The sequence below is a fragment of the Nuphar pumila genome, chromosome 15 (assembly GCF_984573655.1).
Source record: "Nuphar pumila chromosome 15, dmNupPumi1.hap1.1, whole genome shotgun sequence".
Classification (NCBI taxonomy): Eukaryota; Viridiplantae; Streptophyta; class Magnoliopsida; order Nymphaeales; family Nymphaeaceae; genus Nuphar; species Nuphar pumila.
The window spans coordinates 17815161-18103518 of record NC_143263.1 but is presented as its reverse complement, the minus strand read 5'-3'; the positions used below and the strand labels follow the sequence as shown (position 1 = coordinate 18103518).

Here is a 288358-nt window from a genome sequence, read left to right as displayed (position 1 = left end):
CACTTTCAGTTGCCATGAAGCATATGCTATGACCTTGTTGTGTTGCATCAGTACACATCCAAGTCATGTACCAGATACGTCGCTATATACCATAAATCCTTTATGGCCTGAAGGTAGAGTAATCACTGGAGCCAAAGTAAGCCTTTTTTTTAGCTTCTGAAGGCTTTATTCGCACTGTTGGGTCCATATGAACTTTATCCCCCTTGCAAAGTAGCTTGCTCATCGATGTCGCTATCTTAGAGAAGTCCTGAATAAATCTTCTATAATATCCTACAAGACCAAGAAAACTGCGTATATCCAACACGCTCTTTGGTTGCTTCCAGTTCAAGACTGCTTCCACATAATACAATTCCAAAACCACAAGATTCAAACATGTTAGGCTAGAAAACTATTGAAATTGTGAGAAGAAGAGTGATAAAACTATTTTTGGTGAAACACATTTTGCTCAGGTATCTCATAAATTTTCTAAGAACATTTGACACTATCGTTTGTGATATGTTAATTTAAAAACATTGAATTTGCTTAAAAAAATAAGTCATTATCATGTGATGGTGATGATTATGATTCATGTAGTGATCATTCATGTTCTAATTGCATTGTGAACATGATTCATAAGCTCCGTTTCGAGAGGTGAATTTTTTCTTAGTTTCCATTTAGAGGTCATTCATGTTGACCTATGGGGTCCTGCCTCTTCTCCTTAACAAGAAGGATATAATTACTATTTGCATTTCATTGATAATTATTCCAAGTTCTCTTGGATCTTTTCATTGCTTAGAAATCCAGATGCTCTATCATGTTTTGAAAACTTTAAAACAATAGTTGAGGATCAACTTGACAGAAAAATAAAAAATTTCCATAGTGATAGAGGAGGAGAAATTTTCAATGGTGCCTTTTTCTAATTTCTTGAACAAACATGGAATAAAGAGGTGTTTGTCTTGTCCTCATAAACCTCAAAAAAATAGAATTGTTGAGTGAAAACATAGACATAGACATGTTTATGAAAAGGGGATGAGTCATTTGGTGCATGCCTCTTTAAATATTGAATTCTGGGTTGATGTTTTTTATAATGATGTTTATTTGATAAATCATCTCCCAAGTTCAAATTTGGGTGACAAATCTCCATATGAATTGTTATTGAACGTGTGTTAGGTTATGATCATTTTAGATGCACTTGCTATCCATATTTGAGGCCTTATGTGAACTGAAAATTATTGTCTAGATCCAAAGCTAGTGTGTTCATTGGTATGGCACCAACTATAAGGGCTATGTTTGTTTTGATCCTGTTACAAGTAAAGTTTTTATTTCTAGTCATATAATCTTTGATGAGTCTAATTTTTTATATGTTGGAACAAAAGAACCTATTGTTGATAAAGAAGTTGCCTCTTAGATCCAAAATTAAAACCAGACCCAATCACTAGTGGAAAAACTTGATAGTATCATTTTAATTGGTCCCAATCATGTTCCTCTAGAAGAAACTGTGCACCAACACCAAATTCAAGAAAATATAGATGTTGGTCCAAGTTCTTCTACTTCTCTAAGAAAGTCTCATGTTATACCCATAGAGGAACCAAGCCCAAAATTGAGTTCTGAGTCATCCAAGATAAATCATGTTGTTGACCTCACCAATCAAGTCCCTATCAGGACACACCATATGATTACCAGGTCCCAGGATGAGATGTTGAAACCAAGGTTGTTTGTTGCTACAAAAAATCACATTTATATTGGTCTCTTGTCAGAAGTAGTGCAAGAAGAAAAAAAAATCACACAGTTTTGACTAGGCCATATAGGAACCAAAATGGCAACTTGCCAAGGAAGAGAAAATAGGTACCTTACATAAGAATCATACTTGGACACTTGTTCCCATATAGCTATCAGTAATCTAGTAGGTTATAAATGGATCTATAGGATAAAATGATGTGTTGATGGGTCCATAGCCAGGTATAAAGCCAGATTAGTTGCCAAGTGGTATAGTCAATAGGAGGGTATAGATTATTTTGAAACATTTAGTTTTGTGATCAAACCTATATCCATTAAAATGGTCTTCTCAATTGCCGTTAGCTCTGATTGATAGATCCATCAATTAGATGTTAACATGTCTTTTTGTATGGTTTTTTGAAGGAAGAAGTTTACATGTTGCAGCCTCCAGATTTTGAGGATAAACGTCATCCTGACTGTGTGTAAGCTCAACAAGGATTTATATGGGTTGAAACAAACTCCACATGCATGGTTTGAAAGACAAAAGGTATACCTGAAAAAATTAAAATTCGTTGAGTCCCAAGCCAACTCATCTCTATTTATTTACTATCAAGATGGGATAAAAATGTTTATTTTGTTATTTGTTGATGATATTATAATAACATGAAACTCTCACAAAGAAGTCAATAATATTATTCAATCATTTAGTCATGAGTTTTCTATCCAAGATTTGAGTTCTTTACACTATTTCTTGGGCATAGAAGTAATACAAAACTCATCAAAAGTTATTCTGACTAAAAAAAATACATTATAGATCTTCTATTGAAGTCTGGTAAGATTGATTATAAATTGGTTGTCATCATTGTTGTTGATAATGTTTCTCTTTCAAAATTTTATGGAGAGTTGTTAGATAATGCAACCCAGTATAGAAGCATTGTGGGGGCTTTACAATATGTCACCTTTACAAGACTTGACATAGCCTACTCTATTAACAAGACATGTTAGTTTATGCATAAGCCAATGCAGGATCATTGGACACATGTCAAACACATCCTTAGATATCTTAAAGGGTTTTTTAATTATGGTTTGCATATTAAATGGTCTAACTGTCTCAAGTTTGTAGGGTTTTCTATCGCCAATTAAGCAGGATGTCTAGATGGTCGAAAATCCACTAGTGAATATCTCACTTTTGTTGGACCTAACTTACTTTCTTAGAGTTCATCTAAGCAACATATGATTGCAAGGTCAAGTCAAAGGTCGAATACAAAACTATGGAAGGATCAGTCTCAGAGTTAATGTGGCTTAAGCAACTTTTGGAAGATTTGAGTTCTGATTCAGCACAAGTTCCAAATCTTTAGTGCAATAATTTGGAAACTACATATTTAACTAACAACCTAGTGTTTTATGCAAGAATGAAGCACATAGAGATTGATTATCGTTTTGTAAGAGAGAATATGGCTCTAGGAGACAACTGTTATGGTCCAGAATATGATAAAAGATCCAGATCTAGTACTCAGGATCTATACACCACCTATAGAGACTCAGAAGGATCGACCAACATTGTGTGGGACCCAAGAAGGTGGCGTGGCAGCTCAAGATGTCTCCTTAATCCAGAAGAGGCTAATTAGCCAGAGTCCCAATCAGATAGAAGAGAAGGCTGACATGTGTCATCACCTAGAAGCAAACAAGCAGCAGAAGGGGGCCCACAGGTGAGGGCATGAGATTGGAGAGTTCCAAAGGACGTCTCCCTTTCTAGAAGATGTATTGGATAGATTTAATTAAGAGACATTAATTAGTTCATTTAATTAGTGTAAAGTCTTGATAGAGTAAGAGTCCTAGTTTAGATGGGATATTGACTATTCTTAATTAGATAAAATGTGGTTTAATTATGACTCAACCCCAGCCCCCTCTATATAAGGAGGCTTGAGGGAGATCAATTAGCATTATTGAATTGATTGAAGTTTCTCATGTCTCCCTCTCTAGTTGTCCCTCTCTTTATTTCTCTATCTCTAATGTCTCTCTCTTCTCTTCTCTCTCCTCTCTCATGACTCCCTAGACCTCTCTGCATATCAAACCTCAAAAGTTGAACATCTAACCCTTCTCTGAAGCTCGAGTTCTCTCCAACACCCAGACCGCGCAAGCCAAACTTTTTTGACAACGACAAACAGACATAGAACAAGAAAACTGCTTGGAGTGTATAGAGCGGTCAATGGTAGACCTTGTGAGTCACATCATAGCTCTTATGCTCAAACATACCAGAGCATACAGGGCCCTAAGTGTAACACCCCAAAATTTATCTAATTTTTCAGGCAAATATTTTTTTTTTAAAAGACAACACACAACAAAAATAATCAGAGTGAAGTTGGAAAAACCTTTCGCAATTATAGATAATCATATTCGACAGAGGTACTGAAATAAATATCAATCAACCAAGTTTTTAAAGACTTATTGCACTGAGTTAACAAGAAGCTAAATAATAATGTTTGGGCAATTAAAAAGCAATTTGAGATTGGCAAGGAAAATTTGGTCTTTACAACAACAACCGAAGTATATCGCAACAACTCTCGCTTAATCATCCTTATCTGTAAAATATTAATATCGGAGGTCAGACTTCACAAGTCTTCATGAAGCACTAACACAGTGGTGCACCCTGCTGATTGCCTGAGTCCAAGCAAGGTGGGTTGGGGCTAGCAAACCCTACCTGTTGCACCCCCTGTGGGTGCAGCAAATGCTGCCAATTGCTCAACACAACAATTGGCTCTGTTGTGTTCAGTAGGGCAGCAACAACTAGCTGCAAACACAATGGCAGCCAGCTAGAGTCTAGACCCAGCCGGCCTGCTATTTCTAATTTTTTTTTTATGCAGTGGAATTAAGCAAACCCCTAACAGCCATACGGTTTTGCCCTATGGGTTGAAAACAACAACATCACCACTTAGGTGAAGTTGCATGCACTTCTCCTAACCGGCAGGTGGTGATAGGCCACGGTTGGGGTCAAATTGACCCCAACCAACTGCTCAGTTGGGCACCACATGCCCTGTTGCACACAGTGCTCATCTGTCATGTGTAGGACAAGACAGTTGGCTGGGGGTTTAGCAAACCCCAGTTTGTTGTGCTTTATATGGGCGACAAGTAGCAGCAGTGCCGATAGGGTTCGACATGCCCTACCATGCCCACTGCACCCAGTTCAAGGACAATCGATCCCCAATCACATCGGTTCTAGCCAAGTCCAACTAGCCATAATGGTCAGGTCTGGTCAACGATGCCAAACACCCTAGAAACGAAGGCTAGGGTTGAACCCACCCCTGTTTGTTCCTAGTTACAACCCCACCGATCATTCATTTATATATATATATATATATATATATATATATATATATATATATATATATATTAAAACCAATATTATTAAATTTATGCAAGCTATGTACAAAAAAAAATTGAGATCTACATCAATATAATCATGGGTGCATGCTTCATTTTTCATGAAGAAAAGAAAGACATTTAAACGGACAATCCCTATTACAAGGATTGTCATTGTCAAGCACACATATGATAACTTTTGTATGTAGATATATTTTGTTTTAGAATACTGATTAAAATCAAGCACAAAATGATTACACGTAGTATGCAAACACATATATGTAAAGATCTCTTTTTCTTTCATTTATAGGGTTTGAATCACACGTACACACCGCTGGATTCGATCATACTCAATATGCCATCAATCTTACCAAGAAAGGTGGATTGACAAGCAGGAGTCGACCCTATAGGTAACATGATAAAATATCATAGACATGAGTCAACTCTTGCGCTACAGGAGTTGACCCTTGATATAACAGAAGGAACATCACAATCAAGAGTCGACCCTTATAGTGCAGGAGTCGACCTTAGAGATAACGGCATGAAATAGCATAGTCAAGAGTCAACTCTCACAGTGCAGGAGTCAACTCTTGAGGTGACAGAATGCAACCATTATGCACAGAAGTTAACTCTTGGGGTAACAACATGCAAATATTACACACAAGAGTCGACTCTTGCAGTGCAGGAATTAACTCTTGAGGTAACAACATGAAAATATCACACATGAATCAACTCTTGCAGTGTAGGAGTCAACTCTTGAGGTAACAACATGCAAATATTACACACAATTGACTCATGCAGTGTAGGACTTAACTCTTGAGGTAACAACATAGAATCTCAACAGGCAAGAGTCAACTCTTGCATTGCAAGAGTCAACCCTTAAGGTGACAAAACAAGAGCACCATATATAGGAGTCGACTCTTGTAGAGTAGATGTCGACCCTCGAGACTTCCAAATAGAAACCAGCACACAAGAGTCGACTCTCATAGTTGCATAAGTCGACCCCTGAGGCATCCAAACATGGTTTTTAGCATTAGAACGCCGAACACAAAAATCAAAATTGAAAATACAAAGGAGAACCATTCTCCACAACATCAAACATGGATTTTTTACAAGACAAAACCTCATCTCTAAGTTCTTTGAAAACCACATCTTCTAAAATCAACCCATTTTTAACCATGTCTTTAAAGAATCACTTCTTGGAACATATTTCAATTGCCAAAAAGAAAACATAAAGAATTTTAAGCTAACTGTACATAATCTATGATTTACAACAATGCACACATGTTTCTCCATCTATATATGAAAAATATGAGCATGATCTATCTCTCAACAATGCAGACCACAAGCCACAATGCTCATGACCACCAACTAAGTCAATGAGCGGAAAAATGAGTTAACCCACCATCGTTATGGGAAAAGTGGGTTTCCCTATCAACCCTTAGACTAAAATTTATATCTTACTTTCGTTAGAAAGGGCATCGTTTGTAGAACATGTACACTTTAAGTATAAATTTTCCGTAAATCCATACCCAAAATGAACAAGCATGAGCTCTATTAGCATGCATTGTATCTCCTCATTCGCCACAACGAGGAACCTTCTACCTCTCCATCACCTTGTCAAATAGGGGCACATACCCTAGGATACCCAACTCATAGGTTCCAAGGTGAAAACACCATAAATTTGATCTATTATAGTCTGCTAGACTTTGATTAGAGTACCCATTCACCACATGCCATGAAATTCTGACTTGGCCTTCTACCAATCTCAACATCAGTCCGTCCAGCCTCAATTGTGAAATTTTTTAGGGTACTATGAATTGGTATCAGAGAGAACAACACGGCAACATGGAGGGACCTCATTTCTCTCATGTGGACAAAAATGAGATTCGCAAGCATGTGGAACAAGCTCAATAAATTGTCGAGCAAGATCACGTCGAGTAAGTTCGACTAAGGAAGAGTGCAACAACCTCCTCGAGCATATTGAGAGGGTTGTAGTAGCCCTAGGAGCACAGATGAATGCTCTTCACATGTAGAGGAACAAAATCAGCTAAGGTGCCAGCTTCAACAGTGGCCAAATGAGGAATATGAATGAGTCAAATGGGTTATGCGAATGCATGCGAAGCAAGTTCTATTTGTAAAGCAATTCATGGAGATTAAAAGTGATTTTATTTGTAAAATGGTGTATGTGATGTAAATATTGTTTTCCATGTAAAATGAAGCATGTAACAAAAACTCTTACGAGATTAATAAAACATAAACAAATCATACACTAGTGCAAACATAACAAGTATATGAATTTAACATTGAAACAATGAGCTTTTAGTATAGAAACCTACCTCGAAGAGCGTATCAAAACAAAGAAACAAAAAATTCTTAAAATATCCTAGGAGAATTTTTCTCCAAAATAATATGTGAAGCACATTATGGTGAGTGGGTGAGCGAGACCGTATTATGAGGTGGATGGTCCAAGTAGACTGAGTAAGGGACCAAATCAGAATCATGTCACAAGGAGGGAGAACCAAGTCACAATAGGGGAAACTAGGTCACAATAGGGGGCTGAACTGATGGTGAGCACCACAAAAAATAATGGTGCTAGGGGGGCTAATGGAAGAGAGAGGAAGAGAGAAGTCAGAAGTTCGAATGAGTGAAAAAGAAAGGGGAGTGAGGTTTTATATAGGGGAGAGGGAGGGTTTTGGTGTTTCCAAGTGGACACACTAAGCCCTCCACCTGAGAGCTAATTCCTATCAAGTGTTAATGTTTATATCCAGTCCATCAAGGGAGGGTTTAATAAACATTAATACTTGTTAGTATAGCCAAAACTATGGGTAAAACCCATGTATAGTTTTGGTGAAGGGTTAACTTTTACTAACTCGATCCCTAGGTTTTTCCTAAATTCTAATTACCATCAAATGAAAAGCTTTAATTATAAATAATGTTTTATAAAAGTAGGATTTTTAAAAAATGATTATATAATTGATTAAACTGGGTCAACAAGGGCATGAATGATCACGACCCTAGGTCGCTACGAACCCTTAAAACTTCTAAAATTATCAATTTTCCCTTGAACTTGTTGGGTGAGTTTTAAGAGTATCAAGCTCCATATTTTGATGAAATCACTTCCATTCTCTTTAAAACATTGATGTAGATACAATCGTGCATTCAAAAATCATAAAATAAGTCATCAAATATCTGCCACTTATATATTATAACAGATCAAAAATACAAAAAATTATCGGTTATTATATTCTACCCCTCTAAAGAAAAATTTCATCCTTAAAATTTCCTATACAAGGTCTAGGCCAACAATTCAGGGTATTTTTCTTGGATACTGGATTTAAGGTCCTATATGCATTCCTCTATTCCATGATGTTTTCATTTCTCTTTGATAAGAAGAATGGTTTTTGTCCTCAAAACCTAATCCTTTCGATCTATGATCTCTAGAGGTTTCTCTTCTATGGTCATATCTTCATGGATTTCTATGTCTTCATATTGGATGATGTAAGACAGATCGTGTACAAGAACTAGTTTATTAAAAGGGGGAACCGGGTCATAAAATGAGAAATCAGATCACAATAGGGGAGAATTGGGACACAAAGAGGTAGAATCATGTCACAATGATGGGAAAGCCGGTTACTAGGAGGAGGAACCAAGTCATAATAGGGGGCTGAACCTGGTCACAATAAGGGGGCTGAACTGATGTTGAGCATTTCAAAAATTATGAAAAAGTGAATCTAAGGCTATAAAGGTGTGGAAAGTCGGTAGTAGGTTGGGATGGTGTCTCCCAAATTCTGCAACTCTAGCACACGATCTATAATGCAACAACACTAATGGGTTTAGTGGGAAGCAAGATCCCACGGTCGATACACTGAGAAAGCTTGGGCCTTCTGACAAAAGTGAATGACTAATCCTTGGGGTCTGGTCCTCACATGGATCAAAAAGAGACCAGAGAGGGAGGTGAAGGATAGAGGAGAGAGAGGGGGGAGGGGCATTTAGAGAGAGAAAAGCCAATTCATTCAATAATCCTTAAAAGAAGACACAAGCTTATATTTATAGAGTTTGGCTTGGGTCTGGGTCCAACTCTAATCCAAAATAAAAAAAAATCTAACACAAATTCTCATACACCCTCTAACTGCCAAAATAGAATCCCAACTGACAGTCAAAACTAGACTAGAGAGGGGGATAGTTAACTTGACTAAAGTCCCTCCCTAACCAAATCCTAAAGATCTAACTAAGTTGCTTAAAATTTTATTTAAATAAAATAAAAAATACGTAAATGCTAGACCCAACATAAAATAGAAAGAAGGAAGGAGGGGGCATCCCAGCCCTTTGTTTGGAAAGTAGGGGGTGCCCCTCACTTTTCTTTCCTTTCCTTTCCTCTTGACTTCTTTCTTTAAAAAATGTTTCACCTTGTGGGCCCTCATTGTTTGACTTTGGATACTTCCCATGTACTCTTCTTCCTTCCTTTTTCCTTTTCTTCTCCTTAATGCCAAGTGTCTTCACTTATAAGAAAAGGTGTTCTCCTTATAGGGTGTTCTCCTGGTGTACCATGTATCCCAACTATGGGACTCATACCCTCCTCCCTAGCTTGAATGGGAAGATGACATGTGTTCATTAACTCTTCTCCTTGTAGATCTGTCATGTTAGCTACCACATCATCTCCTGGGGCCTTATTTTGACTTGGGAGACCCTCTTGACTGGACGTTGGATCCTTGGGTTTTGGATCTAGCGCCTCCTCTAGATTTTGATTTGTAACAGAATCATACCATTGTTTTTCAAAATAATTGATTAAATCATTAAAATGAGCAAAACTTATGCTTACCAAAAAATCTTGCCATTGATGATGTGTAAGATGCTAAAAATCTTGTTGATGATGTGCCGTTAATGACCCATGATGAAGCTTAGGCATCAATCTGTCATCATCTAAATGGTATGAAGACCACAAAACCTTCTCAAAGAAACCCTAATGTTATGTGAAATACAACTTCTATACTTATGCAAAGTCATATTTAATGCATGTATGAAGCTTCATAAACATAATATGCGAGAGTCAAGAGATTCACACAAAGATAATGAGAATATTTGTGAAGCTAACATGTTCTCATGTTGAATGTGAAAATGTTCAGTTGGTACGCAACTAAGGTCAAAAGGCTTGCATATATGAAGAAGGTTCGCAAGTCGTATGCGTAAATGTCAGGAGGACATCCATAAATTTATAGCGCGAACATTCCAAACTCGAACCAAAAAATATGTAAAGGTAAGGACATTCGTAAAATAAGCTTAAGATATTGGCATGTTAAATAGATTTGTGTTGCATTAAGAGAAGGTTTGCATATAATATTTGTGAATGTTAGACTTTTGTGAATGCCATGACATATATTTGCAGACATCCTGACTTTATGCAATTTTTTAGTTAAAGGAGGTTCACATGTCGTCTACGTGAAAGTGAAGACGTCCACAAATATATGATGCAAACATGTTCATCTCAAACTTTTAAATTCTCGAAGGTTTGTATCAGGATTGCAAATCTTAGCAGATCCATGTATTTCAGGTGCAAATCTCCTGCTTTGGGATTCCACGTTAGCCATGTTCACAAATTTTTTATGTGAATGCCATAGTGATCTGAACCCCTTAGTTGTTGAGATCTTGCTACCTTTGGATGACGTACATCAACAAGTTCACTTATGCGAAAGATAAAAATGTCCTAAATTTTTTAAGAATCATCAATCTTGGGCATGGGGAGGATTTTGGCAAATTAGTAGGAACTTCCGAAAAATATGATAGTACAGTTTTGTGGTAAGCCATTATAGACGGATATGTACTAGTCATTTTCAAGTTGTTTGTTTTCTGGGCATCCTTCTGTTGGAAAATGGCTGGGATGGTGTCGCTCTTCCTGGGAGGCACCAGTCCGACCATTTCCCGTTGGTGTTCAAAATATTACCAAGAAGCAAAAAAAAACAGAAAAAATGAAAAAGGTGGTTAAACATTTCCAACCAAGTTGGTGGGTGGCGAGAAAGTGGCCAGTTATAACCTGCCTCATGAAGGCAGCATAAGAGGAAAAGGGGGAGGTGAGGCTCGTGATCCCCTCCCCCTAGGGGTGGGCATCAAGCCAGGCCGGCCCGACCCATTTACTATTGGGTCAGGTTTCGGCCTGGTTCTTAATGGGCTCGGGTTTGAAGAGAGGCTCATGGTCTGGCCTATTGGCCCAACAGGCCAATGTGAAGCAGGTCGGGTCTAGGCAGGGCCAAATAAGATGATTCCTATACAAAACAATCCTAGCCAACTGTGTGTGCAATTAATGTGATTTTGTGCAATTATTTATCTTTCTCCTAAAATTAGTGCAATTAATTACGTAATTAAAAATAATTAACAAGTTCCCATGTACCTAAGTTACTATATGATTTCTAGTTTCCATAAAAAAAACAATTTTACTTTTTTTTTATAACTCAGGCTCATCGAGTCGGGCCGGTAGCCCACGGGCCGGGCCCGACCCGCTAATGGACCGGGCCGGGTTTCGGCCCTGGCTCGACCCGCTAATGGACCAGGCCGGATTTCGGCCAGGTTCCTAACGCGCTCCGGCCTAAAATCCTGGCCCAAACCCGGCCCATGGCGGGCTGGGTCGGCTTGGCCCATCAGGCGTTCGGGCCCGTTGCCCACCCCTACCTCCCCCTAATATTTCCATTTGAAAAAACTGGGCTGGGTTTTAAACCCAGTTTTACAAAACCAAGTTTCACTTTAAACCTGGTTTGATGGAACCCAAACAGCCACCAAACTGGATTTTTTTCAGTAAAACCTGGTCTGCAACCAAAACCAGGTTTTCAGCATCATCCAAACAGTAGCTAAACTGATTGAATTGACTAGTCTAGCCAATATGGGTTACCTAGCTAGGCTAGTTAGGTCCTAGCTAGCTAAACTATCCATGCCAACCTGGGTTGCGCCCGGGTCCTATTTACTTAATCATTCTAGCCATTCATGCACTTCAAAGTTGTCAAGACAAAGATTCACACGTCACCTACAGTTTCCAGCTTGTCTAAATGTTGTGTTATTTTGATATATTGAAGTTGATCAAATCGAGTCCGGGCTTGGAAGCTTTATCATCTAATAAAGTGTCACTGTCTGGTCTGGATGGTCCAGCATCAGGTGACCATGTGATCGCTTGCTATTCTGGGGAGGGAACCCACATGGTTAATCAATGCACTCCATGATCATGACAAACTCTAACCCAGACCAGAGGTTTGGACGACCGATTATGAGCCGAGAGGTGTGATGTCATGTTGACCATCAACCTGAGTGTAGGTGATTGAATTTTTGTTCACTTTTTAAGATCTGCCGACGACCATAGGTATGGCAGGCTGAGCCAGCGCGATCAGGTCTTCGTGCCGGGTGCGGTTTCTTCGGGTTATAAATTAAAAAAAAGCTTACTTGGTGACATTTTTTTTTCCACCTTCCTGTCATTTTTCTGCTGGTTGAATCCTTTTGATACGCAATGAACCTGATGCCCAAAAGCTGGCATAAGTGGCATTTAATATTGCATATACAATTGGGTAGGATTCAACAAACCTCACTGTGATGTATTATTATACAGCAGAGTAACATTGGACAAACTACACACTGCTCAATTCGTCTGTTTCATTTGTCTAGTGCATCTACGACGCCTTTTAAATTCTCACTGCCTCCTCCAATTCATGGATGTTAAAAGGACGCTTATGGTTGTCAAAACGTCAAAAGTGTTTCCTTTTTATGGACCTGCTGCAGCTGTGAGGGTCCTTCTTGCATCTTAAAAGTGACCCACAAGAAGGAAGAAGAATCCTAAGAAGAAACGAGAGGTAGCTAACCAACTTCTAGGGGAGACATAATTGTCTGCATTAATCTCTGCAACTACACCACCTAAATCTAGGTCAGATCTAGGCAGATTTGGAACTCTGCCCAGTTTTCTCTGCTAAATTTGGTCAAGATACAGATACAAAGTTTGAAGCCGGTCTGCCCAATACAAGAGACTGAACTAGGGTAGTCAAGCTAGGGGTTCATTTGACCTATGTCACACACAAACATGTAGGCAGACTCGGTACAGATACGAGAAACGATCAACACAAACTTTTTTGAAAACTAGTGCATGTGGGCGCTTTTTGTATTTTTAATTGATAAAGATTAAATTTTTATATTTTAATATATAAAAATATATTATTGTTGTTGAAAACCTTACCAAGCTCATTTGATAGTTCGGACTTCAACGGAACGGCCACTTGATACTTTGGGTTGCCAATAGGGATGGCAGTGGACCGGGGGAAAATGGGGCCCCGGCCTGCCTCGCCCAGTTTGGAAAGGGGATGAAGGCGAGGATGAACGTCAAAATCAAAACCCATGCAGGGATGGACTTATGCTTTCCCCCACCCTGTCCCGTGTCTGATCCCCGATAGTAAAATAACTAAAATACCTTTAGGATGATAATGGACCCGGGAGAAACGGGCCCCCACCCCACCTCACCTCGCCCCGTTTGGATCGGGGATGCAGGAAACAAAATGGGGATGGAGGTTAAAATCAAAACCCGTGCGGGGATAGAGGGCAGAATTTTGAGACCCGGTGAGGGTGGAGACCTTGTCCCACGCCTCCGCCCCTGTCCACTGCCATCCCTAGTTGCCAGAAATTAATCAGGAATAACTGCTTTCAGCAGGGTGGTGCAAATTTACTAATTTAAATTCATACAGAAAGAAACTGATATTTCAATTACATATTTCATTACTTGGAATTATTTCCAAGGGTGACAGTTCATATTTTTATTCTTGCATCTTCAATTTACCCTCATAATTTAAAACAAAAAAGCCATTGTTATCCTTAACAACTGTATCCCTATTCCTCTCATCTCCATTGTCCTTTCCTTTTCTTTAAATTTATTTTCAACTTTTAAAATCCCACGTAACATCATTGACCTGCATGACCCGCCATGGAAGGTCAAGAACGCACAATCCTTATTCGCCATTCCTCATTGCACAAGCATGTTGTCTTTATGTTGTTTTTAGTAGAATAGATGGTATTCTCTCTCTCTCTCTCTCTCAAAATAAAACCATATTAGTGCAAACGGATCGAGTTATTCTGGACAATGATAATTTAACCCATTTTTAAGCATATCCAAAGTTTTATGCAATATATATATATATATATATATATATATATATATATATATATATATATATATAGAGAGAGAGAGAGAGAGAGAGAGAGAGAGAGAGAGAGAGAGAGAGTCCGTGTGTGGGCATGGTAAACGAAGGGGATGGGAGGAAATAGTGGATGGGCTAATTAATACACAAGAGGAATAAATTTATAAGGGTATACTGAGTAAAAAAAGTTTATTAACTATAGGGGATAAAAATAAACATGTATTTGAAATATGGATTTTCTTAGTATAAATGTGAATTATAGAAAAACACTGTTTTTATAAATAACCCAAAAATAAACTGCTGAAACAAAAACAAATGATGGTGTTTTGGCTGCCGGGCATGGTACCATCTGTTATGGTGCTAGATCCATAAAACTCATTGAATCCGTTGCTCTAGGATCCAAATGTTACCTCAGCTATGGAAGAGGGTTTGGAGGAAGAGAGTGGGACGTCCCCACCTCAAGAGAGTGGGACGTCCCCACCTCAAAAGAGCAGGGATGGGCATCGGCCGGGCTGGCACGGCGCGGGCCCATTTAGAGCTCAACCTTCCGGGCTTTAAGTGTGGCCCGGACCGTTTACTAATTGGCTGGGTTTTGGCCCGGTTCTTAACGGGCTCAAGTTTGAAGAGCATCCCATGGCCCGGCCCAATGGGCCAATTTGAAGGGGGCTGGGTGACCTAACCCAAATCCATTTGTAAATAGTAATAATTAACAAATTCTCAATTTTCCATGCATCCAATTCATTATCTTTCTAAATTTTATAAAATTAATGTAACTAATTAGATAAATAGTAATAGTTACCAAGTTACTGTGTAATAGTTAAAATTTTAAATTTTATATTATTAAAAAATATTAAATAACTCAAACTCATCGAGCTGGCCCAGTAGCCCATGGAACGAGTTTTGGCTCGGTACCTAACAGGCCCAAGCCTAAAACATTGGCCCAAACCCGGCCCATGGTGGGCCAGGTCAGCTTGGCCCATCAGGTTGTCGGGCCTATTGCCCACCCCTACTATAGAGCCTTCTCTCTCCTTCTAGGAATGAGAGGGTTGTATCTTTCTAGGAACGAGAGGGTTGTGTAGAGTCCGCATATGTTTTTTTTATTTGATTTTAAATTTTTAGGACTTTAGGGTTGTAAAGAGTTTAATTCACTATCGGACTCTAGTTTTCTATTTTAGTTTAGTTTTGGTTACCTAGTATGATACATTTTTGGGCAACTAGAGGGTGTTTTGGGTTTATCAGCTAGTTTAATTTTACACATTAGATGTGGAATCTACTTCAGACCTCACATCCATATAAAGAGGTCTGGAAACCCCCTTGAATAAGATTATTGATATTTGATTTTCAAAAGGTTCTTTATCTCTAATTGTCTCTCTCTCTATCTAAACATCATCTCTTCTCTCTCTCTCTTTTCTCTTCATTCTTTCTCTCTCTCTCTCTCTTTCACTTCTCTCTCAGATCTCTTTCTGACTCACTTGAAGGCCAAGGCCTTCCTAGGCTGATCGACACTTCCCCCCAAAGAGTCTTTCACATTAGAAAATTTGGGGGGTGTAACATGTTGGTATCCGAGTGAACTTGGTCAAATGGAGTAGCTCCAAGGAGTTAAATTTATTTTCGACCTATACGTCATCTATATCTATGGTGTGGACATCGTTCTTGGCATGCATTGGCTACGAACTTTGTAGAAAGTAGCTTAGGGCCTTTTCAAAATAGAGATGTTTTTTCAAAAGGACGAATGAGAAATTAAACTTGCTGCTATCACACTTTCTAGAGTGGATAAAGTGCAACAGAAGGGGTTGAAGTTGCTATGTGGCACCCAACGTGCCTACTTGCTCATTGCCCAAGTGGTGGAGCCGAAAAATGCCCTTGTCTCCTCGAATATTTTCCTTGATATGGCAGAATTGTTGGCTGAATTTTTTAACGTATTTGTTGAGCCACATGGGTTTTTTCTTAAACAGTCCCAAGACCATCGAATATCCTTGAAGAAGGGTACAAAACTTATGAATGTGCGGCCCTATCGGTACATCCACTCTCAAAAAAATTAAATTTGAAAAACTTGTGGGAGAGATGTTGAGTCAAGGGATCATCTGACCTAGTGTTAGTCATTTATCCTCACCAGTGATTTTGGTGAAGAAGAATGATGGCACAAGGAGGTTTTGTGTCAATTATAGAGTCTTGAACGATATCACAGTGAAGGATAAGTTTTTTATCTTGATCATCGAGAAACTTCTTAATGAGTTGCACAATGTCGCCTACTAGATCTTCGTTCAGGGTATCATCAAGTGCATATGGCCCATGAGGACATTCATAAGATGGCTTTTAGAACTAATGAAGGACTCTATGAGTTCTTGTTCATGCCCTTTGGATTGACCAATACACCTGCAACCTTCCAAGCTATCATGAATGATGTCTTCAAATCTAAGCTAAAAGTTTGTGCTTATTTTCTTCGATGACATATTTATGTATAGTTCTTGATATGCACATATGCAGCATGTGTGTGCAGTTTTGAATACCTTATGAGAGCATCACTTGCATGCTAAAATATTCAAGTACCTATTTAGACAAGAACAAGTGAGCTATCTTGGTCATATTGTCATCGGTCAAAGTGCCTGAGCTAACCCGGACAAACTTGGTATGATGTAAGTGTGGCCCAAGACACAAATTATGAGGGCACTTAGGGGTTTCCTTGGGTTGACTGAGTACTATTGGAGATTCATGAGAGACTATGGTCTCATAGCCCAGCGTCATACCTCCCTCTTGAAGGAGGATGGCTTTGTATAAATCAACAAAGTCACTGATGCATTTAAAAAGTTAAAAGAAGCCATGTGTCAAGCTCTCATACTTGCCTTATTAGATTTTTCTAAGGTCTTTATGGTGGAGACAAATGCATGTAACAGTGGGTTCAACCTCTCACAAGAGGAACACCCCATTGTGTTCATGAGCAAGGCCTTTCTTAATTGGAGTTGTGTCTTATCTACCTACGACTAGGAAATGCTTACAATGGTTCTTGTGGTGTAGAAGTGGCACCCCTATCTCCTTGGACACAAGTTCATTGTGCAAACCGACCACCAAAACCTCAAATATTTGTTGGGAAAATATATCACCACTATCAACTAGTAAAGATAGGTCACACAGTTCATGGAATATGACTTCGAGAACCAATACAAAAAGGGTTTTGAGAACAAGTGGTCTATGCACTTTCTCAACGATTTAAAAATACACTAATTTTGCATACACTTATCACTATTGAATGTGATATATGTAGTAAGACATGTAATGCCCAAACGAGGCATAGTAGAATCCAAAGGGTTGTGTGTGAGTTGAGTAAGAACTCGGAAAGTCACCCTAACCACATGGTTAGATGTAAGGTCATGTTCTACAAAAGATAGATATACTTGTCACAGGAGAGCGATGTGATCTGGCCTCTTTTGTTCAAGGTGCATGAAACGCCTAGTGACAAACATAGGGGCATATTCAAGATGTACCAGATGTTGAAAGCCCTATTTTATTGGTTGGGCATAAAGGCTTGTATTTATAACTATGTGCACCAATGAGTAAGCTTGCCAAGCCAATAAGTATAAGGTGATGAAACTACTCGGGTTGCTATGGCCTTTGTCGATCCCTGAGCGGGCATGAGAAGATATCTCCATAGACTTTATGGAAGCCTTGCCTTTATGTGAGAAGAAAGAGGTCATCATGACCATGGTGGACATGTTTTTTAAGTATGCTCACTTCATTGAGTTTCCTTGAGAACACTCCACTGAATTGATTGCAGAGCAATTCGTGAGCCACGTGGTGAAACCTATGGGATGCTAAGGAGTATTGCGAGTGATCGGGGCTCATTTTTCTTGAGTCAATTTTAGACCACATACTTCAAATTAAGTAAGACAAAGTTGAACTATAGCACTGCTCACCACCCTCAAATGGATAAGCAAACAAAGATTATAAACAAGGCGGTAGAGACCTACCTTTGTTGCTTCATAGAAGACTATCCAAACAAGTGACACCACTTTTTTTCATGGGCGGAATATGCCTACAACACAAGTCATCACCGCTCCATATAGATGACTTCATTCGAGGTGTTATATGGGTTCCCTCCCCCATCAATGACAGCATACGAGCACAGGAGTGTTGCATCTTCTGAGGTAGATCATGCTCAAAAGGTGTGAGATAAGATTCTTGTTACGTTGAGGCATAACATTGTGAAGACCCAACAATGCATGAAACAGATCTATGACAAGGGTCAATCTGATCGGGCATTCGAGATAGGAGACTAGGTGTAGCTGAAATGCAAGCTTAGATGACAGAAAATTATCTTAGGTCGAGTACCACAAGCTTCTGCCAAAGTACTATGGATTGTACCACGTTAAAATTGACTTATCGTCTAGCACTCCCCAAGAAGGTGAAGATCCATCATGTCTTACATATGTCTCGCTTCAAATTGAGGTCACATGGCTACCGATATTACTCTTTTCTGTGAAAGAAAGCCAGATGACATATGTTCACACCAGTGCAAATGAGAGCTTCCTAGTTGGGCTTACAAAGGAGGCACCAAATTGGAGGAAGAGGGTGGAACATCCCCACTTCTCTAGAGTCTTCTCCCTCCTTTCAGGAAGGAAAGGGTTGTGTAATATGTTTTCTTTATTTGATTTTTAATTTTTAAAACTTTAGACTTGTGAAGAATCCAATTCATGATGAGACTCTAGTTTTCAATTTTAGTTTAGTTTTTATTGCTTAGTATTATACATTTTTTGGCAATTAGAAAGTATTTTGGGTACGAACTAGTTTAATTTAATGCACTAAATGTGGACTCTACTCTAGACCTCCAATCTATATAAAGAGATTTGGAAGCTCCCCTTGAATAAGATTATTAATATTTGATTTTCAAAAGGTCTCTCTCTAGTCGTCCCTTTCTTTAAATGTTCTCTCTTCTTTCTCTCTCTCTCTTACTTTTCTCTCTAACTCATGTGAAGACCAGGGCCTCCCTAGGCTGGTCAACACCTCCCCCAAAGAGCTTGAGCTATCCTTGTGCCTAGACAGTGCAGTTTGCATTTCTAGCACCCCACCTGGAGCTATCTCATTGTGGATCGTGTGTCTATTCTCTTGAACATGTGAGGCACTCCTCAGACCTGCTACAGATCTTAAAACATATCTTATTACTATTTTCTGCCTTAGATAAGTTTGTACCTATTCTATAGAGCCAAAAGACTAAAATTATACTCTATCGATTCGAAAAGATACGTGTAGTTTTTTGACCCCACCAGCCTCTTTCATGACCCAACTTCATATATCCCTGAGACTTAAAATATGTATCAAACCTTTACAGACGTCTCTAGGTCACCCTAGAACCCCTGAACCAGGTCTTATCAGTTATAGACCAAAAAACCTAGCTCACTTAATGATTCATTAATGTACTAACTTGATTAGTTGTTTGAACTTGTTTATCATTGTTTTACCTTAGCTGCAATTACAAGAAACCTCATACCTCTCTCATACCATGTCAATCAGAGTTCAGCACCCCAGACATGTGACCCACATGTCTCACGACTTAGAAACCGCACGTTTGATCTTCTTGAGTTTGTTGGAATCAAATTGCAGATTGCAAATCTCTCACTACCTTCTCGTCCTTTTTCTGAGTCTTCCACATCAAAAATTCTGGGGGTGTAACACCATCAGAGCTGCTTCTGACCTGATGCGCTCTCATTGACATTGCCACATGTGACAAGAAGAAACATTTGCTGTTTCCCATACACAAATGTCATATTCAGTTTGGACAATAACACATACACTGACTAGGCTTCTGTTTCGAGCCAATTCTTGCAGGGTCTGACAATGATCAATTGAATCCGACAGGAAATCTGAGTCACTGACAGCCACATTTAGGCTTACAGCTCACTTCTTATGGAGAAGTCTGACCATCAACAACTACGCAGGCACCCTTTTGATTGCAGGAACAGAAAAAAAAAACCACACACAAATGAAGCACAATTTGCAAGTGCATCCCAAGAGTCATGTGAATCCATTCTGGACACGCTTTCAAGTATTGAAATAAAGTGCAAGGCCATTTATTTGACAATAATCCAAACTTAGGTACTTGTCACTAGAAACTTTTGGTATATTGACTTCCGAACTAGGTGAAAGTGAACACTGCATTGGCTATTAGTACAAAGTCTATATCTATCCAATTCCAGCTACCCAGTGACTGCATGCAAGATCAAAAGATAATTGATAGACAAAACTTCTAAAAGGCCCCTCAAGCACTCAGCTCCAAATACCCAGCTCTAGAGGTTCAAAACAACCCACCTATCCTTTCAAAATTCCAAACAAACCCATACTTTTTTAGCAAATCTTAGTCATGCACCTAAATTTTAGCTAAGGCAATGAAAGAGAAACTTTGACATAGGAAAACACTTAGTCAGCCCCAAGGGGGGTTGGTGTAGTGGGGTGGGGCCTTAGCTGCTAGACGGGCAGTCAAGGTTCAATTCATATGAGTGCAGCCCCTCTGCGCAAGCCAATGCATAGCATAGGCCTCGGAAGCAAGGGTCCTAGCCTCAGAGTTTTATGCTGCCGGTACAATAACCTTTGGTATGGGCAACCAGGTCTTCGTGAAAGGTGCGGTTTCTTAAGGTTATAAAATTCAAAAAAAAAATGGCAATCACTTGGTCATGATAATTAGACGGCAAGAAATTAGCCGTATTGTGAAAGGTGTATGATACTGCCAATTGCAGAAAACTTTGGTGACATTTCAAAATTTATCCACCGAGTCAGATAGAACACCGGAAAGAAAGGCTTGACTAAAGGTAGAGTCATTGTCGTTTAATAATATTTTTTAATAACTTTTAAGAGGTTTTAAATAATTTTTTAATGACAACATTGACATATGTCATCTTATGATAAAAATTTTCAAATGGATCCCTTTGATTCTAAATCGTCCGATCCTCTTAATCATTTTCAGACCCGAAACTGATTCTAACAACAATGCATAGAGCTACTGACTTTAACTACATACAAGCATGGATACAATTACATCAAACATTGCAATACATTGTAATCATTTATATCAAACAAATGACAAACATGTACCTGCAACAAACACACTTCAATATTTCACTAACTACAACCATGCCTAGCATGGACTCCGTACTCCAAAAATAAGAACACTTCAATATTCATACATTAAAATCATGCTCAGCATGATCTCCGAACTCCAATAAAGCAACCCTAAATATTAACAACTAAGTGAGTGTGTGAACAATAAAGTGTTACATCTAATAAATTAAATAACATGTGATACACTTGCATCACTTGCTCACCACGGGTATTTACCCGATTTGCATTGTTTTTGTCCCTTACTTACCACAAGTGGCTGAGCACGAGCTGGTTCCGTTGAAAAATCTGCACAAAAAAAATATTGTTTTAAAATGAAGTCACCACGAAAAAAAACAGAAGCAAATAAAAACATCTTGCATAGGGCTTGAGAAGCCTAGTACCTAATGACCTACCGAAACCGCAGGGGGTCGACCCCCTATAGGAACAGCGGGGGTCGACCCTCTGCCAGAACATAGGGGGTCGACCCCCTGCCGGAAACCCCAGGGGGTCGACCCGCTGCCGGAAACCGTTTCCGGCAGCGGGTCGACCCCCAACAGGACACGACAGGGGGTCAACCCTCTGCCGGGGTCGACCCCCTGCCGTACACGGCAGGTGGTCGACCCACTGTCGGACATGGCAAAGGGTCGACCCGCTGCCGGAAACGACAGGGGGTCAACCCTCTGCCGGGGTCGACCCTCTACCGAGGTTGACCCCCTGCCGGACATGATAAGGGGTTGACCCCCTGCCGGGGTTGACCCCCGGCCGGACACGGCAAGGGGTTGACCCCGGGCCGGACACGGCAAGGGGTTGACCCCGGGCCGGACACGGCAAGGGGTCGACCCCCTGCCGAAACTGCAGAGGGTCGACCCCTTGCCGGGGTCGACCCTCTGCCGGGGTCGACCCCCTACCGGACACTGCAAAGGGTCGACCCCCTACCGGAACCGTAGGGGGTCGACCCCCTGCCGGGGTCGAGCGCCTGCCGGGGTCGACCCTCTACCGGGGTCGACCCTCTGCCGGACATGATAAGGGGTTGACCCCCGGCCGAACACGGCAGGGGGTCGACCCCCTGCCGAAGTTGACCCCCTGTCGGAAAACGCAGGTGGTCGACCCCAATCCATTTAACGGTGGGGCCCGGAAATACATGCGCTTCCTCTGGGCGGCGGCGACAGAAGGTTGACGGAGATCGACTTTCGACGAACGGTGGGGGCCGACAGAGAGGTCGACGGGAAGGAAGACGGCGGCAGGAGGGAGAGGGCGGCGGGCGGGAACGGGAGCAGCGAAAGAAGAAAGGAAAAAGAGGGTTGGGATTAGGGGTTATGCGACGGCTTAACAACGGATTACTTCCGTCGCTAAGCCATCGTAATTCAAAAAACGAAAAAGGCGACAGAAAATATTCCGTCGCCCAGGCCGTCGCTAAATAGCGACAGAATATAATCCGTCGCAATTCCGTCGCTAAATGCCGTATTTATTACGACAAAATATTCTCTCACAAAATCCATCGCTACTTAGCGACGGATTTTGCGAGGGAAAATAATCTCTCGCTATTTTCGTAAAATTCTCTAATTGACGGAATAATGTCGTTGCTAAATTCTGTCGCTAATCAACTGTTTTTTTGTAGTGGCGGTCGTGCAGATTACTAGCACTCGAAGACCCCTCGGCATGCTTAGAAGTAAAACATGTCCCATGTGAATTTATCACAAGAAACATTATGATCCCATTGGTTGACAGTTTTGAGAAAATATAAATTTATTTTTTTTAAAAGAGTGAATTATAAAATATCTTTTTAATACTAACCCCTCATTTAGATGTATTTATAAATGGCTACACGTTACTTATATTTATTTTAAATAGCAACATTTCATGTTCGACAGCTCTGTTTTTACTTTATTTAAACAAATCATAGTAAATACGAATAGAAAGCACCCCACATTTAAAAAGCAAGAAGAAACCTGTTCTTCTTTTCTATTTTTATTTATCTTCTCCCATTTCACTGCTCCCCCCTCCCCCCCTGGAATCTTCAAAATTTCTGATGGGCTTGCATATGAACTTAACATTTGCAAGGACCCGCACTACTTCTTGTCAAACAAGGACTTCAAATCGTTACAGTTTAAGTATCACTGTAATTTTCTCTGTAAAAAAACAAATAGAAAAGATACCATTGAACAATTTAGCCACTTCAATTTTTAAGCTTTCTATGGTAATAATCCTCCCATATTTCACCCAATATATTATACAGACAAGGACACCGATATGGAGAAGAGACAGATAGAGTAATTTTACGAGCACAAGAAACACATGACTACTCAAATTCCTCAAGCATAAGCATAAATGACAAAGTTTCAAACTCAAGATCATTATAGTAAATAAAGACACAAAGTATGAGTGTGTCTTGTTAGTCACTTGGATAATTAGTTGTTTGGCTCAAAACCATGTGTTCCTGTGCCAGTTCACCCATATAATAAAGCATTTCCCATCTGCATGAGGCTAGCTATATAAGTTTTATTGCTCCGCCAATTCCTATCTGAAATCAGACTGTCAAACCAATCTTCCATGTCTTCATTGACAGCACTAGGGGTGTCAACGGGTCAGACCTGGTTCAGACCCTCCTGAATCTGACTTTGATGTGCTGGTACCAGGTTTGAATCCAGATCTAGCCACTCAACAGAAGAAAAACCAGATCAGGTTTCTAAAGATTTCATGAACCAAACCCGATCCATACATAATAAAATAATAATTTTTTTGGCTTTTTTACATTGATAAAATACAGATCCTAATTGGAATTTGGGTAAAAAAGGGTGTGATATGAAATTTCACAAACCATACATGGCTCCATATACTAATTGGACTCTGGATCTGACCCAGGTTCTAATCAGACTTCATTCTTTATCACCAAACCCCGACCCTATAGGGTTCGGTATGGGTGAGGTCCTGGTCAAACACACCCATTAACAGCCCTATTTGACACCCTCTTTATACTTTAGAAAATTTTACACATACCCGCCTAACTTTTCACTTATTTATAAATGGCCGCCTAATATTTGAAATTTTACAAATACCTCCTTAGTTAACAAAATAATTCTCGAACCGCTCCCTCAATTCAAGTGAGTTTACTATGATCAAACCATGGTTAGATATAGTTAATTTACTTAATTAACCTTGCATTCTGTCTCACAATAAAAGTAATTTTTCAAAACTCCATGGTCAACATCAACGGTCTCTTTTCCCACCGGCCTGAATGTTCAACACCTAGTGGTCACCGGAATTTGTCTGGCCATCGTTCACCTGAGCTGTTCGCTGGAGCATCCATAGCTCATTCTTCTGAGGTGCATTTGCTCTCTCTCTCTCTCTCTCTCACACACACACACACACACACAGTTTAGAGGAAACACAAAAGTGAACCTTGTTACCTATGCCTGACCCCACAAAGCAACACAATCATTCAGGAGAAAGAACCATCGAAGAAGAATAGAATGAAATTTACGGTAACAGCAAAACCCCAAGCACCCTACCTCACCCAAAAACATTTCCTGTCTTCAAAATATTTAAATGGATCTGTAGGTTTGTGTTATTTCATCACCTTGCAAAGAGAAACCAAAAACCCCTAAATTATTTGAGGGTTTTCTATTGATTTGGAACTTGCAAAAAAGAAGGCTTTGGCTGAGAGAGAGAGAGAGAGAGAGAGAGAGAGAGAGAGAGAGAGAGAGATCCGCAGTGCTCTTCCAGCACAAGTGAAGAGGCCAAGTTCGGGTGGAGTGAGAATCAAACCCTCAGTTTTGAATCAAGCAAAAGATGGAAAGAAGGGCCATGTGGTAATTTTATCAATAACCATAGTATAACCACCCAGATAGATGAGATGCCTGTTGGAGAATTATTTTCTTAACTCAGCCGTTCATTTGTAAAATTCCAAAGGTTAGGGGTGATGTTTGTAATTAGGTCAAAAGTTATGAGTGTTTTAGTAAATTTTTCTATTCTTCATTAATCTGCTGCTTTTCTCAATTCCTTGAACATGCAGGATATCACCATTTTTTGTCTATGTTGGTTTATGTCCCTGCTATGTTCAAACCATCTCAAAACAATATTATTCACCTTTTTATCCTTTATTGCTGTTGCTCCCAAGCTATGCTCTCTCAAATCTTAGATTTGCTTATAAACCCCTCTGTGCCATTTGATCTTGAAACCATAACATGCAGCAAAATGCTGATGTGGATCTTATTACCTGATGAATGTCAGCATCCCTTGCATTGAGTCTATGCCACAAGGATGTATGGTTATGAGCCATTTCCCCAAGTGATCTGACATTCGACATGCCATGACACAGTCAATGCACCTTTTGGCCTTCTTTTTTATCTGTTATCTTTCATCATGTTTTTAAAGGGTGCATTTGCATTCCAAGATTCCATTTTCTCACCCTAAGTGACCTGATATTCTTCAGAATGTGTATATATATATGGTGCTCTGGTGACCTGATACTCTTCAGAATGTGCATTCCAAGATTCCATTTTCTCACCCTAAGTGACCAAGATTCCATTTTCTCACCCTTATTGGTAATGATAAGGTGCTCTGGGAGTACCTACTCCCACATAATAGAAGCTTTAGATTTTCAAATATCTTAAACTTTTTTTGTTCATCAGACCCTATAGATATGATCTATAAGCATTATTTACTAGAAAACAATTTTTGCATCATGTGATTATAGCATACATGTATGTTTTTTAAGACCTTTAAAAATAAAACGACTCACAATATATCAAAATTTCATGGCTTAAAAAATCATGATTACTATCAAATAAAGGTTTAATTGAGAATATACAACCTACAACCATGATGTATAGTACGTGGGAGTAGGTACTCCCGGAGCACCATAGCATTACTCTATATTATATATTCAAACTCTCTCCCAAGTTTGAATATTGATTGAGAACTAGTTGTTTCCTCTTTTTAGTGTCAAACTAGAAAAACCCTAGGTGTGATAACTTGAGAAACAGCTCAATGTGATCCCACAATGAAACATCAAATATTGCAAGAAGCATGCCTCTTAATGCTGAGGAATCCCGTCAGTCTTTTTCCCACTCCTTGCTTGCACGTGGGAACCCATGTGACACATTATGTAAAAGTTGCATATTAGAAAATGACAAAAACTGATATACAACAACACAAGCATCTTAAGGCAAAAGACTTGATATTCAAATAACTCAATTGAGCATGTTAGGTATCACCGGATCATGACAATTTCATCTAGACACAGATGCAAGATATTAGGAAATTTATTATAGCACAACTCATTTCCCAAAAATGAGTTGGTGTTGGTAAATCCACGAACCAATCTGTGTACACACTTGTACAAATCACCCCTAAGCAATGTGATATAGGTACAGGTAAGGATGCGGGTACAGGGTACAAGGGAATTTATAAAATGATGAGTGTGGAGTACGGAAATATATATAGACACATTGCCTACTAAAAAAATATACACAGAGAAAATGCACAACTATACTACATTTTACAAAATGCTTTATACATGAAGTTGTAGACTGAATACGAACTAAAGGTCTAAAACATGTTAAAGATATATAACTAACAATTAATAATAAAAATGTACAACTAATATTGGATTCTTTAGACTTCAGTGTTGACTAGACATTCATTGGACCATTAAATAGACAAATGGGTTGAGTCAAGTCCGAAACTCACTTGAACCATACCCGAAGTACCCAAGGTCTGGTAAAAGTACCCATATTGCATAGCCTTTAAGGGATGACCATTATCAAAATATGAAGATTACTATGTCACAGGGACTCGGCCTGGGTGCCGCACCCGCTTCGATGCGACGCGGGTGCGCGTGCGGCACTCGGTGTGGTCAACCTGACCCTGGGTGCATTGACCGCACTCAGGGTCATTTATGTCCAACTTTTGGACTATATATATATATATATATATATATATATATATATATATATATATATATATATATTTTTTTTTTTTGCTGCGCCCCCGCACCCCTCACCCAAGTTTTTTTAAAGTGCCACACCCCCTCACTCGCACCCATGTGACATAGGAAGATTATCATGTTCTTCACTTGGAACTAACATAGGATAATTTTTGTATTAACCTAGCTTTTATGGAAAATTATATTTTTATCTACTACTGAACATAAGAAAGTCTGTATTAGGTTTGCCTCAAAGTTTATCCACCATAATTTTCTTTTTCCCCCGTTTCTGATTACCTTAAAATTAGAAGATTTTGTAATGCCTCTCTCATATTCATTGCATTCCTAAAAAGCACCATAAGATATTATACCCAAAGGAAAAGAATGATGTTATGACCGAAAAGGTGTTGCATGTCATCTTTGAAATTATTACAAAGCAGATCAAATGTGCACCAAATTAACCCCACTTCAATTTTAAAAGATGTGGATATAATATATACATAGACATGCGTACCTTAAAGTCTTAAACATTATTGTGTATGTTAGGATTTGGGTAAATCCAATCACTAAACGCTAGATCTGGTCACTAGGACATGCTTTGCAAGATCAGCCATTTGGATTTTGGACGCTTCATATATGTAATGTTTTATATTAGTATATTAGTGCAATTTGGATCAATGATTTTATTGACATCAGAATTTTGATTTTAAGATTAATTAACTCTATTTTTTATAATATATAAAAGTAGAGGGGCAGGCTCAAACAGTAACCTCTATTAACCTAACTAAATTCATAAAAGTATAAAGCATGTCATGTTGAACGTCCTAAAGGATCTCCATTTTGACACCTTGATATCATAATAGGCCACACCCGCTCCTAGAAGTTAGATGTGAGAATGTATGCATGCTTGGCAATAGGTCAGTCGGACCCGTTTCTGGGTGGGGCCAAGGCATGCCCGTGGCAATACCATAACATAGCTTATCAATAACGTGCAGCTGAAAACACAAACTTAGAGCGTTTTTTTCCACAATCCATTAATAAAGCCAATTCCTAAATAGGTCTTCTTTCTTGTTACATGCTCCACAAATGGGTCAAAGCATTCGGTTTTCCACAGGTTAAGTACGCGGCAATCCTTCCTTTTTCAGTATTGGCATTTCATTGAAAGCCCTGTAAAAAGTTTCTCTAATTCTTTGAAGTTGGCCAAGTTCCCACCTGGTCTGAGATAACTGGAATTTCTCATATGTACAAAACAAATACCAACAAAAACTCTTATCCAACAATTCTGAGATGTTAGAGATAATCATTTATGATCCACATTAATCATCAACACAAAAACGTAATCAGCCTCCATACATGTGTTCTATCCCCTCCCCACCGTACATCTCTCCGGTTCAGCACATCTTTCTTTTTCTGATTTTTCAGTTTGTGGCCTTCGTGTTTTGTTTTTGTTAGGCATGGCACCCCATCCTAGGTGTAGAGTGGTGATCTCCTCTCCTAAATGCCCTAACCAAATTCCATCATGAACCCTAAGCTGCTTCCACCTTCCACCAATTATGACACTAAGGGTACGTTCGGGTGCCTCAACTCGCATGGGATTTGGAATCAGAATGATCTCAAATCATTCTGATTCCATTCCCCAGGGCAACCCGTGAGATTTGAGATTTGAAATCTCATGGATTGCAGTGATTTCGAATCAGAATGATTTGAAATCACAGGCTGCCTGAAATCTCATGTTCAGAAGAACATGAGATTTCAGACTCTTAAAATCGCTTTCTCAGGTTCCCCTGAGAAAGCGATTCTGTGGGAGCGTACCCTAAGTAATAACCTACCCCAGTCTCCTGTCCTAGTGAAGCTTTGTAGACTAGCATCACTAGTGGTTGGAAAGTGAGCTTCCCCTGCCTACTCCAGCAACCCAGTTATCTGATCAGAATCATTCTTTTCTTCCACTAGCAAGTGAAAGAGATTCCTTGGATAATTTTGTGTAATGACCAGCCTAGAACAAATGTCTCACATTTTACAGTCATTGGCTTTTCTATAGTTTGATATTTCCATGTGGAGTCCACATTATAAAGGCTCCATTGGCAGCCTTCCATAACCCTTGTGAAAAAAAAAGAAAAGAAAGAAGATGGCTCTTCAGTTCATGGGAAATGAATATTACTTTTATGATAGCTTCAACTAGGCTTCACCCTTGGGAGAGAATTTTTGATGGGCTATTGCAGCAAGGGACCACAAATGATGATTAAAATTATTCATCATTCAATAGCATAACATTAGAAGCATATACGCCATAACTGCACTTTGTTGTTCTAAAAGAAGGAAAGATGAATAGGAGGACAAGAAAGAATGGCAAGCAAAAAGACTATCCATTGATGAACAAAAAAGATTTACTGAATGCTTGAATCAAAGCAAGGATTGGTCAATATTTTTATCAAAGTGCTTTTTCCCATTCAAACTACTTATTTAGGGACAAGCACCAATGAGTTACTCGATCAACAACAAAAAGGAAAGGAGCAGGGAATGGGGGTTGAGTGTGTGAGACAGTGCTCAAATCAAATCATTTCTCGCTTGGACAAGAGACTAATAGCAAATCCAACATGCTTTGTCTGCCAGGGATCTCCAGATTTCTAAATTTCACTTATCAAGATTTGAGTATTCTCATGTAAACAAATGTAACGCAGTTAATCCAAATAAAATATAGAAAGCAAGACCAAGGTGAAGTACTCTTTCTTGAGAATTCTATTACCCTAAATCAATCACGCACGCCCTTAAAACTGAAATTTTCTGCAGTCCATGGACAAATTCCTTTGCACCCATCACCAATATTTTCTCCATGTCAATTAAATATCCCTCCCATCATCTCCTAAACCCCTGCCCATCTTTCTCAAGCTTCTAAGTCCCAACCCACAATATCATAGGGATTTGTCAATATAAACAAGTAATATATCTCTTCTTCAGCACCATTGCTTTCGTACACCAAGATGTCACAGGAGTTTCGCCATTCCTCATATTTTTCCCAGATTCCCACCTCCCATGTATCAGAAGCACAGCATTTTCCTTGAAACAAGTGAAAGTAATGGCTGTTGAATAGAGTTTGGTAAACCTAATAGCCTCTCAGATTGTCCTCTGCACTAATGATTGCTTGTTATGTTAGATCTGTCTAAATACCTTCTCAGAGTCTCTTTGCAGCACGAACAAGATTAGTGTCCCACAATAGGAAAAGAGTCTCTAGAATATGTCTCTTATGATTCAGCTTGAAATTGGTTTCTTCAGTGCCAGTTAAAAAATAGAAAACCACTTTCAGAAACCAGTGTTCCAGATCAAATAGATGCAAAACCATTTTACCTTTCACAAACAAGATGGTCTATTAGGAGAAGGCCCAAACAAACCTAAAAAGTAACAAATTATGGGATGATATTTATTCATAGTTTTGACAATAGTGGACACATAAATGTATAGAAATTAGAATAATTGGGAATACTAGAAATATTTAGCAGCTGCAGTTCTTTTTAAGTTCAACTCCATCCAAATTTGTTACCAGACCAGGTTAGGTTGTTAAGCCATAGCAGAACCAAACTCGATCTAAATCATTTATAAATTATAACACACAGAAGGAAGTTAAACATCACCCAAGTTTACAACCAAATATGAACCTTGATCCGAAAAGGAAAAGGAAATCTTAAAGCTTTGAGCTTCCTAAATGCGTGAGCGGATCACAATCTAAAGTGTAAACAGGACCCACACTGAAAATTTTCAGGAACCCATTAAATGAAAAGAGATTTTCACATAATAAGTAGCCCACCTGTATCTTGGGCTGGAGATGGAAAATTATCTTGCATCTCAAGGAAGTAGAGGATTTGCTTGCCTGAGTGATAAAGGAATGCCTTAACTACTAAAACCCCATTGGCTCATATACTTGATTGCAGAAAAGCAGAACGTGAAACAGAAAGCTTTTGCCATTCAGAAATATCAAAACGTCGCAGTTTCAATCTCCAAGTGACAATATCCAACATGTGGAACAATTTCATCAGCAAACAAAGACAACAGAACTCCGATTTTTAACAAAGATTCATAGTCCACACTGGTCTCCCACGAAGAACAAAGCCAACCGTCTCAATCAGATCCAATTCTCAAAATCAATTCAAACACAAAACTAGAACTCACAAAATATATAAAAGAAAGTATATTCCTGTATCAATTCGCCACAAGAACAACAAAATTGAGTTCATGTATACAATTCAGAATCGGCAAGAGCATCCCTAAATGGATTCGTTTCCACTTCAGGCCCAAAATCCAGACCACTCAGTAGGTTCCTCAGAACAGACCTGAACAGAACCACAGAGTCCTGTGATTCCGGCCAAGAGACTACCAATGTACCCTTAATCTTCCGAACCTGAGAGGCAGCCAAAATCGAAGCGGCAACCCCGTCAACCAAACTACCGGATGGAAAGTAATCCAAATCTCTCACCAAAGGACCCTCCGCATCGAGCCTTTGCTCCAAGGTTTCGAGCTTAAATGCGAAGCTTTCGTCGTTAGAGATCTTACCTCTGAAGTTCCTACTCTGGACCGACGACAGAATCAGCACCTTCCGCGGCAGGATCCTCTCGAAGACGAGCTTCGCGACTGCTGAAGACCGCTCCGGAGGGACGGGGTACTGAATCAGTGCGAGAAGCACGCCGGGGACGGCGTCGAGGGCGTAGATGTGCGCAGAGTTGTTACCGAGGGAGGAGGGATCGAGACAGTTGCCGGCGGTGGGGAATTCGGGGAGAATCAGGGTTCCGACCAGGGTTTTGCCGCGGAGGCGGTGGAGGAGGAAGATGGACGGCCGAGAGACGGCGACGATCAGCAGGGACGGATCCAACGGCGAGGAGGAATCGGGGTTAGGGTTTGAGGGGAGGAGGAGGAGGAAGGGGGAAGGGAGGGAGGGCGGAGGGGAGGAGAAGTTGTTGAGGTCTTCGAAGAAGAGACGCGAGGGAGGAGGGAAGTCCGTTATCACGTCCTCCATACTCTCTCTCTCTCTCTCGGATCGTCTTGCCCGATTGACAGGACCAGGTTTTGGTGGTAAAAAATGTAGCTAGTTATTTTCAATTTGGTCGAGAAAAAAAAAATCGGCGAGGAAAAATCTCTCCTTATGAAAACCTAGGTTTCTTTTCTTTAACGATAAGAAACCCTCACCACCAAACCCATAAGTGATGAGGGATCACTTATGATGCTGTAGTACTTTCATAAACTCCATAAACGCCCATCACAGTTACAGATTTCAAACAAGCCCTTAATGAGCTCGCCTCTTTATTGGGGTCCACTACCACCCTGCCTTTATTGGCTCACCTATGAAAGCCATGGACCTGCCTGTGTGCTAGCGGAGCTCGATCCAGTGTCTTCATCTCAATGTCCTCGTCCCACTCCACTGGCTACACAGGCAGTAACTCTATGTAGATAGCCAAAAATATATGAAAAATTAACAATCAAAACCTGTTTTCAAATAGCAAGAGAAACAACAACACAACCTCCTGTTCCAAGGCTGTTTTCATATATATACTCTCTTGCTATTTGAAAACAGTGAAATTGTTGAAACAATGAATTGAAAATGGTGTTGGCCCAACACTAAGTTTCAATACATTTCACGAGAGAATGTTTATGGGAACTCCATCTCTGAACATCACACTTTGGCAAAATAATATTTTTTGGCAACACATTTAGACCTTGTTTCCATCCCATTGCAAGGCTCATCCACATAGCCTAAATGTCGGTTAGATGCTTCAGGTTTGACTCCCACTGTCGGCATCCACGATGAATCAGGTCAGGAAATGTTTTACAGTCGGGGATTCTGGACTACAAATCAGGTGCAATCACATTGCACACTGAAAGTGTGCCTTTAACCCTGACATCCCTCCATCTCATTGTTGGGCCCTATACAGTTGGCAATTTGGCAGGCTGTACCCTGAAAAGATCATGTGCAAATATTTGTTCATTAATCACCTGATGACCCTCAGGTGCTTAATGCACAAATTCTGTGCCATGTGATCCGGACTCAGCTGTACCCTGAGAAGGAGTACAATCAGGTTCAGAAGCACACTTTCAGCATGCAATTTTATTGTACCTGATCCGCCTGGGAATTCCATTCTAAAGTGCGAAATGCTTATTCACGGTAAGGTAGTGTTTGGGTGCCAAACACTGGGATGGACACACCGTTTCATATGTTGTCTCAAAACCTTGATTTGGGATCCTTGGGATATGGTAATCTTATGAGTTGTTTGGAATTCTTTTTTGTTGAGAGGTGGCAGTTCTCCCAAATTTCCAACTAGGCCGGGAATTCAGAAAAATGGAGGGTTGCCAAATCCCAAGGATCTCGAGATGGGGATTGACAACTCCTTACCCAAGTATGGTATCTAGGGGTGTCAATGGGTCTGGTTTACCCGGACCAAGCCCTATAGGATATGGTGACAAATAAGAAGACTCGATTAAGACCCGGGTTCAGACCCGAAGGTCCTATTAATACATGGACCCGGGTATAGTTTGTGAAATTTTATACTAGACTCGGACCCAACCCGAGTTCCAATTATGACTGATAATTTTCAATGTAAAAATGATAAAAAAATATTATTTTATTGGGTATGGTCCCAGTCTGGTTCATGTAGTTATCATCGGATCCGGGTATGGTTTCTCTTATAGTAGACTCGATTAGACCCGAGTCTGGATCCGATACCAAAGCCAAAAATCAGATCCAAGTCTGATTCTGCCTGAGTCTGAACCAAACCCAACCCGTTCACACACCTAATGGTATCCATGTTAGCGCCTTGGGGAGTGCATAAAAGTAATTAACGCTTATATTTTGCTGATAAAAACACGGAAAAACATAAGAAATTTGAATTTCCAAAGAGTTATGTCATAGGGACACGCCTTTTTGTGGTGTGTCACCAATGACACGATCAGACACGTGGACACGTACAACTAATATTTTTATTGATTTTAAGTATTATCTCAGTTAAAACACTATTTGCTTATATATATATATATATATATATATATATATATATATATATATATCCTATACACGATCAAATACGTGGATGTATAAGAACCTGGTCTTGAATTATCCAATTTTGAGGAATAAAAGTGATTTGTATAAGGTTTTAAAATCAATGGCTTATAATCTTCATAAATATTCAAGCAGTCAAAAAACACATTTTTTCATCGAAAATACATGATCCAATGATTAATTCCTACCAAAAAAAGTGTTGGGAATGCCCATATTTCTAGTTACTATATATATATGTGTGCGTGATGACAAAACGATAAGGTGCAATAGCTGCTCATACCCTCTAATATAGATTCTTGAATCTTTTCTGATCCGCCAATTATATTAATACATAAGAATATACATTGCAACTATAGTGTTATCATACTTTTGCATCTATTATGGCCACTGGGGTTTTTTGAAAAGGAAGAAGCAGAGAAGGAAACGAAAAGCAAATACACATATAAACACAGAAAAATGAGTTATTTGCAAAACATAGTAGTTCAAAACTTTCTTGAACATTCAACAAAGCTCATATCAGCAGAGCCATCTGTACATTTCAGAAAAAGGAGTCCAAACACCTGAAGCAAGTGCATACTTTATTGGAAAAGGTCATCTGTACATGTATACGGCACAAACTTTATGTAAAGAGCTTCATATTCTGGACCAAATCATTCATTTGCTGGGCATGGCTCTTTTATTTCCTGTGGCTTTGTTCCGTTGTCATCAGAAATGGTCAGTAGGGAGTACTTCACCCGTAGTGATATCTTACCACCTTGCACACAGAACTTTGCTCCTGTCACTACCCAGTATCCTGGGGAGTCCTCTGGTCCTCTCACTACCTCTGTTGTGTCCACAAACTGCAACATATTTGGTGTCTTTGCAGGAAGTAGCCGACTGTCAGTAGAAGACTCTGAATTCAAGTCCACCCTCTCTACAGTTGCCACCGGCACCTGACTGATTCCAAGTCTCATGCTTAACAATGTGGAAAGTATACCTGATTTATGAATTGGACATAGTGCTCCATCCCATTCTGATCTCCAAATCCTAGCATTTTCCACTATTGAAAATCCAAGCCTAAGGAAGAGGACCTTCTTCTTGCTAACTTCTTCCACCTGCAAGCTTGCCTGTGTGACTATAGATGCTGAATGACTGGTTGAAGTCCCATTGCACTCTACAGGTGAAGTACACACACGAGAGTAGAATCTCGATCTTACAGGTTTGATGTACTTTCGGTCCTCACACATGTCAGTTTCATAGGCAAGGCCATTGGAAATTTTTAAGTTTGGAGGAAGTGAGGAAAGATGCTGGAGATGGATGGCAAGCTTATTTTGCTCCTTTCCTTCTAGGTGGAGGCAGAGTCCAGTCACAGGTTTCTTTCCGGAGTCAACCTACAAGTGATGGTTTCACTTTGATCAGGGAAATGTAAAACAAGAGTATAAATAACGGTTGATTGTTTTATTTTGATATTGTTAATGGGTTTAAATTTTGCCCTTATAATTTCATGCCAACCACATATCAGTGCTTCACTGAAGAACAGACCAAAAGTTCTGTTCTGTGAAGCTGACATCCATGGTGCAAGAATATCCTGACAAAATGGTTGTCCTGTGAAGCTGACATCCCATTCTCCCCGAGCCAATAATAATATTAATAACACTTGTAAGAAATGTGCATTTCTAGAAAAGATGGAAAGGACTCAAGTTAATTCAGTAAAAAGATAAATGCCATGAGAATACATCTGTTGGGCAAACGTTAATATAACAGGAACGAGTAGGGGCATGAGCAAACAGAAAAATCGTCCATCAACTTTGAACTACATCTATTCGTCCTCTATATCTAAGTTCCGCAACCCATCTAGCACTTGCTTCTCATCCTAACAATTCACTCATGGAATGTCAAAACAAAACAATATCCCAAACCCCATGACCAAAGCAGTCAGCCACCAACACATTTTTGTTTCTGAAGTGAAACTAAAAAGAGAAGTCTCAGTTCATGGTGCTGAATCTAGCGACAGACCAGACCAGAATACAGCATTAAATACCATTTCCCAATTTGATGTCAATCATTGATTTAAATTCATCTTGATGCCTCCACCCGACCCGACCTTTCCAAATACCCGATCCAGAACTCCATTAAGAATTAGCAGTCCAGCTAGAAGGAAGAGCAGACAACCTATATTTGGATTTGATTGACATTGGCCACCATGTATAATCTTGATTTATATGGATCTAATCTTCAAAAGTGAATCTATCTTTCAGATAAAGTTTGTTGTCTTTTAGTTAGTATTCTCATGTGTTGAAGTTGACTCCAATAAAAAGTTTTTGGCCATTTTTAACATGCTCATCTTCATAAACTATAAGCCATTAATTGTTCACCATCTTGAAAAATGAATCTTACATATTGATAATGATTATACCTACCAAGAGAGTAAAATAGCTATGTCAAACTCATCTGCAAAGCTGGAACATCTGGCAGCTAGATCTATGCAAACAAGTGTACCACCATCTGGTGTATGTTGTCATGATTCAGAACAATAGAATCACATACACACATACATATATAAATATATGTGTGTGTATCCATGTATGTATGTATGTATGTATGCATAGGGATCATCTAGTATTTCCAACATTCTGATAGTATGTGAGAGAATGGTTGCCTTTAGTTTTCTTCAAAACTAAAATTTGACAGCACATTGGCTATGAATGAATAGCTCCTAGAAGATCTGATTGCATGTTCAGACAGCAAAAGGGACTTACTGTTGTAGTATTAACAAAGAGCTTTGGAGCCATAAATGTGAATTGAAGCTTGGAAGAGCAAAGCTGTTTACTGTCACCGAATGCAGGAGCCCATTGACTGGAAAGTTGGTATTCCAAAAAGTTACGGAGTTCCCCTATTGCTGGCTTATCTGAAATTACATAAATCAAAATTGATGTCAGAAGTTCTCAGCTTCTCTTGGCTCATGCTGACGCTAAATTAAGTTTTAAGCTGGTTTCTCTATATTGGGAACATTTAAAACAATAAAATGAGTTACTGTTCCATCAAAAAGAGTTGCTGTCCATGAAAAATAAAACGATGTTATTACATGGAGTAAAGAAAGCAGAGGTCTTCAAGAAATTGGAAATTAGATATAATCATTTCATAATACAGCAACTCCATTCCAATCTACAAATGAAAAAGGCCTGGCTTTCAATGTATGATAGGAGAAAAGAATTTTGACTAACAAAAAATGATGCCTTTGAATAAGATGCAGATAGTTAGATAAATTCTTAGTCTACGCATATCTCAAGTTTCATATCACTGTTCTGAACTTAATAGTCATGCATGGATTTGCATCACAAGAGGATCATGAATGTAATTTCTCATTCAAAATTCAATAGATTGTGAGATAGGAGAGGTTATCCATTTGGCGAATCGCATTTCTTCTGGAAAAAGAACTGCAACTATAAGAAACAAGTAAAACATTAATTACTTACATTGTAAGTAAAGATTTACTGCATAGCTTAGAAATCCACTTCCAGGGACCCCATCTAAAAGAGAAGTGATAGGTACAAAGGACATCGAAATTGCATCAGGTGCCTGTGGAACTGTAGCTAACCATCTACTATGTCCTTGACCAACATCTATACCTCCTCTTCTGATGCAAATGCTCACAATATGCTGCATAACATTGTTAGAACCAAAAGTACCATCAGCATCAAAAAGTTTTTCCACCATAAATGAAGCGCTGGAAGAAAGTACCTCGTTTATTGCATGAGATACTGTGCTAAGAGAATTTGCAAATGTTACATGGCGTCCTCGCGTTGCCAACTGAGATCCCTGGTATTGAAAATAGAAACACAAACGTGATCAGTTTGCACAGTTTAAAAGAATGTCAAAGAAACTATATAGTTATTGAAACAAATAACTGTAGAAGTCCATGGCATAAAAGATATGAACCACAAGAATGTTTAGACTGCAAAAACTGATCATTTCTCAAGCCAGAACAAGGAAAATTTCTGCATTTTATGCACTATGAGAGATACAAAAGGGGGAGAGTGATCTTCTAAATCACTCTTTTAGCACATTGCATTATGCAAGAAATATTTTCAGACCAAAGGATGGCTGATTGACTGCCGAACCTATGTTACCTGGACAAGTATGCAATCAACATCAAGCATGGATATGGAATGTGGAATACACTGTCTGGTTTTGAGCTATGAAGAGACTATGGATGTCAAACTACAACTGTCCTGTATGAAAATCTAAATGTGCAGACCAATTTCATTCGATGATTTTTTAATTGATGGGTCGTACAAAAATATAACATATTATTTGAAGTAGTCATTGAGATGCTGGAGTATGAACAACTAATCTCATTCTTCTAATTTCTTCTTTTTTTTATATATCACCTTCCCAGTAATTTGTCTAAAGAAATCTTCATCATTTCAAACTTTCTTTTACTAGGATCTATATCCCAGTAAGCATTAGAAATGCATGAATAAACTATGAAATTTATCCATGTCATCTAAAGTGCCTTCACATGTCCTTTGGTTTTTCCCTTCAAAAACTTGGATATATGGCCACTTGTACAGTGTCTCAATGCATTTAAAGTATAAGACATACCTAAACTAACAAATACAGGATCCTAAGGTACTACTACTACTCGTCAGCATGAGGTTTAGAAATTATCTGCAAAGCTCTCCACATCTTACAATGGATTACAGACATGGTAGGTGTAATTGAATTTAAAATTCATGATGTGTTGGGAGAGGAAGCACATCTTCATGCTTCCCAAGCTGTCAGCCTTAGTTTCTCCTAATTCTATATCAAGGTTGAATTTTTCCAAGTTTTTATAAATGCATGTTTTGAAGGAAATAGTTTTTATTTCTTTGATGCTTTCTGTAGCCAATGTTTTAACATTTTGCCTTTCTTTTCCTTTTACATCTTAAACCTGAGTTCTTTCTTCTTGGTCTTTAGAGAAACTGCCAATTTATGTTAAACAAGAACAGGAACTAGAGTCGGCATCCCCAGAACAAAGATCCAAGGAAGCAAGAAAGCACCCTCATCAGAATCAGACTAATTAACACAAAACCTGACAATATGAGCCCGTTTGAAACTGTCAAGATGAGGCTCAATTACAAGACTAACTAGAGCATGCCACCTTAAAAGTAAAACAAAGATCCAACAGAATATGGACTATTGGAGATAGTAGCTCTCTTCATCATCAGAAATTAATCAACGGTCAAGATTCCTTGCCAAGCATGATAAATCAGGAAAGATGAGGTTTGCAATAAATCTAAAGCCAAATGTACCTTTATCTTTGCTGCTGATTCCTCAGCGTTGACAACAAGGGCTGTATAAGCATCTGGGAATCTCTCGTCAGCCAACTTCTTTAACAGTGTCTGCATATGAGCAGGCTGAAGGGGTGATCCATGCTGTTGCTTGACATGAATCACGTCCTTACCTCCCATCCTTACACCCACTACCACATGAGTTCCATATTTCTCTATAAATCTGGTGAAGCAAGCAAAGAAAATAAGTTACTATTTACTACCTCGAAGCACAACATTGAAGTGGAGAACACCGAAGTATCCCCTATGAGTTTAAGCAACCAAAAAGAAGTTTCGGTAATCAAAGAAGTCTATCAGGAAAACTACATAAAGCAGAGAATACAGAAGTATTGAGCCACATGATGATGGTGTTCTCCTAAGGTGAGCATGAGGACTCTATCGGGCCGTAGCTCATTATATGAATCGGATATTTTCTTGGAAAAATAGTCACTGGTTCTTTACTTCTCCTTAGAAGAAGTCTTACGACAATGGCATTCCTGAAATGGTCCAATTTTACAAACTCGTCCCTTTCCTAGTAGTTGCAGACTTTTGTGGATCTTTGAAGTTGAAGCGATCAAGCTTTGCTATAAATGTTTATGTATGCTAATTGAAATCAAATACAAAGCAAACTGATTTTATTTAGCACAAGCATTCTTCATGAAAATGACTAAGCAGCACTTATAAAATGAGACTTTAAACTGATGAACATCATCTTGGTAATGTTGGAATTTCATGTAACACATAACATGCATGATCAATTGAAATTGAGAAAAAGCACGTTATCGCCGGATATTGAGTCACGATGATACACTTTTTAACAGTGTACCACTGCCTAAAAAGATCTAGTGCATGCCAATATGCAATCACCATGGATTACCTGAAGCATAACTAGTGCAACGAGGAGTATAATAATTGACAGAAACCAGCATTTAAAATTTTAATTCAACATGGGCAAAGAATGAAAAAGAGATTACCTAGCTAACGCAGCAAGATCCCATGTAGGTGGAACTTCTTGCTTGACCTCATCTCGTAATACAAAGCTTGATCTTTCCAACTCAACACTATAAAGTGTGATGAACCGCCCATCAAAGGCAAGGCCTTTTGTGGCAGAAACTTCTTTTAGGGAACAGCCATGGAAACCAAACATGGTGTTAAACAGACCAGAGGGGATTTTGCCTGACAAAGAGAGCAACCGATTGACGTGTTCCACCATCTGCAATTAAACAAAACAAAAACAGAATGGAAGTTCTCAAGTGTACTAGAATGATGTAACTCAAAGTTTTCTGAAAGTATTCATTTAAACACAGTTACTGCAAGCTTCATAATAGCTGGAAAGGAAAGATTCAGATAAAAGTTTCTTATCTAGATAAATACGGTATCTGGATCCAGTTCCGGTCCAATAATAAACTTAGTTGATTGAATCATATCTAGATAAATACGGATCCAATGAATCCAGCACATAGACCACGTTTGTAAGGTCAGAATTTGGAAAAAGCACCAAAAATCAGATAAAGTGTTTCTTAGCGGGTACGTTGGGTAGGTTTTCATTCTCCATATAGGGAAATGGTTTTGTCGGGTTAATATCGCCACGAAAACGATAATTTTAAAGTTTCGTGTTTTTCTCGGTGCGGTATCATAAAACCTATGGGCGGCATGGTGGAGGAGAAAGGTGAAAGGGAACCTGGTGGAAGGAGAGGACGTCGGTTTTGAATCTCTGCTGGTCGCCTTCTTGGAGTCGGACGGGTATGGGAACGTCCGGAACGAGGATCCCGCCGGGGAGGCGCACCGTCTGAGGCTGCCGCTCGTCGACCACGATCAGCCGATCTCCTCCTTCGCAGCACGGGAGTCGGATGTCCTGGGACAAGTCGTAGCCCCTCCCCAAACAATATATCGCCCTCTCCCCTGCCACCTGTGCCACCGTCTTCCCTTCACACCCCATTTCCTCTTCCCTGTTTGGAATCTTCACAAAAACCACCAACTTGTTCAATCAACTCGACAACTACTTCTTCTTTTTTTTTGTACAGAGAGGGTAAAAGGGTGTTTGTATGTGAAAGGGATTCTGAAGACTTTTTACGGGTCTATGAAGCTATGAAATTGTCAGGGTTTTGCTTCTATCGGACAAAGGAGGGATGGGTTCTGGACGAAGAAGGGAAAGATGGGGTTTTGAAAGGAATTGGGTTTGTGCGGGTAACGAGAGTTTGATAGAAATGATGGCATTCTTTTTGAGCGGTTTTGGTTATTTGAGAGTAAGAAGAGTTGGGCTTTCCACATGTAGCAGAAAGATGGGAGTTTCAGAGATGAAACTCAATGGGGAAATCATCATCGGGTTTGCGCCGTTTAGCTGGATTGGAATGATTTATACAGAGAGTTTCATGAGAGAGAGAGAGAAAGAGATGATGATGCTGATGAAAGTTGTTCAGGAAAACTTCAGTACTCTTCTACCTCCGATGCTGATGGTGATGATGGGTGAAAGGATAGGGTGGGCCTCATGATTCTGAAGGTATGAATGGTGGAGTGGAAGGTTGGTGGGATTTGAAGATGGGCTTTTGGGGCTCTGTTCTGAGAGAAAAAAGGTAGGGCTGATCAGTTTCTTTGGGGGAAAGCGGTGGAGCCATGAAGACGTGTTGGCAGTGGGGTACGTCGGGGTTGTGTGGTTGCAGGGAGATGGTTGTGAAGGAGTTACAGTGCAATTTTGAAGGGAACCCAACCCAGCCAAAGGGACTTGACAAGAGCAGATGGCCACCCCCAAAGCGTTGAGAATTTAAAGAGGTAGATGGGCCACTTGGAGGGTGTACTTGGGCTGTAGTCGAGTGACATGCATGCATGCATGACTCTCCATTGAGGTGTACTCTGCGGATCGATGTTGCTAAGATCTAGATTCGATCCATCTTTTGTCGAAACGATACACATGTTGATCCGGTATCATCAATAATCGGCTTGAATCGAGCCCATTCTAGCCTGAATCAATTTGCTTTAGATTTTTTTTTAATGTATTTGTAGAATATAAAAGTGAAAATTTCAGTCAAAAAACAACTCAATTCCATTCAATTCGGACAAATACAAAACAAATATATATCCTATAAGTTGATATGCTGTCATCGGAAGCAGATCAGGTCATGCTGAGCATGAGCGTTTTTGCTCATGCGGACATCGTGGCCGTCTGTTTGCATTTTGGATGAATGCCACGTGGTTTTGTTGACTTTTGAGCTTTGTAAAATGCAAATCGGATGGCCACGATGTCAGCATGAGCAAAAACCCTCATTTTCAGCATGACCTGATCTTCTTCCGCTCTCATCTGTGTTTGCGCCATTGGGACGTGGAGATGTCAAAAGCAATGTTGTCAGTATCGGTTCTACAGGCAGAAAATCGACACTAACCTGAATCAGCTACTTTTTAATAAATATAAAAAATACTTAAAATTAAATTTTTTAATATTATTTTAATGGTTTTTACATGTGTCCTTTTCTGATTGATACAAAGTATTTTTTAGTCGATTCAGAATGATTCATTTGAATCTTTGGCCAACCGATTCATTGGCTGAGACCAATACTGATAATATCGCCAGAAATTGCCTGAAAGTTTAAAAACGACAAATTCTTGCAAGATTTTCAAAATATCGTGAGATTTATGAAAAAACATAAATACCTCGATTTAATTTATTACGAAAAAAACATGTACTTTTATTTTTAAATAATTTTTATAAATATTTTCTTATAAAAAATAAATTTATTATTTTTTAATTTATTTTTTTATTGCCAAGATTTTGCCACCTGCCTAACCCGTTTATTAAACAGGTCAGCCAGGTTGGCGGGTTGGCATACCCCCAACCCGAACCCGACCCGTTTAATAAACGGGTTAGGCGGGTGGCTTAAGCCCAACCCGAACCCGCCAAAGAGGCGGGTTGGCGGGTGGTGTCAGGTTTTGCCACCCCTAGTGTAGGATAGCTGAAAAGTGTCAACAACAGATGTATCATCCTTCCCATGTCCCTTTCTGTGGAAAGTTCGCCGAGGACAAAACCTGTCATTTTCTGAAAAAAAAATCTAGTTTTTTTAACTTGGAAAAAGATTGCTACCATATAATCATATAAATTATGAATAGCGTGAAAACTCTGAAGAAAGTTTTTTTATGGCGTTAACATCATGATAAAAAATGTGATTTTCAAAAATGAGTGATATTTTGAAAATAGAACTTTTTCGTAATAATATCAGCTTTTAAAATTTAATACAATTAGATTTTTCAAATATCGGCGATCTTTTTGTGACAACGACCGTAGGTCCTTAACCTCATAAGGTGGCGACCGCCGAAGAGTCAAGCCGGCATTTTGCGGAGATGATGTTGACGGGGCGATAACCAGAAGATACGCGGTCAAAATTGGAGAAAGGCCAGGATTAATTTTTCATACTATTCTGTTTGTTGTAACACTTTTTCTTGTTGGATATTTTGGATAGGGTTCAACATTAATTGACCAGGTTTGATACAAGTAAAGGCTTTAGTAGAGAGTTAGTGGAGAGAGTTAAGTGAATGTGAAGTTCACGTACATAACGTAACCTCCCACTATAAATTGATGTATGGTAGCTTGATGAGAGCAACTAAGGTGTCTTCTTTTTTTTCAATAGAGTTCAGGGTCCTTCTCACCATGGGCTTGACGGCCTGGGCTCATCGTTAGCGTCGATAGGCTGAGGAGAACGTTGTGCACCTGCGTTAATGCTCATTTCATCCATGGCGTCTACCGGTATGCATTCTTGCTTTTACATTATGGTTATATTTTAAGAATGCCAACATTGGGTTATGGGCCCACCGCACTTTCGCTGTGTGTGTGTGGGTGTATAGTCATTCATGTGAAACTCAATGGGATTTGTATTGGTGAACATTTCTCTCATCCGACTCCCCTTCAGTTTTTGGGAAAGTCGAAAGGCGACGAGGGAAGAGTTGATCAGTGCACCACCACCTGCGGGTTGGCAGCTATTTTTGCCCTCCCACGAAGGCGACGATGGACATCGATGCCGAATTTCGCCACATTTTTAGTGCCCCCCTTGCTTCAGCCACAACCAGCTTGCAACAACAGCTGCTAGTTGTAGGCAGCTATCGTCAACAGTAGAAAGTCGTCGATCGGCAGCAAACAGTTGTCGACCGACTGCAGACAATCATCATCAGCATTGGGATGTCGTCCCTGGCTGTATCCGAGAGCCGCAGTCAGAGGTAGCTACTGCGACATGGTGATCAACAACGATTGGTCGCCATGGGTTGCAGTGGCCAGCCACCGATGACAGAAGCAGTCGGCATATAAAAAAAAATTGTTGGTGTCTTTTTATGTTTTGGAAGATGGTGGAGCATGCCATAGGTCGACAGTGGCTGGCTGTAATAGGTCGGTCTCAGACGTGTCGGCCGCTAAAATGGTTGTTCGCCAGAGGCAACAACTTGAGGCGTATATGCAAAAAAAAATCCCCTTTCTCTTTTGTGTTCTAGGTTTTCCCCCCTGTTCCGTCGTTGGACAATGGTGGACGACGGAGGTCGCCGACGCCATTGCCCAACTGTCACCACTGACAGCTTTGGCTAGACGCTTGTGGCAAATGAATATATAAAAAAAAAAAGGCAAACCCCTACCTACGTTGGTATCTACCAGCTACCCGGTTGTTATCGTCAAGGGGTAGTCGATCGCAGTTGGCGGTATCGACCGCCAGTTGTTGCATGTGGAAAGCAAGAATCGAGGAAGGTGAGGGTGAGGTTATCTGGCACCGTCAGTGAGCCTTCGGTTTCTTAGAAACCGAAACCCTTTTTTTTTTAAACGGATAACCTGGTCTGGGCGGGTCGGGTCCAGACCGAGACCCAGTGTTTGGACCCAATCTCAGAGATCAGACCAGACCCGAACCTCAGGATCAGACCAGATGCAGATCCATTTGGGGTTTCGGATCTAGGTCAGACCTGGCCCAAGATCGAACTCGCACCCATATGGGTATTGGGTCTGGGTCTGGGTCTGGGTCTGATCTGGACAGATCGGACCCATGCTCCAGATTTGACCCGGATCCATCATGGATCGGGTCTGGGTTTGGACCAGGTTGATGACCTGCATCCTATTTGGATCAGATCTGGATCTGAATAGGGTCTAGATCATGGGATCCAACATGGGACCTGATCATACATGGGTTTGAATCTAGACTAGATCCCGATTGAGGAATCTTACCTGAGATCCATTAGAACTGGATATGGATCCATATTGAATTGGATATGGATCCAGGTTGAACCGGATCATGTTCGAAATAAGGTTCATGTACTATTTAAACTCATTTAAAATTGAACTAGTTTTGTGACTGATACGAGGTGTTACGGAGCCGGTTTGGAGCCATTTTTGACTGATTCCTATCGTTTTTTCACTGGTTCCTGAATGTAGAAACCCTATCTTCATGAATCTATAAAAGAGCAGGGATTTTATCATTCAGTTTTAAGGGTTTATAGTACATGTTTTGGACTGGTTTGATTGTTTCAGTAGCGGTTAAAAGCCTTAGTTGACCGTTTTGGGGCCATTTCAGATCGATTTTAAGCATTTTTAGGCTGGTTCCAACATGAGGACCTCGAGTTTTACCCATAAGAGCATGTTTTTATCATTTTTTCATGCTTTATAGGTGTTTATTATTATTGAAGTATGACTTTTTTATGCATTTGATGTTATTTAAGTTATTCATGATATTTATGCATAAATTAAAACTAAATTCATGACATTTGTGATGTGGTTTCATCAAAATTTATTTATGCATATAAATTAAAGCATGAATTTATATTTTTTATGATATAATACAGATTTTGTTATGAATATACATGCATTATCATCTATGCTTGGGCATGCTCTATAATACGAATATGTTTGCAATAAAAGATAACGAGTAACTGACTCATGCAATCACCAAAGTGATTTGAGTTGTGTTGATTGAGGATTCTTTGGACCATGTTAAGATTCAGTATTATGATTGTGTGTAACTTTAAGGTAGGTTATTGTGTTCCAAATTCAGACAAGGTGTAATATTATATATATATATATACTAGCCTATGAAGCATATTTGTACCCAAAGGTACAGTGTTGAATTGCCTCTAATTACGTGATTTACTAGTTTCATTAATTGAAGTCAATTCTTTGTGAATTGAGAAAATAAAGAAACTATTAGTATTATCATTTCCACCAAAGTAGAACAATAATAGCTCAATTATGCTTGTCTTAGAAAAGGTAAATAATAAAAGGCCTTTGTTTTTACCTTATCAACATGAGTCTCGTGTGAGCAATTATAAGGTTTTTTTCTTTCGTTTCTTATTGTATCAGGTTCTTTCATTATTGACGGTTCTATTAACATCCTCATGTTAAACGGATCCTATTTCTTAAATTGAAAAGAAATAATATTATTCACTCTGGGTTACATGGACCGAGATTTGGCTCTCAGAATTGACGAACCTCTCGCTCTTACAGAGTAGAGTACATCTGAACAAAAGGCTACCTCTAAGAAGTGTGAGCGCTCGAATAGGCTTAGCCTATTGCTTTTGCAATCTCGAGTGGCTAAAAATATTTGAGGCGTGATCCCTCACTGCAGGACAATGAAGGAATTTCAGAGACCCATTGAAGCTCAGTTCGTCAGTTCTAATAAGGCTAGGGCTAGTACACTGATGTCTAAGTTTGTGTCTATGAAATATGTATGTCGGTGATAGTCGTATCCGACAACATATCTTGGATATAAGAAACATTGCATCTCAGCTAAATGATTTGAAGTTTGTCATTTCAGACTCTTTTTTGGTCCATCTAATTTTGACCTTGTTGCCTAGTGAATATGGATCATTCAAGCTCTTCTACAATACACATAACCATGAGTGATCTTTTAAGAACCTCTTGACCAAGTGTGTTGAAGAGGAAGAAAGACTGAAGGATAAAAAGATGTTGAGTGCACATATGACCTCTCATCAGGAAAAACATAGGTCGGGGGCAAAGAAAAGTTCATTCAAGAAAAAAAACAAGAAGAAAACTTATGGAGAGAGTTTAAACTCTCAGGCGAAAGTCACATTTCAGGTAGGAGGTGTTTCTATAAAGTGCTTCTTCTACAAGAAGAAGGACCATAAGAAAGTGAACTGCTTGAAGCATAGGAAATGACTCGAGAACAAAGATAATAAGTCATTTGTTTCTCATGAGTGCAATTTGATTCATGTTTCATTGCCTAGTTGGTGGATTGATTACAGTGCCATGGTGCATATTGTCAACTCTTTGTAGGCATTTTTGAACAAAAGAGAACCAATAGAGCATAAAAGAAGCATCTTCTCAGGAAATAAGATATGTTTGCATGTCAAGAACGTTGGGATCTTCAGAGTTGTGTTGGAGTCAGGATTGATTTTGGATTTGGTTGATACATTTTATGTTTTATCTTATAGTCGAAACCTTATTTCAATTCCAAAACTTGATAAGTTTGGTTTTCTTTTTAAATTTGAAAATTTTAAGCTTATTATTGTTAAAAAAAATTATTCCTGTAAGTTCTGCATATGTATGAGATGCTTTGTATTATTTGAAAAATAAATTCCAAATTCGAGAACCTCACTTCGTTGAGAATACAGTGATTGGTAATAAATATGGCATAAAGGAGGATTAATTCTATTTACTTTGGCATCAAAGGTTAGAACACATCTCGAAAGAGAGAGTCCAAAGACTTCTGAAATAAGGAATTCTTTAATCCCTTGATTTCACAGATATAAAACCATGTGTTGACTGTATAAAGGCTAAGCAGTCTAACACATATAAAAAATATATCAAATGCAACAATAAAAATTTGGAGATCGTGCATACGGATGTTTGCAGTCCTTCCTTCTCATGTTATATGAGTGCAAAATATTTTGTCACCTTTATAGACGATTGATCACGGTATATGTATCTTTATTTATTGTTTAAAAAATCTGGTCTTTCAGGTTTTTAAAGACTTAAAAAAAAAGTAAAGAATCAAACTGGTGAAGTTATTAAAGTGGTTAGGTCTTATAGAGGTGGCGAATATTATGATCGTTTCACTGAAATGGGACAAAAAAAAGGGTCATTAGAATGGTTTCATTTCATTCTTATTGTATCTTGTACGTACAACACCCTGTATTTTTTGTAACACGTAATCAATAAAATTTTGCCTAATTTATGTATTAGTGTGTTTAATATGAGAGAAATATAATTTACAGGATGATTGGACTTCAAAAAACTGTTAAAATTGGATTTGGATTGAACCTGATTCAAATTAAGTGCAAAATCATAAATTTTGGGCATAGGGACATAAAAGGTAATTTGAGAATGATTAAGGGATAATTTGAACAAGAGATATGATAGAGATTTTATAAAAAAATTATTTTTTAAAGTAAATTGAAAATATTATAAATTAAAAAATATTTTAAGGTAAAATAGGAAGAAAAAAGTTGGTTAGGGAATTAATTAGGAGAGAAGGGTGTTTGGTCTTTTTAAGGGACCACATGGCACATAGGGCCATGTCATGTGGTGAGGTTGAACCACCACTTGGCACAACCCACCTACCCACCCATCCCCTATAAATAGGGGCACTCCCGTTCCCTTTTAATGCATTCCCCTTCTCCCCTCCCTCACTCTCTCAACTTTCTCTCTTTCCCCTCCCTTAACACCCTCTCACCTCCCTCTTTCAGCCACAACCACCACCACCACACAGACCTCCTCTTCTCCTTCCTTTTTTCAGCGGCACTACTATCCCCTTCCAATTTTTTCTTTGATTTTTTCAGCACCACCACCCCAGCTACAACCTCCACCTCTCTCTCTCTCTCATTTTTCAAAACTTCCTTAGCCCAATCGCCACCTTGGTTCGCACCTCCAAGCTGTTGTTGCAAGCACCCCACCCCACCTCCATTTTTTCACTCCTCGGTGCCGCTTCACAACAGGATTTCACCATCTTCATCTCACCAACATTTGCATCGTGTCACCCCAGATCATGAGCTCACCTAGAAAGAACTCATGCAAACTCATTTCCTTCATCACACACACTTTGAGGTAGGATTTTATGTTAAATGCTCAAAATTTGTAATATTAAAATATATTTTTTACATGTGTTATTTTATGAAAAGAAATATGTTTAAATTAATTTACATGCATGATTTTTTGTATAAACTATATTTTTTTGTTTTCATAGATTTACGAATAAATTATATTTTATTTTACATACATTGACTTACGAACAAATCTTATTTAAAATGACTCGCATGCATTGATTTACAAACAAACTATATTTAAAATATTTCACATATGTGGTTTTACCTGCAAACTTATATTTTATCATTGCATGCAATAGTTTACGTAAAATCAAGTTTCACATGTATTATTTCGTGCTTGTATGCAATAGTTTATGTAAAATTAGAGTTCACATGTGTAACGGCTCCAACTTATCCGCGTGAAAAGAGAATTTTTTTTTTAAACAATTGCGTAAACCAGAACCCAAGAATCTGGGGCCTCATAAACTTAACAACTACCAAACCACAAGTGATCTTACATTGAATCGACCAAAGAACAACCGGCTTTATTATCCAATAAAATGAATGTCACAGAACGGAAATAAAATAAAGAATGTAACTTAGAGCCACACTGACAAGAATATCATGAACAAGTCATGCGAACTCGCGGGCTACATGCGGCAGTCACCCCCATCACTGAGCTCCAAGTCCTGAGAAAAATATTTTGAAACACCGAGTAAAAACCATTGATTCTTTATAAGAATTCTTCTAAAAGTCAAAATAGAAAGACAAGAACATAACTCAAATTCATACATAAATTCAAAGGAATATAACATCAACAATTGCACAACCAATTTATCATTCAAGTAATTGAAACAAGTATCATGCAATAACATTTTTCGTACGAGATAAAATGTGTATGAATGCATAAACTAATACAAAACAATAAATATGCATGATTTTAATCCACATGCATAAATAATTTATTAAGTTATTATCAGAGTTCTCTTTTGCATGCATGTCATATTAAATGCACACAATTTTAGTTCTACTTTTTATTAAACATGCAGATACTCAAAACGGACACAACAATTCTCGAAGCCCAAAATAGGTTTTCAGTTGTAGCTTAACACACAGTTTATATTTTATTAGTGGGTTTCACACTTGATCCTCGATCGATATCAGAAATCAGCACCATCCATCAAAACATTAGAAATCAACATCTAATGTCGGGACATTAAGAAAATCAGCATTCACCGATGTCACTTTTTTGGTATACCAATAACAATAATTGTGTCTACAACACTATTCTAAGGCAAAGTCGTTGAAAACTTCCTAAAATCGTAGCCGGGAGGTGAACCACCATATCGGGTTCAGAGGCACAAACACACACAGAGTTTTAGTATCTTCATGGTTTCTCCAAAACTGTCATCCAGGTTTCCCACACTGTGGAACAAACATCCAGGAAGAAAATTAATTATATTGTTTATCTCTTTTATCTTTTTAACAAAAGCCAAGTTCTTTACAAAAGAATCATTTTGCAAATCAACATGCAAAATGCAACACGGGACCTGGCCCACTACAGTTTAATAGTGCAATTAAATTAGAAAGCCAATAATTTCAAAATGATTTTTGCAATACATAAAATAAGACTTGGAGCAACACATGCTCTTGGCCCATGTGACCTATAGTGGTTCACATCCGACTACAAATGCATTTTATGCAAAATCCTTAGTGAACATGCACACAACAGTTATTCAAAACATGTCCACAATGCACATTCAATCACACACAACAAGAATGTACATATAAAATAATTTTCATATGCATAAGAACAAATGCTTGCAACATACATTTTTCGTAATCCATTTTATGTATAAGCTCTCAAATATGCACATGATCATATTCATGCATATAATAATTTTCATAATTTTTCATGCATAAGATATAAGCATTGCAGCATGATAAATCAATGAATAACATATGCAACAAGTACTTTGCAATTCATACATATCATATCCGAACATAACTACATAGTTTAGGAAGCATATCGTATCAACCGGGTCATACCTATGTCGCAGCTCATGCATAAGACAACATGTTGTCCTTAGGCATTGGTATGTTGTTAGCAACAAATTTATCATGCAGAAACATGCAACCACATGTTGTAGACAGCTGACAGTTTTGCTCAAAAATATGCAGCATTGTTTTGCCCTACAATAACCCACATATATCACAAACAGAACATGTTTTACAATATTGTAACCACTCATTTGGTAGCATTGAGAACAAATAACAATTCAGCCTAATCATGACAACATAAAAAAAATCATTTTAATAAAGTGCTAACATATATCGACAAACATGATTTCCAAGCTGGTTTGATGCTAACCCATAAGGCAACATCAAATGACAACATGACAGTCATATCATAGTTGAAAACAAACAAATCAAATCTACACAGGGATCGGTTTACGTAAAGCAGGAAATAAACAACAATTTAGTGGAGATCAACACTATCGGGTATAACCATATTTCTTTTATTGCATAACAACTAACTTATTGCTAGAATAAATTTATAGACAAGCCTTACACAAGTCAGCGTAATGAACAAGTCAAAATATGATTTTGCGAACTCAATTGTTGGAGACCGACATACAAAGAGAGTAGGCATGCACCAATAAAAAAGCCTAGACAGATCTGTACCGGATCTGTCCAAGAGAAATAAAGTGACAAATCTGTCCATGAGAGATAAAGTGATAGATCTGTCTAGATTTGCCTGCGTAAACGCAACAACTCTGATCCAAATCTATCAACAAGTGAAGGTCTACAAGGCTGTCCAGATTTACCTATTTAAACACAGTAAATCTAGGCCAGATTTGCCTATATGCAGTTAGCAGTTTCTAAAATAAAACAAAAACAACACTACAATAGATTTTAAGTCAAATTCCAAACCAGTTTTAAATCCTAACTATATCCTAATACAGTTTTAATAAAAACAACAACTATGATAGCCTTCAATTAGCTTTAAAATAGCTTTAATAGCCACTGATTTTAACGCATGAACATATGCCTAAATGGCAATTTTAAAACATGGATATTTCAACAGTTATAAACAACATGTTGGGATCATACGACAGGTCGGGTTTGAATTAGATTTGATCCCAAACCAGACCTTGATGGGTCATCCAGATGCACGGTCAGTCTCTCTCTCTCTCTCTCTCTCTCTCTCTCTCTCTCTCACACACACACACACACACACACACACACACACACACACACACACCTCAAAGGATGCAGCTAGCAAAAACTGTATGTTCATCATGCTGAAACAGAAAATAAAAATAACCAAATTATTGAATATGTATCTAATATATATATATATATATATATATATATATATATATATATATATATATATATATATATTCATATGCATAAACAGGGAAAATCGTTAGCATGCATATTAAGCCTCAAATTCAAGGACATTGACTACTATGGAATCATACACGATTTCATAACTTAATACTTTAGGGAAATCGACTATATCAAGAAAATAAAACTCGTTACCCTACATATGAATATATATATATATAGATTTTCCTTTTTCTCATGAAATATTTATGCATAAATTAAATTTATAATTATTTCTTTCTCATTTGAACCTAGATAAGAACCTGTACCTTTGATCAGAAACAAAAAAAAAAGACCAAAAAATATTCGTTGGACGATCAAAATGGAAGATGATCCTCATTTCCTTCTTTCTTTTTTTTTTCTTTTCTCTTTTCACTTTTCTCTCTCTCTCTCTTCCAGGAGTTTTCTTCTCTTTTCTCTCTCTCTCTAGAATACCAATTCTAGAGGGAGAGAAAAACTAAGCCCTTATATAAGCTTCTCTAGACTTTTTTTCTACTTTGTCGCTTTCTTTTTTTTGTAGTATTTTATTTATGGGCTCCTCTAGAAAGTGACGCCCTTCTAGAGTCCCAACCAAATAGAGGATAGAGTTCTACAAGTGCAGAACTCTGTCTCTCTTTAACCACTTCTCTTTATCTATTTATTATTATTATTATTTTATTTATTTATCTCTAACAACATTTGGGTCTTTCTAGAGGGTGACGCTCCCTCTAGAAGCCACTCATAATAGGTAGAGTTTTACAAATGTAGAACTCCACCATATCTAAAATAAAATTTTTGTATTTTATTAATTCTTTATTATCTAATTATTAAATAATAAATTTTAAGAATGTTCCAAAGGGTGTCTCTCCCCTTTGAGAGCCTTCTTAACATGTAATTCTACTCAATTTATCCTTTTAATTAAATTTAAAGCTTTAAATTGGTTGGATTTGGATTTCGAATATGAATCTGGATCCAAGAAAAACACACTATATTACATGTATTATGTCTTGCTCATATGCAATAGTTTACGTAAAATCAAGTTTTACATGTATTATTTTGTACTCACTTACAATAGTTTACATAAAATCATGCTGCCCATGTATTATTTTATGTTCGTATTCAATAGTTTACGTGAAATCATAGTTCACATGTATTTTTTTGTGTTCGCATGTGATCACCTATGTGAATTTGAGATTTACATTTATTATTTATGTTCGCATGTAAGAGTTTACATGAAATTATTATTCACATGCGATAAATGTTTTGCTCAACAATATAGCTAGGGTTTGTGAAACCCTACGAGCTATGTTTATACATAATTACTTAAAGTTCATCAATTACAATATGCATACATAAGAAAAGCACAACTCAAGATGGAGCCAAGGTTTGAGGAATCTCTCGAGTGCAATTTGAGCACTGTGTTGTGTATAGCATGTGATCTGTGTTGAAAAGCATGAATTTAACTATGTTTGCTCGTATGTATGATGTATGTGATATTTGGGATCCGCCTTCATAAGCAAAATGCTTGTAAATGCTAAAACTGTCAGGACGATTCTAAATAATGAATGATATATGCATACCAACACACTTAAAGGGATTCACTTTTATAGGCGAAGTGCTCATGAAAGCAAAGGGATTCGCCTTCACAGGCAAAGTGCTTATCAATGCTAGAGCAATAATGAATGGGTGAGTACATATAATTGTATCATAAAATGTTTGGCTACTCGGAAGGGGTACCTGGGCTATTGAGCTCTGGAATGCCTACAAGAGGCACGTGCAATAATAAGTTCCTTTTAAATAAAGAAAAATCTTTGTTACTCATTCAAAACTATGTTTACCTAAGAGGGGGTAAGTGGTACAACTCTGATTGGCATTATTGTTAATGAAACATGTGCTCTGAGTGGTAATAACTCGAGGTTCTTGGTCATCTTAGGTAAGAGATTGGATCTACCACAAGTTTGTCCTAAGTTGGTAGTTTTCTATCACTTCTTCTGAAGGAGATAAAGCATCTTTACTAAAACACGCCCTGGGAATTCTCTCTCGAACATTATATCGTCTCCTTATGGTTTTTGCGGCAAGCTAGTCGTACTGGCACTATAAGAAAATCGTGGATTAGCGACGGACTATATTCATCGCTAAGTCGTCACTAAACTGTTTAGCGATGGATAGAGGCTATCGTGAATTTTTGCTCGCTAATTAGCGAAAAAACTTATATGTCGTTAATTCTGTCATTAATTTGTGACAGCTTAGCGACGAACATTATCCGTCACTAATCTGTCGCTAAATTTTAAAAATAAAAAAAAATGTATCCCTATTGGGCGGTATTCCGGCAGCAATAAGCCGGACTTATACCGCGCCTGACAGGCATTGCACAGAACGATCGCTCTGGCCAGTCATCGGACTTGTATCGTCCTCCATGAACTGGTGTTCTCCGGCGTCGCCATCCTCCGTGAACCGGCGTCATCGTCCTCCGTGAATCGTTGTCGTCGTCCTCCTTGAACCGGCGTCACTGTCCTCCGTGAATCGGTGCTCTCTGGCATCACCGTCCTCCGTGAACCGGCATCGTCATCCTTCATGAACCGGCATCGCCGTCCTCCATGAACCGGCGTCACCGTCTTCCGTGAATCGGCATGCTCTCTGGCATCGCCGTCTTCCGTGAACCGGCATGCTCTCCGGCGTCATCGTCCTTCGTGAGCAGGCATTGCCGTCGTTCGTGAACCAGCGTCGTTGTCCTCCGTGAACCGGCGTCGCCGTCCTCCAGCGATCACTCTGCATCATCGCCGTCCACCATGAACTGACTTGCACAACGATCACTCTGCATCATCGCGATTGATTTAAATTTCGAAAAGGGAGAGAGGAAAAATTTCGCACTCGGTTTAAATCGAAAATTAGCGAGGGAATTTTTTCGTCGCTAATTAGCGACGGAAAAATTCTCTCGCTAAATCCCTCGCTAAAATGTTTTATTGTATTGAGAATTAGCGACGAAAAAATTGTTGCCGTTAATCCGTTGCTACTTAGCGACGGATTCATGAAGAAAGTTTTCTCTAGCTAATCTGTCGCAAATTTACGATGGAAAAAATTCGTCGCAAATTTCTGTCGCTAATTAATAGTTTTCTTGTAGTGTGGGTACTAAAATATATAGAATAATAAATTTCTGTGGGGTCTCAACTATGACTTGGAGTTCTCCTGTGAGTACCCGCAGTGGGAGTAAATATCGAACTAAAGACCTTCTTACTCACATTGATTGTTACGAAAAGATACCCTGTTAATGCAATATAATCTTTTCTCAATACATCACTGTATGAATATTCTTGAAGCATGTGTTTTTCGCTGAATAAATTTATTTATGCTTGATGAATTGTGATATTTGAATTGCAAAACTATGCTTTAACTGTGATATCTGAACTGCAAAATCATGCTTTAACTGTGGTATTTGAGTGATAAAAACTATGTTTTGAACAGTGATACTTGAATTGATATGATATGTTTTAATACTATGCATTTACCAGAAATTGGTATAATTATGGGTTAGTCTTTCACAATTTTGATCCTTTAGATAGTGAGTGATTTGATGACAGTGGATGGCGCGGGGCAGGTGCAGCATCTAGAAGCAGACTTCGAATGATTAGGGGCCAGCGTAGCTCGTATTTTGTTTATACATCCAAATGTTTATTAAATAATATATTTTGTGATGAATTTTGTAAATAAATGTACGGTGTTTTGGTTTTCCTAAACGAATGCTATGATTTGTACAACGTTGATCAACACATGTAACCTGACCAGAGTTGTTTAACCCCAGAAGCAAAAGCAAAAATATTGTTTTCGGCTGCCTATAGTTGGAAAAAAAAAATTCAAAAATTTTGGGTTAAAAATTTGAAGGTATGGGTCTAGATCGGGCCAAACTCAACCTGTGGATACAGCCTATTGTAAGGCAGACAAAGTAGGTTTTTTTTTTTATCTTTTACTTGGAGAGGGTCAGGAAAATCAAAGTGGCTTTCAAGGCATTAGGCAGGGTTTCTATGTTTAAGTAAAATAGGATATTCTGGATTCCTGTTTTTTTATAAGTCTAGTGGAGCTTTTTTAAGTAATAAAATGTAATTTTGTATGTAATATTATCATAACATGCATCATCATTGCTATTGAGGGGCCAAAACACCGTTGACTTTAGGGAAGGGTGACTAGTTCGTGACGATAAGATTTACTATTATTGTGGTTCAAAATCGTCATTTGAAAAACGAAAAGCGGGTACAATTTCAATCTCGGATCGAATCCTTGTACTCTGGACTCAGACCTAGAGACTCTAGTGGAGATTAGATGGTTTTGGAATTGGATCCTGGTTTAAATCTGGACATGAACTTATAAGGAGTAGGAGCAAGTCCAATTCCATTTGTAATCTTCAGGTTCAGATTGGATCGAGGTCCATGTCTGATATGTCACACCTGTTGGACCTTAAAAGAACTATCATGGATCAGGGTCTGAACCACATTGCCAAGTGTACGTGGGTCGGGTCGGTGCAGGCCGGATTGATTGATACCCTTGAAACATAAGAGACTTGTAAATAGTAATATATGTTATTTTAATGAAGATACTTCGTGGAGAACATATTGTAGAAATTCTAAGGGGAATTAAATAATTAATTAATGAGTTCTTAGGTGTTAATTAGGCGTTGACAGAGAATATAGGTGTTAATTAGGCGATGACACCCCATAGGGTCAGGGTTTGGTGATAAACAAGAAAGCCCGATTAGAATAGGGGTTAGACTCAAAGTGTTCGATTAATATATGGATCCTGGTATGGTTTGTGATATTGCATACCAGACATGGGCTCAACCTGAGTTCCGACTAAGATACACAATTTTTTAATGTAGAGAAGATTTAAAAAATATTATTTTACTAGGTATGATCCAGATTTTGTTCACGTAATCTCTATAGGATCTGGGTATGGTTTCACTTATAGTAGGTTCGATTGGACTTAGGCCTGGACCCAATACCAACATCTCAAATCAGATCTGTGTTTGGTCCTACCTGGGTCCGGACCAAACCGACCCGTTGACACCCCTAGTCACGCTGGAAGGAGAATTAAACATAATATCACCATCTCACTGTACATCTCGCTTGATGGGGGTGTGCCTGGTGTGTATCGGCTTGTATAGACTGATATGCATTGTATCAGCAGAAAAGTGATCCGCTGTAAGCCTGAATCCGCTATTTCTAATAGATGTAAAAAAATTACCAAAAATTATTTTTTAATATCATTTGAATTTATTTTAATGGTTTTAACACATGTAACGTTATGATTGACACATAATAAATTTTTATTATTTTTGGGCTGATACTAAACAATTCACTAGAGTATTGATATTGGCTGATACAACTGAACGATTCAGGGCCAATACCGATAATGACAACGTTGGTCAAAAGTTTCTTCCGTGAGATTCTCGTGTGAGACAAGATTACTGATCTATATTGAGATTGATGGTTGGTCATTGGCAAGACTCTTTCACCTTCAACGGTTGATCATTAAGTTGAAAAATGAAGAATGTATGGAAATGTATTTTGTCAACATAATCATTTTTCATCAAAGATGATAATATCAACTTTAAGCAAGCTAATGCCAAGTGTTTCTTGAATTGTTTTCTCAAAAAATAGATCTTTCATGAGTAAAACAAATTTATCTTAAAAACTTGCCTGATGATCACCTTAATCAAAATAGATCATATTAGAGTATTTTATCATGCATCATCATGTCATGTCATATGCATTTTTCTGCATGTTACTAACAAGTTTTTCTTGCAGTTGACATAGCTTTTAGAAATTGAATCATCCTATTGTCTGCCTACCCATTTTCATCTTAGGATCATCTTGTAGAAAGATATACATTAATTATGTTAATAGGTTATCCCTCAGACTGATAGAGCAATATGAAACCCATTTGGCGATCGCATAAACCATCCAAAACTCAATCTTATTCCCAAACATACATTTTTGAAAAATGCATCATTTCATTTCATCATGTCAAAGGCAATAATGTCTTAGTCTTTTTGTTGCTTTTGCCCCAAAAAGTTTGTCTTTTTTTTTATTTTTTCAAAAAAAAGTCTTTGTCATTCTAAAAATTATCAGCGGTCTTTCATGCATTTTCAAGCCGTAAAATACTTGTTTCGTCTTTGTATGACCTCAACAAGACTTTTCGTTCATAACGCCGAGTTTAAGGGAAAGCCCTCGTGTGAAATAAGGTACTAGCTTAGTTTGCAGACCAACTTTGATTGGCCATACTTCTCTGTATGTAAGTATCTAGCACTAAAGTGATACCCTCATGTTGAGTTATATACACATCTTTAGCTAATGTAAATCGTCAAGCTGTCTATATCTTTTGTCTTTTGTCTTTTGTCTTTAGTCTTTTGTAAAAAATCTCTTTTCCAAAATGCTTCGTTAGAGTCAATCTTTCGCTCTTTTCAAAAGCATGTATACATTTCTTTGTTATTGATCGAGTTTTGTATGCTCAATAATAATAAAAAAAACATCTATAGAAATACAAATTTTGATCAAGTCATTTTGTGTCAGAGTCCCATACGAAAATCCAGTGTTTTTAGTCTATTTTAAAAATCTACTAGTTTCAACTTTATTTTTGGCCCTCAAAATGACATCTTAAAGGTTTTTAATCAAAAGATAAATTAAATTAGAGGATCTTAGCTTTTCAACGATCCAAAAATCATGTCAATACGACATCGGAATAAAAAGTTATGTATAAAACAATGTGACTTGTTTAGTAAAAAATTTATTTTCCAATGAAGCCCACTTTTAGTGCATTTTTTACCATCATAATAATCAAATCTTAGTTTTTTCACTCAAAAGGTGAATTAAAGTTAAGGATGTTAGTTTTTCAATGCAATAAAAATTACCTCAAACTGACATCCAGATAAGTTATGGTCAAAACAAATTAGTCTGTCGAGCCTATTTTATCCAATTTCGTTGACAAGTCAACTTGTCGTTAGCACTTTTGCCTAAGAACTCTGATAACAACTAAGTTGTCGTAAGAGTTTTTTTATCAAGAATTATGATCAAAGGTTCATAATGTGTTGTTAGAGCCACTTGTCATCAGAGGTCCATGACTTGTTAGAGCATTTATTGTCAAAGGTCCATGATTTGTCATTAGAGCCACTAGTTATTAGTTCACTTATCGTCAGAGGTTCATGAATTGTCATTAGAGCAACTTGTCTCTAGTGTTTTGCCGACACCTACTTGTCATCGATCATCATTTTGATGTCCCTTTGGGATGAAATTTGCCTTTTCATCCTTCCAAAATTGCATGTGAAAACCTTTCATGCCCCAAAATCCACTTTTCTTAAGAAAAATCTCTCTCCAAGGCAATAATCCTTTATGTCATCCATTCAAAACAACTTGTCTATTAGCCATCCATCAAGATGTATATCGGATATGCAGGAAATGTATCCAAATTCGCCTAAAAAACTATAAACATGGGTGCTCTCTCTCCCTTAATTCAGATCTAACCTAGCATTGTCACTCTGCCAGACTCCCGACATACCCCAACCTAGCCTAGGCGACTAACCTTGCACACTTGACTTAGTCTACTAACCTAATCCAAACCTCCATTAAGCCTAGTGTAGGACCTAGATCCCTAGTCTCACTCCCTTTTGAAACCCACACCTTGTCGAAATGTCGCCCATGATCCCATGCGCTCGTCAATAACATATAAAGGGCTACCTAAACCTAAGGTGATATTTGATTTTCATTTTCAGTTTATATTTCATTTATTTTATATGTTTTCCAAGTTTTGAAAGCCCTAATTTTCGTATATTGCTTGTTTTGTGTATTTTTTTAGTTTTTGTACTTCACACATCCAAACTCACCTTTTTTATAGGATTGCATATGAGGTACGAGCTTTCGCAATGTCGTCGCTACAAAAACGAAGATAAAAAATTCTTGGTTCAGTTGATCCCTGCTCATCGAAGGAGGAAATGAACTTTACCTTAAAGAATAGTCCTCACACTCTCTCAAAGTTTGGATCTTCTTCGAGTCCATATCAAAGAAAACAATATCTTTTTGGTGAAAAACTTGTGTTTTTAAACCTTTTAAAAATTTCGGGATCCTTAATACTTCATTGGACCCTTAATATATGCAGCCTTTATATATTGATGACATATGGTTAATTAAAAAGAATGTATGTGTGAATGAGCCTAGGATGTCCATAATTGAGACTAAATTCAAAGTTTGGCTACTTAGTAAAGGTTCAAAGCCAAAAGGTACCTTCATTTGTGCATATGACTCTCACGAACAACTTAATATTTTACCTATTATAATTTTGACCCATGTGAGGTATTGTTGTTCTTTTGACTCAAAATTAATGATTTTTTGAGCAAAGCTCTTTGGTTAAATAATCCTTGCTTTGTCTCAGTTCTTTGGAAAATCAGTTTTGAAGGAAAAGTTCATTTTCTGAAATTTATTTAGTTCAATATTAAACAATTTTTAGAAATACATTGGATTTAAAATGTGTTTAGTTGACTTAGAGGTCTAGGCTCTCAAAGCTTGTCAATTAAACTTTGGACTTTAATTTTGATTTGAATTTAGCTTTGTATTCAAATTTGGCTCGGCTTGGTTCGGTCTTGTCTTAGTCTTGGTTTGACTTTGATCAATTCTTTCATTACTCATTTGTTTACCTTATAAAACCGGTTTAAAGAGAGATTTAATGAATTCTTAAAATAGATTTAATACAAAAAATGGTTTGGAAAGTTGATCAACTAGTTAAGGTTCATTATGGACATAACTGAGTACGCCACTTGAGTAGCCCAATGTTCTAGATGTCAGTGGACGCATGTAAGGCTTTAAGAGCCATTACTGGCGCATGCTAAATCTGGTGGACAAAGAACCTCTAAGGTCATGTTGACCAGCCGTTCTCTCTCTCTCTCTCTCTCTATATATATATATATACCCTGAAAGGTCCCTTATTCCATAGATAGTGATTTGTCTTGCATAGACTTTTTTTTTTTTAACTCTCATATCAAAGTTTTTTTTTTTTTGCCTACTCAGCATGTTGTGGTAGTCAATTGCTTTAGTGCAAAAGGTGATCGAGAAAAGTAATAGAGGTGTAGGTTTGGTTGTATCCCAGAAGCAAAGTTGCACCCGATTTTTACCTGAAAAGACAATTGTCGCTTGTAAAAGAGTGTCATAGTGCACGGCTCCAAGCCAATTTGGTTCTTGACACCTCCATGATATCCATCTGGACCGTGCAAATGTTTCCAACACAACATTGAACCTGGTAAAAGAGAAACAAAAATAAAGCTCTTCACTTGAAAAATATGCAAGTGAGAACGAACTTGTAGCCACTTTTGTTTAAACATGGATCTTTTTTCAGTAAGGTCCATCAGGATTTTAGGTTTATAAGCCGACTGGTTTCACTTGCCAACCAACTTGCAGCCCACGAAGGGATATTTTTCCTCAAATTTTGAAGCTGCTCCTTCCCAACCATCTAAGACTGTAATGTCGTGGCATACCCAGAGGGTGATAGCCCAGTCTTGTTTCTAACTTTTACAAATTGCTAACTGATAAGAAGCATTCTCAATTGGTAATCGCAATCACAACTTGCACTCCTTTGTCTTCGTAAAAACGTGAGAAAGTATTGTGATTGTAATTTCTATTCATATGATCTTGAAAAAAATATATAATTTTCACAAAGCACTGGTGAAATATATTCATGAAGACAAAAGACAAAGAATCTCTCTCTCTCTCTCTCTCTCTTTTTTTTCAACAGGCCATTAAAGTCTAAGTGGTTTTCATGCATGCATGCACAGACATTAGGAGGGTTTGTAATTTTTGTGTAGATGTGTAAACCAGGGTTTTGTGGATTTCCCTACTTTTTTATAAATTTAGTGGAGCTTTTTCAGTCAGCGAATATACTATTTAATTTATATGTATATTATAATCATCATTATTATTAAGGGGCCATAACAACATTGACTTTAGAGAATATTTCGTGATGCTGACAACATTGTTTTTTCTTGGACAAAAATCATCATTTGAAAATACACAGGTCCAATGTCCAATTTCGGTGGTCGGATACTTGTTGGATGGACCCATGCCAAACTCTCAGTGGAGATTAATTAATTACATGGGTTTGGAATAGGTCATGTCATACTGGATCCAGGTTTAAATATGGATCTAAACTTATAAGCACTAGCAGCAACCCAGGATGATTGGTTTCTACTTAATAAGAAACCCTACACGGATGAGATTACAAAACGCATGACCGAGTATGGATCGGACCAGGTCCTGTCCGACTCATTCATGCCGCTTGTAACGTTAATTTCTTTTAAAAAGACTTGTAACATGATTTTAAAGAAGATACTTGGCTGACAATCAATCCTATATATACATTCTAATAAGAATTGTTAATTAGTAGTTGACAAAGAATATACGTTTTCTAATCGGTGGAATTCTTAAATTAGTGGTAGTTTGACAAAGAATATGAGTGCGTCACCAATCGTTATCAACCCTTTTTTGTCCTTTGAAATAACATACCTGAGTGGCCAGTGGGGTGGTTGTTAATGGGTTGAACTGAAGACGCCGGATCAAAACCCGTTGGCGCACGCGTGTGTCCATAGCTTTCAGACTAAAAATATCATACCTGAGCTGAAGGCAACGTAAAAGTTTACTTTAGGGAACACCAACAAGACAAAATGTATCAGACGTCATGCAAGAAGAGGAATAACGTAACGTCACAAATTTAGGGCATGTCTCCTTCCCGTAAGTGTTCCTTCTCTTCTGGGACAAACTCTCTCTCTCTCTCTCTCATGTTGTTTGTCAGTATCGGTGCTTATCAGCCTGTATCGGCCGATAATCAGCAGAAAATCGATACAGATCACCCCTAAATTGGCTATTTTTTAATAAATATAAAAAATACTAAAAAATAGCTTTTCAATATTTTTTAATATTATTTTAATAGTTATAACAAGTGTCACATTCTGATTGACACGTAATGTTTTATTATTATTTTTTGGGAGATACAGAACGATTCACTTATCGGTGGTATTCGGGCGATACAGCTGAATCGTTGGCCAAATGATTCAGGACCGATACCGATACTGAACATTCAAAAGTTTCTCCTTCTCATGTAAGGTAACTCCCTATATTATAATAAGGCGTTCCAATGATCTTCATAGGTGTTGATGGTAGACACGGAGTCAATGGATGTTGGGTAGTGACAAACTTTGGGTTACCATCTCTGGTCACCATTGCTGTAAGGATTGGTGAGGGTTGGCTTGAATGGGCCGATTCCTACCGAATTAGCTCAAAATCAATTTTACAAAGCGCCGATTCAATTTCTGTTGAAAAAAAAAGAGCCGATTCAATTTAATATTTTTTAAAATTTTAAGAGAATTTTAATCACACATATCAACTAATGCTAAACAAATTGACCTATTCCAATCGATTTGGTTCGATTCTGACTCAACCAATTCTCTAAATAGTTTTCAAAATCGATTCAAACCTAAAACCGATTCTCATGAATTTGGTTAGGGCTATCCAGGCTTTTCACACCTCATTAGGGCGGCGGCTCAATTGATCGATGTTGAAGGAACATTCAAAAGTTTCTCCTTCTCATGTAAGGTAACTCCCTATATTATAATAAGGCGGTCCTGTCACGGTCCTATTTCCTTCAATGGGCAAGCGCAGCGCGAAGGTCCTTCCTCACCGCCGCAAGCCTACTAGTCAGGGGCCTATTTCCTTCAATGGGTCAGCACGGCGCGATGGTCCTTTGAAGGAAATAGGCCCGTGACAGGTCCAATGATCTTCATAGGTTTTGATGGTAGACACGAGTCAATGGATGTTGGTAGTGACAAACTTTGGGTTACCATCTCTGGTCGTCATTGCTGTAAGGATTGGTGAGGGTCTGCTTGAATGGGCGTACCGAATTAGCTCAAAATCAATTTTACAAAGAGCCGATTCAATTTCTGTTGAAAAAAAAGAGCCGATTCAATTTAATATTTTTTTTAAAATTTTAAGAGAATTTTAATCACACGTATCAACTAATGCTAAACAAATTGACCTATTCCAATCGATTTGGCTCGATTCTGAATCAACCAATCTCTAAATATTTTTTCAAAATCGATTCAAACCTAAAACCGATTCTCATGAATTTGGTTAGGGCTATCCAGGCTTTTCACACCTCATTAGGGGGGGGGAGGCTCAATTGATCGATATGTTGAAGGAACAATCCCAATCAACATGACACATGATGCAAACCGGGAGGTATCTATTTATGAGGAATTCTATCCAAACTAAGTCTTATCTAAAAACAGAAAATGCGAAAAAATTCAGAAAAATGACTGAAAATTGCAGAAATTTAACACAAAACAGGAAATAAACCAAATAAACTGGAAATTAACAGATTTCAATGCCTTCACAAACTCCACCAATCCTATATTTTTCCTAAGAAAGAATTAGAATCCCAGTAGACTCAATTTACTATTTTTGATAAACATAAATTAACATAGCAAATCCTAATTATACTAAACTACAATTTATCCAATAAAAGATGTGGACTCGGATATGTATTGCTTCGCTCCTGCATCAACACCTCTCTGCCGTATAAAGATGCTCACTTCTCTTTACACATTAAAAATAAAAAATAAAATAAAACGCTGTTTAGTAGGAGCACCCTCAGCCCTGCCCATCGTTGAAACATTTGAAAAAGTGTAATGCAATTTCTATTGCAACACATTTTCTTTCAGCCAGGACTAATTTTGGGAAAGGATTTTGCGAAGAAATCCAAGGCCCTGTTTGGAAGCACGCCGGCTGAGGGCGTCGGAGCAGAATTGTGGAATGCTCAGCTCCCAAATGTGTTTGGGATGGAGGGGAAAGCAGAAAAAAGGGTAACTGGGAAGGCATTTACCGACGCCAATTCCACAAATCGACTATCACCATCAGGGGGCGGTAGTCGACGACTCCCACCCCAGTTCCTCTCCCGATGGTCGCGTTACTTTTTCCGATGCCCTCTCCACCTTCCACATTAACTCCCCATCTACCATCTTAACTCCACGTAAATACCCCAGCCAACCAGCCATTTTTCTATCTTTTTTTTTTTCACAAACCCCTTTTTCTCTAGTTCTCTACCGTCTTGCAGAAATCATAGCTTGTGAGGTTGGCTGCTGCAACAATGTTCTCCTTCTGCCTTTTCTGCAGAGCCATTTGAAGGCAATTCTTTGTCACACGGAAGGAGAGTTTGATTTTTTTTTCTGTTTCCAAAGCTCTGGTTCAATGTCCCTGCTATAAAGGTTTGAACCAGTTCATTGAACATGCATACCAAATGTTTGATACAATGCTAAAGATAAAGAGATCCTCAAGTAAATTTGGATATTTTGTTTGTTTATACACATCAACAGTTAGAATCTATTGTTAAATTCTTTTGTTAAATTGGCAATGAGTTATCCAAATTTGTTAAAAACCTGTTGAATGTAAGCAATTTCATCACAGATTCTGCAATAATTTTTGTATTTACAGAACTACAGGTAAGACTCTCAGCACATGTGGGATAGGCCCAGAATCTTGTAAAATCCCAAAATCTATCAATAGAACCAACAGTTCAACCTCTTCAATGTGAGGGTATCCATGATATCTTCGTCTATGTCTATGGTAGTAGGTAGCTGCACTTTTTTTTTCCACACCAAATACACACTATCATCACACGAATCATATTATATTTCTCTCTGTTTGGAAACAGGGTAGCTGGAGACGCAACTATGAAATCCATACATCATCCAAACAACTTCAAAAATGGATTTGCAAAGTACTGGCCGGATTTATGATGGTGCTCCCAAACAGGAAGTACCAAAACCACAAAATTTGTGGATTTCATACTTCCTTCCCCAGCTACCATGGACTGCTAGATTCCAAACAGGACCCAATTTTATATGGCTACTAGTAGATGTTGGAATGTATGACTGAAAAGGCTTTTGACAAGAAATTAACAATCGTCAGCAAACCATTTTCATTTGCCCCATTTCTCATGTGCTAGCAAATGTAAGAAAATAAGGCGCGAACCTTGAAACTATATATGGGGTCATTTTACTCACTTCTTATGTGATTCCAAGTCCACCCTGTGATTTAGAATCATATAATTTGGAATGACATGAGGCGAAATCATGGGCGCTTTTGCTCTGGTTATGGGCGGGATGAGCAATCACAACTGAAACTGTAATGTGATTGTTGGTTATAAATTCCATACTGTGATCAACTTTCGTAGGATTAGAGGGAGAAGCATTTTTTAAGTAAAAAATCACAATTGCAATGCATACTTTATCATGTTCCACTAAACTTAACAAAGTGTTGTGGATGTGATTTGGAATCACAAGGGAGTTGAAAAAATCATCTAAGAATGACAGATGCAATTGTGCTCCACATGTGATTTTGAATCACATGATGCAAGCAAACTAGACCTTAGTATAGCACCTAAGAATAGATGATCCATAGAATAGAGGTCAGGTTGGGAGACTTGCAATGCTGGGTGCCCTACCGAGCTACGGTCAGTAGCCCGAAGACGTAAAACCACATAGCCACCCACCTCAGCCCTAGGGAGCCTGCAGACTGGACTTATGCATAGCGATGCCCATGGTGGGTTTTGAATACGAGACACAAAGATGTGCCTCTCTCACTTGACCCCTAACCACATGAGAAACCCCAATGGGGCTATTTCCATTTCAAGTTACAGGAGTTAGGTTTCACAGGTCTTGGAAGACTGGTCTATAGTTTTGGATTCATCAGGATGCATTTAGTGATGATTGATTAAAAACAACAAAAATAACTGTATATACAGTAAAAATGATGTATTTTCTTAAAAATCCCATAATTTGTGATATTCTTCTCATGCCTAAAATCGCAAATAGGTAGCATTGAAATGTCCTTTTTACCCTTCGCATGTGCAAAACAGTAGCATTGAAATGTCCCTTTTACCCTTCGCATGTGCAAAACAGATGAAGTTTGCACGATATATCACTTTGTTCCTCGGGTGCCGCATACACCTACTTAAAATGAGGTTCATATATTTTTTTTTTGGACTTTACGAAGTTCACATCAAATTATATGTCAACTTCATGTTAAACTTGAACAAAATAAAGAAGTCTAGATATATTTTATGCGGACTTCCTCGAGTCCTTGTATATTTTATACGGACTTGAGGAAGTACACATATATTTTATGCGAACATCCTCAAATCCGTATATATTTCATGCGAACTTCCTCAAGTTTGCATAAAATATATGCAGACTTCCTCAAATCTGCATAAAAATATATGAGGACTTGAAGAAATCCACATATATTTTATGTGAATTTGAGGAAGTCAGTATATATTTTATGCAGACTCTCTAAAGTCCGCCTATATTCGTTTGTATGTTTAGGAAGAACACTCAATATTTCAAATGATGTTTCTTCTTAATTGCTTATCAGATTAAGGTGATCTTGGTGGCAGTGGAAAGCTAACCTTCTGATTGTCTCTTTCTTTTTTTCTATTTTTTTTTTTTGAGGAAAGATAATGTCCCGATCTATTTTTTGTCATTTCTTTTTTTTTCTGAATTTTTGGTGGAAAGCTAATATCTCAATCTATCTTTTTCTTTTTCTTTTAAATTTCTAGATTTTTTGTGCAGGTGACTAAAAAATAGTATAGAAAAAACGAAAAATGTGCAACCCTAGAGGGTGCAGAGCATGTTTTTATTTCGATTTTAGAACTCAGAAATGAAAACCATAGAGGGGTTTTCGGTTTTCACTAAAAACATAAAAGTCATAGGCCTGTGTCTCAACTTTCCAACGACTATAAAAACAAAAGTTTTTGACAGTTGATCAGAGAGATACAGACATAAGAATATAGATTATTATGAAAAAACAATCTCATATTTTGGAAAAAAATTGCGTATATAGAAGAAGTTTGCAAGTGCAAAAGGTAAAAAGACTTTTTAAATCCAGATATTCGCGATTTTGGACATTAAGAAAATATAAAAAAATTGTAGGGTTTTTAGGCAAACACGTCAAATTACCCATATAATACAGTCATTTTCTGTTTAAACAAAGTGCTACCAGGGTAGAACTTTAGATTGAACAAACTCTAAAATATTTGGATTTTATATAATAGCAAAAAATTGGCTTACCACCTACTAAGTGGTAAAATAGGTTAGAATGAATTAACTATCAAAATATTTATGAACAGAGTACAATAAATCTCTCTTAACAAAATGTATATTCCATTGAGAATTCTCACACTGGTTTCTATGCATGAGAACTAGTGTTTGGAAGTGAGAAAATGGTAGGAAAATGTGAGTGAAAAAAATAGGTGCAAATTTTCTATCCATTACAAAAGAGAGAAAACTTTCTAACTATTATAATCAGAAATAGTCAGTAGGGAGTACTTCACCTGTAGTGATATCTTGCTCCAAGTAGGTTATATGTTCCCCCGTGGAACACGCAGGTGCGTGTTCTCAGATCTGAATGAACGCCACATATGTAAGCACGTGGGGCTCATTTCCCCAGTGTGTGTCAGCATCACTTATCATTGGAGTCTGGTGTGTTTGCAAAGACTTAAGTACCCTTTTCCGCCATTAGCACCATAAAACAATGTTTTGAGTAAAGGACAAAAATGTCCTCCCGCCAAAAAGGGTTAAAATCATCATCATTTTTGTCCTAAGAAGTAAACTACTCTGCTTTAATAGGAGCTCCTCGCAATATGTCGCCCTAAACATTCTGGATCACCCTTTGGTGATGCACCATCTGCTATAATAGGAGCTTCGTTTGATGACGCACCCTTTGTCGTCATTTGATGCTGCCAGAGCACCCTTTGTTGTCGCCTGTTGTCGTTAGAGCACCCTTTGTTATCGTCTATTCGTGAGAAATAGTTGAACTACCAAAAAAATCAATATTTTGTCTATTGTTCATCATGATACGAGGGTGCAAACGTCAAACTGAGTAGATAGAGAATAGTGATTTACAACACAAATAATGATGGCAACATCAAATTGAGTAGAGTAGCTATTTATAATAGAAATCAGATAAGAGAGTAACAATTTACAATAGAAATTAAATCAGAGAGTAGTGATTTACAGTAAAAATCAGATAAGAGAGTAGTGATTTAAAGTAAACATTAAATCAGAGAGTAACGATTTACAATAGAAATCAGATAAGAGAATACTGATTTACAATAGAAATCAGATAAGAGAGTAACGATTTACAGTATAAATCAATTAAAAGAGTAGCGATTTATAGTAAAAATCAGTTCAAAGAGTAGCGATTTACAGTATAAATCAATTCAGAGAGTAGCAATTTACAGTAGAAATTAGATAAGAGAGTAGCGATTTATAGTAGAAATCAGATAAGAGAGTAGCGATTTATAGTAAGAATCATATAAGAGAGTAGCGATTTACAATAGAAATCAGATAAGTGAGTAGCGATTTATAATAAAAATCAAATTAGAGAGTAACGATTTACAATAAAAATCAGATAAGAGAGTAATGATTTATAGTAGAAATCAGATCAGAGAGTAGCGATTTATAGTAAAAATCAAATTAGGGAATAACGATTTATAGTACAAATCAATTTTTTATTGTAAATCATTTTTCTCTGATTTGATTTCTATTGTAAATCGCTACTCTCTTATCTGATTTCTACTATAAATTGTTATTCTCTGATCTGATTTCTACTGTAAATCGCTACTCTCTTATCTGATTTTTATTGTAAATCGTTATTCTTATATCTAATTTTTACTGTAAATCACTACTCTCTGATTTGATTTCTTCTGTAAATCGTTTTTTTCAACTGAGAGAATAAAAAAAACCATGACCGTTCAGAGAGAAATCTTATTGCTCTTTTCAACAATTACAAGAGAGAAAGAAAAGAAAAAATTTATACAAGGCAAGAGCGACAACCCTAAACCTAAACAAGTTGGGTCTGATCAATAAGAAACCAAGTCTCAAACATAAGCCCAAAAAAGAATTCTTCTAGGGGGCGCTGCCTTCTATGACCTTCCGCCAGGGGCGGCCCCCCTGGACCCCCGCCCGCTGACCGCACAGTGGGACCCACGCCGGAAGGAGCCCCCTAGACTCCCCTTCCTGCAAGGGCAAAAACTTTGAATCAGGCTCCACAACTCATCAGGCATGAACGAGAAGGCGGCTATGTGTTGTAACACAAGCTAAAAACAAAGGCGAAACATGCAAATCTATTTACGGGGAGCCGGAAGATATTTTCATCCAACACATATCTATCTTATCTGAGGACATTTCCGTCAAAAGCATATCTACCTTTTTTATATGTTATTTTAGTATAAAGTTACCATGGGCAACATTGGCATATGAATTATTGCAGGTCCCAAGGTATTCCTCCGTACACACCGGAACACGCGAATTTGTGTTTCGGGAAGAACACACACCACCCTCCCTATCTTGCCACCTTGCACAAACAACTTTGCACAAGTCACTACCCAGTACCCTGGGGAGTCTTCTGGTCCTCTCGCTACCTCTCTACTGCTGCCGCCGGAACCTGCCTGATTCCAAGTCTCATTCTTAACAATGTGGAAAGTTTACCTGATTTATGAGTTGGACATAGTTCTGCATCCCATTCTGGTCGCGGAACTTTAGCATTCACCACTGTTGAAAATCCAAGCTTAAGAAGAGAACCTTCATCTTTCTAACTTCCTCCACCTGCAAGCTCACCCGTGTGACTATAGAAGCTGAATGACTGGTTGAAGTCTCATGGGACTCTACACATGCAGTACACACGTGTGAATAGAATCTCCATCTTACAGGTTTGATGTGCTTTCGGTCCTCGCACATGTCAGTTTCATAGGCAGGGCCATTCGAAATCATGAAGTTTGGAGGAAGTGAGAAGAGATCCTTCAGATGGATGGCAAGCTTGTTTTGCTTCTTTCCTTCCAGCTGGAGACGGAGTCCACAGGTTTCTTTCCAAGTCAACCTATAAGTTAACTTTGATCAGAGAAATGTAAAGCATGCAACCAAACATACACACCGTACATAACTGTTGATTGTTCTATTTTGATATCGTTAATAGGTTTAAGCCAAAAATGAGATCAAACTTGGCTGTTTCTTGTAATTGCATGCCAAAGCCCATATCAGGAATTCACTGTTGGCGCTTCTAATGCCCATTTTCATGTAAAATGGATGCTTTTACATGCAAGAATATTCCAAATAACATTTATTGGATTTCAAGATGCTTATGATATTATTGAAATGAGACACCTTAGCATCACAATTGTAGATATGAATGCACAGACTACATGAACAAGACATTAGCAACATAACGTGAAACTTTGCATGCATGTGTTTGTTGTGGCACCAGCGGCTGCAGAAGGAAGGCCATTTTTATTCATGGCCGATTGCTAGGAAGCTTGGGTGAAAAGAAAACCTGTGTAGACCACTTATAGGTTGAGAAATAAGATTTTTTATTGAAATGAAAACCAGTTCATGGAATTGTAGGGTTTGGAAGATTTATCGAAGGCTGACTACGGATTATACGTTTGACTGGCCCCCTTAATCACATCAAGGTTCTTAAAGAAAAAAAAAAACTTCCGTTTGAGGCAAAATCTTATTTGCCTGTAGCTGCCTCCGCTGCCAACATGGAAACATTATTGGATTTGGCGCTGGGTTTGCTCGGGCTTGGAGGGCCGTTCTTACTCATGAACTTTTCCAGTGTCCTGAAAAAAACTAATACCGGACGTGTTTACTAGAGGCCAACTTTGAGGGTTGCTCTTGGCCTGTATTTCCACTAAAACATCATATGTCAGTATGGATGGCAGCAAGACGAGTATTTGGGCTTGTCCCTTTGACTAATTACGCTATCCTTGGTGACGATGAGAAAGTAGCAGTATACTAGTATAGGTAAACTCAATCCTTTTTTTTGAGAGAGAGAAAAGTGGAACTTCAATTAAAATTATAAAAAAAAATGACCCAGGGAGAAGCAAAAATATATGTGAGGAAACGAAAGAAATGGACTGCTAGATGAATGTTTAAAAATTTTGGCAAATTTTTGCATGACAAATCTCCCACCAGGCCAAGGGCACCAATGTTGCCAAACCAAACAAGAAGCCATTTTTTCACTTTATCTCTCACCCATGGTGCAAGAATATCCGGAAAAATTGAATGTCCTGTGCGGCTGACATCCCATTCTCCCCAAGCCAATAGTAAGGGACTTGTAAGAAATTTGCATTTCTAGAAAAAACGAAAAGGGCACAAGTTAATTGAATAATACATCTGCTGAGCATGCACTGAGATATCAGGAAGGAGTGGGAGAATAAGCAAACAGAAAAATCACCTAATTGACTTGCAACTCCATCTAATTGTCCTTTATATCCAAGTTTCATACCCCATCCAGCACTTGCTTCCCACACTAACAATTTACTCAATGGCACGCAGAAAGAATACAATAACCCAAAACCCGTGAAAAAAGCAGTCAGCCACCAACACATTTTTGTTTCTGAAGTGAAACTAAAAGGTAAGCCTAAGCTTACAGGGCTGAATCTAGCTACATACAGAACAGAATAGAGCATTAAACACCATTTCCCAATTTGATGTCAATTCTCACTTTAAATTTCTCCAACACCAACACATCCACCCATCCAGAACTCCTTTATGAATTAGGTGATAACCCATATTTGGATTTGATTGACATCGGCTACCATGTACAGTCTTGATTTACATAGATCTATTATCCAAAAAGTGAATTCTAGCTTTCACAACATTTGGTGTCTTTTATTTAGTATTCTCGTGTGTCTTTTGACTCCAATATAAAGTTTTCGGCCATTCTTAGCATGCTCATCTTCATAACTTATAATACATTAATTTTCCACCATCTTGAAAATTGAATCTTACATATTAGTAATTATTAAAACTACCAAGAGAGTAAAATAACTGTAAAACTCAAAACTCATCTGTAAAGCTGGAACGTACATATGTTGGCTAGATTCATGCAAAGAAGACTACCACCGCATGGTGTATGGTGTCAGTGATTCAGAGCAATAATAGAATCACACATATGCGAGCACACACACATATCTATACACATCTATGTATGTATAGGGATCATCTAGGTTATTCATTACTGCTCTTGTTTGTTCTTCGCTGTATAGGAACTTGTCAAATAATGTCTATTCAGATACCAAGTTAGAGAATGGTTTTCATTTTTCTTCCCAACTGCAATTCACAGCTCATTGACTATGAATAAATAGCTCCTGAAAGACGTGACTGCATGTGCAGACAACAAAAGGGGCTTACTGGTGTAGTATTGACAAAGAGCTTTGGATCCATAAATGTGAATTGAAACTTCGAAGAGCAGAGCAGTTTACTGTCAGCATATGCAGAAGCCCATTGCCTGGGAAGTTGGTATTCCAAAAAGTCCTGGAGTTCCTCTATTGCTCGCGTGTCTCAAATTACACGAATCAAAATTGAGGTCAGAACTTCACAGCTTCTCTCGGCGCATTTTGCTGCTACATTCAATTTTATGCTGGTTTGCCTATCTTGGAAACATTTAGAACAATAAAATAAGTTACTGTTCCATCAAAAAGTGTGGCTGTCCATGAAAGAGAAAAACAAAGTTATTGCACGGAGTAAACAAAGCTCATGTCTTCATGAAATTGGAAATTAGATATATTCATAATACAACAACTCTATCCCAAACTACAAAAAAAAAGACTGCCTTTCAATGTATGATAGAAGAAAAGAATTTTGACTAATGAAAAAATGATGGCTTTGAATAACATGCAGGTAGTTGGATAAGTTCTTAGTCAGCACCATAGTGACAAATATCGCGCGATTTATGAAAATCTCGCGATAATATCACGAGAAATTGCATGAAAGTTTAAAACGGCAATTTCTCGCGAGATTTTCAAAATATCGCGAGATTTATGAAAAAACATAAATGCCGCAATTTAAACACAATATTTATGTTTTAAACGGCTATTTATCACAAAAAAAATCATGTATTTTTTTTATCACATCATTTGTATTAATATTTTCTTATAAAAATATTTTTTAATTAATTTTTTTATTGCCAAGATTTTGCCAAAAAATGTGAGATTTATGATTTTTTTTTTATTTCTCACAAGTTTTTGAAAAATGAAAAATTGCCGATAAACAAGTTTGTCACTATGGTCAGCACATATCTCAAGTTGCATATCCTTGTTCTGAACCTAACAGTCTTGCATGGATTTGCACACAAAAGGATCATGAGTGTAATTTCTAATTCAATATATTGTGAGATAAGAGAGGTTATCCCTTTGGCAAACCCCTTTTATTCCTGAAAAAAGAACTGCAACTAAAAGAATCAATTTAACATTAATTACTTACATTTAATTGTAGAGATTCACTGCTCGGCTTAGAAATGCACTTCCAGGGACCCCATCGAAAATTGAAGTTATGGGTACAATTGTATCAGGTGCATGCCTGTGGAACTGTAGCTAACCATCTACTATGTCCTTGACCGACATCTATACCTCCTCTTCTGTTGCAAATGCTCACAACATGCTGCACAACATTGTTATAATCAAAAGTACCATCAACATCAAAAAGCTTTTCGATTACAAATGAAGAACCGGAAGAAAGCACTTTCTTTATTGCATGAGATACTGTGCTAATAGAATGTGCAAATGCTACATGGTGTTCTCGCATTGCCAACTGTGATTCCTAGCATCAAAAATAGAACCATAAAGGCGATCAGTGTTGGATTTTGGCTCAAAATTACTTAAGTTTACATTCTATTTTCAAATTTTTACTATGTATGTGGGTGTAGAGTTTCTTAAAAAAGTTGAGTCCCATATTGAAAGTTGAAGAAACTTTCTTTGTCCTTATATAGGAGGGTGGTACTTTATTGGGCATGACCCTCAAGGACATTAGATTTTTGGCTTGATCAAACCTTTGATCTTTGGATTACAAACAATATTTATATTTGGGTTTGGGACCCGCTTGGTTCGGTTTGGCTAGGCTTTGACATTTTTGGTAGTTTGATAGGTTTGATCCCAAGTCCATATCTGTCTGTTGACCAAGATATAATACTATGCATTTATCCTACTAAACTGACTTGCATGGCCATTAAGACCCAAACGTTCTAAGATCTGCCACACTTATCCCTGGACCCATTGACCATTGACTTTTGACTTAGTCAAGGTCCACCTTGGACCTTTAAGTGCTATTTTTGACTAAATTTTGTGCCATGCGTAGGCTAGCCGTTTTGGGCATTCATGGCAAGCCATGGCCCATAATGGCTAGACGTTTTGGCTTATAACCCTTTAATGGGGGCTGGGAGCCTATATAAACCCAACTTCTCCTCCTCGTTTCTAATCCCTCACTGCTCTCTCCTCTTTATCTCAAGCTCAACTCTCTCTCTCTCTCTCTCTCTCTCTCTCTCTCTATATATATATATATATATATATATATATATAGTTGAGAAGCTTTCTCTCTCCCCTGAGTTAGACCCAAATTCAAGTAGAGATCCAGATCTGGTTTAGCACAAATCCATCCCCGATTTGGGTCCAGATTGAGTTATGGTCTAGATCTAGATCTAGATCTAGTTATGGTTTGGATATAGATCTTATCTCATATCCAAATCCATTATAGTTTAGACCCCCATTCAGGATCCAGATTCAGTTATAGTTTGGATCTCTATCTAGGATCTATATCTGTTAAAATTTAGATTCTTATCCAAAATCTAGATTTGATTGCTGATCAGACCCATATCCAATTGTAGTTTGGATCCTGACCTATATAATGTTAGAATCCAGATCCATACCCAAATCAATTATAGTCAAGAGGTTGTTTAAGGTGGTTTGTGTCAGGATTGTTGGACTCACCTAGTGCAGGGCATGGTCCAATCATTCGCAAGAGGGCAAAAGCTCGGTTGTATCCTGTGAGCGTAGTTAGACAAATACCCATTGCATCGAGGATTTGGTCCTAAGTAGGGCTACTATCGCTTGAAAGACAGTGCATTTACGCATGCCTCTGAGTTCACTGGTTCAATCTCAGTTGTCTCACCCACTAAGTAAGGTATAATTTCAACAATTTTCAAGTGATAGATCTGCAAATGACGACTGTGAATATTGGAAACCTGGAGTTGCCCAAGTTATCCCAGTTCAATAGCACCAATTTCAAACAATGAACTTATCTTCCTTACGATTGCAAAAGTGTCCTACGTGCTCACAGAGGACTATCCATAAGAACAAGAGGATGAATCCATTGCTTAAAATCGTAAGAGACTAAAATGAAAACGGGATGACTTCGTGTGTCATGAACACATATTGAATGCACTCTCTGATACCCTATTTGATCTCTACTCAAAAGTCAACACTGCAAAGAAGTTGTGGGAAGCCCTTGAAACTAAGTACAAAATAATGGATGCATAAAATCGTATGTTTTTTGTTCATAAGTATATGGATTTCAAATTTTTCGATGATAAGTCACTTCTACCTCAAGTCCATAAGATGCAGATCTTGGCTAATTAGATCAAGTATGAGGGTATGAACCTTGATGAATCATTCTAAGTGGTTGTAATCATTCAGAGATAGCCCTTGTTTTGAAAAGATTATCAAAATAAATTAAAACATAAGAATGAGAAATTTACCTTAAAACAACTTCTTCAACATCTTAAAATCGATAAGGAAAGTTGATCTCGAGATAAGAAAGATAATATGAAAGAAGTTTTACCTAAGGTAAACATGGTTGAACATAAACCAAGGTTCAAATTTGGACTTAAGAACAAGAATAAGAAATCTAAATTTGATGCTAAAAAGAGACAAATTGTTCTATATTATACTTGTAAAAAACTAAGTCATTATGCAAGAGATTGACGACATAGGAAGAAATTCCAAGGCAATAAAGCCAGTAAAGTCTATGACGACTTATTGAATGTAGCTAGTGAGATATTTATGATTAATTTCGATAAAGAGTGGTATGTGAATTTTGGATCAATGATTCATTCATATAATGATAAAAGTGTGTTCAAAACATATAAAACCATTGTAAAAGATCATATTATATATGTGGGAGATAAACATGAAGTTATAGTCTATGGAAAAGGGAGCGTGAAACTTCACTTTACATCCATAAAATATTTAACCCTCCAAAATGTTTATCATGTAGCTACTGTCATAAAAGATCTTGTATCTGCCTATCTGCTTACAAGTCATAGTTTCAAAGTTGTAATGAAATTCGACAGTATTATACTATCAAAAAACCATAAGTTTATAGGCAAAGGCTATACCACCAATGAGTTGTTCAAACTCAATTTGAGTAATAAAATTGATTCTTCTTCTATTTATATGGTTGACTCATATAATTTATAGTATACTAGATTATGACATATAAATTATAAATATTTGAGAAGCAAGGGTAACTTAAGACTGATTCTTAAATGCAAAACTAAACATCTTAAAAAATGTGATGTTTGTATTAAAGCAAAGTTTGCAAAAAAGTCATTTCAAAGTATTGAAAGAACTTCTAAATTATTAGATTTATTACACACTGATGTATGTGATTTGAAAAATACTCCAATTCATTGGAGTAACAATTATTTTATAACCTTTATTGATAATTTTACAAAATATGATTATGTCTATCTCATGAAAACAAAAGATGAATCATTTGAAAACTTTAAGATTTTCAAAGCAGAGGTTAAAAACTTTCATAATTATAAATAAAGTCTTTTAGATCTAATAGAGGTGGTGAATATCTTTCAAATGAGTTCATTAAATTTTATAAAATTTATGGTATACATAGACAAAATATTAATCCATATATTCCTCATCATAATGATGTAGCTAAATATAAACATAGGGCTCAAATTGACATGGTTAATTTAATTTTTATCAGTTCTAGTAAACATTATAACATGTAGGGTGATGCATTGCTTAGTTCATGTCATATCTTAAATAAAGTTTCATATTCTAAGTGAACCATTATACTTTATAAACTTTGAAAATGGAGAAAAATAAATTTAAATTATTTAAAAGTTTAGGGTTGTATTGCTTTTATAAAGCTTACTGAACCAAAATTAACCAAACTAGGTCTAAAAATCAAAACATGTGTCTTCATTAGATATTCTCAAAATAGAAAGACATATAGATTTATGGATATTGAAACTGAAGTGATTTTATAATCGATCCAAGCCAAATTTAGAGAATATTTAACTTTAAAATCACTTGAAGTTTCAAAAATTATTGAAAATATTCCAACAAAAAAATTTTATAAGCTTAAAATTCTTGAAATTCAAAAAAGTAAATGATCAAGAAAGCCAAAAGATTTTGGTCATGAATTTTATCTATATATGATAAATAGACATCTTGTTTCTTTTTTGAAAACTATGACCTCTCATTATGTCTCTTCTTAAAAAGAAGTTATAAAGAGTGAATTATATTATATTATAAAAAATAAAACCTGGATTTTGGTTGATTTATCTCATGATTTTAGACCTTTGAAATACAAATAGATTTTTAAAAGAAAACTTTGAACTGATGGCTCCATTGAAAAATTTAAAGCTAGACTAGTAGCTAAATGTTTTAAACAAAAACTCAGACTTGATTATTTTGACACCTATGCTCATGTAAATAGGTTTGCATCTATTATAACTGTTGTTGCTTTGGCATCAATTTATAATTTTGAAATTCATCAAATGAATGGCAAAACTATTTTTTTGAATAGTGTCTTAGAAGAAAAAATTTATATGAATCAACCTGAAGGTTATATCACACCAGGTCAAGAAAAGAAAGTTTGTAAACTGTTAAGGTCATTGTATGGTTTAAAAGAATCACCTAAGCAGTGGCATAAGAAATTTGATGAAGTAATCATTTCATAAGGCTTTATAATTCATGAATTTGATAAATGCATATAAAAAAATAGAAAATGGTCATGTTATAATTATTTATCTCAATGTGGATTATATATTAATCATGAGTAATAATGTAGAATGTATGAATAATACCAAAAGTTTTCTTTCATCTAAATTTGACATGAAAAATATAAGATCAGTTGATGTTATACTTGGTATTAAATTGATTATATATGAAATTGGTTATGCATTAACTCAATCTCACTATATTGAGAAAATATAATCATTACGATTGTAAGTACATTGCTACTCCGATTGAACCTAGTGTTAAGTTATTATCATAATTAGAGTATGCAAGTACTATTGACAGTCTTATTTATGCTATGAAAGGAATTAGACCAGACATAGCTTTCAGCATGAGCAAGTTAAGCCTATATATGAGTAATCTAGGACAAGAGCATTGGGATGCAATATATCAAGTCCTGAAGTACTTGAGAGAAACTCTAGAATATGGAATATTATATGAAAGCAAACTCGTTGTACTTGAAGGCTACAGTGATGCAAATTTGAATTTTGATTCTAATGAGTCATTATCCACAAGTAGTTGGATATTCACTATTAGATCTAAAGCAATTGCTTGGAGATCTAAGAAGCAAATTGTGATAACCCATTCTACAATGGAAGCAAAGTTGATAGCACTAGCATTAGCTAGTATATAAGTTGAGTGACTAAAGAATCACTTAATGGAAATACTATTAGGAGACAAGTCAGTACCTCCGATAGCTATGTGTTGCGATAGTCAAGTAGCTATATACAAAGCGCTAAGTAATATTTATGGTGAAAATTTTAAACATATCAGTCTAAAGCATAATTATGTTAATAATTTACTCAAAAAAGGAGTAATCTCAATTGAATATATCAAAACTTAGCAGATCTATTGACAAAGAGACTTTCTCGAGATATCATATTTAAGATATCGAGGAGAATGAGGTTAAAGTCTATAAAAGCAATCATCATTGATGAAAATCCAACCACATGATAAGGGTTAAACCATGTTGAGTAATTTAATGGAAAGAACAAGTTTACGAGTGATTAGATTTAACACTTAAGTATTTTCTCATTCTTGATGTCAAGTGCTCAAAACTTATGTAAAAAAGCTGAGTTCGAATTAAACTCTTAATAAGATTCGTAGCTCTTATGGCTATGGTGTTTCAAACAAAATTACATCCTTAATGAACTTACCTACGTGAGTGTGGAGGTGTGTGTTACCTTTTATGGGACTTAGACATTGTCTCTAGAGAACTCATGAAACTCAAATACATCACAATACCATTAATATACACATTCTATATATTGGTATATACACTATGACCACCTGAAGTAAAAGTATGTGTTATGATGTTTGGAAGGAAAATTAGGATTTTCAATTAAAAGATAACACTATTGAGGTCTCATACTGACTAAGACTAAGCAACACTAATATGGGGGTTCAAACCTAAAAGATGCATTCACTTATGCACTGAATCTTCGCGAACAACCTCTTGAGTCCTCTTCTCATAGTTATGATCCACATATGAGATTGTTGGATTTTGGCTTAAAACAACCTAAGCTTACATCATATTTTTTCAATTTTTACTATTTATGTGGATATAGGGTTCCCTAAAAAAATATAGTCCCATATTGAAAATTGTAGGAACTTTCTTTGTCCTTATATAGGAGGGTGGTGCCTTAGAGGGGCATGAGCCTCAAAGGCATTATATTTTGTGCTTGAATTAACCTTGAATCTTGGATCACAAACAATATTTATATTTATATTTATATTTGGGTTTGGGTTTGGGTTTTGGACTCAGACTCGGACCCGTACCCAGCTCGATTTGGTTTGGTAAGGTCTGGTTTGGCTAGGCTTTGACCGTTTTGGCAGTAGGACGGTTTTGATCCCAAGTTTATATATGTCCATTGACCAAGCCATAATCCTACCAAACTGGGTTGCATGGCCATCAAGACCTTAACATTCAAAGATTTGCTGTTTTTATCCATAGACCTATTAATCATTGACTTTTGACTCAATCAAGGTTGATTTTGGACCTTTCAGGGTCATTTCTGTTCAGTGTTTGCACCCTCCTTAGGCTATCTATTTTGGGCATTCATGACTAGCAGTTTGGCCAGCCATGTCCCTTAATGGCTAGACGTTTTGACTTATGACCCTTTAATGGGGCTTGGGGGTTGGGAGCCTAAATAAACCCAGCTCTCCCTCCTCATTTTTTATCCTTCACTGTCTTTCTATTTTATGCTCAACTCTCCTCTCTCTCGACCTAAATTCAGGTAGAGATCCATATATGGTTTAGCCCAGATTCATCCCCGATTTGGATCAAGATATAGTTGTGGTCAAGATCTAGTTTTAGATCCAATCTTAAGATCCATATATGTTATCATTTGGATCTTTATTTAAGATCTAGATTCGTTATAATTTGAATTCTTATCCAGGATCCAGATGTAGTTGTTGATCAGACTCATATCTAGTTATAGTTTGGATCTTGAACAAGTTACTATTAAAATCCAGATCCATACCTAATTCAACCCTAGTCAAGAGGTTGTTAAAGGTGGTTTGTGAGGAGGTTGTTGGACTCACCCAGTGCAGGGTGTGGTCCAATAATTTGTGAGAAGACAAAATATCGATTGTATCCTATGAGCATAGTTGCACAAATACCCATTGCACCGATGACTTGGTCCTAAGTGTGACAACTTGAAAGACAACGCGTGTATGCGTGCCTCCGAACTCAGTGGTTTAATCTCAGATATTTGACAGGCTAAGTCAAGTACAATTTTCAACAATCAATTTGCAATTTTACAAAATGTCAAAAAAACTAAATAGTTAGCATAAAAGATTTAAAAGAAAAGAATATTTAGGCTGCATAAACTGATCATTTCTAAAGCCAGAACAAAGGAGAATTTATGTGTTTTTACACCACGAGAGAGAAGGGGAGGAGGCGCCTTGTAAATCACTCTTTTAGCACATTGCATTATGCAAGTAATATTTTCAGACCAAAGGATGGCCGGTGAACCTATGCTACCTGGAGAAGTATTAAATTTTAGAAAGGCACATAAACTTAATTAAGAATCCCAGAGCACACTTCCATTACAGTTACCGTTAAGTTTGTACTAAAATCACCCTTTTACTCTAAAAAAATAAGTGCAGGTGGGCAAAAGATGGGTGACGACAGATCACCCTTCGTAATAACAGGCAATAACACCCCAAAAAAGTGAAGGTTTGATGGTAGATTCGTACATTTGGCTTGTTAACTAAACCTGTGTTAGTAATAACCCAAGTTGAATCGACGGAAATATCCTTTTAATTAACGGTTTAAAAAGTTAGGTGCGTTTTTAACAATCTCTAAAAGTTAGGCGTGTGTTTTATTATTGCTCAAACATTAGGTGTGTTTTTTAAAATTTTCTAAAACAATAATAATAATTCACCTTGTTTTAGTTCCCAACAAAACATTAATGTACATGATACCCTTGCATCCTTATCTCGGGTTACTTTAAGGCAAGCTCACATGCATTGCACGCTAATTCCACCAGCAATATAACTCAATTGGGCACGTTTGGAAGAGATAAAAGCTCTAGTAGAAAAAGGAAATTTTGCTTATGAAAAGTTTCTGGCAAGAAAGTTTTTTGCATGTTTGTATGGCATAAGAAATTAGATTGAGAAAATGTGAAAAGAATGAGAGAAACGCTGAGAAAGGTGGTGGTGAATCTGGTGATTGTGGGTGGTAGCCGTGAGATGGGTGGTGGAGAGGGTAAAATTAAATTTTTTTTTGATAGTAAACATTCATCGACCCTCTTAGTAGAGGAATATTTTTTATCAATAAAATGCATTTTTAAAAAAAAAAATCTTAGTGAAAGTCTCTCGCTTGAAAAATCTGTACGGTTTTACAATTTTATATCATTTTTTTAACCTATTTCGGTGCGCTCGCTGTCAGCATATGCTTTACAAACAAATTAGTACGGAACGCAAATTTGGCACTTTAACTTAAGAAAGTGAGATCGGTCACCACGTTATAGGAATTATTAAAGCGTACGAAGCAATCCAAATCCCTATATTGATTGTACACGTTCAAGCACGCATCATTCACGTCTAACCGTGCAGTCCGCGTTCTCTTCCCCACTCTCGTCAGCGTTCCATGTCAAAGCTGAAGAACAGTTAGGGATGTCTGTGGACAGGGGGCAGGGGTTTGGTACAAGGTCTCCACCCCCTACCCGTTTCAAAATCCGAACCTCCATGCCTGCCTCCTTCTTTGCACAGGGATGGATTTTAACCTCTACCCACCGCCTCCATTCCTGTTTTATGTCTTCCGTCTCCGGTTCAAACGGGGCGAGGCGAGATGGGGCCCGTTTTCCATTTGTCTATAATCATCCCTTGAAGGAGGATTGAGGATGGGGTGGAATGGGGCAGGGCGAGGATTTAGACAGGGATGGGGGAAAGCATAAGTTCATTCCCGCCTTCATCCTCGCACGGGGATAGATTTTAACCTTCATCCCCGTTTCATGCCCTTCATCCCAGGTCCAAACGAGGCAAGATGGGGCGGGGCCGATGTCCCCAAGTCCACTACCATCCACAAGAGCAGTGTCCCTTATACACGACACGACACGACACGACACGAGTCCCATAACATTTTTTCCCGTTTGGAGCTGACTGTTTTGTCATTAAGCTAAAAAAATGACTTTCAGTATTCAGAAATTTTCGACACCTACCCTACGTTTCCTGAAAAGTGCCAATCATCCATCACATCAATGTTGTCAGTATCGGAATCGTATCGATACCGATACGCATCATCCCTGAATGGGTTATTTTTTAATAAATGTAAAAAATACTTACAATTAAATTTTAATATTATTTTAGCTTTATTTTAACAAATTTAACACATGTCACATTCTCATTGGCACATAATATTTTTAAATTATTTTTTAGCCGATTCAGAATGATTCACTTGAGTATCCGCCGATTCACCTGAATCGTTGACCAAACGATACAGGGCAGATACCGATACCGACAACATTGCATCACATCATCTCGAATTTTCTTTTCGGTCTTGTGTGATGTCTATTGAAATTCAAAAATCCTATTCATTCTCCCAAGAAAGAAACGGGTACGTCGTTTGATTATTAGCATAAGTTGATTTATGATATAACTTCAGCTAATAATCGAAAATAAAAATGGTAGGCCTTTTTTTTTGGCATTTTTCAGTAAAACAGCAGAAAATTCATAAATGTGAGACATTTTATAAATTAACGGTTAAAGATTGGCCTTTAAATGAAATTATGTCTATTTTAAAGATGACTGTTTCAACATTGACTTTGCTTTTTATTTTTTACTGGCTGCCGACATCAAAATTCCATAGTAACATACTTCTTTGTCCTCGTCAACTTGACTAGCTTTGTCATGTTCCCATCCACATCTAGTCCGGATAAGGCTATGCTTCTTGGCCTCAAGAGATATTACAATTACGATACTGCCACACGACGCTTGGTTCCAAATTCATGATTCGAAACGCCCTTGTGCTTCTATGCATCCATCGCACAACTCAATTTTGTGAAGGGAGCAAGAACTCAGAAACATATTTTTTGAAGATTTGGATATTTTGAAAATATCCAATTTGAAAGTATCATGGCTTTGATTTACAATTATAGTTTTCATATTTTTATATATTCAATGTTTTTTTGAGATTTTTTAAAACAAACATTTGAAAATATGATTAGACTTTCCTGAGAACAAGAGTTGTGACTATGCTAGTAACCAACTTAAATATAAACATTGACGCTTGTTTGAACAAGTATGCAGGGAAGTATGTGGCATGAACATGACGGATGTTTTCAGAAGATTAAAAAAATAAAAAGAAAAAAGAAAAAAGAAAAAAGAAAAAGAGAAATTTCCATATCAAGACCAAAATCCAATTCTACTAGATGCTCTAAACAAGAAAAAAAGGAAATCATTGAAATGGGTCTGAACTCGTTGTTTAGAATAACAAAGTCATCAACACCGCTTGTTTTGTAGGCGCTGTTAGTGCACGTGACCATGTGTTGGACGTTCCAAGCTCAAAACCCAATGGTATGTTGTGTAACTGGTGGGTCTGCCTAACACTAACTTGCTTATAAAAAAAAAAAGTCAATATATATACTCCATATTTTGATGAGTAATAATTTTTCTTATGGACCTGAATCTGGATTTGATACCTGTACCACTTAGTCTGATTTGGGTTTGGACCCACCTCCGACCCGTACACACACCAAATTTGAAGCAGGTTTCTCCACCAATAAATACCAAAAATGAAAAAACAAAAAGCTTAAACAATCCCACACGGAGCAAACCCAGACTAGGGATGATAGTGTGGCGGGGGTGGGGGACAAGGTCTCCACCCGTGCCCCATCTCAAAATTCCACCCTCCATCTCTGTCTTCGTCCTCACATGGGTTTTGATTTTAACCTTCATTCTCGCCTCCATTCCCGTTTCATGTCCTCAATTGCAGATCCAAATGAGGGCGAGGTGGGGCGGGGCCAGTTTCTTCTTGGTCCACTGCCATTCCTAAAGGCAATTTAGTTGGGAATAGGAAACGGGGCGGGGCAAAGCAGAGGAAAGCCTAAGTCCATTCCCACCTTCATCTCCCCACTGGTTTTGATTTCCCTCCATTCCCGGTCCAAACTGGGCGAAGCAGGGCAGGCCCCGTTTTCCCCCGGTCCACTGCCGTCCCTAACCCAGACAGACCAGGAAGGTAAGGACGTAACCAAGTGAATGATGCAAAAACCAGTGTCATTTTAGCACCAAACAGTACAAAAACTGGGCCCGTTCTTGTCGCCAGATTTGCCCTCGCTATCCAGTATCCACCCTTATATGGGAGAAGACCAGCGGGGAAGAGAACAAGCGGCTTAAAGTTGAGTCGGTCGAGCGCATACTGAGAAGAGGAGGGAGGGAAATGGAAGACCCGCTGATGGGCAAACCAAGCAGCAGCAGAAGCATCTGCAGAAGCAGCTACGTCGGGAGAGCATTTCCGCCGCGAAGGTCCGATGCCATCGCCCACGGCACGCCTTACGAGAAGGCCGCAGCACTCGTCGATCTCGTACGCAGCCTTCTTCCCAACCCTCTCTCTTCCCTTCCCAAACTAGGACAGTCTTTCCTCAATCCGATTCCGTCGCTTTTCCTACGAAAATGGATCACGGATTCGACGTTTTACTCATTACTTCGGGATTTGAAAAGACTAGTGCTTTCTTTTGGTTGAAACTGATCTCTTTCCCGTTGAATCCGTGGTGCGTTTCGAGGGAGAAAAAAGAAGAGGCTGCAAAATATGTCACGGCTCAGTAACATCTTTGCACGGATCGTGGAATTGAAAATCGGTTTCGTTTTTCATGAATTCCTTTTATTGCGAAGTTCTGCATTTCGTGTAAATTCACAGAAAGAAGTGGAGAGGGGGCAAGTCCTTAACAAAAACGCGGAACTGTTTCTACCATATTTTTTTTTGCTGGAAATTGGATTCCATACTTTCATGTATAGCGCAGATCGGGATTCTTGATACCATGGAACAGGGGGGCTTTCTACTCCATCAACTAAAACATGCTGAGTTTATGATTCCGGGTTCCATGAATCGGACTTTCTATTCCGCCAACGGACAATGCTGATGATTTTGTTTCCGAGTCAGCCAAACAAAACTTTTTTCCCAAGAGATTCAAGTTGAACGCCTTAATAGATTTAGACTGTAGTTGAGATTATAATCATTAGGACGGATGAAGTGTTCAAGTGTTGGAGAAAGCGTATGGTCGCAGTTTTCAAATGTGCGTTCTCTATTAGGTTATATATAGCTTGATGGAGCTATCTCTTATTATGTCCCATCTTGTTACTTTGCATATTGACTTTGTCTTCTATTCGTCCAGCAATTCAGTTTCTACTAAAATGGAGCTCCGTTGATTGTAGATTTCTGTTCATTGATGGAGCATGCATCTTAAACTGGGATACCCTAGTTTTTTTGGATGGGAAGAGGTGATGAAGGGGGGAAAAGTATGTACTCATGCTTTGAATTGAAGGACCAAAAGATCCAATGCAGCTACCATAGTCAATCCTAACTAGCGACCATCTTGCATTTAGGCTGAGTTAAGGAATTTAGAAGTGCACACTAGTATGAGAATCATAGAATCCAAAATCATTTATCACATGAAGTAGGTTCCTAAGTTGGTGTAATAAATTTCGTGAAGGGTGAAAGAATGGAAACCCTATTATCGACAGTGAGTGAGTGAGTGAGTGAGTGAGTGAGAGAGAGAGAGAGAGAGAGAGAGAGAGAGAGAGAGAGAGAGAGAGAGAGAGAGAGAGAGAGAGAGGCTCCGTCTATCGTGACTGCCTCCTCATTCTATTTATTAAAAGTGTAAAACACTAGGGTATGAAAATACCCCTTTACATAATATTAATTTACAATACATGAACTGGATCTGGATCGGGTCAGACATACACATGTGAAAGTAATGATGCCTTCTTTTCAGCCTCCCTCAAGTTGTGCATGGTGTTGGACCATGAACAACTTGTTTTTCAAAAACCAAAATCTATCCTTTGTTAACCCTTTAGTGAAGATATCAGCAACTTGTTCTTTAGTTGACACATACATGGGCTCAATCTCTTTGTCTTTAACCTTTTTCCTAATAAAATGTTGATCTATTTCAATGTGCTTTGCTCGACTATGGTAAATGAGATTGAATGACATGTTGATGGCACTTTGATTGTCACACAGTAACAGTGACCTAGCAATCGATTCTCCCATTTCAGTCAGAAGATGTCTTATCTATGTACCCTCGGCCGTGGCAGTGGCCATCGATCTGTATTCAGCCTCAGTGCTCGATCTAGCAACCGCCTTTTGTTTTCTACTGCTCCAGGATACCAAGTTTGGCCCAATGAAGCTGCAGTAACCGGATACTGATCGTCGTTCATCTGGATCACCCGCCCAATCAGCATCAGCATAAGTAACAATCTCATGGCCACCGCCTGGATCTAATTCTTCCTTGCCTTTGTATATCAGCCCATCACCCACTGTACCCTTTAGGTAGCGAAGTATACGTTTGACTGCCTCCATATGTGACACACGAGGTTCATGCATAAACTGAGATACCTGATTAACCGAATATACTATGTCGGGTCTAGTAAAAGTCAGGTATTGCAACATGCCAACTAAACTGCGATACTTAGTGGGATCTCCATATATATCCCCTTCTTGTGAACTCAATTTTTGATGGATGACACTTGGAGTTGTTAACGGCTTACAATCTGTCATGCCTGCTCGGCCGAGAATGTCCAACGTATATTTGTGTTGAGTAAGGGTAAGCATATCATTTTTGTTATCAACTTCTACCCCAAGAAAATATCGCAGCTCTCCCAAATTTTTCATCTTAAATCTCTGATTTAATAACTTCTTCACCTGCTCAATGTGGCTTTTACAATTCCCTGTGATGATGATGTCATCTACATATATCAACAGAAGAGTAGTGACTCCTTGTTCATTGTGAATAAATAATGAGTGATCCAGAAGAGACCGAGAAAAGCCATGCCGTTGTATTTCTAGAGAAAAACTGTCGAACCAGGAACGAGAAGCTTGTTTCAAACCATAGAGTGCTCTCTTTAATTTGCATACATATTTTTTGGCGTCTCGTTCTGCATATCCAGTGGGTTGTTCCATGTAGACTTCTTCTTTTAAATCCCCGTGCAGAAAAGCATTTTTAACATCCAGCTGGCTCAATGTCCATCCATGTTTAATGACTAGACTCAACACAATACGAATGGTCCCCATCTTAACTACAAGACTAAAGGTTTCATCAAAGTCTTGGCCTTCCTCTTGTATGAATCCCTTGGCTACAAGTCGAGCTTTGTACCTTTCGATGCTCCCATCTGGTTTATATTTTATCTTGTACACCCATTTTGACCCAACAACATTTCTGTTCAGTGGTCTAGGCACAATCTCCCATGTGCCACATTCATGTAAGGCCTCGATTTCTTCATTCATTGCTTCTACCCATCTTCTAGAGCTCGCAGCTTGATAGAACATAAGAGGCTCATCCTCTTTATATATGGATGTCAAGAATAGCTGAAAGTCCAATGAAATTTTTTTATAACTTACCCACCTGTCAAGCGGATGTCGAATCCGTGAAGATCTTCTGATATCCATTTGCTGCGAAACAGATGATCCAGAAGGATCCGTGTTCATACAAGGAATGAATGATGGTTCTTTCTCTCGCCGAGTGTATACAATACCCTTATACCTTGTTGGCTCCAAGTCATATGTGACAGTTTCCTCCGTTTGGGTCTCATTGGCTGAATCCTCATGTGGCTCATTCTGACTGCAATTTTCTGGACAGTCTACTGTACCATTGGAGAAGAGTTCTGAATTTAACCATGGGTAGTATACCTCAATGTTGGAGCTTGAGTTATCAATATCCACCATAGTTGAATTATTATCCTGATCAACAAAGTTCATTTCATCGAAAATAACATTCCTTGATATTTTGACACGCTTACTCAGGGGATCATAACACCTGTACCGTTTGTAATCTTCGACATATCCTATAAACCTGCATTTCAAAGCTTTATCTTGGAACTTGTGCCTGAGTGAGCTATCAATGTGCACATAACAAACAGAACCAAACACACATAATTCATGATAATCAAGTTGTATGCCAAAAAGAGAGAAGTATGGTGACTTATTTTCTAAGATATTCATGGGCAAGCGATTTATCACATGAACTGTGGAGTGGAAGGCCTCAGTCCATAATGATGTAGGGAGATTGCTCCCGTGCATCATGCTCATTGCAGTCTCAACAATATGTCGATGCTTCCTCTCAGCAATCCCATTTTGTTGAGGTGTATGAGGGCAAGACACTCTTCTCTTTATCCCATTATGTTGAAGAAAATTAACAAAATCACTCAAGGAAAATTCACCTCCTCCATCACACTGGAAATTAAGAATGTTGGTAGAGAAATGATTTTGAACGAAAGAGTGAAATTTCTGGAACAATCCAAAAACTTCTGATTTGTGCTTCATAAAGAATATCCAAGTATAACGTTAAGATAGTATTTACTGCCAGAAAAAGAAGGAATTGGAGCAGGACCCCAGACATCTGAACAAATGACCTCAAATGGCCTTGAAGCTCTTTTATTAATGGAAGCAAAAGGTAAGACATGACTCTTACATAGATGACAGCTAGAACATTTTGTATCAACGACTTCTGAACTCAGACTGGACTTAGGAATAAGATTATTCATGACAAGTTTTTCAATAAAATGACGACCACAATGGCCAAGACGACTATGCCAAAGTCTTGGCTTATTACTTTCAGAAACATTAAATAAAAAATCAGAATCAAAGACTTGACGTTGGTGAGGCTTCAAGGATGAATAGTTGGGATGAATGAAGGAAGGATCTTCTTGGAAGATGTACATGTTGCCCCATCGTTTTCCTTCAGCGAATGTCCTCCTCGTGCGAAGATCCTTGACATAAACAGAAGAGGGAGTAAATTCAACTGAAGCATTTGCATCATCAATAAGTTTTGAGACAGAAACAATGTTCTTTTGAATATTAGGAGCATGGATGACACTTGGAAGTTTAAGAGAGGACTTTGACATGTGTATAATGGCATTTCCAGTGTGTGAGATGGCATGATGTGATCCATCTCCTGTGACAATGCTATTCTTTCCAACATAAGGTGTAAGAGTCAAGAGTTTACCTACATCACCTGTAACATGAGTAGCTGCTCCGGAGTCGACATACCAAGTTCCTTTGTCATTTTGTTTCATATTCAATCCTGCCAAGACTGCCAACAACAACTCTTTTACTTCTTCATCCTTTCTAGCCTCTGCTTGTGGAGCTTTCCCTTTGTTTTGAGGATTAAACCAACAATTCGCTTTAATGTGCCCTTTCTTGTTGCATAGGAAACAGGTGGGAATGGGTCTTTGTCCCTGGACATTGGGTGTTGGAAGTATGCCACGACCTCCATAGTTATTTCTCCCTTGTCCTCCTTTTCCTCGAAAAGAACTTCCTCTACCTCGACCATAACTCATTCCAATAGCCAGCACATCTTGTGTTCCGGAATTCCCATGAGAGGCTTCAGAGGAACCTTTCAGATTCATCTCATATTGCAATAGTTTTGCACGAAGATCTTCAAACTTTGGAAGTTCTGGTAAACATAGTAAGGTTGTCGTCATAACATGATAATCTGGCCCCAATCCACTCAAGGTTTGTTGTACTTTATCTTTTTCACTGACAAGACACCCAACAACAGCCAACTGATCTGTGATGCCTTTCATTTTATTCAGATATTCCATAATAGACATGGAATCTTTCTTCAACATTTGAAATTCTCGCTTAAGAAACATAATTCTTGCCTCAGAGATTTGTGAATATGTTTGAACTAACATATCCCACAGTTCCTTTGCCGAACAATCATCAGGAAGAGCAATAAGGACCTCCTGTGAAAGAGTTGAGGTGATATATGCCACTAGCGATTGATCCCTCTTCATCCAAGCAACATATTCTGGATTCTTGTGAAGAACAACAGATTGTTCTCCTTTATCGTCGGCCTTTTCTTGCGAAAGAAATTCTGGAGGCGGTGGGACCGATCCATTAAGATGACCAGAGAGGTCCTGACTTTTTATAAACGGAATAATCTGTCTTTTTCAGGTTAAGAAATTGCAGTTATTCAGTTTTTCAGATACTAGTTGACCGAGAAAACTTGAGGACAGACATGATTGCCCGTAAGTAAAATCCATTTGGTGAATATCTTTGAATCGACGCTTAGGTATGAGAAACAAAGGGCTCGGCTAACAGAACACTGCTATCTTTGAATCGACACTTGGGTATGAGAAACAAAGGACTCGGCTAATCAGAAAAATTTTCAGATTGACAGTGATTGGCAGGTAGCAGGGAAACACATATTAAATGCAGGGAAAAACAGCAGTGAGGAAATCACACTTCAAGAGAGACAGGTTAACAGTGATTAACGGGTAGTAGGAAGAACACACAGATTAAATGTAGGAAAAGCAACAGGAAAAACAACAGAAATTAAACCAAAATTAAACCACAGATCGAATTAACACAAAGGTAAGGGGAACCTGATTTAATTAGACACAGGACATAGATTTTGCTGATAGAAGCACACAGATTGACGCTGTGTTTCTTTGAGATTCACGGCTGATAGGTCCAGATTCACGTTGGAATGAGATTCACACAGCTGATAGGTCCAGATTCACGCTATGTTTCTTTGAGATTCACGGCTGATAGCAGAGAAGAGGACTGTCCAAATTCACGCTGGGATGAAAAGCACACAGCTGATGCACGCTGGGTCTTTCTTCACACAGATTCACGCTGGTTCACAATACCACACAGAATCACGCTGGAGATTTCTTCATGCAGATTTTTCTTCACACAGATTCACGCTGGTTCATAATACCACGCAGATTCACGCTGGGGATTTCTTCACGCAGATCCACGGTTGATAAACCCACGCTGCTGATGCTGATGGATTTACGCAGATTCAAACTGTGATACACTCCCAGATTCAGTTCTGATACCATGAAAGAATGGAAACCCTATTATCGAGAGAGAGAGAGAGAGAGAGAGAGAGAGAGAGAGAGAGAGAGAGAGAGAGAGAGAGAGAGAGAGAGAGATATTCCAGAGGAAAGAAGGCTCCGTCTATCGTGACTGCCTCCTCATTCTATTTATTAAAAGTGTAAAACACTAGGGTACGAAAATACCCCTTTACATAATATTAATTTACAATACATGAGCTGGATCTGGACCCGATCCATTACATAAATGGATCGGGTCAGACATACACATGTGAAAGTAACGATGCCTTCTTTTCAAAGGGTACCCTCATAAGTTCTTCCTCTTTTTTTTTTCCTTCCACTGATAGCTGGGGAGGAATCTAGAGGTGTCAAGAGGTCGGGTATCACCCTATCCCGATCTGGTACTAAAACTTCTTAGTCGGATTCAGGTTTGGACCCACCCACTTCGCTTGAGGTCTGACCGGTTGACAACCCTAGGGGAAATGATTGATGTTTTGCTCATTCGAATGTACGATCAGTTGATTTGTGCCTTGCTCGTGGTGTCTTCCAGCGTAAAACCCCATTCCCCAATGTTATTAGCTTATCAAAACCTGTATCACATGAGCTTGAGATACAGGTGTATCGTACAGTATCTTATCATATCATAAGATATGGGAGAAAAAACATTTAAATTATGCAAAACAATCATAAAAGACAAAAAATCTAAAAGTTAAAAAAATGTCAAAATTAAATACAAGAAAAATAAATACACAAGAATGAGTACAAGAATTTAAAACAAGTAATCATGTAAAAATAAACATAATACACTATTGACATGTCATTCACATGAAATAGAGTTCAATAATTCATTTAAAGTCAATAACCTAGATGATAGTTGATAGAACATATAAGTATAGTTTGCTACATTACAAAAGTCAAAAAATTCAAAAGTTCACTACATAAACTCATAAAGTCAATAACATAGAAGTTTACTACAAGTCTACAACTACATAGTTGACTACATGACTAAAAAAGTTAAAAGACTCAAAAGTTTACTGCAACTACATAATTGACTACAACATGACTCATCAATTGTTTTTATTGTCATACATTCCTCGTTCGTAATCAGAAATGACATCTTGTTGCGGGGCAGCTGATGCTTGTGGGGCTTGTGCCTCCTATTGCTCTTCATCTGGCGTTATGCCAATGCATGAAGGCCTTGCACATGTGCCAATTCTTGTAATCTTGTTTCTCTCATTCTATATATCTCATCAAGATTGATAGATATTATAGCACATGCGTCATTTGGAGCTCGTACACATGGTCACACTGGAGTATTAGGTTCTCAAACAATATGCTGTTTCATGCGAAGCACACGACATAGTCTGCATCTCAAAACATTATGCTACCCGAAATCGTCAACAATCTCACAAAACCGCCACACCGGGTCATCACATCCAACCATTGCTAAATTTATTTATCACAAATGCAATTAATTCAAACTTAAAATAAAATATCACTGAGTACCAAAGTCAAAAGGTTTACAACTTTACATAACACAACGATAGGACCAATAAAGGTCATACAAGGTTACAAACTAAAGATTCAAACACTTATGATCTCAATATCATTTACGAACACCTCCTGCCTCCCCAATATTGAATTTCTTAAACCATGCTTTTGGTGATTGCTTTTTCATATATATCTTTATTCAACTTGCGCTTGCCTTCACCTTAATAATCTAAACAAAAGAGCAATGGGTAATCTTTATTCAAATTGACATGGGGAAAGGAATCACCACATCCAGCTAAATTAAGAGTTTGTCCTTTATTTGCAAGCACACTTGTGAGGATTCCTATAACCAATCTGGAGTAAAAGTATTATGGGTGTCAATAGACTCAATACCTAGTTACTCCATAGTGGTCTTTTCCCTTTAAGTAAGGTTGTAACTTCCCATCTATTATCTTTCATTGGTGCATCCATTTTGTTCTAAGCAAGCACTGAACTTGGGGTTCTTCTATGGTAAGCTCCCCTTCATCAAGAAAATAGAGGTTGTCTTTGAAGAATATAACACCCTTCATCATTAAAGATCAAAATACCCCTAAACCATAAAGGAAATGTGACCTGATTCAGATGCACTATCTAACACCCTTTATCCTTTTGAGGTTATTTTTGAAGTTTGTTCAATAGTGTGTGAGTGTGTGACACATGCACACACAAACATGCACAAGCACACACACACACACATTGTGTTTGGAGTTACTGGAGAAGGTTAAGGTTATTTTATAGAGAAAACTTGAAAACAATGGTAACTTTACAGGTGTCTGCAGATATCTCTCGGGGCTTATTTTTCAAATAAAAACTGGGTCAAGATATATTTTCCATGCCCCGCTCTCCATATAAACGTGTGTATGTGGTGCTTTTATATGCTCGTGCGTGTGTGCATGTCTTTTTTTGATGCATTTACTGAACCTTCATTCTTTTCTTTTCTTCTCAGGCTGAAGATGGTATCGGATTGCCTGTTGAAGTTTTAGATGAATCCAGATTTTCCAGGACAGCAAGATTGTACTTGATGTTTAATAAGTTGAATTTTCTTTGGTCACTTAACCTTTTTGCATTGATTGTGCTCAATTTCCTTGAGGTAACATGTGATTTTTCCTAATGAATTGTCATTTTGTATTTTGTTACCAACTGTGGCTTGAAAGTATTCTAAAATTAACTCTTCAGTTCCTTGCTATTTCATAGATGCCATTATGGTGCTCCAATAGCACATCAAATATCTGCAATGATAGAACCAAATTTTACCTTGGAGAGCTGCCTTACTTGACGGGCGTTCATTCTCTTGTATATGAGGTCTAAGTTACTGAAGACATTCCTATGATTGTGAATATCTGTTGAGGAAGAAATTTGTCGCACTGATTATAGTTATACAAAAATTTCTGATTTGTTTAACATTTAGCTACTCACACCTTTTGGATGTCCTGGGCTATAAGGTATTCTGAAAATGACGAGCGGCATTTGGGATTTTTCTTGCCTTGCTACTCAAAACTTCTTATTTTTTGGTGCAGGGTGCAACTCTGTTAATACTCATTGTGCAGGTGTTCTTCCCACTTGTGTATATGGGAACATATCTTTTTTGGAAGAACAACATCAACAAACTAAAGGTAGTTAGCATGCTCGATCAACAAGACTATTGTATTTCATTTCTGGATGTCCATTATTTAGTTGTTTCTAGGTTTAGCAGAAATACAACTAAAAAATTATAATCTTGCATGACTATGTGCCATCAAATTTTTTTGTTAGTTTTATATTTCTGATTGTTAGGATGAACATGTATGATAGCACACATGACCTTTGGCTGATTATTTTATATATGCTTGTTTTCAATTGAATGTACTTAGCTAACCTTGTAAGAATAATAAATTGTTCTTGTATTATTCCTAAATACTAGTAAAGTTGGAAAGGGTGTTGGAAAGGGTGGTCGATACTTTTTAATTCTCCAGATCCCTCGCTGAGGCTCTCTATTATTCTACCTTCAATCTCTAACTTTTACTTTCATCTGTGCCTCCGTTTATGCTTCCCAAGGGAGTGCTCACGTGCCTGGAGAAGCTATTTCATTCTTTCTTATAGATAGGATGTAGAGGCTCCAATGGCCACCTTGTTATAGCATTAAATATTTCTTCATTTATTTGTTTGGTTGACCTAACATCCGGGACTTGAAAAGGATGAACCAAGTGCTTCATGAAAATTGTAGCTTCCTTACACAAGGATGTCAAAGCTAAGTATAGTCTGGAGGGGTGGCCTAGGCAGTGCTTGATGAATCAACATTGGAAAAAAAGGGCCACACTGACATTTGGAAGGATTGGCTATCGGTTTTAGACATCAAGGGGATCCAAGTGAATTGTGTTCCGGTGCACTTGTTTTCTTTTGGGATGATACTGGACAGAACTGAAAATCATTGGGTGTCACTTGAAGCAACTTAAAACATGCAGAAACTATCAGGGGAATGAGAATAATAAAGATAATAACTATGGATTTGATGAAAAATGAGAGCAGCCACACTTTGTTTTGTGGGGAAGAGGGGGTGCGGGGGTGTTGCAGGCCTATATGGCTATATTTCTATTGTAGTGTGTTGTTAATAACCCTTATCAGTGTTCTAGACATTAGGGTATTATGTACCCTTCAATTACAAGTAGTGCCCTAAGAGGGACATCAACTCTAATTACCCAAATCCTTAAGAACGCAGGACTATCACTATTACAACTTGGGAGACTACAATGCACTTGTCAATACGTAAATCTCCTTCCTAAAAAGAAGAAGGTACACTAAAGGTGCTTTCCATTGGTCTATTCACTGACACATTTTAGAAATAAAAAATGTGGCTAATTGATGGAAGGAGGCTTATGATTGGGATATCACTTTAAACTGGAATTTGTTGAACAGGGAATTATAGAAAACTGAATGATCAACATTCCTAACTATATGGAAATGATTAGTGTCAGTTGTATTTTTGGTCAAAGAGTTCTATCGAGTGTTCTTTTGTGGGGTGCTTCCATTGCTAAACGTGGCCCTTCCCCTAAGACAATAGTGTTTGGATTGTTGGTCTTGGCATAGGGCCATCTATTTAATGGAAACTGTTGAAGGAAGGATTAGATACACCGAACCCTAGAGAGAGAGAGAGAGAGAGAGAGAGAGAGAGAGACACGGCTGCACAATAAAACTCGTTAACTCAATTAGGGCAGCAACTCTCTTTGTTAAATAAAGAGAGGCCATAAAGAATAAATTACATCTAAGCCCATTATTAAATAAAATTTCAAATACCCTCTAATCTAAGAAGGCTTAAACTTAAAACCACCTATTCTCAACACTCCCCCTCAAGCTGGAGCATAAATATCAATCATGCTCAGCTTGTCACAACAATGGGAGAAACTAGGCCTCGCAAGGGCCTTGGTAAAGACATCAGCAACTTGATCTTCGGAAGATACATGATCTGTGCAAATATAACCAGCCTGAATCAAGTCACGTACATAATGACAGTCAACTTCAATATGTTTAGTCCTTTCACGAAAAACTGGGTTGTTGGCAATATATTTAGCAACCCTATTGTCACACACCATCACCATAGGTAGGGATACTTTCACCTGAAGTTCGGTCAAAACTGATTTTACCCACATGATCTCAGCTGCGGTCTGAGCCATAGCTCTGTATTCTGATTCAACACTCGACCTGGCTACAACAGTTTGTTTCTTACTCCTCCAGGTAACAAGATTTCCTCTCACAAAAACACAAAATCCAGTTGTTGACTTTCTATCTTCGATAGACCCCGCATAATCTGTGTCAGTGTAAGCAACAACGTCCAAGGAAAGATTTTGTTTAAACAACAGTCCTTTACCAGGAGATGACTTTAAGTACCTGAGAACCATCATTGCTGCATCCCAGTGAGCTTTGGTAGGTTTATCCATGAATTGACTAATTTTACTCACGGCTAATGAAATGTCAGGCTATGTCACATGGGTGCGGGTGCGGGGATTCGACACTTCCAAAAAACCCGGGTGCGGGGGTGCGGCAGGGGCAAAAATGTAATATATATATATATATATATAAATAAATAAAGGGGGTCGGGGGTTCCCCCGACGCGGGTTTTTTCAAATTTCATTGCACGATAGCACAAGCAAGGCTACCACCAAAATCCCTTACGAAAAAAAGGATCAGCTGACAGCAGCTGTCAGCTGCTGACAGAACAGCTGCTGTCAGCAGATTTTTTTTTTAAAAAAATTTCAAAGCCCATTTCATAGGGAAATTTAAAAAAAAAAAATCCAAAAAAAAATGGACCTAAATGATCCTGGGTGCGGTCAACGCACCCAGGATCGGGTTGATCGCACCCGCACCCCCGTCAAGTCGCGTCGACGCGGGTGCGGCACCCTGCTAGCCGAATCCCTGTGACATAGATGTCAGGTCTAGTAACGGTCACATATAACAACTTACCCACCAAGGATCTAAAACTAGTACTATCCACATATTCAGATTTCTCATCAAACATATGAGTTTTGGGATCCATAGGAATGTTAGCTGGCTTCGCTCCTAGCATTCCAGTCTCTTTTAATAGGTCCATCACATACTTTCTTTGTGACAAAACTAAGCCCTCTTTGTTTCTTGCAGCCTCAATGCCCAAAAAATATCGAAGGGAACCAAGATCTTTAGTAACAAAGTGTTTCTGAAGATGATCCTTTGTTGCGGAAATATCTTGGGCACTGCTTTTTGTTAATATGATGTCATCAACATATACCACCATAACAACAATTCCAGAACTAGTTTTCTTGATAAACAAGGAATGGTCTGAGGCTGACCTGACAAATCCAAAATCCAACATTACCTCAAATAATTTTTGAAACCATGCCCGAGGACTCTGCTTCAGGCCATAAATAGCCTTCTTCAACTTGCACACTTTCTGACACTCCCCCTGAACCTCAAAGCCTGGGGGTTGTTGCATATAGACTGTTTCATGTAAATCTCCATACAAAAAGGCATTCTTGACATCCAACTGAGACAATGGCCGTCCATAGTGTACTGCAACAGAGAGAACAAGACGAATAGTTCCAAGACGAGCGACTGGGGAAAAAGTTTAAAAAAAGTCAACACCATAAGTCTGAGTATAGCCTTTTGCAACCAACCGAGCTTTGTACCGTTCAATTGACCCATCCGAGTTATATTTAATAGTATATACCCCTTTGCAGCCAACAATATCTGCATCAGTTGGATGATCAACCAAGTCCCAAGTGCTCCTAAAGCATAGGGCATCCATCTCATCCTGCATAGCCTGCATCCATTTGGGATCGAATAGAGCCTGACTATGATGAAGCAGAACAGATGAGGCCGACAAAGCCAAGATAAAATTCTTCATAGATGCCCCAAGATTAACTTCAGAAACAAACTGAGAAATGGGATGAAGGGTGCACTGTCTTTTCCCTTTTCACAAAGCAATAGGAAGATCCTCATCAAGAGCAGAAACTTCAGTATGTTCAGATATACTTGCCTCAGGAGAAGGAGATAATGGAGGCATGGAGGTAGGTGGTAACCTGTGAGTATACACTATAGGAGGGTTTCTGTATCAAGACTCCCCAGAGGATGGAGCCACAGGCTGTGGAGTGAGCGACTCTAAAGGAAAAGGAGGAATTGACAAAGGAAAGACATCACCCTGACTCTCCTGTAACCTTGGAGTATCTCGTGAAATATGCAGTAGACTCAAAGAAGGTAACATCAGCACTGGCATACTCTTTATGGGTATAGGGTCATAGCAACAATATCCTTTTTTATTCTTAGGATACCTAAGAAAAACACATTTAATAGACTGTGAAGCAAGTTTATCTCGTTCAGGACCCAGCTTATGCACAAAGCACACACATCCAAAAACTTTAGGGGGATAAGAAAAAGAGGAACCTCAGGATAGAGAATTTGGATTGGGATCTGTTCTTCTATAGAACTTGAAGGCATGCGGTTTATAAGAAAACCAACAGTCAAAACTGCATCTCCCTAGTATGATGCATGCATATTGGATTGAATCATTAGGCACCGAGCGACATTGAGAATTTGTCTATGTTTCCTCTCAGCCACGCCATTTTGCTGGGATGTATGAGGACATGTAGATTGAGGTTGAATCCCTTTATCAGAATAGAATTGAAGCAAGTCTTTTGATTTGAACTCAAAAGCATTATCAGTGCGAACAATTCTAACACACACGTCAAATTGAGTTTTTATTTCAACAATCAAAGATTTAAGAATGACAGAGCCTTGAGACCGATCTTTTAACTAGAACACCCACGATAACCTTGAGAAGTCATCAACAATGACCAAATAATAACGACACTGAGACCTACTAGGAATCCTACTCGGACCCCATACATCGACATGAAGAAGGTCAAACAATCTTTGACTCGATGGACTTTGACTAGAGGGAAAAGAGCTTCGACAATGTTTTCTCAATTGACATGTTTCGCATTGAAAAGAAACTGAGGGAGGTATATGAGGAATGACTCGATGAAGTTTTGACATTGGAAGATGACCCAGGCGATGATGCCATAACAAAGGACTCGAGGAAGACGAAACAGCAGAATAGACAGAACCCACTGGTTGATGTAGATAATACACACCACCTTCCTCATAGCCGCCACCGATCCTCTTCCCCGTAAGCAAGTCCTGAAAAGTGCAACCCATAGGATAAAAAATTACCCTACAATTCAACTCTTTTGTTATTCTACTGACAGATAATAAATTCTGTGGAAAAGAAGGAGCATGCAAAACATTAGACAGTTGAAGGGTAGGGGAAATAGACATGTTTCCCTGCCCTACAATTGGGGAAGAACTGCCATCAGCATGGACTACCTCTTTTTGATCGGTTACAGGATTTATACTTAAAAAGTTACTCGAATTTCTGCACAAGTGTCATTGATGCTCCAGAATCAATGATCCACTTACCACCTTGGCTAGATAGGCCATCACCTGCCAAACACGCACCCTTAGCAACAGAAGTCTTCGAAGAGGATGAGCATAAAGCAAGAAGCTTGTTATATTCATCCTGGCTAAGAGTTATATAATCATTGGAGCAATCCGCATCTGATTTAACCTCTTGAGCCATAAGGAAAAGAATGGGTTAAAACAATGGCTCAAGGGTTTTTTACAGCATGAACTTACGGCAGGAAAACTCGGCAGCAGAAAAATCACGACAGGAAATCCAGGAAATCATGAGAGGAACAAAACATCTGCTCCCTTAGATCTGATGACAGACCTGGGTCATCAATCCCAGATATGTTATCAGATCTTACACAGAATAAGAACAACTGACCTGATTTGAAGATATAAAAATTTTTCGTTGGTGTAGATCATTCGAAGATTGATCACGATCGACGATCACGCTCCTACGATCGGCTGCTTTGATACCATGTTGAAGGAAGGATTAGATACACCGAACCCTAGAGAGAGAGAGAGAGAGAGAGAGAGAGAGAGAGAGAAAGAGAGAGAGAGAGAGAGAGAGAGAGAGAGACGGCTGCACAAGAAAACTCGTTAACTCAGTTAGGGAAGCAACTCTCTTTGTTAAATAAAGAGAGGCCATAAAGAATAAATTACATCTAAGCCCATTATTAAATAAAATTTCAAATACCCTCTAATCTAAGAAGGCTTAAACTTAAAACCACCTATTCTCAACAGAAACTATAATGAAGGGGCTTCTCTCTGGCCAGCAGATGTGTGATGTGCTACATGGACGAAGAATCAGTCACCCATCTTGTATTCTTGTCCTTCTAGAAGTTTCTGAACTTGGCCTGGTCAAATCTAGAGTTGTGTTGAGATTCAGAATGCCCATACTGTGGCTATCATCCTAGCACCCTGAGTCAGGAAGAGGGGAAAAGCTAGTTCTTGCTGTGGCCTTTGCCTGCTCCAACCAGGTGGATGACAGGGAATAATTGTAGTGCTGTTTTCTCCATGCTTTTGTTGTCAGGGTGATGTCTTGTACCTTTTTCGATACTTGATTTATCACTCATATAATAAAGCACATATCTTAATCTCTTATAAGCACAGTCAGCAAATGTATGTTTGGATCTACTTCCTCCCACATGATGGCAGTGTATCGTATTATGAGACACTTAAAAAATAACTTGGAAAACATCCTGACATATATTGTCATTCATCGAAGAAAAAGTGGAAGCCAATCTATTGCATACATCACATGGAAGATCTGAACTTGCATATACTCACTAAGGTCTGGAGTCTGGACTCATATCTGGGAATGATTGACATCTCCATTTAAGTTAGGTTGTTTCTTACCACTCATTATCTCAGTCTTATAAGGCCTTTCTAGCTAGCTATAAGAAGGTATCAACCTACCACAATGACAGGTGTCGTGATCAATGGTATGGTAACCTTAAAGAAAGGAATACGTGGGACTTGGTTAATCTTTCACCGGGCAAGAAGATACTGGGATATAAGTGGGTGCATGCATTAAAATTCAAGCCGGCTAGTTGATGAAAACACGTAAGGCTGAATTAGCGGTTAAGGGATATGTTGAAACCCACAAATGATTTCCTAGTTTCTCTAATAGGAGATTTGAATTTCATTAGAGTCACATTGAGATAATGCTTTCTCTTGCTACTCATTGATCTTGATTGCTTCATCAAGGAGATGTGAAGAACTCATTATTCTGTGGGAACTTGAAGCATGGCTCTAACTCGGTGATTTCACCAAAAAGACAAGAAAACAAATTTTACGTAAATTACCGATAACCGTATATAGACGACCCAAGCAATCTCCAAGTACATGATTTGGATGGTCTAGTCAAGCCATTATGGAGTAAAGAGTTTGAGTATGGAGCACCTGTGCAATAACGTACTGTTCATAAACAAAGCTAAGGGAGACCATTTGAGGCATTTATGTAGATTACATAGTGCTAAGTAAGGATGATGATTGGGAAATCTGATGGTTAAAGTGATATCTATGTAATAACTTTGGCACAAAGGCCTTGGAACTATTATGTTATTATTTGGAATAGAAGTGTTGGGGTCACTCATGGGCATTGTGCCATCATAAAGGAAGTGATTGCTATCTTTGAAAGAAAACCAAAATTTTGAGGGTGTAAACCTATAGATGCTTCCATGGATCAAAACAAAAAGCTTTTGGAAGTGTAGGCTAACATTACAAAAAGGTGGCGAGCTATTAATGGCTGGTTTGAGAACTCATCTACCTCACAATTGAGAGATGGGACCTAGCTTATATCGTGGTGTTAAGCAAATATATGCATGAACCAAGAACTTCTCACATAAAGAGCTTATATAGAACCTTGAGGTACTTGAAGCCATAGTAAAGGAATTCTTTCCTAATCCTGGTAGTTTTTATGTGAAAGTATTTATAGATGTTGATTGAGCTGGCTTTTTTGGTTGATAAGAGGTCGCACTTCAGAAATTATGCATTTTATAGCCTGTTATCTGGTCTTATGTGAAGCAAGAATATGATTTATATCAAGTGTGGAAGTGGAGTGTATAGCCATCTGTGGGTCTGTTTGAATGCACAATAAAAAAAACAGTGGATAAAAACAAATCGGTGGGTGTGTCTTGGTTCATTTAAATTCTTATTGCTAATTATGTTTTAGAGGAATGCATCATCAGGAGTCAGGGAATTGGTAAAACAAGAGATCCATCTCCTGGAATGGCAAATAGATTCTCCTTGAAGTGGTATTTGTCAACTCTGTTATGGTATGTAATAAAAGGAGTAAGACCTTAAACTCACTTCCTCAAGTCACCACATGCCACCATTTCTACAAGCTGCTGTCATGGGAGGATATTGGTCAAACATTGTCCAAAAACACTATACCAGATCCTCAACTTCTACCCTGGCTACTGTCTTCCAATCAAATCCTTAATGGTCTCCTTATTTTTTATTTGAGTACAAACTACTGGTTGGAGTATTTCCTTTTCATTTTTAATATTTCATGTTACCTTTTGGCTCTGCAGTTCTCCCTGACTGGTGCTTGACATGTGCAGGTCATTTTCCTCTTAATTTTGATAGCTGATTTAGTGGTTGATGCACTCTATGTCACCCCTGGACCTATTACGTCCTTGCCATTAAGAATTGCTCCATATGTTCGTGTTATCATTGTCATCCTGAATGTTAGGTATGCTTTTCTACCTACTTTCTGTTCTTTACTTGTGCCTGTCATCAATGTGCATTTGTTTGACCGTTTAGTCTGTAGCTGTACTAACTGTAAATAATATTACAAATAATCAAGTTTGTCAAAACTTGACATGAACATCCACTCGTTAAATACACTAAGGCATAAATATCACAAAGTGAACTAAGGCACAATACGCATATGAAATACTGAATATTATTGTAAAACCCAGGATTAAAAAAAAATGCTTTTGGGTCGGACCCGGGTCGGGTCCGTACCCGACCCAGATCTGAACCGGGTGCACGCCCTCCCTCGTGCTTACTTAAAGCACACGGGGGGGGCAAGGGTTTCTCATTCGAGAAACCCTGTGCCCCCGCTTTCTCTCACGTTGTTCGCCCGTAACCCCCTCCTCTCCCATTTGACCTCCTACCACCGTCGCCCCTGATTCGTCGGTGCCTCCTCGCTGGGCGATCGACCCCGTCCGGCCACCTCACCCCCTCCTCCCTCTCGGTTTCTCACCCCTTTTTGCCTCCCTTTCGCCACTCGCCCTCCCCCTCTCTCCCTCTTTGTTGTGTTTTCTGGCCGGCCACCGATGACCACCACTGCTGGCGACCTCGCCCGACACCCCGCATCACTCTCTCTCACTGTTACCCCCCTCCCTCTCAGGCAGCCTTGCCGACCCCCTTCCACCGCGCACCCAACCTAGGCCGACACCCCTGTCCGACCATCCCCCCCTCTATTCCACTAGTGTTCGGGCCAGCTGACGTCGGAGCCCTGCCGACGGCCCCCACTCCGCGTCCGGCCCTCTCAGGCGATCCTCAGGTAACCCCCCTCTCCCTGTGTCGATTTCTTCTTTTTCTTTTGCTTCTTCGTCTTCGTTTCTCCTTGGTTCATTGCCATCCCGTAGAAGGATTGGGGACGGGGCAAGGCGGGGATCGGGGCGGGGGAAAGCGTAAGTCCATCCCCGCCTCCATCCCCGCACGGGTTTTGATTTTAACCTTCATCCCTGCCTCCATCCCCATTTCATGTCCTTCATCCCCGGTCCAAATGGGGTGAGGCAGATGGGGCCCTGTTTCCCCCCGGTCCACTACCATCCCTATCTATAACTAATTGAGGAAAAAATACAATAGTACCCCTATATATAATGACATGTAAATAAGAAGGGGTAGCACACTGAATAATAAAGCTCATATTACACTTCTTAACATTAGTGATTTATGAAGTGATGCCTTATGATGATTGACATGTTAAAATATTGTGTATATATTTATACCTAATTGCTATACGTATATTTATACAATATATGTATATCAAGGGTATTTTGGTAATTTCATAATATGTATTTTTAGTACAATCCATTAGGGACTGTAAGGTCTTTTTTGTTTATTTATTTTTCTATTTTTTTTCTGTAAAGTCAAATGGACTGTTGGGTGACAGTCCAACTAGTCGTTGGACGACCTCCCTTAAAGCTATAAATAGAGCCTTTCCTCTCTGTGTCAAGTTATGCTTTTCTAAAGCATTTGAAGTGCTAATACGATATCTTTTTTCTATTGTGCTCTTGTGAGCTTTGTGCCTTTGTGCTCTTGAGGATTTTGTTCTTTTTATGTATCTCTTTTATGAGATTATCATCCGTCCATTAGAGACCATATTATATTTGTGCACTTGTGTGGCCCTTCGTTGGCATTGTAATTGTGCACTCTTGTTTCATTACATGGTATCAGAGCTAGGCTCTTTGAGTAGTGAAAGCTATTTTGAGATTGCTTTCCTTTTGGTGTTCTTCAACCTTTAGTCCTCTTCCACTCCTTCTACACAAGTCTTCTTCATTATGGGAGAAAGAGATTCTGCCTTCGTTATCTCCTACAAACTCAACAAAAACAACTATTTGACGTGGGCAACCGCTATAAAGAATCACATCAAAGGTAAAAGGCTTTGGGGTTTTGTTAGTGGAACCACTAATGAACCTCAACTTAAATTGAAAAGAAGAGAAAGAGATCAAGTCAAAGCTTTATCCGAAGCAGAAAAAGAAAAAACTTTGCAAGAATATCAAAACAAGTTGGAGGATTAGGAAGCTAGCAATGCTCAAATTGTCTCATAGTTCATGAATACCATGGAGCTCAAAATCACCACCAACATCATCAAATTTAAAAGGGCATGTGATGCATGGATTTTCCTAAAGAGCACCTTCATCTAAAAAGATATAACTAGGATATATTATCTTTAAGACAAGGTACGTAATACCAAATAAGGAGATAAAAGTGTAAGAGATTTTTATCGTATTTTATCTCCTATTTGGATGAACTAACTATGTCAGAACCGAAATGTGAAGGTTCAGCTATTGAAATGATGAAATTGCAAGTTGAAAGAGAAAACCTTTTCTCTTTTCTTTATGGTCTTTGATCAGAATTTGAGCAAGTTAAGACCTTCTTGCTTCGTAGGACTTTGACTCCTATAAGTGAGGCTCTTGCTCAAATTTGCCAAGAAAAAACAAGACTTGGAATGCACAAGTCTAATGATGAGGTTCTTACCGTATCAAGACCCGAAAATTTTATAAAAACTTATAAACCACCTCACATTGAAAGAAAATTCAATGGAGAAGGACATAATGAGAGAGGATACAAAGGTAAAATTATTTGTCATCATTGGAAGAAACCGAGGCATATAAGATCGGATTGTCCCAAGTTCAAGAAAGTGACCACTACAAATGAAGAACCTCAAGAATCCAAGCAATGGGGCAACTTAATGTGAGAAAGTGACGTGAGAGGAGAGAGAGGCTTTGATGACTGCAGACGAAAACCCGAATAGGGTCTACAATTTTCACTTCTCATTAAGTATGCATAGGTACATATTTTAGGGTACTAAAATACCCATTACATAGTATACTAAAATTACATGCCATTAATGAGCATGTGTTTTAATAAACAAGATGAATTGGGTCTGGATCCTGAGATCCAGACCCGGTCGTGAATGACGTCTTTTCACCCTCCCTCAAGTTGTACATGGTTTTGAATTATGAACAACTTGCCTTTTAACATTCAAAATCTGTCCTTGATAAGTCCTTTTGTAGACAAGTCAACAACTTGATCAGCAGTCCAAATGTATTATGGTTCAATTTCCTTTTCTTCAACCTTCTGTTTGACAAAATGTTGATCAATTTCAATATGCTTGGCACGACTGTGGTAGATGGGATTGAATGACATGTTGATAGCACTTTGATTGTCACACAAGAGAGCACTTTTGGAAATCGATTCTCCTACTTCAGTCAACAGGTGTCAGATCCATGTTACATCAGCTGTAGCCGCTGCCATTGATCTATATTCATCTTCTGTGCTCGACCTGGCTATGGCATTTTGTTTCCTACTGCTCCAAGAGACAAGATTTAGGCCAATAAAAATATAGTATCTTGAGACTGACCTATGCTCATCTGGATCTCCTACCCAATCTGCATCTGTGTAAGTAAGAAGTTCATGCATGTGATGACCATGCATACTCTTTCTATACAAAAGACCATCTCCAATAGTTCCCTTCAAATATCGAAGAATGCGTTTAACAACTTCCATATGCCCAAGATGCGGTTCATGCACGAACTGAGATACCTGATTGACAGAATAGACAATATCAGGTTAAGTGAAGGTAAGATACTGGAGCATTCCTACTATCTTGCGATATCCTGTAGGGTCCTCATACAAATCTCCATTTTGGGAGCTGAGTTTCTGATGTAGTACACTGGGTGTGCTTAGAGGTCTGCAATCAGCCATACCTGCCTTGCTAAGAACATCAACAGTATACTTATGTTGGGTAAGTGTCATGCCTTCAGGAGTCCTGTCAACTTCTACTCCAAGAAAGTATCGCAGTTTACCAAGATCCTTCATCTTGAATTTATGATTCAGAAGTTCTTTAACCTGTTCAATATGTTCATTAGAGTTACTTGTAATGATAATGTCATCAACATATATCAATAGCAGGGTAACTATATCTTTGCATTTGAATATGAAAAGAGAATGGTCAAGAAGAGACCGAATAAAGACATATTTTCTACTTCAAGCGAAAAACTGTCAAACAAAGATCAAGATGCTTGCTTTAGGCCATATATAACTCTCTTTAACTTGTACACGTATTCTTTAGAGTTCCCTTCTGCATACCCAGTGGATTGCTCCATGTATACTTCCTCTTTCAGTGTTCCATGTAGAAACACATTTTTCACGTTCAGTTGGCTGAGAGTCCACTGATGCTCAACAACCAATGATAGTATGATGCATATAGTGCCCATTTTAACGACCGGACTGAAAGTCTCATCATAGTCTTGTCCTTGCTCCTATGTGAAACTTTTGGCAACCAGCCTAGCCTTGTATCGCTCGATAGTACCATCTGGCTTATACTTTATCTTATACACCCACTTTGACCCAACCACATTTCGATCGTATGGTCTGAGAACAATATCCCAAGTGCAACATTCATGAAGAGCCTCCATTTATTCGTTCATAGCTTCTGTTGAGAATATGTGGTTTTAAGTTGAGTCTTTTTATATTAGAGGCTATTTGAAATTTTGTTTTCATAATGGGCTTAGATGTAATTTTTCTTTTTAGCCTCTCTCTATTTAACATAGAGAAAAACCCTAATAATTGAGGTTAACAAGTTTTCTATTGTGCAACCGACTCTCTCTTTTCCTCTCTCTCTCTCTACACACACATGTGGTTGTGCATCAGATCTTCCTTCTACATGGTATCAGATCCCTCGATCTCAGGAGCGTGATCAACAGGGACTGATCTTCACCAACGAAAAAAAAACCCATGACTTTTTGAAATCAGGTTTGTTGTTGTTTGTTGTGGAAGATTTGATAACAGATCTGGGATGTTACCCAGATTTGTCGTCAGATCTAAGGAGCAGATGTGGAGTCGTAACCCTTGAGCTCCTTAGTTTGGAGTTTTTTTTTTCTCTGTCGTGATTGCCTGAATCTCCTGCCGTGACCTTTTGTTGCCGAGTTCTGTTCCTGTCGTGACGTGAGTTATGTGTTTGTTGCCGAGTTGTGTTCCTGCTGTTTGGGAGCAGCAAAAATCTTCATTTCCTGTGCTGCCGTGATTGCTGAGTTCTTTCCTGTGCTGATTGCGTGTGATCAAAATTCATTTAATGTGTTGTTGCTTGTGATCGAGATATGATTGATCTGTTTAACTGTGCTCTGAAGGCTTATTGGCTGTCGTGCCTTATATGTTTGGAGAACAACAGGTGTCGTGATTGTTTTTTTCTGCGACTGCATATTATCGTTGGTCGTGATGTGTGTGGGCGCAACAATGTTCGTGATTCCTGGACTTTAGTTGGCTGGTTTATTTCAGAATATGGATTTCAGCAGTCGTGATTCCCTGCTGTGTCGAGTTTTTTTCTCGTGCTGTGAAAGAAGCATGTTAGTTTAAGTTATCCTTCTGTCGTGAAAAACAACAGGCGTGATTCCCTGCTGTGTTGGATATTTCCCTGTTTGTGGGTTGCTGGTTTTGTGGAAACAGCAGGTGTGATTCCCTGCTGTGTTGAAAATTCTTGATTACTTGCTGTTCATGTGAGGTAATCTGATTTTTTTTTAATTGAATTACATCTTCAGTATGGCTGAAACTTCGAAATGTGATTCCAAAATGGAACATATTGGAGAGTATAAGGCTTTTGCCAACCCCTTCTCGTACAATAGAAAAAAGATATTGTATTAACACTTCAAATGCTTTAGAAAAGCATAACTTTACATGGAGAGTTGAGGCTCTATTAGTTTTAAAGGAGGCAGTCCAACGACTAGTTGGACTGTCACCTCAACAGTCCATTTGACTTTACAGTAAAAAATAGAAAAATAAATAAACAAAAAAGACCTTACAGTCCCTAATGGATTGTACTAAAAATACATATTATGAAATGACCAAAATATCTCTGATATAAGTATATTGATATTGTATAAATATACGTATAACAGTTAGATATAAATATATACATAATATTTTGACACTCCCCCTCAAACTTACGATGAAATCATCGAAGGTTTGCTAAGAAGATACAAGAATCTTGGTAGAGAAAGAGCTTTGGTGAAGAAGTCCGCAATCTGAAACTCGGACTGAACATATGGTAAAGTAATCGTCGCCTTGAAGTATTCTTCTCGAACATAGTGACAATACATCTTAATATGTTTCATTCGTTCATGAAATGTGTAATTGCAGGCTATATATATATAGCACTTTTGTTATCACAGCATAATTTAGAAGGTTATGAAACATCACCACCCATATCTGAAAGTAATGATCGCATCCACACGATCACGGTGGTTGTTGTAGTCAACACTCTATACTCAGAGTTCGTGGAAGATAAAGACACTTTTTGTTATTTTTGCATCACCAAGAAATGAGGGAATCACCTACAAACACACAAAAACCTGTAGTTTAGTAACGGTTATTGGGATATTCTCCCCAGTCAGAATCAGTATAAGTAATAAGATTTAAAGAAAATGAAGAGGATAAGAATAGCCCTTTAGATATAGTTTTCTTGATACATCGAACTATTCTTAATACGACACTCATGTGAACCGATGTGGGTGCATATTGAAACTGACTTGCAGTATGTACTACATGTGTAATGTCTGGCCTGATAATAGATAGATACATTAATGATCTGATAAGTTGCCTATAAAAAGTTGGATCATCTAATAACACTCTGTCTTCATCTCTCAATTTTGCATTTATCACTTTAGAAGTGTCAGCATATTTTGTGTTAGTGATTCCCAAACGCGCAACAATATCAGTTGCAAACTTGATTTGAGACAAAATGTACCCTCTTTGCGAGTATGCTACTTAAATTCTTAAAAAATATCTCAAAAAACCAAGGTCAATCATATCAAAAAAAATTTAAGCATAATTTTTATTTCTTCAATTTTTTTCTGATCATTCCCGGTGATGATCATATCATCAACATACAAAAACAAAATGATAAGTGAGGTACCTGTAGATCTTACAAAAAGAGCAGCGTCAGTGTAACAATATTTAAATTCAAGGTTCAATACAGTTCCACTAAAACGATCATACAATACTTTAGGAGCTTGTTTAAGCCTATATAAAGCTTTTTTAACATGAAGAACCATATAATTTTTAATAGTCACACCAGGGAGAGGATTCATGTATACTTCTTCATTTAAATTTTCATTTAAGAAGCATTCTTAGTATCTTAACCAGAGTTATCGGAAGCGCCTAGCTAAAAGGGGAAGCGTGCTTCCCCGAAGCGCGCTTCGGAAGCGCGAAACGTCGCGCTTCCGAAGCGTGGGGGGAAGCGTCCCCCTTTTTTGGGAAGCGCGCTTCCCTTTAATGGGGGACACATTTCCCTTTAATGGGAAGCGCGCTTCCCATCACGCTTCCCCCTCGCTTCCCCCACGCTTCCCCCTCACTTCCCCTGTTTTTTTCAGTTTTTTTGTATTTTTTATTTTTTATTTTTATTTTTTTCGCTTCCCCCTTGCTTCCGAGACGCTTCCTAGGTCGCTTCCGAGACGCTTCCTAGGTCGCTTCCGAGACACTTCCCGAATCGCTCCTAAGTGGTCCCACGCTTCCCCGCTTCCTAAAATTTTGAAAGTGCCTCGCTTCCCGCTTCCCGTATCGCTTCCCGCTTTCCGTATCGCTTCCCGCTCCCGCTTCCTCAACTCGCAACCATGATCTTAACTAATATATAGGCCATTTTCTAATGGATGCTACTGCAACTGGATCCCTAATTGTGGTCAAGCGAGCTACTGGGGCAAATGTTTTCTAATAATCTATTTCATATTCCTACGAGTATCCTTTTGCAATTAATCTTGCTTTATATCTTTCTAGGGACCCGTCACTCTCTGTTTTGATTTTAAAAACTCATCTGCAAATTATTCTCTTCTTTCCCTTGGGAAGAGGTTAAAATGCCAAAATATGAGGTTTGTGTAATGCATCTAATTCTATTTTCATAGCTTGTACACATTCTCTTATGTTTTTAGCTTCTTTGTAGTTAGATGGTTCATGATATGAATGAATTGTTAGAAGGCAAGCCCTATAGTTTTGAGAAAAGAATTCATAAGAGATAAACCTATTTGGAGGCCTATGTATTCGTTTAGATCTTCTAACACTAGTTTCTTCAACATTTGTTGAATGATTATACTTTTCAAAAGTACATAGATGCTCCCCATTATCTCGTCTAGAGTATTGTACGAGATTATGAGTTGATTCTCTTTCTTCACTTGAATCATTAATAGACTCAAAATTATCAATATCATTATTATCAACAATTTCATTATTTGATTTAGATAACAAATCCAAGAAGGCATACTCGGATTCTTCCTTAGGTTTTTCAAAATCAAATCCATTTTCATTTTCAAGAAATGTAACATTTTTGGAGACATAAAGTTTATCATTTGTTTGATCATAACATCAATAGTCTTTTTTATTTTTGGCATATCCAAGAAAAACACATGTTATAACTTTACAAGAGAGTTTGTTATATTTTTCAAGAAGCACAAAACATTTACATCCAAATACCCATAGCCTTTTTCAAATAGAAAAAGATTTTAAAAAGTTTTTCAGTAGGGAATTTGTTTTTCAAAGTTTGAAAAGGCATTTTATTTATTAGATATACCGTGGTGAGAGCAGCTTCGACCTAAAAAAAATGGAATTTCTTTTAAAATGAGTAGGGTTCTAGTAGTTTCAATAATGTGATGATACTTTCTTTCGGAAATACCATTTTGTTGGGGGTCCTAGCACAAGATCTTTGGTACAAAATACCATGAGTTTTGGATATAATTGAAATTAATTTGAAAGAAACTCTTCCCTTGAGTCGAAGCAGAATAGTTTAATATTTGTTTTAAATTAATTTTGAACTAGATTATGAAAATTTTTAAAACACAAAAAAACTTTGGATTTGAGTTTAAGGAAGTATATCCAAGTATGTCTACTAAAATCATCTATGAATGTAACATAATATGAATAACCACATTTTGACATAACGGGAGCGGGACCTCGTACATCCAAATGTACTTATTCAAAGATTTCATTAGTAAAGGAAGTTCTAGAACCAAAAGACATCAGTTGCATTTTTCCAAGTATATAATCTTCACATACAAAATCTTTATCCTTACAAAATTTTTCCAAAAATGAAAAATAAGATCATTTGGATATACTTGGGTGTCCTAATCTTTTATGCCAAAGATTTAAATTAATGTCTTTGACATGATTAGAAAAAGAGTTTTTGGATAAACATAAGAAATCCATATAGTAAAGATCTGTTTTATAGCCTTGCCCAATCAGCTTCCATGATTGGAGATCTTGCACCCAACAAGTCTTAGATGAGAAGAATAATTTACACCCATAATCGAGAATTTGAGATACCGAAAAAGGTCTAAATTTAATTTTAGAATAACCCTCACATTTGAAACAAAAAGGTTTTTTGAGATATTGTTGAGGTTTCTTATACTTTTAACTTTGAAAGAAGTACCATCAGTGGTTGATACACATGAAAAATATGAATTAGTGCAATCGGATAATAGAGACTCATTATGAGTCATGTGAAAAGAAGCTCCCGAATCCAAAATTCAAGAAGACTTACTTGGAGAAGAAGAAGAGGAGATGGTGGCGCCGGATATAAAAGGAGTAGCTTTAAGAATTTGTGAGGTGGCCTTTGCTATTTGGGCAATTGTCAAATCATTTAAGTAAAAAGACGTCATTCACGATCGGGTCTGGATCTCAGGATTCAGACCCAATTCGTCTTGTTTATTAAAACACATGCTCAATAATGGCATGTTGTAATTTTAGTATACTATGTAATGGGTATTTTCGTACCCTAAAATATGTACCTATGCATACTTAATGAGAAGTGAAAATCGTAGACCCTATTCGGGTTTTCTTCTGCAGTCATCAGAGCCTCTCTCTCCTCTCACGTCACTTTCTCACATGGTATCAGAGCATTGATCCTCTCTCCAACGTCTTCTTCCAAGCTATTCCTTTTCTTATTCTTCTTGAATCTCTCATCCAACGCATTTGGCAGAATATTTGCTTCAACCATCGTATTATGTTTTTCCCTATTTCTAAAATCTGCATTTTTATTCCTAAAGTCTGCATCTAATATCTCTCTTTCCACATCAAATCGTCACCCTCTTTAATCGTCATTCTTCTTATTCTAAAATCTGCATCTCACGCTGTTTGACACTCAAGAAATATTATGTTTGATGTTGTTATTTGCATTTTTTGTTCCTTCTCACGTTGTTTATTCTAAAATTTGTTTGACGTGATTTCATGTGGTCACACAAGAGCAAATCTTTTGCGTAATTTCATAAGTTGTTCCTCATTTTCTTCAGAAAAGTAAGGTCAGATCTGAGTAAAATATCATAATCCTTTTCTTTACATTTTAGAATAATGTTACATCCAAAAATCATATTCCGCTCTTTGCATTTTTTGGAAATAAAAACACATTATACCCAAATAACATGTTTCTGTTTGCATTTCATTGATTGATCTTTATTCAGATCAGTTTACTGCATAACTTCAGTTTCTGTCTCGGTAAAAAAAAGGCAGTCGTGTTCCGAGTATATTGGAGAGTATAAGTTGTGCTTGTGAGCTTTGTGCCTTTGTACTCTTGAGGATTTTGTTCTTTTTGTGTATCTCTTTTATGCGATTGTCATCGGTCCATTAGAGACCATATTATATTTGTGCACTTGTGTAGCCCTTCGTTGGCATTGTAATTGTGCATTCTTGTTTCATTATATGACAGCCATTATACCCAACGCTAGACATTCTTCTTTTACATAATTAATTGTTCTTTTAGCTAAAAATAATCTATGAAGTATTTGCACTTATCGAAATCTTTGTTTTTGCACCTATAATTTTGGGAGGAGTAAAATATGCTCCTCTTTGGTTGCTTCAGTATTTAGGTTTCTTATGGAAGACCCACTGAAAATTTGTTTTGGTGATTGTTTTTATATTTAACCACATCGGTTGTGGTTAATAATATCCTTGGAGTTGGTGTTCGCTTGAATCAGGTTACGGGGATTATCAATGTGAATACATAAATCATTGACTTTATTATTTCACTTTCACTTTCCATGCTCTTGTATAAAATATGTGTGTGTGTGTGTCTGTTTTTCGTACAAGAGGATTCTGAGTTCTTTCCATTGATCCTTTTTCTTGCTTTGGAACTAGGGAATTACGAGCATGTATGCTCACTTTGGCTGGAATGGTTGGTGTCTTCCTTGATGTTCTGGTATGTGTTACTTATTTTTATTTTTATTTTTTAATCTAGGATCATCATAAGGCCATGGTATTGATAGTTGTTACTGTGTCTGAAATTTCTTCAATCTATCAGCTTGTTCTTGATCTTGTTTCCTGTGAGATACAAATTCGTTGACTTGTGATTTTTCAATGTCATTTGCTTATGTTTCAATTGTTTCTTTAAATAATGCAGGCTCTTTGGATTTTGTTTCTGCTAATCTGCAGCTGGTTAGCATATGTTATATTTGAGGATACTAGCCAGGGGAAGATCTTCACGTCTTATGGCACCACCCTTTATCAAATGTTTATTCTGTTTACTACATCCAACAACCCAGATGTTTGGATTCCTGCATACAAGTAAGAGAATCTGCAGATTGGTGCTTCATTGATTATGAACTTTTTTTCTATCATGCGTCTTTGTATAACTGCTTCATGGTATCAATATAGGGATTGTTTAGTTGATAGGCTCTCTAAAACTTTGCTTTATAAAAACCTGCTCTTTTAAAAACTTGGTTCAAAACCTAGTTTCTGAAACTTGCAAAACATGGTTATCTAAAAATTGTTGTTTGGATGTCAATTAACCTAGTTTTATGATTTTATCCTATGCCATAGGGACATGCCATTTTGGCTGCATGTCCATGGTGGCATGAGCGGACACTGACACGTATGACATTATTTTAATATTTTAAAATAATATTTTATTCTATTTCAATAAAAAGCCATTTTTAATGTTGAAACATTTAAAAATAGTTTTTTATTGATTAAAAAAATTCTGTCTTTGTGTCCCATTTTTTATTTTTTATTCTAAAGTTCGAGTCAAATCCAAATCCCACGTCCTTGAGTCCACAAGTCATTGTGAAATAGGTTTTATCTCTGTCACATGGATACAAATGTGAGAGCAGGACATGATGTAGATTCACTTAGTACAATACGATAATTTTCAAAAACTACATTTAGGAACATCAAATAATAAAACTAAGTTGAAACATCAAATAATGAAACTAAGAAGGTGCGGGCCTGGGGAGAAGGTGCTGACCTATTTGGTTAAAACTATGATATTTTCCAAATAATCATATTTTGAAAAGTGTTTTTTATATGATATTGGCCTTGAATATATTGCAATTAAACCACATTATTTATTACAATATTGACAATATGCAAAAGTGCAAACTGCCAGAGAGAGAGAGAGAGAGAGAGAGAGAGAGAGAGAGAGAGAGAGAGAGAGAGAGAGAGAGAGAGATGCTGTTTGGCAGCCACCCAGGCCAGAAGACGGGTGGGCTGGTACCATCTATGTCTAACAGTACCGTACTGTTCTTTTCCGGATGCTGAGTGGGTGAAAAATAGCTGGGCAAAACAGAAATGTGAAAAATAAAGGAAAATCCTTGGTCTGTTTTCTGGACATACACCAGCCAAAAAGCAGCTAGAAGCCTAGAATGGTACCCGTCCATGTGGGACGATATGTTCCATTGGTATCCAACCACCATTTGGAAAAAAAAGGCTGGATAGTGGTTGTCTCGTAAGGTTGGGCAAAAGAGTTTGTGGGAGAGGAAAGGGAAGTGGTGGGTGAGCGGAACGAGCATCTCCACTGCCCAATAAATCCAGTTCTCTCTTGAAAAACCCAGGGGAGGGGTGATTTTGTGAAACATGTCCAAAACTCAGTTTTGCTCAAAATTTGAGTTTTAATAAAATGACTTTGGTGGCACTCAGACAGACCCCAAGCTCAGTTTTGGTGATTTAACCAGGTTAACACCAAAACAAAGTTTTCAACTTGGATTTGGGTGTCATCCAGGCGCACATTTAATGATCAGCATTTTTAAAGAAAATGATTTGGATGGTTGATCACGTTGAACTAAGAACTGAAGCAAAGTCTGGTGCATAATAGTCCAGCTGATTTATTGCCTCAAGAAACTCATTTCTATCGTTATTCCATTGATATTTTTGGCTATCTTGTGGTTCAAACTGTGATTCAATAATTTAATTTTTTTGAACCAAACATGCATATTATTCGTTCAGTAAACAGCCCAATTTCTAGAACATTGCTAATGATGATCAACTGTATTCAATGACAATCTCTTGCCTTCTGCTGCATATAGTTGCTCATGAATCTGGATAGTACAGTTTGCTCTAGAATTATGATCTAGACATTGGCCCTAGGGATTTCTTCTTTCTTGCACAGGGAATCACGTTGGTCTTGCCTCTTCTTTGTCCTTTACGTGTTGCTGGGAGTATATTTTGTGACAAACCTTATTCTTGCCGTTGTCAACAACAGCTTCAAGGATCAGGTGAATCTTATGGTTCAACTTTGTAGCATAATCAGATAGACATATCTAGGCTGTGCTAGGAATTTATGCTTCCTGAAAATTGTATTCTTTTGATAGAATGATTAATGAAGTTAGATATGGCTCAACTTCTACAAACTGTGTAAGATGATGTATAATGTCGTCTATTACTATGAGTAAAAATATTTGATTGTCGTCTATTGGTTTTGACCTTGTGCAGCTTGCTAAACAAGTAGCTCAGATGGATGCAATGAAGAAACACAATTTAAGTTTATCCTTTAATCTAATTGATGATCAAGTAAGTCCAATATCATGATTTACTGAACATCTTGTGTAAAATTGTTTGCTATGTAGGGAAGTAAACACAGAAAATAAAGGATCAACATCATAAAGAATGAAGTTAAGGACATAGTGTTGACCATGTCAAGCACAGGTCTAACTGTGTTCATGGAGTGTCTTTGTGTGTTGATATCATGTTTCATCAACGCAAAAGACTCATGCTAAATGGTGTCTGTATGACTTAGACCAGCACAGTTAGGATACATCCTCAGATCCTCTATTGAATTGAAGTGGCTTTAGGTTCGGCAGCCTATGCTTTAAGTTGAAGTGAACAGCTTGAGTCCTAGCTCCTTGTTTTTGTCCATTCTGGTTTTACCTGCTTATGCTCCTTTTAAAACAATTTCACAAGTAAATACAAATTTTACATGAGCTGCTAATTTTTATTCCACAAGTTAACTATTCCATTATTAACTATTTGAGAATGGGAATCCCATAATAGATTTTTGCCTCATGAAATAAGTCTTAATGCATTTATCATTTATTTGTAAGCTCCTTCCTGGTCAGTTTCATTATCTATATGCAATATATATTGGGACTTTTTTGGATCAACAGAAGCGTGGATTCCTGGATAAAGATCAATGTGTTCGTCTATTTGAGGAACTAACGAAGTATAGGTATTGCTCTCTTATTTTCCCAATCATCTTTAATTTGTGCTTATATCCAGTGTTCTTTCACTTGTGTAGCAAACTTAGCAGATAAGTCTGCCTTGAATACATAGCGAAACATTTTCTAATGTTGATTTATGATTTTATGGATTTCTGATTCATTGAGCCTTTTGTAGTTTTGAGTCTTCTTAGCAGATTCTTGTTGGCCTATGCACGGGGATGTGAGAGTCTGAGTTAGTTGCAATACTTCTTTGTGTTCTTTTATGGGTTTCTTTGTCCTTCTCCCTTGTTATACGCCATGCTTATTGTTGTTCAGGATTGTTTTATATATTTTGCGACTTCTGTAACTGCTCATTCTTGTTCTGAAGGTTAATGAAAGGCAACCCTTTTCCTGTTATTCTAATGCTTGGTAGATCAGCTTACATTTTAAACAGTGAAGGCATAACCTATTCAAATGTGAATTTGTGGTCTAAAAAAAAAAACTTGAACTTATACCTTGCTCGAATATTATGAACAACAATAATACTAATGATATCAGCTTTAGGCTGATGTGAGCAATTTTGATTATATATTCTGTACACTTGAAGCATAGGCATGGCATGGCTGGGAAAGCGACCCTTTCATGTGCCACTATTTTAGCCTTGAGGCCTCAGATAGATATTGTTTTTAGTTATAGCACCGTTGTTTTAGATCCTTCTGCATTGTAGCATCAATGTTTTGGGCATGTCTCTAGACCCTAAAATTCAATATATTTCTGTCCTCTGGTGTAGTTGATGTGTCCAAGGTAGTTGTAACTGGCCTGTTTAAGGAATTTGATAGTTGTAAGTAGGCCCAAAGTGATGCATTACTGTTTATTTGAAAGGAATTTTTACTCAGATAGATGGGCACCCTTTTCAGTTCATTTGAAAGGAAGATCCACCTAATTTACTACATGTATTCATGACTGCACAAGATTTACATGGATTTATTTTATGAAACACCACAGTGATCCGTTCGACATTTTTAAATGATTCTATACTAGTTGAAACTCAGTTTACTATTAAAAATCCACAAAAATGACATAATATGTAGATTTGACATTGACATTATTGGTGTTAAACCCAGACATCAGAGTGCACTATTTCCACAAGAAATGATGCTAACTTATTATGATTGCCAAAAGGAAGTTCATGACTTTTGCATACACGGCATTTATGACAAGACAGAGACACACTATTGGGCTTACTCAAGGGAATAATCCCTTTACAAGATAAGTATCCATGAAAGCATACTTATAATGACCTAACCTATGATGCCAAATATCAACTTTCCTATTTGAAACGCCTACTCTAGACATGAAAACTGGACACTCAAACAACACATGAAATAACTTGGGCTGAACTTCAAGAATGAGGTAGAGATCTCCACACCTCTTTCCTTCAGCTAGTGTCCTCTTCTTGTGAAGGTCCTTCACAGAAACCAAAGATGAAGAAAAAGAGGCATGTGAGTTAATTTGATCCACAAGTTGCAAAATAGAAATCAAATTGCAGTTAATGGAATGGACAAGAAGAGTATTAGGAAGGCAAGCAACAGCAGAATTAGTGGGAACAAGATATGCCTCTATGTGAGTTATGATGTGATTCTTACCATCCCTAGTGACTTCATGTCCTTCTCCATGATATAGAATGGTATGAGTGATCTTACCTGGATCACTAGTGACATGTCTTGCTGCTCCCAAATCAATGAACCACCCAACTAGGATATTAGAAGACTGTCCATGCTGACCAAATTGCACCAGGTTTAGACGAAGACCCAGCTATAAAAAGAAAGATGTTAGGGTCTCATAATCTTGAGAACTAGCCAGCTAGGGAGCATAAGAGCTGGCATGTGGTGGAGCATAGTATGGCGCTTGAGAAGCTGCATAATAAAGGGCATAGGATCTTGACTGAGATAGTTCATCGGAGATGGCATGCATGAAAGCAGGCTACTGTTGAAAACTGGCTGTTGGAAGGGCATAAGAAGTCTATTTGGTGGGCTGAAGTTAGTAGAGGGCAAGGAAGTTGGTGGGCAAAAGGTTGGATCAAATTTATGGTAACAAATTTGCACTGATATGCCCCTTCTTTCTATAAATCTAACACATAGGAGCATCCTATGAGTTTTCGGAAGGTGTAGGTAAAATCCTATACCCACGACTCCCATTGCTAGACATACACCTTCCTTTGACACTGTCCCTTGGACCTCCATAAGTCACGCGCTGTAGTGCCACTGCAATCATTACTTCTGGATGGGGCTGAGATTCAATCTTGCTAGACCCACTTCCAATGTCAAACATTGCTTCATGGTCAAGGATCATAATGCATAACTCACCAAATGATGGTCTGGGAATGCAACCAGCATACATGGCGATAAACATATACTCTGAACCCAATCCTCTAACATTTGCATGGAAATATCATCATTTGCTATAGGATTCCCTATAGTGGCTTGCTGATCAGAAACTGATTTGACCTGATTGAAATAATCCAAGATACCTGAAGTTCCACTTTTTAGCATTCCGAATTCTGATTTAAGGTGGTAGATCTTAGGAGTCCATATATGCTTAAACCAACGATAGAGGGTGATCTATAACTTCCATGCTCATCTGAAGCAGTACCTCACATGAGTGGTGATGTATTCAACAATAGATTGATTGCTCTTTTTCCATGCGGCATACTCTGGATCTAAGTCACACAGACACAACATGTAGTTAGTCGTACCTGTGTCGACATGGGGGCTGGTACGCCGTGCAGTGCGGGTACACCGCGGGTCGGGTCTCGCACTGTGCCGGGTTGGATTGTGTGTTAACAACCCTGGTTTGACCAAGGTCAAAGGGGCAGGGCCATTTGGTGCCACCCCACTCGATTAAACCCCCTTCTCTCCCGACGATGCCCATGAACCTCTCCCTCTCTCTCTCTGGTCTCGCTCCCTCTGCTCTCGACTTCGCCTCTCTCTCTCTCTCTCTTGATTTACCTCTCTCTCATCTCTCTCCCTCTCTCGATTTCTCTCTGTCTTCCTCTCGATTCCCCATCCCATTTCCCTCTCTATCTCGTCTTCTCCCTCTGTCTCCCTCCCTCTCTCTCTTGTCTTCCCCATCTCGTTTTCTCCCCCCTCTCTCTATCTCGTCTTCTCCCTTTCTCTTTCTATCTCGTCTTCCTCCTTTCTCTCTTTCTCTCACGACCTTGCAGTGATCTCCGGCAGACAGCGAGAAGAGGTAGGTGCATCTTTCGACGACTGATATAGGGTGTTTTCAGTTATTTTAAGCGTGTTTTTCAATTTATATTTTCATACATTTAGTTTATATTTTTAGGGTGTTTTTCACTTTTTGGTAAGCTTGTTATTTGTTAACTTGATAGTTGATAGTTGATAGTTGATATTTGATACTATGTTTATGAACGCTTTTCTATATTTCTGTTTGCTAAGTGCTAATTGTTAAGTATTACTGTCTATTATCTATTTATCTGAAATATTTCGGTTAGCTTATTATAACTCATTTCTTATATATATATATATATATATATATATATATATATATATATATATATATCCGTGTCCTTGTACCCACATTATTTGGAATTGCTGTGTCTTACCCTCCGTACCTGTACCCATGTGATACAGCTCTGGATTCTTGACAATAGACGTCTTGGCCAGCTTATTCTCCTTCACAACATCCTCAGTAATGAACTCTGGTGGGGCAAGAGTGGTCCCAACCGGCATATGAAACGGATAATTTGTTTTTTCTACATAATGAAATTGGTCGAATCAAGTTTGTGTGTTTTAGGATGAGTTAAGGTCAGAACCTGAATTGACTAGAGAGAAAGCCATAGAAGATAGAAGAGAAAAGAAGCAAGAAAGACAAGGGGAAGGACTGTAAGTTATGGTAGGATCGATTTGCTTATGTAAAATTAGCAATTTGCTCATGTGTATGTCTTTTGGTGTCAATATACCCCAACACTGCTGTTTTGGAAAACAATGAGGACCTTTAATGAAACACTTCCTGTGTAAATGAAATGAACACGGGACTATCTTTTAGTTATTTCAGAACAATGTTGTACTGAGGTAGTTAAGACTTTTGATATTGAATATTCCGATACTTTGTCTTGATAAATGTTTATATTATGCTGGACTTTAATAAAAGGCTTTCAGATATATAGCATAGTTTTCTAGCATTAGCTCTCTATTAATTTGTCATTGTTAAAGATTAACATATTCTCCTTAGGTCTTTACCACGAATCTCAAGGGAGGATTTTGAATATATCTTTTATGAGCTGGATGACAGTGGTGATTTCAAGGTATCAGTTTTGTTTTTGTTATTCCCTAGTATAATCTGTATATGTTATAACTTCATGTGTTCTATGTTCTTAATGGATAAATGTGCTTCTTATTCTTTTGTACAATGTAATGCTGTGAAAGACTACTTATCTTTATTCTAAATTATAAGTGCAATGTCATGTTTGACACTCGTATCTTGGTAAATGCTGTTTATAATACATTCACTGATGAGATGCGCAGGAACCTAGGCAGAGAGAGAGAGAGAGAGAGAGAGAGAGAGAGAGAGAGAGAGAGAGAGAGAGAGAGAGAGAGAGAGAGAGACGGCTGTGAAATCAGAAAACACATTAATCTCATTAGGGATAATCTCTATGTTAAATAGAGAGAGACCAATGTAAAAAAATTACACTCTAGTCCCTCATTAAAAACTAAATATCAAATAACCTCTAGTTTAAGAAAACTTAAACTTAAAACCTCTTAATCTCAACACTCCCCCTCAAGCTGGAGCATAGATATCAATCATGCTCATCTTGTCACAATATTTTGAAAAATTTGGTCTAGCAAGAGGCTTTGTAAACATGTCTGCAACTTGATCCTCCGACTTTAGATATTTGGTAGTGATATGACCAGTTTGAACCATATCTCTTACATAGTGGCAATCAACTTCAATGTGCTTTGTTCTCTCATGAAAGACAAGATTGTTCGCTATATATGTGGCAACCTTGTTATTACACATCATGGTCATAGGAGAGGAAACCTTCACTCGAAGATCATGAAGAACAGTACGGACCCACATTAATTCAGCAGCTGTTTGGGCCATAGCCCTATATTCTGATTCTGCACTCGACCAGTAAACCACATTTTGCTTCTTACTTCTTCGTGAAATTAAGTTATCTCCCAAAAACACACAGAATCCTGTGGTAGATTTTCTATCCACTACAGATCCTGCATAGTCAGCATCAGAGTAGGCCACTATCTCCAGAGTTCCACTTTTCCTGAATAATAACCCTTTTTCAGGAGAAGATTTTAAATACCTAAGAATCATTATAGTTGCATTCCAGTGTACCTCAGTTGGTTTATTCATAAATTGACTAACTTTGCTTACTGCTAAAGCAATATCCGGCCTGGTCACAGTTACATAAAGTAGCTTCCCTACTAGTGAGCAATAGCTTTTGCTATCAACCAGTTTTGACCATTCTTCAAACAACTGAACTTTATGATCCATGGGAATATTTGTTGGTTTAGCTCCTAACATTCCAGTTTCCTTTAATAAGTCAAGAACATACTTCTGTTGAGACAAAACCATCCCTTCACGGCTCCTGACAACTTCTATAACCAAAAAATATCTAAGTGAACCAAGGTCTTTTGTAACAAAGTGTTTTTGAAGATGAGCCTTTGTGGCTTCAATAGCTTTCACAGCGTCTCCTGTAAGAATGATGTCATCCACATATACTACCATAACAACTATGCATGAGTTAGTTTTCTTGATAAATAGTGTATGATCTGCCGCTGACCTATGAAAGCCAAAGTGTGACATCACTTCAAACAACTTTTGAAACCATGCATGCGGACTTTGTTTCAAGCCATAAATCGCCTTTCTCAATCTACACACCTTCTGACACTCCCCCTCAACCTCGAATCCTGGAGGTTGTTGCATGTAAACTGTCTCAGATAGATCCTCATATAAAAATGCATTTTTCACATCTAGTTGACACAAGCTCTAACCATGATGAACAACTACCGAGAGAACAAGACGAATGGTGCCCATTTGTGTAACGAGAGAAAATGTTTCAAAGAAATCAATATCATAGGTCTGAGTATACCCTTTTGCTACTAATCTGGCCTTGTACCTTTCAATATAACCATACGATTTGTACTTGATGGTATAAACCCCTTTGCATCCAACAATGTCAGCATCCACTGAGGAATCAACTAGATCCCATGTATGCTGAGACAATAAAGCATCCATTTCTTCCTGCATAACCATCTTCCACCGGTTATCTAGCTCTGCCTCTTGATAGTTCAGAGGAATAGTTTCAGTAGATAAGGCTGAAACAAAAGTCTTCATCTGATTTCCAATTCTAACCTCAGAGACAAAATGAGAGATGGGATATAAGGTACATTGTCGTGTCCCTTTTCGTAGAGCGATAGGCTTGTTATCATCATCATGAAGATCACTATTGTCATTAGTACTTATCTCAGGAGAAGAAGTGAATGTAGGCATTTGCGGAGATGAAGCTCTACGCACATATACCAATGGAGGAGTATGAAATCGTGAAGATGATGAAGTTTGGTTTGGTACTGGGGGCACAAATTCCAAAGGAAAAGGAGGTATAGGTAAGGGAAAAGACTTAGCTGGATCAACCTGCACCGAGGAATCAGTACTAGAGTAATATGGAATAGATTCCAAGAAAGATACTTCCGCACTGACATACTTTCGGCGAGAGAGAGGATCATTACATCGATATCTCTTTTGATTTTTTGGATAACCTATAAATATGCATTTTGTAGCTTGAGCAGCTAATTTATCATGGCCAGGGGCAAGTTTGTGTACAAAACAAACACATCTAAATATTTTTGGTGAGAAAAAAAAGATTGGGGCATTAGGTTTTAGGATATGTAATGGAATTTGATCACCCACAGAAGAGGAAGGCATGCGGTTGATCAGATAACAAGCAGTGCTAATCGCATCACCCCAATATAACGCAGGAACATTGAATTGAATCATAAGGGTCCGGGCAACATCAAGCAGGTGCCGATGTTTGCGCTCAGCCACCCCATTTTGTTGAGATGAATAGGCACAAGTAGTTTGGGGTTGAATGCCATGATCTTGGTAAAATTGTAACAGAACTTTTGATTCGAACTCAAGAGCATTATCAGTGCGAACAATCTTGACAACAGATTCAAACTGAGTTTTTATTTCAAGAATTAAGGATTTGATAATACTTGGAACTTCAGATCATTTTTTTATTAAAAATACCCACGACAACTTAGAAAAATCATCAACAATAACAAGATAATATCGACACTGAGTCCTAGTAGGAATCTTACTAGGACCCCATACATCTGCATGAAGAAGTTCAAAAACTTTATGACTAGACTGACTTTGACTCGGAGGAAACGAACATCGATGATGCTTGCCCAACTGACATGCTTCACACTGAAATGATGTAGTAGAAGGAATTTGAGGAAAGACATAACGAAGCTTTGACAATGAAGGATGACCAATACGACGATGCCATTGAACAGGACTGGATGAGTGTTCCACTGCAGCATAAACCTTACCCACTAGATGATGTAGGTAGTAGACTCCATTTTCTTCATAGCCTCCACCAATGTTCTTCCCCGTCAGCAAATTCTGAAAATGACAACCCATCGGATCAAATATCACTCTACAGTTTAATTCTTTTGTAAGACAACTAACAGAGAGTAAACTTTGAGGAAAGTTGGGAGCATGAAGAACATTTTTCAACTGTAGGGTGGAGGATATAAAAATATTTCCCTGACCAACAACTGGTGAGCAACTCTCATCGGCTAATGAGACTCCTCGATGAATAATAATATCCTTTAGATCTGAACAAACAAGTGAATTTTCACACAAATGTCTGGATGCGCCAGAGTCAATAATCCACTTACTATCATTCAGATGGATATGATTTCCTGTTGAGTAGGCAACACCGACTACAGGAGAGTTGAAACTCAAAGGACGAAGAGCTATCAACTCATCATATTCAGCACGACTGAGGGTGATACTACTGGCACTTGCAGAGATATTGTCATGTACATTTGTTGCCTCGATAGTAGTAACATTTGCTTTAGGAGCATATGACTTTGATGAAGAAGAGGTTGGCCGACCATGCTTATCCCAACAACGATCTTCTAAATGTCCAGATTTTCCACAGAATGTACATTGAAGTTTTCCTCTGCCTCCTATACCTCTCCCACGACCGCGTCCTATGATATTCTGAATATTTTCACGCCTATAACCAGATGAGACAGTTAGAGCAGATGACTGGGGAACATGATGAGATTGTGGAAGAGAGATCGCAAGTCTACTCAGACGATTGTATGCATCAGCAAGAGTAGGTACATCTGATCCAGTCAACATTTGGACTTTTGCAACAGAGAATTCTGAAGATAAACCTGTAAGAAACCGAGCAACCATAGTCTCTTTTTGATGATCCTTTTGCTTCGAAAAACAAAGAGGCCTGTGAGCATTGAGTCTTTTAAACGCAACTTTGACGGAAGCATAGTACTGGGCCAAGGTCTGATCTCCCTGTTGCAAATTATATATCTCCTGTTCAACTTGCAGGATACGACTCACATTAGTCTCTTGTGAGTACGTATCTCAGAGATTGTCCCACATCTGTTTGGCTGTATTATAGTAAATTTAACCATATGCAATATGGGGTTCGACACTATTCATGATGCATGACACAACGATGTCATTATCTTCATCCCAAGTAACGTATTTTCCCGTCTTTTCATTTGGTTCATCTTCCAACAAAATATGCTTTCTACGATGTCCAGATACCGACATCATCAAAGTTCTGGACCACCTGGCATAGTTGTTTTCATTCAACCTTACAAAAGAACCATACGAGAAGGGATTTGCAAAAGCCGTATACTCCCCAATATGTTCAATTTTGGAATCACATTTCGAAGTTTCACCCATACTGAATATTTGATGCTATTACAACTGCCACAAAAAATCAGATTCACTTACTTGAGCAACGTGTTTTATAAGCACACGTCAGTCAAGTCCACGACTACACAAAGTTTGCCACACCTAAAATAAAAAACCTCGACATACGACAATTGACACAGAAAGCAGCGTATTCCACAATCACGCATCAACCAATACCACGACCTACTTGCACCTGACTATTCAACCCACGTCAGATACAATAAGTAAACACCTCAGAAATATAGATTTGAGAAAGCCAGAACAACATCCAACATGACGACTTGTTCATGGTCAGATTTTTGCACTTTCCACAAAGCAGGGAATCACGTCTGCTGCTTCCACGACACAGACAAAAAAAAATTAATAACATGCTGCTGCCACGGTACACATGCTGCTAAAAAAATATATCCACGAAAAACTGTTTGCCACGGCAGTAGATAAAAGCTTCCAAAAATAAAAAATTCACACAGTAGGGAATCACGACTGCCGCTTCCACGAAAAAAAATTTCACACAGCAGGGAATCACGACTGCCGCTTCCACGAAAAAAAATTTCACACAGCAGGGAATCACGACTGCAGCTTCCACGAAAAAAAATTCCACACAACAGGGTTATTTAGCCCAAAACAGATATCAGATCAGGCAATGAGATTTGAAAAAAACTTGAACCACGTCGAAACTCGGCATCAAGGTTCACGACCACAAAAAACAGCACAGGAAATGAGATTGCCGCTGCTCCCAGGTACGGAAATCACGACAGACATCCAAATCCAACACTGACATGGGTTATGGCAAGAAATCACGGCAAGAGACCACCTGAAGACACGCATTCACCGTGTCCCTTAGATCCGATGACAGATTTGGGTCATGACCTTAGTCAGACACCAGATCTGTTATCAGATCTACGCAAAAAAAAATGAATGTGCACACCTGGTTCCAACTTTTCTTTTCGTTGGTGTAGATCAATCACGATCGATCACGCTCCCGAGATCTACCGCTCTGATACCATGTAGAAGTTTAGATGAGATGCGCAGGAACCGAGAGAGAGAGAGACAGCTGTGAAATCAGAAAACACGTTAATCTCATTAGGGCTAATCTCTATGTTAAATAGAGAGAGTCCAATGTAAAAAATTACACTCAAGTCCCTCATTAAAAACTAAATATCAAATAACCTCTAGTTTAAGAAAACTTAAACTTAAAACCTCTTAATCTCAACACACTGCATGGGCTGTAAATTGAATAGCAGCATATAACATATTCATATTGAGCTCATTAGGCATATATTGAGTTTTGGTTATTTCAAAATTTAAGTTGTTGGCTACTAAATGTATCACACCCCACATTAGAGAAAAAATTGTGGGGAAGAATATACTTTCTCATGAGTTGCATCCAAAATATCAGGATTATGTCATCACAATCAAGGCCTTTACTGGTTGCTTCTTCTACGAGTAAATTTTTAGGTAGTACCACTGATTTCAATAGCCTCCCTTAAATTAATACCATGTTCTAACAAGTAAGCCTCTTTATGTTGCCTCTGTCAAATTACATCCTCCTTTGTTTCTCTATAAGAAATCAGTTGGTTTTTCTTCAATAGTTGCATTAGTGGTGATGTTTATTTGCTAAAGCTAATAAAGGTAGCTATCAATAAGCTTTAAAGAAGGTTGAGGAAGAAGACAAAATCATAGAGGACTTGTATGTGGACCTGGAAAGGATAGTGTCTTTGTTTCTGATGGCAGTCTTGGTGGCTATGCTTCCAATGCTGGTTGTGGTATTTTTTCCATTGGTAAACATGTTAGCACAGGAGCATTGAGTCAACATAATGGAAATATTTTTTTATCCTTGTTTAAGTTACAGATTACAGAATCACATTGGTAGAACATTTATGATCCATATAAGGAGGAAACAGGTTTAATGAAACAGACTAACATGCTGTCACTGTTTCCAGCATGGTCATAGGATTTGATTGATCACAAAATAATGTTGCTAGTTTTGATACTCAATTTGCCACCTGTAATGAGAGTTACGTGATGCCAAAATACAGGTTATAGTTGTAATGTTGCTACTTGATTAGAGTCTTCACATTTAGAAGGCTTATGGTATGTAAATAATAGAGCAGCCAACCATGTTGCAAGAACTTTTCTAGTTCCCTAGCAAAAATTCTATTACCCTCAACTTTATTCGACTTTGCTTTCTTAAAGGATCAAGTGTCAGAGTCTGCACTTGCTAGAGGTTCAAATCATAAGAACTCTATTAGTGATGAACCGAGAAAGCTCCCAGATGCAGTAGTTTTTAACATGGTTGCCAGTTGAGGAAGCGGGAGCGGGAAGCGAGGCACTTTCAAAATTTTAGGAAGCGAGAAGTGTGGGATGACTTAGGAGCGAATCAGGAATCGTCTCGGAAGCGACCTAGCAAGCGAAAAAAGAGAAAATAAAAATAAAAATAAAAAAAAGTACAAAAAAAATTGAAAAAATGGGGGAAGCGAGGGGGAAGCGCGATGGGAGGCACACTTCCCATAAAAGGTAAGCGCACTTCCCATAAAAGGGAAGCACGCTTCCCATTAAAGGGAAGCACACTTCCCATAAACGGGAAGCGCACTTCCCATTAAAAAATGGTGCTTCCCCGCGCGTTTCGGAAGCGCAACATTTTGCGCTTCCAAAGCGCGCTTCCCCACTTACCTAGGCGCTTCCGGTAACTCTGGTTTTTAATCATGTCAATAATGCTATCATTGTGTGGGCATCATCAATTATGACATTGCAGTTGTGTAAAAAAGGTTTTAATACATTTTATTTGAATAATATGATCATCTTTTTTGTGGTTCTCAATCTAGTAAATGTTACATTTTAATGTTGTTAAAAAAGGCTCTTTGTTTGCTATAGTTAATTTTGCTATAGGAATTAGCATTGACTCCTCTTTTTGGAACAATATAAGACAGACATTTATGGATTCACTTCTATTGTTGAACATTACGTTGGTAGGCTGGTCCATGCCGGGCGGCACGGGGAAGTACACATCCAATAAATTCAGAATACGTAAGGGAAATGGGATTGAATTACAATTTCTTTGTTCAGATTTTCCCAAACAATAATAGAGTTTTTGAGAGAAAAGATATATAAATGAAACTGGTTTGTCTTTCATGTTCAATAGTGAACTCCCAGAATAATTGTGCAGCAAGCCTTATCATATAACCACTTTTTTTGTTATGAAAAACCTGTTGGAAAACCACATGGTTATTCTATGTTGAAAAGTCATAGCGGTATATATGTGTTTGCTATAGATGGCTATCCCTAAGTATTGAGAACATCTGGTAATGCCAAGTTAATAATATGAGACATCAAAAGTGAGCTTAAGTATCAGAAGGTAGTCAATTAATAGGACATAATGTTGGATCAGAAGTGGGGAATTTTACATTAGACCATTTTAATCTAGATGAACCCTTGCACAAAATAACTTATCAAAAGCAATGACTAGGTCGGAGAGGCTCCACACTGATCTCATGGTTATCCAGGGAGATGGGAAATCTTCATATGCATTTGATGTTATTTTCGATGTCACAATACCGTAGGGGTAGAATCTATATATTAGTCACCTGTATAGTTCAAGGTAATTTCTCACCAAGGGTTTTTCCTGGACATGTTTTCAAAAAGTGCTTTTCCTCAGGAAAAATTTGGAGAATAACGAAAGTTTTAAAAATTGAAAAAACATAAATAACAATAAGAAAGATAGGAAAATGATAGGTTTTGTATTATTTTTCTTGCAAAAATATAGAGAAACAGGTTTTGTAAGGTTTTAAAATACAAAACAACAATAGAAAACTGATCTTAAAATATATAAAAATAAGAATTTTTAAAAATATCACTATATTTTCATTTTAACGATATTTTGAAAATATCATGATATTTTATCGATATTATCGGCCTACTTTAAAATGCCAATGATATCACAATATTTTTGAAACATCAGCGATAATGGTGACTATGCTATATATTAAGCTCGCCACTAAATTGTGTAAAAGTCTTACTATAGACAACTCTATATTCTTTTGTGAAACCTATTGTAATCAAATGTACCTTATATTTCTAATTGACAATGTCAAACTTATTTTGGTATGATTGGTTTGAGGAATTAAAAGCCTATCCCTGAAATCAAACATCCTTTTGATTAAAGGAACCCACATTTCAAGATGGAAAGAAGCAAATGGATGACTTTGCTTGTCCTACATAATCATGTAAATTGGTGGTTGACATAAGAGACTTACTGGTCGGATATATATCTGAAAAATAGAGGCAGATCTATGTGAAAAAAATATAAATTGAATGGCTTCTAGAGGACAATAGAAACACAAATTCAATTAGCTTATGCGTCCGACTGCTGATGTGTTTCCTAATGTTATGTTATTCAGTCAAAACACAAGAAGAGACTTTATCCTCATATTTGATAATGAAGCTAAAGAGGGATCTGCTTTGTTGCAAACATGGCACCCTTCAAACTTCTTATTACTTTGCCAATGCCAAAACTATTCCTACCCACCTATCCATCCATATAATAAGGTAATGTTAATGTCCAAATGCCTTTACGATTACAAAATACTAGTGCCTTTCATAATTTCTGGCTGTCTATTTTTCGCTTATTGTCTCGGGTGTTTTGATCTTTTCCCCTTTTAATTGTGAATATTTGTCACAGCATTTTCACTTGTGAAAATTATTCTGTTATCTGGATTGGCTAACAACAAAATCCTGCTTTTCTTACAGTGACTTGGTTCCTTCTTTTACTTCTGTGCAGATTAATTTGGATGAATTTTATGACCTTTGCAATGCAATATCTCTGCAGTTTCAAAAGGAGGCTTCGGTTGGTTGACAGGAACTAAATTTGTATATGTACCTTTTCACTTTTATCATGCTAAGATATTTTATCTGGTGTTCTGCAGCCATCATGGTTCGAGAAGTACCCTTCATTTTATCACTCCAGTTTATCTAAAAAGTTGAAAGGATTTGTGAGGAGCACAACGTTCGGATACATCATAGTTTCTGTGCTAATACTTAATTTGGTCACTGTTATCATTGAAACAACGGTAGAGACATACTTCTTTTGCAGTATCCATTTTGAAGTGTACCAGTACACCAGTACTTTCTTTGGTTACTGTTCACTGAAACAATATATGGACATCCTATTTGAAGCATCATGGTTTTGCTTTTCTGTACATGATCGCACTTGAATACCATGATTAACAGTAAAGCTAACTTAACATAGGAGTCATGGATCTGTGTTTGAACTATGGGCTTACGTGAATCTAAGTTGGAACCCAGTGGTGGTTAGATTTGATCTGGATTGATTAAGTAGCTCTATATGGGAGAGCACGATTATGTTCTGTCATATGAGTCTTAGACTCTCTACCATTAGCCTTGTGCAGTTGGGAAATTTTTTTGCTCTAGCTAAATGAGCAAAATTAACCTCCTTGAATGTCAGGCATAGGTGAAACTTTTGGCTGAGCATTATGGGCCCAATTCTAGATCTAAACAAATAGATAATTGCAGCATCGACACACATTTACCAAACACAATTACATACATGGGGATATTACGTTACTGAACCTTGACACCTTCTTGTGGTAAGGTAACCCTTATCACCTTTAGTTATCTCAGTGTAACATGTTTTCCTTGTGTTTTACTCTCTTCTGAAGTGAACTTATACAACTTATTTACTTTGGGAGAACCTACCTGAATTCTAATAGTATATTCTACTAGGCTTTGGATGAAACTATTAACTGTTCCCTTAAACTTGCTATCAAAGAATCCAAAGACCTTATATGATAAAATAGGAAAAAAAGGCCCTTATGAGGTGTGAAAATAAGAATGACAAGAATGACCAAAATAACACTACATCGGATGTCTAGTAAGATAAGGAGAAAATAAGACTAGATAAAATGTTGGAGATATCATGAAGTCAGAAAGTTATAACTTGGAAGAAATGTTAGGCTCTATCTTGACTGTACCGACTTTTTAATTTTTTTTATCAATTTCTCTATGTTTACCAGAGGGTTTGGAAGTATCATTACTTGCAACATAAATAACATTGTTAATATAAAAAAAGTAAACCAGGTTGACCACATAAAAAGTGAACTAGAATTTGGTGCAAAGTAGCTTTGGAATAGTGTCATGTCCTTGTAATCGGCTTTAGTAGAGGAAATCAACTCCTTTTGTATCTTAGACCTTCATAAAATGAAGAGTCACAAAAAACCACAATATTGAAATAGTCACCAAGTGACATGGAATCTAAGACAACAAAAAGAAAATAATAATAATTTCACTAAAACAAATGAATGCAAATGCATTATCATGATGCATTTGGCTAAACCCAAAAAACAATGCAGAGCAAAGATCAAGAAATAAAAATTAATATTAAAATATTGACATAATTTACAAGGCAACTATTAAGATTAGGAATGAAGCATGAGAGAACAATAAAAAAGGAACTCTTGAGAGAAAAACTTTAATCAAGTAAAAACGAAAGAGATACACCCTTACAGGGAACGTCCCTTCTACTCCACTATAGGACCAAAATGGTTCACCTCTATTACATAAACATGGACAAGACTACCGCTGAAAAGAATGTTATGTACAGTTAAATACAAAAAGGGGTAGCACACTTCTAGTAATACACATTATGAAGCATAACTCTTAACACTCCCCCTCAAACTTGAGATGATGCAAGAGGAATCATTCCAAGTTTGGAAAGGAAAGTGTTGAAATGCAAAGGAACATGGCTCTTGGTGAACACATTTGTAATATGGTTCTTGGATCTCACATGTTCTAGAGCATTGATCCCATCTTCATAGGCCTCTGTTATGCAATAACGATCTATCTCAATATGTTTAGTTCTTTTGTGAAACCCAAGATTCTTTGCTATATGAATAACATTAATATTGTCACGATATAGGAGTCCGATTAACAATAAAACTCCCAACTGTGCCTCTAGCCACCTTATCCAAACAATTCTAACTGTGATTTGTGTCGTTGCCCTATATTTTGCTTCAGTTGTAGATAAGACAACTCTTTTCTATTTCTTACTTTTCCATGAGATTAGAGAGATTCCATGAAAGATATAGAGTCTAATAGTAGAAAGACGATGTCGAGTAGAACCTCCAAAGTCAGCATCACAAAAGTGACTCAAATCTATGAAACATGATTATGAAAAGAGTATTCCTGAGCCCTCATATACCTAATAATCCTGAGTACTGCAGCAACATGAACCATCTTGAGAGAGCTCATAAACTAACTAACCACATGAACTGCATAAGTGATATTTGGTCTAGATACAGTCAACTATATTAGTGTCCCAACTTGCTATCTATATACCACTGGATTTTCTAGTTCTATTCCATTTGCAGCTTAATTTTGCCTCCATGAAAGAGCTAACCCTCTTTAAATCATTTGCCAACCTTGCTTTCACAACCAAATCAATTGCATACTTATGTTGAGACAGATACAACCCCTTTGAATATACAATCTCCAAACCAAGAAAGTATTTCAGATTTCCTATATCCTTCATTTCAAAAACACTAGCTAACTTTTTTTGGGTATCATACACCTTTTGTACATAATCTCTTATAATCTCTTGTGATAATCATATCATCAATATATAGGAGTAATAGAAACTCTAGAGCTTCTATGTACTTTAGGAGAGGAAGAAATGGGAGAAGACGAATTAGATGGTGCCTCCAAGATTGAGTATCATGTTTAACTGAAGAAGCAATGGGAGTAGACAAATCAGATGGTGCCCCTAAGAATGAGTTATTGAGATGTGAGCTTCTGGGTTTGGACGCAAATCCTGATTGATTGACGTGTTTTGAGTATCACATTTCTGCTTGTAAGTGTATTTTAATGTTTCTTTTGTTTCCCCTATTATATATCTTTTCTATTTATTATAACTAGGGGCATTATTGGAATGTAACCTAATGGTTAATATAAAAAAACCCACGACCCTGAGGAAGGGTGTGGAGAATTAGTTGTTGCAGCCTTTTTTTTCTTCTTCTCTCTCTTCCCTACAAACCGTGTTTCTGGTGTAGATCTACAGATCTTATATGGTATCAGAGCTCCATTACGATGAGTTCCGAAAGATCTTGGTGTTTCCCTTCTTTTCTCAAATTTGAAACCCTAGACCACAATTTTGGTTTTGGGTTCTCCTATTTTTCTCAAGTCTTTTTCTGATATGAATTTGGACCAAGATTCAGATCAGATTCCCTTTCTTAAGAATATGAATCCGTCTTTCACGTTAGTTTCAATACCCTAGACCACGATTTTGTTTTTGGGTTCTCTTCCTTTTTTCAAGTCTTTTCCTGATATGAATTTGGACCAAGATTCAGATTCAATCCCTTTTCTTAAGGACATGAATTTGTCTTTCACGTTAATTTCAAAATCCTCTGTCCTATTTTGTTTCAGATCTAAATCTGAGTCCGGATCTTATTTCAAACCCTAATCTCCCAATCTGTGATCAGTTTTCAAACCCTAATCTCCCAATCTAAGAAACTGTCGTGTTTTATTTCAGATCTGAACCTGTTTCTCCCTTCAAAAGTGAAACCAGATTCAGGTTTCCAGATTTGAACCTGTTTTCCCTTCAGATATGGAACTCGTGAACCCATACTTATTCTTTTATAAAAAAAAGGGAAATATATATTATTCCTGCTTAGGAATTAATATATCATTTTTCTATTGTTGATTAGATATTTATTTTTCGTGATTAAGTCTGTGCTGCAAAAAAACAAAAGCACGACTTTTTTATTGCAACGTTTCCTCTTTTGATCCCTTTCATCCTCCTTTTGCCTACCATGGATTCTTCTACTTCCTCTTCAGTTTTTTAGCAAGCTTCCTCAATCAGTCAGTTTCTGAAAAATTAAATACCTCATTTTTTCTTACTTGGAAAAGACAAATCTTTCCTTTAATTCGAAGCTGAGATCTTTTTGGTCATTTGGATGGTCGATTCGGACTCCACCAAAATTCATACTAAGGGAAGAAAATGATGAAAAAGGGATCGTTATTAATCTTCATAGGTTCGAAACCCAGAACACATTTTCTGGATGAAACGCGATCAGGCGTTGGTGTCGTATATCACCTCTACACAGGAGGTTTTGGTAAGCATTATGGATGATTGCACAACTACAGTATTGTGGACCCAACTTATGCAAACATTTTCACAGGTTTCTGAGGCCAGAGTGATGTTTCTCAAAAGGGAGTTCCTGAATCTTAAAAAAGGATCTATGTCTATCATGGAGTACCTTAATAAGATGAAGAAAATCGCAGATCGACTTGCTGTGATTGGTTATATCATTTCAGATAAAGATAAGGTACAACAAGTTCTTAATGGATTAGGATCCGAATATAACATTATCTATACTACCTTATCTTGTTTTGATGAGCTGCCTACTTTTGAAGCCTTATGTCCTAAGTTGCTACAATTTGAGATGAATTTAGGAGGATCTGTTGAGAATCCCAAGGGGCAGCAGATAGTCATCAGATACTTATTTCAAGCGCATAGTTTGGGAAAGGAAGCGGCGGCATGAGAAGACAAGGCAAAGGGCGAGGAGGTAATCAGGGAGGACGTGGGCTGTTCCCACTTCCTAATACACCTCCTATTTCTTATTAGGGCAAGAAAATACCCATGTGCTACATTTGCAAGAAAATTGGACATGTTAAAGCAAACTCCTGGTATAAAGATGATCCCAGGTATGTTGGAGAGTAGAGCTCACAGAGTAAAAGTGCACCAAATAAGACTAGGGGATCAGGGACAAAACCGGTGGATAGACAACTTCTATTGGCCCCCTTAGTAGGGTTGAATTTAAAGTATAATGATTAAGGAGTTCGGTATGTTGATTCCGGGGCAGCAAATTATATTATTGGAGATGAAGGTAATCTTAAAACTTGTCTCCTTATTTTGGTAGATATAGAGTTATTACTGGAGATGACACTCGTCACCCCATCACACACAGTGGAAATGCTTTCATTCCCATGTCCAATTCAAATATTTGCCTGTAGAATGCTTTTCTTGTTCTCAATATAAAAAAGAACCTTGTTTTCATTTATGAACTTGTTGATGATACCAATTCTTGTGATATTTTTACTCCGGTTTATGTGAAGAATCTTCACATAAAGAGGACATTCGTTAAAGGAGAAAGATGGGGGAATATGTATCTATTCAAGGAGAATCCGTTGGCTCGTGTTCCAGTACAAGATGCTGTAAAGTCTTGTTTGGTCGATGAATTAGAGTCTAATAAGTGATGCAGCCAGGGAACCACAACCTTCACGTAATGGGTGCCGACGTTGAGGGTTGTTGGTGCACTGAGGGAATCGACGTTGTCTCGTTGACGTGCTGACGTTGGGCTGCTCCTTCCAGTGCACGATCGTGCAACACACAATAACCCCAATGGCAACGTTGAAGCAAAAGGCTCGGATCAATGGATCCTAGCAACAATTTTTTTATAAGATTGGTAGTGCTTATCGTTAAAAAGAAAACAAATAACTAGCATAAAAAAATGAACGAAGGAGGCTAGAATGAAAGAACATAAAAAAAAGAAACAACAGTGAACGTGCGGCTGAATGAGATAGGAAAATATAACTCTTGAAAATTCCAATAGTTTGTCCTGCATGCAACCCTAGGATGGGTATTTAAATTGTGCAGTTGGATCCGGGTCTCGGGTCCGGCCTTGGGCCCGAGACGACTCCTGTTTGCTGTTGGATCTGGGACGTCCGGGCCTGTGCTCGTCTGGAGTAGGTACGCAGGGGTACATCATCCCCGTGTCTTGGTACCGTGATCTGTGGGTTCGATCCTCGATCCCTTCTTGTAGGTCCGGTGCTCTTCCTGGGTCAGGCTGTATGGATCTGGGTCGATCCTGCTCTGCATCATTCTCTCCTGGTTGGAAAAAAGTCGGCTCTGACGACTTGTTGTCTCCACAGTAAGCATATAGATCAGACACATTGAAGATAGGCGAAATGTGCCAATCTTAGGGCAATTCAAAGAGGTAGGCATTTGATCCCAATCGCCGAAGAATCTTGACAGGTCCATATTTCTTAGGACTCAACTTGCTGTAAGTACCCACTGGGAAACGCTCAGGACGTAGGTAAACCCATACTAACTAACCAACTTGGAACTGAACATCGCGAAGACCTTGGTCTACGAAAGCTTTGTAAGCTTTGTAACTCTCCACAAGTTTGGCTCAGACTTGCCTATGTATATCACGCATGTACTCAATGGCATCAAACGCGTCTGGGGCTAGGTCTGGGAGACTGGTCACAGGTGCTAGATCTACTACAAGAGTGGGTGTTCGACCATAAACCATTTGAATAGGAGACTTGCCCGTGGACCGGTTGATGGAGCTGTTATATGCGAACTCGGCTTGAGGCAAGACTAGGTCCCATGTTTTGACATTCTCCCCCACTAGACTCAACAAATTCCCAAGGGTGCGGTTCATAACTTCGGTTTGGCCATCGGTTTGTGGGCGGTAAGCACTACTGAACAGGAGTTTGATTTTCAATAAGGCCCATAACGATTTCCAAAAATGGCTCATAAAATGCATGTCACGATTTGAGGTGATTGTGTGAGGCAAACCATGAAAGCGGGCCACGTCCTTGAAGTAGTATGAAGCTATTAATGAGGCATCAGTGGTTCGCTTACACGGTACAAAAATAGCCATTTTGGAAAACCGGTCAACCACAACTAAAATGGAATCAAAACGACACGAGGTTCTGGGAAGACCCACAACAAAATCCATGGACACATGTTCCCAAGGTCACTCAGGGATGGGCAGCGAAGTATACAAACCACTATTCTGACGTCGACCCTTGGACATTTGACACATTCGACAACTCCGAACAAACTTGACAATATCTTTGCGCATTTTAGGTCAAAAGTAGCATTCATCTAACAGGGCGAACGTCTTGTCATGTCCAAAATGCCCAGCTAGTCCCCCTTCATGTAACTCAGAAATCAACTCGAGTCTAAGAGAGAATGCAGGCACACATAATTTATTACCTCGAAAAAGGTAACCATTATGTATACTAAACCGTGGGTCGGCTGCGTTATCTGAGGAGAGACACCCTTCCAAGTCTTGTTGGAAATCAGGGTCCGTTGGGTACAACTCCTTGCACTACTCGAACCCAATGACCTGCACTGACATAGTCATCAAAAGGCTATTCTTCCTGCTAAGTACATTAACTACTTTGTTCAGAGTACCTGATTGACGGCGAATAGTGAATGTGTACTCTTGTAAGAAACTGACCCACTTGACATGATGAGCACTCAACTTCTTTTGACTATTCAAATACTTTAGCGCCTCATGATCCGTGTACAAGACAAACTCCTTATAAATAAGATAATGCCTCCAATACCGAAGGGCTTGTACCATGGCATAAAACTCAACATCATAAGTGGAGTACTGGAACCTGGCTTGCGTCAACTTTTCACTAAAGAAAGCCATGGGTTTGCGGTTCTGACTCAAGACTGCACCAATTTCTACTTTAGAGGCATCGTACTCAACCTCAAAGACTGCGATAAAATCAGGAAGGGCTAAGACGGGGGCACTAGTCATTTTCTCTTTAATGAGCATGAAGGCCTTTCCTGCAGTAGACGCCCAATAGAAGCTAGTTTCTTTTAGGCACTCCGTGATAGGGGCCATGAGGGTGCTGAAGTTCCTCACAAAACGACGGTAGAAAGTGGCTAACCCGTGGAAACTACAGATCTCTCCTACAGTCTTTGGGGTAGGCCATTCTACAATCGCACAGACTTTGGCGAGATCCGCCTTAACTCCATCAGACGACACAATAAAACCCAAAAATACAGCACTTGACGTCATAAACTCACACTTCTTGGCATTGACATACAACTTTTTCCTCCTTAAAATCTCTAAGACCTGACGCAAATGACTCAAATGATCAGACAAAGATGAGCTATAAATTAAAATATCACCAAAATATACAACGACAAACTTTCCTATACAAGGACGCAACACTTGGGTCATCATATTCATGAAAGTACTCGATGTTAAATTATGTATCGATATTTGTAATCTCATATATATATATATTCATATATATAGAGATACATATACATATGTACTATGTATATATGTATATGTATCCATATATATATGAATATATATTTTCTTATCCACCCGAAAAGGGTATTTCTGTAACTTCCTGTTTTACGCATATTGCATTTTGGAATATGCTTGTAACTTTTTTTTTCTTTTATTTTTTCATTTTACTTTTTCTTTTTTGTATTTTGTGCCACATAGGGAGGCTCCCCAAAGAGTCGTTGGGGAGCCTCCAACTGTCACATATGTGACTGTTGGGGGCTCCCAACGACTCTCTTGGGAGCCCCCTATGTGGCTCTTTTTCTTTCTTATAAATAGGGGATTCCTTCTCTTGTATTCTTCATGGCTTTGAGTCAAAGCTCAAGTGCTCAATAAAGTGATTCCAATATTTTTTATGCCGTTGTGCATTTGTGAGATTTTGTGAGTTGTGCTTTTGTGCACAAGTGTTCTAAAGTGTTCTTATTGTGCATGTGTGCCGAGTTTATTATCAAGAATATTAAGGTCTTGATCTTAGTATCTTGTTGGAGATACTTTTACATGGTATCAAAGCCTCGTTGAAGAAAGGGAATCGTGCATTTCTTCATTTTAAAGTGCCTCAAAAAATGTGCCTTCAAGCTGTTGGAGTTTGAAGTGGATCATCTTCTTTGGGCAATATTTTAGAAGCCTCTTTTATCAAGAAAGACTTGAAAATCTTTTGAGGTACGTGCTATTTTTTATCTTCTACGCTCTCTAATGGGTGAAAAAGACTCCCATTTCTCCCTTGGTTTTAAACTTGGTGGTTCAAACTATCATGTTTGGGCCGACAATATGGAAGCCCATATCAAAGGAAAGGGCCTTTGAGGGTACGTTCAAGGTTCAATACCGGAACCCGAGCCCAAACTTATAATCATTGAAAAAGGGGACATTAAGATTCTTGAGGGGAAGATAGACAAAAAGCTCTAGAAGATTATTCAAAAAAGCATGATGAGTGGGAGATGAAGAACTTCAAGATATTGTCTTGGATTTTTTCATCCGTAGAAACCAAAATCAACGCCAACATCATTAAGTTCAAAAAGGTCTCCGAAGCTTGGTTGTACCTTGAAAAAATGTATACTTCAAGGGACTTATCACACAAGTATTACCTTCAAAATAAGGCATTGACACTTCAACAAAACGATTTATCTATTCGGAAATATTTTGCCGATGTAATCACTAATCTTAGTGGTGAGGAGACCCGTATGGGGATTAGTAAGAATAATCCTAGCATCCTTGCTACATCTTCTTCTCAAGATGATTGCGAAGGTGCTAATGCCGTGTCAAGAGTCGGGAACAATACGAAGGCTTACAAACCTCTTCATTTCAAAAATCAAGGACAAGGAGGAAATGATCAATATGGCAAAAGAGACTATAGCAAATTAACTTGCTATTTTTGTAAAGAACCTGGGCATATCAAACCCATTTGCCCCAAATGGAAGAAAATCCTTGCTGCAGCTATGGCATCCCAACCAGAGGAACGACCATCTTCATCAAATGAGCCTCTTTTCTTTCAACAAATTGTTGATGCTCTACAACCTCTTCTCAAGGGAGGCATTTCCGGAGCCGCTATGTCATCCTCCTCATCTCTCGGTAAGACATCTTGGCTCCTAGATTCCGGTGCATCTTTTCACATGACTCCAAGTGCTTGTTCTCTTTCCGATTTTTCTAAAAATTCTCTTCCATCTTTTGTCTCAAAGGCGGATGGAACACCTCTTGAAATTAAATGAATGGGTAATTTTGAAAAACAAGACTTCTTTATTCTAAAAATTCGCCTTATACCAAAACTAAACTCAAAACTTACTTTCGGTCTCTCAACTCTCGGACTATGGTTGCGATATAAAATTCTCTTCTAATAAATGTTGGATACAGGATCGCCAGTCCGGAAAGTTGATTGGGGAAGACTCTAGGAGAGGAGACCTTTACTATGTTGATTTTTTCCAAATCCCCAAGAACTAGTTTGTAATGTTGCTCAAAACAAAGATATTCATGTATGACATAAGAGACTGGGGCATCCCAACATTGTTAAAATCTCTTATTTGCCTTTTATTAAGCATCTTTGTAACGAGAATTTTGTATGTAATGAATGTATTCTTGGGAAAATGAAAAGTCTACCGTTTACTCAGATCCATGTTTACAACAAAATCTTTTAAAATTGTTCACTCTGATGTATGGGGTCCGACTCCTGTGATATCTAAAGGAGGTTTCTCATTCTATGTTATTTTTGTGGACGATTTCACTAGATTTTGTTGGATATATTTTCTTAAACATAAACATGAAGTTTTTTCAATTTTTAAAACATTTCATATGATGATTTTAAATCAATTCCAGAGTTACCAGTCGAGGAAGCGGGAGCGGGAAGCGATACGGGAAGCGGGAGCGAGAAGCGAGGCACTTTCAAAAATTTAGGAAGCGTGGAAGCGTGGGACCACTTAGAAGAAAATTCCGAACCGTCTCGGAAGCGAACCGGAAGCGAGGGGGAAGCGAAAAAAATGAAAAAAATGGGGAAGCGAGTGGGAAGCGAGGGGGAAGCGTGGGGGAAGCGCGCTTCCCATTTATGGAAAGCGCGTTTCCCATAAAAGGGGGACGTGCTTCCCATAAAAGGAAAGCGCGCTTCCCAAAAAAGGGGGACGCTTCCCCTCACGCTTTGGAAGCGCGACGTTTCGCGCTTCCGAAGCGCGCTTCGGGGAAGCGCGCTTCCCCTTTTGCTTAGGCGCTTCCGGTAACTCTGATCAATTTAATGGAAGTTTAAAAATTCTTAGAACCGATTCCGGTGGCGAATATCTTTCAAATAAATTCAAAAGTTATCTTGAAAGTTATGATATTCTTCATAAAAAATCTTGTTAAAAAACCTTACAACAAAATGTGTTGGCTGAACGAAAACATAGGCATATCATTGAAACAACTAGAACCTTGCTCATCTCTCAGAATATTCCGAAAAGACTCTGGGCTGAGACAACCCTTACATCGATCTATCTCATAAATAGACTCCCATCAGAAAATTTGAACAAGGTTTGCCCATTTGAACGATTGTATGAAAAAGAACCTGATTATAACAGGTTACAGGTTTTTGGATGTAAATGTTTTGTCCTTACTGACAAAAATGATAAACTCTCCCCCAAGGCCATTCCTTGTGCCTTTCTTGGTTATTCTGAAACTCAAAAGGGTTTTCGGTATTATGATATTGAAAATGATAAACTATATGTTTCCGGAAATGTAAGTTTTTTGGAAAATCTCAGTGATTTTGAAAAACTTGAATCTAATGGCGAGAATGTAGACTATTCTTTTCTATTTGATCTTTTAACTGAAGGTGATGAAACTAGTGATGACGAGTCAAATCAGAATGACTCAAATGATAATGAAACCAGTCCTATGTCCTCTTCATTTCATAACATGTCAATGAGGAACTGCGTAGAGATCCCATAACCTATACTCATAGAGATAGAAATACTTTCAGAAGTGCCCTTGAAAGATATGATGATCGTAGGACTGCTTCTCAAAGTGAGGAAAACCTTTGTAGGACCGAAAGACATAGAAAACCCCCTTCTAGGTTCATCTCATATGAGTCTTTTTCACCTAAACATAGAGCCTGTTTAAGCGCCATTCATTCTTACATAGAACCTAGAAACTTTGAGGAAGCACAAAAATGTCTTGAATGGATAGTCGCAATGGATAATGAACTCGAAGCTCCGAGAAGAGCCAAGACATGGGTATTTCAAGACCTTCCTAAAGGTAAGAAAGCAATAAGGTGTAGATGGGTATTTAAGGTTAAGACTAAGAGTGATGGGACCCTCGAGAGATAGAATGCCCGTTTGGTGGACAAATGATATAGTAAAAAAATATGAGATTGATTATGAAGAGTCCTTTGCCCCGGTAGCTCGAATGGTCACTGTCCGATGTCTTATAACCGTTGCCTCAATCAACAAATGGAACATCTATCAAATGGATGTTAAGAATGCATTTCTAAATGGAGATCTAAATAAAGAAGTGTATATGAATGCTCCTCCTGGAATGAAGTCTGCTAAAGGAATGGTGCTTCGCCTTTGTAAAACACTTTTTGGTTTGAAACAATCCCCCAAGGCTTGGTATGATAGGTTTAATTTCGTAATGATAGAAAATGGTTTTTCATTCTGTTTTACTGATGCTGCTTTGTTTGTTAGAAAATCCAATGCAGGGATTGTTATTTTTCTTATATATGTAGATGACATGCTTATAACTGGAAGCGATTCTAAAGGGGTTAAAAGCATAAAATCAATTTTAAAGGATAGGTTTGAAATGTCTGACTTGAGATTTCAACTTATTTTTTGGGTATTGAAGTAACATACTCTCATAGAGGGTATTTTTTGTCTTAAACTAAGCTTGCATCTGAGATTATTGACAGGTCGGGTATTACTGATGATAAGGTTTGTGAGACTCCTGCTATAGTAGGAGGTAAAATAAAAATTGATGATGGTGTTCCTCTTTCCGATCCTACTTCTTGCAGACAGCTTGTAGGATCGTTGATGTACCTGACTATTATCAGACCAAATATCTCACATGCAGTTCATACGGCAAGTCAGTTTCAGCATGCACCAACTTTTGTTCACATGAGTGCCGTCTTACGAGTCATAAGATACCTAAATGGTAATCTAAATAAGGGAGTTTTTCTGTCATCCTCTTCTGAGTTAAAATTAATTGCTTATACTGACTTTGATTGGGGAGGTGACCCAAATAACCGTCACTCCACCACTGGTTTTTGTGTGTTCTTAGGTGATTCATTGATCTCGTGGAGATGTAAGAAGCAACAAAAAGTTTATATCTTCGACTGAAGCTGAATATCGTGCCATTGCAACTACTACTATGAAAATTGTATGGATTCATCTGTTGCTTGAAGACATGGGGATCACTATTGAAGGGCCTACTAAGCTATGCTATGATAACAAGAGTGCAAACATTGCCAAAAATCATACTTTCCACGAGCGGACTAAGCACATTGAAATGGACTGTCACTATATTCGTAAAGCCTACTTGAAAGGAGTCATTGATCTACCTTATGTTACTTCAGAATATCAGTTGACAAATTTTTTCACCAAAGCCTTATGTGCACCAAGATTCAACTTTCTCCTTGGCAAACTCTCGGTCATCATGCCCTAAGTTTGAGGGGGGTGTTAAATTATGTATCGATATTTGTAATCTCATATATATATATATATATTCTTATCCACCCGAAAAGGGTATTTCTGTAATTTCCTGTTTTACGCATATTTCATTTTTGGAATATGCTTGTAACTTTTTTTTTCTTTTATTTTTTCATTTTACTTTTTCCTTTTTCTTTTTTGTTTTTTGTATTTTGTGCCACATAGGGAGGCTCCCCAAAGAGTCGTTGGGGAGCCTCCAACGGTCACATATGTGACCGTTGGGGTCTTCCAACGACTCTCTTGGGAGCCCCCTATGTGGCTCCTTTGCTTTCTTATAAATAGGGGATTCCCTCTCTTGTATTCTTCATAACTTTGAGTCAAAGCCCAAGTGCTCAATAAAGTGATTCCAATATTTTTTATGCCGTTGTGCATTTGTGAGATTTTGTGAGTTGTGCTTTTGTGCACAAGTGTTCTAAAGTGTTCTTATTGTGCATGTGTGCCGAGTTTATTATCAAGAATATTAAGGTCTTGATCTTAGTATCTTGTTGGAGATACTTTTACACTCGAGGCATTTGATAACCCAAATGGCATGACTAACCACTCATACAATCCATCACATGTCTTGAATGCTGTCTTCCACTCATCTCCTCCCGTATACGGATTTGGTGGTACCCACTTTTTAAATCAATTTTGGAGAAAATAGAGGTACCAACCAACATATCAAACATATCATCCAAACGTGGAATGAGAAAACGATATTTGACAGTGATGCGATTGATCGCTCGACTATCAACATACATGCACATGTACCCATCTTTCTTAGGGGTGAGCAAGGGGGTACTGCGCAAGGGCTCACACTCTCACGAATAAACCCTTTTTGCAGTAACTCCTGAACTTGCCTTAACAACTCAGCATGCTGGGATGGGTTCATGCGATACGCCGGGAGGTTAGAGAGACTCGACCCCGAGACAAAATTAACGGCATGCTGCACCACCTGCGTCTAAGGTAGACCATCAGGAAGGTCGTCTGGCATAATGTCGCGAAACTCCTCAACAAGGGGTACGATGTCCACGGGAACGGTCAACGACGTACTCATTGACGGTTTAGCCACCAGGGCATAACAATAACCATCCTTCCGATAATGGCTCAAGAAAGACCGGTAAGATAGGCCCGCGAGCTGGGGAACTCGCTCAGGCTTATCCACAATGGAAAAACCGGTATCCTTGATATGGAGGACTATTTTATGACCCTTAAAAATAAATGAGTACGTGTTTCTACGACCATCGTGAATGGTCTTGCGATCAAGCTGCTAGGAACGTCCCAATAGAATGTGACACACACTCATAGGGGCTACATCACACCACACCTCATCGTGGTAATACTCTCCCGTGGAGAACCGAACTAAATAACCCTGGGTGATAGGAACTTCGTTTTTGAACCATGCCATCTTGTATGGTTGGGACAATTTTTCCGTTTTCAGGTTCAAGGTGGACACGACACTCTCGAACACCATATTCTCACACGCCCAAGTATCAATTATAACATTACATGCATGTCCCTCACAGTTGCACCGGGTTCTAAAAATGTTATTCCGCAAGAATTTTGCAGGGGTCGACTCTCGGGGTGCGGTCAAAACATGACGGATAAACAACAAACTTTCGACGTTGCAGTCGAACTCTACGACCTCCCTCTCATCATCTCCTTCAACCAACGACTCACCCTTACTCTTACTATCAGACGCTGACTCAACAATACCCTCAATGAAATGGGCGTTCTTGCTCGCTGTGGGGCACTTGGACGCGACATGTCCTAACTCTTGACACCTAAAGCAACAGATGGTAGACTCACTAGGCTTGGCTTTGGATCTGGTATGATACGCGGTCATGGAAAGTGAAGACCTCCACATTCACCTGTGCAGGAAAGAGAAAAACGAGAAGAAGAGGCTGCAAAACTCGTCAATGGATTCCAGCGTCTTTTTCATTGTATTAGAGGTTTAATATATAACTAATACATAACCTTTTTCGGGTACTAAAATACCCGCTAATAATATACATATTTACAACAGACATTCATCACTTTGGATATGGATCCGATCCATTACAGAAATTGGGTTCAGACCCAATTTAGGTTAGAGAACCAAAAACAACTTCTTTTCAGCCTCCCTCAAGTTGTGCATGGTCCTGGACCATGAACAACTTGCCTTTTAGAAACCAAAATCCTTATTGTCAATTGATTGAATCAGTGACATATTTGTCTATTACCAAGCTTGATATTGCTCATGTTGTTCACAGTGCAAGTCAATTTCAAAATGCTACTACTACTATTTACATGGTTGTGGTCATGCAAATTATCAGATATTTGAAGGAAACTATAACAAAATAACTATTCTTATCTTCTTCATCTCCAAATTTAATTGCTTATATTGACTCTGATTAGGGTGGTCACCCCAATGATTGTATTTCTACCACAGGTTATTGTGTTTTTCTTGGAGAATTATTATTGTGGTACCTTGACCCGATAACAAGACTATCACTGGGTGCCAGTGGGTCTACAAAATTAAATACAGGGCCGATAGAAGCATTGAGCGATATAAAACAATGTTGGCGGCAAAAGGTTATACACAAGAGCATGACCTAGATTTTGATGAGACCTTTAGCCCTATTGTTCGCATGTGTACTATTCACGTAGTTTTGTCTCTTGCCACTATGTAGGATGAAATTTCAATCAGATGGATGTAAAAAATGCATTTCTTCGTAGCACATTACATGAAGAAGTGTACATGGAACGCCCTTCTGGATATTCGGAAGCTGATACCAAGACTATTGTGCTTCGCTTAGAAAAGACTATATACGATTTGAAGCAAGCATCTCATGCCTGGTTTGAGACTTTTAGTGTTGTTGTTCGATCTTTAGGCTTCGTTCGAAGTCAAATGTGATTACTCAATTTTTGTTCATTCAGATCAGTTTCATATTACTATCATTCTTGTATATGTCGATGATCTTGTTATTGCAGGAAGTGATCCAAGTAGAATCACCCACCTGAAGACCATGCTCAGGAAGCAGTTTCATATGAATGATTTGGGTCCTTTGCGGTATTTTCTTGGCATTGAGGTTGATCCAACTAACAGCTCTCTCATTTTATCTCAGCCAAAATATGCTCTGAACATTCTTTCTCATTTTGGGATGATCGATTGCAAACCAGTTCCCACTTCCATTGCAGTGAGTGTGAAATTGGTTGATGATGACCCAAACGATCCTTCGTTGTCTCATCTAGAGCAATTCAGAAGCCTCGTTGGCGTCCTTTAGTATCTTACCTTCACGAGACCCGACTTGGTATATGCTACCAATCAAGTCTCCATATTTACGAAGTCACCCCGTCTCAGCCACATGGAAGCGGCTAAAAGAATTCTGTGTTGTGTGAAAGACACAATCAATGATGGACTTGTTTATAAAAGACCCTCTTCCCAGCCTAATGATGGTTTAAAACTTGTTATTCTAGCCTACTCAGATGCTGACTTGGCTAGTGATCCCTCTAGACGATCTATAATAGGTTATGCTGTCTTCTTGGGACATCTCATTTCTTTATCTTGTCAAAGACAGAAGACATTTGCATGGTCTAGTACCGAAGTAGAGTATCGTGCCATGGCTGCTGACACGGCAAAGGTTTTATGGATGAGACATTTGCTAGTCAATGTAAAGCAACCTCTATCCCAATCACTTCTTGTGCAACATGGCAAACTGAAAAATGTGGAGATTGATCAACACTTCGTTCATGAAAAAGTTGAAAGTAAAGAGATTCATCCTATGTTTCTTTGAGGTGAAGACCAAGTAGCAGGTCTTTTCACCAAGCCGCTATCCTCTTTCCGTCATTGGTTTCTTATAAGCAAATTGTCCATGGTTATTCAAGACCCATGTACAGTTTGAGGGGGGCTATTAGAAATAGAAATCATGTCAGAAGGGTACTTCAGATATTTCTCATTTATGTAATCCTACTGTAATGTGTTTAATACCCAAAGAGTATTTTTGTATTTTATCCATGTAATCTTAATGTAATATACAAACAAGAGGGACGTCCCAGCTAGGAAACAACCTCCTATTCTTCTCCTATCTTTTCCTTTCTCTCTATTTTCTTTGTGTAACAGGGCACACAGGCCAAGGGACGCTGCAACTTTCACAACTGTTAGTAGGGATGGCAGTGGGGCGGGGCGGGGCGGGGTGGGGCGGGGCGGGGGACAAGGTCTCCACCCCCGCCCCGCCTCAAGATTTTATCCTCCACCCCCGCCCCGCCTCCCTGGTGGGGATGGATTTTATCCTCCACCCCCGCCTTCATCCCCGTTTCATGTCCTCCATCCCCGGTTCAAACGGGGATGAGGCGGGGCGGGGATATTGCGGGGAAAAGTGGTCGGGGGGGGGATCGGGGCGGGGCGGGGAAAAGTGCACGTCCATCCCCGCCTCCACCCCCGGACGGGGATGGATTTTAACCTTCGTCCCCGCTTCCATCCCCGTTTCATACCCTTCATCCCCGGTCCAAACGGGGCGAGGCGGGGCCCCGCTTTCCCCCGGTCCACTGCCATCCCTAGCTGTTAGCATGGTCTGACTGCTAGTTTGACTAGCTGTTAGACCATCTTAATGGCTAGTATGAGTATACCTAAGTATACTTAGGTATATACAAGACACCCAAAACAAGTACATTAACATTCTATATTTTCTGGCAGAAATTAGCGAATAATGTGAACATATGAGTTTATCAAGTCTAGTATGTTAAAAGTATGTAAGGGCTTTCTCTTGTTACTTAATATATATAGAATGTGTTTATATGTAACTTTTTATATGTTTCATGTCCTGGGGCATGCTTGTCTTTTTGATGCCTTAAGTAATGTTTTTTGTAATAAAGTAGAATAGTGCCATTATAAGAGTTTTGACCAATTCCTATGATCTTTTTGCCATTCTCTCTCTTTTTTCTATTCTTATTGTTCGTTTTCTCCTTGCTTTCATCATCTAACATTCCTCCAAAACATGGTTACCTGTGATTATAACATTGTACCAGAGCCTAGAGGCTCATTGTAACAGAGTTCTTGAAACTCTAGAGGACTGCCATTTGATGTTAGCCTCTCAAGAGATGCATGACCCACTGAAGAAGTTAAGGAAAATATGTTAATTTCTTCTGATAGGACTCACTTCCCTATATGATTCAGTTTGGCGCATCTATGGTGTATTAGGAATTTTTCATTGAATTTGTCTACCATGACCTTGTTTTTAGTTTTGTGTCTTGTTGACAACATCTTACCTGTCTTGGCTGTGCTTGTGTGTCTTACTGTGTTTGCCACTTTGGTTGTACTAATGTCATGTTTCATGATTGCTTTCTATAGTTGGATGTTGAAAACAATTCTACTCAAAAAATTTGGCAAAAGGTTGAATTTTTCTTTGGTAAGTATCTATTAGTTTATACATCTTTTATTTTTCAGTTTTTTGCGTATATTTTTACTTTTGTTAGCCTCTGTTATTTATGGTTGCTTGTATTTCCATACTGTCATCCAAATTAAATTTCAGTTTATTTGAGCGAGGTGATTCTGAATATTGTTCTTAAGTTACTTATTACTTGTGTCTGTGTGTGTTATATGCCATTTTAGTTGTTAGATTCCATGAGCCCTTTATACCTAATAGTCATTAGGTACTGTAGTTTCTGTTATGCTCTATGACTTGGGTGCTTGGGTACAATTTGTAATAATTTTTCAAAAATTAACAAAGAGAAGTTATCATAAATGAGATTTACAAATAGCTACTTTGTGCATACCTCACTTGATGTCTCTTTTTACAACAAGATAATGTTAGGGGTTGTTTAGCCATTTGAATTTTGAACTATCAAGGTCAAATGCAGAGTATAGTACAGGCACGTCTTTACTGAAAAAAAGGAAAAACATGGGAATTTTACATATAGGTGCCTAATGAAAAAATTACGTTTAGCTGCCTACTTATTGAAACATTTCACATAGGCACCTCTTTTTTCAACAAATTGCTCAAATGACCACTTACGTCACTTTTCTTGCTAAAATTACTTATTTGGTCTAAACTGTGTAGCAACTACGTAAAGTGACATTCAGTCATTTAAGTAAAAGAAATGGTTAAAGTGTCATTTTAAATAATTGAACTCTTGCTAAAGTTACTTATTTGACCTTAAACTGCATGACAACTATAGAAGGTAACATTCAGTCATTTAAAAAAAAAAATAACTAAAGTGTCATTTTACAGAGTCAACAGAGTGAAGTGATAGAAAAAAGAAACTTAAGGCGATTATATGAGCGCTAGTGGTTGAATGCAAAGTAGGCACGCATATGAAAATTTATATAAAGTAGGTGATTAAACATAATTTTGTCATAAGTTAGGTGTTTATAGCCTTATACGTAAATTCCCCAAAAAAGAACTAGTGGTTGAATGCAAAAATTGAAAAACTCAATAGTTATTTGTGAAAGGTAATTTTTTTTAATTCTCTGTTAAAATTCTTTGAACAGCAAAATTGGATCAGGAATGGTATGAAATAAATTATCAACTTTGGGAACTCTTAAAGCTAAGAGAATACATTTCATTAGAAACTTTTATTGATAAAGCAATAGCACGCCTCTTTGTATTTATGTGCAGCACCAATTGAATCAAGACACATCGTATCTATTTAAATTCTTATTTATTTGTTTCTGTCATGCATATAGTTTTTGTTGTATCTTAACGTCATGTAATCATGCTTTGTTTAGCTACTACCATACTTCAGTCAAGAGTAATGAGAAAATAATCCTTTGCTTCCAAGTTTTTTTACTGTTTAAAGAGTCAGTTGCATGTAAAGTTGTGGAGGTCTCCTCCATGAGAAACTCAGAAATAATTTGATCTTAGACATAAACTGATATAGTTCTGCATTTTATGCAGGTTGGGTCTATGTTCTGGAAATGGCTCTGAAGGTGTTTTCATATGGATTTGATAATTATTGGATGGAAGGTCCAAATCGTTTTGATTTTGTAATTACATGGGTAATAGGTAAATGAAAACCTTTTTTTTTTATTAATTCATAGTTGATATATCTGCTTAATGTTTAATGGAAGTGCTGATCTTGGCAGCTTATTCATCACTTTTAAATGCGAATCTCTTCAGATGTTTATTTAACAATGTTATGGGCTATTAATGTGTTTCTTTCATATAGTTGTGAGGATGTCAGTTTGTGTTTGAACTTTGAAGTGATTTTTGGGTTTGTTGTGTTAGAAATTTCTTAAAGATCATTGCATTAAAATGATCTGGGAAATTGTGTGTGGTTTTGATAGAGAAACCAGGGTACATAATGCAGCTCACACAAAATGATATCATTTTATAGCTACCTAACTGGATCGTAACACTGGTGCATTGAACAGTCATGAGTCTTAAGAAAATAGTGTTCCTCTTTCTTTTATGTTGTCTTTTTCATGAAAAGATACTTCACATTGTCAATACAGTAAATGAAAGCATAAGTAGACAGCGTTGAAGGCAGATTTAGATGCATTTTCATTTGACAGACAAACATGAGAAACAATTCAAGTGAAGGACTAGCATAGCAGGTAGAATTTTCCATCTCTGGTTGGTTACTGCCATTACCTTGATGGTCTAGATAACTGAAACTAGCTTCTTTATCCAGTTATGCTTCTTTAGGTGAATCCGGAGTGTGACAGGGTCTCACACTTGTAAACAGAGGATGTGGTAGTAAAAGGATTTGGATTTCCTGATAAAGGTAACTTGAAAAATAGTCTATAATTTGGTTATCAAAAGAATATATCTAACATTAGCATCCATACTGATTTACAGCGTAGCCACTTGGTTGACAGTTCCTCTCTCTTGTTAGGTAATAAGACATGACAACTACCGTATGTAACAAGGTCTAGAATAAGTAGGAGTTATGTAGAACATCTAATAAGTGTAAGTTGGGGATGAGATGCGAATAAAAACTAAATAAAAATGACTTTTAAATTTCATGATTTTTTTAGTGTAATAATTAAATTTTTGTCAAAATCGAAAAATGATGGTTACCTATTCAGAGAAAATACATGGGGAGTGAGAACCGTGAGATGAATCACATAAAAAACATGAAAAGAGGCGCAAGAGGACATAAAGAAGCATGTAGGAAACATAAATGAAACATATGTGAAGCATAGGAGAAGCGTGGGAGAATCGACATTTCCATTAAGTTTCAGAAACGAGGAATATCACACTTTCAAAGCAAGTTTCCAGGAAGTGCACTTTCCACCTATCTGGTTGCACCATTCATTATTTGCTGACCTCAATACCTCACTTCCACTAAATGTTTTTTATTATTATCCATGATGCTGCATTTTCTATGTTGATTATACTAGGTGTTTTTTCTTCTAACTTTGTAGTTTGTACACAAGTTAAAATTTTCATATTGCATTTCCATTCAAATTTTACATTTGGTCTTACTTTTTGCAGTTATTGGAGAAACAATTTCATTTATAGCTCCTCATGGGCTTCATTTTCTTTCCAACGGTGAATGGTATGCAAATGTATTCCTATCCAATAGATGAACTTTGGAGCTATCTAATGCTCCAAAGAAAGTTTGGTTCTGTTTATATTGAGTTTCTATATGTATTTGTTGTCTATGTACTTGCTTTTTCTTCAACTGTTTCCCTTTATTTTCATTGTGATAGATGTTTCTTTTGAAATCAATACAATAAAATTTGTTGATGTAACATACCACCCTATTTTCCTAAATTATAGGCTTTAATTTTACTCTAAATATAGTGATTTATATAAAAGTCAACCCTAGGTCCTTATCTGTGCAAGTGCTGTGAAAGGTGCCCATAGCAGAAAAATATTTTTAATAATTAAATTATGAAAGATTTTCTTCCGGACTTTTGACACAAAGTAATAATATGTAAAAATAGAACTTTTAAAAATTTAAGAACAAAGAAATACTTAAGATTTCAAGAGGCGCAATCTTGGACCCAACCACAAAATTTAGAAATTTGTACTTGAACTCTGACATTGACTTTTTATCCTTCAAGAATTTGAATTTTTAGATATTTTTAATGGATTCAAATAAGGGGTATTTGCTTATGAATAAAAATAAAATAAATGTAAAAGTAAATGGTGGATAAAAATAAATTAAATGTAAAAGGACATAAGCAGGAAGGCAAGGGACTTACATGTAAATAGGAAAGAAGGCTAGGGGTGAAATAGTCATTTCACCCTCATACCAACCAACCTACCTCCATCTGTCGCCTTAGCCTCTATAAATACCCCTAGGGGGTATGGAAAAGGGGAAAGGAAGGGAGGAGCATGGGGCTAAGGAGCGGAGGTATGAGAATCTAGGGAGCGAAGGTGTCAACCACAGCTATTATGTAAGTAATTAATTATGGTTTTCAATAATTAGGTTTCTTAAGTTAAATTTGTATGTAGTTAATTGTAGTTTTGATAGTTAGAGTGAGGGTTTGTTAATTTAAGTTTTGTATCTTGGTAGTTAAATGCCTTCCCTAAGTAGGGTTGCACGTATATATTTTTTCTTAAGTTTTGTAAGCAATTATGGTTCTGTTAATTAGGATTAAAGTGCCAATAATTAGTTTCTTATGGATAGCTAGTTCTAGTATTCACATTTATAGTTGGATTTCTGTAAAGGAGTTTCATGATAGTTATAATTCAAATATTTATGATTAAGCATGTTACATGTTCATTTGCCCTTAAACAATTGATTATATCCAGAGATTTTGAATTTAGATTACTATTGTTTCAAATGTTTTACAAGTTAGTCTTTTGCTTAGGTAATTGATTAGTAAGTAATATGATAAATCCAATAATTGATTTCAACTTTCCATCCTTTTCAAAAGCAATGATTTTCATAAATCACAGAGTTTTACTGTTATTAAATATAGTTTAACAATCTTTTCGAAGTTAAAATAGTTTTTCTAAATTGTTTTGAAAAGCTATCAGATTTCCTCAATTGCTTCAAAAGTAATTAGCCACATCTCTTATAAATATAATTATGGTTTTAAGTCTTATTCTGGTTTTATTTTATCGTCTTTGAGTTGATTTGAAACTGTGTTATTTAGAAAATTGGATCTGGCATTAAATATCAGATGAAAGTTCATTTCAAAATCCTTTATTCGAAAAGAATACTGTTATAGTTTTTATGTGTTTGGATTTATATATCCATTCACATAAGTGTAAGTGGACCGCCAGTGGGATGGTATATCGACCCTCGACAACCTTATTGGGGTTTGCAGGCCTCTTTTGAAAAGGGTAATCGACCCATTTGACTTGTTATTGGGATTATTGGTCCAATTGACTTAGTCCTGGGAAATCATGTGGTCTTGTGATGTAGCAAATGTGAGGTGGAATCCCCTACCACTGATCGACCCATTGGAGTTTCTGAAAGGGATACAGGATCTTTGACCCAATTACATATCCAATGGGTGGTGGAACCCGCCACCGCTAGTGTTATCCACCCATTTGAAGTACAGAGGGATTTTATCAGCCCAAGTAAAATTGGGATTTATCAGCCCTTCGAACCTTCGATGGAATTGTGAATCAAATCTAATAGAAAGTGTTTTCTAAAGTTTAACAAAATGACGAATGTCAGCTTTTGAAAAGAAAGTTTCTTGAGTTCGCAAAGTGGTTTACAAGGTGTTTCAAAGTCTGTTTTATTGTCCTTTATAAATTTTGCATCTGAAAAGCAAGTTTTGCAAAATTTAACAGAGATTTACAATGTGCCTTGAGATCTATTTTAGTGGCCTTTATACGTACCATATTTTGAAAAGTTGGTGTTATCATTCAAATGAAGTTTGCAAAAGCTATTTCAAATCTATCTTGTCTTTTCGAAAAAGTCTTTCTTAAAAAAGAATTTCAAAAACCTAATTATTAAGACTATAATTAGTTTTTTATTGAGTGTAAAACCCGAAATTTTTATAAAATAATTCAATTGGGCCTAGATCCATATTTCGGATCTAGGACCCATAAAGGGGGTAATTAGGGTTATTTGATTTAAATCTTGATTTAATAATAATAATAGCAATAAATAAATAAATTTTTAAGTTTTTAAAAATTTTTATCCTAGGATCCACAGTTGGATCCATTCGGATCCAACTTAATGGATCCATTTTTATTTTTGGGGCCGGGTTACGGGTCCCGGGTTCGGACCCGAGCCGCGCCCCATGTTACAACCCTTTTAATTAAATGGGCAACCCGATAAGGGTTGCCCGATAAACCTGAAAACAGAAACAGAAAGGGGGGGCAGGGGGGTTACGCAGAGCTTAACGACCCCGCGCCCATCTCGGCAGAGGAGGGGGAGTCTGGGTCGATAAAAGGAGGTGGAGAGGGAGTCCTCTCCACTCAGTCCTTCTCTTCCCCCATCTCTTTTCCCTCGTTTCTCTCTCTCCCCGTCTCTCTCTTGCTCGGTGTGCGCATGCCGGAGGGCTAAACACCATCGTCAGGCAGCGTGGGCTACCGGCTGCCATTGAGGGCCGCGGCAGACAACAGCCACACTCCCTTCTTCACGACACCAACGTGGAGCAACACCAGCAGCTCGACCTTCGCATTTCCAGCCTTCGATCGTCGGGGAAATCTTCAAAAAGGTACGGTGCTCCTTGGAATCGGGGTGAGGTATCGAACATGGATTCGATTCCATGTGTGGGTTTGAGGGGAGGCTCCACTCAAATTCGGTAGTGGAATTTTTGTGTGAATCCCACTTTGGAAAGCCCCAAATCTTGGATTTGGGGGTTTCGGTTGTTATGAATAAAGAAGGGGGATGAGGTTATGAGGGTTGACAGGAAACCCTAATCAATTGAATTTGGGGAGGGATTCGGCTGCCATTATCAAAATAAAATAAAACTTTATTTGGGGGTTTCGGATCTTTCCGTGTGAGAGGTTATAGGGGAAGCCCTAACTCGGACAACAATAAGGGTTTAACTTGTCAATATAAATCCTTGATTTTACATGCGTTCTCTACACCGATTTTGGTTTGGCGTGTATTAATTTAGGAAATCAATATGGAAGCACCTGATTAGCCTAATCTAGGGTTTGATCTGTCGATTTTGGGGTAAACACGATTCTCTTAAAGCAAATTTGATTCTCCTGTACATGGATGTTGATACAATTAAAACCATGAACTTTAAGTTATTTTCTGTATAGTATCTTTTTACAGTTTTCATTTGACTACAGTGGTCTTGATCATGGGATTTATACTAAGTTACACCAGGTGATGGGTGTTTTCCTTTGTTTTTGCTGGATTGTATGTTATCTCCTAAACTTGGTTCAGGTTTAATATAACTCTTTTTCTTGGGTTTAATGTCAATACCTGAACCTATGTCTCCTTCTCTAAAATTTTTGTCAGACTTACAGTACAACTTGCATTTTCTTTTCTAAATCAAATCAGTCTTGTTAGATCTGAAAAAGAAAAGAAAGGTAAATAATATTCACACGAGTTCTGTTACGTATCAAACCTGGGTAATTTTTGGGTTTCTACTTAAATCTGATATTTAACAAAGGCGAAATATTTTTGGTTAGCATAAACGTGATTTTAAATTTCTGATTTGCTTAAGCATTGATTAAATGTGTTGTTGAGAGCTGGAACACGCCTATGTTTTCCTGTGTGTGTGTCGACATATACCACACTCAAACCTGTCATCTTTTTCTGTGTGAATAGGAACCACACATAAATCTGTATTTTTGTGCTGTGCACCTTTTGAACCGGGCCATAGCAGGCCCAGCTGACCCAGTCAGCGAGGAGATGGCCTGTAACTTGATTGTTTTAAATATATATATATATATATATATATATATATATATATATATATATATATATATATATATATATATATATATATATATATATATATATGGTTTTGATTCCTTGATCTAGAGTTTGATAAGTTTTAACAGAAATACTGACCAATTTTGGGGCTGACAGATTCGAGATAGATTCTTGAATCAGCCAATGTATATATATATATATATCAGTATATAAACGTATGAGTATAAACACTGGATCAGATTTCGAAGGAGGTTTGAACATATTGAAATTTATTTATGATGTCCCAAATGTTAACTTCTTTTGGCACCACAAAATTTACTAGTCTTGAATAATCAGCTAACACTAAACTGAATGATTGTTGCAATTTGGTTTGTTTTAGATATTGGATTCAATCTGATTCTAGAAGGAAATTAAATTTCTGGTATGTAAAAAGAAAAAAATCTGATGTCTGGCATGTACAAGAAATCTGTTTGGAAACCCAATTGGAATCTGAATTTTTGTTGCCTCTAACTTTGTTTAGAGAGTGGTAAAACCGATCTGTCTTGGACAGTCAATTAAATCTAAGGATAGTAGATGTTGAATTTGAATGATTATAAAAGTTTTGTGCTTTCAGTTGTCATGGTAAAAATTTATATGCTTAGTTCAATGTGCATTCCTTGATTTGCTATGAAATGTGGCATGGTGAACACAAAACTTGAATATCTATGTGTACCTTATGTTCACTGAAATTTTGCAATATCTTATTAAAATGTATAGTGATTGTGTGTGCGGACCACTCATAGGAAACATGTGTCGCTCATGAAGTAGCAAATTGTAAGTGCATGTGCATATATGGGATCAAAGTCTATTGGTATGTATAATCATGCATAAATATTCTCATATACTTATGAAACTATGGAAAAATGCATGTGTGTTAAAGTGATTTCATGAAATCAATTACACATGGATGGTTACACATGCATATAACTGTGGAAGCTCATTATTAAAATGATATGACTGAATGTGCATTTTTAATTATGTTGGTATTATTGCATACATTGCAATTTATGATTTTAGTTGTGGGATGCACCGATGGCTCAATTGGAGCATCATCGGCTTGGAGAGCCGTGGGTTTGGTTTTCCTTCACATATATTTTTACTGCATCACTTAAACCACATATGATGGTTTGGCCCATTACTACACTGTTCTACTGGTTTATACGGGCTGGAGTCCCGAATGGGTCCCTGCAAGGGAGGATGCGGGGTTTTCACTTTACTTTTGCATATGTGTTGCAAACTTAAAGAAATGAACTTTAAATAAAAATAATGAATAAGAACAGTGTAATATACATTCTGAGATATCTCATCTGGAGTATGAGAATCTTAGATATCCGGTCTTGGGGAGACTGTGAGGATACAAAAACTCCGTGTGCGTTGTTGTCCCTGAACCCGATATTGAGGTTCTTCTCCTGGCCACGGTTTTAGGGAGAGTCCGCCACTTTACCCGGGAGTGGTGTGTTAGTCACAGCTGTGAGTTTATGGTACCAAGGAAGTGACACTTGTGGGCGTGGGGTGTCCCTTGTGTCCCCGACATTAGATGTGGAGGTCTAATGTTCCGATGGATGGTGCTGTTTCCTGATATCGGTCGAGGGCTAAGTTGGAACCCAGTAATAAAATACAAATTGTGTGTTAAGCTACCCTGGGAACCTACTTGACCTCGGGGTTTGTACCCGTTTGGTGTATCCGCGGGCAACTGTAATTAAAAAGAGGAACTTAAGGATGCGTGCATCTAATAGGGCATGCATATGGAAATATGGAACTTAAATGAAAGATAACAGAAGAAATCATGCATTGAACATAATCATGCATTTTTCTGTTATGCATTAGATCATGCATGTTTGAATCATTCTTGATATCATGACATGATTTGTTGGTAGCATATGATATACTTTTTGAAATCATACTGCAATGTTTGACTATTTAGTTCCTGATATATGTGTACTGTTTTGCTGTTCTTGACTGGTGAGCATATGCAATTATTGATAGTTATGGATATTTGAATATTGCAAATTTTATATCTACACTCACTCAAATCACTACATGAAATCTTATCCATGTTCTTTCTCTCACTTGTTTTCTTTAGAAGTAGCTGTGTTCAGAATTTCGGTTCTGACACCCTATTTTGTTGGTTTTTCACAGGAAATGGTGAACATTGAAGTTGGACATGCATCTGGGGATGGATAAGAGTCATACTTGAGCTTGACGACTTCAGAAGAGGACAAAGTGACTTTATTTTTGCTTCTTTTAATTTCTGCAATTGTTGTTTTACTTTCAGTTGAAGAAAAACCTTGTCTTTGAAACTTACTCATAATAAAAGAGTTTTAGTTGGTTGGTATGGATGATGATTGCAACTTCGTTTGTGGTGGTTGGGCTATCCAATGAAAAGTGGAACTGTGAGGACCTCAGATCTCTGGGAAGGTTTCCGCAACTCTTAGAAAAAAAAATATTCCGCATTTTCAAAGGGTCTGGATTGGGGTCGTTACATTGAGCATGTAGCTCATTTAATATTATTGTTTTTCAGAATGAGAATTTTGATTTGAAGTAGCAAGAATTTTTAGAGAGAAGCTCATAGGATATTTCAACGAGGATAGCGACAAAAAAGTCAAGCATCTAAACCTCAGTGGAGATATTACTTTGATCTTTTTGAAGATATGATGATCATCTTACAGTTGTATCTTGTCTTGTATTGGAAATTTTAATGAAAGATGAGTTATTAGATAGAGTTGTTAGAAATGCTCTGTAAATGTTCATGTTCTTGCCTTTCTGGTTATGGTAGCTTTGTTGGGTTATTTAAGACCCGGATACAGATATGAACAACTTAAAGTCACACCCAAGACTAGACCAATTACGGGCTGGTTTTGGGGTGTGACAGTTGAAATATTTGTATCATATCTTGACTGTTAGTTTCATAATTGAATCTTAATAGTATCATTGTCACATGCTTTTGTATAACTGCTAACAACATTGTTTCTGAAAAATAAATTGAGCCGTAGGATATTGATATCCCGATCTCTTAAGCATTCTCCATGAGTCTAGGTGAGCAAAACCCCTCTGAGGTTTACTCGAGTGCAGTTCATGTGCTTCTTTTAAACTGAAGTTATTTGAATAACCTTGGTGAGTCAACTCTTGGTTAGCTCATGCTTGAGCTTCAACCATCCAGCTTTGATATTGTAAACAATTGCTGGAGTTGTTCGTGTCATCCCAGAATGGATCCATATTGCTGCTATGTCGATTCAATCCACATAATTTGAACAACCAGATTTCTTCCACTTTACCTGGCATGAAGAAGATATGCCAGTCCTCAACTTTCACTTGTTCTAATGAAAATTGGTTGATTTGTATGGACACATGCATTTGGAAATCCCTACTTGGTTTTCTTGTCAAAAATAAAGCAATTCTCACTTGAGAACTTCTGAACTTCTTAACAGTTAATCCTATCTTTGTTTTCTTGTATATGCTGTTCAGTTGAATCAAAATGTTGTACATTAATAAAACTGAAATTGCATGTATACACACTAGCATAATTGGAAATAAATTCATGAACTAGATGAACTTTTATCTATGACAAAGAAAGATGAAAACCATTAAAAGACTTTTGATTATTCTTTCGAATACTGCACTTCGTTGTTACTTGTGGGTAATATATGGTCTAGTTTTTATGTATTCTGAAGAATGATTAATTGTAAATCTTGAAATTTTTGTTAATCTTTTTTCCAGGATCCGTTATCTTCTTATTGCGAGGATGTTGCGCTTAACTCGACTATTGATGCATGTGCAGCGCTACAGAGCATTTGTAGCTACATTTTTTACTCTTATTCCAAGTTTGATGCCATACCTTGGGACCATCTTTTGTGTACTATGTATTTATTGCTCTCTCGGGTTGCAGGTATTCTGTATCTTAGTAGTTTCATTTTTAGTATATAAATCTGGTTTTCTAACAAATTTTACTGGAATAACATAAACAAATATGTTGTTTTTCTTTCAAACATAGCCAATGTGAGCACCTATGTTGCAAGGTTGGACTTTTAAGATGGAAATGATAGTTTATTTTAGAGGTTTACCTCCTGATGGCTTTAGCACGGTGTTTTGCTGATCTAGAAGAAATTGGTCCTCTTTAAAGCGAATTCCCTATGAAACTATATATTATTATTTTAGTATATGTACTATTACATATCTAACTATATGTATGTAAACAATTTACATTTGTTGGTGTAATTGAGAGAAAGAATTTCTGAACCTTGATCACTAATGGATGGAGAGAAAAGGGAGAAGAAATGAGTGTAGCTACAAGGTGGAAGCCCAAAGGAGTGCCAATAGGATGCCCCAAAGTCTTATTTGTGAAAATGGTTGGTTAATTGTGCTTAAGGACATAGTTGGTATTTATATATTTGCTATGTATATTTCTGTAGATATGTGTAGTTAGGATCTTTTTGTCTTAAGGTCATTTTACTCATTTTTCTTCCTTTTCTTTGTAGTCTCTAGCCCAATAAAGAGGGCCTACCCTTGTACATTTCTTGTGTGGAATATGACGCTGAGGATTTTGGTCTCCACACCGTGTGTTATCTCTTGCATGCCTCTAACCCATCTATTTTCTAGATGGTATCAGAGCTAGATTGAGAGCCATTTGAAGCTTGTAAGACTGTAAAACTGCTACTGAAGGTAGAGTTTAGGGTTACTTGGTGGAGGGGCTGATGTCAGCCATAGATTCAGAGGACCAGCACTGAAGGGTCTTTTTCAGTCCCTTTGGTATTGCTGTTGATAGGCAATTAGGTTTGAAGAATTTGGGTGCAAACCCTGCATGATTTGGGCTGCTATTGAATGATACAAATTTCCTTTATTTTCTGGTTATGTTCTGAAAATGCAGGGAAGATTTGAAGATTGTTTTATGCTGAACCATTTTCACTGTTTGGACTTGGGGGTTTGGACCTATTTAGGTCGATTTTGGATTAGGAGTGTGTTGGAACTTGGATGTGGTTCCACTTCAGCTATGAACTTAATTTGTGTTGGACAGATAACTCGTATTAACTGTGATATATTTTCTCCTAATGCTGTTCTGTGCAGGATTGACAGTCGGGAAGAATAGTTTGTTATTGGGTATAAAAAGGGGGATTTGTATTATCTATAGATTTCATAAAAATGGGGATCTATATTATTTGACCTCAACCAATTCCTGTTTCAGGGTATAATACCATGGTTTTAGATTTGTTGGATCTATGACACCAGTCATGTGTCAAGCTCAAGACTTCAACATATATTGTCCCATGGCTATGTCACATGGGTGCGGCGATCTTGGGTGTGGGGGTGCGGGAGGGCAAAAATATAAAAAGATATATATATATATATAATTTTAAAGTTTTAACAATTAACAACAGTAACACTAATGAAATAGAAAACAATTATCATAATATCACCAAATCAATTCATCATCATGCATGCAATAAATCAAATTAACAATTTACAATTCTATTCTACATCATAAAAACTAAAACTAATTAAAAATGTTATATTAAAATCAATTATGCACACAATCAAGATTGATAATATTGAGTGCAAGGTCAATAACATATACAATAAGTTCTAAAAAATATAGTAGTAGTACATATAAATAAATACCGAAAGGTACGAGAAAAATATATAACAATAACATTAATGCAAAGTGGACACTCCTAAGCTTGGGATTATAAAAAATATATATAAGTGCAGAAGACATATTTTTTCCCTTAACTTGAATTACAAATATATTCTTCATTAGTCTATTTAGTGGAAAACATGCATTAAATTACGTATCTTTTATGTTTAAATGGGTTTCTAAGGAGATCCAATTAAAATTAACAATCTATATTGCAGCAAAACTTTGTGATAAAAAATCAAATGTTTTGGTTGAATTAATTCAATATCAAAACATATTATCTAGTAACAAGCCATGATAAACACATCTACAATACATGCATGTTCGGATTTAGGAAAAACACCAACAACTATACGTTCTTTTTTAATTGGCGTGTGAGCGTGTCACAAATATCACCCACATTTTGAAAATATTGTGATAAGTTAGTGATATTTTCAAATAACAATATTATAACAAAAAAACTATTTATTATTTTTAAAATATTATCTATTTCTTGTTAAATTAATTCAGTCCAAAGCATGTTGCTTAGTGAGTAAGCAATTATAAACATATCTACATGTTTGGATTAAGCATTAAACACATGTAAATAAGAGTTTTAAAGGAATCCAATATATATATATATATTATATGTGTGTGTGAACTGAACATATTAATTTTTTTGTTAAAATATAATTTCTTTTTTATTTTTCATTTTTTGTATTTTTTAGGAACCAAAAGGGGCTCCAACCATAGAGTCGTTGGAGCCCCAAACGGTCACAAATGTAACCGTTGGGGGCTCCCAATGACTCCATGAGAGCCTCCTTTTGGGCTCTTCTTTTGAGGCCCTTGGCCTTCCTTTTCCTTCCACTCCCTCTTGTATAAATATGGGTGAACCCCTTGTACGTATGCTTCTTGAGGGCTCTCTCTCTCTTTTCAATAAGTGGCTTTTTATATTGTTGTCTTCTTAAAGGCTTGTATTTTTATTGGCCCTTAGTGGACTTGTGATATTGTCTCTTCTAGTCATTGTTGTAAGTGCTTATAAGCACTCTTTATATTTTTGCAATATCTCGTTACACCTCTATATGCCCATTAACTCCCTCTTGCTTCCTCTGAACCTCCATATGCCCTTCAACTCTTTTTTTAGACAAACCAGTTTCCTTTCCCACCTTATCATTATTCTGACTAAAATAAGGCGTATCTTAATGGAAAACAACATTTCTAGATATCCAAACTTTTCTTTTAATCAGATCATTGCACTTATATCCTTTTTGCCCATTCGAAAACCCAAGAAGCAACACTTCACAATTTTGGGAGATAGTTTATCTGTAATGACTCCAATTCCTACCCCTGAAAAAGTGCATTTTTTTTTTAAATCAATTGCGGAAAGTTTCCCAGAAACCCGGGGCCTTTACAGTTACATTTCATATCCACAAAACCACAAGGGATCTTACACCCCATCTTTCAAACCAAACCCAAACTGAATTAACTTTATTAATTCAAAAATCCAGTAATTTGAGTGAGTGCAAAATAAAAGAATCAAAGTAAGCAAATGAGTAAGTGAAGGAATAGAGCCACACTGTCCCTAAGTGATCTGTCAAGCAGTCGTAATGCACTCTTAGCTCTCCTAGAAGTGAGTCCCATCACTGGGCGTTAGAGGCTGCAAGATATAAAAATATGGGTGTCAGAACCAATGATTCTGAGTACAAGTTCTTCTAATGAAACAAATAAGCATAAATAATACAGATAAGATTCATGCAATAATTTAAAGGGATACTACTGCAATCATTGCACAATATCAAGTAAGCAATAAGAATATTCATCGTGCAACAAGATGCAATATTATGCAATTAATCGTACAGGACAAGTAAAGAAGTAAGTAAATATGCATGATCTAATGTATAATAGGAAAATGCATAATCTTAATGCAAATGCATGAGTCATTTGTTATCTTTTATCAAAGTTTTCTTTTCACATGCATGTCTCTATTAAATGCATACAATTTAAGTTCTTTTTAATTGTCGTTGCCCGTGGATACTCAAAACGGGTAAGAATTCCTGAAGTCAAGTATGGTTCTCAGGGTAACTTAACACAAGTTGTATTTTATTACTAAGTTTCAAACTTAGCCCTCGACTGATATTAGGAAACAACACCATTTATAGGAACATTAAAAATTAGCATCTAATGTCGGGACACAAGAGACCAACATCCATAAGTGTCACTTTCTTGGTATACCAAAACAACAGTTGTATCTATACACCACCCTCAGCCAAAGTGACAAACTCTCTCTAAAACCGTGGCCAGGAGAAGAACCTCAATATCGGGTTCAGGAGCAACAACAACACACACAGAGTTTTAGTATCTTCACGGTCCCCAAACCGCTAAGCCCAAGATTACCTTTTCGTAGAAGGAACATAAAGGAAACATTAATTACACTGTTCTCTTTCTCATCTTGTTGTTAATATCAATTTCATAAATTTGCAAATCAACATGCAAACATAAGCTCGCAAATCACATGCACAACTCTTCACGGTCGACCACCCGTGGCAACAATAAAACAGTGCAATTAAAACCACAATATCAAATATGATCTTTGAAATGCATAAACAAGTAAAGCAATGAGCATACCAGCTCATGACCAGAGTTACCGGAAGCGCCTAGGCAAAAGGGGAAGCGCGCTTCCCCGAAGCGCGCTTCGGAAGCGCGAAACGTCGCGCTTCCGAAGCGTGAGGGGAAGCGTCCCCCTTTTTTGGGAAGCGCGCTTCCCTTTTATGGGAAGCGCGTCCCCCTTTTATGGGAAACGCGCTTCCCATAAATGGGAAGCGCGCTTCCCCCACGTTTCCCCCACGCTTCCCCCTCGCTTCCCCATTTTTTTCATTTTTTTCGCTTCCGGTTCGCTTCCTAGGTCGCTTCCGGTTCGCTTCCTAGGTCGTTTCCGAGACGGTTCGGAATTTTCTTCTAAGTGGTCCCACGCTTCCCCGCTTCCTAAATTTTTTAAAGTGCCTCGCTTCCCGCTCCCGCTTCCCGTATCGCTTCCCGCTCCCGCTTCCTCGACTGGTAACTCTGCTCATGACATCCCACAACCCATGATGATCCACTTTGATCACCATACATTCATATGCGAAAATTATTAGGATTATGCCAATGCATTCATTTCATATAACATGTTTTTCAATGCACAATCATGCATGTCAGTTCAGAGATGTGCATGAAACAACAATATTCAAATGTATCTATTCACTTTTCGAATGCATGTGTTCACATGATCATGTCCAATGTATACTTTTATTCATGAACCAATTCAAGTATACATGAGAACCAATGCATGCTTTTATTCATGAATCAATTCAACTAAACATATGTTTAACTACATGCAAGTACTTATCAATTTTATGTATGCACATGCATATATAACTACACATTACTATTCCAAACATGCATCCATGACAAGCCTATGTATGCAAGAAATATCATTCTTTTGCATGCATAAAACCATGTCCATTGTCATAAGTGAAAATCTGAAAATTTGTGCATCAAACTGAATTTCTATTCAAGTTCAACTAGGCATTAACCAATATGCGTGAACCAAAAAAATTTGGTCATATATAAATCTGAAATATATATATATATATATATATTTATTTATTTATTCACCTACAGTCTGGGCCTGCCAGGCCTGCACCAGTCCAGTCGAGTAGCTGGACTGGCCTAACAGGTCCCCAGCCTGCCCGGCTGCAACCTAAAGCCTCTCCCCCTTTTTTGTTTTGAGGACACGCCTGCCCAGCAAATCAGCTGGACCAGGCAGGGTCGGTCAGCGTCCAACAAGGGCTGCCAGACTAGCCTTGCCCAGCCAGCCCAGCCCAAGTGTATAGAAAAAGAAAAAATAATTTTTTTAATATGCGAAAACACACACATTCATTTTCGATTATGCAAACATAGGCACATTCATACCCAGGCCGCATGTGTATGCAAAATACATCTTTCAAGTATGCACTCATATACCAATTCATACTTAAAAATAGAAGCATTTCAAGTTTGCACATAAACCATGCCTATGCAGGATCTCAGTTAGATATGCGTGTACAAACAATTTTATTTACAAGAATACATGCTATTCAAATCACGAGCCATAATCAAAACAAAATTTCTGTTTCACATGATAATGAACGTAAACAAATTGTTTTTTTCTAACTATGCAAATTGCATTGAATCTTTTTTTTTTCCTTTTTCAAAACATGAGACCTAAATTCTGGACCAGATCTGCCCAAATATATACATATATACATAGTTTTCACATATGTATATACATACGTAAAAGGAAACACATAGGTATATGCATGGATATCAACGTAGGAACCAAAAACATGTATTTTAAGCATGCATACATCGAATTTCATGGATTCGGAACGATGAAACTGTAATGAAATGGTAGGCTCCGTGAACGCACTTGAATCTACTTAAAAGGAAGTATCTAAAAGATACTTTAGAGGAAACCCATAAAAGGGTATAAATGGAAAAACATAAAAATAAATAACACTTTGTTTATGAGAGCAAAATGCTTAAAAAGCATTTAGAGGAATTAATTACACAAAGGGGATGCACCCCTATTTATACAAGAGCATTAATGAGAGCTCACCTTTCTAGCTGTTGGAACTAGTCCAACAGCTAGAAAGTTGGTCAAGTTCCAACCCAGAACTTGACCAAACTAGATGTATCTAGTTCTAATAGAACTAGATACCAAAAACAAAAAGAAAAATTACAAAAAAATAAAAAAGTATAAAAAAAATATAATAATAATAATAATAATAATAATAATATTATTATTATTATTATTATATATGTGTTGTTTACATTTTAACACTCCCTCTCAAACTTACGATACAATAAGCGAAAGTTTGTCTAAGAGGAAGTGAAATCTGGGAGCCGCGAGAGGCTTGGTGAAGAAGTCTGCTAATTGGTATTCTGACGTCACATATGGCAGATCAATGGTTTCATGCAAGTACTCCTCTCTGACATAGTGACAATCCATTTCAATGTGTTTGGTGCGCTCATGAAAAGTCCGGTTGCTTGCGATGTAGATTGCACTATTGTTGTTACAACACATTCGTGAGGCCTGTGTTGCTTCAACTCCCATATCAGCGAGCAGTCGCCTGAGCCAAACAACTTTCATTGTGGTGGTTGCCATGACTCTATATTCAGCTTTAGTGGAGGAAAGAGAAACATTTTGCTGCTTCTTGCACCTCTATGATATTAGAGATTTACCTAAAAATATACAGAAACCAGTGGTTGAGTGCCTATTATTAGAATCACCTCCCCAGTCAGCATCAGTATAAGCAATTAAATCTACTGGTGACGATGCAGACAAGAAGAGTCCTCGTGCGAGAGAACTCTTTAAATATCTAATAATACGTAAAACCGCTCTCATGTGAACAGAAGTGAGAGCATGTTGAAACTGGCTAGCTGTGTGTACAACATGTGCTATGTCTTGCAGAGTGATGTAGAGATACGAAAGTGCTCCAACAAGTTCTCTGAACAGAGTGGGTTCATTAAGACGATCTCTTTCATCAATTTTCATTTTAACATTGACCACTTCTGGAGTGTCCACCTTCTTATCATCTGTAATGCCAGACCTGGAAACAATATCAAAAGCAAATTTAGATTGAGATAGCAAATACCTACGCGGAGAATAAACAACTTCTATTCCTAAAAAGTATCTCAATAATCCTAAATCAGACATTTCAAAATGAGTTTTAAGAAGATTTTTGATATTGGTAACTCCCTGTTTGTCGCTTCCAGTGATAATCATATCATCCACATAAAGAAGAAGGATGATGATACCTGCATCAAATTGCTTAATAAATAAGGCAGTGTCAGTCAAACAAGAATGAAATCCAATATCAGTCATAACATGACTAAATCTGTCATACCAGGCTTTTGGTGCCTGTTTGAGGCCATAAAGGACCTTCTCAAGACGAAGTGTTTTACCCTTAGGAATACTAATACCAGACTGGGCTTCCATGTAAACTTTTTCAACAAGACTCTCGTTTAAGAAAACATTTTTGACATCCATTTGAAATATATGTCATTTTTTGATAGAAGCCAAAGTAATTAAAGTTCTAACAGTGGTCATACGAGCCATAGGGGCAAAGGTTTCGTCGTAGTCAATGCCATATTCTTGAGCATAACCTTTGGTTACGAGTCATGCCTTATATCTTTTTAGGGTCTCATCACTTTTAGTTTTGACTTTATAGACCCATCTACAACCAATAGGTTTCTTTTCGAGAGGAAGGTCTTGAATGGACCAAGTGTTGGCCTTTTATAATGCATCCAATTCTGTTTTCATAGCTTCAACCCATTCTTTATGTTTTTTGGCTTCAGAATAGGAAGAAGGTTCAACATAGGATTGAATTAATGCAAGGGCTGCCCTATACGAGGGTGAAAAAGATTCGTAAGAAACAAATTTTTTGGGAGGTCGAGAAATTCTAGAAGTCCTATGAGGGGGAACTTCAGAAAACCTTTCTAATGCACATGGTGGGTGTTGCTATCCAACTCTTCATCTTGAATATTGCAGACCAACATCACTACTTCGCTATCGTTTTAAAAAATAATAGGACTTTGATCATTGTCAAAATTATATTCAAAATCCTCTTCATTGAATTTTGAAGTTAAATCGATTAAAAATGAATATTTAGTAATATCTTTGGATTTTTCACTTTCAAAACAACTTTCTTTTTCTAGAAAAGACATATTTCTTGATACATATAATTTGTCATTTTGAAGATCATAGCACCTGTAGCCTTTTTGATTTTCAACATATCTTAAAAAGGCACATGAGATTGCACGAGGGGAGAATTTATCATTTTTGTTTGTAAATACAAAACATTTGCAACCAAAAACTCTTAATCTAGAGTAGTCTGGAGCTAAATCATAAAGTTTTTCAATTGGAGATATATTTTTTAATGAAGAAGATGGTATTCTATTGATGAGATAGGTGACAGTTAGAGCGGCTTCAGCCCAAAAACCTTTTGGAACTTGACTTGCAATTAGCAAAGTCTGAGTGGTTTCCATAATGTGGCGATGCTTGCGTTCTGCAAGACCATTTTGTTGAGGGGTGTGTGGGCATGATCGTTGATGAGTAATGCCATATAGATTAAGATAATTTTTAAATTCTTCAGACATAAATTCTCCCCCTGAATCGCTGCGAAAAATGGAAATATTATTTTGAAATTTGTTTGTGACCATTTTATGAAATATTTGAAAGTGAGCAAAAACTTCATATTTATGTTTAAGAAAATAAATCCAAGTGTGTCTAGAAAAGTCATCAACAAAGATGACATAATACGCATAACCACCTTTAGAGATAATTGGTGCGGGTCCCCAAACGTTCAAATGTATTAACTCAAGAGGTTTTATAGAGACAAATGTTCTACTAGAAAAAGGTAATCTTTTCATTTTACCAAGAATGCAGTCTTTACAAGCAAAATTTTCAGATTTACAAAATTTTTCCAAACTTGGAAAGTATTGGATTTTTGACATGCGAGGATGGCCAAGTCTTTTGTGCCATAATTCTGTTTCTAATTTTTGAACATTTAAACAAAATACATTCTTTGGTAGTTCCAAAAAGTTCATGTAATATAGTCCTCATTCTCTATGGCTTTCCCCAATCAACTTCCTTGACTGACGATCCTATATCCGGCAACCATCAGAAAAGAAGGATATATTACATCTATAAACAGAAATTTGTGAAACCGATAAAAGGTTCAAATTTAATTTTGGGATATATCTAACTTTTGGAATACAAAAAGTTTTAGATTTTTGAAAACTTTCAAAACATCCTATTCCTTTTATTTCAAGAGATGTTCCATCTGCTGTAAAGACTTTAAATATACTTGAGTTATTTTTAAGGCATTCGGATAAACATTTAGCATTTGGGATCATATGAAATGAAGCACCAGAATCTAAGAGCCAAGTGAAGTTAACTGGACCGGATACAGATACAACTGCCTCTCCAATAGAGGCTTCAGTAGAAGAGAATACCCTTTTGAGAAGAGGTTGAAGAATCTCCATCAGTTGAGCCATGGAAACATGTGCATCTTGATCTTTTGGCTCGGTTTCAACTTTCAACAGGTGCAACCCTCTTTTTGTCTCTTATTTTTAGCTTCGAACATTGAAGCCTATAGTGCCCCAGTTCATGACAGTGGTGACAATTAACTTTTGTTTTGTCAAACTCACCATTTTGTCTCCCAAAATGAGGCAGCCTATAAGTGCGAGTATGATTTCCTGGTCTAGACACAACTAGAACTGAATCATCATCAACTTTTGGAGTACTCTTTCTAAGACAATTTTCCTCCATAGTTAGTTCTTCAATAGTATCCACAATAGTAGGGATTTTGCCACGATGAAGTAGAGCCAATTTGGTGGATTCAAATTTCGACCTTAATCCATTCACAAATTGGTAAAAGTGTTCTATATCGAGTTGTTTTTGACGAAGCTCGATATCTTCAACGCAATGCCATTTTGGCTCTAGAATAGCCAATTCTTCCCAAAGTTCGGACAACTCATTATAATATTCACGAATAGTTTTGTCATTTTGAGTTAATGTCCAAACATTTTCTTAAAGATTACACATATGGGCAATATCTTTAAGAGAATACATATTTGTGAGGTATTCTCATGCCTTATCGGCATCTTCAAATTTAGCGAGGCTAGAACATTTTTTAATGTCTATGCTATTAATAAGCCATGACATTATCTTTCCATTTCTTTTCATAAGAGGCTAAAGCCTTAGTCTTCTCCTCTTTCGTTAGAGGGACTTCCTTATCACCCACTTTTTTTGTGAGTGATAATTTAGGTTCCGAATCAGAACCATCCACTATTCCCCATAAGTCTTTTCTCTATATGTGGTGCTTCATAATTGAAGCCCACGTCACATAATTAGTATCATTCAACTTCATGGGTATGATGGTGACCTTATCATGGTCATCTATCATTTACAGGGGTGTGAAAAAGATGATAAGAAGAAGAAAAAAGAAAAAATAGAGAAAAAAGGAAGAAAGGGATACAATACAATGTTGTTGCTCAAGTCCTTTTCTCCAAATGGATCCTCTTGTAGTCGATAGAAGAGTGATAAAACACTCTTTTGGCATGTGATGAAACACTCCTTTGCAAGTGACAAAACACTTTTTGTAAGAACAAGGTGATACCACACCTTTACACAAGAGGCACAAAAATCGAGGTAGAAGTTTTTCAAGATCTAAGAGTTCCGTAGCTCGGATACCATGTAATGAAATGGTAGGCTCCACAAATGCACTTGAATATACTCAAAAGGAACTATCTAAAAGATACTTTAGACGAAACCCATAAAAAGGTATAAATAGAAAAGCATAAAAATAAATAACACTTTATTTATGAGAGCAAAATGCTTAAAAAGCATTTAGAGGAATGAATTACACAAAGGGGATGCACTCCTATTTATACAAGAGCATTAAGGAGAGCTCATAAGGAGCTCTCCCTTTCTAACTTTTGGAACTAGTCCAACGGCTAGAATTCTAGCCGTTGGACTAGTTCCAAAAGCTAGAAAGTTGGTCAAGTTCCAACCGGAACTTGACCAAACTAGATGTATCTAGTTCTAATAGAACTAGATACCAAAAACAAAAAGAAAAATTACAAAAAAATAAAAAAAGTATAAATACAAAAATATGTAATAATAATATTATTATATATGTGCTATTTATATTTTAACAAAAACTAAAGTAAAATCCATGAAATCGATAATATTATAATGTAAACACGTAACAAATTAATTTTATCATTAAATAAATTCTGTTTTAGCATAAAAACAGACATGTACAGAATTTTATTTTTGAAAAGATAAGAAGAATCAAGAACACATCCATGGAAGGGGATCCATGAATCCTCATCAATGTATTTTAGGGTAAACATCCATATTTACTCATTTTATATGGATTTTCATCAAAATGTTGCATGGAAATTCAATCTATATTCGATTTCTCACTTGATTAATTGAGGAAACCCGTACCATGTATATAAAATGAAAAAAAACAATGGTAGATATTGAAAAACGTGGATGGATGAATGGAGAATATCAAATCTCCTCCTCTTCTTCCTCCTTTTTCCTCTCTTTTCCTCACTTTCTCTCTTCTTTTTTTTTTCTTCTTTTTCTCTTCTCTCTCTCTTTTGTAGTCTTTTTATAGGCCCCATAGGGGAGGACGCCCTCCCTTCCCCAGCCCCTTCTAGATGGGCTAGAGAGGGTGTCTCTACTTCATTTGAGACTCTTCTCTTGGTTTTCCGAAAATCTTGGACTCTATAGTTGACTTTTCAATTTTTTTTTTCAAGAGGACTCTAAGTCTCTCAAACCTTCTTAGAGTCTTCATAACTTCAATAAAGACTCTATCTAGGAGTCCTAAACAAACATAAAAATTAAATTTTGGAATTAATAAAAATTAATTAATCAATTAATTAATTAATTATTAAATATTTAATAATTAATTAAATATTTTCAAAACTCCAAAGATAGATTAATCACTTTAGGAGTCTTCTTAACTCCAGCTAATTTTAATTTAAAACTTTAAACTGAATTTAAAGCTAGACTTTCATTGGACATGGATTTGGATCTGAATCCAGATCCCAAATCCATATCCAAAACAAAATTGGATTATGATCTAGATCAAATCCAGATTAATATGGGTCTTGGATAAGGTCCAAATCCATATTAATTCGGATCATAAGCATTGGATCCAATCTGATCCAACTCCGGATCCAGTTTGACAAACTGCTCTTTTTTTTTGAAAAAAATGTGATTTTCAGGCCAATCGGAGCTCGAATGCAGAAAAGTAAAATATCGTTGCGCTCAGAATTCCAAGACGCATCCAATGATATATAACTTGAATACAAATTTTGAATTTCGGTCGAAAATAACTCGAATTTCGCTTGAATTTAAAAGTCGAAAATTAAACTTTTTCTCACGTTTTAAGTGGCTCGTTTAGACCTAGTTGATGAGACTTGGGCCAAGCCCAGACTCAAAAGCATTAGTCTAATACTGAGGTTCAAATAATTTTTCTCCCAGACTTAGCCAAATTTTTGAAAAAAATTCTGAAAATGACTAAGTATGAAAATACATGATATTACATTATCTCTATATCTATCAGGTAAAATACAATTTCTGAAAAGGATATATACCCTTAAGAACACTTGAAGGCATATGATTTGTCTAATAGATAACCATATTAACATCAACAACCCAATATATTTTCAGAACACATCTCACAAGGTGAAGAGCTCTAGTTGTCTCCAAAATATGTCTATTCTTCCTTTCAACCACTATATTTTGTTTAGGAGTATAAAGATAAGTTTTTTTATGATTTATACCTCTTTCCTGCAAGAATCTCTCAAACACATGGCTGACATATTCACCAGTATAATCAATTTTAAGAGTCTTAATCTTAGCTCCAAAGTGAGTTTCAATCATAGCATGAATATTCTTAAAGTTCTAAAAAAGTTTGCTCCTACTTTTCATGAAATATACCTAAGTATATCTTGTGCAATCATCAATAAATGTGACAAAATACGACGAACCTCCTTTGGGGAAGACTGGTGAGGGACCCCACACATCTGAATGAACAAGGTCAAATGGAGATTTAACTTCCCTGTCTCTAGTCCCAAATGGAAAATCATGACCTTTCGCCAGCCTACAACTTTTACATTCCTGAACATGCCTTGACACAGATAACTTTGGCTCACCTAAATTCCTAGTAGATACCTAATGTTGCTACCTACAACTAGAAATATGACTTGGTATCTGGTGCCACAAAACCAACTCATTCGTAATTCCAACTCCTAGACCAACTCCAGACTGTTTTTGTGTGCTCATATCCAACCAATCTAAATAATACAGATCTCCCCTCCTATGGACAATTCCAATCCTTCTTCTTGATAGCTGATCCTGCACAACACAATCAACAAGAAAAAATATAACATTATAGTTAAGCTTGGTAATTTGGCCAATAGAAATAAGATTCATTGTAAGAGAAGGGACATCATAAACTTGTGAAAGATTCAAGACAAGAATTGAAAGTAATGAACCCAACCTCGGATACAATCATAGAGGAGCCATTTGCAGTGTGAAAAATACCATTGCAAGGCTGACAATTAGCTAAAGTGGATTCATGAGCAGTCTTGTGGCGTGATGCTCCTGAATCTACCATCTGCCCAAGTGGACTACCAAAAATACCTACATAAGCAAAATCAGAAGAGAAAGTGAGAACAAAAGAGAGGTCAGAAGAGAGAGTAGTAGTGAATGACTAAGTTAAGAGCTGCAATTGGAGAATCTGTTGTTGCATCTGCTGCATCGACTCCAAAATCCGTAGCTGCTCCCACCAAGATGATCAGAAGAACCTCTCATAGGCAAGTCAACAGATCGAGTCTTTCCACTATCATTCATTTGCCCCTTCTTGTCTGTAGGATTCTCTCTAATGGATTGAGTTGCAAAACTACAGCTCTTCTTATTCAATGCAGGGCAGGATCACTTCATATGCCCCATTTCTTTGCAATAGTAGCATCACATACCACTCATGTCACTTCTTAATGCTCTTGACATCATAATCATTCCATCACTGAATCTACCATTCTGACAACTAGATGCACGGGACCCATCCAACTTTAATGGGTCAAGCTGAATTAATTCCCCCTTCTCCCCACAAAAACTACTGATCTGATCAGAACAGCCGGAAATCCAAAACTGGTCACTATTCACATTATTATTCATAAAATCAGAAAAAAAATCCATATAAAGTCGAGTATACCTCCGATCAGAATGATTCTTGATTTAAAAATCATTGAAAATCAAGATCTACAAAAGCCCTAACTCAATCGAACCAAACTGCAACAAATGTATGGACACCCTTCTTGGCGCACACAAAACGAGGCACACACCCGATGCACCAGAATGAAGTTTTTATTCCTCTTTCCTTCCATCTGATTACCAAATACCTCTCTCTAAGGTTGGGTATGACTTTGATACTATATCAAAGCAATAAAGTTCCAGCCATGAGAGATAGCAAAGAAAAAGATGAGAAGAGAAACTTCAGCAAGTGAGAAAAGAAAGAATACGACCATATATGGAGGGCATCCCTCCTATCCCATTACTGGACAAAAACAGTTGACTCTACACTACTAGAAGTACAAAAATATCCCTGTGAAGAATGTAATATACACTTAAATACATAGAGGGGGTAGCACACAAAATGTAATACGCATATTGTACATAAAACTCAGCAGATCATACTTGGGCCGAAGTTTAAATGACCATCTCTTGGCAATATTTTGGTGCTTTATATGTTTATTTCTGTTGGTTTGAGCTATGAAATTGTTAATGCATGTGTTTTACGTGATTCAAAAGTTTCTCTTAAGCCAAAATTGGTTCAAGTTGCAGTTTCTTCCTCAAGATTCTTAATAGATCTGTACTCCTCTTTCCCCTTTCTATTGTGGTGCCCCCTTTCTATTTCTGGTATTATGTCATGAGCTCATAAGAAATTTGCATCGATCCTTATGCAAAATTTCATTTGATCTCTGAATCAATCTGATCATTTGATGTGTAATCCTTTGTGTTTGTATAATCTTATATTTTTTGATGTGTAGCTCTTTGGTGGTCTTGTCTATTCCGGGAATCCTAAACTGGAGAACACAGATCTTTGGGACGATGAGTATCCTTCATCAAGAAACTATGGAGTTGATCCATTCTTAAAACTGGAGTTTTCTTAGTTTATAGTATACACTTCATTGAGGTGTTTGAAAATAGATATTGCTCATTATGACATTCCAACAGGGTGCCATCATAATCTATGTTGGTTTTCAATTCTTACCTTTTGTTAGGAAGGTGTTGCTCTGTTACTTTAAAAGAGCAGCCATTTGCTTTATCATATTTCCTTAATGTACCCAGCTATTTACTTTTCAATTTCAATGATTACCCAAATGGAATGGTGACACTTTTCAATCTGCTTGTTATGGGGAATTGGCAAGCATGGATGCAGGTATTTTGACTAAACATTCAATCTTCCAAATTCCTTCTGGGTTATTGTAATGTTGTGAACTTTTAAGCATGCATATGATGTACAGTTTACTTCATTCTTTTCTGTCTGATCGTATTCTTAAAATTCATGCTGTTGATCTATGTTTTAATCTGATGCTTCTATTAATTGTTCATGAATGTACTTCTTGTGAACATTTCATGGCAGCTGGAAGTTAAACTTTTTGCAACTTTGCGAGAATATACTTAGTCCTGATTTAAAAGAACAATTCTCCATTGTGTTGGTCTTAGTGGTCCCCACAAGTGCATTTTATGATTTTATCTACTAAACAGGAGCCAAGGAACTGGCGGCAAACATGTTATATTCTGAACCAAGTCCTTGACAACCTGCATAGTAATATCCTCATCTAGAATGTGACTGCCTATAGCAGCCAGCTGTTCTATCACAGAGTTAACTAGATTATCTCTTTTTAGTTCTCCAAATTCAGCCTTCAAACAAAAAAATTTTGGAGTGAAAATCTGCTCAAAACAATAGTTAAGAACAGATATTTCTTTAGCTGAAATCCCTGTTGGAATTTGAATCAAGACCTTGCAAGACAGGGTGGCAATAATTAAGACCACAAAGGACTCATCATTCGTTTTCAAGTAACATACTCAGGATTTTTGACTTCGGTTCTTTGACTGGAGTCTTCTTCCTTAGCTTCTCTCTTAATGATTTATTCCAGAAATAAAAAACATTAATGAAAGGAATAATTTGTTTCTTCTAGGTAATTAAATTGGAAAAATCAAGTTTCTCAGTTAACAATTGTTTTTAGATGGAGTTAATGGAAGATGTGTTATTGGAAGACGTAATAACTCAAGATAAGAACCCAACAAAGGAAAGGAAATCAACGAGTAAATAAACAAGAATACTCAAAGGAGATAAAAATCAGAAGACAGCCAATAAAATCAAATATAAAGGTTGCAACAATATAAATTTTTCTTCTTTTCTTTTTTGCTTTTTTCTTTTTTGTGTAGGGTTACAACAACAAGCATTTTCACCAATCAATTCTGCATTATGATCTGACGTACTACTGATATCAATGATAATGTCACTGATGACATCAGCACTTTTCTTGTTTGGATTTACCACATAAAAAAAGGCTGCAGCAAAACAATGAAAAGTATTCAGATCAGGTCTGTTTTGAACACCATATGAGAATCCGACCTCCCCTTTTTCTTATGAAAGAAGAGAAAACTTAACAAAGAAAGACAAGAAAGAAATAAGAATACATAAAAGATGAAGAAACTATGGAGATTAAGAAAGGAAGAATTAGAAGGAATTAATAACGAAGAAGATAGGGGAAAAGATGTTTAGAATTCACAAGAGAAGAAAAAAAATCAAATGAAGAAGATGAAAAGGATCAATGAGAAAGGAGAAAAAAAAATAGAAGAAAAAGAAACAAAGAAAAGATTTGATGGAGTCTTATCTCTTGAAGCTGCACTATTACCATGACAAATCTTGATCTTGCCTTGGGAGCCGTGCATAACATAAGATAAAAAAACTTAGAGGAAAGGAAGAACTGCAGCCGAAGGTGATGCCCCAAGGGATTGATAGTTAGGAACGTCCCATATGAAGTATATATATTATAAGGGTTATAAGCTGGTTTCAAAAAGTGCCCCTCACAGGTGCATGTATTATAGAACATACCCAATACGAGCACAATGGGATGGAAATACCTTTAATAAAAAACAGGATATACAAATGTAACATGGACAACAATACCCTTTATGTAACATGTCTATTCTTATCACTACCATCTCACAAACTCAAGAGTGGAGAACAAAACTACCAATCGTGACATGGTGTCTCACCCTTCTAGTAATAATGAACAATTGTAATATGAAGGCTTGTGTGCCTTATGTATAATAAATGACCAAAATGACTCTAAACAACAATCACAACCAAGGCCAGGATTGACAAAATGACTAAATTGCCTTACATAAATATGAATCACAATAGTACTCCTTGACTACTATTCACATATGCACATGTATGTACTGAGAATTTTATTCATCTCTAGTAATCATATCTCATTTCAAATGAAAAAGAGGATTAAAGGCTAATTCTTACTGAAAGCATGTTAGTTTTTCTGCAAGAAACATCTGTTTTTTTCACATGCCTGAAATTTATTATTATCACTGATCTCTTATTTCAGAGCTATGTCGAATTGACTGGAACATCTTGGACAATTTTCTTCTTTGCAAGCTTTTATGTCATTTCAGTCCTCCTGCTATTAAATCTGGTAGAGTACCCTCAATTGTGGATTAGTTTTGGTTTCTTTGTGCTTTCACTTTTTTCATAGCATGCCTTTCTTACCTTTTTCAGTTCATCTTTCTGTTGGTAATTATGATCTTTATCAAACATCCCATTTCATAACTTTTTGCAAGCTTAAACAGTGGATGTGCTGGTGTCCCTGTAGTAGATAGTACTGTAAATTTGTGTTTAAGAAATTTTTAGGAAATAGAACTTCCACTTTTTAGTAATGCAATCTGAGGACCCTTTCATTGTTTCCTCTTATCTATTCTTATATAGATTATGGTTTATTTAGTTCTAAGTTACCTAGATACTTTTGGACACATGAGGTATTGGTGTAGAGTCTGTCGACTATGGCTGGACACACCACCACCATGTTGGTTTTGAGGAGCAAGTATCCAAAAAAAGTTAGCACACATCACGTCTGACACTTTTAGGTGTCTTGAACAGAAAATGTCCAGTCTTAGACATGAAGTGTCCACTGTCTTTATTGGACACAAAGTGTCCAGTTTATGACACTTTTAGGTCTTGATCTGAAGCGTCCAATTTTTTTTAGTTATATATGTTTCATTTGAATCATCAATGATCAAAGCTCAATAGAAAATAGATGTGTATCGTTTTCTTCATTTTAATACATTTTTCTTCTTCTTCTCTCTCTCTCTCTCTCTCTCTCTCTATATATATATATATATATATATATATATCATAGTCACAAATATCTCGGCAAGGCTATTTCTCGCGATATTATAGGTTTTGTGATAAATCTCGGAAAACTCTGGAAAATCTTGGGGCTTAAAAAGTTAAAAATAACAAAAATAAGAAAATATCATGTTTAGATAATAAAATACATATATAATAAAATAAATAAGTAAAAAATGCAAAATAAAGAAGAAAAACACATTTAAGATGTAGAAAATAAATAAATAAAGTATCAATAATTGATAATATTGTGATATTATCACATTCGTGATATTTTCAAAATATCATGATGTTTTACCTAAAGTATCAAATATTGTTTGCTGAAAATACAGCAATAATATCATGATATTTTGAAAATATCACCGATATCTGTCTATAGATATATCCGAGACTTCATGCCCACATCTGACACCAAAGCCATTGTTAGTGTCCTAATAGCGTAGGTTGAGGCAGATGCTTTTGTTAAAATATATATAGTTTTCTATTGTTATAGGTTTTTGCCCTTATAGGGGCATTTTAGTCATTTTACATGCGTGTAATAAGTGTTGCTTATTAGAGACAGACTTGTATTTTTTCTGTTTATTTTATTTCTTGTGTTTTACATTTTGTGTAAGGGCATATTGGTCTTAGACCAATATAGTTGTTGGGATCTCCCCAACGGCTATATTTATAGCCGTTGGGAACATCCCAACGACTATATGACTCTCATGTAGTCTATAAAAGGGGGTTTAAATCCCCTCTTGTGACTAAACTTTTCCTAAGCATTTTGATATTAATACAAACACTATTTTTTTCTCTTGTGATTGTCCTTAGTGACTATTGTATGCTTGTGTATTTGCCATTAATTGGTGTTTGTATTGTCCATTTGTGGACTTGTGATTGTGTTGTTGTTTCTTGTTATTGTAAGCACTTAGAGGTTTTTTGTACTTCTTCCGCTCACTTAATTACATGGTATCAAAGCCTTATGCTCTTGTGAATCATCTTGGGATCGTAAAGCTTCTTCAAAGATCATGGTTGTAGCAAATACTTGTTCTTCAAACTCTTGTTCTATTCTCTTCTAAATCTATTTCTCATTCAAGATGGGTGAAAAAGAATCCATGATGGTGGTCACATTCAAACTAAACGACTCCAACTATATAATGTGGCTCCCGCTTGTTAGAACTCGTTATTATAAATGCAACAGGGGTATTTTCATCTCTTCTTGTATTTTATTCATAGATGTATTTTATCATTTGTCTCAAGGGCCTCGTTGTAATTTAACCATTCAATCAGTTATACAAAAGAAGAGGAGACATCCCATGTGGGGTACGACCTCTATTTTCTTCTCTATTCTTTTCTTTCTCTCAAGTCTTCTCTAACTCACAGGTCACACATCCCAAGGCTGCTGTTTTCACATGGGGGTCCAGGTAAGTTCCATCAGGTCATGATATTCATCTTCTTCTTCTCCTTCAATAATCCATTTGCTTTCTTTTCTTTATCGTTTTCTCCTTTCTTTGCACTTTTTAATGTGTCTCCATCAGATCTGATTCCCCAAACCTCTGCATATTCTTTTTCTCATCAGATCTGTTCTGTGTCTCCATCAGATCTGTATCAGGTCTTTTCCCCCAAACCTCTGCATATTCTTTTTCTCATCAGATCTGATCCCGTAGTCTCTCTCTTTGACCCTAACCTTAAAAGGCAACTCTAAAAGGTATAGATCTACATCAGATCTAACCTCTTCCTTCAAGTGCATATCAAAACTGCGTCCTATTTCTTTCTCCTCTTCATCAGATCTTCATCCATCTTCTTGAATCTAGCCCCGCCCCCCAAAAAAAAGGTAGCTCTAAAAGGCATAGATCTACATCAGATCTGCATCCATCTTCTTGAATCTGCACCCTCAGGCTATCTCGTTTTAACACAAAAAAAAAACATAAAGATTGTCTGTTGTGCCTGCAAACAGATTGTTTGTCATTCTGATTTTGTGTTCATTTACCTTATTTTCCTGGTTCATGGCTTCTTCCAATACCCTCACCTCTTCATTTCTAAGCCAACTTGTTTTGGAAAAGTTGAATGAATCGAATTCCATAGCTTGGAAAAAACAGATAATTCCCTTCATATGTAGTCATGACCTGATGAGACACCTTGATGGATCCAAGGCTGCACCTCTGGAATTCGTGCCGGTGATTAAAGAAACGACAAAAGAAAAGGAAGAGGAGATGATTTATGTTAGAAATCCAGATTATGACACATGGTTAAAAAATGACTAGACCGTTGTGGCGTTCATCATGGCTACTCTTTAGAGACATGTTCTCCTTCATACTCCAACTGAAGTAACAGCCCATGAGCTTTGGGAAGTTTTGCATAGGTGGTACGAACAAATATCCACCCCAAAGATGTATCACCTCAAATATGAGGTTGGGGCCTTAAAGAGAGGGACAGGTAGTGTTGCTTACTTTCTTGACGAGGTGAAGTATGTTGTTGATGAGCTGGCTGCAATTGGAAACCCGGTGGCAGATGAAGACATACACAGTCAGACGCTTTGGGGACTAGGAGATGAATATAACATGTTTATGTACATGAGACTTGAGAAAAAGAGGTAATTATGACAAACTAAGGTCTGTGTTGCTGGAATTTAAGTCCAATTTTGGTCTTTCTGCAAAGAAAGAAGACCCTATTGTTAAAATATGGTATGCGTATGGATCTGGATCCAGATCCATACGCACGTTATGTTTTAACACATGCTCAATGCCATTTCATTAATGGCATTTCTGTAAATTTTTCCAGCTATTGTATTTTTACCTATTTATAAAGTTTAGGGCTGGGAGGTTGGGTTAACTTGCGTCGCCCCCAACCATTGTGGATCTCCCTCTTCTCTCTCTCTCTTTTCTTAGTTTCTGTAGTGAAGGCTGAACCCCACACAAAATCTTATATGGTATCAGAGCAAGGTTGCGGAACCCTACCAGACGTGTGTTCAACGAGATCTGAAGATTTCTGAAGGAACAGTTTGATACACCTCTTCGTCCATTCTTCCTCCTTCCTGGTAACTTTTGCATTCGTTTTTTTTTTTTCTGATTCTTGTTCATTCCTCTTCTTCACAGTACTGCAATCATCACCTTCTGTCTCTCTTCTTCAGCATTAACGTCTGCAGCATCATTAACGCCTACAGTTTTCACATTTAACGCCCCTCTTCGACATCAACGACTGCAGTTTTCCTCTCTTTGATTGCAGTCTCTTTGATTGCAATCCCTTGATTCGTGTTTTCCCTCTTTGATTGTAGTCTCTTTTTTATTGCAATCAAATCTACTGCAGTTATTGAGTATTTTTTTTATTTAGTTCCTCTTTGATTACAGAAGTTTCCTTTTCTATTATTGTTTAATGTTTTCTGTGCGACGCCTATAGGCAAGTTACAACAGTCTACAATCTCGACCTTAAAAAAAAGGTTTACGTCTATTAATATCACGGGTGCATCCCTTATTAAAGTTCTATTGATTGATTAAGTGATCTTCAATTTTCTTCTTTTTCTCTTCGTTCGTTTTGTTCGTTTATTCGCTGTCCCATTGATATGGATTACTCTTCCACCTTGTCCTCCGGTCCCTCTGCAAATTTCTTGAGTCAGCTTCTTGTTACAGAAAAACATACTCACTCTAATTTTTGGACCTGGAAGAGACAAATACTTCCTTTTATAGGGAGTCAGGATCTCGATAAACATCTAGATGGTTTGGTTCCTATACCACCACGGTTTATTTTGCAGGAAACCACCAATGAGAAGGGTGACACAATTACTATTTTCTTTAAGAATCCAGAGTATACAACCTGGAGGAAGCAGGATCAGTCTTTGGTTGCTTATATTACGTCAACACTATCTCAAGAAGTGTTGGTTACTCTTTCAGATGATTGCACTGCGGTGGATCTGTGGAGTAAGTTGTCTCAGACATACTCTCATATATCAGAAGCTCGAGTTATATACTTAAAAAATGAGTTTCAAAGTTTGTAGAAAGGCTCCATGCCAGTCATGGAATACATAGGCCGCTTGAAGAGTATTACTGACCAATTGGCGGTTATTGGAAGTGCTATTTCAAATAAAGATAAAGTTCAACAACTCCTCAATGGATTGGGCCCTGATTTTGACATGTTTACCACAACTTTGTCATGCCTTCCTCACTTGCCTACTTTTGACGATCTTCAAGCGAAACTTCTCCAGCATGAGATGATTATGAAACAAAGAGCAGAAGGAAATGAATCAGTTCGTTCTCATTCAGTTTTGGCCATAGACACTTCTGTCGGTTTTGGACGAGGAAATGAAGGGCATCAAGGAGGCAGAGGCCGCGGACGTTTTGGGCAGGGAGGTCGTGGTATCTTGCCTACACCTAATATTTCTGGTGTTTTTAATACAGGGAATCAGAGGAGAGTGCCCACTTGTTTCTTATGTAACAAAAGAGGACATGTGAAAGCTGATTGTTGGTTTAATCTACAAAATAGAAGAAAAATAAACAAAATTGAAAATAAGTCAACTACTACTGTGGACACGAAAGCGCCATCTACAGATATGCAACAACTTTTGTTATCAGCATTGTCACAAATGACAATCAAGCAAAATGAACAAGGCGAGTGGTATGTTGATTCCGGCGCTGCCACTCATGTTACGGGTAATGTCGATAAGTTATCTCACTTATTGCCTTATTCTAAAAAAGGTAGTATAGTTACGGGAGATGGAACTTGTCACTCCATTAGTCATACTGGCAGTACACATATCCTTATGTCAGAGTCCTCACTTCACTTGTCCAATGTTCTCCTTGCTCCTGATATTAAAAAGAACATTGTTTCTGTAGCTAAACTTGTTGACGATATGAATTCTTCCGTCGAATTAACTCCCTCTTCTGTTTATGTTAAGGATCTACGAACGAAGGAGACATTCGCTAAGGGGGAGCGACAAGGAAACATGTACGTCTTCAAGGAGATTCCCTCAATGTCTTCACCTTCAGCCCCAGTCCTCCAGTTGAAGTCGTCCAAGCATTCTTCAGTGTCTTCACCTTCAGAGTCTTTGTTTTTCTCTTCGTTGGAAGTTTTAAATTCATCTCATTGTAATAAGCCAGATATTTGGCACAGTCGTTTGGGCCATTGTAGTCGGGGCTTCGTTGAAAGTCTTGTATCTGATGGTCTTCTTCCAGAGTCTAGTTTATGTTCATTTTTAGATAATAATAAATGTTCCTCATGCGAACTCTGCAAAAGCCATGTTCTTCTGTTTCATATTATTAATAAAAGGGCTTCAAAGCCATTTGAGATTATTTGTTCCGATGTTTGGGGACCCGCACCTATTCCTTCTCTTTTCGGTAGTCGTTACTATGTTATCTTTATTGATTCTTATTCCCGTTATACTTGGATATATTTCTTGAAACATAAGCATGAAGTTTTTCAACTATTTCGGGAATTCCATTCGATGGTCAAAACAAAGTTTTCCTGTGATATTGTGCATTTACAATGTGATGGTGGGGGCGAATATTCATCAAACGAGTTTATTGCCTTTCTTCGGGATAAAGGAATAAGTCGACAGGTTTCTTGCCCTCATACCCCTCAACAAAATGGGGTTGCGGAAAGGAAACACAAGCATATTGTCGAGAGTGCGATGAGCATGTTACATGATAGCAATGTGCCCGTTAGTCTTCGGACAGAAGTTTTTCATATATCTGTTCATGTTATAAATCGTCTTTTTATGACACTTCTGGATCAACACTCTCCATATTATACTTTATTTGGGCAACATCCCTCTTATGATGAGTTGCGTGTTTTTGGTTGTGTATGTTATGTACATATTGATTCATCTCTGTGAAATAAGTTTCAGGACAAGGCCGTTAAGTGCATATTCATTGGGTATGTGGATGAATACAAAGGCTATCGATGCTACGATCCTACTACAAAACATATTAGGACCTCTAGGAATGTTGTTTTTGATGAACAAAATTTTCAGGTAAATGACTCTGAAGCGTTGCCATCTCGAGAAGTAGAGGTATATGATCCATGGATGAGCACAGATCTTTTTGCTAATACAGGAGAAACATGTCAGGCGAATTGTACTTCCTTTGGCTTGAGCAGGGGGTTGGATGACTCATAGATGTGTGTTGAACCATCTCCAGTAAAACCAACCTCAGTAGAACGCTTCTCTGGACAGATATACACTAGACGAGACAAAAATATAAAGCAGAAGAATGTGGAAAGCATCACTAATGATCCGGCTCAAAGGCCGTCACGCATTAGGCATCCTATTCAACGATGGGTGAGTTATGCGACCTTTTCTCTTGATTTTCAGTTGTTTATGTCTCAGCTCACAAAACAGGATGAACCCACTTGCTTTAATCAAGCTCTTCAATCTCGTCATTGGACTGAAGCTATGAATGAAGAAATGGAAGCACTTCATGAGTGCCAGACTTGGGAAATAGTACCTCAGCCAGAAGGAAAGAATGTAGTTGGCTCAAAATGGGTTTATAAAACAAAGTATAAGCCTGAAGGAAGTATTGACAGATATAAAGCGCGACTTGTTGCTCGGAGATTCACACAACAATATGGTGAAGATTACGATGAAACCTTTAGTCCAATAGTTAAAATGGGTACAATTCGTGTCATCATATCCCTAGCAGTTGACTGAGGATGGAGGTTTAACCAGATGGATGTTAAAAATGCATTCTTGCATGGATCTTTAAAGGAAGAAGTGTATATGGAGCAACCTCCTGGTTATGCCGAAAAGGATCCTACTGCCTGGGTGTGCAAACTAAGGAAATCTCTGTATGGGTTGAAACAGGCGTCTCGTTCTTGGTTTGAAAGTTTCTCTATGCAAATCCAAAGCTATGGTTTTAAAAGATGCTCTTTGGACCACTCGCTCTTTATTTACCAAAAGACAGACATCGTTATACTTCTTATATATGTTGATGACATTGTGATCACTGAGAGCTCAGATAATCATGCGCAAGACGTGAAGCAGCTTTTAATGAAAACTTTCAAGATGAAAGATTTAGGGGAGTTGAGGTACTTCCTTGGTGTGGAAGTTGACATTCAACAAGACACATTGACACTCATGCAACAAAAATACACTTTTGATCTTCTAGAAAGAGTCAGGATGACGAATTGTAAACCAGTCAGCACTCCAAGTGTATTACATCAAAGGCTGAGCTTTGAAGATGGCCATCTTTGTGTCAACCCAACAACGTATAAAAGCCTTGTGGGGATGCTGCAGTACTTGACTTTTGTCAGACCTGATATAGTTTATGCTGTTAATCATGTATCCCAGTTTATGCATGCTCCAACGGAAGGTCATATGGAAGTTGTGAAGCGTATTTTACGATATTTAAAAGGAACTATAGGAGATGGACTTGTTTATCGCAAGAACGATAACCTGCATAGAGGGCATGAACTCATCACTTATACAGACGCAGATTGGGCAAGGGATCCAGATGAGAGACGATCTGTCTCTGGATATTGTGTATATATTGAACACAATTTAGTGTTCTGGAGCAGCAGAAAAGTAAAGGTAGTGGCACGGTCAAGTACAGAGGCTGAATACAGGTCGATGGCTGTAGGCACGACAGACACTACATGGATTAGACAGTTATTGAGTGATCTTGGAGAGACAATTATTCGATCATTTCTTCTATGTGGCAATCAAAGCGCAATAAACATTGCATGTAATCCTATTCAACATAGCAGAACGAAGCACATTGAGATTGATAAACATTTTATACGGCAGAAAGTCGAGATGAAGGAGATAGAACTACGTCATGTCCGAACAGAAGATCAAGAAGATCAAGTGGCAGACTTGTTTACCAAGGGGTTAACAGGACATCAATTTTGGTATTTGAAGAGCAAGTTGTACATGCTCCAAGACCACGTACAACTTGAGGGAGGGTGTTAAAATATGGTATGTGTATGGATCTGGATCCAGATCCATACGCACGTTATGTTTTAACACATGTTCAATGCCATTTCATTAATGGCATTTCTGTAATTTTTTCCAGCTATTGTATTTTTACCTATTTATAAAGTCTAGGGCTGGGAGGTTGGGTTAACGTGCACCGCCCCCAGCCATTGTGAATCTCCCTCTTCTCTCTCTCTCTTTTCTTAGTTTCTGCAGTGAAGGCTGAACCCCACACAAAATCTTATACCTATACCTCAACATTAAGTGATGGTGGCATATAATTCTTCCCATGGTCATGGAAGAGGCAAAAAATATTATGATAACATGGCTGCTGGAATTCATACGAATGAGAATCAGTAAAATGTAATGTGTCAAATGTGTGGGAAACGAGGACACTCATGTTCAAATTATAGACCTCCAATGGTTACATATCCTTTTCTTTTCTGTCAGTATGCTCCACCTGGTCACACACCTACTATTGTTGGTTCGGCCTCTGTATTAGCACAAAGGCAGGGCATCGATGCATTGAGTGCTTATTTTTCTCACATGGGAATGCAGAGTGGCAACTCCCATAGTTGGTCAATGAGTCAGAATCAGCCAACGTGGACAACTTCCACTTCTTCTCAAACAACGCAACCAAATACTTGGTTCATAGATTCTGGTACTGCCCATCATGTTACAGGTGATCCAGGTAAACTCACGAACCTTGTCCCATATCGTGGTAGCGGAAAAATTGTCACAGGAGATGGAAAAACACATTCCATTATACACATTGGAACATTGGAAGGGCCAACATTCACACTCCTAGTGGTCCTTTCTTCCAAATACTTTTTTTGTTCGTAATTTAGTTTCCTTATCCCAACTTACTGATCAATCTAATTCTTGTGTTTCTTTCTCTTCTTCATCCGTCTTTTTGAAGGATATTCATACGAAGCAGAACTTTGTTGAAGGGAAAAGATGCAGAAGAATATGTCATTAATGAAGCTCTTCTCGGTTGTCCTCAAGTTAAAGCTTTAGATGATGATGAAAGAGAAAAGGTGCCCAAAGAATACTACATCAAAGTTGAAGATTGGGAAGCCGAGAATGCACAAATTCTTTCTTGGTTCCTAAATAGTATGAAACTCAAAATAGCTGCAAACATAGTCAAGTTTAAAAAGGCATGTGATGCATGATTTTTTTTCAAAAATATGTTCGTGCAAAGAGACTTGGCATGACAATATTTACTTTAAGAGAAGATTTAGGCCACAAAACAAGGTGTTAAGAGTGTGAGATTATTACGGCACCCTCTCACCTCTTTGGGATGAATTGTTTTTGCTTGAGCCTAAGTGGGAAGCCTCCGTCATCCAGTTAAGGCAAAAGCATCTTGAGAATGAACACTTGTTTGCGCAAGTGAGGTCCGTTATTTTGCATAGGACCATCACCACCTCTCTTAGTGATGCCCTTGCCGAAGTATACCAAGCTGAAACTTGACTTGATATGACTAAAGTAAGGAAGTTCTTGCCATGTCAAGTCCGGGGAACTACATCAAAACATATAAACCTCCTCATTTTGGGAGGCATAACAATTGTGGAAGGAGGAAAATAATGTCACTTTTGAAATGAGCCGGGTAGAATGTCCTCATATCAACCAGATGCCCTCATCTTCTTTGCAAAATATAACTCCCATTGAAAAACTTTATCAAATCACTTATGATTTGAGTAGGTTAAGAGTGTTTGTATGCAAATGTTTTGTACTTATTGAAAAATGAGCTAAATTATCTCCTAAAGCTATTGAATGTGTTTTTCTTGGTCATACACAAAACCAAAAAAAGTATAGGTATTATGATGTGAAAAATGCTAAATTATATATTTCTAGAAATGTCAATTTTCTTAAAAAAGAAAATGGTTTTAGTATAGATAAGCTTAAGGATGATTCCGAATATTCTCTCTTATTTGACTTGTTTCCAAAAAAAAGTTATTGTTAATGAAGAATTAGAAAATGGGCATAAAGAAATTATGCATGTTGATGAGCCTAGTAACTCTCTTGAGGATATTTCAAATCATGATATTCGATCTTACTCTAGAAGAACTATTGAAAATCCTTTAATGTGCACTTTATAGGTACTCACAAAATCAACTTATTGAAGAACCTAGTGTTAGAAAATCAAATCGATCCGCTGGACCTCCCAATAGGTTTGTATCTTATGAGACATTCTCATCTAGGCATTGAGTTTGTCTTATATTCATCTATTATTTTTATGAACCATCATTCTGCAAAGAGGCCAAATCTATTTCAGAATGGGTAGATGCCATGAATCTAGAATTAGGGGCCCTAGAAAAAGCTAAAACCTGGGAAATTCAATCTCTGCCCATAGAGAAAAGGTCTATAGGATGTAGGTGAGTTTATAAAATCAACACTAAGGGAGATGGATCTTTAGAAAGACAATGGCTAGATTAGTAGCCAAAAGTTATTTACAAGAATATGATATTGATTATAAAGAGACCTTTGCTCCCGTAGCTCGTATGACTAGTGTGAGAACCCTTATTGCATTAGCATCCATTAGAAAGTGTCATATTTACCAATTTGATGTCAAAAATACCTTTTTGAATGAAGACCTAAATGAGAAAGTGTACATGGACCCTCCTGGTCTTGAGATCAAGAGTGAGAAAGTTCTTCCTTTGAGAAAAGCTTTGTATGGGATTAAACAAGCTCCAAAAGCTTGGCATGATAGATTTAGTAATGTTATGCAAAATCTAGGTTTTAGATCTTGCTATATTGACAACTATGTCACATAGGTACGGGTGCAGGTACGGGTGTGGATGCAACAACGTGACACTTTAAAAAAACTTGGGTGTGGGGAGTGTGTGTATATATATATATATATATATATGTTTTAACAGTTTAAGTTAACACACTTTGTACTTGTGTGCATTTATGTGTTTATATATATAATATAAATAAAAATGGACTTGATTAGGGTTAACTGAATCTACTTTTGGATAGAAATGGACCTCAGTGTGGTTGACTTCACCTAACATAAAGGAAGTTGTGTCCAAGTGTCGCACCCGCCTGGGTGCGGGTGCAGTGCTCTGTTAGAAGGGTCCGTGTGACATAGATTGACAATGCTCTTTTTGTCAAAGATACATGTGCTGACATTGTTATTCTCCTATTATATGTGGTTGATATGATTATTACAGGAAGTGACAAAAAGGGAGTTGATGAAATCAAAATAATTCTTAAAAAACATTTTGATATGTTTGATCTTGGTTTTTTAAGAGGTAAGGTGAAGAATACAAGCACTCCACCACCAAGCAAGCACCACCAATGGATCACACGGTCACTTGAATCTTTAAATATACAATCATGATCACATGTGTACTTGAACAATCACGATCTCATGAACACTTGAATAAGAGTCCCAAATGAGTTTCAACACTTCCAAGCTCTGATGCCATGTAATAAAATGGTGATATTCAAATATCACCACAAAAGTCCACCAAATGGGTACACAAGTGGACAAGCAACAAGGGAAAACTCACAATGGAGTCCACACACAAAACACATAAAAGGCTATTCTCGTGAAACCCACACAAGGGTCACACAAGAGAAAAAATAATAATATTTTATTAATGGGAGAATGCAAGAATGCATAGGAACAATAAGGGGAGTCATCCCCTTTTATATACAACAAGAGAGGCTCATAGAGCTGTTGGACTAGATTCAATGACTCTAAGCCTTCTAGTGAACTTATGTTGACTAGAATAAAAAGAAGAAAAATTAAAATAAAAATAAAAAGATTATTTATAATATACATATATATATATATGCTATATTTATATATACATTTTAATACTTTCTCTCAAACTTACGGTATGACAACCAAAAGTTTGCCTAAGAGAAAGTGAAAATGAGGAGTTGTGAGAGGTTTGGTGGAGTCTGCCGACTGGTACTTGGATGTAACATATGATAGATCAATGGTGCCATTTAGATACTCCTCTCGAACATAGTGACATTCCATCTTGATGTGTTTGGTGCACACATGAAAGGTTCGATTGCTGACAATGTAGTTGGATACATTAGGATGGCCAAGTCTTTTATGCTATAAATCCAAATTTAATTTTTGAACAAGTATTCTTGAGATTTTTTAAAAAGTTCATGTAATATAGGCTTTAGTCCCTATGACCTTCCTCAATAAGCTTCTCTTATATTTGTGAAACAAATAAAAGATTTAAGTTCAATTTAAGAATAAATCTAACTTTTGAAATAATAAAAATATTTGAATTTTGAGAAAATTTTGAGAATTTTTTTATTCCTTTTATCTTAAGAGTTGTGTAATAAAATGGTGGCCTTCCACACAATCCCTTGAATCCACCACAAGAATGTCTAAAAAGATACTTCGAGTAAAACCCATAAAAGGGTATAAAAGGAAAACACAACAATGAAATAAAAATATCTTTATTAATAACAAGAATGCTTAAGAAGCATTTGGTGTGTTTACATAGAAGGGGTTCACCCCTATTTATACAAAGAAGAAGTGGTGAGAGCTCTCCCAAGAAAGAGTCGATGGACTCTAGTCCAACGGCTCTTATTATTGCCGTTGGACCAGAGTCCAATAGTTATATCTCAGTCAAGTTCTAATTGGAACTTGACAAAAAAAGGGTATCTAGTTCCTATTGAACTAGATACAAAAATATAAAATAAAAGAAAAAGTAAAAATAAAAATACAACAACAACAACTACGGCTTCATCCCAAAACAATTGGGGTCGGCGATATGAACCAAAAAAGAAAATCATTTTGGGTCTTCCACATGAATCCTTCTCCTCCAATCATTTCTATCCAATGCCATATCCTCGGTGAGTTTAAAGCATTCATATCCTTTCCTATCATCTCCATCCAAGTCTTCTTAAGCCTACCCCGACCTCTTTTAACAAATATATTTTCCCATTTCTCCATCCTTCTAATTGGAGCATCATTAGGCCTTCGCCGAATATGTCTAAACCACCGTAAACGATTCTCTCTCATCTTATTTTCAATGGATGCAACACCTACCTTCTTACGTATCTCCTCGTTTTGAATCTTATCTTTTATTGTATTTTCACACATCCATCTAAGCATACGCATCTCCGCTACACTCATTTTTTGAATATGATGTCTTTTCGCAACCCAACATTTCATATCATATAGTAAAGCGGGCTTAATTGTTGTCCTATAAAACTTTCCTTTCAACCGCAATAACATTCTACGACCGCACAACACTCCAGTTGCACTTTTCCATTTCATCCACCCAACCTTTATCCTATGATTTACATCTCCATCAATTTCTCTATACTTTTGAATGATAGATCCCAAATATTTGAAACAGTCATCCACCGATATTTCTTGCTCACCAAGCTTCACTACACTCCCATCACTACTTCGTTGCTTACTAAACCGACATTCCATATATCATGTCTTACTCTTACTCAACTTAAAACCTCTTGCTTCCAATGTCTGTCTCCATAATTCTAACTTAGCATTAACCCCAACTCTAGACTCATCAATCAAAACAATATCATAAGCAAACAACATACACTACGACACATTTTCTTGAATTTCATAAGCTCATCCATCACTATAGCAAATAGGAAAGGGCTTAAAGCAGATCCTTGATGTAACCTAACCGTTATAGGAAAATTGGTTATCACCCCTCCACAAGTGCGAACATTGGTTACTACTCCTTCGTACATATCTTTAATTATACTAATGTACTTTAGAGAAACACCTTTCTTCATTATTGTCCACCAGAGAACGTCCCTAGGTACTCTATCGTATGCCTTCTCTAAATCAATAAAAACCATATGCAAATCTTTGTTCCTTTCTCTATTTCTCTCAATAAGTTGTCTAAGAAGATGTATAGCTTCCATAGTTGATCTTCCAGGTATAAAACCAAATTGATCCTCCGATATCATGACAACCTTCCTCAACCTAGACTCAATCACCCTCTCCTAAAGTTTCATAGTATGACTCATGAGTTTTATACCACGATAGTTTGTGCAATCTTGTATATCACCCTTATTCTTATATAGAGACACCAAAGTACTCTTCCTCCACTCATTAGGCATCTTATTTGTTCGCCAAATCTTGTTAAAAAGATTTGTCAACCATTTTAAACCTTTCTCTCCCAAGCATTTCCAAGCCTCGATAGGTATACCATCTAAGCCAACTGCCCTTCTTGATTTCATTTTCTTCAAAGCCTCTGCAATTTCTTTCTTTTGAATCTTGCGCATGAAGTCACAATTCATCTCATGAAAAGGAATGAACAAGTCTCCAAGATCCTGAGCATGACTTATATTAAATAGCTTATCAAAATAATCTTTCCATCTCTTTAATCTCCTCATCTTTGACTAAAACCCTTTACGTTTCATCTTTGATACATCTAACCATCCACAGATCCTTCGATTTCTTATCTCTCATCTTAGCAAGCCTATAAATATCCTTCTCGCCCTCTTTGATATCCAACTTGTCATTAACCTCCTTATATACCTTATCCCTAGCGTTTCAAACTACTTTTTTAGCTTCCTTCTTTGCTATCATATACTTCTCCAAATTCTCATTATCACGACTCTTACTTAGATTTCTATAACACTCTCTTTTAACCTTAATAACTAATTTGACATCCTCGTTCCACCATGATGTATCCTTACCTAGTGGTGCACCGCCTTTAGACTCACCCAATACCTCCTTAGCCACCTTTCTCATGCCACCCGCTATCTTATTCCAGATTGATTCTGAATCCTCCTCAAGACATCATTCAACTTCCTTAACTACCTACTCTACAAATATTCCTTGTTTAGCTCCTTTCAGTGCCCAACACTTAATTCTAGGATCTATCCTATGTCTATCCCTTTTGCGGCATTTTCTAATTCTAAGACCTAAATTAAGACTCTATGTTGGGTATCTACACTTTCTCCCGGTATAACCTTACAATCGATGCAACAACCTCTATCTCTCTTTCTAAGTAGGAAAAAATCTATCTGACTCGTATTAACCACACTTTTAAATGTTACTAGGTGAGACTCCCTCTTCCTAAACCAAGTGTTGCTAAGATCATATCATAGGACAAACCTGTAGAGAGATGCACCGAACCCTAGGTATATATATATATATATATATATATATATATATATAGAGAGAGAGAGAGAGAGAGAGAGAGAGAAGGGGGAGACGGTTGCACAGGAAAAAAACTCGTTAACTCATATTAGGGCTGCTCTCTATGTTAAATAGAGAGAGGCCAAAAGAATAAATTACATTTAAGTCCCTTATTAAGAAAAAATATCAAATAACCTCCAAACTAAGAAGATTTAAACTTAAACCACCTATTCTCAACACTCTCCCTCAAGCTGGAGCATAAATATCAATCATGCTCAGCTTGTCACAACATTTTGAGAAATTTGGTCTAGCAAGGGGTTTTGTAAACATATCTGCAACTTGATCTTTTGACTTTAGATATTTGGTAGTGATATGTCCAGCTTGAATCATATCCCTTACGCAGTGGCAATCAACTTCAATGTGCTTTGTTCTCTCATGAAAGACAGGATTGTTCACTATATATGTTGCATCCTTGTTATCGCACATCATGGTCGTAGGAGAGGAAACCTTCACCTGAAGATCATGAAGAACAGTACGAATCCACATCAATTCAGCAACTGTTTGGGCCATAGCCCGATATTTTGATTCTGCACTCGACCTGGAAACCACATTTTGTTTCTTACTTCTCCAAGAAATCAAGTTATCTCCCAAAAAACATACAGAATCCTGTGGTAGATTTTCTATCTACTACAAATCCAGCATAGTCAGCATCAGAATAGGCCACTATCTCCGGAGTTCCACCTTTTCTGAACAATAACCCCTTTCCAGGAGAAGATTTTAGATATCTGAGAATCATTATCGCTGCATTCCAGTGTACCTCAGTTGGTTTGTCTATAAACTGGCTAACTTTGCTTACTGCTAAAGCAATATCCGGCCTGGTCACAGTTACATATAATAGCTTCCCTACTAGGGAGCAATAGCTTTTGCTATCAACTGGTTTTGACCCTTCTTCAAACAACTGAACTTTATTGTCCATGGGAATATTTGCTAGTTTAGCTCCCAACATTCCCGTTTCCTTTAATAAGTCAAGAACATACTTCCGTTGAGACAAAACCATCCCTTCACGGCTCCTAGCAACTTCTATACCCAGGAAATATCTAAGTGAACCAAGATCTTTTGTAACAAAGTGCTTTTGAAGATGAGCCTTTGTCTCCTGTAAGAATGATGTCATCCACATATACAACCATAACAACTATGCCTGAGTTAGTTTTCTTGATAAATAGAGTGTGATTTGCCGCTGACATATTAAAACCAAAGCATGACATCACTTCAAACAACTTTTGAAACCATGCGCGAGGACTCTGTTTCAAGCCATGACATCACCTAATGTTCTCTTTCTCGCCCAAAATATTTGGATGTGTTTGTTTTGTCCACAAACTTGGTCTTGACCGTGATAAATTAGTTGCTCAAGCTACAAAATGCATATTTATAGGTTATCCCAAAAATCAAAAGGGATATCGATGCTATGATCTTATTTCTCGCCAAGAGTATGTCAGTGCAGATGTATCTTTCTTGGAATCCACTCCATATTACTCTAGTACTGGTTTCCCGCTGCAGGTTGATCCAGTTGAGTCTTTTCCATTACCTATACCTCCTTTTCCTTTGGAATCTGTGCCCTCATTACCAAACCAAACTTCATCTTCTTCCAGATTTCATAATCCTCCATTGGTATATGTGCGTAGAGCTCCACCTCCACAAGTGCCTTCATCTTCTTCTTCTCCTGAGGTAAGTTCTACTGACAATAGTGATCTTCATGATGATGATAACATGCCTATTGCTCTACGAAAGGGGGCACGACAATGTACCTTATATCCCATATCTCATTTTGTATCCGATGCCAGAATTGAAAATCAGATGAAGTCTTTTATTTCAGCCTTATCTGTTGAAACTATTCTTCTGAACTATCAACAGGCAGAGCTTGATAATCGCTGGAAGCTGGCTATGCAAGAAGAAATGGATGCTTTAGTATCTCAGCATACATGGGATCTAGTTGATTCCCCAACAGATGCTGGCATTGTTGGATGTAAATGGGTATATACAATAAAGTACAAATCTGATGGTTCTATTGAAAGGTACAAGGTCAGATTAGTAGCAAAAGGGTATACTCAGACATATGGTATTGATTTCTTTGAAACCTTTTCTCCTGTTGCACGGATGGGTACCATTCGTATTGTTCTCTCAGTAGCTGTTCAACACGGTTGGAGCTTGTGCCAATTAGATGTGAAAAATGCATTTCTATATGGGGATCTATCTGAGACCGTTTACATGCACCAACCTCGTAGTTTCGAGGCTAAGGGGGAGTGTGAGCATTAAGTCTTTCAAAGACAGCTTTGACAGAGGCATAGTACTGGGCCAAGGTCTGATCTCCCTGTTGTAAATTATATATCTCCTGTTCAACTTGCCGGATACGACTCACATTAGTCTCTTGTGAGTACGTATCTCGAAGATTGTCCCATATCTGTTTGGCTGTATTATAATAAATTAAACCATCCGTAATAGGGGGTTCAATACTATTCATAATCCACGACATAACTATGTCATTATCTTCATCCCAGGTAACATATTTTCCCACTTTTTCAGTGTGTTCGTCTTCCAATAAGATATGTTTTTTACGATGTCCAGATACCGACATCATAAACGTTCTGGACCACCTGGCATAGTTAGTTTCATTCAACCTTACAAAAGAGCCGTACGAAAAAGGATTGGCAAATGCCTTATATTCTCCAATATGTTCCAATTTGGAATCACATTTCGAAGTTTCAGCCATACTGAAGATATACTTCTGTTTCAGTAGAGATAAAAATCTGGACATACTTCAATCAACACAAGGAATAGCGTGTGTTACACTCACACATCAACCGATACGACAACCAGCAGCTGTTCACACACAAAAAAAAAGCCACGACAGTAAGGAACAACAAGAATATTTTCCCAGCACAGCAGAGAATCAAGCCTGCAGTTTCCACGACAGCAGTGGACAGCAGCCCACAAACATGAATAATAGCTTTAATTTAATTTTTTTTCAGCACAGATACCAAATCATGACCAACATAACTATGCATACGCAAAAACTGAATCGTAACAGCATAACTATGCATACGCAAAAGCTGAATCATAACAGAGGCTGCTCCCACAACAACAATCTTTTGCTTCACGAAGTCACTTAGTGGCTTGCCCTGTGCTCTCACAACTCCCAGCAAACCAGCTAATGCAACACCAGCAATCAGTCATATATAGCTCGAAATTCAGTCATATCTCAATCACGAGCAACAGCACAACCAGTGCAATTGTTGTTTCTCCCAAATAACAGGAAGTCACGACAGGAAATCACGAAACCAGAAAAAAAAAATCCACGACAAGGAGATTGTTGCTTGGCCCAAACATCAGGATATCACGGCAATACAACTCGACAACAAAACATCACGGCAGGAAATCACGGCAGAGATAAAACTCGGCAACAGGGAATTACGGCAGAAAATCACGGCAGGGATAAAACTCGGCAACAGGGAATCACGACAACAAAAAACAAAACGAGGAGCTACCAGACCAACAGCACGCGTCCACGACCAGCAGCACGCATCCTGCTTCCTTAAATCTGATGATAGATCTGGGCCATGACCTTGATCAGATCTTACACAGAAAACTAACCAGCTGACCTGAAAAAAAAAATTTCGTTCACGCTCCCACGATAGTTTGATCACGATCGATCACGCTCCTACGATCGATAGCTCTGATACCATGTAGAGAGATGCACCGAACCCTAGGTAGAGAGAGAGAGAGAGACGGTTGCACAAGAAAAAAACTCGTTAACTCATATTAGGGCTGCTCTTTATGTTAAATAGAGAGAAGCCAAAAGAATAAATTACATCTAAGTCCCTTATTAAGAAAAAATATCAAATAACCTCTAAACTAAGAAGATTTAAACTTAAACCACCTATTCTCAACAAAACCAAAATCTAAAATCCTTTCTCCACTTTCGTTTCTTTCTCCTATACCATAGCCTCCATGGATACTCTCGTATCCATCCCTACTAATGCCTACATGTCCATTAAGGTCACCGCCGATGAAAAGCTTTTCTCCATAAGATATCCCTTGTACTACTCCATCTAAATCTTCCCAAAATTGATGCTTAATGGAATCATCTAAACCTACTTGAGGTGCATAAACACTAATCATATTAATAATATCCGTACCTAATATTAATTTAATAAGTAAAATCCTATCACCCTTCCTACGGACCTCAACTATATTATCTATAAACTCACAACTAATAACAATCCCTACTCCATTCCTATTCCTATTTATTCCTATATACCAAATCTTATATCACCAAGGTTTTATCACTTTTGCTTTCTCACCTACCCATTTGGTCTCTCGTAGACATAAAATATCCATCTTTCTCCTACACATAACATCTACTAACTCTATCAACTTACCAGTTAAAGACCCTATGTTCCAAGTAGCTAACCTAATTTTGTGGTCTTGAACTATCTTCTTTACCTTCACCCGTCCACCAAAGTGAGGGAACCCTTGCCTATTTGACACCACATCGGGGCGCCAGTGTGACGCATCGCTTTTGGGCGACAACCTAGCAAATGGGTAGGTTCGATATGTATTGTATCGATGCAAAAGAACGATACGATACATGCTCATATATTGATACATGCGTATATTGTATGTAATACCCGCAAAAAAAATGGGTAGTTTTATGCATTATGGGCATAGGATCCATTACCGGGATCCATATAATAGTTGTGGGTGAGTTGGGTTTGGACCCATATTGGAGCCAAATGGACCTAGCCAGTGGATCCGACAGTTCTATGCCGACCCAGATCCACTTGGATCCCTTAATATAGGCTGACCCGGATCCATATTTTTAAACATACGGATCCAGATCGCTCGGATCTAGCATCGCGGGTCGCGGGACCCGAACCTGATACCTTTTTATTTTAAAAGGGGCTCGATTACAAGAATCGTGCCTAGGGCACGATTCTTGCAGAGCGTCAAGAAGGCAAGGGGAGGGAGGTTACAAAGGGTAACCAACCCCACCCTTCTCGGAGAGAAGAGGGTTGGAGGGGGTCTCTCCTCCTCGTCTCTGTCGCCCATCTCTTTCTTTCCCTCCGCCTCTCGTCTTTCTCTCACGCTCTCTCATCTCTCTCTCGTTTTCGTGTGTGACTGCAAGGCCACCGGAACCGGGTCCATCACAATCATCGCACGACCAGGGACGCACGACGCTACTGAGATCATGAGCAGTAGCGCCGGCCACCTCCTGTGCTTCTCCAGTCGTCGGAAAAGGTAGGATTTCTGCACTTTTCTTGTTTGGTGTTGATTGTATCTTGTGTGTGTTGTGGGTCGGTCAAGAAAAGGGGAAGAAATTTTTGTTAAACCCAAGATGTGTGATTTGGGGGTTTCTTGTTTTTATGCAAGAAGAGGAACCGAAGGCCATCAGGAACCCTGGGGTTACAAGGGAAGCTCTAACTCGGACGACAATAAGGGTTTAACTTGTAAATGCAAATTCTTGATTTTACATGCCTGCTCTACACAGATTTTGGTTTGGCATGTATTAATTTAGGAAATCAGTATAGAAGCACCTGATTAGCCTAATTTGGTGTTTGATCTGTCGATTTTTGGGGTAAGCACGATTCTCTTAAGGAAAATTTGATTCACGTGTACACGAATGTTGATAGATTTAAACCCATGAACATTAAGTTATTTTATGTATAGTATTTCTTTTACAGTTTTCATTTGACTACAGTAGTCTTGATCATGGGTTTTATACTAAGTTGCAACAGTTGGGTTAAATTTTTGTTTATGTATGATAAAGTTTCATATCAACAGCTTGGTTCATCATAACTTCAGGACCGTGAAGTGTCATTTTATAGCATGGGTCTAATGAAGTTTATGATTTTCTTAGTTGTATTAAGGTGTTGAGGGTTGGACTAAACCAGTTATGAGTCTTATCAAAATAAATCTTAATTGCATTTGCAGTTCGTGAGAGCAATGGTGATAGTTGGGGAACCAGAGTGACACTCTTAAGCCTATGTTCCTGAAATATCTTAAATATACAATCTGCATGCTTTAAATCTAAAACATTTACATAATGCACTTTAGATGTTCATTTTAAAGTTATGAGGATCAGCAGGGAACCCCTCACAACAGATGTCTGGGTACTGTTCTGAATCATAGACCTTACTAGCTGAATAAAAACTATGGTGTAGGCTCAAACCGGGTATGACACTGCTGATCTTACTTTCTGAGATTTTAGATTTTCAGACTGGTAGCCGGTTCAGAAAGTGTCCTACCCAAGCGTTGGGTGGGTGCTTCCACAATGTAAGTCATATATTTTGAATTTGTTATCGTGACATGCTTTATCTTATAATTTTTGGTCTTACATAATAATTTCATTTGTGTCTTGAGATGGTATCTTGTTGTTCATCATGATGATAAGAGTCAGCATCTTGAGATGAACTTGAACCACAAATTAGGTTGTTGGGAACTGCACTGCGTGCCCTCTAAATTAAACAACTTGTTTAAGTTAATAAGATGCAAGATTAAAAAGTACCTTAAATCGATGTTGAGTTAAACGTATCGCAGGTTCCATTCTGTTTTAAATTCAGAATTTGGGTATAAATCATTCTCTGAAATCTTCGTAGTTGTATATCATGGATTAAAGCATGAACACTTTAAGAATAATTTCCTGGTAATCACATGAATGATCAAGGTCTGAAACCTTAGGGTGTTCGGTAGACACTGGATTTGGGTTTTCCATGAGTACTCGGTTTTGGAAAAACATTCTTGAGGGAAAAAAAGGATCTAACATTATTAGGGATTTTCATTATTGATTCTGGATGCTTTATAGAGGACATTAATATACATGTGATCCATACGCCTGTGGAAAAGAAATCTGGTCAATGTGTTTTTGGAAGTATTTGTGGCTTTCGTGATGATCAGTTTGAAGACACTTAGCTGAAGCTTACTATAAGTTGCTAATAACTATTAACTTACAACTGAGAGGATATCATCTTGTGGATCATTGTAATCTGGTCTATGAAAATTGTGATAGTGGTGTTTTATGTCGTTGCACCATGACTATATTTTAGGGTGCTATACAAACAGGCCCTGTTAGAGAATGCCCAGGTTAAGATATTTTCAATGTAAACAATGTCTCTACAATTTATTTGGTTGAGAGGGAAAACTATTTTTATGACATTGGTTGCATATCTCGAAAGATCATAAACTAGATCTTTGAAAACTTGGGAGTACTAATAGCATCTTATGTGCATATGACCACAGGGACTCGAATTTGGGATACTACTCAAACTATCTCTGACAAACCGAGCATCCTTATGTTAATTATTGATTAGATGAATGTGTTCTTTTTGTGGCATCGGCTCTTGGTATTATGCAAGCTGTATTCTTCTCTCATGGAAGTCTGTGAAATTTTATTATGATTGGCTGACATATAGTCGGCTGGACTGAATTTAGTTGGCTAGACTGAATTTAGTCGGCTGGACTGAATTGACTATTTTTAGCTAGAAAGATGGGGGTCCGGGATTGGTAAGTTCAACCACCTTCCTTAGCTTATGCGAAAACTTACACTTCTGCCCAGCGAATACGTGAAATGTTATCTTAGCATTTCATTGTACTGGTTGTGCATTTATGAATGAGATCATGGCTCGGTTAGTGATATTTTTGATGAGCACGTGTAATTTATGTGCACACTCACACACTCAAAGGAGATATGCATTGGATTAATACACGTATGTGATGTAGGTAACACACATAGTGAGGATGCATATGATTGGGAAATGACATGCTTATGATTGGGTTTATATTTGCGTGGGTGCATATGCATTTGGCACATGTCAGCATGCTTTATAGTTTGCAACATGTGAGGTATTTGGTGCTTGTTAACATATTGCAAAGTTGGTTTTGGAAAGTGCATACATGAAATCAATATGTGTTTAGCATATAAAATCATGCATAAATGTTCTCGTGTACTTATGAATTATGGATGAATGCATGTGTGTTAAGTGATTACATGAAATCACGTGCACATGGATGGTGAACACATGCATATGATTATGGTAACTCATGCACATTGTTAAATTGGTTTGAATGGATGTGCATTTGGAGGCTTGCTGACCTCATTGCATAAATTGCAAGTTATGATTTTTGCATACGATGCATCGATGGTCTAAATGAATCATCACAGGCCTGAAGAGCCTTGAGCTTTGGTTCGCTCTTTCCTTAATTGTTTAAATGCATCACAAAAAAATCATATTTTATGTTATTGTTCGATATTGCACTGTTCAATCTGTTTTCACGGGCTGGAGTCTCGTGATGGTTCTCGCAGGGGTAGATGCGAGCTTTTGCTTTGTTTTTGCATGCGGAACTGCAAAACTCAATAGTTGGCTTTTAATAAAAAGATAATGAATAAGAACAGTGTAATATACGTTATGGGATATCTCATCTGGAGTATGAGAATCTTAAAGTTCCGGTCTTGAGGAGACTGTGAGGATACTAAAACTCCGTGTGCTGAAATTTGGTCCCCTGAACCCGATATTGAGGTTCCTTCTCCTGGCCACAGTTTTAGGGAGAGTTCGCCACTTTACCCGGAAATGGTGTGTTGGTCACAGCTGTGAGTTTGTTTGGTACCAAGGAAGTGACACTTGTGGGCGTGGGGTGTCCCTTGTGTTCCCGACATTAGATGTAGATGTCTAATGTTCTGAAAGTGATTCGGTCGAGGGCTAAGTTGGAACCCAATAATAAAATACAAATTGTGTGTTAAGCTACCCTGAGAACCTACTTGACCTCGGGGATTGTACTCGTTTGGTGTATCCGCGAGCAACGATAATTAAAAAGAGGAACTTAAATTGTATGCATTTAATAGGACATGCATATGGAAGGGAAACTTAAGGAAAGATAAGAAGATGATTCATGCATTATACATAAGTCATGCATTTTCCTACTATGCATTAGAACATGCATATGTTATCTGTTTCAAATGTTTCTTTATGCATAATGGATGTACCTTATGGTATGAATGCGTACCTGAATTATAAATTGTCATAATTGCATTTCTCTGAATAATTGTGTGGATTCATATTGTGGTTGTGAGATATATATAAATGTTGTTATTAATGTTACCTGCCAGTTAACTTTTGATAAATTGTTGACTGTCGTAGCAAAGACCTTTGCTTATTCTTGTATGTGTTGAAAATCATACATGACACTCATATCACATATTGGATTCATGATGTACCACATTAAAAGTTATAGATTTCCTATTTAGACAGTTGTAGTCTAATTCTTATAAATTTCAGGTGAAGAATTGGAGTTAGGAGTGGCTGCGGGATGAGGTTTCGATCGGGATTTTGGATTTACTGTTCCAAGGATAGTATGAGAACTCTGATCTTAATTTTCATTGATATTGAAATGAAAAGAATGTTTTGGTCTTGCTCCACTTGTAATGTTCTGGAATGCTTAGCCCTATGGTATGACTGGTTTCCGCTGAATAAAAAAAAATTCCTCAAAAAAATTGTGTTAAGATTTCAGGGCATTACTGTGTACGTGTATCGTACGATATGATATCAACGAAATTTAAAAAGAGCAACACCAGGGTTTTAAGTTTTTGGGTTTTAAAGGGCTTTTGAGGGTCGGAACTCTCATTCGTATAGAACATACTAGAGAGCTTCCCATGCTCCCTATGAATAGTGAGACCGTTTTGGAGGGCGATCTTTGCGCCAGGGAGATGACTTTCGTGATTTTGTCAATTAAGAGTGCATTTCCATCGTTTTTTCCTCCAAAAAAGCAGGTTAAGGTAAAAAAGACCTTATTTCTTGCTTTTCCATTAAGAGTTATTTTGGAGGAAGATGACTTCAAATTATCCGTCATGGCAATGGGGCACTCGTGTAATAAGTGAAAACCGATTAAAAATCGAGTGTAACTATTGCCATATAGTTTTCTTTGGTGGTATCTCTCGGTTGAAGTATCATTTAGCCAGAACACGATAGAATGTTGCCCCATGCATGTCAAGGAATTTACTGAATGTCGTGAAATGACAATGCCAACAATTACTAGCTACCATGAGAGAAAAAAAATAAGAGATGAATGATGTAGAAATGGCGTATGCAAAGCCGTAGAGGGATGTGTATGGCGAAGAAGAGCTCCCTACTTCTAATTCTAGCATAGCATCAGAGGTAGGAAGTTCTACAACAAAAGGGAAGGGTGTGGTTGGTGGTGTCATTCGTAATGCCACGAGCACCAAAAGAAGAGTAGGAGAAAGATGAACCGAAGGGAGTTCTTTGAGAGGAAGAAGATGAAGAACAAGAAGAAGATGATGATGATGATTGATGGTATACTTCTTAAAAACTTGGTTATGTATTGCAATTTGTAATTGTTAAGTATTTATAAACTTGTTTTTTTTTTGCTTTTTGATGAATCTTGTGGCATGTTCTTAATTGAAGATTTTACTATTTTGCATTGTTCTTGTGAGATTTGATGATTTATGATGTGTTATGTAGCTCATAGAGATATAAATGCTTCACATGTGATTTTATGGTTGCATTTTGTGCATTTCATCATTGTTTTGTATTTTATGTTTTTTAGAATATTTGTTAAATTTTTATGTTTGTTTACGATTTTTTTTAGAATTTTTAAATGTTTTTTTTCAAAATTAACTATTTTTTATGATACAATACTTTTCTTATTTTGGGCCCTATTGATACGGGTTACAATACGATACATACAACCTTGGATAGAAGTGTAACACATTTATTTGTTTTTGGCAGAGTTCTATATCTTCAGGACTCTTCCCAAAGCTCAAACAATTTGTTCTAGTATTCTCTAATACTTTTGTCCCTTTGAGTCATATTCCAGATTTTGTCTTACAAATTGCATGATTGTGCAATATCTTTAAGATAATATATTCTCTTGAAGTAATACCATGCCTTGTTTGCATGTTCAAATTTGGCAAGGCTAGAGACCTTTTGATATCAACACTACTAATAAGCCAAGACAAGATCTTGATATGCCCCATCCTCCATTTCTTCAATTTCTTCTAATAGGTAGCCATAGCCTTAGTTTTTTCAACCTTCATAAGAAGTGCTTCATTTTCACCCTCTATTTTGGTAAGAACTAGCTTAGCTTTCAGATCGGACCCATTAACTAGACCTTATAACCCTTTTCCCTATATGAGGTGCTTTATGATTGAAGCCCATGTTACATAATCGAAATCGTTGAGTTTTATCAGTTTAATAATGACATTTTCATTGTCATTCATTTTTACAAGGGCTAAGAGAGATAGAAAGATAAGAGAGAAGGATAGAGAAAGAAGAGAAAAGGAGGAAGAAGAAGAGGTAAGGTGAAGAATACAAGCACTCCACCACCAAGCAATCCCCACCAATGGATCACACAATCACTTAATGAAATGGTGATATTCAAATATCACCACCAAATGGATATACAAGTGGACAAACAACAAGGAAAAACTCACAATGGAGTCCACACACAAAACCCACAAATGGGTATTCTCACAAAACCCACACAAGGGTCACAACACGAGATAAAGATAATAATAATTTATTAATAAGAGAATGCAAGAATGCATAGGAACAATTAGGGGAGTCATCCCCTTGTATATACAAGAGAGTCTCATAGAGCCATTTTAGCTAGTCCAATGACTATACTTGTTCACTGGAACAAAAAGAAGCAAAATAATAATAAAAATAAAAAGATTATTTACAATATATATATATATATACACACACACACATTTTAACATATCTCTGGTCCTTCGAAGATGTGTTGCAACAATAAAAAAGCTATTTATATTTCAAGAAATTGCACCTTTCACAAATGAACCAATCATATAGAAATGAATTGTCATTATGCCAGAGAAGAATACCTGAAAGGAATTGTTCAGTTGCCATAGCTGACCTCTGATTGTCAGCTAGCAGACTTCTTCACTAAAGCTTTACCTTCACTTCGTTTTTATTCTCTTCTTGGCAAACTGTCGGTAATTGCACCGTAAGTTTGAGGGGGACTATTATATATATATATATATATATATATATATATATATATATATATATATATATATATATATATATATATATATATATATATATATATATATATATATATATAGTTTTCTATTGTTATAGGCTTTTGCCCTTATAGGGGCATTTTAGTCATTTTACATGCATGTAATAAGTGTTGCTCATTAGGGGCAGACTTGTATTTTTTCTGTTTATTTTATTTCTTGTCTTTTACATTATATGTAAGGGCATATTGGTCTTAGACCAATATAGTTGCTGGGATCTCCCCAAAGGCTATATTTATAGCTGTTGGGAACATCCCAACGACTGTATGACTCTCATGTAGTCTATAAAAGGGGGTTCTCTTGTAACTAATCTTTTCCTAAGCATTTTGATATTAATACAAACCATGGTTGCCAGTTGAGGAAGCGGGAGCGGGAAGCGATACGGGAAGCGGGAGCGGGAAGCGAGGCACTTTCAAAATTTTAGGAAGCGGGGAAGCGTGGGACTACTTAGGACCGATTCGGGAAGCGTCTCGGAAGCGACCTAGGAAGCGTCTCGGAAGCGTCTCGGAAGCGAGGGAGAAGCAAAAAAAATAAAAATAAAAAATAAAAAACACAAAAAAATTGAAAAAAAACAGGGGAAGCGTGGGGGAAGCGTGATGGGAAGTGCGCTTCCCATTAAAGGGAAGCGCGTCCCCCATTAAAGGGAAACGCGTCCCCCATTAAAGGGAAGCACGCTTCCCAAAAAAGGGGGACGCTTCCCCCCACGCTTCGGAAGCGCGACGTTTCGCGCTTCCGAAGCGCGCTTCCCCTTTTAGCTAGGCGCTTCCGGTAACTCTGATACAAACACTACTTTTTTCTCTTGTGATTGCCCTTTGTGACTATTGCATGCACTTTGTGTGCTTGTTTATTTGCCATTAATTGGTGTGTGTATTGTCCATTTGTGGACTTGTGATTGTGTTTGTTGTTTCTTGTTATTGTAAGTCCTTAAGAGTTTTTTTGTACTTCTTCCTCTCACTTAATTACAACTTCAACACTTATCAACTACTAGCATGAAATGTTTGTGACTTCATTGTTTTCTGTGCTCCATTACATAGTCACCAGACCTATGGGTCATGGTCACAGCCCTGAGTAGAGAACAATCAAATGCTTTGTAACTAGATAGCACAATCCATACTCGAGGAAAAGGGAAGAAATTAACAAAAAAATAGAACAAACATGACTTCTTCATATTTCATAGATGTTTGAACAAGTTGTCTATGATAATCTGTTTTCTCTGTTTCTAATATCTTAATCTCTTGGCAGCTGGTCACTAAGAAAATCCAAAATCTTTTCTCAATATTGGTGGAAATGCAGTAGTACCTTTTGGTTATATTCGAAAATTTCATTGGGTACCTACCAAAGAAAAGCTTTGAGAATGAAATGAAACTAATTCTAATTATGATGGCACTTATACCTGTACCTTTTATTTGTAGGCATTCTATTATTTTCTTCAAAACTTGAGTCCTTGAAAAGTATCATATTTTCATGTATTTAAGTGGTAGCCTTCTGTAAATTTATTCAACTTATTATTTTTCTGTTTCTGATTTTTTTGTGCATATTGTAGATTGTGTCATTCGTGTTGGAGGCTTTTTTTGCTGAAATGGAACTGGAAAGTGCAGAAGATGAAGATAGGAAGGTGAGGACCCTAGAGACACTAATCTTCCTCTTCTTCTGTTAAACTATCATTGAAGATCCATCTTGGTTGAATCATAGCTAGTCATTATTCACAATTCATATATAGTGGTTTTCTAGAAATTGTCGATTTCTTGACATTGTCCTTAGCTTCTGACCGATTAACTGATCATTGTATTGTAATGCATTTAGTAATCACTATATTCATGTCTTAGCGGCCATGAAAGGACATAATATAAACATAGCAAACTGTGGCATGATTTAGCTTCGTCCTTATCTTTTTTAACAGAAACCATCATCTTAGGTAGCATGCATACAATCATAATTAGTATAATAAGTATATTTAGTTGCTTCTCTCAAGATATGTCATGTTATGTAACTCATTATTTCATATGTACTTTCCTTATATTTATAAGGGCATTAGTGTATTTTAGCTTGAAAGTAGTGTGATAGTCATATATTTATTATATATATATTTGTGCATTTGTTGATTAATTTTATGTTGGATACATCTTTGTCGTTAGTCTTAATAGTATTTGGGCAGGTTTTGTAATATAATATGTTTACTATGCTTGACGATAGCAATATCTTACACTTTGTGCATTTGTTGTTGATTAATTTTATGTTGGATGCATGTTTGTTGTTAGCTTTAGCACTTTATTTTAAGAGTTTAGGTTATTTTTAAATTATTTGGCATTTGTTGATAGTTGTTTGCTTTGCTTATTCAATTGTTTTTAATATTTGGGCAGGTGATGTAATGTTCGATATGTTTTTTTTTTTTTGGTCTTGCTTATTGTTGATTAATTTTATGTTGCATACATGTTTGTTACTAATTTAGCAGTTCATTTTGCATATTTTTATATTTTTTAATTAAGGTACCCACTAGTCCACCTAGTCCTGCCTCGTTTCCGACTAGTCCTTTTAGGGGTCCACTGACTAAGCACGACCTAGAGCTTTTTGACTATATAGGTAGTAACTGATATTCTCTTGCCCAGTTTTCCTGTCTGTAAACCTATTCCAAGAAAGCCCATGCATCTTTTGTTTCTTGGAATTTGGCAATATTCATAGCAATGTGCTGCTCCACCGAATCAAGTATCCATGACTTTACTCTCGCATTGTTCATCTTCCACTCTTTCATCAACTTATCGTACTCCAACACCCCTTGCTTAGGCTTCTCACTTGTACCATCCAGATACCCACTAAGGCCTCGTCCTTCTAACACAACCATCATGAACTCGGGCCATTATGCATAGTTGCTTCCATCCAGTTTTACAGGAATCAACTGAATAGGTTTACTCTTCCCCATACAACCTCCAAAATACCAAACCTGCTTACCCAAGCAGATTTCTTAGCCTCCTACACAAAAAAACACCTGAAACCAAACAGTTTTTGGACCCTAAACCCTAAAACCTGATCAGATTCAAGAGATTTCTCCGATCTGGTCAGGAACTCCTCTACAATCTAGAAATCCTTAGAAAAATCACCAAAAATTGAACACTTTTTCAAACACACTCTACGTTGATTCTATTGTTACGACATTAAATATACATGTATGCTTTAACAATTTCATCTGTTCATTAGGTATATTTTCTGACTAAAAGAATCACTTGAAATTATCTAAATTTAATCAGTTCTTCTACCTGATAACTTGGTCTATGTGGATACAATTATTCTCCAATACATGCCACAGCCTTCATGTTTCATGCAATCTTGGGAATTGTTTCAATTTTTTTAAAGTTGTCACTGAATATTTTGTTGCATTTTGTGACCTTTGATCTCTGCAAATTCTTGTGGCAGAATAAAAAGAGTTCCTCTGTGCCACGGCGTGTTAGGTATGCCAATTCATTGTCTCTCTTCTCTACACATCTAATTTTGTGTAAAAGACTCATCTTTATTTAGAAGGCTATTGTGGTTTGTCAACTTCTCCAACCCTTTCCTGCAGCTCAAAGAGAAGTGGCAGGGTAGATATTCTGCTTCACCATATCTTAAGTGCTGAGCTAGAGAAAAATCAATGCAACTGATTGTAGTTCTCACAGGTGTTTCCTTCATTATCCTTTTCTTCATGTAAGTGCAAGTGTGCTTGATGACTGGTCTTCTATGTCACATGGGTGCGGGTGCGGGGATGCGGCACTTTCAAAAAACCTTGGTGCGGCAAAAATATAAAAAGTTATATATAAAGTCCAAAAGTTGGACATAAATGACCCTGGGTGCATTGACTGCACCCAGGGTCAGGTTGACTGCATCGGGTACGGCACCTAGTTGGAGAATCCCTGTGACATATAGGGCAAAAAAAATTTTCTTAGCAATTTTTTTAAGTCCGAGAATTGGACCAAAATGACCCTGGGTGCGTTGACCGCACCCAGGGTTGGGTTGACCGCACCCGCACCCGCGTCGAGTCACATCGACGTGGGTGCAGCATTCTGCTAGGCGAATCCCTGTGACATAGCTGGTCTTCTTTTTTATTTCCTAGATAGGTTACATTTAGCCCTTTTCTTTTCTTTTGTTTTCTTGCTTGCTTTCTCTAATTGATTATGTTAATTCCTGCATCATTATGATGATCTTGTACCTCAGTTTAGTGACAACTGTAGATGTGTAACAAGAGAGGGAAACCTTTTTTTTAATGGTGATAACTCCCAATATGCCTGCAGAGTTCCTGGGAAAGTATCAGTAAGAGAACTGATGTTACTTAGTAATGATCCTGAAACCCATCCTTTTTTAGGAGGGAACTGCTGGGGGGGTTTGGCTTGACCCCTACGGGTGCACTAATGATAATCGATAAAGTACAAGGCATTCTGGGTTGCTCCTAAAACACCTGATTACAAGCTTTCCAAGAATGGCAGTCAGTCCATGATTCCCACAAAAGGGGAGTGCACATAGATCCCTTTTCTGTTACATTAATATCTTGACAGGCCCACCGGAAATAGATCAGATTGAGAAAATAAAAAACTTGGGAATTCTACGGAACCCCTCTAGTGAGAACAACACTGATGAAAGCATACAGAAACTAGCTAAAGTGTGGGCTGTGGTCGACCATCTTTCTGATAGATCCTTGTACACAGAATGCGAAAGTTTGACCCCAGCTCAATGGTATAGAGTAGACAATAATGATCTTCTTGCAGTAGATTCAAGATGGAACACGGCGAGCCGGTGGGTCAGACCAGCAGAACTGCTGGAGACCAACACTCTCCACTTGCTTCCAACGAGGTTGGCCCCAGTAAGGCAGCAACACGTCATCAGGTGCAAGTGCCCATGGTGGTTTCTCATAGCCCTGTGGATCACCCACCAAAACTCCATGACAGTTCAGAGGCAAGATCCAAAGCACCTGCTAGGCTATGACCAAAGGAGCATCTGAACATCAAAAGGGAGATGCAAAGACACTGAATGGTGGCAACCACCTTGTGAGCACTTCGCCTCACCAGTCAGAAAGTCGAGAATCAGGAACACAACGTCCCAAGTAAGGGGGGAGAGAGAGGAAAACTCCCCACAATAGAACACAACAACAAACAAACAGGCAAGAAGAACAATAGAGAACTTAAAAACTACAAACTGAAGACATCAACAATGAACTGAACTCCAAAGCAGTAAAAGACGTAATAATCAAATAACTTAATCCACGCAAGATCCTGAAGCCCATCTTTCTTATAAAAAAAGTGGCAGGGATCTGCCTAAATCCATCTTTCCCTTTTTCTTTTTGTGACTAAAGTCTCAGTAACATTTCACACTATTTTGTAACTGAATGTGTTGGCTTATGATTATCTATATCAGTGTTATTTTAGTTGGATATTCTATTTCTGATGTAACTTTGCATTAATATTGGGATTTTTTTCCATATTAGTCCCTTTCTTACAGGCCAAGGCTACGTAACTTCTTGCCTCACAGCATTTCCCAAAGTTTATTGCCTTTTAATACATTAGGTCACACTAATCTCTCTGTTAATCACCATTTACCTAACCATGGTAAAAGGTTAACCTCAGTTGGTAAAGCAAACTAAATGACCAAAACACCCTTTCCTCTCCTATGAATCCCATCCCCAACTTGTGCCAGAAACCTCTCTCTCTCTCTCTCTCTCTCTCTCTCTCTCTCTCTCTCTGTGTGTGTGTGTGTGTGTGTGTGAAGATGAAAATGAACCTAGAAACCATAGTTGTGGTTTTTTCTTCTAGCATGCATTTTAGGGTTTAGATTCTTTAGAATCTGTTGTTGTCTCTGCAGATACCGTCTGTAGTGCTATAGAGTCTAAATGAATGTCAATGCCATGAAGCTTGGGTTTGTTTGATATAGCCCAAGCCTGACTAGTGTGCCATTGGCATGTTTTTTGGTTCTTGTGAATTGAACCTTCTAGGACAAGCTTGTGGTTATAGCAAACGGATGTCACTGTTTTTGAGTGAGAATTAGAGCTGTTTGAGGGCTTCAATTAGGGGATTTTTTATTCTTGGAGTTTTCCAGTATTATCTTTCAGTAAGAATCAAAGATTCAGAGTTGTTTGCGAGTTTGGTTCAGATTTTGGATCTCCTAGCGTTTCTCCTTAGGGTGTGGAGTCTAGTCAAATTTCTGGTTTGGTGGGTGTTGAGTTTTCACTTTTAAGCAGTTCTTCACTGTGCTTCTCAGGGTATTGGTATTTAGGGTTTAAGTGATTCTGGTTTACTTTTGAAGATGACATTGGACTGACAGAGCTCATCACAATGTTCACTTGAATTGGTATTGCAGGTTCTAGTTTTGACCTAGCAGAAATGAGAATAATGTTGAAATTGGACAGAAACAGGAAGGACAGTTCTAATGTGGGAATTACTAGACAAATGTGTTCAAATTATGATATAGTTAACTACTGCTTTAAACCTCATATGTCACAGCCAATGGTTTGTGCAACAAGAAAAAGCCTTGCAGTGAGAGCTGTACCCTTTGATGGCACTTGGGTTGTGCATATCTATAGATATAGATAGCTTCTCTTTACATGCATTGAGCTTTTATTGGCCCAAACTTCCGTTGTAATCCTTGATGGTTATCTTTGCTTTCTATTTTTTCTCCATATTATCGAATTAATTTCTTTCAAAACAAGGCTAGACAACCATTTGAATCTGGTTCTCTCTCTTCTTTAGTGTGAAATGTTGCTTAATTACTTCATAGGTGATTTGGGGCCAAGGGGTATCTCTATTTTAACTTTTGGTTTGAAAGATTATATGGAGGAGATCATCTAGCATTCACTCCCTTTGGAGAGGGGATTTTGGATGTATTCAAACATTTTTCTTGAATAGTATTGTCATTTTCATAAGCTTATTGACTGCAGATAGCATTGATTTGCCTCCTCACCTTGACCTCTTTTTCTTTTTTTTTTGTAGCTATTAAGGAAATTGTTCTATTGCTTTTACCGTGGCATTCTTATGAGATGGTGCTGTACACTCTTTGCTCAAGGATTAGAAGCAAAACTCGTGGCTCAAGTACCTTGGCACTCGATCCTATGTTTCCTGATGCTTTTTTGTCCCCATCTTCCTGGCCTCTTGGCTTTGTAACTGTTCTGTGCTACGTCGTTCATGAACCAATGTTTTGACCACTAAAGTATGGATCTTTTCTCTGCTTCTCCAAATGAAGTGGAACCACAGAAGAAAAGATTTCGATGAACATTTGTTTGAAATCTTTCCTCATGCGCCAAAGCACTTTTTGCAAAGTTAGCATCACTGTATCATGATCTTATTATCTGCTCTTGCATTTCGTAGGCTTGGCTGTCACTGTACCGGTGCTAATTTGTCGTGAAGTAAATTGCAAAGTGATAAAGATTTTTGTAGACTGATTGATCTATTCTGCCTTATGTAATCTAATGTGGTGACATGGTACCAAATAGTAGCTCTCTCTCTCTCTCTCTCCCTATATATAGTGAGTGGCAGCTGCGACGGTGATGGATGGCCACAAAAAAAATGCGAAAAGGGGCAAAAACACTTTTTGCCCCTATACCGGCAGTCAAAAACCACCACTAAAGTGAGTTTTTCTGCATTTTTTGCACGGGCCATCCATCGCGGTGTCCCGCTGGTAAAGAGTTGTGCAGCTACCACACTCTCTCTCTCTCTCTCTCTCTCTCTCTATATATATATATATATATATATATATATATGCTAATGTTTCGGGAACACCTACTCCCACCTACTAGAAATCATAGTTTTATGTTGCATATTCTCAATTGGACCTTATAGATGTATTCAACATAGATTATTTGATAGGAATCATGTTTTGGATCATGTTTTTTGGACATAGTAATATAATTTTTTAACAGAAAATTATTGTGCTGCATGGATAATTTGACCCGATTATCTAAAAACCTACAATTTTTAAAATTCTCATGATATTCAAAATCACAAATATCCAACATTATTAGGACCTTTTTATTCTTTACAACTGTGAATTTAAGACCTTGTGATAAAATTGTAGAGCCCGTCCGATAAGTCCGACATTATTAGGACCTTTTTTATACGGACCTTACGAACTCTCATAAGTTTATTTGTGATTTTTTGATGAAATTGAAGCCATCAAAATCACAAATGTCTTATTATTTTTAATGTATGTTAATATTTTGCATAATTATATTTACGATTTTGGTGGTTTTAGCTTTTTGCATAAATATATTTGTAAATATCTTAATTTTTTTCCTATACTTCTTGAAATCACTTATTACTAAAATCGCAAATAACCTACATATTCGCATGTACGGTATTATCTTGCATAAAGTTCTTTGTGAATCTTCTTATATCGCAAATACGTAGAGTCCTAGACACTGATACAAGTGTTTGTAATATTTACGAAATTATGACAAATGTATATTTCTTATTTTTTTGCGGATTTCTTGAATCATATATAAACCCATTATAGTCTTCAATATGCTTATTTTTGCTTAATCTAGGTTTTTTTTGTCTTTTGTCCTCAATCCGTGGTTCCCAACCTATTTTTCTTTTAGCCACTAATTTTGACAACTATTTTCAACTTATTTGTATATATCAGACTTTTTCGCATCTATGTTTCAAAATTGCGTGAAATATGTTTGCGAAAATCTTATTGATTTGACTGTTTTGTAGAATTGTTTCTCCATGTATAGTCAAGTCAATATGATTATCATAGAATTAAATACAGTTGGTTTGTAAGAATGATAACTTAAGTTTTAACAATTACAATGTTGCATTAATATTTGGGTTTTATTACAAAGTTACACTCAAAGTTTAACTTGAGGTTTAACTTTATTCATTAAATTATAAAGTTTTAACATGATTCATCCAATTATAAATGTAAGTTTATTACAAAGGTGTATAATTGTTTACAATTCAGTTAGCTAGACAGACTCTTTCGGCACCTCTCTAATCGATATTTTCGTCTTTTCATTGTTTTTTTACCCTTGGAAGCCCTTTCCTTTATATGTTTGTCGAACTTGATCATACGATTTCTTATTTCAGTGAGATATTATTGAAAATAATCTTTTATTAGCAAATAACTAACTACGGTGAACTCAAACTAGTGAATAACTGACATATAAATACATGTGTAAAGTTCAATCTTCAATTTTTGCTCAATTTTTTCATATAATGTATGACAAATATACCTTAGTCATACATATAAAATGAGAAAATATCAAGTGAAAAATATGTACATGTACACAATGAGTTAACATGCAAATGCAAAGTAATTATTCATTCTCTTATTGAGAAATACCCCCCATGGTCTACGTCGTCCTTCTAATCTTTGTAACAATCAAACAAAAATTGTGCAAAAAAAAAAACTATCACACATTCACGAAAAGGAGATAACAAACATATAAAAAAAAGAGAACAAACATATACAAAAAAATGAATACATTATTGAGTAAGTTATGTTATCGTACTATTTGTTTGTGATTTTTTAGCTAAACAAGGAATGTTTGTAGAGCGGGTAGTTAAGGAAGTTGATTGGTGTCTCGAGGAGGATTCAGAATCTATGTGGAATAAGATAGCGGGTGGCATGAGAAAGGTGACTAAGGAAGTATTGGGTGAGTCTAAAGGTGGTGCACCGCTAGGTAAGGATACATCGCGGTGGAACAAGGATGTCAAATTAGCTATTAAGGTTAAAAGAGAGTGTTATAGAAATCTAAATAAAAATCATGATAATGAGAATTTGGAGAAGTATATGATAGCAAAGAAGGAAGCTAAAAAAGTAGTTCGGAACGCGAGGGATAAGGTATATAAGGAGGTTTATGACAAGTTGGATACCAAAGAGGGTGAGAAGGATATTTATAGGCTTGCAAAGATGAGAGATAGGAAATCGAGGGATCTGGGTATGGTTAGATGTATCAAAGATGAAACACAAAGGGTTTTAGTCAAAGATGAGGAGATTAAGGAGAGATGGAAAGATTATTTTGATAAGCTATTTAATAAAAGTCATGCTCAGGATCTTGGAGATTTTTCAATTCCTTTTCATGAGATGAATCGTGACTTCATGCGTAAGATTCAAAAGAAAGAAATTATAGAGGCTTTGAAGAAAATGAAATCAAGAAGGGCAATTGGCCCAGATGGTATACCTACCGAGGCTTGGAAATGCTTGGAAGAGAAAGGTTTAGAATGGTTGACAAATCTTTTTAACAAGATTTGGCGAACAAATAAGATGCCTAATGAATGAAGGAAGAGTACTTTGGTGCCTTTATATAAGAATAAGGGTGATATACAAGATTGCACAAACTATCGTGGTATAAAACTCATGAATCATACTATGAAACTTTGGGAGAGGGTGATTGAGTATAGGTTGAGGAAGATTGTTATGATATCGGAGAATCAATTTTGTTTTATGCTTGGAAGATCAACTATGGAAGCTATACATCTTCTTAGACAACTTATTGAGAGAAATAGAGCGAGGAACAAAGATTTGCATATGGTTTTTATTGATTTGAAGAAGGCTTACGATAGAGTACATAGGGACGTTCTCTGGTGGACAATGATGAAGAAAGGTGTTTCTCTCAAGTACATTAGCATAATTAAAGATATGTATGAAGGAGTAGTAACCAATGTCCGCACTTGTGGAGGGGTGACAACCAATTTTTCTATAACGGTTGGGTTACATCAAGGATCTGCTTTAAGCCCTTTCCTATTTGCTATAGTGATGGATGAGCTTACGAAATCAATTCAAGAAAATGTGCTGTGGTGTATGTTGTTTGCTGATGATATTGTTTTGATTGATGAGTCTAGAGCTGGGGTTAATGCCCCCCGAGCCCCCCGCCAGGGGCGGCCCCCCCTGGACCCCCGCCCGCTGACCGCACAACGGGATCCGCGCCGGGGGGGAGCCCCCGGACCCCCCTCCTGTAAGAGAAAAAACTCTAAATCAGGCTCCACAACGAATCAAGTTGAACGATGCTACCCACGCTGGGAGGAGCCCCCAAACCCTTCTCCTGTAAGGGCAAAAACTCTGAATCAGACTACACAACTATTCAAGTTGAACGATGCTACAGTCAGTGTGCAGGTCAGTCGGTGTTTGATGGAGCAATGTAAGATCGTCTGTTGGATGTGCACAAAAGTAGAGAGAGAAGGGTGAGAGAGTGAGAGGGTAGATGTTCATGGCCTTCTCCAGGAAGAACTCTTTGTCGCCCTTGATTTCTTCTCTAGAGAGAGAGAGTGAGGGTTTTACAGTGTTTTACGAAGAAAGAAGAAGAAGACTTTGAAGAGTCAACATCATCCTCGACTTTCTGGATGGAGGATATATTTGTCCTTTTTTTGAACGGAGAAAGAAGAAGAAGACTTTGAAGAATCAACATTATCCTCGACTTTCTGGATGGAGGATATGTTTGTCCTTTTTTTGAACTGTTTGTTTTTTCTTTTTTGAATGAAGGACATTTTTGTCATTTTCTCAAACCATCACTTTATGAGAAGAATAGCAAGAAAGGGTACTTAAGTCTTTGCAACAACACCAGAGTCTGATACAAAGTTATGTCAACATACACGGGAATACGAGCCCCATGTGCTTGTATACGTTGTGCTCATTCAAAGCCCCAAACACAGACGTGGGATTCAGTTAATCATCCGGGGGGAACATACACCACCCTCTCATACGAATGCTTAAGCCCACACACCTGTTTACACATATACCCCTGGACACAAAGCCAACGTGTGTACACACGCACGCACCATGACATGCATACACATAGGTACACACACATGTATAGGGTAAAAGAGCATTGACAATGTGATTTGTCCATCCGAATGTTGTGCTAGAGGATCACCCTATTTCTCCATACCATTGGTTGTTCAGGCCATTTCCTACTTAATTGCTACATCCCGAATTTTCCATCTTAGTTGTTCAATGATTCGTTCTGTCCCGTTATGCTGGCTCCTAAAGTTACGTTGATCTCTCACTGTCCATATTAGCTTTCAAGCCCGTAGTATCCAAGTTCGCCAAATAAACTTCCAGCGTTTACCTCTAGAGTTAAGATGAATCAGAAGATCCCCAGGAAAAAAAATGTAGTTGTCCCATGCAAAGTTACAATCGTCCCAAGCATGACGAAGTAGTTCACTCATGATTACTCAATCCCAAAAGAGATGCTTGAGAGTCTCTTCCTCACTTTTGCATAAAGGGCACATGCTGGCCATGTGTATACCCCTTCGCTCTTGTCATGCAAAATTTTTTCACCCTCAAGTGAGCCTCTTATTGGAAGAGAACTGACCCATAACCCCTTCTTCGGTAGCCACCACACCACACGAGCACATAATGCTTTATATAAAGAATAAGAAAATAATTCATTGTCATTCAATACCCATCCTAGTTCATCTTGAGGTTGCGATAGTGAAATATTTGATAGTTGACTCAAAAGCTCCGTCCATTGGAGGACAATCAAATCATTAGGATCCCTTCTCAGTCTAATATCCCCACATGCCCATTGAGTCTCACCAAACTTTTTGAACCTTTGAAAATTTTTGCCTTGCTACATGAGGAAAGGAATCAGGAAGCAAGTTGTCACCGCACGAACTGTCTTGCCAAAATAGTGTGCAGCTCCCATTCCCCACCACCACCCGTACCACCTTGCAGAAATTATTTTTCAATTAATTCATAGTTTTGCAACATTATTTTGTACATTCAAACTGCAAGCCAGAAGAACGATCTACTTGTCAAAGCGTAACAATTATGGCCACCAAATCTAAACATATAGGATGACTACAAATAGCTTCTTCAAAACCGAAGGTTTATCCTTGCACAAACTCTCTTATCATGGATGGATACTCCCATCTTTAGAAAAATTTCTTCCGGCATAACTGGGAAAAAATGGTCTCTCTCACCGAATTCAGTGGTGTAAAACCCACATCTATTTCGGATCAGATACAGTGATCGGGCCCAAGTACTCGGGTCATACAAAACACAGAAAATCGCCTGTGCGTGAAGAGATTTTCTGTGTAGCAATGGCACACAGCACTTTTCTGTTTACACAGAAAACCGCTGCATGAAAAATCGCTGCACATGCAAGTGATTTACATGTTTTGTGTGGCCCAAGTACTTGTTTGACTCAATGGGAGCACTGTGATTTTGGTTTAGCTTTTGAGATTTATGGGGAACACCGACTTGTGTTCCAGGTTTGGAGTGTGATTTCTCGCCTCCTGATGTATATTGTTTTTTTTTAATTGAATTTCTTTCATTACAAAAAAATAATAAATAAGAAAAAGAAAAAAGCCCAAGTCCCCCTTGCCAACAGGGAGTACACCCAACTTTCGACCTTGTAGAAATGAATACATACCTGTAGTTTTTGAATTCATAACGTCCCATCAACTTGGTGACATTCGAGTCTCTCCTACCAGGTGAGCAATGTGAGCTCTCCATCTTTGGATTTGGACATCTGATCGCCATTGTACTTTTTGGGGAGGGGGGAGAACCTCATTCTCGAAACGTCAACCATAACGGACAAAATAGTAATACTCAGAATGAGAAACTTTCTTCACAAATTGACACAGAATCATCTCTTTGTCATTCTATTACATTGAGGACAACAGAGGTAACCCAGTTCTCTTCTTGATCAACAAATTTTAGGTTTTGAACATAAACCCTTGGTTGCCATAGTGCTTTTCGGTCTTTTATTGCCCATTTGAAGGTCTCAAACATAGTTCAAAAGCTTACTATGATGTCAAGGCCATTGTGGTTTTGAAATCAAAACGTTTCTTGTTTTAATAAGAACAAAGTAATGACATAGCAAAAAGAAATAATTATGGTGAAAAATGAATGAAAAAACAAATGACGTAGGAAGTGCACGCTTTTTTCTTTCATTTATTACATGGAGAAACCATGTCTGAGATTGGAGACCTGGTTGCACTGCTCTGTATTTATGATTGCTATATTGGCAACATAAAACTCCGTGGGCACCCCCCTCAACCCCCAAGGAGCCTCCTGCTTCGCCTTAGGGAAGGGGATGCCAATATAGGAACTTGAACTTGGGGTAAGGGGAAAGCTCCATATCCACAAGACCAAAGGCCATTTGGGCAATCCCTTAGATTTACATAGGAAGCACACACAATGTTTTTGTTGTACACTAATAGCCAGTGTGGTGGTTGTGAGGTCATTCACATGGGTGTGTATGTAATACTCATAAATTTTTATAATTATTAAATAAATAAAGATAAATTTTATGTCTCAAATTTGGGTTAAATTGATTATTTGAATTAGAATTTAATCATAATGTTAATTTGAGTTTGAATCTCAATTTGATTTTAATTTTATTTGAAATTTAATTACAATTTGAAGTGAATTTCATTTGAGATTTAATTTGAATTTGAGTTTTAATTTAATTTGAATTTAGAATTTGATCGAATTTAGATTTAAATAAATGTGAATTTAAATTTGGAATGAAATTTGATTTGAAAGTTAAATTCAATACTTGTATTTTAGGATCCGGACCAGACCCACTTGTGGATGCAGATCCGGTGGGTCCTCTTTAACAGATCGGACCCAAAAAGTTGAGTGAGCTGGTTTTGCTAGAATATGTGTTGAAGTCCCTAGAGGGTTTAAAATCGTTCATTCTAAGATTATAGAGGTGGAAGGAGATTGAACCATAGAGCAACTTACTAAGATTTGATAGTGCCTTTAACCGAAGTGTGGATCTACGTATCATAAGGACGGTGGTTGTGTAGAGGCAGCGTATAGGAAGTATGCCTCCACAAATAATGAGAATTAATGGAAAGAGGTCAGAACAAAGAAAGTTTGAAAATTAGAAACTAATCTGTCAAGTGTTGTGGATGAATTGAATAGATTTTGAATTCTCTCTCTCTCTCTCTCTCTCTCTCTCTCTCTCTCTCTCTCTTCGTCCTCCTTCTCTTCTCTTCTCTTCTCTTTCTTCTTCTTCTTCTTCTTGTTGTTCTTCTCCCCTCATTGCCGCAAGTGTCGAACCCAACCCCAGTTGGGTTCAGCTATGTCTTCTCCCCTTGGATCCAACCCTCATGTTTGTATGGATCATCTTGTCACATGGCATATTCACTCATTAGAATGTGAAACTAAGTGATTTAAGTTTTTGAGTTGTTGCCTAATGTGTTGGATGTTAGAGAAACCACTTTATTTATTCTAAGAATTTTCCTTTCTCAATAAACTTGGAAGTTCAGCATGACAGACTTGGGGTTTCGAAATTTGCAGCATATTGTATATTTGCACTTTGATCTTGGTTTCATAAGCCAAACCTAATGGTTCTACATGTGGAATTTTTGGTACATTTGAAACAAATGATATGTCAGGATATTTGAAGGTTCCTACTGATATTGGAGAATTCAGGCAGAGGCTGCACATTGGAATGAACGACCCACAAGTTGCTTGTGGCTCAGACCATTTGTGTTGGCTCAAATAATCAAGCCAACCTGGACTACACTTGGCCCATTCGGGTGAAAAGTCAGTGTTGGGCTTGAGAGGGTAAGGTTTAGAACCTTGGATTGTCTTGGCCCTTTGGCAAGCCAGGATTGCCTAGACCATGGTTTGTTGATTGGCTTATTGACATGTCCAAACCACGGGCCAGGCTAGGTGATGTCAGTTGTTCATGTTATCTATCCCTAAAAAAACTATGATTTTCTTTTGTGCTACAGGAAAGCAGTCTGATCTTCTTGTTGATAATTGGCACGTTGTCAACCAGTATACTAATGATTTGGCTTTACTTTTGATTTTTTCCCACCATCTTAAAAAATAAAATGCATAAACACAAAACTTCAATTAAATGAATAGTGTATGCTATGTAGGATAATAATGTGTGTACTAAGACATCATTGCATTTGTGATTAATCAAAACATGGCCTTGAAAAGTCTTTATTTTTGTTGGTTTCAATTAGTCAACAGTACTATGTATAGATAATGGTTCAACACTTAACGTCTCCATGGTTCAACAAAGTGCAATACAAAGTGCTTGTAAATGTGAACAACTTAGTAATAACAAAGTTTCATTGCTACACAACTTGCATGAACACAATATTATAACATTGACCAAAAAATAAAAAACATAGAAGAAAAGTCTTTCAAAGTAGTATCCAACAACCAACTTTATCATGAGATTAAACTATAAAATTAAAATTACCATAATGTGCAAACAACAAAACAACTATAGATATAAAAAACCACCATTTTTAGCGATCCTATTTGGAAATATAATATACACCAAATTTTCTTGACAAGTTCTTTCATAAATGGTTGTTAAGAACCACATGGGGAATTAGAATTTAGAATGAATTTGAGTAAAACTAAAATGTATATAAGAATGAAACCTTGACCACCCAAATGTATATCGGTTACCGTAGCATGTCGGCATCACAAGCGAAGAAGGAAGACCCTATGTTACTAGAAATCCTAATTGATTGGGGGACTCATGGCTAAACCCAAAATTTTATATAAATACAGTTGAACATCTACTTATTGGAGCATTGAAAAAACATTTAGGGTTACAAAGGAAGTGTATTGTAAGTGCTCTGTCTTTTGCCTTTGTGTTCTTTTTTCCTATTAAAAATGAGTTCAAAAATATATATAAGTTCTTTGTAATATATATCAAATTAAATGTTGTTCTTGTATGATAGTGAATATTCTTGTATAATTCAATTTTGTACAGTGTAGTCTGATCTAATATTGTTTGCATAAAATTAACAGATGTTGATATATAGTTGTTCACGATGAGGACATGCACATTCTTCCTCTTCGTCAACTAAGGTGAACACCTAAACCAGATCCACTTCACATCACATGTGGGTGATACTTGGAGGAAGAGATGCCCTCCCCCCAAACACAACAGGCCACTGCAACTTCAGAACCATCCACTACGGCCTCATGCAAATATTAATCCAGTATTTTTTTGTGTAATTAAAGAATTATTATTGTCATTCATATTAATATATATTTGTTTCTTACAACAAATTAACAGTTGTAGAGTCTTCTCAGAGTAAACATGGGAAGAACAAATATATAGTCCACAAAAAGTAAATCAAGCAACGAAAGGCTTCAATAAGTATCAAGTTTGGGATGAAAGGAGTCGTGGGCGAGGGCGCCTCCATATTTTCTAGGAGGCTTTCGTGTATCGTCAGAGAACAAACCAATATGACTCACAAATCGTGGATAAAGGTCTCAGAGGATGAAAAGATGGTGTTGCGTGAGATAGTTTATGTAAGTATATTGCTTAACTATATTTTGATAATCAAATTAATTCATAAAAAAAATGTTACTAACTATATTATGATAATTTGGTGCATGTGGAGTTTGATTTAGACAAGAATATAGTTGAATATCATGCTACCGTGGATAAGTAGCTCCAGCTATCATACTCTAGGGTGAGAGAAGGTTTTTAGAAGCATTACAAAAAGTTTAAAAATCATGATGAAGCAGCAAAATATCCTCTACAGAGAGTCGACTCTGAAGTATAAAAATGGATTTGAAACTTTTTCACCAGAGACTATTAAACGATAAATATTGGATATATATTTATAAATAAATAAATGTTCAAATTTTTAGATTTTCATAAACTAATTGATCTTCCTTTGGTTAACAGCGGACATCAGAGAAAAACTCTGCGAATAGAGCAAAACAGACAGTCCAACATACTAGTGGATTGTCTTTGTACATTCATAGGTTTCATACGAGAGTAAGTTTCTTATTCCTTAACTTTATTTTTTTTATATAGTTTATAACCTCCCATAGAGGTGAAGTAAAAGGTTACTAAAATTGAACAAAAGTCTTATTTGAATCGTGGGAACGCTATGCTTGAATTTGATCAATTGATAGAGAAAATATTTTTGTTTTATCTCATTTAGGTAATGTAATGAATTTTGGTTATTGTTATTAAATGTATCATGATGGTAGGTATATATATGGTATATTTTGAATAGATTGAGATAGGAATTGAAACCTTTTTTTATTTTTTTTATCTTATTTATCATTTATTTAATGGGAGTTGATTCCATTGGTAGTTAATACCATTAATATAGTGTTAAATGTGTTTGATTTAATAGATTTTAAATTTGTTATTTTTAGAATGAAAAAAATGGGCAAAAACTGATGGCAAGTGTATTTTACAAAAAGATGTACATCCATTCAGATCACATGACATTTATCTGCAGTGAAGCAGAAGACACATTTACAAGTAACTCACACTTTGTAGCAGCGAAGCGAAATCCATATTCATTCATTCTATTTTGTACATTGCCATTAATTACTAGTAACTAAATATTAATGTTATGCAGAACAAGTTGCACTCTGTGAAGATTTAAAGTGATGAAACATGATCTTCATAATGAGGCCTTTCGATATCGCAGTGAGACGTCTTTACCAAAGCCCTCAAGAGCGATCTGGATATGTCAAAGGGATGGGTGCATTTATCATTTCATGCAAAGGCAAAACTTGTGTTTTAGCGCTATCTTCTCAGTTAGAGGCGATGCAGTCGGATGTTTAATAATTGGAGCCAGAGAAAGAAGACAGAGAGCGAGAAAGAGAAAAAAATAAGTTCAAAGAGTAGATACAAACTTTCATAGATTCTCTCAAACAAAACCCCCTCATCCTAGATCTCTCTTATTTTCTCGTAGATAAGATCGCCAGATGTATATTTGTTGGATGGACATGTCATAGTTTTTTATGTAATGTTATATTTTAAGGACATATGTTTATTTATAGTTTTTTTTGATGTTTGGCCTGTATTAAATCTTTTTATGTTGAAGTTAGTGTGAAATTGATTATATATATAAACTAATTTTAAATATATAAATCGATATGTATCTAGATATATTTATTGAATTAAAGATGATATCATCTTGAATGTAAAAAGATATTTTGTTAATATTATCTTTATATTTTTCCAGATTCTCATGTAAGTACAACAAAAGGCAAAAGCATTATTGAGCCTTCAATCATAATGTGATTAAAATATTTATAAGTTATCAGATTGAATTTTTATATTGCTATCATCATCATTAATATTGTCATAATTGAATTATCATATTATAGTTATTCTTAAAGTGTGTTTATTGCAGCTTTGAAGAGGATGTAAGGGAGGGGTTTGAAGATGATGCGTGCTTGTTTTTTGAAGTGTATGTTTGAAGTTGAATATTTGAGGGAGTTGTAGATGATGAATGTTTGAGAAAGTTAGAGAAGTGCATTTATTTTTTAAAGTGTATGTTTATATTTGAATGCATGTTTGAAGTTGATTGTTTGAGGGGGTTGGAGAGGTTGGAAAAGTGTGTTTCTTTTTTGAAGTATATGTTTATATTTGAATGTATATTTGAACTTGAATATTTGAGGGGGTTAGAGGATGAATGTTTGAGGAGGTTGAAGAAGTGTGTTTAGTTTTTGAAGTGTATGTTTATATTTGAAGTGTATGTTGGAAGTTGAATGTTTGAGGAGGTTGGAGAAGTATAATTATTTTTTGAAGTGTATGTTTGAAGTTGAATGTTTGAGGTGGTTGAAGAAGTGTATGCTTATATTTGAACAAATGTATGTTTGGGGATGTTTGAAGTGTATATTTGAATTGTATTTCTTATTTAGTTTAATGTAATGTAAAAAAAATTAAAACTAATATAAAAATTTAATTTTGCAGGTTTAAGGCCTTAACACTATGTCGTTGTTATAACCTATAACAGTGACATAATTGTCACTGTCATAGCCTAAAACAGTGACTTCTTGCTGTTATAAATTATAACAAGTTAATTCTCTCTGTTACAGCTAAAACAATAACACAAAAATGTCACCATTATAGATATGTCGCTGTTATAGGATAGGTCACCGCTAGTGGTGTTCCCAGTTCTAAAGAGATTTATAGTCGGTGTTGGGTCACACATTAACGACAACTTATAAATATCATCGTTATTAAAATTGGAGGCCATTATTTGTCACCATTATAGACCTATAGCAGTGATAAATAGGCTAATAGCAATGAGAAACGTCATCGCTATTGACCCTCATCCTTGTAGTGGTTCTTTTTTTATATAAAAAAAAGGGCAAATCCCTTAAAAGAAAAAAAAGGCGGGCTCTTGAATCATCTAATTTTGATGTATGAACATGATCTTTTAAGACTTCAAAATCGATATCTCAGAATTTTCATAAATATTTAAGCATCTAACAATCATATTTTTTTTTTTTAAAAAGCATAATACAACAATTGATTCCTGGCAAATAAATCATGATAAACACATCTACTGGGTCGGACTTGCAAAAAAGTATTAGAAATGTGTAACACACACTCTAGTCCTCATATTCTAGTGGTATTTATCCAACCAAAGGAAGGTTCAAAATCTACAACTGATCAATGATTGATGGTGTTCCTTCTCTAATGATCAAGTTTTATATTGATCAGACTTTACATATTGGATTTTTACCTTTTATTTAGCAAGTGATGTATTTTAGATTAGGAATTTTAGATGTTTAGATGTATTTTTGAAAGTGCTAAAAATCAATGGCCCATAATGCTTTGTATTGTAAAGTATTAAATGCATTGTTCACGTTTCAAAAAACATGTCTACATGTCGTAAAGTTTTTGTATAAACCATATTTCTTACAAAATAGATTATAAAGAACAAATATATAAGGTCTTATTGATGAAACACTCAAACATTGGAGTTGTAGATTTTAGTGCTTCCTTTGGTTGGATGGTCTCCCTTCTCTTCCCCTCTCATTATATATATATTCATTTGTGTGTGAATAATTGGTTCTGCCTAACCATCCATAAGGTATGAACGGTAATGATTTTCAATGTTACGAACAACATTTGATAAATCAGACACCATGTATGTGTTCAACATGATCCATTTACTAGGAATCCATCTATTACTTAGTAACTTGGATAACTATTATTATTTAGCTAATTAGTTGCATGTAAACTTGTTATATGTTAATTATTACTATTTACCTAATTAGTTGCACTAATTAAGAATTAGTTGCATGGGAACTAGTTATTCTCTCATTAACCCATAATTTCAATCAAGCATTTATGCATTTTAAGATTGGGTCAGGCCGGGACAAGGGCTTCTCTTCAAACCCGAGCCCATTAAGAACCGGGCCAAAACTCGGCCTGTTAGTAAACAGGTCGGGCCGGCCGGATGCCCACCCCTATTCTCAATAGGTATATTATATTAAGTATATTGTATAATTATTTCTATATTTAAACCATGACAACAGTTTGTACGTGTGCATGAGACGAGGGCCCACCTCTCATGCAGGGCCATTCGAACCCGAGATGTTGAGATGGCCTTCTCTCAATGGTCTTGGATTCTTACCATAATTTAGGATTATGGCCAATTAATCATGCCATTACTAAGGATAAAGATTTTCTTAATCTTATTTTAATTAGTGGTAAGATTTCATTAATGGCCTTATGGCCACCTAATCCTTACAAAAAATGATGGCATTGTGCGGCAAAAAATGATGCATTTTCAGAAAAACCTATAACTTCAAAAATCTGCCTCATGTCCAAAATCGTAATTTTTTTGTTGTAAAAGAACTTTTTCACCATTTGCAAATGCAAATTTCCTCTAGATATGTCCTTTCAAATATTCAAATGTGCAAATTTCTTTCTTTACTTGTGAATTTTCTTTCAAATATGTGAATTTTCTCCCACACATTTTTAAATTTCCTCTCAAAATTTAAGAATATGTGAATCTCCTAAAATATGTGAATGCCATAGTGTGATTTTCTTGTCAGATTCTACCTAATGCCCAAAAAGAGTAACTCCTTTCATGACAAGATTTCTCGCACATGCATTATTCGCAAATAAATGAGAAAATTTGGTAAAAAGCTTTTTCACCCTTCGCACATGCAGTATTCTTTCAAAAATGCAAACTTTCCTCTTAAATATCCAAATATACAATTTTTTTCTTTTATTTTAGAAATTTTCTCTCAAATATGCAAATTTCTTCCATACATGTACGAATGTTCTGCCAAATATGTGATTTTTCTTCCAAAATATGCTATTGTTGTACTATATTTTATGATTTCCCCCAAATATGAGCTTTTGAAGTGTCGGTAAAGGCTTTTAGCATGCCTTTGAAGTATCTCTAAAGGCCTATCATGCTTTTGAAGCATTGCTAAAGGCTTTAGCGATGCTTTTAAAATATGAGTAAAGGTTAGTGTTGGTTTTTTCAACAAACTCTTTTTACTAGAAAATCACACCAAATTAATGGGCATTTTTTAAAGTTATTTTTTTTTTCAAAGATTAAAACGGTTGTACACTCTCCTATACCTACTTTTTGGTTGTCGTTTATTGTTTGTATGGACTTTTTTAAAGTAAAAGTGAGCGCTAACACATACGTAATATGTTGTGCGTGTACCAATGTCAAATGGTGGCTGGCTCTAAGCCCTATGCATTGGTACAACTCTTCTTCTTAGTTTTTATTCTCATTTACTTGTTAATAAAATTGAATTTTGATATTTGAAATTTCATGGGATGTATGCTAAAGCACCAATAGAGAGTCAAGTGCGTAAAAAATATAAAAGAAAAAACTGAAAAATATGAGCCATCAAAGCAGGATCCATGATAGCAAAATCTGTAATAAAAATTAATCATGTTCCTTATCTTTATTGTTATTTTATATTTTAATAGTTTAAATATTTTTTACTTATTAAACTTTTTTATTTTTTAAATATTTCAAGTCATCGCCGAGTTAGACCATACACGGTTTATACCGGAGTCACCGAGTGGACCAACTATGCGTACAAAAGCTTCATTCTTACTCACAAAATAAGCTCGATTAGTGAGTCAAACACAAAACAAGGAGTACCCGCACCCCACTTTAGGTTTGTGGACAGCATGACACGACTCGGTCCTGCAATCCGCCAACCTAAACACAAGAAGACGCGCTGCCCGGTTTACTGGCTACCGAGACCCTATCTGCAACCCGTTATCCACCCCGACCATGTGCAACTTCTTTGATTGGATGGAGCTAGGGGTGTTAATGGTTCGGGTTTACCGAACAGACCAAACCCTATGGTGATAAATAAGAAGACCCAATTAAGACTTGAATTCAGATATGAAGGTCCGATTAAAATACATGAATCCTGATAGAGTTTGTGAAATTTTAAACCAGATCCGAGCCCGACCCAAGTTCCCAAGACTCACAAATGATAAAAAATATTATTTTACAGGGTAAAGATATGGTTCATGTAGTTCTTATCGGGTCTGAGTATGATTTCTTTTACAGTTGATCCGATAAGATTCTAATCCAGACCCGATACCATAACCGAAAATCTGATTCAAATCAGGTTCTATCTCTACTTGGGTCCGAACCCCCGTTGACACCCATAGATGGAGCTACAGTCGGCGTTCATCTCTCTCTCTCTCTCTCTCTCTCTCTCTCTCTCTCTCTCTCTCTGCGTGTGTGGGAGAATGAAACGAAACACAGATAAAAGGAGATCCATCAAGCAAAAAAAAACTAAAAAAGAGAAATTATCCATTTTATGCATTCACGAAACCAAATCAAATTTGCAACATAAGCCTCTCTCTCTCTCTCTCTCTCTCTCTCTCTCTCTCTCTCTCTCTCCAGTAGCATTAAAATGAAACCCTAACAAACTCTTTAACCATCAACGAGCAAACCCAACGACCATCGATCGATCATTCATCAGAGAAATCATCCTCATCGGCCGAATCAACTTCCTCATCATCACCATCATCGTTGTCGCCGAACTCCATGTCTTCCTCATCATCACCATCATCGTCATCGTCGGACTCCTCATTCTTGTCGGTGACGGAGCTCCGGTGGCCACTAGCGGTGAAAGTTCGAGGGCTGCCGGCGAAGAATTGGGGAGCAGCGGCGGGTCTGACAACGGCGCTGGGTGGTGGCAGATTCGAAGGGGCGGAGATGTGCCGAAGGAGGAGGTGGGGGATCAGGAAAAGGGGAGGAGGAGTCGACGATACCCTCCGCAGGATGATCGGAGAGAGCGCAGAGGCTGCAGACCGCCACATCCTCACTCTCTCTCTCTCTCTCTCTCTCTCTCTCTCTCTGGAAAGTTCTCTGGGTTTCAGAGGGGAGGAGAAGTCTAGGGTTTTAGGTGGGTTAATATAAGAGGGAATATTTTTGTTCGGTCAAAATGGTGCATGATCTTTCTATCAAAGACATTAATGTCCCTAAACTTGTGACTTGGGTGGGTCGGCCTCGAGGGTGTTAATTGGTGGGTATAACCCGATTCCGACCTGAGGGTTTTGGCAACAAAGAAAGGGATCCATGTAACTATCCGGGTCAAAACTGTGAGGTCCAATTAAAAATATGGAGCTGGGTATGATTTTATGAAACTTTATATCAAACCAGGTCTGATCTGAGTTCCGATTAAGATCCACAATTTCTTACATAGAAAACATAAAAATATGATTTTGCATGTTTAGCGTATGTAATCCTTATCAAGACCAGGTTCAGACCTAGCCAATTCTGTGGAAGTCCAACCATCGATACCCTAGGTCCGACCAAGCCAGATGTGAGAGATCATTCATGGATCAGGGTGCGTAACAAACTCATTCCACAGACCAACGGGGCAGTTTCTGCAAGTTCCAACCCAACTGGTGAGGGGTGGTTGAATGACTTCCTCGTTTTATAGCCATAAGTAGGGCTTGTCTACTGGAAAGGAGTGGGGCGTTAATCCCCTAGCTTGATCATGTAAAAAAATATAAAACAAACATTAGATGAGTTATGTAAAAATGATGTACTTTCCTAATACCCTGTAATTTGCTAAATTGACCAAAACGTTAAGACCTTTTTACTCTTAGCATGTGTAAAGCTCACGAAGTTCGTGTCATATGTAGGGTATCACAAACTCTCACTTAAAAGGAAGATCACACTTTTTTTTTTTTGGGCCTCATAAATTTAGTAAACAAAAAATTATATTATTTATGCAGGTTTTTTTATTCTTAAAATCGTAAATACCTTAATAAAATCACATATTTTATACCAAAGTCACGAAAACTGTGCAAACCTCTTTTCTTCTTTCTTTACCCCTCACTTAAATGTATGTTTGAACATGTTTTTTTGCAGTTTTCATGAAGCACGCAAAAATAATTTTTTGCGAACTTTCTTATGATCGTAACTTCACAAATACCTTAACAAAATCGCATATATCTGATAACAAAGTCATTGAAAACTGTGTGAACCGTTATAGAATAAATGTGATTCTTCAAGGGTATAAAAAGTGATTGTCCACACCCCAAAGCTATTTTCATATATCCTAGGGTTTCTTGGTGGTCCCCTTCTTGATAAAAAAATCATTGATTTTTTTGGCAACCTATTTCTGGTAGTTGATGGGTAACACTTCATCATTGAATTTTTCAGATTCATCGACGGTGAGTTTTTTGGTAAGCATAGTATTTTTGTTGAGTTTTCTAGTAACATTTTTTCTTAAGTTGTTGGATCTTCTCTCTTGTATCATGCTTTTTAAGCATGTTTTTAAGTTTAGCTTTTTTGGACTACATATAAACATTGTTTGATGGCTATGAATACTTTCATCTTCTAAATTCTAGAGGCTTGAGGCTCATGTTTTTAGTTTAGCTCATTGCTTAAATTCTTTTAGGTTGTTTTGTATGCGATATTATTGGTGTAGTAATGACAGTTACAACTACTAATTTATTCTCATTGATGAATATTTTTTGTGCTTCTTAGTGTTGTGTATACTTTAATATTAAGTTTGCAGAGTTTGATATAATATGATGATTGAGAAGTTTGTATTTAAAGGGCCCACACCTACATCATTACATCAAGAAATGTTAAAGAAAAAAAACTATGTATTAGGTCATCTTATTTACTATGATGTATGCCATCAGTTTGACATGTGGATAGAGAGGGAGTCTGCTTTGTGGCAAAAATACGGGTTGTCTGATATTTACCACAAAAACTACAACCTCAGTTATGATGCACCCTCAAAAGAGCAGCACAAAATACTTAAAATGTTGATGAAATTGCAGTTAAAAACTCTTGGGTGACTCAAAACTGAAGTATAATATGTAGAAAAGGATAAACAATTTGTTGTTACAATCATATCTTTCATCCTTGAAGCATCTAAGGAGGGAGAGGTGGAGGGAGACTTAGCGAACAAGAAGTTTGACTCATGCACTCTCTTTGAGGTTGTTGCTAACCTCAATGATCAGATAGATAAAGCTGAAGACGACCACGGAGAATGTGGATGATAAAGTGCCGAAGGAGGCACCTCAACAAGAGGAATGGGAGGAGACACATTAGCAAGGAGAAGAAGAACCTCAACAAGAGGAGGAGGAACAATGCAAAAAAAGAGAGGAGCCACCTCAGTAAGGGGAGGAGGAACTTTGCAAAAATAGGAAAGAAGGCACCTTGGTAAGGGGATGATGCATACAAGAAAGTGCAAGCTTCAAGGAAGAGATCGAAGAGGAGAAAAATGTTCAGTTCTCCTTGATAAATTCTTTAGTCATTTGTTATTTTATATATAAATGTTTCTATGATGTTTGCAATCATTTTCTATTTTATGTTCAATCATTTATTAAATTATATATATATATATATATATATATATATATTTGTAAGAGCCATAAGGCAAGAAAAGTGAAGGCCACATGCACCAATTCTACTGGTTTCAATCACAACAGTGGTTTTTACTTCTATCAGATGATGTGAAATACATACTTGATTGTATACATTTCTTAAAATTCTTAGAGATCACACTATGGAACATTAATCACCCTCTCATAGAGGTTGTTGTATAGTTCTAAAATGTGACAACCAATACATTCTTGTTTAGAAATATTAAGATGACCATCACGTTGGAAGACGTGACACAAATTACCAAATTTAATTGTTATAAAGAACCATTGACTGGACATCAATGGAGATGTGTCAAGCACATGTGTGATATTTATTTGGGAGCAAATGATGATGTGTCAAGCACATGTGTGATATTTATTTGGGAGCAAATGATGATGTGTTTCTAATAGAAAGACTAAAATTATCATGGTTGAGTCGCTTTGACCCAGCAAGGCGAGGAGAATGAAGAAGAAACTAATGTGCATTAGAGGGAAAGCTAGTATCGATAATATCTTGAATAAGAAACTGAAAGTATTCTTGCTTTACTTCTTTCGCACATGAATATTCATCGACACTGGTGGGAAGTCGATCCATAGTATGTGTATTGAACTGGTGAAAGACTTGAATCGCATCGAGCAATAAGTATGTGGAGTTGTCGCGTCGAGCAATAAGTATGTGGAGTTGTCATACTTATATACTTCTATGCAGGTCTGAGTAGTATGAGGACTAGAAGAATGAACATTACTGATATGTTGGTATTGTTGAAGGTAGTTATTCATTCATTTGTAGCTAAATTGTTGATTTGAACTAAAATATTATTTAATAATTTTGATATAATATTTTGTATATTAATATGTGTTAATCCTTGTATGAACTCTTGTAGGTTTGGATATGAGAGCACATATCTGTTGGAAGGCCTCTGAGATGTCAAACTCTTGAAATATGAACTAAACATTTTTCATACTTTCTTTGCAAATCTACCCCAGCATTCGACGTTATCTATTTGCTAAGAATCGATTATTGGGTCATATATTTTTGATGAAAAAGTGTGATTTTGAATGCTTGGATATTTAAGAAAATTTAAATGTGTTGATTTTCAAGCCTTAAAAATTCTTCTTATGCATTGTAATCAGATAATTCAAGAAATGTTTCTTATGCAAATTTTGTTGTTGCCTAATGTGTTGGATGTTAGAGAAACCACTTTATTTATTCTAAGAATTTTCCTTTCTCAATAAACTTGGAAGTCTGGCATGACAGATGTGTGGTTTTGGAATTTGCAGCATATTGTATATTTGCACTTTGATCTTGATTTCATAAGCCAAATCTAATGGTTCTACATGTGGAATTTTTGGTACATTTGAAACAAATGATATGTCAGGATATTTGAAGGTTCCTACTGATATTGGAGAATTCAAGCAGAGGCTGCACATTGGAATGAATGACCCACAGGTTGCTTGTGGCTCAAACCATTTGTGTTGGCTCAAATAATCAAGCCAACCTGGACTACACTTGGCCCATTTGATTGAAAAGTCATAGGGTTGGGCTTGAAGGGGGAAGGTTTAGAGCCCTTGGCTTGTCTTGGCCCTTTGGCAAGCCAGGATTGATTGAACCATGGATCGTTGCTTGGCTTATTGGACTGTCCAAACTATGGGTCGAGCTAGGTGATGTCAGTTGTTCCTGATATCTATCCCTAAAAAAACTATGATTTTCTTTTGTGCTACAGAAAGGTGGTCTGATCTTTTTGTTGATAATTGGCACATTGTCAACCAGTATGTTAATCATTTGGCTTTCCTTCTGAATTTTTTCCTCCATCTCAAAAAAATAAAATGCCTAAACACAAAACTTCTATTAAATGAATAGTGTATGCTATGTAGGATAATAATGTGTGTACTAAGACATCATTGCATTTGTGATTAATCAAAACATGGCCTTGAAAAGTCTTTATTTTTGTTGGTTTCAATTAGTCCACAATACTATGTATAGATCATGGTTCAACACTTAATGTCTCCATGGTTCAACAAAGTGCAATACAAAGTGCCTGTAAATGTGATCACCTTAGTAAGAACAAAGTTTCATTGCTACACAACTTGCGTGAGCACAACATTGCAACACAGACCAAAAATAGAAAACATAGAAGAAAAAAGTCTTTCAAAGCAATATCCAACAACCAACTTTATCATGAGATGAAACTATAGAATTAAAATTACCATAATATGCAAACAACAAAACAACTATAGATATGAAAAGCCACCATTTTTAGGGATCCTATTTAGAAATATAATACACACTAAATTTTCTTAACAAGTACTTAAGTTTTTCATCCATCAATTATTTTTTTCTTTCATAAATGGTTGTTAAGAACCACATGGGGAATTAAAATTTAGAATGAATTTGAGTAAAAATAATATATATAAGAATGAAACCTTAACCACCTAAATGTATGTCGGTTACTATAGCATGTTGGCATCACAAGCAAAGAAGGAAAACCCTGCGTTGCTAGAAATTCTAATTGATTGGTGAACTCATGGCTAGACCCAGAATTTGATATAAATACAGTTGAACATCTACTTATTGAAGCATTGAAAAAGAATTTAAGGTTACAAAAGAAGTGTATTGTAAGTGCATGTGTTATTGTGTTGTCTTTTGCTATTATGTTATTTTTTCTTATTGAAAATGAGTTCAAAAATATATATAGGTTCTTTGTAATATATTTCTAATTAAATTTTGTTCTTGTATGATAGTGAATATTCTTGTATGATTCAATTTTGTACAATACAGTTTGATCTAATATTGTTTGCATAAAATTAACAGAGGTCAATATATAGTTCACGATGAGGACAAGCACGTTCTTCCTCCCTATGAAATAGTTAACAATCCGTCAGCCAAGGTGAACACCTAGACCAAATCCACTTCACATCACTTGTGGGTGATACTTCAAGGGAGGAAGAGATACCCCCCAAACACCATAGGGCACTGCAACTCCAAAGTCATCCACTACGGCCTCATGTAAATATTAATCTAGTATTTCTTTTGTATAATTAAAAAATTATTACTATCATTCTTATTAATATATATTTGTTTCTTACAACAAATTAAAAATTATAGTCTTCTCAGAGCAAACATGAGAACAACAAATATGTAGTCCACCAAAAGTAAATCAAGCAATGAAAGACTTCAGTAAGTATCAAGCTTGGTTTGCAAGGAGTCGTGGACGAGGGCGCCTCTGTATTTTCTATGAGGCTTTTATGCATCGTCAGAGAGCAGACCAACATGACTCATAAGTCATGGATAATGGTCTTAGAGGATGAGAAGATGGTGTTGCGTGAGACTATTTATGTAAGTATATTGTGTAACTATGTTTTGATATTCAAATTAATTTATAAAAAAATTGTTACTAACTATATTATGATGATTTGGTGCATGCGGAGTTTGATTTAGACAAGGATATAAATGAATATCATGCTACAACTTTAACTATCATACTCTAGGGTGAGAGAAGGTTTTTAGAAGCATTACAAGAAGTTTGAAAATCACGATGAAGCAGCAAAATATCCTCCTGAGGGAGTCGACTCTGAAGTATGAAAATGGATTTGAAACTTTTTCGCCAAAGACTATTAGACGATAAATATTGGATAAATATTCATAAGTAAATAAATGTTCAAATTTTTAGATTTTTGTGAACTAATTGATCTTCATTTGGTTAACAACGGACATCGAAGAAAAACTCCATGAATAGTGCAAAATAGACTGTCCAACATACCAGTGGATCGTCTTCGTACATTCATAGGTTTCATACAAGAGTAAGTTTTTTATTCTCTAACTTTATTTTTTTTCATACAGTTTATAACCTCTTGTAGTGGTGAAGTAAGATATTACTAAAATTGAACGAAAGTCTTATTTGAATCGTGGAGACGCTATGCTTGAATTTGATAAATTGATAAAGAAAATATTTTTGTTTTATCTCATTTAGGTAATGAAATGAATTTTTGGTTATTATTATTAATTGTATCACAATGGTAGGTATATATATGGTATATTTTGAATAGATTGAGATAGGAATTGAAACCTTTTCTTTGATTTTTTCTTTTTTATCTTATTTATCATTTATTAGTGGGAGTTGATTTCATTTGTAGTTAGTACCATTAGTATATTGTTAAATATGTTTGATTTAATAAATTCTAAATTTGTTATTTGCACACTAAAATAAATGGATAGGAATTGATGGCGAGTGTGTTCTACAAAGAGATATACACCCATTCAGATCACACGACATTCATCTGCAATGCAGAAGACACCTTTATAAGTAATTCGCACTTTGTAGCAGCGAAGCAAAATCCATATTCATTCATTCTATTTTGTACATTGTCATTAGTTATTGATAACTAAATATTAACGTCATGCAGAACAAGCAGCACTCTGTGAAGATTGAAAGTGATGAAACATGATCTTCATAAGATGGCTTGTCGATATCACAACAAGACGTCTTTAGCAAAGTCCTCGAAGAGCGGTCCAGATATGGGAGAGGGATGGGTGCATTTATCATTTCATGCAAAGGCAAAACCTGTGTTTCAGCGCTATCTTCTCAGTTAGAGGCAACACAGTCGGAGCTCCAACAATTAAGAGAACAACTTGAGCTAGAGAAAGAAGATTGAGAATGAGAGAAAGATGACTGGGAGAGAGAAAGAAAAAAAAAGAAGTTCAAAGAGTAGATACAGACTTTCATAGATTCTCTCAGACAAAACCCCCTCATCCTAGATCTCTCTTATTGTCTCGTAAATAAGATCATCAGGTGTATATTTGTTGGATGAACATGTCATGGTTTTTGATGTAATGTTATATTTTAAGGACATATGTTTGTTTATAATTTTTTTATATTTGGCCTGTATTAAACATTTTTTTGTTGTAGTTAGTGTGAAACTGATTATATCTATAAACTAATTTTAAATATATATAAATTGATATGTATCTATATATACTTATTGAATTAAAGATGATATCCACTTGAATGTAAAAAGATGTTTGTTAATATTATCTTTATGCTTTTTTAGATTCTCATGTAAGTGCAAGAAAAGGCTAAAGCATTATCGAGCCTTTAATCATAAAGTGATTAAAATATTTATAAGTTATCAGATTAAATTTTTATACTGTTATCATCATCATTAACATTATCATAACTGAATTATCATATTATAGTCATTCTTGAAGTATGCTTGTTGCGGCTTTGGAGAGGATGTAAGGGAGGGGTTTGAAGATGAGGCATGTTTATTTTTTAAAGTGTATGTTTATATTTGAATGTATGTTTAAAGTTGAATATTTGAGTGGGTGGTAGATGATGAATGTTTGAGGAGGTTAGAAAAATGTGTTTATTTTTTGAAGTGTATGTTTATATTTGAATGCATGTTTGAAGTTGAATGTTTGAGGTAGTTGGAGAAGTTGAAAAAATGTGTTTCTTTTTTGAAGTATATGTTTATATTTGAATGTATATTTGAAGTTGAATATTTGAGGGGGTTGGAGATGATGAATATTTGAGGTGGTTGGAGAAGTGTGTTTAGTTTTTTAAGTGTATGTTTATATTTAAATGTATGTTTGAAGTTGGATGTTTGAGGAGGTTGGAGAAGTATAATTATTTTTAAAGTGTATGTTTATATTTGAATGTATGTGTGAAGTTGAATGTTTGAGGAGGTTGGAGAAGTGTATATTTATATTTGAATGAATATATGTTTGAGGATATTTCAAGTGTATATTTGAATTGTATTTCTTATTTTGTTTAATGTAATAAAAAAAATTAAAACTAATATAAAATTTAAATTTTGCAGGTTTAAGGCCTTAACACTATGTTGTCATTACAACCTATAACGGCGACGTAATTGTCACTGTCATCGCCTAAAATGGTGACTTCTTTTAGAAAAACCTATAATTTCAAAAATCTGCCCTATGTCCAAAACCATAATTTTTTTGTTGCAAAAGAACTTTTTCACCATTTGCAAATGCAAATTTCCTCTAGATATGTCCTTTCAAATATTCAAATATACAAATTTCTTTCTTTATTTGTGATTTTTCTTCCAAATATGTGTATTTTTTCCCACACATTTTTTAATTTCCTTTCAAAATTTAAGAACATACAAATGTCCTTCCAAATATATGATTTTTCTCCCAAAAAATGTGAATGTTATAATGTTATTTTCCTGGAAGATTCTACGTAATGCCCAAAAAGAGTAACTCCTTTCGTGACAAGATTTCTCGCACATGCATTATTCACAAATAAATGAGAAAATTTGGTAAAAGCTTTTTCACCCTTCGCACATGCAGTATTCTTTCAAATATGCAAACTTTTCTCTTAAATATCCAAAAATATGCAATTTTTTCTTTTATTTGCAAATTTTCTCTAAAATATACAATTTTTCTTCTATACATATACGAATATTTTGCCAAATATGTGATTTTTTTCTAAAATATGCTATTGTTGTATATATTTTATGATTTTCCCAAAATATGATCTTTTAAAGTGTCGCTAAAGGATTTTAACGTGCCTTTTAAGTACCGCTAAAGGCCTATCATCCTTTTGAAGCATTGCTAAAGCCTTAGCGATGCTTTTCAAATATAAGTAAAGGTTACTGTTATTTTTTTTTCAACAAACTCTTTTTACTAAAAATCACGTTAAATTAATGGGCATTTTTTAAAGTCATTTTTTTTCAAAGTTTAAAATGGTTGTACAATCTCCTATACCTACTTTTTGGTTGTCGTTTATTGTTTCTATGGACATTTTTGAAGTAAAAGTGAGCGCTAACACATATGTAATATGTTGTGCGTGTACCAATGTCAAATGGTGGCTGGCTCTAAGCCCTATGCATTGGTACAACTCTTCTTCTTAGTTTTATTCTCATTTACTTGTTAATAAAATTGAATTTTGATATTTGAAATTTCATGGGATGCATGCTAAAGCACCAACAGGACAAGTGAGTAAAAAATATAAAAGAAAAAACTGAAAAATATGAGACATCAAATCTGGATCCATGACAGCAAAATCTGTAATAAAAAATCAAGTTCCTTATCTTTCTTGTTATTTTATATTTTAATAGTTTAAATGTATTTTTATTTATAAGACTTTTTTTTAAATATTTCAAGTCATCGCCGAGTTAGACCATACACGGTTTATACCGGAGTCACCGAGTGGACCAACTATGCGTACAAAAGCTTCATTCTTATACAAAAGCTTCATTCTTACTCACAAAATAAGCTCGATTAGTGAGTCAAACACAAAACAAGGAGTACCCGCACCCCACTTTAGGTTTGTGGACAGCATGACACGACTCGGTCCTGCAACCCGCCAACCTAAACACAAGAAGACGCGCTGCCCGGTTTACTGGCTACCGAGACCCTATCTGCAACCCGTTATCCACCCCGACCATGTGCAACTTATTTGATTGGATGGAGCTAGGGTTGTTAATGGGTCGGGTTTACCCAGACCAAACCCTATGGTGATAAATAAGAAGACCCACGTTCCGATTAAAATACATGAATCCTGATAGAGTTTGTGAAATTTTAAACCAGATCCGAGCCCGAACCAAGTTCCCAAGACTCACAAATGATAAAAAATATTATTTTACAGGGTAAAGATATGGTTCATGTAGTTCCTATCGGGTCTGAGTATGATTTCTTTTATAGTAGACCCGATAAGACTCTAATCCAGACCCGAAAACATAACCGAATATCTGATTCAAATCAGGTTCTATCTCTACTTGGGTCCGAACCCCCGTTGACACCCATAGATGGAGCTACAGTCGGCGTTCATCTCTCTCTCTCTCTCTCTATCTGCGTGTGTGGGAGAATGAAACGAAACACAGATAAAAGGAGATCCATCAAGCAAAAAAAAACTAAAAAAGAGAAATTATCCATTTTATGCATTCACGAAACCAAATCAAATTTGCAACATAAGCCTCTCTCTCTCTCTCTCTCTCTCTCTCTCTCTCTCTCTCTCTCTCTCTCTCCAGTAGCATTAAAATGAAACCCTAACAAACTCTTTAACCATCAACGAGCAAACCCAACAATTAACCATCGATCGATCATTCATCAGAGAAATCATCCTCATCGGCCGAATCAACTTCCTCATCATCACCATCATCGTCGTCGCCGAACTCCATGTCTTCCTCATCATCACCATCATCGTCATCGTCGAACTCCTCATTCTTGTCGGTGACGGAGCTCCGGTGGCCACTAGCGGTGAAAGTTCGAGGGCTGCCGGCGAAGAATTGGGGAGCAGCGGCGGGTCTGACAACGGCGCTGGGTGGTGGCAGATTCGAAGGGGCGGAGATGTGCCGAAGGAGGAGGTGGGGGATCAGGAAAAGGGGAGGAGGAGGAGTCGACGATACCCTCCGCAGGATGATCGGAGAGAGCGCAGAGGCTGCAGACCGCCACATCCTCACTCACTCTCTCTCTCTCTGGAAAGTTCTCTGGGTTTCAGAGGGGAGGAGAAGTCTAGGGTTTTAGGTGGGTTAATATAAGAGGGAATATTTTTGTTCGGTCAAAATGGTGCATGATCTTTCTATCAAAGACATTAATGTCCCTAAACTTGTGACTTGGGTGGGTCGGCCTCGAGGGTGTTAATTGGTGGGTATAACCCGATTCCGACCTGAGGGTTTTGGCAACAAAGAAAGGGATCCATGTAACTATCCGGGTCAAAACTGTGAGGTCCAATTAAAAATATGGAGCTGGGTATGATTTTATGAAACTTTATATCAAACCAGGTCTGATCTGAGTTCCGATTAAGATCCACAATTTCTTACATAGAAAACATAAAAATATGATTTTGCATGTTTAGCGTATGTAATCCTTATCAAGACCAGGTTCAGACCTAGCCAATTCTGTGGAAGTCCAACCATCGATACCCTAGGTCCGACCAAGACCAGGTTTAGACGTGAGAGATCATACATGGATCAGGGTGCATAACAAACACATTCCACATACCTACGGGGCAGTTTGTGCAAGTTCAAAACCAACTGGTGAGGGGTGGTTGAATAACTGCCTCGTTTTATAGCCATAAGTAGGGCTTGTCTACCCAAAAAGAGTGGGGCCTTAATCCCCTAGCTTGATCATAAAGAAACATATAAAAAAAGCAGAAAATGAGTCATGTAACGTAAAAATGATGCACTTTCTTAAAACCCATGATCAGAATATAAATAGTTAACTTTATTTAGACCTTTTTACTCTTTGCATAAGCTCACAAAGTTTGCGATACATATCATTTCGATCATCGGGTATCACAAACTCTCACTTAAAAAGAAGTCTACACACTTTTTTTGTAGACCTCATGAAGTGCACAATAAATTATGTTATTTATGAGGTCTTCTATATTCGTAAAATTATAAATACCTTAGTAAAATCACATATTTTATACCTCGTGAAAACCGTTTAAACCTCATTTGTTATTTCTTTAACCCTCACTTAAATGTATGTTTAAACATATTTTTTTGCAGTATTTACAAAGCACAAAAAATAAATTTTTGCAAACTTTTTTATGATCTTAACTTTGCAAATACCTTAACAAAATCGTATATATCTGGTAACAAAGTCGCGAAAATCATGTGAATCGATATAGAATAAATGTGACTCTTTGAGGGTATAAAAAGTGATTGTCTGCACCCCAAGGCTATTTTCACATATCGTAGGATTTTTTTTTGGTCCCCTTCTTGATAAAAATTTCTTGACTTTTCCAGCAACTATTTCTAGTGATTCCCCAGGGACACTTCATCATTGAGCTTTTCAGATTCATCGACAATGAGTTTTCCGATAATCACATTCTTAACAATAAATTTTTTTATAAGCACATTATTTTTTAGAGTTTTTCGGTAACTCTTTTTCTTAAGTTGTTGCATCTTCTCTCTTGTATCTCTTTTTATAAGTTTTTCAGTAAATTGTAATAGTGTTAAATGCATTATAATTTTTTTTTTCTTATATGATACAATTAAACATTGTTTCATACTTTTTAAGCATGTTTTTTAGTTTAGCTTTTTTGGACTACATATAAACATTATTTGATGGCTACGAGTACATTCATCTTCTAAATCTTAGAGGCTTGAGACTCATGTTTTTAGTTTAGTTCATTGCTTAAATTCTTTTAAGTTGTTTTGTATGTAGTGGTGTTGTTACTTGTGTAGTAATGGCAGTTACAACTACTAATTTATTCTCATTGATGAATAATTTTTTTGCTTCTTAGTGTTATACTTTAATGTTGAGTTTGCAAAATTTGACGCAATATGGCAACTCAAAAGTTTGTATTTGAGGGGCCCACACCCACATCATTTGCTAGTGTTAGAGAAAATGTCAAAGAAAAAAAACTATGTACTGGGTCATCCTATCTACTATGATGTACGCCATTTGTTTGACACATAGATAGATAGGGTGACTGCTCTATAAAAAAAATATAAGTTGTCTGACATTTACCACAAAAATTGCAACCTCAGTTATGATCCACCCTCAAAGGAGCAACATAAAACGCCCAAAATGTTGGTTAAATTGTAGTTAAAATCTCTTGGATGATGCAAACATGAAGCATAATATGTAAAAAGTGATGAACAATTTGTTGTCACAATCATGTCTCTTATCCTTGAAGCATCTAAGGAGGGGAGGTGGAGGGGACTTAGCGAACAATAAGTTTAACTCATTCGCTCTCTCTGAAATTGTTGCTAACCTTAATGATCGGATAGATAAAGTTGAAGGCACGACCACGAAGAATGTGGATGATAGAGGGGCAGAGGAGGCACCTCAACAAGAGGAATGCGAGGAGACACCTCAGCAATGGGAATGTGAGGAGACACCTTAACAAGGAGAAGACGAACCTCAACAAAAGGAGGATAAACAATGCAAAAAAAGGGAGGAGGCACCTGAGTAAGGAGAGGATGAAGAGAAGAAAATACAAGCTTTGAGGAAGAGATGGAAGCAGGGAAGAAGGTTCAGTGCTCCTGGACATGTACTTTAGTCATTTGTTATTTTGCATATAAACGTTTTTAAGATATTTGCAATTATTTTCTATTTTGCATTCAATCATTTATATATATATATATTGTAAGAGCCACAAGGCAAGAAGAGTGAAGGTCACATGCACTGATTCTACTAGTTTCAAGCATGACAGTGGTTCATACTTCTATCGGATGATGTGAAAAACACACTTGATTATATGCATTTCTTTAAATTTTTAGAGATCACATCGTAGAACATCAATCACCTCTTCATAGAGGTCATTGTATAGTTTTGGAATGTGACAACCAACACATTCTAGTTTAAAAATATTGAGATGATTATCACGTAGGAGGACGTGACACAAATCACCAAATTTAAGTGTCGTGGAGAACGAGTGAGTGAACATCGGTAGAGAGATTCCAAGTACATGTGTGATATTTATTTGGGGGCAAAGGATGATGTGTTCATAGTAGCAACACTAAAGTTATCATGGTTAAGTTGCTTTGACCCCAGCATATGATTAGTTAGATGGAAGGCTTTGTGTTAGAGGGAAAATTGATACCGATAATATCTTGGATAAGAAACTGAAAACATTCTTGCTTTACTTCTTTCACACATGCATATTCATCGACATTGTTGGAAAGTCGATCAACAGTGCATATATTAAACTGGTGAGAGACTTGAATCAAGTCACGCAATACGCATGTGGAGTTGTTGTACTTGCACACCTCTATGCAAGTCTAAGTAATATGATGATCGGAAGAATGAACATTACCAGTATGTTAGTGTTGTTGAAGGTAGTTATTCCTTCATTTGTAGCTAAATTATTGATTTAAACTAAAATATTATTTAACAATTTTGATGTAATATTTTGTGTATTAATATGTGTTAGTCCTTTTATGAATCTCTACCGGTTTGGATATGAGATCACATATCTATTGGAAGGCCTTTGAGATGTCAAACTCTCATAATATGAACTAAATATTTTTTATACTTTCTATGCAAATCTAACCTAGCAGATGCAATCGACATGATCTATTTGCTAAAAATTGACCGTTGGATCATATATTTTTGATGAAAAAGTGTAATTTTGGATGCTTGAATATTTAAGAAAATTTGAAAGTCAAACCTTAAAAATCTTTCTTATGCATTGTAATTGTAATTAGATAATCCAAAAGATTGTTTCTATAAAACCAAGCATTTAGATCACATGTTTTTACAAAATGAAGACTCATAGTGTCTGATGCCATGATTTGCAAAACTTGCTAAACAATATTGAAAAGTACTTGGCCCATTGCTAAACTGGTTAGGAGGGAACAATTACTAATATTTTTCATATAGTTTGGCTGTACATGATTGCTTGGCTGAATTTAAATTGTGCACAACACCCAATAGTAGGAATGTATACGGTTGGGATATGGGCAGGATGTAGCCAATACCAAATACAAATAATCAGATCTTGGCTAATTGGACTCCGATACAGATTCAGATTGGGATGGTAAAAAGTTAATACCGAATCCGAAAAAACATGTAATCGGATTCAGATATTCATCAGATTTGGTCATGAAATCTTTAAACTGAATCCGAATTTGTTTACTAACGAGATTCAATTTTCTTAACCAAATCTGATTAATCATATTCAGAATCAAGTCAGATATCCAATATATCCAATCCGTTGACATCCCTATTGGATAGAGATCAAAGTCCTTATCCGATTGAACAAAGTCTACATGCATGACATGCTCTTGGCATCAAGCAAGGTCCAGGTTGGTTCATATCAAAAACAACCACGTTCTTTTTTATTTTTTCCTTTTCTCTCAGGCAAGATTGGAGAAAACCCCCATGGTTTACTGTTTCCTTTCCCAGTAAGAAAATTCACTTATACGTAGGGGTGTCAACTGGTCAGGTTTGAAAATGTCACATTAGACCGGGGTCCGACCCGAGCTCCGATTAAGAACGGTGATTTTCAATAAAAAATAAAAAATATTATTTACTAGGTATGGACTGGGTCTGGTTTGTGTAATTCTTATAGGGTTTGGGTATGGTTTTTCTTATAGCATACCTGATAAGAACCGGGTCCGGACTCTGTGCCTGCACCTCAAAACAGATTGGGGTTTGGACTTACCTGGGTCCGAATCAGATCCGACCCATTGACACCCCTACTTATACGTAGTGTAGGGTGTCAATGGGTTGGGTATGATCCAATTCCGGTCCGTACTGTATCTGTTAGGGTTAGGGTTTGTGGTCCCATTAATTATTCAGGTCAGAGCCATGAAGTCCAGTCAGCATGCGGACCCAGCATACCAAACCTGTCTAACCTGAGTTCCAATTAAGAACCATAATTTTCAATGTAAAAAGAAACATAAAAAATTATTATTTTACTGGGTATGGACAGGGTCTGGCTTGTGTTATCCTGATCAGACGTGTATGCTTTTTCCTATGGAAGATCTGGTCGGATCCATCCACTTCTAGCAGAGATCCGACTCGTTCATACCACTAATTCATAGCATTCGCAGTTACGAGCTAAACTCAAGTTTCAACCAGGTCGAGTGTAAAAGCATGAGTAAGCTGTCAATGTTGGATTTTGGCACGCAGGAACCAGTTAGGTCCATAAAGGTTCCATCTTTGAACCTATGTAGAGGATCCAAATGAACCCAGCTTAGGCAGGCCCAGATTCGTTCCTGGGAGGAGTGGTGTTTGTTTCAATCCAGGCTGCAAAGAGTGCCACTTTCATGTGAAAGATGCCTTTTACATGAAAGTGGGGCATGAAACAAACGACCCCTTGCTCTTTTCAAAAGCTGCACAAAAAGGATATGGATCTTGCCGAATTTCCCATTGAATCCAGACCTAGCTAGCATTTAACACCCAAACCAGGATCCAATCTAAAACATTGGATTAAATTGTCACCCTGTTCTTGTGAGCCCAAATCCAATTGTTATCAGAAAACTAAGAGGGAATTAAGTTGATTCTGTGCTTGAAAGTTGTTGACGTCCCCTTTTCTCCAATTCCCAAGGAGGTGTTTGTTTCATTCCCTTTCATAAGAAAGATGCTCCTTTTTCGTTGGAAAGGCTGTTTACCAGGGACAAAAGATTTCCAGGAACATCTCAGCCCGTGAGTGAGAGCATAAAAAATTCAGCTCCAGAATGACATTTTTTAAGGCGACTTACATGCTTTTATGGGAATTTCAGTAGCAAGGAAAGTCTTGGCAATTAAAAATTTTCTACACAGAAGCCTTCCAATACAGGAAGGTGCAAGGTTTCTTGATTAAGAATAATGTTATTTCACATAATAGCAGTCACAAGATTTCTAGAATACCCTTAAGATTCTGTGTTAGCAAAGTGAAAGTCATAAAGTCATGTTTGCCCTCTTCTCAAAGTTGCATGGCATAGGAAAACCTAAGCATTAATTAGGGGTGGGCATCAGGCCGGCCCGTTGGGAAAACCCTTGCCCACAGCCCGCCCATTAGCCCATGGGCCTAATTTATATAATATATAATAACGGGCTAGATCAGGTCAGTCCGAGCCAGAGGCCCAGCCCATGGCGGGCTGGGCTGGGCCCGGCCCCGTGCCCACCTCTAGCATTAATGATAAGAATAAAACCTAAATAGGTAGATTTACAGTCTTTACTTCTTGTTGATTTCCTTATAAAAAAACTTTTTAAAACTTTCATTAAATGTCTCAAATCTAGGATGAGTTTGACTGATTTATGACGAGTTGGCCGATTTAGGCTGAGTTGATGGCCAGTTTAGGTAAAAACAAAGTCATTCTCAAATGATGACTCGTTTGGTACCTATTTCAGAATGAGTTACCGAGTCAATCGAGTTGACTCCATGAATTAGACAACCTTAGTAGTGGTGGTGGTAATGGTAGTGGTGGTAACTGTAGTGATGAATGATGGTAGTGATAATAGTGAAAAAGTGGTGGCAGTTCTAGTGGTGAAGGTGACGGTGGAGAAGTGGTGTTGGTGGTGGTGATGGGGATGATAGAGGTGGAGTAAAAGAAAAGCAGTTGTAAAAAAAAATATTTCACAACTGACATTTCTTAGTCATGCGACAACTAAATTGAATTTTGCTATTTCGAGATAAAATAAAAAATGGCTACAATTATTAATAAAAATCTATTTCATATGGACAAATCAAACTATTTGCTGCAGTCAGGGTTGGGTTAGGACTAGGCTACAAAAATGGGCTAAGACTGGGTTTTAAAAAAAAAAAATTTAACTGGGCCAGGAGGCAGGACTGTGCTACAGCCCAGTTCTGCCCCCCCCCCCCAGCTCCGCTTATGGGTATAATCATATGTATGTTAGTTTTAACATAACCTTTTCAATTTCCTTTTGTATTTTGCATTTTTGTTGCCTTATGCTATCTTGTGTTTGCAGGGAAGCATGAAAGATCCTGATTTCTTTTCCTAAATTAGGAAATTTCAATATTTAATTTCAATTTAAGATTGTAATAATTTCATATTAATGAGAATTTCTACCTTTTTGTTTAGATTAGAATGGATGAGCATATAGTTATATTTTAAATTGACTATGGCATATCATTTTTATCTTTTCTTTAAAAAAAAACAATATGCCGAAACATGAATGGCACATCCACCATTCTAATAAGAGATAAATAACCCTAAGTAAATGATTCACATTTATAGCCATAGTCAGAATGCGAACAATACTTAGGATTTTTATCTTTTATGGAATAAAATTTGACCTATACTTTAGGTCCTTTCTGAAAAAACATCATATTTTCTAAAAATGAATATCATTTTCTTCCTCTATCATAATTTAAAATATAAATTAATTTGAGATATATTTGTGGCCATAGTCATGAATATATTAAAAATTATTTTTGTTTTAAATCCTATATAGGAACAAAAACTTATTTTATTCTTTGTTAGAATTCAAATAAAGATTAGATTAGAATATGTTTGTGACCACAATCATGAATGTATTACAATTTAATCTTATTTCAATTCTATTAAAGAATGAAATTTGCTTTTAAAATTCTAATCTTTAAACAAATTCTTTTAAAGCATTCATCATTCAAGACAGAATTGGATCATGATTTGCCATCTTTTTAGTTATTTTCAAAATTTCAAGTGATTCTTGAAATAGATTTTCAAAAAAAAAATAATAATTTTCACTTCAAAATTCAAAGTTATTTTCAATTTCCATTTACAAATTCAGATTTATCTTTTTATTTCATTTTTCAGTTTCAATTTCAATTTCATTCAGTTTTAAATCATATTTCAAATTCTAATTTTCAATTCTTATTTCTAAACTTCCCATTTTTGAATTTCATATTTTAAACTTCGAATTTCATTTCAATTTCAAATATTAAGTTTAATTCTTTACTTCTTTTCAAAATCCCCAAATTTGAATTCTACTTTCATTTCAAGTTTAATTTCAAAAATTCTAAATTTTATTTCAATTCTCAATTCAATCAAATTTTGGAATTCACTTTGAATTTCCAATTCAAATTCTAAATTCAATTCTGATTTCAAAACATCAATTAAAATTTCAAAATCAATTCAAATTTCAAAATCAATTCAAATTTGCAATTTTGAATTCTGATTTCCATTTCAAAAATCTGATTTCAAGTTCCATTTTAGAAACAAACTCAATTTTCAATTTCAACTTCAAAATTCAGTCTTTTATCTTTCCAATTTCAATATTTTTCAAATCCATTTTCGATTTCAAATATTCATTTTCAATTCAGATTTGAAATTCCAAATTTTAAACTTTGAAATCTCACAAGTTTATTTCAACTGCTTGCAATTTCAACTTTTTCAGTTTCAACTTTTTTAAATTTCAAATTTCAAAATTTTCTTTTTCAAATTCACTTCAATCCCAAGTTTTTTTTATTCAAATTTCAATCTTTTCAAATTAAGTTGAATTTCTGAACCATTTCCTAAAGGATATTTTCAAGCCTATTTCAAAATCACTTGAAAAATCCAAATTTCTGAAATATTTCCAAAAGTATACATCATAGCACAAGCATGATTCAATATGCATTTAGGATTTTTAGAATAATCCCTTAGACAAATTTAGGCAAATCAAAAGGCATGAATTCGATCCTTGGTTCAGTTACCCCTGGTAAAGGCGCTACGAACGGATGAACTTCATATCGATGAACGAATCTCATCTCCCCATTTTTCCATAAAATTTCAAAACGGAGGCGAGTAATTTCAAAATCTATCTTTCTTTCAAAAGGTCAAGTGAGACCTTGCAAAGAGTTTCTCTTCTCTTCTTTTTTCCCTTAAAAAGAGGAAAAGAATGAATGAGAATTTTTTTTTTGCAATGATCACACCCCGTCCCCCTTTTTTCACTCTGTTTCCCCTTTCATAAAAAGGGGAAACCCTAAAGAGCTTTCCTTTTACGTAAAAGGGATGACTTCAAAAAAATAAGGCTATCGCCCCTCTTCTCTATTGTAAAAAGAGAAACCTTAAAGGGGCTTACTTTTACACAGGCTTATATTTTGAGTAATTTTACGGACACTACCCCTCATTTTTTAATCTTGGCTTTATCCCTCTATTTTTCAAAACAAGGGCTCTGATTTCTGGGTAATTTCAGAAACAAGTTGTTCTCTAGATATTATCCGAGATAGGGTTGCAGTGTTCAATTTTTCTAGAATAGCCGCAATTTTTATAAAATTACAAAAAACCACCAAAAGTTTTTTGTTTAACTCAGAGATTTCTGAATATTATGTTTTAATGTTTTGGTTTATTGATTTTACCTAGCACTATTTCTAACTTTTTTGATTTTGCAGAAAAATACTTTTGGTTAGTGAAATGCCTCCTGGAGCATCATCCTGACAGGTTTGGATCCAGTTGGTACAGGTATTTACGTAAAAGACCTGGTTGTATCCAGTCAAACTTTTGGATCCTAAAATTCTTTGAGTTATTGTATTGTTTTTATGCTTAATATTATCATTCATGTTTTGGATCTGACATCAATCCAATTTTTTTGGTCCTAATTTATATGGATCTAGATATGGTATAACTTAGTATAGATTTAGTTTTTATATAGATCAAGTTTAATTAGAATATGATCAATTATATTGGTTGTTTTTTTAAAGATTAAATCGGATCGGTATTAGATCAGATGTTTGGATCTAGTAAGGTGACATAGACCTAGTTGATCCAGTAAATCATATTAGATTTGGTTGAACATATACGAATATGAATAGAGCAAATTAATTGAATATAGATCTAGTTGTATTAGTTTTAGATCCAAACAATATTATTGGATCTTGTTAAATTTGAGTGGATCTAGTGTTGTATTCGGACATGTATAATTATCATAGGGGATCCAAGTTTGTGATTGATCCGGATAAATCTATTACTATATGGAATATGGATGTAGTTTGATCCATTTTTATGATTGGATCTGAATAAGTGTTATGCTCAGATATGGGATATGGATCTAGTTTGATTCATTTTTATGATTGAATTAGAATGAGTGTTATGCTCAGATATGGGATATAGATCTAGTTTGATCCAGTTTTATGATAGATCCGAATAAGTATGGATTTAGAATTGATCCAGAGACAAATCTCTCTCTCTCTATATATATATATATATATACTATATGAATCTAGATTTGATCCAAGTTTTATATTGAATCTGGGTAATATCAGGCCAAATATTTGGAACTAATAATGACATATATTTTGTATAGGTCCATATTTGACACGGTTAGATCTAGACAAATAGAATGCTGGATGTATAATATTGATCTTTTCGTATCCGAAATTTGTGGTTTTGGATTTGGATTATAGTCAAATCTAGTAAGATCCATGGTTTTATTTAAGCTCGTATGAAGATCCATTTTAATATGGATTGTGTTGGACTTAATAGATAACATCTCAAGTCAGATTTGGATATGGACTCCTATAAATCCAATAAATTTTGATATATATATAATGTGTGTGTGGATCCGGTAATGGATTTAAACTTAAATGTTTAAACTTGTGGTTTGATTAAAGCCTTAGAATTGGCTTATTATATTTGGCACATCCAAATGATATAATAGATCTTGTGCATATCTAAATTGGATTTGTGTATTGGATTTATGCTTACTTCATGATGAAAAAAACAACCTAGTTTGCGAATAACCTCATGATAGAGATTTATCATGAAGAAAAAATTGAACTAGTGTATGTAAAACCACATGATGTCATGGCTTAATGCAAATATTGTTTAAATACAATGCATTGGAAAAGTGAGAGCGAAATTATAATTTTACACATGCATGTGAAGATATTTATGTGTATATAATGATAAATAATAATTCTCCCTATGGTATGTTCGTATAAATGCATGAAGGGATATTTTGTTTTTAGGCATAAAATGCTAAATGGTGTTGGTCAGTCACACTTATGACTATTGGATCCAGATATACTGATCTAAAATGATCAGGTTGTGATCAACATGTGATAATGCACATGAAAATTGAGAGTATTTGCTATGTTTGACAAATCATATATTTATGAATTAATAAATTTTCATAGTACTCCACTAGTGTGCATACCTATGGTAAGGTCATGGAAGAGCCAAAGAACCCCATGACTATATGAGACCCACATTATGATGTATCTATGGACTGCATGACTTAATATGCAGTGAATGGTGAATGCTTAAAATTTATGACATGATGAAAAACAACCTAGTTTGTGAATAACCTCATGATAGGGATATATTATGAAGAAAAAATTCAACTATCGTATGTAAACCTCATAATGTCATGAGTGTAATACATAATGTATTGGTTATGATAAATATGGGTGTTTGCCCCCATATGACTAAGTGGGAGATGTTGGATCCTAGTATGGATCGAGTGTGACCAAATGGGTCTCACATGGAATCCAATGATCCAATTAGTGGGCCATTGAGATATGCACCATCAGGATAATGGTGGGGCCCATTACATATTTGATTCCCAGCCTGTTTGGGAATCCAATAGGACAGTTAGGCTGGATAACAACTATCCAGGGAAGATTAAATTCTCCAGCCCTTGCCTCTGCATAAAACACTGAAGAGTTTTAAGGATCCCTTCTAATGGAGGCCGTTAATCAAGTTCACAATCCTCTTCTCCTCGAGTCTTTCCTAAGCACACCCCGATCCTAAATCCATTAAGAAAGACATGTAAAAGATTAACCCATGCATTTTGTTTAGCTTTCCATATAAGTTTGAATGAAAAATGACAAAAAGAAAATAAAAAATAAAAATGATTATAATGAAAAAGTGGAAAAAATATGAAACTCAGATTGTGTCATAGGTTTCGGGTTCGGATCCTCTCTCTCTCTCTTCACCCCTCTTATGATATTAATGCACTAAATGCCTTTCATAGTACTTTTATCCTTATCAAACTCCATTCATATGACTAGTTTAAGAGTAATTTTGTATCATCTTTCACATGACTCTCAACATTTTTTAGCTATTAAACTTGCGTAAGTCAATTATGTTGTTTGAGTACCTTGGTAGAAATTTCTTGCGAAAAGTTACGACTTTGTGAGATTTAAACTACATAATTTGATAATCTTCTTAAAATATAAACTTATCTTAACCTAATTATACTTAAATATTGGATTTAATACATAAATTTGATATCCATTACAAATGAACCAGTGTAAAATGATCCAAATGATAAAAGTTCAAACTATGAATAGGATCCAAATGAATCCTTATAGATCCAAGTCTTTTGTTCTGCTCTTGCATCATTCTTCCTGAGTTGAAAATGAATTTTCCACAAGTTAGGATCTCTCTTACGTTTCTTTCAATTTTGTTTTGCCATGTGGGTTATGGACCCACAATATAGAACTAGGTCTCAATGATGCTCTACCAACTGAATGAACCAAGCATGATCTACCAGAACATGCACACTAAAATCAGAAACATTCTTTCCAAACCATCCATAGTCACATGAGACATCTTCAAAGTGAAACATGTCAAACGATTCTGGAGCAAGCGATTGTATTAAAATTTCGATCTATTCTAAAGGAACCCCATCCATAGCTAACCGTAAAAAGTCATATTGATTCGGTTTAGACAAGTTGAAGATTTAGAGCAGGCTTGGGTTAAGCATGATGGATATAAGATGATTTTGGGTCTGATTACTATAGTTTGGATCCTGACTAGTTTTAAGTATAGATGGGTTTTGGAGAGGTTCAATTTGGATGGTAGGCATGACTTGAGGTGGCTCATTTTGAACTAGATACACTTGGGTTTGAGCATGATGAAATTGGGAATAATATGAAAAAAATCATGTGAGATTGGACTTGGTAGGCTTTGGATTAGGTTTAAAATGAGTTTATCTGTGAATGGGTCAAAGGATTCTATAATAGGCTTTGGGAGATCTAATAAAATGAGTTTGGATTCATTATGATATTCTGGATCTAAATCTTCTTTAATTGGATATGGGTCTTCGGGTAAGTCATGAATAGGTTATAATGAAAGTTTATCTGAATTAGATTCTAAATTGGTTTCACCTACTTGGGTTTGGATAAAAGTTTAGGAATATGTAAGCTCTCTTGGATATACTGCTTTAAGGCTTTTAGAGCATGATCAAAAGGAATGAACCAGGTTTGCATCAAAAGATTTATCTCTTCCCATGTTTAAACTTGTCACAAACCTTGGTTCTCTCGATCTTTATGCAACTCATTCCACCTTACTTGGGTTGGTCTTCGAAGTCGTGTTGTTGCCAATGGGACCCTACACGAATTAGAACCACACTGCATGGACCCAATCATAGAATCTCTTTGAATTCAATAGGCCATGAAACTCTGGAAACTTCACTTTGAACCCATAAATGTTGATTTGCTTGTGTTGGATCTTAGTTAAGTTTGGATTATTCTGAACTTGAGAAGGTTCAACAAGAGAGTTGAGGTTAGGTTGTATAGGCTTAGATGAGTCTTGTTTGGGTAAAGGTAGTGTAGGATCTATGTAGGACTGGTTTGGATTGGGATTGGGTTTGGGTTTGGATCAAGGTAGGACTTGGGTTAAAGTCTGGGTTTGGGTTTGAGTCTACATAAAATTAGGTTTGATGTAAATCTAGTTAGATCGTGGTCAGATTGAAAATTGGATTAGCCATCGAACCCAAATAAGGATGGGTTGGAGCCTGGATTGGATCTTGGGGTGCATGAGCCTGGTTTAGACCCAATCTAGATTCATAATATGCATGGGCCTGGTCTTGACCCAATCCAAAACATTATTGGAGTTGGGTCTAAGTTTGATAAGGTCCGGTTTGGATCAGATTTAATGCATTGAGACAAAAATAATCGGGTTGGGTTTGAACTGATGGAGGATTCCAATCAGTCTCGGGTAGGGTCAAGGTTTCTTAGGCTAGATTCGGGCCTTGACCCACGGGAAACAGGTTATAGAACCCAGAACTGGGTCCAGTACCCATCTAAACATGATGAACCGGGGAGAATTGGTTTTAGATCGAACCAGTTCTCCCATAGAACCGGCCATTGGGTGGTCGTCCACCCAATGGAAACCTTAAGGGGAAAACTTCCCCTTCAGGCGGTTCCTTGGCAAGAAGTTCAGCCTCTTGCCATGACTAGTTGCGGCTGGTCTGGCCAGACCTATCCAGTGGGGCATTATCGAAACAGGTCTACTCATCTGGCGAAACGCAGCCCGTGGGAAGGAACACGGCATGTTTTTCTCTCCTCCAGTGGGCCTTCTATAAGGAAACCGACTGGAAGATTTGGTGAACAGGAGAGCCCACTAGCCTCCAGGCAGGCCCACTGCAGATTAGGAGGAGATGGCTAGTGAAAAAATCTTTGGTTGTGTCCCATCTAGCGGTTGGCGATGGCAATGCTGATATGAAGGAAGAAGAGGCAGCAAAAGATGTTGGTGGTGGCTCGACTGATGCGAAGGAAGAAGAGGTAGCAAAAGATGTTGGTGTGGCACGGCCGGTGGGAAGGAAGAAGAGGCAATGAAAGTAGGAAGAGCACGAGGGGAGCCAAGGAGGCCTCCTGCCAACAGGAAGGGGTCATGGCCGCTAGACATGCTCGGTGGAGGGACATTGGACGAGATCCAGCCAATGAGGGTTTCTTTGCTGGTGTTCACGATGGTCAAACGAGAGAGAGGGATGAGGTGCACCTGGGTAGGTCTGGCCAGGCCTACCCAGCCCAGTGGGCCATCGTCGGTCCATGCCCAGTCATCTGGTGAAGCCTAGTCAATGGGGAGGAGCGTCGTCTGCTTTCCCTCCTGTTTTGGCTGGATCCTTGCAGGAAAACCGAGTGAGAGAGGCTCGGGTGACTACGACTTCCCTAGCCAGCCCATCTCGACAGAGCAACATGGGGGAAGCCTTCTACTAATGTGGGCTTACTGTCGTGAACAATGTTGGAGAAGACGCTGGCAGGGCTGCTGAAGTTTTGTCCAAAGTGGCCATTCACGGTGTCATCTGCCAATTTTATGTCCTCATATTGCTGCATTTCAACGACCTCATATGTCATTGGTCTGAACAGAACACCAAAGAGTTCCAAAGCATGTTATGATCAGCACTGCTCCCCTAGTTGAATCCTTTGGTGAATCTAGAATCTAATGGATTAGATTGTTCCCTCAAATCGTTCTATTGAACGAGTCTAGGTGAACTATCTCCTCAATCTAACAAGATCCTCCCTCGAACTTCATAATCAAGTGATGGATGAGGCAAGCGAACCTGACTCTAATCTCAAATTGATGTAGTGAGCAGGAGGTGGATCACTTCTGAACCCTACAAGAATGACACCTTAGCACAACTATGAAACTAGAAAACTACGAAAAACAGGAAATTGAAAGAAAATCACAAAGAATCACTCATAATTCATTTATCTATCCTTCAATTATAGAGATTTCTCATCTATAAATGGATGAAATTTTCTAATTCTAAATCAAGTAAACTATCTAATTTGATAACCCACTTAAAAGATAAACTTATCCTAACCTAATGAAACCTAGATATTGGATTTACTACATAAATTCAATATCTGTTACAAATGAACGAGAATGCAAAATGATCCAAATACATAAGATTCAAATGATAAAAATCCAAACTGTGAATCAGATCCAAATAGATCCTTATGGACCAGAGCCTTCTGCTCTACTCCTGCATCATTCTTACAACTGCAAAAGAATAAATATGAGCTAGGCCGGTTTCAGCTTGGCTGAAAGCTTTCACACACAGGCTCGAGTTGTGTTTAGGCTCCTTTTTTTTCTAGGATAATCCAAGGGGAAAACCCTCCCATCACTTACGGCACATTGGCTGGCCTCCAGTTGGTAAAACCCTTGAGGTCCCCCTGCCTACCGAGGAGTACACACCCAGCTTCGGCCTTGCGGCAAAGAGATCACTCGTGGGTATCAAACTTGTGACGTCTTGTTAACTTGGTGACATTCACCCTTGTGGGCTTGTTCAAGCTCCATTTGAACTATTTATAATGACAACAGTTGTGTATCCACTTTTATACTTTGGATTACTGGTGTCAATGTGTTTGGTTTACCCAGACCTGACCAAGACCAAACCCTACAGGGTCCAGGTATCGAGAAAAATAAGAAGACTCGATTAAAACTCAGGTCTGCACTCTTGAAGATTCAATTAATACATGGATCCTGGTATAGTTTGTGAAATTTTATACCAGACCTCGGCCCGACCCGAGTTTTGATTAAGACCCGCAATTTTTCAATGTAAAAATGATAAAAAATATCATTTTACCAGGTATGGGCTGGATCTGGTTCATGTAGTTTTTATTGGGTCTGGGTATGGTTTCTCTTATAGTGGACCCGATTAGACTTGGGTCCAAACCCGATACTATACCCGAAAATCAGGTCCAAGTCTGGTTCCACCTAGGTCCGAACCAAACCCGAGCCCTTGACACCCCTACTTTGGATAATGGATCTCAAACTGTATACCTTGTTTCAGATTCTTAAAGTAAACAACATTTAAGAAGAAAGATCATTCAAAACTCTCTCTATATAGCTTTTGTCTTTGACAGTAACAGCAGCAGGTAATGATTTATTTTAAGAAGGCTTAACTTGTCTTGAGAGCGAAGTTTTAGTCTTCCATCTAAGTCAAGGATTGAATTACAGAGTAAGAGCTAGGGCTTTAAATATAGTGTGTGGGGTACCTCCATTTTAAATGAAATCTTGGTTTTGGCACATTTTTTATTTGAATTTCAAGCTCTCAGCAAAAAAATTTACTAGTTTAGGACAAGGGAGATTAAAGGGGAATCACAAACCTCACAAATCTAGTGTGGCACACGCAGCAAGCCTAGTACATTTGTTTGCAACACTTGTCAATCATATGCATTGTTTTTCTTGTATTTATACCTAGAAACCACCTTAAGGATCATCAGAGACCTAGTCGCCTTGGCTCAGCCTGTCGTATTTCACTACAAGAAAAATGCTAATTAGCGATGGAAATTTATGACAGAATTTTTTCATCGCAAATTTGCGACAGATTAGCGAGAGAAAACTCTCTATCGCTAACATTCGAAATATTTGCAAAATTAGCGACAGAAAAAATTTCATCGCGAATCCATCGCTAATTAGCGACGGATTTGCGGCAGAAAAATTATGTTTTAAACTCCATTGTAACTTAGCGACGAAAAGTTTTCAGTCGCTAAGTCGTGATGGATTAGCGACGGCATTTTTCTGTTGCCAAATATTACAAGAAAAATGCTAATTAGCGACAGAATTAGTGAGGGAATTTTTCTGTCTCTAATCTGTCCCTAATTAGCGACGGATTAGTGACGGAAAAATTCTATCGCTAATCCGTCACTACTTTTCGATTTAAACCGACCCATCTAGGGCACAAAATTTTTCCTCTCTCCCCGTGCAAAATTTAAACCGACCCAAAAGTCGTTCGATTAAAGCGTCGGACGACATGCTTCTCTTTTAGATCGTCCAGCTTCCCTGAGAAGCCTCGCAGGTGACACTCGAAATCTGAGGTCACCGAGGTCTGCCGGACAGGAGAACTCTCGCCAGAATAGCAGGCGATCTGCAACTGCGCTTCACATGCTAGCTCCTTTTCTACTATGACATCCAGTTGTATCATCATCATCCCCGTTGTCGTCGTCTCCTTTTCCGAAAAAGCTTGATCTCACTCTATTTCGTCTTCGTTAGATCTTCGACGTCTTTTTTATCGGAATGTAGCTTCTCTTTTGAGTGATTTTTGATCAGGTAAGTTAAGCGGAGCTTGTGTTTCCTTGGTTTTCTTTGCATATTATTGTTATGGATGAGATATAGCTTTTGCTTTTCTTTGCAGTGGCGGGCCGGGCCAGACAAGCGGAGACCCAGGTCGAGAGCACGCCAATTCTGTGCAGAACACCCCGCAGTGGCGGGCCGGACCGCTCGGGTCTAAGAACCTGTGCAATGCCTGTGTGGTGCGGTACAAGTCTGGCCTATTGCTGCCGGAATACCGCTCAGCAGGGAGCAATTTTTTTTATTTTATTTTTTAAATTTAGCGACGGATAATATCTGTCGCAAAACCAAATCTATACTTATTTAGCAACGGACTCACGACGGATCATGTCCATCGCTAATATGTCACAAATTAGCGATAAAAGTAGCGACAGATAAGTTCTAGCGACATAAATTCATGATGGACGTTATCCATCTCCAATCCATCACTAAACAGTTTAGCGATGGATTAGCGATGAATAGCGTCCATCACTAATCCACGGTTTTCTTGTAGTGTTCACGATCACTGTCCTGACAACATAAAATTTTGTGGGCATACCACTTGCTCTTGGGGAGTCACCACAGTTCAAATTGTGTTAGCCCTTGGGATTTGAACCTAGACCACCTGCCTAGCGGCCTAGGCCCCATCCCACTGCGCCAAACCCCTTTGGAGCCAATCACATGCAATGTTAAGATTCCAAAGAGAATGATCAGGCATGTTGAAGTTCAGCATACATAACTTTAGCAGGACTTTGAAACTAGTTAGTGATCGAGGTTTAAATATCTGATCAAATCTGAATTCATTTAGTCAAGTCAGATTCGGTATAGCATATAACATGCATTTGGAACACTTTTTTTTTTTCAAGAAAGCATTGAAAACTGAAAACAAAAATAGATGAAATTGCATATTTTTTTTAAAGCATATGAAAAATAATTCATTGTTTATTAGCATCTACCAAACTTGGGATCAAACGAAGTCTCTCTCTCTCTCCCCGAGCTGAACTGTGCCCCCAATCGATAGTCCATCTCGTGATGATCGAAGGACTGACATCAAGGTGGGTCATGGATGTAAATCAAGGATGAATGGGATAGGGTCAAACTAAGGTTTTGAAATGAGAAAGATGGAGGGAGAAGACAGAACAGAAACAACAACAAATAAAAAGAGATCTCACTCCTTTGAGTCTCACTGAAATTTGCCCATTTTCTGCACCGATCAATCATTTTGAAATGTTTAAATCCAAGATCAAATGTTCATCATCATCCTGTTGGTGTTTTCTATAAAACAAACACAGAAAGCGTACCTATATTCGCCATAGAGCGCGTGCAGGGAATTCGACGTTCTCCTCAACCGGTCGACGCCCACAGTGAGCCCAGGCCTTAGGTCGACGGTGAGCAGGACCCTATACCACGTAAACTGGATGTGGGATTTGGGTAGGATTACAGCTACGAATCTCTCATCATCTCTGTAGCATCCTACCCCCTTATATAATGGGAGAAATAGGCAGTTACGTGAATGTGGTCTCTCCACATTCACGTAACTCCCACCCACTAACCCCATTATGTGGCCACTAATGTGACCCACTAATGGCTATCAAACCGGGTCACCCTATGGGTTGGACCCAGACTCATTATGTTCATTATTCTCCCACTTGACCCATTGACACCAAAAGTGTACTAAATCAAGGTGTATATCGTTATCTCGATTTAATTCTTTATGTGGGTTCACATGCCACCCTTTATCACAAGGATGAATCACATGAGTCATGGATATGAACACTCTTTTATAAAATGACATATTCCCATGTACTACACTACAATTCACCTTCAGTGCTTAGGCATATAGAAAATTACCTTTATGAATAAGTTGGCCTCTCACCTATTCTATTGGTCCTTTAATATTGTTATTATGTTATTCTCTCTAACCCAAATGAGAGATCATTTATGCAAAATCAACAATATACAAAGCCATAGAGAATCAAATTCATATACATAAATATGATCATTTAATGTATTGTCATACATTAGAAGTAATAAAAAAGGCCCATCCCCTTTACATGTTGGGAATACAATCCCGATGCTAGCCCTTTAGTAAAGAGATCCGCAGTCATTTTCTTTATCCCAATTGTATTAATACATACCAGATGATTCTCACTCCTTTCTTTAACAACAAAATATTTTAACTCCATGTGACGATACGATATTGAACTCTTGTTGTTATTTGAAAAGGACATGGCTGCTTCATTATCACAAAAGATCTTTAGTGGTCTCTCAATAGAGTCCACAATACCAAGACCTATAATGAAGTTTCTTATCCAAATGGCCTATGATGAAGTCTCGTATAGAGCAATAAATTCTGCCTCCATGGTATGAGCAACAGTGGTAGACTATTTTCCACTTCTCTATAAGACAACACCACCCGCTAGTAGGAAAATGTATCCAGTAGTGGATTTTCTACTGTCAATACACTCACCTAAGTCCGCATCAGAGTATCCAACGACCTCTAGGTGGTCAGCTTTCCTGTAGGTCAACATATAGTCTTTTGTTTCTTGTAAATAACGCATGACCTTCTTTGATGCCTTCTAATGCGCAATGCCTGGATTTGACTGATATCTACCAAGCATTCCCACAGCAAATGCTATATCAGGTCGAGTGCAGGTCTGCACGTACTGCAAACTTCCAACTACTGAAGCATATGAAACAACATCCATCTGAGCCTTCACAATATCATCTTGAGGACAGTCCTTTAAACTCAATTTATCCCCTTTCACTATAGGTGTCAAACCAGGAGAACGATTCTCCATCCCATATCTTTTAAGAACCTTAATGATATAGGATTTCTAAGATAGGCCAAGGACACCCTTAGTTCTATTGTGACGGATCTTGATTCCAAGGACATAAGTGGCCTCACTCATGTCTTTTATATCGAAATGAGAGGAAAGAAAATCTTTTGTTTCATGTAATAGACTCAAATTATTAGTGGCAAGAAAAATATCGTCAACATATAAAACCAAAATTATGAACTTATTCCCACTAGTCTTAATGTAAATACACTGATCAACAATGTTTTCAGTGAATCCAAAGTTCATAATTACCTTATTGAACTTCTTATACCACTGGCGGGGGGAGGCCTGTTTAAGTTCATAAATTGACTTATTCAATTTGTAAACTAAGTTATTCGAGTCATCTATACTGAAATCATGAGGTTGTTGCATGTATACCTCCTCATCCAGATCTCCATTCAAGAAGGCAGTTTTTACATCCATCTGATGTAGCTCTAAATCAAAATGAGCTACGAGGGCCATGATTATCCTCAATGATTCCTTAGTTGAGATAGGAGAAAAAGTCTCATTATAATCAATGCCCTCTATCTGTGTGAAACCTTTTGCAACAAGCTTAGCCTTGTATCTCTCTACATGACCTTTAGAGTCTGTTTTGGTCTTATAAATCCATTCACAACCAACAGGTCTAACTCCATCAAGTCGAGGTACAAGATCCCACACTTGGTTCTTTGTCATAGAGTCAAACTCTTCTTTCATGACATTGATTCAATGTGTTGATCTTTCACTTTCAATGGCTTCTGCAAATGTGAATGGATCTTCATCAATGTCTATGAAATCATTTGACTCTTGTAAATACACCATATAGTCGGGATGGATAGCAGATTTTCTAATTCTGGTGGACCTCCATACAGGTGCTACAAGATTGATGTTCATTGATGTGACTTTCTCTTACATTACCCGAAGGGACAATGATAGAAAAATCGGGTCTTTATCCTTAGTAGGTGTGAAACCTGAATCCTGTATTTCCTCAAAAATCAATATTTTGAGACGCATCTATCCCAACAAAACCATTTTCAAGAAATCTTGCTTTATCTGTTTCTACTATATGTGGTATATGAGATGGACAATAAAATCTAAAGCCTTTTTGACCTTTCTGGATAACCAATGAAGAAACTACTAGTTGTCCTAGGATCAAAAGCTTTTATATGTGGGTTATACAATTTAGCTTTTGCTGGACATCTCCGTATACGTATATGTGACAAAGAAGGTTTTCTACCTGTCCATAACTCGTAAGGAGTTTTTTGAACAGCCTTCATAGGAACCTTATTCAAAATATGCATTGTTGTCCTAAGTGCTTCACCCCACAAAGTCAAAGGAAGGTTTGAGTGATTCAACATCGCTCGAACAATTTTTTTAAGCGTACGGTTTCTTCTTTCAGCTACACCATTCTGGTAAGCACTACCAAGCATGGTATACTGAGGTACAATGCCTTCCTCTTTTAGAAATCGTACTAATGGACATTTCTTTTATCTCATCTCAGTGAAATGACCATAATATTCGCCACCTCTATCAGACCTGACAACCTTAATAACTTCACAGGTTTGTTTCTCTACTTCTTGAAGTCCTTAAAAACCTGAAAGACCTATGATTTTTCAGATAATAAATAGAGATACATATACAATGAGTAATCATTTATAAAGGTGACAAAATATTTTTCACGAGTATAACACGGTGAAAAGGGGTCGCACACATCCGTATGCACTATTTTTAACGTTTCATTGCTGCGTTTGGCATCTTTCTTATACGTGTTAGACTGCTTAGCCTTTATGCAGTCAACACATGACTCTGTATTCGTAAAATCAATGGATCTGAGGATTCCCTCTTTCACGAGTCTTTGGACTCTCTCTTTCACGAGTCTTTGGACTCTCTCTTTCAAGATATGTCCTAACCTCCGATGTTAAAGCAGATAGGATTGATCATCCTTTAGGCCACATGTATCGCCAATCATTGTGTTCTCAATGGAGTGAGATTCCTGAATTTGGAATTTGGTTCTTAATCGATACAAACCATCACACATATATGCAGAACCTATATTCATTGAATTTTTCATAATAATAAGTTTGGAATTTTCAAATTTAAATACAAAGCCAAACTTATCAAGTTTTGAAATTTAAATCAGATTCCGACTATAGGATGGAACATAGAACATATCGACCAAATCCAATATGAATCCTGACTCCAACACAATTTTGTAGGTCCCAACATTCTTGACATGCGAATGCATCCTATTTTCAGAAAAGATGTTTCTCTTATGCTCTGTTGGTTCCCTCTTATTCAAAAATGCCTGCAAAGAGTTGGTAATGTGTACCGTGGTACCATAATCAATCCACCAACTATGCAATGGAACATGGATTAAATTGCACTCATGAGAAATGAATGACTTATTACATTTATTTTCGAGTCGCTTCTTGTACTTCAAACAATCCACCTTCTTACGCCCCTTCTTCTTGCAGAAGAAACACTTTATAGAAGAGCCTTCTGACTGGGATTTAGCTTTCGCATGAGAGTTTAAATTCTCTCCAGTGCCTTTCTTCTGATTCTTCTTTTTGAATGAGCTTTTCTTTGGCCTCAACCTCTGTTTATTCTTATGAGAGGCCATATGTGCACTTGGCACCCTCTCACCCTTCAATCTCTCATCTTCTTCAACACACTTGGCCAAGAGGTCATTAAAAGATCGCTCATCATTATGTGTGTTGTAGGAGATTTTGAAGGGTTCATACTCAGTAGGTAATAAGGTTAAGATCAGATGAACCAAAAAAGAGTCAGAGATGGTGAACTTTATGTCATTCAATTAAGTCGCAATATTCCTCATTTCTAAAATGTGTTGTTGGATGTGATTGTCACCAACATATTTCATAGACACCAATTTGGACATGAGCGTATTGGCCCTTGCCTTATTAGAAGTGATGAATTGAGCCTCAATGGCTCCCAAAAATTTCGTCACGGTCCTGCAGTGAGGAATTGCGCCTCGAATATTCTTAGTCACTCAAGATTGCAAAAGCAATAGGCTAACTCTGTTCGAGCGCTCCCACTTCTCAGAGGCAGCCTTCTGATCGGTTGTACTCTGCTCTGTAAGAGTGGGAGGTTCGCCAATTCTAAGGGTCAGATCTAAATCCATATAGCCCAAAGTGAATAACACGATTTCTTTCCAATCTGAAAAGTTAGACCCGTCTAAAAGGGGGATATTAGTAGAATCGTCGATAAGAAAAGAACCTAATAAAACAAGAAAAAAAAATGGAAAGACATTACTATTATTGCTCAGACGAGACTCGTGTTGAAAAGGTAAAAGTGAGACCCTTTATTTTCACCTTTTCTGAGACAAGCATAGTTGAGCCATTATCGTTCCACTTTGGTGAAAACGATAATACTCATAGTTGCTCTGTCCCTTCAATTCTCAAGGAATTGACTTCGGCTGGTGAAACTAGCAGATCATGTATCCAGAGGCAATTCAACATTGTACCTCTGGGTACGAACATGCTTCATGAGCTGGAATACACATCTACTATCACACCCTGTGTAAATTTGGAACACAACGACCTACTTTTGGGTAGAATCGATGTTTCATAAATTCACACACAATCATAATAACGAATCTTAATACAGTCCAAAGAATCTTTAATCAACACGACTCAGATCACTTTGGTGATTACATGAGTCGGTCAATCAAGATCTTTTACCGAAAACCTATTTGTATTATAGAGCACGCCCATGCACACATTTTAATGCATATATATTTATGACATAATACAAGTTCATGCTTCAACTAATATACATAAACTAACTGTCATGAATTTAGTTACAATTCATGCTTAAAACCATCACGCACAACTTAACCAACATAAAATACATGAATTTACATGCATAAGTCATGTATTATTTAAAATAAACACTTTATAAAGCATAAAAAATAATAAAAGCATGCTCATATGGGTAAAACCCAGAGTCCTCAAGTAGGAACCGGTTTGAAAACACTCTGAACCGGTCATCTAAGGGTCTAAATCGGTTTTGAACCTTATGAACTGGTACCAAATATGAACAAAAGTTCATAAAACCCTATAACTGTATGCCAAAATCCTTGTACCTCCTTATATTTATAAAAATAGGGTCTTAAAATCTCGAAACTGGTGAAAAACAGGAAGGAACCGGTCAAAAACGATTCCAAACCGGTCTCAGAAAGGGTCGAATCAGTATATGATCTGGTTCAGGCCAAATAGTACCTGGATCCTGCTGAAGTATGAATCCAATCTGGTCCAAATAGGGTACGGGTCTAACTCGGTCTAAATTGGACCCGGGTCTGACCCGGTCTAAAATAGACCTAGGTCTGACCCGGTATTAAGTGGACTCGGTAGTCTCGGGCCGAACATGGACCCAGGTCTGACTCGGTCCGAACAAGGGACCCGGATCTGACCCCATCCTAACTGGACCCAGTGGTCCCGGGTCAAACAAGGACCCGAGTCTGACCCGGTCCGAACAAGAGACCCGGGTCCGGCCCTAACAACTTAAAAATGAAAAACAGAAACTGAGGGTTTCTGTTTTTGTTTTATTGAGAAACCAAAGGGTTTCTCCCCTTCGTCGCCCCACGGCGACCCACGTTGTCGTACGACAACCGACGTCGGTGACCAGCCAACGACGGTCCCCTCCCCTGGTGACGTACCGTCGACGACACCCCCGACACCGGCAAATCTAGATGGCGACAACAATCGGTGCACCAGAGGAGCACTAATGCCCCCCGACAACACCCCAGCGGCGTCGGCAAAGCCGCCAGCGACTGACAGCTGCCCCTGTCGACATATCGCCCCCACTGGAATCAGCCCGATCCACCGACAAACTCACCCCCAGCGACCGGTAAGGGTTACTATTTTTTTATGGATCTGTCGTCGAAACAACCGGTAAATTGATGATGTCATTGGCGGTGCCGACAAGGCCACCACTGCCCCTTCACTCCCCGGTGAAAAGCCATCGGCCGAAATCCCCAACCCGACGGCTGAATGGTTTTGGTGAAAAGGGGGTTTTTCAACCCTGTTTTTTTCGGCGACCAGCGCAATAGGTAAGGAGTTCGCCGCACTCCGCTGGCAATCCAGCGGTCTGGAAAAAACCCCTCCCCCGGTGACTCCCTGGGCTGGTAGACTTCCCTGCTACCCAATGATGCAGGTTAAACCCTCGACCCTCTGCATATTATTTTTTCTTTTTTTCTTTTTTTTTATATATATAGAGGGTCGCCTAAGCCAACCGCTGCCGAGAATGGTTGTCGTCCCACGACGACAGTTGCCGTCGTCTGGCAACCAATGTTGCCCCATGGCGACGGGCGGTCATCGACTAGAATGACTCTGTCGTCGATGAAGGTTATCGCCCCACGGTGACAGTCTGTCGGAAACTCTGTCGCCTCATGGCGACAGTTTGCCGAAAATAATTAACAGTCGTCTCACGGTGACTATCGCCATCAACCTGCAAGTTAAGTCACCCCAGGGTGACAATGGCAGCAAAATGTCGAAAGGCCCTATGTGCCAGCACGCGCAGCGAAAGCATGGTGGGCCCATAACCCAATGTTGGCATTTTCTATAAAACAAACATAGAAAGTGTACCTGTATTCGCCATAGAGCACATGCAGAGAATTCAGCGTTCTCTTCAGTCGGTCGACGCCCACAATGAGCGCAGACCTTAGGTCGACGGTGAGCAGGACCCTATATCATGTAAACTGGATGTGGGATTTGGGTAGGATTACAGCTACGAATCTCTCATCATCTCTGTAGCATCCTACCTCCTTATATAATGGGAGAAATAGGCAGTTACGTGAATGCGGTCTCTCCACATTCAGGTAACTCACACCCACTAACCCCATTATGTGGCCACTAATGTGACCCACTAATGGTTGTCGAATCGGGTCACCCTGTGGGTTGGACCCATTATGTCCAACACATCCCCCATCGATCTCATTGTATTCTGTCTTCTCCCTCCATGGTTCGAGCTCTCACAGCATAGATTAGAAAGAAATCAATGGAGCATGATGATAATGATGATGAACATTTGATGAAGGGTGGGATGGCTGATATTGATGATGATCAACATCATCACGTTTCTCTCTCTCACAAACCCAAGTGTGAGATATGTTTGTCGTTGCAAAGACAAAGATGCCGAGTATGGGTTTGTTAATTCAATGATTCACTTGAGTAGTGGGCTATTGCGATAGGTACCACCAAAATAGTGATGGGTCTCATTATTGGGTGACGGCTACTCAAGAAAAGATAAATTACTTCAGCCCCTGCTTCTACAATGATAGTCAATCCAGAAATCTCTCTTAAAGCAGGCCGTTAATTTATTTATTTTTCTCTTCAACTCTTGTTTTCACTGTGCGCACTACTATCCAAGTTTCTACAAAAGATAGGTCAAAAGCTGGGTGTGTTTAAATGATTGAGAGCTCCAACTAAAAACCCAACGAAAACTCAGTTTTTGTGGTACATTCTGTTGCAATCACAGTGGTAGCCATGAAAATACAGAAGATTCAAACACCATTGTTAAGATATATATATATATATATATATATATATATATATATATATATATATATATATATATATATATATATATATATATATATATATAGAGAGAGAGAGAGAGAGAGAGAGAGAGAGAATGGGCAGTAAAATAATTTTACTATGCCAAACCAAAGTCTAACCACCCTAAAACTGACTTAGGGGAGGCGTGTCTTTGAGAATTAGTTTCTTAACTCAGGTCTGTATTTGTAAATTCTGAAAGGTTAGGCATGCTTTTGTAACTAGGTCAAAAGTTGAGCATGTTCTTTTAATTTTTTTTCAATGTCTTCCAGAAAAGTTTCCTGTTCTACTGAGAAAAGTGTTTCCCCTTGAATTAAGCAAGACCATGGTCGGTTTTCCAATGGATGTTGCTTTCAAAGCTGGGATTTCTCAGAGGTGGGACCCAAGAGTCCCTCAGTTTCCAAGTCATGCACTGGCATGTTGGAGAAAGCAGACCATTCCGTTCCGTTTCGTGGGTCACACGAAAATTTGACAATGATTTGTCAATCTTCACCATCCATTCTATCTGGACGAGCAATGTTCACAGGTTAAAAATTTTCCAGCAAATTTGCTTGCCATATCTTGCTTATGGAACACATTGGGGAACATGCCTAGCGGCTCTTGGCTTGGCTCATGTTCCACTCGTAAAGAGCTTGTTCAAACTTGTAAAGCAGGCTCAGTAAACTGAATATGAACAGTAGGTACTCGGCTCCGGCTCTGGCTCTGGCTCTGGCTCTGGCTCTGGCTCGACTCAGATGGTAAGAAATATATTTTACATGCATCATTTTGTAATTATATTTCTTCTAGCTAGAAAATAAAGTATTTTTCTTCTCTAAACAAGCTGACTCCAACTCAGCTCATTTAATTCTGGCTGATTATAAGCTCCACCATGCTGAATCACCAAAAGAATGATCCAAGCTTGAACAATTCAAGCTTGTTTCATAAAGCTCAATTACCAGCCCTAATGGTGGTTTTACATCGTGGACATCGGTGAGCAGTAGGTAGTACATGAGTTTTTCATCGCGAGCTCTTCATTATTTAAAAAAAGAAAAAGGTCTTGACTGTTTACAATTACCAACATAATATCAGGGGAAGAGCAAAGGTAGGTAATGATGGCAGTGTTAGATTAGACACCGATGATGATTGGATGCGGACAAGATCTGATTAGGGAGCAACACGTTGTGATGCTAGTGATCTCCAAAGAATTGGAACTAGTCCGAACCTCTGCAGGTAATAGAGTCACTCTTTGTCTTTCTTTCTAGCTAGGTTGTGTGTTCATTAGAAAATGAGAGACTCTCCTTTTGTAAACTTGGGGCTGGATTCATTTTTCATTCTTGGTGAAACGCCCCCACCACCCCTTGATCCTCTCAATCCAAACTGTTAAGCATGTAATGATTGTGTAATTGATTTATTTCTAAATGCACACTGCACTTCTTTTAGCCTCATCAAAATATGGTTGCAAGTTTAGTGATCCATGGTTGATGAATGAAACCTGACTCTAATACTAATTTGTTAGACCCTTCTCAAGATTAAGGTGAATCAGTTCAGAGCTTGGACCAAAAGAGAACCCCGGAATAACAATAGACAGGTAGTCTATCCGACCTCGAGAAAAGCGAAAGGATTGTGCATGTGGTTCGTAGACTCTTGATGTTGGGATGGACATGTCAAGGGCACCGACTTTTGCACGACATGATGGGGTAGAAGCTTAAAGGTGACTATGATATAGGTTGTAGGCGGTTTAGGAAAAGACCTAAGAAAACAAGAAAAACGAGTAGGCTAAAAATGACTCCAAAACCTAATCAGAAAAAGGTTTTGGTTCAAATCTAGTATAAATTGAACTAAGGATTTGTTAGATACCTAGGAACGTGTGTCAGGGTTAGAATACTAGAGGTTAAGTATCACTAAAATAAGTCGTTGGGTGGCTCAGATGCTCAAACAGTAAAAACTATATGTTTTGTCGAATCAGTAAGGTGCGATTTTGGTGTTTCAGTTTTCGAACGTAAGTAAAGTCATAGCTAAGGCTGAGTTCAGTTTCAGAGATTTTATAGTAAATTTAGAGAAATGTGCAGAGGGTCATAGAAGGCGAAACAACCCACAAAATGGGACTACATCGCTTCTACGAATGTGATCTTGGTTTAGACTACTTAGGCGGTTTTAGGAAAGGTTAGAGATCGGTCTTAAGTTGTGATAGATGTTCAAGGAGTGGTCTAAATACCTAAGACACAATCATAAGAAAGGTTGATCAGCATAACCACGATTAACAGGGCTCATATGTTGAATTTTAAGGTAAGAATCACTCTACAGCAAAAATACAGATACAAGAAGGGCTTGAACACTTAGAAGGGATGAATGACTAGCCTAGGGAGGCATGGCCTTGCATGAATCACATCGAGGAGAGGGAGAAACACAAAGGAAAAGAGAGAGAAGAGATAGAGAAGGAGAGAGAGAGAGGGGTGTTGAAAGAGAGAGAAGAGAACTAAATTCTAAATCAATTATTTCATTTCTAAAAGGGGAATCTCAACCTTATAAAAAACTTTATATTGAATTACAAAAAATGATCATACTATACGGCAAATATGACACATTTCTCAAAATACCCTACAACTTTCGCTATTCTCCCCATGTCCAAAATCTTAAATATTTGATTTTAAAAAGACCTTTTTGACCTTTTGCACATGTGATTTCCTAAATATATGTAAATTTTCTCTCAAACATGTGACTATTTTTTGTAGAATAGTATTTGTTTTCAGATCTGACATTTAAAACTTGCATTTTTATAGTTGTTGGAAAGTTGAGACATAAATATGTAGCTTTTTTATTTTGAGTTAGAACCGAAAACCCCTCTAGGATTCTCATTTCTAAGTTTCAAGACCAGAATAAAAGCATGCTCTGCAGACTACAATAGACATGGATGCGCCTTTTATATCTATTATATGCTATTTTCAGCTACATGCACTGAAAATCAAGAAAAATAAAAAAATAACATAGATAAATCATGACGTTAAATTTTCAATGTCACTAAGATCACTTTGATCTGATGAGCGGTTGGGCAGAAACGTCTTCTGTAAGATAGCTTGTTTAGTTGTTCTAGTTTCCAGAGCATGCTTCTATTCTAGTTTTAGAACTCAAAAAAACAAACTCTATAGGGGTTTTTGGCTCTGATTCAAAATATGAAAGTTTTAGGTCTACGTCTCAGCTTTTCAATGACTATAAAAATACAAGTTTTTAATATCAGAGCAGAGAGATACAGACCTGAGAATATAAATTGTTCTATAAAAAATATATATGTGATTTTCACATATATGTTCTATGAATTTTTCTCAAATATATGCAGAGTTCTTCCTATATATGTGATTTCCTCCTAGATATATGTGATTTCTTTCTATATATGTTTTTTTCTCCTAAACATGTGATTTTTCTCCTATATATGTGATTGTTTTCCTAAATATATGCAATTTTCTTCTTTATATGTGATTTTCTCCCAAAATATGTAATTTTCTCCTAAATGACCACGATTTCCTTCTATATATATGATTTTTCTCCTAAACAAACAATTTTCTCTCAAATATATGTGATTTTCTCCTATATATGGGATTTTTCTCTTAAATATATGTAATTTTTCTCTTTAATATGTGATTTTCTCTCAAATATGTTGTTTTTTTCTTAAATATATATGATTTTTATGAATAAAAAATCATATATATAGGAAGAACTCTGTATATATTTAAGAGAAAATTTGTATATATAGGAAGAACTCTACATATATTTAAGAGAAAATCATAGAAAATATATGTTTAGAAGAAAAAATCACATATATAGGAGGAACTCCACATATATTTAAAAGAAAATCGCAAAAAATATATGCAAAAATCACATATTTGAGAAAAATATCTTATAAAAAAATCACATATATTTAGGAGGAAAATCACGTATATACGAGAAAAAACACATAGATTTAGGAGAAAATCGCATGTTTATGAGAAAAAAATGCATATATAAGAGAAAATCACATATATAGGAGAATTTCCGTATATATTTAATAAAAAATCAAAGAAAATATATGCAAAAATTATATATATATTTTTTACAGAACAGTCTATGTTCTAAGATTTGTATCTCTCTACTCTGACATAAAAAACCTGCATTTTTACAGTCGTTGGAACGCTGAGACATAGGCCTATAGTTTTTTTGTTTTGAGTCTAAGATGAAAACTCTTCAAAATTGAAACAGGAGCATGCTCTGCAAACTGAAACAACTGAATAGTTATCTTTCAGAGGACGTTTCTCCCCAACCACTAATCAGATCAATGTGATCTTAATGGCGTTGAAAAACAAATGCTCTGATCTATCTCTATCTTTTTTTTCTATTTTTTTAAATTTTCAATGTATGTGGCTGGAAAATAACATAGAATAGACAGAAAAGGTGTAGCCATGCCTATTTTAGTCTGCAGAGCATGCTTCCATTTCAGTTTTGGAACTCAGAAACGAGAACCCTAGAGGGGTTTTCGGTTCTGACTCAAAGCAGGAGATCTATTTCTCAGCTTTGTAAAAATACAAGTTTTCGACGTCGGAGCAAAGAGATACGGATATGAGAAAAAAAACTGTTTTGAAAAAAACAATCACATATTTGAGGGAAAATTCACATATATTTAGAAAATTGCATGTGCAAAGTGTAAAAAGTTTAAAACCAGATATTTATGATTTTGGATATGAAAAGAATAGCAAAAATTGTATGGCATTTTAAAAAATATGTGATATTATCTCCAAAACTTTAGGTGTATTTTTGAAATTTTCCAATGACAAGGTTAATAATAAAAGATTGTTTTGTTTTACACCTCACCAATATCATTTGACTCCATGCAAACCCTAGGGCATGGCATGTTGCAGTCTTGCATATTGCATTCCTTCTGACGTGGGCTTTAGTGATTTCCTAGTTACTGAATCTGAGTAGGATAGGCCAGCTGGAGGTGGGACCCAAACAAAGACACAAGGAGATTAGCATTTAGAGACTCAGCTTTTGTATGATATCTCAAGAAGGGTCATTTGATTTTTCTGAAAAGACATTTCAGATCCCAACTTTTCACTGAAACTGTCGTATAGAGACCTCAGTTGGATTAACTCAGGTTAACCACGAATTTTGTATAATACTATAATAAAATTTCTAAACTACCTCTAATCCATAATCAAATAGCCAAAAGAGATTTTCAAACCAAAGGTCTAAAATGACATTTTATAAGGATCTTAACCATGAAATTTCATATCTGTCTACGTGACAATTTCGGTGAAAAGTTTGATCTTGAAATATCTTCCCAGAAAACATGACTGTTTTTGAAATACCAGGCAAAGTGTGTCTCTAGGTGGAAATTTACTAATTTTAAGACTAGGGTTTTTGACTTTTCACCAAAAAACCAATATTGCCAGGATGAGGGACAGTGTATGACTCATTCTAGGTCGAACATTCTCGCTCGTGCCAACTTCGACCTGTATCCTGCGCTGATCATTAGCTAGGTTTGTCCATGTAGTAAGCGGGGTCCTGTGCCAAGCTGAAGGCACAGGTTCGAATCCCCCTGCCACATGGGGCTTAAGAGATATCTGGTAAGGATCTGCCTAACCCCAGTTTGCCTATAAAAAAAAATTAGCGAGGTTTGGGCTAACTAGGTCACCGTAGGTCGAGGCCCTTATCATAAGCTCATAGTACTCGGCCTGGGTCTATTGGGGTAGGTAGGGAAGGAGTCTCCTCACTCGGTGTCAACAGGTGGGACTCCTGTTAAAATGGGTGGGTCCAAAATGCAAGTATCAAATAGGATTAGAGTCTGACCAGATTTTTCATAAGAAAAACCATACCCTGATCCAATAAGAATTACATAAACCAGACCCAGTCCATACCCAGTAAAATAAAAAAAAATTAAAATTTTTACATTGAAAATTTGCATATCTTAATCAGAACTCAGGTCGGACCTGGGTTTGGTATAAAATTTCACAAACCATACTTGACCCATTTAATAATCAGACCTCATGGGTCCAGCCCGGATAGTTAATGGGACCCTTTCTTTGTAACAAAACTCAGACCCTATAGGATCTGGTATGGGTTGAGATCGGGTCATACCTGATCCATTGACACCGCATGCAATGAAAGTAAAGGCAACGCATCCAAGGATCTAAAAGTAGTAGTACGGATCAATGGGCTAAACAAGGGCACAAATTTGGTAAGAACAGGCTATACCAATCAAAGTTTTTGCATAAACTGCCGGTAATAGAGGTCCAAATGCAACATTCAATTAAAGGACCTGGCATCAAGCAAGGTAAGATGGCTATTTAAATAGTTAAGAGAGACGTCTTAAACAAGGAATCTTGGTTTCAAATCACACACATATCTAAAAGAATGAGTACTGTGCCCCCACTCAGCTTTTGCAGCGTGAAACCTCTATCTCAACAGCTAGGAGTAGATATGAAGCAACATTACTGACATTTTCAATCAATAGTAACTCAAAATATATAGGGAGCACAAGCACAGTTTAGGACCAATAGTGGCATCATGTTAAAGTTGCGCAGAGCCTATTCCTCTCAAGTTTTTATACAAACCTCTCTCCATAAACATTACTGACATCTTCAAACAATAGTAACTCAAAATATATAATAGGGAGCAAAAGCACAGTTTAGGACCAGTAGTGGCATCATGCTAAAGTTGCAGAGCCTATTCCTCTCAAGTTTTTTATACAAACCTCTCTCTAGAAACATTACTGCCATTTTCAAACAATAGTAACTCAAAAATATATAGGGAGCAAAACACAATTTAGGACCAATAGTGGCATCATGCTAAAGTTGCAGAGCCTATTCCTGTCAAGTTTTTTATACAAACCTCTCTCTAGAAACAAGGTGTCACCTTAATCCATCTTTTCCTACACTACAAAATAACACTAAATCAAGCTAGAAATCCATAAACAATATCAACTCTTTGAATTCAAGGTGCGAGCAACAATTCTTTGTTTTCCTGGCTTCAACGACAACCTTCATGATATATTCAGTGATAGTAACTCCCAACTAAATCCATTTCGTTCTTGCAGAAAAGAGGGGAAAAAAAGAGACCTTACAAGTTGAAATTCATAAACAGAAAGGAATATCTACAGTAAAATAACCAATTCATGACAAATCTTAGGAATTAACATTTGTTTCAACCACTTTATTGCCAAAAACTCCTATTTAATGACTATGAACATCAGTGCGACCATATCTGCACCGTATTTACATTTTACAGTGTAAGATTCCAAAAGACATAAGCAGCTGTACCAGCGGTAGGTCATTCATTGCATCCAATGGAGACAAAGATGAAAGTGAAGGTTATGTACTATGTAATATGATAATGCTATCTGCAAATAGCTAAAATCAGTCCCAAACTTTAACTATGAGTTTTCGTTCACGTGGTTCTTTTGGCTTTGGAACAAATTTCTGGCAATCGATCCCGTTATCAGTAAATGCTGTCACTAGTTTTGGGAAAAGTTGTGCAAGAGAGTCCTTGAAACTTTTAGAGCAACTTTTGTCCCCCTGATCCACATCCTGCACTCCGCCTACAGCAAGACAACCAACCTGAGCACCTCCCATGTATGCTTGACATGCTTCCAGAATACGTGGGGCACACACACAGAAATGTCCCGCCACAAATGATTCAAAATGCTGTGAAAGATTAATTAAAAAAAAGATGGATGAGAAATTCAATCCACATCATGTTGTCAACCTTGAAAGAGAAGCTTCGAGAAATCAGTGAGAAGAACTTAGATAATGCCTAGCTTCTTCTAGGCTTGGAAAGATCCCAAATAACAGAACGATTGACACATGCCAGGACCTAGAGGCAACCCATCAAGTTGCTCCAAATGCTAGCATAGATTGGTAGCAGGCCAACTCACATGTCACTATTCTCCTGAGAACCATTCAGCTACCTAGATCTTATAGGACTCAAGCCAGGGGAAATTCCCAAGCACATAATTCTATCTACAATTACTCAAATATTTGCCCCAGATTATTAAGTAAAACTTCCAAAAAATTCAGTAAACCGTAGACAAACATTTATGTGGATCAGGTCCTACCTTTGGTGGATTGCGTAACAGGTGCAACATAGACTTCACAGATAAAATGAAAGTGTTCTCATTGTAGGACCTCGCATGTCTTTCACCCTCTTCTTTGCCTGCTGACTTCTCGTATCCAGGCTCATTAAAATAAGGTTTAGCATTCAATACTAGAGCTTGGATGGAAACCAAAACTTGAAGAATGGTGGATTTCATCGGTATCCATGTCTCACTGTTAGCACGGCTTCCATGCCAAGTGTTCAAAAGGCTAAGGCAGACTTTGCCACAATTATACAAGTTCGGATTTATTCGGTGGCCAAAGGAGTAATAGTGAACCAACTATATAAAAATCAATACACAAACTGTTAACCATTTAATTGTATCGCATTTAGCAGTACCAAAAAGAAGCACAGATGCAAGAAGATCCCATCAACAAATACTAACCGGTGGGCTGTGTGGATAATCTTGTGGAAAAGAGATGTCAAAGAAGAAGAGACCATCATGGTATGGAGTTCCAGCTGCCCCTACAATGGCAGCCCTCAAAAGATCCATCCTTTCTTCATAAACTCTAACATATATTGTATCTGCGGAATTAAAAAGTAGTAACTCAGAAAAATAAGATTGCCCCAAGCATATAAAAATAATCAGTAATGACATTAAACACAGCAAATGTCCTTGCATTTGAGTGCAAGCATAAAAAAATCTCAGTGATGCTAATGTAACATTAATGTTAGTGTCTTCTCATATATTAACACCAAGCTGGTGAAAATTACTGATGACTGTCAGAACCAGTCACAAGAATTGCCAAAGTTCAGCCGAGTTGAACTAACATATGGAGGATTAAGCTATAAATCATCTAATTTCATTTGATTCTTGCTGAATTATTTCCTTAACTATGTTACTAGGTTATAGGTATTGGAACAAGTTAAGACCGCAGTCACAGATATTGGTGATATTTTCAAAATAACGTGATATTAGAAGTGTATTTTCAGTGAATGATATTATAGTAAAATGTTGCAATATTCTGAAAATATATCCAATTTAATTATATTGTGATATTATCACGAGAATGTGATATTCTCGTGATAATATCATTATATAATAAATTATGTTTACTGTTTTTTATTTATTTTCTACATTCTAAATATGTTTTTTTTCTTTCTTTTACATTTTTTACTTATTTCCCTTATTATATAATATATATGTATCTTACTGTCTAAACATGACATTTTCTTACTTTTGTTATCTTCATATTTTTAAAAAATTTTGAGCACAGAGACTTTCCCGAGATTTATCACCTAACCTATAATATCACAAGAAATAGTGTCGCCAAGATATAGCCGATGCCGATATTTGTGACTATGGTTAGGACATGTGCAAAAGACATGATAATAAATCATGTTGAGACATATGGACAATGCCACATGCATACAACACCAATTAAAGTCCGGTGCAAACTTGGTTTGCTTTGTAAGAATTTTAAGAGGGGTGAAAACCCTTTTGCTTGTAGTACCATTCAAATTTTCTATTTGATTAGGTGTTAACATATTTCTACTTTCTAGAATGTAATGTACACAACAGACAGGGAGAGAGAACCCATCTAATTTTAGGGAAGAATGAGGGCTTGGACTGTTCCTACATTAACCATTAAATTAACCTACTTAATTGTATAATTTCTCTTAAACTTTACGAAACCTAAATCACCATTTATAATTGGGATCCTTCACTCACGAGCCATACATCAACAAGAGAAAACCCCTGAGAATGAAATCACTTGCTACAACACATTAAAATGTTTAAAATCAGTTATGACCATTTCACACAAAGGTGAAAAGAAAAACACCTGGCAAATCCTTCTCCAAGATGCTCCACTCATGCTGTATATATTTTGTGTGTTCCTTTGATGACATTTGCCGTGACTGAGATTAAGTAAATTTAGACAATCGTCTCAATTTTAAGAGGCAAAAGGAGAACAAACATAAGTTCCTTGCTTACCTGAGGAGGTGGCTTCTCTGTAGAAGGAATATTATAAAAATAGGTGTTGACTGGCTGCTGTATTTTGATAAAGTGATGATCTGAATGATCAATGACAGTATCAAATTGCTTGAATTCTTTAAATTTCTGGGTTTTTCTCTCAATATCCTCAATCACAGGAACTGGTTGGCTCGGTCCTGCTTTAGAGCTTGGATCAGGCTCATGTGCAAAAATATCATCTGTCCAAGGAGAGAAAGAATCATCATCTGGAATATATGCAACCTCATCATCTCCTTCAACATCCATGTATTCATAAAAGTCATCAGAATTATTTGAGATTGTGCTTGTTGGTGAACTGCCCATGGGTCCTGGACCATCATTCATATACAGATATGACAAGTCATTGGGATTAATAAGAAGAGCTTCAGCTTTTCCAAATGAACCCTCTGATTGTTGCATTGAATGGCTCTGGAAAACCAACATAATTAGAATTGCACTTGTTTCTTCTAGCGACTGTAAAATTAATCAAAGGAAGCAGGCCAACATCCTTGACAATGCAGAAACATGAAAAAATCAGATCTCACCTCCTCTGCACCATCAGCAAACATCACAGGTCCATCCTTTCCTTGAACCATCAAAACCTTACTGCTCCCTTCAATTATGGTTGCGTTTTGAGGCATATCATCATCTTCATCAATTTGAATAACCTCATGTGGAGAAATGATGAAGGCTCCAGGTGCACCCTGCTTATGTATATTTACGTCCCACATAAATACTTCTTAAGGTATGTGATTTTGAAAAAAGCAAAGAAAAAAAAAGAGTGGAATAGATATTTGTTGTTAATTAGCTCAAAATAATTACCAGGCTACAAGTTAAATTAATAAGCTGATGAAAAAGAAGAAAAAGAAATGAAAGATCAAGTGAAACCCTCTAATTAAGTTTAGATTGAAAAACCTTTGCAGTTAAATTGTCAAAAAAAGAGACATGTGACGAATAAATGCAGTTGCTCAAACTATATAGGCACACATTAAAAGTTTCGACAGATATGGACTTATCAACTTAAGCATGATTCTGAAGCCTTTAGTAGATTTTAACCCTAAGAAAAAAAATTGTGTGCCCCTACAAAATAATAAATTAACTACAAAATTCATATAGCATTAGTAGTTTTTTATTAACAAGTAGCATAATCACAAAAATACATTTTTCTAATAGGAATAATTAGCACTTCTGTTTATTTAACCATCCGACTGTTTTCTTTTCATTTTTCCTCTTTTTTACACAGAATATGTTATTCCCTGTACACATTCAGCTTATTACTTTGGGGTGTTTAGAGAGAGGAGTAAGCTTGCAATTTTATACGTGATTTTCAGCCCAATCAGGTGGGTTATCCAAATGAGTTGCCAAGCTGTTATGCTCATATGAAAATCTTATCTCTCTACCTGTTGCCTACCTGTCCTGTTCATATTAATCTCAACCCTTTATCTACATATCAACTTTCAAGATCGTTCAGTCTTGTTCTACTGAAAAACCACCAAGATGATGACAGTCACAAGCTCCAATTTACAATCCAATACAGCTGAAAATCAGCAAGTGTTTGATTCTTCAACTACCCAGGCAGTTAGCTTCTAAAACTAGCACATGAAGGTTTCTCCCAACTATTATCATCTTAGTTTTCTGAGATAGTTTGTGTTTTCATTTCATCATTCCTAGTACAATTGCATCTTTTTGCTCTTTTAAATTTTTATTATTAGCTTTATCACTATTTCTTCATTAAAAATTTTGAACTCTTTACTGGATCAATAGCCATGTGGTCAAAAGAGCTAGTCAAGGACTAGGAGGGACTAGTCGGTATCCCAATTAAAATATAAAAAAGTACACAAAAAAATACATAAAAATCTGTTTAATTCTTTTACTAATAAGATGTTTTCATTACACAAGTACAAAATTACATATGCTTTCACAAAATATATAATATACATAACCAGAATATACATATATATAATTGTACACACACACACACACAAATATATATATATTCAATTATTCATAACATATTCAGTATAATCAACAAAATATGCTTTCAGCCTTTTACAGAAGCACAATAACACATACATATATAAATAACATATTACGTAATTCATAATACTAAACATGCTTTCAGGATTTTATAGAAAATTCATCAGAAACAAACACACACATATATAAAAAACATAATCAATTAAAATTAACTGTGCATGCTTTCAACGTTTCACAAAAGAATCCCAAAAGCAAAGTAGCACACCCGCACATATATACATAACTATAATAACTAAGCAAGTTTTCATGATTTCACAGAACAAATCACACAAACACACACACTTATAAACCAAAAAATAACAATATATATAAGAATAATAAATGGCTAAACCACCCTGTTGCCTAGGCGGAGGCAGCTTAGTTGCCGACTAGGCGCCTTAGTCGGTAAAATTGGTACCTTTTAAGGTACCCACCTAGGAATTGCAAAGACTAAGCATTTTACTTATGTCTGACCAACTAGTCAGTCGGGGCTTTTGACTACATAGATCAATAGTACATAACAGTTGGAAATTGATGGTTCCCCTCTTTGACATCCATTGGTTTTGAAATTGAAAGGCAGTTTTCTTTTCAACTACATTCCAGTATAAGCATCATTTGAAGCTCAGACAGTTGGACGTTCTCGGCTGCACCTCCCAATGTTATTATTTCATCAAGAAATAAAAAACATGGAGAATGCTCTTCGGAACAATTGGCATGATTAGAATCTTCTGTAAAGCTCAAGAACAGAAACTAAATGAATAAACAAATTGATCATTAGAAGAGAAACAGTGCAGCACAGCCATTGTTTCCAACAGTGTTCACTTTGAACGAAGATAATGTCATAAAACATACGCTAAAAAAAAACAAAATGAGGCAAAAAGAGCAACATATTCACTTTCATGAATAACCAAACAGTTGGTGCACAAAACAACACTAACCAAAAAAATATATACTTTAGTGCAAACAGTGTCCGAAGTAAATGAATGCAATTCAAAAGAACGTGAAAAATGAAATCATAGACAGAATCAAACACAGAGATTCAAAAGAAAAAAAATCCAATCAACTAAACTAAAATCCCATTCTCACGACAATCAAAATCGCCACTTTGATCTAATAAAAGAAAAAAAAAACAAGAAAATTTAGCACATGCGCTCAACTCAACCCAATCTTACAAGGAATCAAGAATCACAAATACCAATATAAATCCTAGGGACGCTTCCCCAAAAAACACCAAAATTTTGGAAAAGATGAAATAAAAACCAATTAAAAATATGCAAAAAAAGGACCCCACCAATTCACTACACAACAAAAAGCTAAAAAGTTGAAATAACACCACAAAGGCCAAAAAATGGTCATTATTTTGCAGAAAAACAAGCCAAACAAAAGAAAGAAAAGTTAGGGAAAAGAAAAAACACAATATTGCAATCAAAATACACATCTGAAAAACGTTTTTCTCCCAAAACTAAGCAAAACCCAATTGACAAAATCACGAAAAGAGACCGGGAAAAAGATCGATGAGAACAACGCGATCGTCCCCAACAACCAAAGACCCAGAACTCGACGAACAACACCATTCGTCTGGTTCGAAACCCAACGACCAAGAGAAAAGGATCGCATGCAAAGGAGAGAACGATGGATTCTCACTTGCTTCTTCTTCCGTTTCTCATGGTTGGCGTCGTCGATGACGAACAAGTCGAGCGACGAGGAGGAAGAGGCGGACGTACCCACGAAGGAATCTCTGAGAAAACAAACGAAAGAAAAGGCAGAACGAGATTGATCAGAAGGAGAAATGGGGGACGCCCGAAATTTCAGATTTCGAAGGAAAAAATAAAAATAAAAAAAAATTGATTTGAGGTGGGAGTTTTACGCTAACTTGGAGAGTGCAGAGTTGCAGGCGCGCTTGCGGTCCATGGCGAGCCGGCACGGATAGAAGACGAAAAGGAGAAAAGGAGAGTTGACGTGGCTTCGGAGCCGGCTCCTGGAGGGGAGAGCCGACCTAGAGAGAAGAAAAATAGTATTCTAAAATATTAAATGATGGGGAGGAAGAAGACGGACGTAGCAAATGAGTATAAAAGGAGGGGAAGGAGAAAAGTAGGGTTTTAGAGAGAGAGATAAAGGAGAATTTGGGAAATTGCTGGGAAGATTATTAGCTGGGAAAAGGATCTCGGATTTGCCCCAGAATCAAACCGGAAATACTGAGAACGCCACCCTTTATCTGTCTCTCTCTGGCTGTCGACGGATCCGGTATCCGACCCATCAGGTGTACCTAAACCCGCATGAGTAACTAATTGCCAGATTCCTCTTCGGGATTGTCGGGGGGAAAAATTCTCAAACCTTTATCCATATCAATGTGAGAAGCTTATAATTGTATAGTTCACAAAAGTACATATTTGGGTCGAGAAAAATAGTACTTTTATAACAAACCCAGTTCATTGACATCTCTCTCTCTCTCTTAATGATAAACCAGCCGAATGAGTGGGGGGCGCAGATCAGGTCATGCTGAACATGACCGTTTTTGCTCATGCAGACATCGTGGCCGTCTATTTGCATTTTGGATGAATGCCACGTGGTTTTGTTGACTTTTGAGCTTTTTAAAATGCAAATCGGACGGCCATGATGTCAGCATGAGCAAAAACGCTCATGTTCAGCATGACCTGATCCGCTTATTTTGAGTGGAGCTTTTAAGTGTTCAAAGACTTGTTTTTCTGACAAAACTGAACGAGCGGAGCCTTCAGTGTTCCAACTTGACTTATTCTCATGGCAGACTGAGCCGAGTTCAAGCTCATAAAAAGCTTGACTTTAATGAACTAAAACACATTTTTTCATAGAGAAAGTAATTTGATTACAAAAATATATCAGAAAATGGTTGTATTGTCCTTAAAAAATGGTATGTTTTTTTTTGTAAATGCCTGTTAATTTGCCAAAATCTTTCTCATACCCAAAATTATTGATTCTTGACCTTTTAAAGATATTTTTATCCTTTGCATAAGTGAACCTGCTAATGTTCGTGTGATAGATATAAGTTATCCCAAGGTCGCAACATCTCAATAACAAAGAGATTTGCATGCAGACCTAATAAAATTCTCATGAAAAAATTGTAAACATGACTAACTTGTCGTATCTTAAATATGTGGATCATTTAATATTCACAAGTTTGTTGCAAACCTTTTAGAATTTAAAAGTTCAAACTCGACATATTCGTGCCATACATTTACAGGAGTCCTAACCTTCACACAGACTACATGCAAACCTCTTTTACCTAAAAACTCACATAAGGTCAGGATGTCTGCAAATGTATGTTGTGATCTTCGCAAATGTCTAACATTATATGTGAACCTCCTGTTAATGCAATATGAATCTATTTAACATGCAAATGTATTAAGCTTATTTTGTAAAAGTCATTACTTTCGCATGTTTTCTAGTTTGAGTTTGGCATGTTCGCAGCATATATTTGCAAACGTCATCCTGAAGTTCGCGTATAAGACTTAAATCACCTAAATTACGCACCTACTGAATATTTACACATTCAACATGTGAACTTATCAGTTTAGCAAATATTCTCATTATCTTTGTGTGAATCTCCTAACCCTTGCACAGATGACATGTGAGCTCCCTTTAACTAAAAACTCAGAGAAGGTTCCGATGTTCGCAAATGTGTTACACCCTCCAGATCATCCAGTTTAGAATGTAAAGAATTTAGACCAGTAGGGAACCTCGATCCGACAATGGACGGTTATTATAGTTGGGGCCTAATGGATACATGCAGATCATACCTGCGGTTTCTGGGCCTTGTGATTGGCATGCCTAGGGTTCTGAGACTTGATTGACATAGTGAGGAAGTGGTCTAAGGTTTTTCGTAGTTACAAGTTAGGAGATATAGAGACAGATTGGGTCAATCGGCTAGTCAAGTAAGTGTGGTTTGGGTTTTATAAGTGATTCAGATAAGGATTATAGTCCATATTAGAAAGGACTTGGTCCAGGGGTTCTTAGGTTACCTAAGAACGTATATTAGGGTCTGATATAGGTTCTAGGTCTCAGAGATATCAAGCTAAGTCATGAAAGATGATGGTGAGGTCAAACAGGCCAAACTACAGGTTTTTTTTAATCGATAGGGTGTAGTTTTGGTGTTTCATGTCCCAAATGTGGTTTTGCTAGAGGACTTAGGCCCTTGGAATTGATGAAGAACCAACCTAAGGAGCCCTGTTAGTCGTGGTTCTGTTGATTTGCATTCCTTATGAACGTGTCTTAGGTTATTATATCATTCACTAGACCTATGTCATACATTAGGACCAGTCTCTAACCTTTCCTAGAGTAGCTTAAGCCGTCTAAGCCAAGACCGCACCCGAAGGAGCAATGCAGTATCATTCTGTGAGCTATTTTTCCTTTTCTAATCACATGTACATACCTTGACCACACCTAAACATGTCGACCTATTTAAGACCTTCCTAGACCCGCTACACAACCTCTGAAACCGATCTAAGCCTTAGCTAAAACATACCCATGTCTGAGACCCAAAACACCAAAAATGTGCTATATTGATTCGACATAACATGTAGTTTTGACCGATTGACCTCACATGCCTCTCCAACAATCCATCCTGACCTCTTTAACCCCTAACACATATATCAATCCCTAACACACGACCCTAAGTCCTTCTAAAAGACCTGGACTAGGGCCTTTCAGATCTGGACCGTAATCCTTACTTGAACCACTTACTAGACCCAAACCACACCTACCTGGATATCTGATTGACCCAGTTTGCAATTGTAGCTCATAACCACGATAAACCTTAGGCCACTTTCTCACCATGTCAATCAAGTCTCAAAACCCCAAACATGTCAGCCACAAGCTTCAAGACCCATGAACCACTGGTACGATCCACACACTTGCATCGAACTCCAACTAGAGTGCTCATTTGTTGCCAGCCCAGGGCTCCCTTCAAGTCCAAGTTTCAAGCCGTGAAATCTGATTATTCGGGTGAAACATCACCCTTATGGGTCACACCTTGGCCTGAATAGCCCCCACTATGTGTGAACCCGGGAGCTCAGGTCTGCACCATCTTGTAAAATTTGGGTTGTAATAAATGTATATCATGACCTTTGCAAAAGTGACATTCACAAATATT

At 37.3% G+C, this 288358-nt stretch overlaps 5 protein-coding genes across 14 annotated transcripts; 2 read left to right on the top strand and 3 right to left on the bottom strand.

Annotated features, from left to right (window-relative positions):
* Positions 1 to 31274: 31274 nt before the first annotated feature.
* On the bottom strand, positions 31275 to 32400 carry LOC149814672 (trigger factor). Its single transcript, XM_089988998.1, has one exon. It carries the CDS (start codon positions 32222 to 32224, stop codon positions 31445 to 31447), a length of 780 nt encoding a protein of 259 aa, XP_089845124.1. The 5' UTR covers positions 32225 to 32400; the 3' UTR covers positions 31275 to 31444.
* A 2305-nt stretch (positions 32401 to 34705) lies between these two features.
* On the bottom strand, positions 34706 to 42110 carry LOC149814671 (MACPF domain-containing protein NSL1-like). Its single transcript, XM_089988509.1, has 7 exons — positions 41231 to 42110; positions 40524 to 40762; positions 39532 to 39733; positions 37979 to 38056; positions 37714 to 37897; positions 36997 to 37145; positions 34706 to 35628 (listed from the first exon to the last, which is right to left on the bottom strand). The coding sequence occupies exons 1-7, from the start codon at positions 41486 to 41488 to the stop codon at positions 34909 to 34911; spliced, it is 1830 nt and encodes a 609-aa protein (XP_089844635.1). The 5' UTR covers positions 41489 to 42110; the 3' UTR covers positions 34706 to 34908.
* Positions 42111 to 86628: 44518 nt separating this feature from the next.
* TPC1 (two-pore channel 1) lies at positions 86629 to 216513 on the top strand. 4 transcript variants are annotated; one of them, XM_089989990.1, is made up of 24 exons: positions 86629 to 86833; positions 95783 to 95926; positions 96031 to 96138; positions 96354 to 96449; positions 104811 to 104941; positions 116098 to 116158; positions 116360 to 116523; positions 118343 to 118448; positions 118666 to 118743; positions 119337 to 119398; positions 123624 to 123696; positions 133138 to 133203; positions 133283 to 133426; positions 151934 to 151991; positions 153480 to 153587; positions 155022 to 155085; positions 163093 to 163261; positions 178637 to 178701; positions 178938 to 179028; positions 181223 to 181309; positions 210659 to 210730; positions 212524 to 212558; positions 212669 to 212762; positions 216060 to 216513. In XM_089989990.1, the coding sequence occupies exons 1-23, from the start codon at positions 86690 to 86692 to the stop codon at positions 212745 to 212747; spliced, it is 2205 nt and encodes a 734-aa protein (XP_089846116.1). In that variant the 5' UTR covers positions 86629 to 86689; the 3' UTR covers positions 212748 to 212762; positions 216060 to 216513. The 4 variants fall into 4 exon arrangements, with proteins under 4 accessions (XP_089846116.1, XP_089846113.1, XP_089846114.1 ...); XM_089989987.1 differs by having other exon boundaries at positions 86642 to 86833; positions 119289 to 119398; XM_089989988.1 differs by having other exon boundaries at positions 86642 to 86833; positions 119289 to 119398; positions 212669 to 212790.
* Positions 216514 to 226106: 9593 nt separating this feature from the next.
* LOC149814669 (uncharacterized) lies at positions 226107 to 227878 on the top strand. 3 transcript variants are annotated; one of them, XM_089990162.1, is made up of 4 exons: positions 226107 to 226317; positions 226700 to 226792; positions 227182 to 227290; positions 227391 to 227878. In XM_089990162.1, the coding sequence occupies exons 1-4, from the start codon at positions 226177 to 226179 to the stop codon at positions 227420 to 227422; spliced, it is 375 nt and encodes a 124-aa protein (XP_089846288.1). In that variant the 5' UTR covers positions 226107 to 226176; the 3' UTR covers positions 227423 to 227878. The 3 variants fall into 3 exon arrangements, 1 of the variants encoding a protein (XP_089846288.1); XR_016428081.1 differs by lacking the exon at positions 227182 to 227290; XR_016428082.1 differs by lacking the exons at positions 226700 to 226792; positions 227182 to 227290.
* Positions 227879 to 278244: 50366 nt separating this feature from the next.
* Positions 278245 to 285273, bottom strand: LOC149814668 (putative ubiquitin-conjugating enzyme E2 38). 5 transcript variants are annotated; one of them, XM_089989473.1, is made up of 8 exons: positions 285101 to 285273; positions 284878 to 284971; positions 281763 to 281924; positions 281200 to 281646; positions 281048 to 281123; positions 279649 to 279788; positions 279226 to 279543; positions 278245 to 278815 (listed from the first exon to the last, which is right to left on the bottom strand). In XM_089989473.1, exons 1-8 carry the CDS (start codon positions 285142 to 285144, stop codon positions 278528 to 278530), a joined length of 1569 nt encoding a protein of 522 aa, XP_089845599.1. In that variant the 5' UTR covers positions 285145 to 285273; the 3' UTR covers positions 278245 to 278527. The 5 variants fall into 5 exon arrangements, with proteins under 5 accessions (XP_089845599.1, XP_089845603.1, XP_089845600.1 ...); XM_089989477.1 differs by having other exon boundaries at positions 281048 to 281102; XM_089989474.1 differs by having other exon boundaries at positions 281763 to 281921.
* Between the last annotated feature and the right edge of the window lie 3085 nt (positions 285274 to 288358).

Bases quoted from the DNA above. Each gene is read 5' to 3' on its own strand.
- LOC149814672 (XM_089988998.1), bottom strand. From the start codon at position 32,224: ATGGAGGACGTGATAACGGACTTCCCTCCTCCCTCGCGTCTCTTCTTC.
- LOC149814671 (XM_089988509.1), bottom strand. From the start codon at position 41,488: ATGGGGTGTGAAGGGAAGACGGTGGCACAGGTGGCAGGGGAGAGGGCG. The intron at 37,146-37,713 runs GTAAGTAATTAA...ATGTAATTTCAG, and splicing joins AGTAAATCTTTACTTACAAT to ATAAGCCAGCAATAGGGGAA. The intron at 35,629-36,996 runs GTAAGTCCCTTT...CATCACTTGTAG, and splicing joins TCTTTGTTAATACTACAACA to GTTGACTCCGGAAAGAAACC.
- TPC1 (XM_089989987.1), top strand. From the start codon at position 86,690: ATGGAAGACCCGCTGATGGGCAAACCAAGCAGCAGCAGAAGCATCTGC. The intron at 96,450-104,810 runs GTAGTTAGCATG...TGACATGTGCAG, and splicing joins ACAACATCAACAAACTAAAG to GTCATTTTCCTCTTAATTTT. The intron at 212,559-212,668 runs GTATGCCAATTC...CCTTTCCTGCAG, and splicing joins TCTGTGCCACGGCGTGTTAG to CTCAAAGAGAAGTGGCAGGG.
- LOC149814669 (XM_089990162.1), top strand. From the start codon at position 226,177: ATGAAAGGAGTCGTGGGCGAGGGCGCCTCCATATTTTCTAGGAGGCTT. The intron at 226,793-227,181 runs GTAAGTTTCTTA...TGTTATTTTTAG, and splicing joins TTCATAGGTTTCATACGAGA to AATGAAAAAAATGGGCAAAA. The intron at 227,291-227,390 runs GTAACTCACACT...AATGTTATGCAG, and splicing joins AGCAGAAGACACATTTACAA to AACAAGTTGCACTCTGTGAA.
- LOC149814668 (XM_089989473.1), bottom strand. From the start codon at position 285,144: ATGGACCGCAAGCGCGCCTGCAACTCTGCACTCTCCAAGTTAGC. The intron at 284,972-285,100 runs GTAAAACTCCCA...TTGTTTTCTCAG, and splicing joins TCTGCACTCTCCAAGTTAGC to AGATTCCTTCGTGGGTACGT. The intron at 281,647-281,762 runs GTGAGATCTGAT...TTGGTTTTCCAG, and splicing joins TTGCTGATGGTGCAGAGGAG to AGCCATTCAATGCAACAATC.